The sequence below is a fragment of the Pristiophorus japonicus genome, chromosome 14 (genome assembly GCF_044704955.1).
Source record: "Pristiophorus japonicus isolate sPriJap1 chromosome 14, sPriJap1.hap1, whole genome shotgun sequence".
In the NCBI taxonomy this organism is placed as follows: Eukaryota; Metazoa; Chordata; class Chondrichthyes; family Pristiophoridae; genus Pristiophorus; species Pristiophorus japonicus.
Window position 1 is genome coordinate 40,271,142 of NC_091990.1, and position 288,358 is coordinate 40,559,499.

Sequence of the window (288,358 nt, forward strand, 5' to 3'; positions counted from 1 at the left end):
TCCGGACACTTGTAGTTCAGACACGTACTTTAATCACATGACAAGTCCACATCTGAATCATTGTCATGTGATTAAAGTCCATGATTCAGATGTGGATTTTAACCAGATTCCAAAGAATGTTAAAGGATATTAATAAGTTTCAGAATAAATTGAAAACAGGCTATAGATTAAATTGCTTAAAGCTAGTTAGTGAGTAAAATATTTGTTCAAATACATTTTGGAAACCAGTGGAAAAAAGAAGGAATTGTGGGCTGTGCCATGTGTACAGTCATTGAGCAGGAAGTTCAGCTCGAACATCTGTGAATGTTTTGCAAATCATGGAGATGAAGGAAAGGATAGTAGAATTTGGGACTAAGATTGAAATATTTGTAGAGATTAGTAAATGCCACAGCTTCCTAGAAGATACAGAGATGGGAGGAAAAGCAATGTGTGAGGTGGACACAAAAAATCTGCAAAAGGACATAGACAGTGAGTGGGCAAAAATTTGGCAGTTGGAGTATAATGTTGGAAAGTGTGAGGTCATGCACTTTGGCAGAAAAAAATCAAAGAGCAAGTTATTATTTAAATGGAGAAAGATTGCAAAGTGCCGCAGTACAGCGGGACCTGGAGGTACTTGTGCATGAAACACAAAAGGATAGTATAAAGGTACAGCAAGTGACCAGGAAGGCCAATGGTATCTTGGCCTTTATTGCAACGGGGATGGAGTATAAAAGCAGGGAAGTCTTGCTACAGCTATACAGGGTATTGGTGAGGCCACACCTGGAATACTGCGTGCAGTTTTGGTCTCCATATTTACAAAAGGATATACTTGCTTTGGAGGCAGTTCAGAGAAGGTTCACTAGGTTGATTCCGGAGATGAGGGGGTTGACTTATGAGGAAAGGTTGAGTAGGTTGGGCTTCTGGTCATTGGAATTCAGAAGAATGAGAGGTGATCTTATCGAAACGTATAAGATTATGAGGGGGCTTGACAAGGTGGATGCAGAGAGGATGGGGGAGCCTAGAACTAGAGACAGAAGATGACTGTTGACCATTATTCATGCAACTTGGGACATGCATGCAGTGGGTGGGCTGCCAAATTTTGGGTTATAAAAAGTGCTGCAAAACAACATTTGGTGTTGCAGACGGGGGCACTTTGGTCATTTGTCAGGTAAGGAGCTGCGTCTAGTCACCGTCGAACCGACCACTCGCTGGTGTTAGTAAGTATGAGGTTGCCTATGATCACATGAGCTTAAAGTAATGGAATAGATCTGTGCATGCTTATTTATAATACAGGATTACCGTGTATAACAGTTGTTATATCTTTAGATGTTCTGATAATGACTCCACAAGGCAATGTGTTGTATTTGAACTGTAGTGACCTTTGTCCATTTAATGTAACTCCAGAGTAAGGATCACACATGGTGGTCTGCCTTTTATACTAGGCCTGGCACACCTGTACAGGTAACCTACAAGTCTCTCACTGCAGTGCCCTCTGGTGGCACACTTTAGTGACCATACAGCTGGTGTACAAGTTTCCCATAATAGTGCCCATCATATGTAATAGTACAAGCAGTAAGCATGTTTCGATACATGACAACGGTATTATTAGATTCTTACTTGTAATCTCTTGTTGATTTTAAGAACAGAGAAGTTAGTCCAGAAATCTTTGTCTTGAGTTGTCAGCTCCACGGGTCCAAACTTGATAAAATGTTGGACGGGGTGAGGGGTAATTCTGCACTTCCTACATCTTTCATCTCCAAAAATTACTGACTTATAACCTTGTCATAATTAGCTAATTGTACATACATCATGAATTCATGGCAATGTGTTACAATGAAAGAACAATCACAATAAAAATGTGTTTGTGTGTGTGACAGGGAGGGGGAGATATCTACACTACTTACCCCTACAATGAGGTTTATAGGATTGAGAGTTTAATCAAAGCCTATTTGTTCAGTTTTCAGAGTGCAAATCAGCAGTTAATCATGGTGTGGAAAGTTGTAGCCGCAGCTGCAGGTGCAGGTAAGCACTTCGACCATAAGATAAATCTTTTCTTTAAATAATGGGGCAAAAAAGTGCTACTGAAGTGGGTTTAGCTGCAGTGATGCAGGTTACACAAAGTGTGAAGATGCTCTCAAATATTTTATAAAGAATATTAATAGATCTCCCATTGCATCACTCATTGTTAGTCAGAGGATATTGCCTCCGAGTCAGAAAGTTGTATGTTCAATTCCCACTCCAGAGACTTGAGCACATGACCTAGGCTGATACGTCAGTGTAGTACTGAGGGAGTGCGGCAGTGTTGGAAGTGCCGTCTTCTGGATGAGCTGGTGAACCGAGGCCCCTTCTGTCCTCTCAGGTGCAAGTGGATCACCAATAACCTGTTCACCGATGCTCAATTTAGGTACCGCCAGGGGCTCCAAACCTCGCAACCTCTACCACCCAGCAGGTGCTGACACTTCCAAGTTCCCCTCCAAGTCGCACACCATCCTGACTTGGAAACACATCGCCGTTCTTTCATCGTCGCTGGATCACCCTCCCGACAGCACTGTGGGTGAATCTTCACCACACGCATTACAACAGTTCAAGATAGCAAGTCACCACCACCGAGGACAATTAAGGATGGGCAATAAATGCTGGCCTCACCAGTGATGCCCACGTGACACATGACTAAAACGTCATTATCTCATTGCTGTTTGTAGGACCTTGCTGTGTGCAAATTAGCTGCCACATTTCCCTACATCATAACAGCAACTATACTTCAAAAATGTACCTCATTGGTTGTTAACCACTTTGGGACGTTCTGAGGTTGTGAAAGATGCTATATTAATGCAAGTTCCTTTTTTATGGCTCTCATCTGTCATAGTTGTGTTGCTGTTTCTCTGTGTCTCATGTTCTGCTTTTTTTCTCTCTCTTTTTTCTGAACTTGGCATTTCTTATGTTTTTGCTGCTGTCTCGATGCTCTTCTGCTCCCTTCTCTTCTCCTTTTCTTTCAGAAGTGGTGGGTAGGAGGATAGTGTGGCAGCCGGGCCCATTTATTTCCCATCCCTTTCCCCAGCTACTCCTGTCCCTATATCCCCAGAAACATCATCCAGCAGACGGTTTCCTTGAATGAAACTGGACAACTGACAATGTTTATAATGCTGCAGTCCGTAGCACTATTGTCTGCTTAGAGACAACACACTTCCAACAGGTAGGTGATGTTTCCCTGTAATTCAGTCCACAGCAATACAGCATGAAGCATGAGTTACAGTGGTTGCTGGCTTTTATTCTTGAACTTTTATTCTTGAACTGTTAATTCTGTGACCTCTAATAGGCTTCAGTGCTATTAAAGGTTGAGGGATAGAATTTCAATGGGGGTTCTCCCAATTATCTGTAATAACTTTTGAATATTGGCAGAAACCTATGAGAAATAACGTAAATGACCATCTATATTGCTTCTTTGGCCGTTCAGCCAAAGTTACAGCAGATAATCAGGAGCACCCCTGTGAAAATTCCAGGCGTGGCACCTTCAGGAAATTTGGAAGAAAGTCTTGGATCTGGATTATTATTACAAATATAATTAATATTCCAAGGTGCTGGATGGAATATTGTGAGGGAAATAAGCCTTCACTGCAGACAGGACGGATTCTGACATGAAACACTTGTACATTTCAGGCACTAGGTTTATTGTTAAATTGTCTGAGTGTTGCTCTCACAGTAAACAATCTTATTTGAATCCCTATGTATCACTTGGCCTGTACGAAGCTCCTGTGTATATGTGCTATGTTCAAATGGAATGTCGTCTCTTTCAGCTGGTGCTGTTGCTGCTGCTCCTGTGGTTCTGGGAGCAGTGGGATTTACCAGTACTGGAATAGCGGCCGGTTCTACTGCAGCAGGTATGATGTCTACGGCCGCTGTCGCCAATGGAGGAGCTGTAGCAGCTGGAAGTCTGGTGGCTGTCCTTCAATCTGCTGGTAAGGTTCAGTTATAAATCATAAACATTTCTCAATCTATCTTGTTTAAAGCTTCCCCATTGATGTCTGGCTTTCTCTTAATCCACAATTGCACTGAATACATTATTATATTACACGATTGTCATGGATCAATCTTTCAGTACAGTTTTAATAAAAGCAAAAATATACTATAGCAATAATTGTTAATTCCGTTATGTTTTAATCTTGTCAAAATGCTAATGAAATATGGGTTGGCTTTGTTGTAAATACAAATAAAGAATCAACTGTTCAGTAGATTATAAAATGGATTGCATCTTTCCCCAGGTTATAGTTCAGCTTTGGAATATAAGACATGTTGATTGTTGATTGACATGTACACTGATGACACCCAGCTCTGCCTCTCCACCACTTCTCGCAACCTCTCCATGGTCTCTAAATTGTCAGACTGCTTGTCCAACATCCAGTACTGGATGAGCAGAAATATTATCCAATTAAATATCGGGAAGACCGAAGCCATTGTCTTTGGTCCCCGCCACAAACTGCATTCCCTAGCCACCGACTCCATCCTTCTCCCTCGCATCTATTTGAGGCTGAGCCAGACTGTTCGCAACTAGGTGTCATATTTGACCCTGAAATGAGCTTCCAGCCACATATCCACGGCATAACTAAAACCGCCTATTTCCACCTCACTAATACTGCCCACCTCCGCCCCTGCCTCAGCTCATCTGCTGCTGAAACACTCATCTATGCCTTTGTTAACTCTAGACTTTACTACTCCAGCACACTCCTGGCTGGCCTCCCACATTCTACCCGACGTAAACTTGAGGTCATTCAAAATTCGGCAGCTCATGTCCTAACTCGCACCAAGTCCCGCTCACCCATCACCCCTGTGCTCGCTGACCTATATTGGCTCCCGGTTAAGCAATGCCACGATTTCAAAATTCTCATCCTTGTTTACAAATCTCTCCATGGCCTCACCCCTCCCTATCTCTGTAATCTCCTTCAGGCTCACAACCCCACGAGATGTCTGCGCTTCTCAAATTCTGCCCTCTTGAGCATCCCTGATTTATAACTGCCCAACCATCAGTGGCAGTGCCTTCAGCTACCTGGGCCCTAAGCTCTGGAACTCCCTTCCTAAACATCTCCGCCTCTCTATCTCTCTTTCCTCCTTTAAGACGCTCCTTAAAATAAAGCTCTTTGACCAAGCTTTTGGTCATCTGCTGTAATTTCTTCTTATGTGGCTCGGTGTCAAATTTATTTATTTCGTCTTATAACGCTGCTGTGAAACACCTTGGGACATTTTACTGTGTTGAAGGCACTATATAAATACAAGTTATTGTTGTGAACAATTTCAGGACATCTCAGATTGTGTCCAGTTTATTCACATTTATTTTTTTCTTTCCTTTAAAGGGGCTGCTGGACTCTCTGTAGTTGCCAAAGTTGCTGTGGGAACTGCAGGTGCTGCCTTAACTTCGATCTTCAGCTTTTGGAAAAAAAAAGTGCCTTAAGACAATTGCAAAAAAAATGCACATCTTTCCTCTCAGTTCTCAATATGAAGGAAGAAAAATGTAACTGAAAATCAATAAAGGTTCTGAATATTCTCTCGTCTCTGACTGTTCTGCCTTCCAGTATATAGCAGAGTGGAATGTATTGTGGGAGAGCTTAGCTCTGGATTCAGCTTATAGTCTTCCAACATGCTCAACTGCACCCAGTTTCAAGCCAAGATTCCAGCTTGTTCTAGATTAATGAGCGACAGGATCAGTTTTGTTTACTGTTCATTCTTAGTGATACTTTGCTGTAACTAATTTGTGTACTACAGGAGTATAACTCGACATGTATAATCTTAGAAATATCCTGGCAGCATTAATGCCCAGATGCAGTTGTTTCAATCCTGTGGTTTGCTTTAAGACCCTCACTAAAGGGCCATTGCTTGATTTAAAGGTTTGAGACCTATTCGTGTACACGTTTTTTTCTAAAGACACAAAAGTTCCTTTGCCTGTCTCTGGAATCTGAAATCCAGAATATCCAGACTTTGGGAAGCTGTAAGAAGATTAATTAGTTCAGCACATCCTCGCCTCAAACATCCACCCCACTTGCACCACGCCTGTGTTAGCTTTCCCAATCATCACTGCTCTCCTTTCTCATCCTTACAGTAAGACGGGGAATGCTATAACTCATGGGCTATTCCGGCAGTGAAAGCAGTCTGTTGCCTTCAATGGTTTGGGCATTGAGGATGCGAATAGAACCCTGTCCCATCAAGTTCCATATTGCTGAGCCAGTGACATTGACACAGAGCAGTAAAACAGGGGCTTCCGGCACCTTCTCCCCGTTGACCCCAATGGGGCTTCCGGCACCCTCTGGACATTGACCCCAATGGGGGTGATTCCCAACTTGCCACCTGGGTGTAAATCTAATGTTGTGGGTCGGTCGTGTGTTATAGAAATTGCCCGACTTTCATTTCCATTGAAATCGTTGATCTGCAACACCAGTTTCGGGTCAGAGCGGCAAATTAAAAACCGACGTCAATGTATTTGCATCTTTTTTAGTTTTACTATATCTAAGAATTTAGTTGTATTTGTAAAAATACTGCTTAATAAATTTTCTATGGTGGGTCTATGCCTGCTCTTTTAAAGAGCTCTCCAATTTAATGCCACACCCCAGCTTTTTCACCATAACCCTGCAAATTAGTCATCTTCAAGTAATTGTCCAATTACCTTTTGAACGTTCCTATGGATTCTGATTCCACCATACTTTCAGGTGGTGCGTTCCAGGCCTGACCAACCCTCTGGGTGAATAAATTTCTCCTCATTTTCCCTCTAGTTGTCTTGTTAATTATTTTAAACAATACCCCCCTCATTAAGCTCCATTACCTCTTCGAGGTGACAATGGATCGGAGAGGCCTTACTGAACAGGGGCAGGCAGATGGGCAGACCCATCGAAATTGCCCCCGGGCCGGGAGTGGCAAGAACTGGTTTCTGTGCTGCCACGTGGTTGGGCACGGGCCGAATCCAATGGGAAATTGCCCCGCAGGAGCGGCACTGCCGATGGTCAGTGCCACTGAAAGCTTTCCCCTGTGGGAAACTGTTTGCCTAGGCGGCACGTCCGCCCTCAAAGGGGAAGGGCGCGCTGCCAGCGCCTCCATTTTGTTTTAATTGTCAGGCCGACTCCAAGGTCGGCCTGACAATGGTGGCCACAGGTTCGGCCGGGCCGCCAACAGACAGCCCGGCACCCCCTCTTGGTTGCCAGACCGCTGGCCCAGCCAAAACCCTGGTGGCCCAGTGGGCCTAACTGAACCCCATGCAGAGCTCGCTGCGGCCCTCACCTTTAACTGAAGGAGTGGGACGTTGTGATGTGGCAGCGCATCACTGACGACTCGTTGGAGTGTCCGACCCGACCGAAGGACTCTTCCGTCCCTCAGCATCGCCCCGACCAGAAATAGAAGACAAAGATGCGAATATCGGCGCAAGATCCACGCCATGGATTGTGGAGGAGAAAAACCTCTTAATCGGGAGCAATTTCAGTCCCATGACGTCTGGTCACCGACCCACTTGCCAGTGGAAGCAGTTTCTCCCTACATGCTCTCTCAAAACCCCTTATCATTTTAAATAATTCTTTGGTCTACTCTTAACCTTCTCTGCTTTAAGGAGAACAATCCCAGGTTCTCTCCACATACCTTAACTCCCTCATCCCTGGTATCATCTTGATAAACCTCCTCTGTACGCCCTCCAGAGCCTTGACGTCCTTCCTAAAGCGTGGTGCCCAGAATTGTACACAATAGTCCAGCTGAAGCCGAACCAGTAATTTGTAAAGTTTGAGAATGACTTGCTTCTTTCCGTATTTAATGCCCCTATTTCCAAAACCAAGTATCCCATACGCCTCCTTAACTGGCTTATCGACTTGCCTTGCTAAATGACTGGGCTGAGGCCTGTCTTGGAGAAAAACATGAAGAGCACTTGTCACTACAGAATTTTGTGCCCCAATCGTTAACCCTGAAAGTGAATTCCACAAGAAGTTTAAAGAAGTTTCTCTTGTTCATTGTACTAAACCCCTTGCATTTATTCTTGTCGCTATGGCTCCTCATCTTGACCCTTCAGCCACTGGAAACAGCCAGCTTCTATCTTCCTCCATCCCATCTCCCATCATTTTAAATATCAGATCACCCTGGAATATGTGTTAAACATGAGAAGCATGAGTCCTAACAGTAAGGGCACAAAGTAGGAATGGGACTGAGATTGAGTCACCTACCATTCTCGTCAGGAATGCTCCTGTCTCATTTGACTTCCTACACTAAACAACCACAACCGGCTGCCTTAGTGATTATTAGCTATAAACCACAAGCACATAACACTTTCTGATGCACACACCCCTGTAAGCATTATCTCTGGATCCTCCACAGTTAAATGCAAGAAGTGGGGAAAGAGGACCCCTTCCTTCCCATGGCAATCTGCATGCCTTACTCTGTAACCTTTACTGTTCAAATAAAGTAACTCCTTCAGGATTTTTGTCAAAGTTTCTTTAATGGCCTTCTCCTTGTCCTCAGAGTGACATTTAACAATGTGGTCAACCTGCATCATTGGTGATATCAGAATGACTATTGACATTATTATTAGGGTTGGGTTTTGTGGTTTGGGCTAGTGGTTTGGCTGTTAGGAAATTACTTAGGTTGTTAGACTTAGAGGTTAGAATTAGTGATTAGCATAAGAAATCATAGATGCATCTTTTTTCATTTCTTGTTTTGTTACCTCATGCAGATGAGTCACCAAACAGCCACATGAATTGTTCATTCAAGGATCCTTCTTTCTGGCTCAGGCTTAATTCCCTCCCTTCTTTCACATCTCTACATTTCTTACAGAAAAATACATCAGTGACATTAGATTTTGGTATTTTGGCATAAGAACAGATGGATCAAGGTGTTGCGCTTGCAACATTTAGTCATCGGCCTACCTGAAAAGGGTTTCTGACAATAACATATGTAGGTGGTTTGCCTTGGTGGTTTTGAATCACCCCAGCCTACAGTTCTAGACACGGGAATTATTTGGGGGAACAAAAAACTGAACCAGAGACAGGTCTTTCGGCCTCAACCTTACAATACTTTATTCGGTTCTGTTACTGTTATGTATGTAAACCTGTAATTACTTTGTCTAATCACCATCCCACAATCCCTTGGGAGCACCTGTATACAGGCTGGAGAGGCACTCTGAGGTCTGCAATAAAGGACTACTGTCACATTTACTTTGAGATTTCAGTATCTAGTCTGACTCTTTATCCAAGACATAACAACTGGCGACAAGATACAGATAACGAATTCCAACGCAACAATGCAGAGAACTGTGGGTATCCTGGAGAAATTTTCGGAGGGAGATAATTGGGAAACCTTCGTGGAGCGACTTGACCAATGCTTCGTGGCCAACGAGCTGGAAGGAGAAGCGAACGCTGCCAAACGAAGGGCGATCCACCTCACCATTTGCAGAGCATCAACATATGGCCTCATGAAAAACCTGCTCGCTCCAGCAAAACGCACAGACAAGTCATACGATGAGTTGTGCACACTGGCCCGGGAGCATCTAAACCCGAAGGAAAGTGTTCTGATGGCGAGGTATCGGTTCTACACGTACAAGTGGTCTGAAGGCCAGGAAGTGACGAGCTACGTCGCCGAGCTAAGGTGCTTTGCAGAACATTGCGAATTTGAAGGACACTTGGAGCATATGCTCAGGAACTTCTTTGTACTTGGCATTGGCCATGAAGTAATACTTCACAAGCTTTTCACTGTAGAGACCCCAACCTTGAGTAAAGCCATAGCGATAGCCCAGGTGTTTATTTCCACCAGTGACAATATCAAACAAATTTCCCAGCACACTAGTGGTGCTGCAAGTACTGTGAACAAAGTAACGTCATTTTCGAATCGTAATGTACTTACATGCCTGTAGCTGCATGTCCGCAGATGACTCAGAGTCCGCCATCAAGGGTGGTGAATACAAGGCAATTAACACCTTGTTGGTGCTGCGGGGGTGATCATCGATTCCATTCATGCCGTTTCAAAGGATACATTTGCAAGGGGCTGTGGAACAATGGGGCACCTCCAACGTATGTGCAGGTGAGCTGCAAACCCTGCTAATCCTGCAAACCACCATGTAGCAGAGGAGGACAGATCCATGGTGGATCATGACGAACCAGAGCTCAGACCGAGGAGGCAGAGGTATATGGGGTGCACACATTTACCACAAAGTGTCCCCCAATAATGCTGAATTAAATGGACTCCCGGTGTCCATAGAGCTGGACACAGGCGCAAGCCAGTCCATAATGAGTAAAAAGACTTTCGATAAGTTGTGGAGCAACAAGGCTTCAAGGCAGTCCTGACTCCCATTCGTACCAAACTCAGAACGTACACAAAGGAACTGATTCCTGTAATTGGCAGTGCTACCGTAAAGGTCTCCTATGATGGAGCGGTGCATGAGTTACCACTCTGGATGGTACCAGGCGATGGCACCACGCTATTCGGCAGGAGCTGGCTGGGAAAGATACATTAGAACTGGGACGACGTCCGAGCGCTTTCATCCGTCGACGACACCCCATGTGCCCAGGTCCTAAGCAAGTTCTCCTCGCTGTTCGAACTAAGCATCGGTAAATTCCAAGGAGTAAAAGTGCAGATCCATTTGATTCCGGGGGCGCGACCCATCCATCACAAGGCGAGAGCGGTATCTTACACGATGAGAGAGAGGATGGAGATCGAGCTGGACAGGCTGCAACGAGAAGGCATAATTTTGCCGATCGAATTCAATGAGTGGGCCAATCTGATCGTTCCAGATCTCAAGGGAGATGGCACCGTCAGAATCTGTGGTGATTACAAAGTAACTATCCATCATTTCTCGCTGCAGGAGCAGTACCCGCTACCAAAGGCAAACAGCCTATTTGCGACGCTGGCGGGAGGGAAAACGTTCACGAAGCTGGACTTGACCTCGGCCTACATGACACAGGAGCTGGAGGAATCTTCGAAAAACCTCACCTGCAATAACACGCACAAAGGTCTTTTCGCTTAGAACAGATGCCCGTTTGGAATTCGATCGGCCGCGGCGATATTCCATACATCTTGATTACAGGTCGGGACACCGTCAAGCACCTGCAGAACCTGGAGGAGGTTCTTAGTCGGTTTAATCATGTGAGGCTCAGGCTAAAACGCTCAAAGTGCGTTTTCCTGGCGCCTGAAGTGGAGTTCCTGGGCAGAAGAATCGTGGCGGACGGCATCAGGCCCACCGATTCGAAGTCGGAGGCAATCAAGAACGCACCGAGACCACGGAATGTGATGGAGCTGCGGTCGTTTCTAAGACTCCTGAACTATTTTGGTAACTTCTTACCGGGTCTTAGCACATTGTTAGAACCCCTGCACTCTTTACTGCGTAACGGAGATGAATGAGTATGGGGTAAAAGCCAAGAAAATGCCTTTGAGAAAGCTAGGAAGCTGTTATGTTCAAACAAATTGCTTGTGTTGTACGATCCATGTAAACATTTGGTACTACCATGTGATGTGTCATCGTATGGGTTCGGGTGTGTATTGCAACAAGCTAATGAATTTGGGAAATTGCAACCGGTTGCTTATGCATCCAGAAGTCTGTCTAAGGCTGAGAGGGCCTACAGTATGATCGAAAAAGAAGCGTTAGCGTGTGTTTAGGGGTAAAGAAAATGCATCAATATCTGTTCGGGCTCAAATTTGAATTGGAAACTGACCATAAGCCGCTTATATCCCTCTTCTCTGAAAATAAGGGGATAAATACGAATGCATCGGCCCGCATCCAGAGACGGGCGCTCATGTTGTCCGCATACAACTACACCATCCGCCATAGGCCAGGCACAGAAAATTGTGCCGATGCTCTCAGTAGGCTGCCATTGCCCACCATAGGGGTGGAGATGGCACAGCCTGCAGATTTAGTTATGGTAATGGAAGCATTCGAGTGTGAGCAATCACCAGTTACCGCCCTACAGATTATAACTTGGACGAGCCAGGACCCCTTACTGTCCTTAGTAAAAAAAACTGTGTGCTCCACGGGAGTTGGTCTAGTGCCCCGTTAGAGATGCAGGAAGAAATAAAGACATACCAGCGGCGCAAAGATGAAATGTCTATACAGGCAGCCTGCCTCCTATGGGGCAATTGGGTAGTTGTGCCCAAAAAGGGCAGGGACACTGTTGTTAGTGATCTCCACAGTACCCACCCAGGCATTGTAATGATGAAAGCGATAGCCAGATCCCACGTGTGACTGGTAAATGATACTTAAAGGGCTGACAGTGGATAGGCAATGGCAAACATTTAAAGATCACATGGATGAACTTCAACAATTGTACATCCCTGTCTGTCTGGAGTAAAAATAAAAAGGGGAAGGTGGCTCTACCTTGGCTAACAAGGGAAATTGAGGATAGTGTTAAATCCAAGGAAGAGGCATATAAATTGGCCAGAAAAAGCAGCAAACCTGAGGATTGGGAGAAATTTAGAATTCAGTAGAGGAGGATAAAGGGTTTAATTAAGAGGGGGAAAGTAGAGTACGAGAAGAAGCTTGCCAGGAGCATAAAAACTGACTGCAAAAGCTTCTATAGATATGTGAAGAGAAAAAGATTAGTGAAGACAAACATAGGTCCCTTGCTGTCGGATTCAGGTGAATTTATAATGGGGAACAAAGAAATGGCAGACCAATTGAACAAATACTTTGGTTCTGTCTTCACGAAGGAAGACACAAATAACCTTCTGAAAGTACTAGGGTCTAGTGAGAAGAAGGAACTGAAGGATATCCTTATTAGATGGGAAATTGTGTTAGGGAAATTGATGGGATTGAAGGCCGATAAATCTCTGGGGCCTGATATTCTGCAGCCCAGAGTATTTAAGGAAGTGGCCCTAGAAATAGTGGATGCATTGGTGATCATTTTCCAACAGTCTATCGACTCGGGATCAGTTCCTATGGACTGGAGAGTAGCTAATGTAACACCACTTTTTAAAAAGGGAGGGAGAGAAAGCGGGTAATTATAGACCAGTTAGCCTGACAACAGTGGTGGGAAAAATGTTGGAATCTAGGATGAAATAGCAGCGCATTTGGAAAGCAGTGACAGGATAGGTCCAAGTCAGTGTGGATTTATGAAGGGGAAATCATGCTTGACAAATCTTCTGGAATTTTTTGAGGATGTAACTGGTAGAGTGGACAAGGGAGAACCAGTGGATGTGGTGTATTGGGACTTTCAAAAGGCTTTTGACAAGGTCCCACACAAGAGATTGGTGTGCAAAATTAAAGCACATGGTATTGGGGGTAATATACTGATGTGGATAGAGAACTGGTTTGCAGACAGGAAGCAGAGAGTCGGGATAAACAGGTCCTTTTCAGAATGGCAGGCAGTGACTAGCAGGGCTCAATGCTGGGACCCCAGCTCTTTACAACATACATCAATGATTTGGATGAAGGAATTGAGTGTAATATCTCCAAGTTTGCAGATGACACTAAACTGGGTGGTGGTGTGAGCTGTGAGTGGGATGCTAAGAGGCTGCAGGGTGACTTAGACAGGTTAGGTGAGTGGGTAAATGCATGGCAGATGCAATATAATGTGGATAAATGTGAGGTATCCATTTTGGGGGCAAAAACACGAAGACAGAATATTATCTGAATGGTGGCATTAGGAAAAGCGGAGGTGCAACGAGACCTGGGTGTCATGGTTCATCAGTCATTGAAAGTTGGCATTCAGGTACAGCAGGCGGTAAAGAAGGCAAATGGTATGTTGGCCTTCATAGCTAGGGGAGTATAGGAGCAGTGAGGTCTTACTGCAGTTGTACAGGGCCTTGGTGAGGCCTCACCTGGAATATTGTGTTCAATTTTGGTCTCCTAATCCGAGGAAGGACTTTCTTACTATTGAGGGAGTGCAGCGAAGGTTCACCAGACTGATTCCCGGGATGGCCGGACTGACATATGAGGAGAGACTGGACCAACTGGGCCTTTATACATTGGAGTTTAAAAGGATGAGAGGGGATCTCATAGAAACAAACACGATTCTGAAGGGATGTGACAGGTTAGATGTGGGTAGATTGTTCCCGATGTTGGGGAAGTCCAGAACCAGTGGACACAGTCTTAGAATAAGGGGTCAGCCATTTAGGACTGAGATGAGGAGAAACTTCTTCACTCAGAGAGTTGTTAACCTGTGGAATTCCCTGCTACAGAGAGTTGTTGATGCCAGTTCATTGGATATATTCAAGAGGGAGTTAGCTATGGCCCTTATGGCTAAACGGATCAAGGGGTATGGAGACAAAGCAGGAAAGAGGTACTGAGGGAATGATCAGCCATGAAACTTATCGAATGGTGGTGCAGGCTCAAAGGGCCGAATGACCTATTTTCTATGTTTCTATGTTTCATTGCGGCCAATTTTCGGCCTGTGTTGCTCCTGTTTTTTTGCAGCAACTGGTTTAGAATGGAGTATCTTAGAAATTGCAATTCTCGGCAATTAGTTTGCTCCAGTTCTAGTCAGTTGGAACAGTTTCAGTTTGGAAGAGATTTTTTTTTTCAAAAGGGGACGTGTCCGGCCACTTACACCCGTTTTGAAAGTTTAGGCAGTGAAAACTTACTCCAAACTAACTTAGAATGGAGTAAGTGTAGATTTTTGTACGCTCAGAAAAACCTTGCCTACACTTAGAAAATCAGGCTTAGGTTACAAATCAGGCGTCGGGAATGGGGGGGGGGGGGGTTTAAAGGGAAGTTTGCAAACATTAAACACGTCAGATTTACAAATAAAGAGCCATCATCAATAATAAATTATAAATACATCAATAAATCAACCAATAAATCAATAAAAAGTGGGAGGGGGAGGGGGGAGGGGGGAGGGGGAAGAGGGAGGGAGGTGGGAGAGGGATATTGGGGGGGGAGCGAGAGGGAGAGAGGGGGGGAGAGGAGAGGGAGCAGGGGGTGAGACGAGGAGAGGGGAGGGAGGGGGAGAGAAGAGGGAGGGAGGGGGTGAGGTGAGGAGAGGGGAGGGAGGGGGAGAGGAGAGGGAGGGAGGGGAAGAGGAGAGGGAGGGAGGGAGGGGGAGAGGAGAGGGAGGAGGCTGAACGGGCCCGGCTGACGTGACGATGCCGGGCCCAAGACTTTAGGCTGGACCGCCCCCAGCAAGGTAGGTGGCCGGGGAAGCCGGAGCTGGGGGGTGGTGAGGGAGGGGGTCAACGGAGCTGGAGGGGGGTCGTCGGAGCGGGAGCTGGGGGGGGGCGGGTGGGGGGGTCGTCGGAGTGGGAGCGGGGGTTGTTGGAGTGGGAGCGGGGGGGGAGCGGAGCACGAGCTTGGGGGGGATCGGAGCGGGAGCTGGGGAGGAGCGGCGCGGGAGCTGGGGGAGGGGGGGGGTCCGGGTGGGGGAGGTGGAGCAGAGCGGGAGCTGGGGGGATCGGAACGGGAGCTGGCGGGGGGGCGGGGGGGGCATGGGGGTGGCGGCTGGGGGGTTGAGAGAGCCAGCTGGAGCCAGAGCAGGAGCTGGGCGTGGGGAGGTGCAGCCTGATCCTCGCAGCCCCAGTGAGGCCATTCGGCCAGGGCTAGGGGCTGCATGCTTCGGGCCCCTCCCCACTCAGTTTCAGGTGCCTGGAGCTACTGCTCATGCGCGTCCACTGTAGCGCGCCTGTGCAGAGGTCCCGGCACTGATTTCATCGCAGGGACCTGGCTCCGCCCCTCACAGCTCGTGCTGCGCTGCGCCGAGCTTCAAAGGACCTGCAGGGAGCCGGAGAATGAGCAGGTATTTTTTTGACGCACTTTTGGGCGCGGAAAACGGGCGTCCAGCTCGGGCCCTATGTGTGGTGGCCCGGTATTGATGCAGATTTAGAGTCCTGTGTGCATAAATGTAATACATGTTCCCAGTTAAGCAATGCACCCAGAGAGGCACCACTAAGTTTATGGTCCTGGCCCTCCAAACCGTGGTTTAGGGTTCATGTCGACTATGCAGGCCCAATCTTGGGAAAAATGTTTTTAGTGGTTGTAGACACGTACTCCAAATGGATTGAATGTGTGATAATTTCGGCAAGCACGTCCACTGCCACCATTGAAAGCCTACGGACCATGTTTGCCACGTACGGCCTGCCTGATGTCCTTGTAAGTGACAATGGGCTGTGCTTTACCAGTGCCGAATTCAAGGAATTCATGACCCGCAATGGGGTCAAACATGTGACGTCTGCCCCGTTTAAGCCAGTGTCCAACGGTCAGGCAGAACAAGCAGTTTAAACAATCAAGCAGAGCTTGAAAAGGATAACTGAAGGCTCAGTGCAGACTCGCTTAACCCGAGTCCTGCTTAGTTACCGCACAAGACCCACTCACTCACCGGGGTCCCTCCCGCTGAACTTCTCATGAAAAGGGCACTTAAGACAAGGCTCTCATTGATCCAGCCTGACCTACACGAACAGGTAGAGAGCAGGCGGCTTCAACAGAATACATATCATGATCGCGCAAATGTGTCACGCGAAATGGAAGTAAATAATCCTGTATTTGTGTTGAACTATGGACAAGATCCCAAGTGGACTGCTGGCACTGTTTTGGCCAGAGTGTTTGTGGTCAAACTCGCAAATGGACTCACCCACAGAAAACACTTGGTACCAAACCAAACTCAGATTTATGGATTATCCAGAACAACCCACAATAGACTCTACCTTTTTCGACCCTCCAACACACACACAAGTGGCAACCGACCCAGCAGTTGACCACGAAACAGAACCCATCACCCGCAGCAGCCCAACAAGGCTCACCACCCCCAGCAGTCCAGCAAGGCCAGCTGCACAGCAGCCCAGCGAAGGCCCAACAAACGACTCACCAGCATTTGCACCGAGACCATGAACCAGGGAAAGGAAGGCCCCAGATCGACTCACATTGTAAATAGTTACACTATTGACTTTGAGGGGGAGTGTTATTATGTAGGTAAACCTGTAATTACCATGTCTAACCACCAGAGGGCTTATCCCCTGGAGTCTCAAGGGATCCCACAATCCCTTCGGAGCACCTGTATATAAGGAGGCCTCACAGGCTGGAGAAGCACTCTGAAGTCTGCAATAAAGGACTATGGTCACACTTACTTTGAGCTTGCAGTATCTAGTCTGACTCTTTATCCAAAACATAACATTGTGTCTGTAATACTCTTATGAATGACTCCACGAGGTCTAGTATTGTACTTGAGCTGTTGTGACCTTAGTCCCATTTATTGTCACTCCAGAGTGAGGCACAAGCATGGTGGGCAGCCTTTTATACTGGGCCCTGCACACCTATGCAGGTGACCCTCAGGTCTCCCACCGCAGTGCCCTCTGGTGGCACATCTTATGTGACTATACAGTTAGTATACATGGTCTACATACATGACATCACTTCCCCCCAAGTCTTTAATGCAAATTGACTCGTACATTGACAGTGACCTGGGCTTTGCTCTTCTTGGTTGACCATTGAAGGGTTGCTTCTAGCTTGGGTGGGTTGTAGTGAGATTTGTTGCCAGTGGAGGTCCCAGTGGTTTCTGAGTTGTGAGTCCATGACTACTCCATTCACCACCCTCCCACCTCTCCCCACACACACACACACACACACAGATCATGCTAATGGCCCGTTACATGCAAGTTGCATTCAAGTTCATCACATGGGTTTTACATTTACATCTTGGTACATTTGTTGGGTGGATCACAGTTGCGTTTCTTTTTGTGTGGTACATTTACATGATCAGTACAGGTATATCAGTACAGGTACACAAGGACAGTCTAGTTCCAGCACGGCCGGATGAGATCCGGGTGGCGGTGGTGCAGCGCCCCATGATGGTGGGTCTTTGGGCGAGATGTGCTGATTTTGCTCGAGTTGCCGGAGCTCAGGGCTCTTGCCGTTACTCCTAGTGTCGGGCAGGCCCAAAGATAGCTGATGTGTCTGTGACCTCTCTGTCCTTTTCATTTGCACAGTGTCGCTGCTGCTCTCTGGGAAGCAGTCTGAGCAAGTGAGTGTTTCATCTAAGCGACGGTGGGGCTGCCTCGTCTTGTCTAACAGTTCGCAGGGGACTGCTGACTCGCTCCTTGAGGGTGCCGTGTGAGCACTCTCTAGTTTGGGATCCTGGCTGGTCCAGGTCCCGTTCGGAGGCTGGTCCAGGTCCCGTTCGGAGGCTGGTCCAGGTCCCTTTGCGGGTGACCCTTCGCTCTTGGGCATTGCCGTGGTGGCGAGTGGGTTTGTGGGCTGCGCCTTTTCCACCTGGGTGGTAGGCAACGGTAGCTGACATAGGCACAGTTTACTGTTTCTGGCCCGTGGCGGTTCATGCCATCGGGTGCCTGCAGGGTATCGCTACCGGTGCCTCTGCTCTCCGGGGCTCGTTTACTCTGCGGCTTGTCTACTTCTGTCAGCTGTGGGGACACTTTATGATACATCGTTCTGGTTCCCGGAATGCAGACTACAGCATTGGGTAGCCCGCTGGACCTGTATACGACCGTTAGGTGTTCGCCCGCTACATTGGTTGATTGCAATTTGCACCCGACATCGCTCAACAACATTTTGCTCGTTACAGCTGGACTTTTACATTGGTTACCAATTTCAAGCAGTTCATTCAAAAATGGTGGGTTGCTAGCCTCCTTTAAAATGGCCTTACTACTTTTACCCCAATCATCTTCCTTGCATGGAACCACGTGTCGTTGCTCCATTAGCGCTGCACCTCGTGATTTGGACACCACATGATGTCGACTGCCGCGATCTTCTTTCCCAGAGATTCTGCCACTGAAGCTGGGAAGGTGTCCTCGGATCCAATCTTCCTCCCCAGGAGTCCTGCCACTGAAACCGGGAAGGTGTGTTCAGGTCGTTTGTGATGAGCGGTCTGTGCCTTGGGGGCTGCGTGGATCTGCTCTCCGGTGCCTGGTCCAACCGAAGGTGGGGGCTTGCTCTGCCTCTGAGCACGGGGGAACGTCGATTGCTGGAGGGATGAAGTCTTCCCATTTCCAATGAATCTTCCCCCATCCATCTTCTTCCAAGTAGCGTTGGTCTATCACCTGAAACAATCCACAATGGTAAATTGGCAACTGCGCCATCATGGGATACACTTACATCCACACTACCAACAACTGATATTAGTTCCTTGGTGTAGGAGCGCAGCTTTGTCTGAATCGGGACCCGCTTGGGTCATTCAGCTTGATCGTTCCATAGCCTCATGGCTCATTACTAACAGACTCGCCCCCATGTCCACTTCCATGAAGACTGGAATGCCATTTATCTCGACTTCCATTATCACTGGAGGACAATCTGTGGTGCAGGTATATATATTTTTTCCAAAAATATACATTATTCATTAAAAATGTTCACAATATATTGGAGAATAGCTCAATATCTTGCGGTCAGCAATTCCAAACAATTCGTTTGGATGCTGCCAGCAGTTCCATACAATGCACAAGGTTGCATTTCATTTCAAGATACAGTTTAGTACAATCCGTAAATCACGTTACATGTAGTACTGTGCAAATGAGAACAGGTTTACATTAGATTCCAGGTGCAGGTATATACTCCATACATTTCGTCCTGGGACTGAGCTGCCTCTCTAGCCATCTCCTCGTAATCTGAGCTGGATTCACAGCCATCTGCTCACTCCTCTTCCACGTGGTGAATCACAGCTCTTCTGCACAGTCGCTGGAGGTGGCCCTTTGTGCTGCAGCCTTTGCACACATAGTCTCTGAACCGACACTGATGAGCCCTGTGATTACCTCCGCAACGCCAACATGATGCTACTCGACTTACGTTTGCACTCCTCGGCGGACTCTGAGTTAAAGGACTCGGGGGCCTGTAAGCTCTGCCCTGGGCAGATTCATGTTCAACAGTTCTGCCTGTGAACGGTGCCATTCTATTTATGGTATTTGCTGGGTTTGAGTCCTGAGAGTGAGTCATCATCTGCTTGGAACTGTAGCTTGAGGTCATGAATGCCTGGCTGATGCTGATGGCCTTCTGCAGAGTGACGGTGGTTTTGGCAGACAGTAGCCTGTGAAGAAGGGCCTCATGACCGATGCCAATTATGAAGACGTCCCGCAACGCATCGGCGAGGGATGTGCCGAATTCACACGGTCCTGCCAGCCTCCTGAGGTCGGCAGCATACTTCGTGATTTCCTGGTCCTCGAGGCGGCGGTGTGTATAAAATCGATGCCTGGCCGTGAGGATGCTCTCCTTCGGTTTGAGTTGGTCCCAAATTAGCACTTTCAGCTCCTCGTATGACTTGGTCATTGTTTTCTCTGGTGCAAGCAAGTCCCTGACGAGGCCGTAGACCGCGGGCCCACAACTGGTCAACAGGATAGCTCTGCGCTTATCTGCCAGCGTGGCCGGATCATCGCCTACCAGGTCGTTTGCTTCGAAATATTGGTCGAACCGCTCCGTAAAGGTGTCCCAATCTTCACCCTCTGAGAACTTTTCTAATGCACCAATGTTAGTCATTTTTGCGTGAAAGTTCGTAATCTTGTCGCCAGTTGTTATGTCTTTAATACTCTTATGAATGACTCCACGAGGTCTAGTATTGTACTTGAGCTGTTGTGACCTTAGTCCCATTTATTGTCACTCCAGAGTGAGGCACAAGCATGGTGGGCAGCCTTTTATACTGGGCCCTGCACACCTATGCCGGTGACTGTCAGGTCTCCCACCGCAGTGCCCTCTGGTGGCACACTTTATGTGACTATACAGTTAGTATACATGGTCTACATACATGACAGGTTCCCCACACACACACATTCACACAGACATCAGTAAAAGTAACACCTGGTGGCGTAAACGAAACAGTACAACAGTACAAAAACTGGCCCGTCCTAATAGGCCCCTGTCGCGAATTAAGACGACGAAGAAAACAACACACTACGGTAACGTACAAGGTATAACTTGATTCATCCAACAAATCCCACCTTACACACACTATAATCACACGCAGCAACTCCCCACTAAACCCCTGAGGCTTGGTTTAGGACACACGACACACGACACCCCCTCACACTCGATTCGGTGGTCTTAACGGTGAGTGAGCTTGGATAATGCTCACCCAGATTATCCATTGGCTTCCTCGCTATTTCTTCCTTGGGGAAAGCTTTCTCTTCCGCTTCCGTGCCGCCATTGCAGCATTCAGGTCCTGGTCTCGAGGGTCCTTCCAAGGATAGAGTAGCGAGTGGCTCTTGGTCCCCCGTTGGTGAGTTTCCTCTCCATCCCGGACGGAGTGCACAGTTCTTGAAGTGAAGAGAGAAGAAAGAAATGCAGCAAACTGCCTTCTCTTATAATTTACAGTTCATGCTCCTTCCTGCCAAAATAGAGCATTTCCTTTGTCTGGGGTGATTGTCTGAATGGCCCATCATCCCTGATCTTACGTTCGTGCATTCTGTTGATGGCTCCTGATGGCTCCTGCTTCCACTGGGTCTGCGACTTAATGGCAGTTCTTTGTTCGGTTTCCTGCCTTTCAGGGCTATCCAGGTAATGGCATAAATGGCCGTTGATGGGTTTCTGCTTCACACCCGATCTTGGGCTAAGCGGTTTCCCATCACTGAGCAATCCTGCCAATCACCTGCCATGAGTTTTCTCTCTTGGCCATTGTTACCCAGAGACCTTGGTCTGCTCCAGACATTTTCAGCAAACAATGAAACACAATATGTCCAATATCCTTTAATATCTTCCTGGGGCCTGAGCAGATGCTTACACATATCATCATCGTCATCAGATTCCACCGTGATATCTTCACCCAATACCCAACTTCGCCTTTACTGGAGTTGATTCCGCTACCATGACCATTCACCATAATGTGGCACTCTGATTCCCTTTTAGTCACCGTGTAAGTGGTCCTTGGATTTAGTCCTCTTTTTAAATAAACCAATAAATGGAACTTTGGGTTGCCTCAGTGTTATCAGCTATAAATAAAATAAAATTTCCCCTTGTGGGGCACAACTAATAAGGAACTTAAAAATAAGAAGAAAGGAAACATTTAAACTAAATAATAATATTCTGTTAACTATACATAACAGAATACAACAGTGACTACATTCCAAAAGTACTTCATTGGCTGTAAAGGGCTTTGAGACAAAAGGCGCTATATAAATGCAAGTCTTTCTTTCTATCCTTTCCTTCATCTCCATAATTTGCAAACATTCACAGATGTTCAAGCTGACCTTCCTGCTCAATGACTCTACAGATGGCACAATCCACTGCTCCCAATTCCTTCTTCTTTCACTAGTTTCTAAAATATATTTGAACAAGATATTTTATCCTAAGTTGACCATACCTTCTCTTTTTCCGAGGACAGTCCCCGGATGAGGTACTATATCGCTGAGCAAACAATGTCCCCGGAAGAGTCCCCGGTTCACAAGACTTGGTCCCAAAATGTACCCAACCTGAACTGAGCTGCCAGTTTGTGTTTCTCAGGTTTTCTCCTCCCCTCCTCTTATTGACCCCTCCCCTCTAATTGCCACTCTCCCACACCCCAGGTTCGGACATTCGGCCAGTTTTGCCTCCCGCCCCCTGCCTCCTATCCCTGCCCCCCGCCTCCTATCCCTGCCCTCCGCCTCCTATCCCTGCCCTCCACCTCCTATCCCTGCCCCCCGCCTCCTATCCCTGCCCCCCGCCTCGTATCCCTGCCCCCCGCCTCCTAGCCCTGCCCTCCACCTCCTATCCCTGCCCCCCCGCCTCCTATCCCTGCCCTCCACCTCCTATCCCCGGCTTGTCTCCAAACACCAAACCGGCCCTTGCAGCTGGCCAGCTGCATGATAATGAGGCCCGGCCAAATGGAAAGTCCACCACCCGCCTGATTAGCACATTCGGCCCCAGCAGCCCCAGCGAGTCCACGCGGTTGTTTTTTGGCCCTTGTGTTGACCCCCAGAGCTCGAGTGTTAGAAATAAACTGACAGACGACCACCATGCCCTGATGTACTATCAACCACAGCTCATCCTTTCAACATCTAAATCTGGAATTGGAGATACATCTCCCACCTGAGATTGCCAACGAATCCAGTGGGGTTTTCCATTGCCATTCCAGTAAAAAGGCACATGAACAGGAGCAAATAGAGCAACGCCAAGCTAAAAGGAGACTGTGGATAGCTTTGTTCATTTGTGCAATATTTATCGGAGAACTGGTTGGTGACTACATTAATCCTAGATGTGTGAGGGTGTTGGGGGCAGGGTGTGACCTCAGTCATTGGGGGGAGGGGTCAGGTGTGACCTCAGTCACTGGGGGTTTGGGGGTCAGGTGTGACCTCAGTCATTGGGGGGAGGGGTCAGGTGTGACCTCAGTCACTGGGGGTTTGGGGGTCAGGTGTGACCTCAGTCATTGGGGGGGGAAGGGGTCAGATGTGACCTCAGTCACTGGGGGGAGGGGTCAGGTGTGACCTCAGTCATTGGGGGGGAGGGGTCAGGTGTGACCTCAGTCATTGGGGGGGAAGGGGTCAGATGTGACCTCAGTCATTGGGAGGGAAGGCGTCAGATGTGACCTCAGTCACTGGGGGTTTGGGGGTCAGGTGTGACCTCAGTCATTGGGGTTTTGGGGGTCAGGTGTGACCTCAGTCACTGGGGGGAGGGGTCAGGTGTGACCTCAGTCATTGGGGGGGAGGAGTCAGCTGTGACCTCAGTCAATGGGGGGGAAGGGGTCAGATGTGACCTTAGTCTTTGGGAGAGAAGGGGTCAGATGTGACCTCAGTCACTGGGGGTTTGGGGGTCAGGTGTGACCTCAGTCATTGGGGTTTGGGGGTCAGGTGTGACCTCAGTCACTGGGGGGAGGGGTCAGATGTGACCTCAGTCACGGGAAGGGGGAAGGAGTCAGGTGTGACCTCAGTCACGGGTGTGGGTGGTCTTTATACGCTTCAATAGTGTGATGTCACACTCGCTGTAATTAGATGCACATTTGTAATGTTTCTGTACAACTGTTAAAATACAGGCTGTTAAAAATGTTTGCCTCACTACGTTGCGCAAGTTATATTTTCTGTCCGGGCTTCTTTGCTGTGCTCCCACCCCGTGTATCCCCGGATACAGTTTAATAAATATGGTCACCCTATTAGACCCTTTAACTAGCTTTAAGCAATTTAATCTATAGCCTGTTTTCAATTTATTCTCAAACTTTATAATATCCTTTTAACACTCTTTGTCCCCTGAATAAAGCCGATGTCTGAACTACAAGTGTCCGGAAAATTTAAAATTAATGGGTTCACATTTGTGCTAAAATTGTGGAGAGAGGGATTTCAGAGAGTGGACCATCCTCCAGTCTCCCGTGGAATAGTCTCCGCTGTTCGCACTCAGCCAAAGAGCAGTCCATGACATCTGCTCGATTTCCGAGGAAACGAAACTGAAACTAACGGCGCAGGTTCGATTTCCTTGCCTCGACAGAGTCACGGGATCTTGACAAAAAAGGTAAAGTCGGAAAAACAGCTGTTGTGTCTTGGCTGCCTGTGTTAGGGCGCGGTTATAAATTAAAGGGAACAGCCTGTTCTCGCTGCAAAATAAAAGGCCACCTGTGCCGGAAATTGCATTGAAAGTTTAAAGGGTTTAATCCGTTGAGCATTAGGCTCCAGCAGAATCCGCTCAGTTTGCTATATATCCTGCACTTCAGTGAACATCCGGTTATTTGTACTGAGATCTGCTGCAGTTCACCTTGGCTTTGGGTAACTCCAACATTTACCAGGTATATATATATATTCATTTAAGAGAGATTGATGTCGTGATTCAAAACAGGGTAGTTCTTCTACAGATTGCATTTTTTTTTTAGCAATATTACTTTTCCATAATCGTTTAAAAATTATTGCAAGTAAACACCAGTTTATTCATAAAACACCAGTGCATTTTTTAAGGCATTTTTGTTGTTTGCACCATTACTTGTAGGATGATGATGACCGGTACTTTCCTATGTGACAAACAGTAACTCTGCGCCCTATCGACTCCTGCCAAATTGCGCAGGAGTTAGCGGAGGCGCTGGCACAGTAACGCCTCGGGCCTCCGCGCAACCGACGGCGACATTATCGGCGTGCGGTGACCCCTTAGCGCCACTTGCCGACCCCTTTCCGCCCCACCACTGAAATTGCCCTGCGTCCCGCGGTGGTGCTGCTGCCGCCACCAGAAGCTTAACTGGTCTCACCATATCAACACTAGCTACAAGAGCAGGGCAGACGCTGGATACACTGATAAGTGGCTCATCTCTTGACCCCTCAATGCCTCTTCACAGTCTACGAGGTAAAGTCATGATTGTGATGAAATATTCACCACTCACCTGGATGGGTGCAGCTACAACATCACTCAAGAAGCTTGGCGCTATCCAGCATAGAGTAGAATGCTTGATTAGCCCCTGGCCATTGAATTCAGTATCCCCATCTTCATAGGCGGTCCCTCGAAACGAGAATGACTTGCTTCCACGCCAAAAAAGAGTAAGTTCACAGGTGTTCCAATGAAGGACCTAAAGTTCCAGGTCCTAAACTACATTCTGAAGGGTGGAAGATGCCTGTGCGTGGATTTTTTTTCACGTGTGGTGACTGTTGCACACCAGCCACCACACGGACTTGATAGAGCTAGGTCTTGGTCCAGTGCCAAGAATTACCCAAGATGACTGGAGACCAGCTCTGCTGCACGGGCCATCAGCAGCAGGTTGGGACCATAAAAGGAGCGGCGAGCGGTGGCCTGGGAGAAGCGTGGAGGCCCCGACCTGCGGAAGAACACCAGCGGCAGGTTGGGGCCATAAAAGGAGCAGCGAGCGGTGGCCTGGGAGCTGCGTGGAGGCATGCAACTTCAGGGAGCAGCGCGAGCTGCGAAGGCAGCAAAGAGTGACGTCATCAAGGTCCAGGTTGGCGATTAGAGTGTGGGCAGATACAGCAGGAGAGGCGAGGTCAGGGCGAAGGAGCGGTGAGAGACTGTAGAGGGATGTGATCGAGGCCCAGGGGAGGCGTGAGCAGGGGCCTGGTGGCAGCACGAGCCAGCCCACACTGTGATTCAGTACCCACCCTCTTAATCATCAGCACACTGGCTTGTTTGTGTCTGTACGATTTACAGGATGCATTGCAGCAACTCACCAAGCTTGCTTCAAAAGCATCTCCCAGCCCAGTGACCTTTACCAAAGTTAAGAGCGGCAAGATCATAGGAACACCTTCCCCTTCCAAGTCACGCACCATCTTGACTTGGACATATCCCCCACATTCCTTTATCGTTACTTGGTCAAAATCCTAAAATTCCCTACCTAACACCATTTTGGAAGCACCATCAACAAAAGGATTGCAGCGGTTCCAGGCAAATGATCTCGGGGCAATGAGGGATGGGCATTAAAACTTCAGCGTTCCCAGCATTGCCCAGATCTTGGGAACGAATAAGAAAATACCACCTCTGATAGCAGCAGCACGACTACATTTTTATTGAAAGTTAGCCACTGATATATCCCAATAAAAATGAAGTACAATTCAGTTTTATCTAGCAATCACATAAGAGTGAAGAGTTATAATTTCACTGAAGGTAACTAGGCAAAATTTGAAACCCAAGGTTTTGCGATAACAATTAGCACCAACTCTGACGTTCTAAATCTGCTACCAAATGAAGTTACTACACAGCACAGTCAGGACTTCCCTATTAACCTTTTAAACTGAAATTGCTTCTTGTGTTGATCCATTCAGGTAGCTCATAGTGTTCCAGCTGTTGCTGAAACCTGAAATTCTTGTATTGGTCATCCTTGAAACTATTGGAAAAATGCTACATCTGGTCTATATCCTGCTGATCTTGTCTGCTTCTTTCAACACAGGTGAGACATAGACTTATGTGGTAATGCTGATTGATTTCAATTACTTGCAAAGTTATGCCTGACCCTTCTACAATCTTACTGAATTTTTTTTTATTGGGAAACAAGTGAGCTGTAAAGACTCATCAAGTTGATCATAGAAAGGGCAACTACGTCTGAAAATTCTGAGTAGGTAACTTACTTTTAATCTCAAAGTCTATTAATGCTACAGAAGGAAGGAAAGGCGCACATCTTGAGGATATGATTGGAACTAGATTCTTGCATTCCAGGGAGCTGAGGATCTAATCCACACAATGAGAATACATGTCAGTTATACACATAGAACAGAATGGAGTAATGGCAGAATGTTCTTTGGCAATGGCACCAAAGATCAAAGTTGGAGGAGATAAAAAAGAGAACCAAAAAGAGTTAGCAACTATACAATCAGGATGGTAAAGTGCTGAAAATGAGGATTCACAGAAGTTATTGACAAATGACCATAAGAAACGCACCCAGAGGTCAAGAAAAGAACGGTTGAAGCTGCTTTTTCATTTATTAAAAAAAAATACATTTAGCAATTCTATTAGTTGAATCGCAGAGGTTATGAGCACAGATAAAAGCTTTGGATTCTTGAGACTGATCAAGATGGAACTGCATTAAGCATAATGTTTGAGTGGCAGACAGCAGCCAAGCATGATTGAACCAGATTGCAGTGACATCTGTGATGGGAAAGAGTGAGATATCAAGATTGTCATGCCACCTACAATAACATTAGTTACTTAGCTGCCACAAACAGAAAGTGCAGAAGAGTTGAACCATCAAGAAATCACTGACTATCCCAATTGAGATTTATAGAGATTAAAACATCCATTCTGAAGCACACCTTGTAATGTTGAACATGTGCGAAAGGCATGGTGGCGATGCATCCATCTAACTGTGTAATATATTGAAAGTCTTCCATATAGCCCACACTTTCTGCAAAATATCATCGCGATTCCAAAGAAATCCATTGATTGATTGTAAAATGCTTTGGGTCAGTCTTCGGATGTGATAAAGTGCTATGTTAATGCAAATTTGTATCCTCCGACTTACTGTGACCAATGATATGAGAGACCTGACACTGCGTGTAAAAGACAAATATTTTTGAAAAGTCAAAATAAAAAAGAACATTTTCTCATTCATGTTATTAATCTGCTCCCCTTTACAGGTTCAAGCTCGTCTTCATCTGACAATGGTAAACCTCATTCCTCTCTATCCAATCTCTTCCTTATATATTCCTCCTTTCTTCAATACTGTGTGACTTGTGTGTCCGTAGTGATCATACAGTTCTCCGTTATTAGTTGCGTTGCTAAGAGGTGCTTTTTTTCTCTTCAATGATTTATCTTTTTCAAGTGAGCAATGGCAGGGCTGGGGGATGGAACACTTTCCCATTTCTCTCTGCACTAGTATTATTTACTGCATTGGGAAAGTGTCAGTTGGGCACTCAGTTATTTTTGTAATAAAGGTACAGCATGGGCGACTTTAATCTACATATTGATTGGGCTAATCAAACTGGTAACAATACGGTGGAGGAGGATTTCCTGGAATGTATTAGGGATGATTTTCTAGACCAATATGTCTAGGAACCAACTAGAGAGCTGGCCATCCTAGACTGGGTGTTGTGTAATGAGAGAAGACTAATTAGCAATCTTGTTGTGCTAGGCCCCCTGGGGAGGAGTGACCATAATATGGTAGAATTCTTTATTAAGATGGAGAGTGACACAGTTAATTCAGAGACTAGGGTCCTGAACTTAAGGATAGGTAACTTCGATGGTATGAGACGTGAATTGGCTTGGATAAACTGGCAAATCATACTTACATGGTTGACAGTGGCTAGGCAATGGCAGACATTTATAGATCACATGGATGAACTTCATCAATTGTACACCCCTGTCTGGAGTAAAAATAAAACGGGGAAAGTGGCTCAACCGTGGCTAACAAGGGAAATTAGGATACTGTTAAATCCAAGGAAGAGGCATATAAATTGGTTAGAAAAAGCAGCAAACCTGAGGACTAGGAGAAATTTAGAATTCAGCAGAGGAGGACAAAGGGTTTAATTAGGAGGGGGAAATAGAGTATGAGAGGAAGCTTGCAGGGAACATAAAAACTGACTATAGATATGTGAAGAGAAAAAGGTTAGTGAAGACAAACATAGGTCTCTTGCAGTCAGAATCAGGTGAATTTATATTGGGTAACAAAGAAATGGTAGATCAATTGAAAAAATACTTTGGTTCTGGCTTCACTAAGGAAGACACAAATAACCTTCTGGAAATACTAGGGGACCGAGGGTCTAGCGAGAAGGAGGAACTGAAGGGAATCCTTATTAGTCAGGAAATTGTGTTAGGGAAATTGATGGGATTGAAGACCAATAAATCCCCAGGGCCTGATAGGCTGCATCCCAGAGTACTTAAGGAAGTGGCCCTAGAAATATTGGATGCATTGGTGATCATTTTCCAACATTCTTTTGACTCTGGATCAGTCCCTATGGACTGGAGGATAGCTAATGTAACACCACTTTTTAAAAAAGGAGGGAGGGAGAAAACGGAATTATAGACCGGTTAGCCTGACATCGGTGGTAGGGAAAATGTTGGCATCAGTTATTAAAGATGAAATAGCAGAGCATTTGGAAAACAGTGGCAGGATCGGTCCAAGTCAGCATGGACTTATGAAAGGGAAATCATGCTTGACAAATCTAGAATTTTTATGAGGTTGTAACTGAAAAGGGAGAACCAGTGAATGTGGTGTATTTGGACTTTCAAAAGGCTTTTGACAAGCTCCCACACAAGATTAGTGTGCAAAATTAAAGTACATGGTATTGGGGTAATTTATTGATGTGGATAGAGAACTGGTTGGCAGACAGGAAGCAGAGAGTCGGAATAAATGGGTCCTTTTCAGAATGGCAGGCAATGACTAGTGGGGTGCCGCAGGGTTTAGTGCTGTAACCCCAGCTCTTTATAATATACATTAATGATTTAGATGAAGGAATTGAATGTAATATCTCCAAATTTGCAGATGATACGAAGCTGTGTGGTGGTGTGAGCTGTGAGGAGGATGGTAAGAGGCTGCAGGCTGCCTTGGACAGGTTAGGTTAGTGGGTAAATGCATGGCAGATGCAGAATAATGTAGATAAGTGTGAGGTTATCCACTTTGGTGGCAAAAACAGTAAAGCAGAATATTATCTGGATGGTGACAGATTAGGAAAAGGGGAGATGCAACGAGACCTGGGTGTCATGGTACATCAGTCATTGAAAGTTGGCAAGCAGGTACAGCAGGCGATGAAGAAGGCAATGGCATGTTGGCCTTCATAGCTAGGGGATTTGAGTATAGGAGCATTGAGGTCTTATGCAGTTGTACAGGGCCTTGTTGAGGCCACACCTGGAATTTTGTGTTCAGTTTTGGTCTCCTAATCTGAGGAAGGACGTTATTGCAATTGAGGGAGTGCAGCGAAGGTTCACCAGATTGATTCCCGGGATGGCAGGACTGACATATGAGGAGAGACTGGATTGACTGGGCCTGTATTCACTGCAGTTTAGAAAACTGAGAGGGGATCTCATAGAAACATACAAAATTCTGACTGGTTTGGACAGGTTAGAGGCAGGAAGAATGTTCTCAATGCTGGGGAAGTTCAGAACCAGGGGTCACAGTCCTAAGGATAAGGGGTAAGTCATTTAGGACCGAGATGAGGAGAAACTTCTTCACTCAGTTGTTAACCTGCGGAATTCTCTGCCGCAGAAAGTTGTTGAGGCCAGTTCATTAGATATATTCAAAAGGGAGTTAGATATGGCCCTTGCGGCTAAAGGGATCAAGGGGTATGGAGAGAAGGAGAGAAAGCGGGAAAGGGGTACTGAGGTTGAATGATCAGCCATGATCTTATTGAATGGTGTGCAGACTCGAAGGGCCGAATGGCCTATTCCTGCACCTATTTTCTATGTTTCTACCCATTGATTGAAAGAAATTGTCCCATTGCAGCATTTTCTTTAAAACCATGTCCTCCCCACTACCAGCCTTCACGAATCCAGCAAGCTTATTTTGCTGTTGCCTCCAGCTGCATGAAAACTGGTGCCAAACGCATGGCAGTAAGCACAATAAAAGTGCCTTTATTCAAAGCCGAATTAAGAATTCTTGTGGCACTTTGAGGTCTATCCGCAGCCCCAAAAAACTCCCTTCACCTCATCGGTGAAAATCTACCCCAAAGGAGAAGACTTGGCTGCTGCTCTCCAGCGCTGGGATTCACAGATGTTGCCAGGCGGCTTCTGTCCAATGGGATTGAGGATAGGGAGACTGAGCTCCTTGGGTTGTTAACAGGTGGCTGCTTATTGGACACAGCATGCCATCCCTGGCAGTACCCCCCCTATTTGGCTGGGGCCCCCGGGCATGGTGCCCGTGGGTTAATAAGTTAATATGCCCCTGTCATTATTGGTGCTTGTGCTGAGAAGAAAAGTACTTTGTGCATTACACAGGTAGTCTACAAACAAGTAAAGTTGCAATCTAAATTTAGCGTGTCTGATTTCGTACATTACAGGTTTAGCAGTCAAATGAGCAGCTTGTCTCACTGTTGTCGAACACTTGTCTAATGCTTGTGTTTGGCCCATGTATTTACAGATTGGTCGACAGCTGGCTGGATTATTGGAGGAGCAGGTAAAGTAACAATTTGCATCGATATATAGCACCTTAACACATTCTCAGGATGTCCCAAAGCCCTTCACAATCAATTGATTAGCCGTCACTGCTGTTATGTCATCATCATAGGCAGTCCCTCGGAATCGAGGAAGATTTGCTTCCACTCTAAAAATGAATCCTTAGGTGGCTGAACAGTTCAATGCGAGAACCACAGTCCCTGTCATAAGTGGGACAGATAGTCGATGAGGGAAAGGGTGGGTGGGACAGGTTTGTCGCACGCTCTTTCCGCTGCCTGCGCTTGATTTCTGCATGCTCTCGGCGATGAGACTCGAGGTGCTTGGCGCCCTCCCAGATGCACTTCTTCCACTTAGGGCGGTCTTTGGCCAGGGACTCCCAGGTGTCAGTGGGGATGTTGCACTTTATCAGGGAGGCTTTGAAGGTGTCCCTGTAACATTTCCTCTGCCCACCTTTGGCTTGTTTGCCGTGAAGGAGCTGTTTATTTGCTGTTATGTGGCAACCAATCTGTGCACAGGAAGGCCCCACAAACAGCAAATGATGAGATAAACTGTTTTCACTGATGTTTGTTGAGTGAAGAATGTAGAAGGACTCCTATTCTTCTTCGAATAGAGCCATGGCAACTTTTGCTGCACCCACTTGTGCAAGCAGATGGCGGTCTTCGTTTTACATCTCCTCTGAAAAATGGCACCTCTGACAATTCAGCACTCCCTCAGTACTGCGCTAAATTGTCAACCTAGTTTGAGTGTAGATGAGCAGAGAGACCTTGGTGTCCACACACACACATCCTGAAGGTGGCAGGGCAAGTTGGTAAGGTGGTTAAAAATGCATATGGGTTACTTGGGTTTATAAATAGAGGCATAGAATATAGAAACAAACAGATCATGCTAGAATTTATGAATCACTGGTTAGGCCTCAGCTGGAGTATTGTGGACAATTCTGGCCACTACAATTCAGAAAAAATGTAAAGGTTTAGGCCTGGAAATTCGGTACCGCCCCGTTTGGGGACAGTAACACTCGAACACTCACAAGGCACGAGACTTTGCGCCAGACATAGAAGTCTCGCCTCTCACGATAAATTGGGGTTACTGCCCCCGGAGGGAATTGGAGCCCTAAATCACCGGGGGGCGCTAACGAGAAGCACAAATGACCCCAATTTCTCTCCTTTTAGACTTCAATGTAGTGGGCATGATTAAGAAGTTTGCAAATGATACATAAGTTGGCCATTTGGTTAATAGTGAGGAAGATAGCTATCGACTGCAGGAAGATAGCAATGGACTAGTCAGGTGAAAAAGTGGCAAATGGAATTCAATCCAGAGAAATGTGAAGTAATGCATCTGGGAAGGGCTAACAAGCCAAGGGAATACACAATAAATGGTAGGATACTGAGAAAAGTAGAGGAACGGAGGGATTTTGAAATTTTTGCATGTCCGCAGATCCCTGAATGTAGCAGGATGGGTAGATAAGGTGGTTAAAAAGGCATAATGGATATTTGCCCTTATTAGCCGGGGCATAGAATATAAGAGCAGGGAGGTTATGATTGAACTGTATAAAACACTAGTTAGGCCACAGCTAGACTACTGCGTATAGTTCTGGTCACCACATTACAGGAAGGGTGTGATTGCACAGAAGAAATTACGAGGATGCTGCCAGGACTGGAGAATTTTAGCTATGAGGAAAGATTGGATAGGAGGAAGCTGAGGGAAGACTTAATTGAATGCTGTGATTATCTGCACAAATATCTTTGAGATCTTCTGCGGATGCATGCACGTTACCCCGGAGTCGCGCATATGCAGATGATCCCCTTCGGCGCATGTGTGTTTATTGATGCCGCGCAGGCATAGTAGCGGCCTGCACCATGGCCATGCTTTCCTCAGCTCCATAAGGAGATAGTCAGGGGATCTATTGTTGGCCGGTGGGGGTGGGAGGGGGGAGAAGAGAAGAGAAGAGAAGAGGAGATTCTGGGTGGGGGGGGGGAAAGAGAGAGTGAGACTGGGAGGAGAGAGAAAGAAATGGAGGGGGGGTGGTGTGGGGGGAAAAATAAAGAGAGAGAGACTTGGGGAGAGACGGTAGTGGGGGGTGGCAGTGGGAAGAAGGTTAGGAACTTATTTGGTGGGTGAGAGAAGGTCTTGACCAACAAGGGTAAGCCCTGTCTGCTCTGTGAGCTCCATTCTGACTGGAGCCTGACAGTCTTAATAGTTCGAATTACACTTTGCAAAGTACTTGATTACTTCGGCAGGCAGGATCTAATTACACATTCCAGATAAACTGCTGGGTGTGTCTATTCCTCCAAGGTGACCAATCAGAAATCTGGTGTTGGAAATAAGCGCAACCTTAATTGAGGTGTATAAAATTATGAGGGGCCTAGAGTGACTAGGAAGCATGTATTCCCTTAGCAAAGAGGTCAATAACCAGGGGGCATAGATTTAAAGTAATTGGTAGAAGAATTAGAGGGCAGATGAGGAGACATTTTTTTCACCCAGAAGGCGGCAGGGGCCTGGAACTCGCTTCCTGATGGGCGGTAGAGGCAGAAACTCTCATTACATTTTGAAGGTACTTGGATATGCAGTTAAAGGGCCGTAACCTGCAAGGCTACGAACAGAGAGCTGGAAAGTGGGATTCGGCTGAATCGCTCTTTTTCAACTGGCACAAACATGATTGGCTGAATGGCCTCCTGTGCTGTAAGTTTTGATGATTCTATTCTGATTGTCAGCGGTGAAATGTCTTGTTGCAAATTCAGCTTTTCTTTGAGCAAATTTGAAACTTTAATTTGTAAACTTGTGACGTGGTGAGGAACTCTAAGAACTAGGAAGCTGTAGTGGAATTGCACTGATGCGAAGTGAAGGGCTGCCTCAGTTCTTTCCAAATGGCAGCTGGGGTCATCAGTCATGGCAAGCCCATTTCTTACTATATCATTTTGGAATTGTTGTAGTCGTGATCTCTATAGTCACCAGCCCAAACGGAGTGCTGCATCTCTATGCAAATATTTAATTCTCTTACCAACGACTTTATTGTCCCTACTTTGCAGTTGCTGCAGTAATTGCTGCCCCAGTTGTCCTCGGTGCGGCAGGCTTTACTGGTGCTGGAATAGCAGCTGGATCCCTAGGAGCACATTTGATGTCTGCATCCGCGGTCGCCAATGGAGGAGGGATAGTCGCTGGTGGTGTCGTGGCAACCCTCCAGTCTATTGGTACGATTCCATGTTTGTTTTATTTTTAAATCAAATTGAGAAATAGAAGCTTGCTTTTAGTACAATCACTGGTCCAACACCTTTTAAGTCACTCCTCTATATATAAACATACATAAACTGCTGAAGTTTTGAGGGTCTGTGGTTTCTCAGATAGGATAGGCTGTATTTTGTGGGGGGGGAGGAGGGGTTAGCGGGTGGGATCGGTGGCGGGTCGGGTGAGAATTCTTTTTTTGATAGCAGGTCGGGACCCCACTGTCAACCCGCCTCAACCTTTCCCAATGTCTGTCTGTCAGCAGACCCGACAAAGACAGCGGTGGCCGACCCAATTAAATTCATTATAATGTCATCAACAGACCTTTGACGGGCTTTTTAAACTTTTTGAATTTTACTGCATGGCCACGGGAACCACGTTGTTCGGGATGTACGGCTATCAACCTGAGGCAGGGGTTCAGTGGCCATTGCACCAGCTGATTAAATGACAGCTTCAAATGTACAGTAAAAGCTCCCACTTGACTGATCCTCACTTTCCTCAGCCACAAGCTGTTTTTCCGGTCCATTTCCAGCTTCTGCAGGCTTTCCACTCTCCATCCACTCTCACCTCATTGGAAGAACTCTCCCAATTGAGAGAATGCTTTTGTCATCTCTACTTCACCTGCCTATACCATCAATGTGGGTGCCCTTTATACTGTCTCAGAATCCAACCAACATCAACCCCAACACCAGCAGCATCAACAACACCACCAATCTTCTCTGCAATCACCTTATGCTGCACAGGACAGAGGGCATCAGCATATTGCTGCCAGGGATGGCCTCAACCATGGCCAGATTTACTTCACTTGACGCTGTGCACCCTGACAGCCGCATGATGCACTAGGTTGGCACCACTCCACACCAACACCATAAAGCATCCCTACAATATCCAAGCCATTCCTTTCACACTCACCACCATTGTGGGGGGTGGTGCCCTTGTGTCTCGCCATTCACTGCAACTCACTAAGTCACTTCCAAATCCACACAAATCCGTCCAAGAACGGAAAGTGTTGAAAATAAAGGTTTCAATGTTTGACAGCACATTAACAGAAACTTTACATGAACATTGAATAAAACATCCAAGTGGCTACCCTTGTGTGTTGTTAGTTGGTATGATGGCACTGGGGTGAGTGTGAGGGGTGGCTAGGGAGATGGGGATGTGATAATGTAGATAGGGATGGGTGGAAGTGCAAGGTAAGTTGGTGTGAGTAAGGATGTGCAGGAGTAGGGTAGGGAGGGCTGAGTAATGGGGATGTGATGAGAGGCACAGCAGGATGAGGTTGAGTGCACCCAGGTCCTCCTGACCACATCCCTGCTTGTGCCCTCCTGTGCAATGTGAAACCAGGCTGTGTTGGTGTCCTGGGAAGGTCTCTTCCGTCCATGGGAAGGGAAGAGAACCTCCCTGGGTGCTGTGACTCCCTCCATAAGCATATGGAGGGAGTCATGGGAGAATCTAGGTACAGTCCTGCACTTTTGTACAGTCACTGTCAGTGTTTGCAGCACTTCAGTGCTGTGGAACACTGACATCGCAAATGTCAACAAATGTTACCACCGGGGTAAGGAAAATCTCGGCCAAAGTTATCAATCTTGGCTGGGGGTGAGATAGCGATTGGCTAAACAGTTAATATTGGCAGATGGATAAAACTTCATTGCTGCTATGTTTATTGAATTTGAAGTGAAACTGATCTGCAAAACCAACTAGAAAAAGGTCGACTATATCATTTGTATTTTGAAATAACATTTAAAGGAACGCTTAGCAAAAACTGTGGATGAACAGTTTTGCATCCGTATAATTGTTCCGTTTAAAACTGTATAGCCATTCAGCTGGAGACCAAACCTGCATCAGGTCATAGGCTTGAGAGTAGGGGCTTGGCTCTGATTTTTTTGTGTTGATGAATCGTGCACATCACAATGATCTGAAGAGAATGTGTGTGTGGGGACGGTGCAATTTTATAAATAAGTTTAGGGAAGGTGTTGTAGAAATATTGCTACATATTGAAAAGCATTGTGAAGATTAATATATTTTTCTTTTATTCGTGAAGGAGCTGCAGGAATGACTGCTGCTGGGACTGCTGCAGTAGGAAGTGTCGGTGCTGCCGCTGGCTGTGCTGCCAAAAATTCTTTTGACAGTTCTGAACATGAGCCTTAAAATCAACACGCTGCTTTCAAAGTAGATAATCATAGAAACATAGAAAATAGGTGCAGGAGTAGGCCATTCGAGCCTGCACCGCTATTCAATGAGTTCATGGATGAACATGCAACTTCAGTACCCCATTCCTGCTTTCTCGCCATACCCCTTGATCCCCCTAGTAGTAAGGACTTCATCTAACTCCTTTTTGAATATATTTAGTGAATTGGCCTCAACAACTTTCTGTGGTAGAGAATTCCATAGGTTCACCACTCTGGGTGAAGAAGTTTCTCCTCATCTCGGTCCTAAATGGCTTACCCCTTATCCTTAGACTGTGACTCAATCAGCATGAGTTGGGCAGCTTACGACCAAGGGTAATAAGTTAGGGGTTTTGTGTGCATGGGATGAAATGTTACCTGCTGAATATTCTATAGATTTGGATTTCAAAATGAACCAAGTAATTGCAAATACTTTAAATTTTAGTATGGGTGGTTCTATCCTTTTGTTTCTATCCCTATGCCCTGCTAACAATCTTGTCAATTAGAATTGGTTTAAACATTCTACACTGTATCATCCCCAGATAGCACATTGTTCTATTAACTGGTCACTGAGTGAATGGAAACAATTCAGCTCTGTGACTACATTCCATAGAAATGACAAGTATTCTGTGGATGCTGTAAGTGCACCATTGAATGTAATGCCAATACTTACTAGCATGGTCCACTCCAAGTATGAAGATTGTCTGTGCTGGGGTGGTGGATGTATGGTGTGTATACATGCTTTTAAGAGGCTGCTGAAAACCAATCTCTGATCAAGCTGCCCTAACATCTCCTTTTATGTGGCTTGCTGTCAATTTTTTTCTGATAATGTTCCAGTGATGTGCCTTGGGTTGTAACACCTACATTAAAAGCATTCTATAAATGCAAGTTGTTTTTGTTGTACATCCCATGTCCCACTGTAACTTCGGCAGAAGAATAACGTAAACCATGGGAGATCTAACTAGAGTCTCAAGGTTCTCCAGTGAAATGCACAACATTTTTTTGTCTGTTGCTAACTACTTCTTAAATAAACTACGCAACTCAAAAAAAAAAAAATGAGTCTCGTGGTTGACATGTGGGTCTGGTAACTCTACATCTGTTATGTCTTGTGTCAAAATGATTTGCGATGGTAAACATAGATATTCATTTGTAGAGACAATTTATGAGAAGATTATAATACAAAATCAAAATACTGTGGATGCTGGAAATCTGAAATAAAAACCGAAAATGCTGGAAATACTAAGCAGGTCAGGCAACATCTGTGGAGAGAGAAACAGTTAACATTTCAGGTTGTTGATCTTTCGTCAGATTGGAAAAAATTTGAGATGTAACAGATTTTAAGCAATCGCAGAGACAGGGAAGAGGGGTAGGAAAGAACAAAAGGAAAAGTCTGATAGAGTGGAAGGTAGGAGAGATTAAATGACAGAAGTTATGATAGTACAAAGCAAAAGGGAGATGATGATAATAGGACAAGTAAAGAAACAAAAGCTGAGTCTAGATAGGGTGTAAATGGGAATGGCAGAATCATCAACAGCTGCCATGTGAAAAGATATGGGAAGAGTTTATGGTCTGAAATTGTTGAACTCGATCTCGAGTCCAGAAGGCTGTAAAGTGCCTAATCGAAAGATGAGTTGCTGTTCTTCGAGATTCCATTGAGTTTCGTTGGAACAGTGCAGGAGGCCAAGGACGGAGAGGTCAGTGGAGTGGAAGGTGACCGAAAGCTCAGGGTCACGCTTACTGATTGAACGGAGGTTTTTCGCAAAGCTGTCACCCAATCTGAATTTGATCTCCCCAATGTAGAGGATACCACGTCGTGAGCAGCGAATACAGAACCTAAATTGCAGTAAGTAAAATAAATCGCTGGTTCACCTGGAAGGAGTGTTTGGGGCCCTAGACAGTGGGAAGGGAGGAGGTAAAAGGGCAGATGTTGCATCTTATGTACTCGCACAGGAAGGTGCCATGGGAGGGGGTGTTGGGGGTGATTGAGGAGTGGACCAGGGTGTCGCGGACGGAACAGTCCCTTCGGAATGCTGAAAGGGAAAGGGAGGTGAAGATGTGTTTGGTGGTGGGATCACGCTGGAGATGGCTGGAGGATGAACTTGAACTTGGAGGGTATGGGGTGAAAACAGAAATGTGGGAAATGGAACAGACATGGTCGAGGGCCTTGTCAACCACGGTAGAAGGGGAATCTTCGTTGAGGAAAAGGGAAGACATATCGGAAACACTAGTATGAAAGGTGGCATCGTCAGAACAGATGTGGCGGAGAAAGAGTGGGAGAATGGAATAGAATCCTTACAGGAAGCTGTGGGAGTCAGTGGGCTTATAGTGGATTTTTGATGACCGAAATGGAGACAGAGAACTCGAGGAGGGGATGGGAAGAGTCGGAGATGGACCATGTGAAAGTGAGGGAAAGGTGAAAATTGGAAGCAAAGTGAACGAAATGTTCTACTTCAGGACAAAAGCAGGAAATGGCACCTTTACAGTCATCAAAAGAGATGAGGGAGGGGACCTGAGTAGGACTGAAATGAAGAATGTTCCACATATTCCATGAAAAGGTATAATACTGTACTTTAAATCACAATAACCAAATTTTAGTGATATGGAGCTAAACCTTTATCAAATGAATCCTAAAATAGCAATGTTTTGGTGTTTTTTCCCTTAAAACTCACTTTCGGCCAAACTTTTGGTCACCCCTCTTAATATTTCCTTCTTTGGCTCTGATTATGCCTCAGTAAAGGGCCTTGGGATATTTTTGTATATTAAAGGTGCTATAAAAATGCCAGCAGCTGTTGTTATTTTCATCTGTTTTGGAGGCTAACTATTCTGCTTGTAATATGATTTAATATTACAGGTTCCTAAAAGTTAGCGCAGTATTTCTCTTGTCTCAAAGTTTGCATTTATATGGGGTTACTGTATATTAAGTTATTGCTTGGTCATTATCCTGTTATTCAGCTCCCTATTTAACATGCTTGCACCTTGTTCATAATTCTGTATTGGCTGTCAACCCATTACAAACACGAGCAGCAATAATAACTGACAATTTGGGAGAATCATAAGGTGGTGCATTGGCTTGGAATAATGTTCCTAACCATCGATGACCCAAGTTTGAATCCAGAACAGAAACGTCTGAGGGTAAATTGCTGAGTATGCGCTGGTGATGGGAAACCAGCCAGCTTGCTTAATTGGTAACCCTCTCATCCAAGTCAGACGGCTATGGGTTCAAACCCCAGTACAGGTGTTGAGTGAATCATCTCAGCTAAAACCTCTGCAGTGGACAAGGTGCTACCTTTTTTGATGAGACATTAAACAGAGGTCCCATCTGCCTAATAGGTGTAAGAAAAAGATCACATGGCACAGTCAAAAAATAGGTGAGTTCTCCTGGTGTCCTGGCCAACACTTATTCCTAAACCAACACCACCAAAAGAAAATAATTGGTCATTTATCTCATTGCAGTTTGTGGGACCTTGCTGTACATTAATTAGTTGTCGTACTTGCCAACACAATAACCATGACATAAGAAATAGGAGCAGAAGTAGGCCATTTGGTCCCTCGAGCCTGCTCTGCCATTCAATAAGATCATGGCTGATCTGATCTTGGCCTCAACTCCACTTCCCTTCCCATTCCCCATAACCCTTGACTCCCTTATCTTTCAAAAATGTGTCTATCTCCACCTTAAATATATTCAATGACCCAGCCTCCACTGCTCTCTGGGGTAGAGAATTCCAAAGATTCACAACCCTGTGAGAAAATAAATTCCTCCTCATCTCCATTTTAAATGGGCGACCCCTTATTCTGAAACTATGCCCCATAGTTTTAGATTCTTCCATGAGCGGAAACATCCTCTCTGCATTTAACCTGTCAAGCCCCCTCAGAATCTTATGTTTTAATAAGAGCACCTCTCATTCATCCAAACTCCAATGAGTATAGGCCCAACCTGTTCAACCTTTCTTCATAAGAGAACCCCTTCATCTCAGGAATCAACCTCGTGAGCCTTCTCTGAACTGCTGAACCTTCTCAATTACACTTCAAAAATAGTAATTCATTGGCTCTGAGGTGCTTTGGGACATACTGAGGACATGAAAAGTGCTATAAAAATGCAAGGTCTTTCCTCAAAATTACCCCTATTAATGATAGGGAAATTGAGATAGGTGGAACTGTGCATTGCAATGGAACAATTCCTATGAACATTCCCATTACTGTTTAATGTCATACTCCTAATTACAGTTTATGGAGGAAGATGCATTGTTACATAAAATCATCTTATTAAAAATATTAAGTGCCGGCTCCCTGGTTATTATTTTGCTAAGTAGAGTTAATATTCATTCATATAGAAGAGTGAACTACATTAACATTCAGGATTAAATCCCCTGGATATACAGGCAGCAATGATGGAACAGCAACTCGGGGATACCTTTGGATAGAACACTCTCATCGCACCTCTGTGCCTTGGGTCTGGATGTAGCCCAAACTGAAGGGATGAAAGACTCCTCACTCTGTTGGTTCTGAGGCTTTTGTGTAAAATGGGTTTGTTCTTAGTGGACATGATTTATAGCACACATTTGACCCTAATTTGAAAAGAATTTGCCACCAAATTGGCAGCCGCATTCAAGAGGGAGGGGTAAGAATGAAACTGTTACACTTGTAATGTATTTGCTTCGTGGATTCTTTGCTTAAGAATTCATTGCAACACATTGCTATTAAGAACTAGTTGGTTTATTATCATCATCATCGGCGGCCCCTCAAACGAGGATGACATGAGTTCACAGATGCTTCAATGAAGGACCCGATGTTCCAGTCCTGAACTTCCCTTGAGGGGGTGGAAGATGCCTATGCATGGATTTTTTTTAACGTGTAGTGACCGTTGCACATCAGCCACCACATGGGCTTGACAAAGCTAGGCCTTTATCCAGTGGCAAGGGTTAACCAGGATGACTGGAGACCTGCTCTGCTGCACGGATCTAGTCCGCACACATATGCAGTGTGGGCTGGCCCGTGCTGCCCCTGGTATTAACAAAAGGTTTAACGATCACACTACACATTACTAGTTCATCCACTAGGCTCACAACTGCATACCTCATCATGGATGATCTAGACCCAACTGGGGTTTTATTGAGTCTTGTGAAGATCATGTGAGTGGCTAAGCCACTCACAATGCACTCACAACAGTTCGACAAACCTGTGAGCATACTCACATGTGCATACATTACAACACTGGGCTTGGGGGTTCTGTTGAAGTTAAGCATTAAGGCAGCTTGTTGGAACCAAGCTGAGGAAGATCTTTCTGCCATCATTCCTGTTCTTGTCTGATTGTCCCTAGACCTGATAACATTTACTATAAACATGGAAACTTCATCTTTAGCTCACATTATTTCATTGTTCCTAACAATCACTATTGGTGCACATTCACACTCATGAAATAGTAACTTCCCATTAAAGGAACACCATCTTCATGAAAAATGTTCAGCAGACTTTTGGGGAGGGAGAAAAACTGTGTAACTTTGTCACACACAATGATGTGATATGTTTTAACACAGTTTGCTTTGCCACATTTTGTGTGCAGATGCATTGTATGGAAAGCTTACTATCTACATCTGAAGAGCACATAGGCCGGAGTTTTCCGGGGTGGTAGCGGGCGCAATTGATGGCGGGTCGGGGGGGGGAAAGTTGTTATTTTTGACAGCAGGTTGGCAACTCACTGCAGCGGCAAGCGACCCAATTGAGAAGATTAATAGCTAGTTGTCAGACCCACTTTTTTCACTTAAAAAATCTTCCTGCATGGTCACGGGATCCACGCTGCTCGGGAAGCACGTCTGTCAACCTGAGGCGGGAGTTCCGAGGCCATTGCTCCAGCTGATTACTTGACAGCATCAAATGTAAAAGCTCCCATCTGACAGATGATCACTTTCCTCAGGCAGAAGCTGTTGCTCAGTCCGATTCCAGCACAGATTCTTCAGGCTGCAAATCTTTCCAGTAAAGTCTCCATCCAGTGTCACCTCATTGGACGAACTCTCTCACCATTGACAATACTTCTGTCATCTGTACTTCACCTGCCATCTATTCCATCAACATGGGTGCCATTTATACTGTCCTCAGAATCGCACCACGATGAACCCCAACACCAGCAGCATATGGAGGAAGTCATCGGAGAACCTGGGTGCAGTCCTCTGTCTCTGTGCAGTCATTGTCAGTGTTGGCAACTCTCCAATGCCGTTGTGCAATGACAGCACCATGTTAGATTAAACTACAAACCCTAAACGGCCATGGTCCCTTTAAAGATCCTGGCTGAAAGTGCGTCATGATTGACGTCACCAGACCCACACCTTTTAATTGGGCCGGGTAATGCGCTGGGCGAGCTTAGGAGTCACCAGGAGTTGCCAATTGCAGAATCAAACATATAATCGGTTTGAATTTTCAGAGGGATTTAATAAAATTCACAGATTAAGATTGTTATATTTAAGGTTCATAGAATACATGTCAAATTAACTGGACTGAAAACTGGCTCAGCAACAGGAAGCAGAAGGTGATAATAAACAGAAAGAACTCCAGTCAGGGATTGTTTGTCATGGAGGGTCACAGAGCTGTGTTGTGTTCACACCATTCACAAATAATATGGGGGTAGGTACTGGTTATGGTTCTGTGCTTTTACTCATGCACTAAAGACTTCCTGCCATAAGCAATCTCTTGTTCCTTATGAACAATATCTGCCTACTCGGGTTAAACAGGAACCCTCGTTACTGTCTGCAGCTTACTGGATATATCTTTATTACTCTCGTTATCTCCAAGACTTAAGAAAGTGCTACAATAAACCTCATTTGACAGTAGTTTAGGCCATGAACTACACAAAAGATTTACTATTAAATAGATAAGGCATGCAGTAGCAAATAAGAACAGTAGAAATACAGTACTATACACAAAAGATTTATTGTTCCTCCATTGCACAAAATAACAGGCACATCCTTATATAAAACTATCCCTCGACAATAACTTTACACGGGATTTGTGGCCTAACTGCCTCCGGAGCTTTCTACAGCTCTGCTCTGATCGGCTGGAATTTTCCCCTGAAATACTGGGGGGGTTTGGAGCATGGAGACAGTTAAATTGTTAAAAATGGGATTCCCAATCTGGTTCCGCCTCTAACCTGCCCACTTCCGGTTTTAGTGGGCGGGCGGCAGGATTACTCTTTTTTCACCTCCATTTTGAATTTATTTGCATGTAGACGGGTTTCATACAATTCAGTCCCGAAGCGAGGACTGCTGCATCCAGCAAGTAAGTGGCTTTATACTTACCTCCTGGATCCAGGGTCCCTGCCTAACCCACCCCCCCGCAATCCGAGACCCCACCTCGAGGTCTCTGATCCCCTTCCAGGCCTCCGATCCCCACCATGAGGCCTCCCTCCGTGCCACACCCCCACCACCACCACCCCACTGATGATGCTGCTGAGGCCGGCTACAATCCTCTGGTGGCCGGCAACGATTCTCTCTCCCCCACCCCGACGATCCCTTACCCTCACAAACCCCAGCTGACCCTCCCACTGACCCTCCAACTGCCCCCCCACGCCGATCCCCGGGAGCACCCCTCCCTGCCCCCTCCCGTGAACCCCAATCCTCCACTGTCAACTCCCCGATCCACCCCCCCCCCCCCCGCGATCCCCGACTGCTGATTCCTGAGCCACTCACCCGAACCGACTCCGGCCATCTGAGGCCTCCCCAGCTGCAGCCAGCCAGCCTCTCAATATGCCTGCTGTGGGCAGGAATCTGAGGCCTCACACGCAAATCAGGCCCTGAAATTAAAGTCGGCAGGGCCTGCAATAAGCCCGGCCTCCCGGGTTTCCTGCCTGCGTCAGAGCTTCCCCGTCCCCAACCCACCTCCCTAGAGAAAATTTTGGCCTAGATCGGTTCAGAAGATTTGGAACAGTCCTGTAGAAAATATACTTTCCAACTCCTTTGAAGATTAACCATGAACAAAGAAAATCAAAATTTACATCTCAACAACTTGTATTTTATATAGTGCCTTTAATGTAGTAAAGCGTCCCAAGGTGCTTCGCAGGACCTTTATCAAATAATATTTGACACCGAGCTACATGAGGAGATATTAGCGCAGATGAGCAAATGCTTGATCAAATAGGTAGGTTTTAAGGAGCGTCTAAGAGAGGTAGAGAGGCGGAAAGGTTTAGAGAGGGAATTCCGGAGCTTAGAGCCTTGGCAACTGAAGATTCATCCGCCAATGGTGGAGCAATTAAAATCAGGACTGCTCAAGAGGGCAGAATTAGAGGAGCACAGGCATCTCGGGAGGGGGGTTGAGGGGCTGGAGGAGATTACAGAGATAGGGAGCGGCGAGGCCATGGAGAGAGTTGAAAACAAGGATAAGAATTTTAAAACCGAGACATTGCTGAACCGGGAGCCAATGTAGGTCAGCGAGCACAGGGGTCATCAAGATTCACGGCGTGGACCACTTCCCATATCTCGGGAGCCTCCTATAAACAAGACGACGACGAGATCCAACACTGCCTCCAGTGCACCAGTGCAGCCTTCAGCCATCTGAGGAAAAGAGTGTTTGAAGACCAGATTTTCAAAACTGCCACCAAGCTCATGGTCTACAGGGCTATAGAAATACCTGCTCTCCTGTATGGCTCAGAGACGTGGACCATGTACAGTAGACATCTCAAGTTGCTGGAGAAATATTCACCAATGATTCCATAAATGATTCTACAAGATTCTACAAATCCCCTGGGAGGATAGGCGCACCAACATCAGCGTCCTCATTCAGGCCAACATCCTCAGCATTGAAGCACTGACCACACTCAATCAGCTCTGCTAGGCAGGTCACATAGTCTGCATGCCAGATATGAGACTCCCAAAGCAAGTGCTCTACTCGGAGCTCTTTCACGCCAAACGAGCCAAAGGTGGGCAGCGGAAACACTACAAGGACACCCTCAAAGCCTCCCTGATAAAGTGCGACATCCCCACTGACACCTGGGAGTCCCTGGCCCAAGACTGCCCCAAGTGGAGGAAGTGCATCCGAAAGGGCGCTGAGCACTTCGAGTCTCAACGCCGAGAGCATGCAGAAATCAAGCGCAGGCAGCGGAAAGAGCATGCGGCAAACCAGCCCCACCCACCCCTTCCCTCAACGACTATCTGTCCCACCTGTGACAGAGTCTGTGGCTCTCGTATTCGACTATTCAGCCACCAAAGAACTCACTTCAAGAGTGGAAGCAAGTCTTCCTCGATTCCGAGGGACTGCCTATGATGATGATGAGGATGGATGAGCAGGACTTGGTGCGAGTTAGGACATGGGCATCTGAGTTTTGGATCAATTCAAGTTTACGGAGAGTAGGAAATGTGAGGCTGACCAGCAGTACATTGGAAAAGTCAATTCTAGAGGTAACAAATGATTGAAACTCATAATCACATGTTATACATTTACAGGATTTCAAACACTGACACCTCTTGCAACATTCCAACTTCAGACATGGGATGTAGGCTACCAACTGCTTAGTCAAGAAAACATAGCTGTCAGCTCACAGTAGGGTGAGACCAATCTCCCTACCTGCTTAGCCAAGATATGAGCTGATATTCAACTAAAATTGCAGTAATCTGGCAGAAAGGATTGCTCACTCAGTAAAGAATCCGTAACTAGAACCTTGGCAGCAGGATCTGTTTACGCAGCATCCAACCTAAGATTGTTTGATACGGATACAGGGTAGGGGCGGAAAAACTGGTGATATCCTTTTCACTGGTGTCATAATCATCAGAGGCAGTCCCTCGAAATTGAGGAAAACTTGCTGCCACTCTAAAAGTGAGTTCTTAGGTGATTGAACAGTCCAATATGGGAATTACAGTTTCTGTCACAGGTGGGACAGACAGTCGTTGAAGGAAAGGGTGGGTGGGACTGGTTTGCCACACGCTCCTTCCGTTGCCTGTGCTTGGTTTCTGCATGCTCTCGGTGACGAGACTCAAGGTGCTCAGCGCCCTCCCGGATACACTCAGAGAGCAGTGAATCTTTGGAATTCTCTACACCAGAGGGCTGTGGAAGCTCAGTCTTTGAATACATTCAAGACAGGGATCGATAGATTTTTGAATATTAAGGGAATCAAGGGATATGGGGAAAGTGCAGGAAAGTAGAGTTAAGGTAGATGATCAGCCATGATCTTACTGAATGGCGGAGCAGGCTCGAGGGGATGATTGGCCTACTCCTGCTCCTAATTCTTATGTTCTTATGTAGTTGATAACTTTGGCCAGCATAATCTCAGTGTTTTCGACAGAGCAGAAAGCAGAATAAGGGATTTGAAGATGGAGTGAAATGTGAACCCAGTGAGCTGATTCATCAATGTGTTGCACCATGAAATGATAGGTGCAATTCTCCACAAATGCCAAGTTCCCATTATTGGTTCTTGTCAATGAAATGTGCTGGAAGCAGAAGATGAGTGCTTCTCCATTCCCAGGCAAGGGCAAGAGAGATGTTCAGATGGCAAGTCATTCTGAGCAACTCAGTATCCAGTTACAGATAAGCCTTGGAGCAGATTGTCAGCACCTTCATCTCATTCAGGGAATGGTGTCAGCATTGAGGTAGAACAATTGCGATTAAAAGGACAAAGTGAAAGGTTTTGTAGAAAGCTGCATCACCTTCAAGATCAAGGGTCCTGATGATGAAACTTCCCCTTTGAAAGGGATCTCAAGCCCAGACTGCCTATCCTCATAGTCATATAATGCTGGGAAAAAGTAGAGAAAGATGCAAAGCAAATACAATTGAATTTTAATAAGATCCAGGACAGAGCAGTGCACTTTATTGGTACTGCTGCCACTGAACTCAATATCATCCCATACACCACTAGCACACCGTGGAAGCAGTATGTACTGTCCACAGGATGCACTGCAGCAATTCGCCAAGCTTAACTTGACAGCACCTCCCAGACCTGTGACCTCTACTGCCAAGGGTAGCAACGTCATAGAAACACTTCCACCTGCAAGTTCTCTTCCACCATCCTGACTTGGACATATATTGCTGTTCCTTCATTACTTCTGGGTCAGTATCCTAGAATTCCCCACATAACACCATTGTGGAGCGCTGTCAACTCAAGGGACTCCAGCAGTTCCAAAGAAGGCCCACACCCACCTTTTTCAGAGATAAATACAGCTTTGCCTGTGTCTGCTACATGCCAAGAATAAATTAAAAAATATATACTTTATCTGGCAAATAAACAGAAAAGGTATTGAATTCCTTGTTTGCCCATTGTATGTGGGAATAGACCATAATGTCTCACCAGTAGAGAAAGAACAGACCAGCATTAGTAAGGCCAAGCAATGCATTTTCATTTTGCACCTCAGTCCAAATGATAGCGCCCAGTTAAGGTTGTGAACTAATTCCGTCACCTGCAGAAATGGAGAGAAGCATTATATAACATGCCAGTTGAGCCATAGTTTCTATCCTATGGGAAACATTAAACCTCACTCAAAACAAGATTACTGTGAGAGTAAAATGATGCATGTTGCAGCCAAATTTAGAGATTTTCTATCGGATTATTATTTGGGGCTGATCACTGTTAGGGTGCCCAATGAAACTATTGTTTTTGAGCTAAATATACCTACCTATATTTGCATTTCTTTTGGATCTGTGGACTTTGCATTGAGCATACGTAGATTGTTTTGTTTCATTTTGCAATGCATGAAAGTGTGTTAGGGAGTGCTCTTGTCCTTCTTTATACACAAGGGTGTGTTCCTTTACTGCACAGGAATTCCAATTGTACCTTACAGGGGCTGCAGTTGGGAACAACTGATGCTTTTCCAAATATATGCAGCTCCTCCCCCCATTATTAAAATACAATAAGCAAAAGCTTCATTGTGACCCTTCTGTGGTTATGGACGAAATCTATTAATCCGCTGCTGTTAATTGATATTTCTGACTAATTGAGAAGATCTATCATTCACAAATGAAGAACTGTACTGGATTTGAGCTATATCTCCAAAACCCGTGACATCTACCATCTAGAAGGACAAGGGCAGCAGGTGCATGCGATCACCATCACCTGCAAGTTCCCCTCCAAGTTATACACCATCCTGACTTGGAAATATATCACCGTTCCTTCATCATCACTGCGTCAAACTCCTGGAACTCACTCTCTAACAGCACTGTGAGAGTACCTTCACCACACAGACTGCAGCGGTTCAAGAAGGGCAATTAGGGATGGGCAATAAATGCAGGCCTTGCCAGTGATGCCCACATCCTATGATTAAATAAAATCTATCAAGTACACTATAAGAAATCCAAGATGTTTCATAGGCTGGTTGTCTATAAGAAAGAAAGAACTTATAGCGCTTTTTAGGACCTCAGGACATCCAAAAGCACTTTACAGCCAATGAAGTATTTTTGAAGTGTAGTCGCTGTTGTAATGTAGGAAATGTGACAGCCAATTTGCGCACAGTAAGCTCCCACAAACTGCAATGTGATAATGACCAGATAATCTGTTTTAGTAATGTTGATTGAGGGATAAATATTGGCCAGGACACCGGGGATAACTCCTTTGCTCTTCTTCGAAATAGTGCCATGGGAGCATTTATGTCCACCTTGGAGAGCAGACGGTGTTTTGGTTTAGTGTCTAATCCAAAAGATGGCAACTCTGACAGTGCAGCACTGCCTCAGCACTGCACTGGAGTGTCAGCCTAGATTTTTGTGTTCAAGTGTCTGGAGTGGAACTTCAACCCACAACCTTCTGACTCAGTGTGTCTGAATTTAATCACCTTGCGAAATGGCACACATATAATGGCAATCGAATATGTAATCCAAAAACAAAATGCATTATTGCTCAGCCAGGGCACGCATTCTATGCACAAGGTCACACCATCATTATCATTGGCAGTCCCTCGGAATCGAGGAAGACTTGCCTCCACTCCTGAAGTGAGTTCTTTGGTGGCTGAACAGTCCAATACAAGAGCCACAGACTCTGTCACGGGTGGGACAGACAGTCTTGAGGGAAGGGTTGGGTGGGACTGGTTTGCCGCATGCTCCTTCCACTGCCTGCGCTTGACCTCTTCACGGTCTCGGCATTGAGACTCGAAGTGCTCAACGCCCTCCCGGATGCACTTTCTCCACTTAGGGCGATCTTTGGCCAGGGACTCCCAGTTGTCGAAGGGGATGTTGCATTTTATCAAGGAGTCTTTGAGGGTGTCCTTGGAACGTTTCCTCTGCCCACCTTAGGCTCGCTTGCTGTGTAGGAGTTCCGAGTAGAGTGCTTGCTTTGGGAGTCTTGTGTCAGGCATGCAACCAATGTGGCCTGCCCAGCGGAGCTGGTGTAATTATGTCGGCTTAGCGGTTAATTGGCTGGATTTCTGAAAACTCGCTTAAAACATGCTGGTTGTGATATTGTGGTTGACTATATGGCCACTGTCACAATTCTGAGTAATTACACAAGATATTTTCTCAGGGTTAATGTCCCCAGCCACTCCTGTAAGAAAAATCTCACGCCCCTACTATCCTTACATCTTTTTTTTGCCGGTAGCTAGATAAACGATAGCATGCCCCAGCGATTGTAACAGAGAGCTTTACTCCATATATCAGCTATTGGATTGTATCATGTGCTGCCCCGTGAATTCTGCTTTCTGTATGGAAGGAGAACCAGATAACACTCTTACTGAATCAAGGAACAGACTTTGAACCAATAATTTACTTTATTTCGATTAGGCAGTTGATTGAACAGTACACAGTGAGATGTGTATTTCCCTACATTTCTTGATATTTTAACCAACAAAGATATTGTGTGCTTTCTCTCTATCTGTTATGTCTCAAATAAAGCAATGTGACTGAGTACTGTAGACTTGAGTAAGTGTGACCTTGGTCTCTTTAGTCTGACTCCAGAGTGCCGGCACAGCATGCTTATATACAGTGCTCCTAAGGGATGCTGGGATCTCTTGGGACTCCAGCAGATGCGCCCTCTGGTGGTGGTAGCATGCTGGTTACAAGGTGTTGCATACATAACATCACTTTCCCCCTTCCCCACCCAAAGTCAATAGTACACTTATTTACAGGGTGAGATGATCTGGGGCTTTCCGCTCCCTAGTCGATCGTCTCGGTACAAACACAGGTGCAGGTGAGTTGGTTGGGCCTTCGCTGGGCTGCTGAGCAGCTGGCCTTGCTGGGGATGATGAATTCAGCTTCGTGGTCAACCATGATGTCGGTTGCCACTTGTGTGTGTATCGGAGGGTCGAAGTTGGTGATGGCCTCTTCAGGTTGCTCGTGACTGTCTGTGAATCGCAGTTTGGTTTGGTCCAAATGCTTTCTGCAAGTTAGTCCATTTGCAAGTTTGACCTCAACACCTGTCTTTGGCTAGCGATTTGGGACCATATCCATAGTTGAGTACAAATACAGGGTCATTGACTTCAATATCGCGTGACAAATTTGCACGATCATGGTGCATGCTTTGTTGATGCCGCCTGCCCTCGACATGATCATGGAGATCCGGGTGGACTAGAGAGAGCCTTGTTTTGAGTGCTTCATGAGCAGTTCGGTAGAGGGAACCCCGGTGAGCGAGTGTAGTCTTGTGCGGTAGCTGAGCAGGATTCGGGACAGGTGGGTCTGCAGAGAGCCTTCCGACGGGCGTTTCAAGCTTTGCTTGATGGTTTGGTCTGCCCATTCTGCCTGGCCGTTAGATGTGGGCTTGAACGGAGCAGATGTGACATGCTTGATCCCATTGCAGGTCATGAATTCCTTGAATTCAGCGCTGGTGAAGCGCGGCCCATTGTCGCTGACAAGGACATCAGGCAGGCCATGTGTGGCAAACATGGCTCGTAGGCTTTCGATGGTGGCAGTGGACGTGCTTACAGACATTATTACACACTGAATCCATTTTGAATAAGCATCCACAACAACCAAAAACATTTTGCCTAGAAACGGACCAGCGAAGTCAATGTGGATCCTAGACCATGGAGGGCCATGACCACAAACTTAGCGGTGCCTCCCTGGGTGCATTGCTCAGTTGAGAGCAAGTGTTGCATTGGCGCTCGCAAGACTCCAAATCTGAGTCGATGCCTCACATGTGATCTGGCTATAGCTTTCATCATTACTATGCCTGGGTGGGTACTGTGTAGGTCGTGTATGAATGTTTTCCTGCCTTTCTTCGTCAAAACCACGCGATTACCCCACAAAAATCAGTCCGGCTCTTTGGACATTTCGTCTTTGCACCGCTGGAACGGCTTGATCTCTTCATGCATCTCCGCTGGGACGCTGGACCAGCTCCCATGGAGGACACAGTTTTTTACAAGGGACAGTAAAGGATCCTGGCTGGTCCAGGTCTTGATCTGGTGAGCCGTAACGGGTTACTTTTCGTTTTTGAATGCACCCATTACCAAGAGCAAGTCTGCAGGCTGCGCCATTTCCACCCCGGTGGTGGGCAATGGTAGCCGACTGAGAGCATCAGCGCAGTTCTCTGTGCCTGTGGCGAATTACATTATTATATGCAGACAGCATGAGCGCCCATCTTTGGATGCGAGCAGAGGCATTGGTATTAATACTTTTGCTCTCTGAGAATAGCGATATGAGTGGCTTATGGTCAGTTTGTAACTCGAACTTAAGCCCAAACAGACACTGGTGCATTTTTTTCACCCCATAAACGCATGCCAGAGCTTCTTTTTCAATCATGCTGTAGGCCCTTTCAGCCTTGGACAAACTCCTGACGCATAAGCGACCAGTTGCAATGTTCCCGATTCATTTGCTTGTTGTAACGCACACCCAACCCCATATGAAGACGCATCACAAGCTAGCACTAAACGGTTACATGGGTCATGCAGAACAAGCAGTTTGTTGGAACATAACAGATTTCTGGCTTTCTCAAAAGCAGTCTCTAGTGATTTCCCCCATACCCAGTCATCTCCCTTGTGTAGCAACACATGTAGAGGTTCCAGCAAGGTGCTTAACCCGGGTAGGAAATTACCAAAATAATTGAGGAGTCCCAGGAATGAACGCAGCTCCATCACGTTCTGTGGTCTCGGCACGTTCTTGATGGCCTCCGTCTTGGCGCCGGTGGGTCTGATGCCGTCTGCTGTGACTCTTCTCCCTAAGAACTCGATTTCTGGCGACAGGAAAACACACTTCGAGCGTTTCAACCTGAGTCCCACATGATCTAGCTGACTTAGAACTTCTTCCAGGTTCTGCAAGTGTTCGATGGTGCCCCGACTTGTGATCAATATGTCGTCCTGGAAAATCACGGTGTGTGAAACCGACTTTAGCAGACTCTCCATGTTCCTTTGAAAAATAGTCGCGGCCGATCAAATCCCAATCGGGCATCTATTGTAGATGAACAGACCTTTGTGCGTGTTGATGCAGGTGAGGCCTTTCGAAGATTCCGCCAGCTCCTGCGTCATGTAGGCCAAGGTCAGGTCCAACTTGGTGAATGTCTTCCCTCCTGCCAGCGTCGCAAATAGGTCATCTGCCTTGGGTAGAGGGTACTGGTCCTGCATTGAAAAATTGTTAATTGTTACTTTATAGTCCCCACAATTCTGACCGTGCCATCGCCCTTGAGAACCGGAACAATCGGACTGGCCCACTCGTTGAACTCAACCGGCGCGATGATGCCCTCTCGTTGCAGCCTGTCCAGCTCGATCTCCACTTTCTCTCGCATCATGTATGGCACCACACCGTACCTTATGGTGGATGGGTCGTGTACCGGGAACCAAGTGGATCTGCACCTTTGCCCCAGAGAAATTTCCGATGCCTGGCTCAAACAACGACGGAAACTTGCTCAAAACCTGGGCACATGAGGCGTCGTCGACGGACGAAAGCGCTCGGATGTCATCCCAGTTCCAGCGGATTTTTCCCAGCCAGCTTCTGCCGAACAGTGTGGGGCCATCTCCTGGTACAATCCATAATGGTAGTTCATGCACCGCTCCATCATAGGAGACTTTTACTGCTGCACTGCCAATTACAGGGATCAGCTCTTTAGTGTAAGTTCTCAGCTTGGTATGAATAGGGCTCAGCTTGGGCCTTTGTGCCTTGTTGCACCACAGCCTCTCGAAGGCCTTTTTGCTCATGATAGGCTGACTCGCACCCGTGTCCAATTCCATGGATACTGGAATTCCGTTCAGTTCAACTTTTAACATGATCGGTGGACATTTCGTGGTGAAGCTGTGTACCCCGTACACTTCTGCCTCCTCGGTTCGAGTCTCTAGTTCAGTTTGATCCGCCATGGATTGATCTTCCTCTGTGGTGGTTTGCATTGTTTGCAGCCCGTCTACACATTCGCTGGAGGTGTCCCATTGTTCCACAACCTTTGCACGCACAGTGTTTGAAGCGGCATTGATGGGCTCGATGATCACCTCTGCAGCGCCAACATGGTTTTAATTGTCTCGCACTCACACTTGATGGTGGACTCTGAGTCATCTGAGGTCATGCACCTGCAGGTGTGTACGATCTGCCACATGCATTCCTGCCTGAAAACGACGTTACTTTGTGTACAGTACTTGCCGATGCATCTTTAGACTGCGAAATTTGTTTGGTGGTGTTATCACTGGTGGACATAAATGCCTGGGCTATCATTACAGCTTTGCTCAGGTTCGGTATTTCAACAGTCAATAGTTTGTGAAGGATAACCTCATGGCCAATGCCAAGCACAAAAAAGTCTCTTAGCATTTGCTCCAGGAATCCACCGAATTCGCAATGTCCTGCAAGGCGCCTTAGTTCGGCGACGTAGCTCGCCACTTCCTGGCTTTCAGACCGTTGACATGTATAAAATCGATACCTTGCCATCAGAACGCTCTCCTTCGGATTTAGGTGCTTCCGGACCAGCGTGCACAGTTCTTCATACAACTCGGTTGTTGGTTTCACTGGAGCAAGAAGATTCTTCATGAGGCCATAGGTTGCTGCCCCGCAGACGGTGAGGAGGATCGCCCTTTGTTTGGCAGCATCCTCATTCCCTTCCAGCTCATTGGCTATGAAGTATTGGTCGAGTCGCTCCACGAAGGCTTCCCAATCATCACCTTCTGAGAATTTATCCAGGATACCAACAGTTCTTTGCATTTTTGCGTGATGATTCGTTATCTATTACTCGTCGCCAATTGTTATGTCTCAAATAAAGCAATGTGACTGAGTACTGTAGACTTGAGTAAGTGTGACCTTGGTCTCTTTATTCTGACTCCAGAGTGCTGGCACAGCATGGTAGGCCTGCTTATATGCAGTGCTCCCAAGGAATGCTGGGATCCCTTGGGACTCCAACAAATGCGCCCTCTGGTGGTGATAGAATGCTGGTTACAAAGTGTTGCATACATAACACTAACCATGGATCAGAAGTCCACCTTCTCTAGCTTCACGCTTTTAGCTCAGCTGGCACTATCTTGAGGTAAAGAGCTGGAAATTGCGGTCCAATCTATACCTCTGACCCACAAAACATTTCCACACTTACTTCCATCAGTCCAGGCTCGGAGAGTTCTAGTCTCGGGCCTCCATGCATAAGTCTGCGTAAAGGCCCACGGATCCCAGGGATGTAGGCGGTTTGGAAACGTCCCTGGGATCACGTGGGTCCCGTCCTCCAATCACAAAGGAGGATTCCATTGCAGCCATTTATGAAGGGAATCCCCTAATGAGATGCAATGGAATCCCCAAATAATTAAACAATTTAGACAATTCTAATAACTACTGAATTTCAATGTTATTCATAAGTCCCTTCATTACATCAAATACAATTTAAAAAAATGTTTTCTGATAAATAATTTTAAACATCTTAATCCGGGTTAATATTTGCATAAACAAATTTAAAGTGTATGTGCATCATTTTTGATTTAACATTTTTTAATCTAAAGCTTATATATACCCTTACGCTCATTAAATCAGGCCCTATGCCTGCTTTTACTAGCTGTAAGAGTTTTGTGGGCAATTGCTGGGCAGTTGTTGGGCAAATAGCCGAGCTCCACACCAGCAATACTGATTTTACAGTCCGTTAGGATGATCTATCAAAGTCTACCTTGACAGATCGTAAGGTCTGGATTTAGTTGGAAGTTGCGGTGCCTTTCAGATGGATTATGACGATGTATGCTGAGTATACTCCGTCATGGAGACCGCAATTTCTGCCCCAAGCAGTCTCGCAGCCGGTTTCTGGAAGCTTTAAGCACAATGCACTCTCACTGAAAACTGCCTGATAACTGCTAATATAAATCTGTAGGTTTCTGCCCACTGCCAGTCACAGTCAGGTTCCATCCAATCACAGGCCTTGCCCCCTTCTCAAGAGGTCTCTCAAGAACAGTTTATCAAAGTCACTTCCCAGGCTGTGACTAATCCTTGGAGCTGTGAGCATGGGGCTTCCCGTGGTCTGACAGGTTGTGTGCCTGGAATGGAATGTTGGCCTTTATTACAAGGGGGATAGAGTATAAAAGTAGAGAAGTCCTACTACAACCGTACAGGGTATTGGTGAGGCCACACCTGAAGTACGGCATACAGTTTTGGTCTCCGTATTTAAGGAAGGATATACTTGCATTGGAGGCAGTTCAGAGAAGGTTCACCAGGTTGATTCGGAGATGAGGGGATTGTCTTATGAGGATAGGTTGAGCCTGTACACATTGGAGTTCAGAAGAATGAGAGGTGATCTTATTGAAACTTATAAGATAATGAGGGGGCCCGACAAGGTGGATGCAGCGAGGATATTTCCACTCATTGGGGAAATTAAAACTAGGGGACACAGTCTTAGAATAAGGGGCCGTCCATTTAAAACTGAGATGAGGAGAAATTTCTTCTCTCAGAGGATTGTAAATCTATGGACTTCCCTGCCCCAGAGAGCTGTGGAGGCTGGGTCATTGAATATATTTAAGGCAGTGATGGACAGGTTTTTGAGCGATAAGGAAGTAAATGGTCATGGGGAGTGGGCAGGGAAGTGGAGCTGAGTCCATGATCAGATCAGCCATGATCTTATTGAATGGTGGAGCAGGCCTACTCCTGCTCCTATTTCTTATGTTCTTATGCTGGACAAATTGAATAGCACCTTAAGCAGTGAGGTGTCCCAACATACCTCTGTCAGCCAATGTCAGTCATCTTTGACACTACCATAAGATTTTTGAGATTGCAAATAATAGCTTCAGATGATCATTGTGTGCGCAAAAATAAATGTACATCTTGAGAAAAATTTGGCAAATAATCTGACGAGCTGAAACTTTGCTTGGCCTTGGAATTTAACTTTACATACTGATTCCAGCAATACAAAAAAATGTTTAAAAAATCAACACAGACAAAAATGCATTTTGCCACATTATGCTAATCAATTCTACTTAACATGCATGCAGTATACTAACAAAGTTAATTTCATTCCATGCAAAATCTCTCAATGTTTGGGCAGAAGTAGTGTCCATTGGTATATCTGCCCATTTAGACAAGACGTGTATTGCATGGGATTTTTGCATTGGATACTTCATGGGTTTTCTATTAGGAGACAAATTTATCACCAAAAAAATAACTGTGAAGAAGCTTCTTCCAAAAGTTGAGCACATCAGAAAGATTCTTCATGGCAGAATCAGTTAAGTGGCTCCCAGAAAGTTGTCCCACTGGATAGAATGTCAAGGCATCTATCTGGAAGCTCTAGATCCGAGTGCCCTTTGACAAGTCGCTGTAACCTTGATTCTGGAGTTTGCTTTCAAAGCACTCCAATCACTGCAATTCATGCAGAAACTGGTACACAATGAAAGAAAGCATTTGCTGGCACCAAAACCTGACGTAACAGCAAAATCTCCTTGAAGAAAGTGGAGATAACGTAATCCTACTATATTCCCCTCCCAGAGCTCAGTGCATGTTGTTCCGTGTTATATCTTGGTGTTATACCTTGGTGGTAGTGGATAGTTTATATATTCTAATGGCAGGAGTAAGTGAGGTGGCTGGCTGCTGGGGCTTAGTGGGAGCCTCTTGGGATTGGGTTGGCCCTCTGTCTTCCTGTGCTGGATCACAAGCTGTCTTTGCAACTGGCTGTGCCAGATTGGCTGCTATCACAGTTGCCTGATCCTGCCCACTATCTGTCAATCCTATATTATTTCAGGAGGTGGAGCTAGAGGAGCTGCATATGGCATCGCTCCAAAGGGCAGCAGCCTTATCTGTGCCATACAACTGCTTCTGGGCATATCCAGTGATCTGTATAGAGCAATAAGGCTAGTAAAACCCTGAATAAGACATCCTCTGGGTGGTTGACACATCATTAACTTGCAACGTCATCTCTTCTCATATTTTTGCAGCTTGTTTATGCTGACAGTGTTTCTCAGTGCCGAACAGAGACACACTCTTCCGCCTGAGGTTGCCAACCCTCCAGGATAGCCCTGCAGTCTCCAGGAATTAAAGACTCATCCCCAGGTGAGCGACCCAGGAGAGCAATCATACGGGAATTTCAAACGTGTGCTTAAAAAAGAAATTCTGTGGACACTTTCGTTTACCAGTTAGAAAAATACTGATCATGGAGAAATAAAAAGACAGTCGAGAATCATAGAGAATCAAGAGTGGTGAGAATGTGGAACTCGCTACCACCGGGAGTGCTGGAAGTGAATAGTATAGATGCATTTAAAGGGAGGCTAGACAGACATTTGAGGGAGAAGGGAATAGAGGGTTATGCTGATAAAGTTAGATGAAGAAAGATGGGAGGAGGCTCGAGTGGAGCATAAACGCCAGCGTGGACTGGTTGGGCAGAATGGCCTGTTTCTGTGCCTTATATCCTGTAATCTTATATAATCCAAACAGGGAAGGAAGAGTCTATCTATTCACTTTCCAATTGGTGTAGGAAAATGGTGCACCATGAGGATGGACATGTCGGGAGGCCAGTGGTGGTGAGATTGTGGGGGCCGAGGTGTTCGGGCGCAGGAGGTTATGTGATGAAACCTCCAGGAAAATGTTCAACCAGTGTTGTCGACCCTACCTCCGCCGCACGTCATCCAGCAGCTCATCATCATTATCATCATCATCATAGGCAGTCCCTCGGAATCAAGGAAGACTTGCTTCCACTCCTGAAGTGAGTTCTTTGGTGGCTGAACAGTCCAATACGAGAGCCACAGACTCTGTCACAGGTGGGACAGTCGTTGAGGGAAGGAGTGAGTGGGACTGGTTTGCCACACGCTCTTTTCGCTATCTGCGCTTGATTTCTGCATGCTTTTGGCATTGAGACTCGAGGTGCTCAGTGCCCTCTCAGATACACTTCCTCCACTGAGGGCGGTCTTGGGCCAGGGACTCCCAGGTGTCAGTGGGGGTGTCGCACTTTATCAGGGAGGCTTTGAGTGTGTCCTTGTGATGTTTCTGCTGCCCATCTTTGGCTCGTTTGCCGTGAAGGAGTTCCGAGTAGAGTGCTTGCTTTGGGAGTCTCGTGTTTGGCATGCAAACTATGTGGCCTGCCCAGCGGAGCTGATCGAGTGTGGTCAGTGCTTCAATACTGGGGATGTTAGCCTGGACAAGAACGCTGATGTTGATGCACGTGTCCTCCCAGCGGATTTGTAGGATCTTGCGGAGACATCGTTGGTGATATTTCTCCAGCAACTTGAGGGGTCTGCTGTACATGGTCCATGTCTCTGAGCCATACAGGAGGGCAGGTATTACTACAGACCTGTAGACCATGAGCTTGGTGGTAGATTTGAGGGCCTGGTCTTCAAACATTCTTTTCCTCAGGCAGCTCTGGTGCACTGGAGGCAATGTTGAATCTCGTCGTCGATGCCTGCTCTTGTTGATAGGAGGCTCCTGAGATATGGGAAGTGTTCCATGGTGTCCAGGGCTATGCCATGGAACTGATGACTGGGGGGGCAGTGCTGTGCGGTAAGGACAGGCTGGTGGAGGACCTTTGTCTTACGGATGTTTAGCGTAAGGCCCATGCTTTTGTACGCCTCAGTAAATACGGCTATGCCCTGGAGTTCAGCCTCTGTATGTGCGCAGATGCAGGCATCGTCCGTGTACTGTAGCTCGACGACAGAGGTTGGGGTGGTCTTGAACCTGGCCTGGAGACGGCGCAGGTTGAACAGGTTCCCACTGGTTCTGTAGTTTAGTTCCACTCCAGCGGGGAGCTTGCTGACTGTGAGGTGGAGCATGGCGGCGAGGAAGATTGAGAAGAGGGTTGGGGCGATGACGCAGCCCTGTTTGACCCCAGTCCGGACATGGATTGAGTCTGTGATGGATCCGTTGGTAAGGATCACGGCCTGCATATCATCGTGGAGCAGGTGGAGGATGGTGACGAACATTTGGGGGCATCCGAAACGGAGGAGGACGCTCCATAGACCCTCGCGGTTGACAGTGTCAAAGGCCTTTGGAAAGTCGAAGGCGGCCATGTATAAGGGCTGGCGCTGTTCCCTGCATTTTTCCTGTAGCTGTCGCGCTGCAAAAATCATGTCTATTTTGCCCCGTAGGGGACGAAAAGGCAGTCAGGGCCCGCTGGAAGGAGCACTTCTAAGATCTCCTCAATCGAGACTCTGCCTTTGACTCGAGTGTTCTCAATTCCATCCCGCAGCATGCTACCTGCTACCACCTCAGTGAGACCCCAACACTGCACGAGGTAGAAAAAGCCGTAAGACAGCTTAAAAACAAGGCTACGGGTGCGAATGGAATCCCTGCTGAGGCATTGAATTATGGCAGAGAGGCACTGCTGGCGCGAATACTCAACTTCAACTCTCCCATCTGGAGGGAGGAGAGCATGCCGGGGGATCTGAGAGATGCAGTAGTTGTGACCATCTTTAAAAAAGGGGACAAATCCGACTGCGGGAACTACAGAGGAATCTCCCTGCTATCAGCCACTGGGAAAGTTGTTGCTAGAGTCCTCCTCAATCGTCTTCTTCTCGTGGCCGAGGAATTCCTCCTGGAGTCACAGTCTGGATCCAGCAGCACCTCGATGGTGAATCAACGAATCTTGCTGCTCTTGCATGTTCCCACTCCATTTTCCCTAAGCTGAGTAATTGCTGAGAAATTCCACCCAAAAACATCCTCCACTTTAAACTGCTACTGCAGACCTTTAAATCCCTGCAGCAGATATGCCCTCCCTCTCAACCGAAAGCTCTGAATTTATGATATTATTCATGCCACAAGCTGCCCAAAAAGGTGCGGCAGGGTCAGGAGCGCATGATTCTGGAGGTGGCAAGTCGCACTACACCTGGGGGGTGAATTCCCACGGACATTCTCCCGATTGTCCACAATAACTTCGGTGGAAGAGCCACAGAGAGAGATGGCGTAAACAGCATTTGCACCGTTTTTCCGGGTTTACGAGGTTCCTCCACCAAAGTTAGGACAAGCCCTGTGGAAATTCACACCCTCCATTTTAAAGGCGGAAATAAACTGATGCTGTGCTCCATAACCATTAATATTTGAATGGTTGATAAGAGCTGGCTATCTGAACTACTGAATCATTAAAAATCGCACATCAGTGTGAGGTCAATGTCATCAATGTTGCATGACATGAAAATGGAGCCTATTCTACAGCATTCGGTGCAGTGTAAAGATGGCGTTTTATCTCTCTTTTTGTTTTCTTTCTCCTTTCGTCTCTCTTTTCAATTCTTTTTTTCCCCGCTCCCCTGCAGCTCACTCTCCAACAAAAGTGTCAAGCGGGGAATTTCTGTTTTCAGGCAGCTGGAATCGGGCCAGAACCTTAAACACTGCAACCGCAGAATAAGTTTAGAGACTAAAAAAGGAAATAAAAGCTGTTTTATGACTTCTTTGTGCAATCCCCACTGTGACGATCCTGTATAAACAGGAAATGAAAACTACATGGATTCAGTTTCAGAGACTGTTGTTAGTTTTGGTTCTTCAGAAATCTGCTACCCACTGAGCCACAGTTGACACTTCAGGACTCCTCTGTCACCTGATCTTTGCATCTCCCTTACTTTTCCAGACCCTCTAGACTCCCCCCCCCCCACTCCCCCCCGCATCTCTATCTCACTCTTTCCACTAGTCGCTCTCTGGCTCCAATCTCTCTCTTATTCCCTTAATTTTTATTTAGCGTATGCCGTCATATAGCCAGCCATTTTAGAGCAATGCCATCACCAGCAGGTAAAGCGCGAACGCCACCAGATGGTTTTGTTAAGGTACATGTCTTAGCGATGTGGAACATTGTTTGTATTTGTCCCCAAGGACATTTGTCATCATCACGAAAGTCCCATTGGTGACGATTTGAGGCACAATGTCTCTGCCCAGTTCAAAAGCGGTTGAGAAGCACCCAACTACAATGTGGCCAGCTAAATCTTGCTTGGTGGTCTGTAGGGTCGGAGATGATGTGATGATTTATACGAGCATCTGCTGCCCGCTCTTCACTTCAGCGAGTTAATAAGGAAAAGTCGAAGGAATCAGGAAGGGTTCACCATATTAGCTGTCTCAGAGAGCAGCGCTGCTGGTGGATAGAACAAACCAGAATTAATTGGCATCATAAAATTGTCACAAAGTCTATTTGCCAGCTTTGCTACTGCATCTGAACGATGTAGATGTTGAGGAGCAATGTTGCAGACTGGTAACCATGGGGAGGGGAGTATGGTGCAATATGCCTGACACAAGGCACATAGTAGCATGCAGTTCAGAATGCATCAGTTTACTGTGCAGTGAGCGAGCCCAAAAGGTAGTGCAATATTCTGCAACTGAATAGCCGAGTACAAAGCGAATGAGTGTAATGTGGAGGTGTTTGCTTCCCCAGGCAGTGCCGGCAAGCTTGGCATTTTTCAGCAAATAGTTTTTGCAAGTGACTTTTCTTTGTTCGTTCATGGAATGTGGGCGTCGCTGTCAAGGCCATCATTTATTACCCACCCCTAACTGACCTTGCGAAAGTGCTGTTGAGCCGCCGCCTTGAACCGCTGCACTCTCTGTGGTGAAGGTACTTCCACAGTGCCGTTAGGGAGGGAGAGAGAGTGGCAGACGAGGAGAGAAAGGCAGAGGGGGACACAAGGGGATGGGGAGAGGGAGAAGAAGAGAGGTGTAAGTGGAGTGTGGATTGGATATGGATGATGGGGAGCAGACAAGAGGGGCATGGTGGAGGAGGAGGGATGGATGGGGTTGGGAAGACTGGAATGGAAGAGAAAGACAGAAATGGGGAGAGTGGAAGCTAGGACGAGTACGTAATCTGTGGTGGTGGTGGGAAACCTCCAAAAATACCATCAGTGGGCCTTCCGCCGATGCCCCAGGGCTTTTAAAAAATTTGTTCATGGGATGTGGGCGTCGCTGGCAAGGCCAGCATGTATTGCCCATTCCCAATTGTCCTTAAGGTGGTGGTGAGCCACCTTCTTGAACCGCTGCAGTCCATGTGGCGAAGGCACTCCTACAGTGCTGTTAGGGAGGGAGTTCCAGGATTTTGACCCAGCGACGATGAAAGAACAGCGATATACTTCCAAGTCAGGATGGTGTGTAACTTGGAGGGGAACTTACAGGTGATGGTGCTCCCATGCACCTGCTGCCTTTGTCCATCTAGGTGGTAGAAGTCACGGGTTTGGGAAGTGCTGCTGAAGAAGCCTTGGTGAGTTGCTGCAGTGCATCTTGTAGATGATACACACTGCACCACGTTGCGTGGTGGAGGGAGTGAATGTTTAAGGTAGTGGATGGGGTGCCAATCAAGCGGGCTGATTTGTCTTGGATGGTGTCGAACTTCTTGAGTGTTGTTGGAGCTGCACTCATCCAGGCAAATGGAGAGTATTCCATCACACTCCTGTCTTGTGCCTTGTAGGTGGTGGATTGTTCTTCCTCTATTGAAAAAAAATGTCTTCCTCCTCCCTCAGCTTATTGTGATCCTTCTTCTGACAATCTCTATAGCTGGTAGTGTCAGCAGCAGACCAAATGAAAATGGGGCAGAGTGCCAGACCCCATCTCCTTACTATATGTTACATGCAGTTGGGCAGTGAATGATGGCCAGCAGCCTTCACTGCTGGGGCAGAGGAAAGAAAATCTTGGTCCGGGAGGACTTTCAACAGTGGGCCACCAACTTCCACTTCTCTGCCACATTTTCTTGGAGGCCTCTGCTTGTCAGTGCCAAACTGTGCCCCTTGATCGCCTACAGGTGCACTTTAACACTTCATCTATGTAATATGTTCTTTACAACCTTGCGAACAAACACACTACACAAGATGGCTCTAGCTGTCATCATGTGACTATATCACATGATCTTTTTTATTATCTACATCAGCAGTTGCATTAACACAGTAGTCCACTAGGTGGAGTAGTCCATGAGGTGGAGCTCTATTACAATCTATAAGATAATTACCTCGAGAACGAGTTTCCAAAAAAGGTGGCTGAGGCCAGGAGACCGGAATCATTTAAGAATCTAATGGAAAGGGGAAGACAGTAGGGTAAGTATTCTGGAAGGATGAGATCAAGTGGACTGAAGGGACCTCCAAGAAGCTTGACATTCTCTCTTGTGACCAACATTTCTTTACCTCTCAATAGCACTTATTCTCTATAAAGCCCAGTCAATCCAAGTCTTGAATACGACATTATCTCAGAAGGCTCTTCTAACACCTCACAGGATAGAAGAAAAAGTTTGTCATTCAATGTGATCCTTTTCTCACCTCTAACCTCCAACTGCTCCCTTACAATCTTTCTTCTCTCCCTTCATTAGATCAATACTATTGTCCTCTGAGCATTCCTCCTTTGTTCATCCTCTACTGAAAAAAATCTTCTTCCTCATTCTGAAATCAGGACATATCTCCAGTATCCCAGTATCTTGGATCTCAAAGTTATGGAGCTCCTTGTCTTTCCTTCCTCCAACAATCGTAAGACTTTTAAAACTTAAGCTGGGGCTTATGAAATCAGTGCTTCCTGGTTTACCTGCCTGAAATTTGAAAGCAGTAACCGTTTCAATTTGAATTTTCAATTCAGGATTAAAAAAATGTATATGGAATTGTTGAGTAATTAAACTGGTTGCGGTACAAACGTACCAATCATCTTTGCACCTGAAATGTATAGTAAACATAGGGGCCAAAATTACCCACCACCCGAAACGAGTCACACCTACCGCTCTTCGGGAGAAATTCGGCACTTCGTGCTTTTTTTTGGAGCGGAGCGAAAGTGGCCTCATCATCAAGGCGGAAGTGCAGTCGCGCAGGAGTTGTCGCCACTAGTGGGGCGGAAGTGAGGGCGGGTCAGAGTTGCCAACGCTCGAAGTCAACAGTGCTGCGTCACAATGTCCCTCCCCTTCAGTTAAAGGGGAGGGCCATTGTGAACTCTGCAGCCACTTCAGTGAGAAACACTGGGCCACCAGGGGGGATTTCAGCCAGCGCAGTGGCCTGGCACCCAAGAAGGGGTGCCAGGCTGCCTGTTGGCGGCGCAGCCGAACCTGCGGGCATACTTGTCGGCCTGACCTGGCGGTCGGCTGACAAATAAAATACATGGAGTCGCCGGCAGCACCACCTCCCCTTTAAGGACGGCCGTGCCACCAAGCCACAGAAAGGCCACCGACAGCAAAAACCGTTGGGGCCACCGACCGGCGGCGCCGCCGCTCATGTGGGGCAATTTTCGACAAGGGTAATTTCCCACGGGGTAATTTCTGGAAGGGGTCGCCGCCAGTCAGTAAGGGGTCAGCACATGCACGATGCAGCGGAGAAACGGGCGGAGTGGCCCTAACTTGGCTCCAAAACTGAGGAAGGGCAATATCTAAAATGGCGGTCCCTCGGCAGCCAGTCTGTACCAACCCATGGCCGCCACTTTCAGTTGGCCATGGGCCTTATAGAAAGGGGTCATTTCGGCCCCATAGAATCATAGAAATTTACGGCACAGAAGGAGGCCATTCGGCTCATCATGTCTGTGCCGACCGAAAAAGAGCTGTCCAGCATAATCCCACTTTCCAGCTCTTGGTCAGTAGCTTTATAGGCTATGGCACTTCAAATGCACATCCAAGTACTTTTTAAATGTGATGAGGGATTCTGCCTCTACCGCCCTTTCAGGCAGTGAGTTCCAGATCCCCGCCATCCTCTAGGCGAAAAAAGTTCTCCTCAACTCCTCTCTAATCCTTCTACCAACTATTTTAAATGTATGCCCCTTGGTTATTACATATAAACTGAAGCGATTCAGATTCAAAATGAAAAGGTGTAAGGTGGTGTGTTCACATGTAAAACAAAATTCTTTCCCACTGTCAGCGTAACCACGTAAAGCCGAAGAAAAACAATGAGTCTGATCAATACGACTGGCAAACAAGTTGGTGCGCAAATGAGCTAAAATCCCCCAGAAGACATGTTGGTCTTTTCATTGGTTTGTGTCTGCCAACAAGAGTTCATTTTTCTTTAGTCAGTTTCACTTCCTCAATTTACAGCAGCAGCAGCACATGATTTCAGAGGAAATCAATCCAAAGCAAAACGGTGACAGGCAGTGCAGTCAAAGCTTATCAGTCATTAAACTGACCAGACTCGTGCTATTCAAGGAACCCCGGAGTCGGATTGAGGCAGCAGCTTTGCGGTTACAACAGAACCCCTGAGGGAGACCCGATCCCCGTGATTCATGGACAAACTTTGACCTAGAAAAGGTAATTCTAATTTACATTCAATTAAGCTTTGCACAGTATTTCCTCGCGACAATCCTGAATAGAAGTGTTACAACTTTGTTTATTCCAAGGACCTATTATGGCTTATTTTATTGCACCCTTATCCTTCCCATTTATAGCGGGGTCTAGTCTCCAGTCGTCTTGGTTAATCCTTGCCACTGGACCAAGACCTAGCTCTGTCAAGCCCGTGTGGTGGCTGGTGTTCAACGGCCACCACACATTAAAGAAAATTCACGCACAGGCATCTTCCACCCTTCAACGTGTAGTTTGGGACCTGGAATATTAGGTCCTTCATTGAAACATCTGTGAACTCATCCCTTTTTGGTGTGGAACAAGTCATCCTCGATATGAGGGACCGCCTATGATGACGATGATAGCGGGGTCAGGTTTCCGCTTGTCTACGATAGTTATATCAACGCTATCTGGGTGGAATTGGCCACACCAGCACAAAAGATCACGGAATTTTAAACGTAAGTGAGTTACGCCCCAAACTTCTTATACTGGTTTTTCCACAATCCTTTCCGCTGCTTCAAGATTTAATTCGCCAGCACCAGGCCATGCCCACAAAACTGGCCACGACTCGAGTTCAAATAGCGAGATTCCACCAATTGTGCCGGTTTGGGAAGGCTCTTCAAATTTTCTTAGTCGCAAAAGCACGAGTTGACACGTTTTAAAAATCTTTTCAAACCAAAAAATATTTGATTTACTAAGAAATTCACTAGTCTACACCAATAAAACTATTAAATGGTACAGTCCAGTTTTTTAAGTGATTTTAAATCAGTTTACTCACAGGTAGAAGACTGGATCATCCTCATTAAAAAGGCTTATTTTTGGTGTTAAACCTATTTTCCCCTGTATTAATAAAACTGCACCAGGTTACATAAAGGAATGGAAAGGAAAAGAAATGAAACCATTACAGTGTCCAATTGCGCTGGTTTGTGGAAAATTTACGTTTTAGATTATGCAAATTAATTTCAGCGTAAACTTAAAGCCTAACCTAACCAGCGCAATTTCCCGATTGCGCCCAAAGCGGAAACTCCACTCCGTTATATTTAGTCCATTGTACTGTGTACTAAATGGTCCTCTAGTACTGTAGTACTGTTGTCACACGTGCGCTTTATAGGGAGTAAGGAAGGTGAAAAGATCCTTGCTCCATCAGTCAACCTACATTAGAAATACTAGCTTCACCAAGGTGCTACTCATTTTGAGGAGAATGAGTGACTGCCATTTTGGAGGATAACTTTAATTTGCTCAGTCTAGAAGAGGCAAGTATTTTTAGCATTGTATCACGAGCAATCAACAGAATAATATCCTTACCGGCATGTGCTGTTTTTGCAATGCAATGTTGTCGCAACACGTACATGGCTATCAACTAATGAAAAACTTTGTCGAACAACTTTACAAGGGTGATAATGCCTCTATAATTAAAATTTGAATTGTTATTACAGTATTTGCTTTAATTTGAGTGCTCGGTGCACATTAGGAAAAATTGCACTCGAATTGCCCCTCGTGTGATAACCTAGAAACATAGAAAATAGGTGCAGGAGTAGGCCATCCGGCCCTTTGAGCCTGCACCACCATTCAATAAGATCATGGCTGATCATTCCTCCAGTACCCCTTTCCTGCTTTCTCTCCATACCCGTTGATCCCTTTAGCCGCAAGGGCCATATCTAACTCCCTCTTGAATATATCCAATGAACTGGCATCAACAACTCTCTGCGGCAGGGAATTCCACAGGTTAACTGTGTTGTCTTGAGACAAAATAGCAGCTAGTACAAATGAATTGTATGTCACATCTCTGAATGCTTATGGAATTTGGTTTCAGGTGAGCACCACTCCCTTTCAGAATCAGTTTGTCTTCTTGGAAAAGGTCAGTGAGCAATGTTAAAGACACCTTCTATTGTGGATTGTAGGTGTATAATCATACTGCAATTTAGAACAAAGAAATTAAGTTATAAATAGGATAAGGTCAGCATAACAACATTTTTCAATGTTGACTCAAAATGTCAACAGTTGTACGTGTGGCCAGAAAGAAGTAGAAGGAATGATTGGCTCAGCAAGGTATTATCAGTAGTGTAGTGAAGAGGGGGGAATAATGGAAAGGTGGAGCAGTTTCCTAGGGTTTTCAAAGGGCTGATGTCATCATGGTAAAATGTCTTTCAAAATATTTTAGCACATTTTTTAAAGTTCACACTGCACAACTTGTAGCTGAAGTATGCAATTAGAGCCCTACAACTGCCGAAGGATCCCGATTTGTATATTTAAACAACCTTACATGGCACCTGTTTCATGCAGGCTTGCTCATTTGCAGGCCAACCTGAATAAGGCATCAGGTGGGCTTTGAGTGTCAATTGGGCAGCCAAGATGACCCCCTCCCTGGACGTCCATTTTTCAGGTGTAAAATAGGTGGCCGTGAGTTGAATTTCTTCCCTGAGAGGTGATCTTATAGAGGTTTACAAGATTGTTAAGTGTATAGAAAAAATTAACCCAAAATATTACTTTAAATGAAAGAATGGGAGTAGAAGACGGGGACACACTAGGAAAAGGTAATTTTAGGACTGGTATGAGGACATTTTACTTCACACAAAGAGTGGTCAATGTGTGGAATAGACTTCCAGATAGAGTAGTGGGGGAAAAAACCCTGTAATCATTTAAAGAACAATTGGATGCTACACTGGGAGGGATTTTAGGATCTCTCTGGAGAAATAAGTCAAGTTGCCTTCCTCATCCCTAATTACCCTGTGATCTTGTGTCAGCTGTCATGTGAACTGCCCTTGATGGTTGAAATGGCAGCAGTTTTTAGAGCCAGAGGGGAGCTTGCCTGAAAAACTCTCTTTCAAAATGTTAGCTCCCTTTTGAAAATATAAAGTGCAAAAGCCCCCAAAATCAGGACTTAATTGCTCTGGGAAAAAATACAGCAATTGGTGAGGACAGTAATTCTCTCATGTTATAAGAAAGAATGAACTTGCATTCCTATAGCGCCTTTCATGACCTCAGGACATCTCAAAGCTCTTTACAGCCAATTAAGTGCTTTTGAAGGGTAGGCACCGTTGTAATGTAGGAAACGTTATTAAAAATTATTAAAACAGAAATCCTGCATCAAAGTCTTTCACTGCATCAGCAAACCCATAACGTGTTATATTTGGTCATCTTTTCTGCTGCTCAAGCAGTTAGGTTTCCTGTGATCTGTCCAAGACTGCACTTCTAGCTGAAAATGTTACATTTTCCGGTCCGCTGCTTGGAACGTCTGATTCACTGTCAATGGATTCATCCATTCACAATTATGCAGTGTATTTTATTTTAGGTCCAACCGTTTTGTTTTTTATTTAACTCAAACATGGTTTTAACTTTCCAGGTAATATTGTACTCTTCCATGGGAATGAGTTATTGTTGTCTGATTGATTCTGTACTGCACTGTACTGAATATGTCAATGAACTCGGTGGCTGTTGGCTTGTTTTTGAGGGTTTCCAACCTTGTTAAAATTTGCGTTTTCTTGCAGTTGACACAAAATTAAGCTCCTGTAGAGAAAAACGCAATCGCTATGAACCGTGGTGCACACTCGATCAGCTTCGCTGGGCAGGCCACATAGTTCGCATGCCAGACACGAGACTCCCAAAGCAAGCACTCTACTCGGAACTCCTTCACAGCAAACGAGCCAAAGGTGGGCAGCGGAAACGCTACAAGGACACCCCCAAAGCCTCCCTGATAAAGTGCGACATTACCACTGACACCTAGGAGTCCCTGGCCAAAGACCGCCCTAAGTGGAGAAAGTGCATCCGGGAGGGTGTTGAGCACTTCGAGTCTCAATGCCGAGAGCGTGAAGAGGTCAAGCGTAGGCAGTGGAAGGAGCGTGCGGCAAACCAGTCCCACCCACCCCTTCCCTCAACGACTATCTGTCCCACCTTTGACAGAGTCTGTGGCTCTTGTATTGGACTGCTCAGCCACCAAGGAACTCACTTCAGGAGTGGAAGCAAGTCTTCCTCGATTCCGAGGGACTGCCTATGATGATGATGATGGTGTGACCTTGTGCATAGAATGCGTGCCCTGGCTGAGCAATAATGCATTTTGTTTCTGGATTACATATTTGATTTCCATTATATATGTGCCACTTCACAAGGTGAGTCAGAAGGTTGTGCGTTGAAGTCCCACTCCAGACACTTGAGCACAAAAATCTAGGCTGACACTCCAGTGCAGTGCTCAGGCAGCGCTGCATTGTCAGAGGTGCCATCTTTTGGATTAGACACTAAACCAAAACACCGTCTGCTCTCCGAGGTAGACGTAAATGCTCCCATGGCACTATTTTGAAGAAGAGCAGAGGAGTTATCCTTGGTGTCCTGGCCAATATTTATCCCTCAATCAACATTACTAAAACAGATTATCTGGTCATTATCACATTGCAGTTTGTGGGAGCTTGTTGTACGCAAATTGGCTGCCATGTTTCCTACATTACACCAGCGACTACACTTCAAAAATTCTTCATTGGCTGTAAAGTGCTTTGGGATGGCCTGAGGTCCTGAAAAGCACTATAAGCTCTTTCTTTCTTATGGACACCGAGCCTATGAAACATTTTAGATTTCTTATAGTGTACTTGATAGATTTTTTTTAATCGTTCATAGAATGTGGGCATCACTGGCAAGGCCTGCATTTATTGCCCATCCCTAATTGCCCTTCTTGAACCGCTGCAGTCTGTGTGGTGAAGGTACTCTCACAGTGCTGTTAGAGAGTGAGTTCCAGGATTTTGACGCAGTGATGATGAAGGAACGGTGATATATTTCCAAGTCAGGATGGTGTATAACTTGGAGGGGAACTTGCAGGTGATGGTGTTCGCATGCACCTGCTGCCCTTGTCCTTCTAGATGGTAGATGTCACGGGTTTTGGAGATATAGCTCAAATCCAATACAGTTCTTCATTTGTGAATGATAGATCTTCTCAATTAGTCAGAAATATCAATTAACAGCAGCGGATTAATAGATTTCGTCCATAACCACAGAAGGGTCACAATAAAGCTTTTGCTTATTGTATTTTAATAATGAGGGGAGGAGCTGCATATATTTGGAAAAGCATCAGTTTCTCTCAACTGCAGCCCCTGTAAGGTACAATTGGAATTCCTGTGCAGTAAAGGAACACACCCTTGTGTATAAAGAAGGACAAGAGCACTCCCTAACACACTTTCATGCATTGCGAAATGAAACAAAACAATCTACGTATGCGCTATGCAAAGTCCACAGATCCAAATATAGGTAGATATATTTAGCTCAAAAACAATAGTTTCATTGGGCACCCTAACAGTGATCAGCCCCAAATAATAATCCGATAGAAAATCCCTAAATTTGGCTGCAACATGCATTATTTTATTCTCACAGTAATCTTGTTTTGAGTGAGGTTTAATGTTTCCCATAGGATAGAAACTATGGTAAAACTGGCATGTTATATAATGCTTCTCTCCATTTCTGCAGGTGACGGAATTAGATCACAACCTTAACTGGGCGCTATCATTTGGACTGTGGTGCAAAATGAAAATGCATTGCCTGGCCTTACTAATGCTGGTCTGTTCTTTCTCTACTGGTGAGACATTATGGTCTATTCCCACATACAATGGGCAAACAAGTGAATCAATACCTTTTCTGTTTATTTGCCAGATAAAGTATATATTTTTTAATTTATTCTTGGCGTGTAGCAGACACAGGCAAAGCTACAGTTATCTCTGAAAAAGGTGGGTGTGGGCCTTCTTTGGAACTGCTGGAGTCCCTTGAGCTGACAGCGATCCACAATGGTGTTATGTGGGGAATTCTAGGATATTGACTCAGAAGTGATAAAGGAACGGCAATATATGTCCAAGTCAGGATGGTGGAAGAGAACTTGCAGGTGGAAGTGTTTCTATGACTTTGCTACACTTGGCAGTAGAGGTCACAGGTCTGGGAGGTGCTGTCAAGTTAAGCTTGGCGAATTGCTGCAGTGCATCCTATGGACAGTACATACTGCTTCCACGGTGTGCTAGTGGTGTATGGGATGATATTGAGTTCAGTGGCAGCAGTACCAATAAAGTGGACTGCTCTGTCCTGGATCTCATTAAAATTCAATTGTATTTGCTATTGCATCTTTCTCTACTTTTTCCCAGCATTATATGACTATGAAGATAGGCAGTCTGGGCTTGAGATCCCTTTCAAAGGGGAAGTCTCATCATCAGGACCCTTGATCTTGAAGGTGATGCAGCTTTCCACAAAACCTTTCACTTTGTCCTTTTAATCGCAATTGTTCTACCTCAATGCTGACACCATTCCCTGAATGAGATGAAGGTGCTGACAATCTGCTCCAAGACTTATCTGTAACTAGATACTGAACTGCTCAGAATGACTTGCCATCTGAACATCTCTCTTGCCCTTGCCTGAGAAGGGAGAAGCACTTATCTTCTGCTTCCAGCACATTTCATTGACAAGAACCAATAATGGGAACTTGGCATTTGTGGAGAATTGCACCTATCATTCCATGGTGCAACACATTGATGAATCAACCCACTGGCTTCACATTTCACTTCATCTTCAAATCCCTTATTCTGCTTTCTGCCCTGTCGAAAACACTGAGATTATGCTGGCCAAAGTTATCAACTACATAAGAACATAAGAATTAGGAGCAGGAGTAGGCCAATCAGCCCCTTGAGCCTGCTCCGCCATTCAGTAAGATCATGGCTGATCTTCTACCTTAACTCCAGTTTCCTGCACTTTCTCCATATCCCTTGATTCCCTTAATATTCAAAAAATCTATCGATCCCCGTCTTGAATATACTCAAAGACTGAGCCTCCACAGCCCTCTGGTGTAGATAATTCCAAAGATTCACCGCTCTCTGAGTGAAGAAGTTTCTCCTCATCTCAGTCCTAAATGGCTGACCCCTTATTCTGAGACTGTGACCCCTGGTTCTAGACTCCCCAGCCAGGCGAAACATCCTCCCTGCATCTACCCTGTCAAGCCCTGTAAGAATTTTTTATGTTTCAATGAGATCACCTCTCATTCTTCTAAACTCTAGAGAATATAGGCCTAGTCTACTCAATCTCTCTTCATAAGACAATCCCCCCATCCCAGGAATCAGTCTGGCAAATGTATTCTTTCTTGTGTAAGGAGATTAAAACTGTACACAATACTCCAGGCGCGGTCTCACCAGGACCCTATATAATTGCAATAAGATGTCTTTACTCTTATTCTCAAATCCTCTTGCAATAAAGGCCAACATACCATTTGCTTTCTTAATTGCTTGCTGTACCTGCAGGTTAACTTTCAGTGATTTGTGTACAAGGACACCCAGGTCCCTCTGAACACCAACATTTCCCAATCACTCGCTGTTTAAAAAATACTCTGCTTTCCTACCAAAGTGGACAACTTCACATTTCTCCACATTATATTCCATTTGCCATGTTCTTGCCCATTCACTTAGCCTGTCTATATCCCCTTGAAGCCTCTTTGCATCCTCTTCACAACTTGCATTCCCATCTAGCTTTGTATCATTAGCAAACTTGGATATATTACATTTGGTCTCCTCATCCAAATCATTGATATAGATTGTGAATAGCTGGGGCCCAAGCACCGATCTTTGAGGCACCCCACTAATTACAGCCTGACAACCCGAAAATGACCGGTTTATTCCTGCTCTCTGTCCGTTAACCAATCCTCAATCCATGCGATTATATTACCCCCAATCCCATGAGCCCTAATTTTGCTTAATAACCTCTTGTGTGGCATCTTATCGAATGCCTTCTGAAAATCCAAATATACAACATCCACTGGTTTCTCGTTATTTATTGTACTAGTTACAATCTTAAAAAACTCTAACAGATTTGTCAAACATGATTTCCCTTTCATAAATCCGTGTTGACTCTGCCATATCCTAAGTGCCCTGTTACCACGTCCTTGATGACTGCAACTATACTATGATATCCTATCTTGTTTTTCCTTGACTATGCAGCATTCAACCTGGTCAAGTACTCCATATTCCACCATTGCCTCTCCTCTGAGGTCCATCTCTGTGGAATTCCCCTTGTTTGGTTCCACTTCTACCTGTCCCATGTAGCCAGTTCATCTGCTGCAATGAGTTATTTTCCTTGCCCACAAGATCACCTCCATTTTTGGATCCCTCTTTTTCCTCATATACATGCTGTCCTTAGGCAGAGGATTAGCTTCCATTTTTATGTTAATAACTCAGCTATACCTCTCTACCACCAGCATCAATGACTTCGTAACTACCACAGTGCAGTCCGATTGCTTGTCTGACATCAAACCGATGGGCGAACAAGAACTTTTTCCAACTTAACATTGCCAAGATTGAAGCTTTTTTTTTCAAATACTACCAACAATTCATCCTACTAGTCCGATTTGATGTCCCTTCTCAGCTGCTCGTCAAGTTGAACTCAGCTGTGCGAAAGCTCAGGATCCAATTTGACCCTGACCCAAGTTTCAAACCCTTCTTATGCAATATCAAAACCAGCTATTTCCACCTTAGCAATGATTGCTGCCTGTGCCTTTACCTCGCCCTCACTGCCACTGAAATTCCCATCCATGCCGTTGTCAATTCCAGACTTATCTTGTTCAACTCTTTCCTTGCTGGCATTCCAAGTTCTGCCCGATATAAACTTCAACTCATCCAAAGCTCATCATCTGCTTCATATCTTGCGCTAGGCCCTAGTACCCTATCACATCTGTCCTCACCAAATTCCTATCCCCCAACACATCAAATTCAAAGTCCTTGGGCTAAAAATTCAGTATAGCCCGGTTTGAGGCGGTGACACCGCCTGTCGCTAGCGCCGGGCGATGCTTACCGCCTCCAACCAGGATATTCACTAATAGCACCCCAAGTGGGGAGTGGAGCGCTAAGCGAAGCATTTCACACCTCTCTGAGGGCACTAACTCTGATTCCTGGGGCACAATAGCAGGAGTGCTGCTGAAGTTTTGGCGCGAGGAAACCGGCATCCTAGCGCCTAAAGGGGAGGTCAGCTGGACCAGCCAAAAGGTTAAAGAAAAGCGAAGGCAAGCTAAACAACAATATCAGCATCTAGGAGAGATGCATTAATGGAAAAACATCATTTTAACTGCCCACCTGCTACCCTTTGGACGTATCGCCCTGGTAGCTTCTCCGTGACACCTGCTTTCCCTGTCGGAAGTAGCGGCAGGCGCTACGGCAGGCGAAAGCAGTCACGTTCGCGACCGCGGCACTACGGGGGCGTTGCACACTCAGACGTCACCGAGTAGGTGGCGCTAGAAGATGCAGCCCTAACTCTTAGCGCCTCAGATCTCTTAACTCAGACCTCCACTGAAGGTCGCGGGAGGTGCTGCCAGTGTGGCGCTCGGTCGCTAAGAGCTCAGCTGCTCGTTAGTGTCCCTATTTGAATTTTTAGCCCCTTGTCTTTGTTTTTAAGTCGCTCCATTGCCGTGTCCCTCCCTACCCAGTCTCTGACTCGGAGATCCTTTGCATCTCTTCTTGTCACTCCACATTTGGAAATGGAACCATCAGCCCTACACACTGGAATTCTTTCCCTAAACCCATTCACCGTTCCTTCTTCAAACGCCTCCTTCAAACCTCTCTTGCTGAAGATGCCTTCAATTACCTCCCATAACTCTCTCCTAACACTGCCTTGCATCTGTTTCAGTCTGTGAAGTTCTTTGGGATGTTTTATTACGTTAAATGTAGTGTATAAATGCAAGTTGTTGCTGTCAAATCTCCAAGTCATTTACAATTGATTCCTATTTTGTAATTACTGAGTATAAAGTAAAATTAATTATCGAGTATAAAGGAAAATAAGTTAATCATTATATTATCACACTTGTACACACTTCTCTATTTCACTTTGCTTGATGTCACTCGGTAGTACTGCGCTGTAGGATTTTTATAATTTGAATTGTTTTAATTGCAGTGGATGCTTCACCACGTTCAAAGGCTGTGTTGATGGGTATGGGATCAGGTAAGAGCATGATTTCTCCATATTTGTCTATTCAACTCCAAATTCACAATTATTGCTTCATTTTGGTTCCCATTTTGCCCTATTCTCCATTCTCCCTCCCCCTCGTCATGTACTAGGTTAGGATAGATTAGTGAATGATACTTAAGGGGTTGACAGTGAATGGGCAATGGCAGACATTTAGAGACCGCATGGATGAACTACAACAATTGTACATCCCTGTCTGGCGTAAAAATAAAAAATAAAAAAGGGAAAGTGGCTCAACCGTGGCTATCAAGGGAAATCAGGGATAGTATTAAAGCCAAGGAAGTGGCATACAAATTGGCCAGAAATAGCAACGAACCCGGGGACTGGGAGAAATTTAGAACTCAGCAGAGGAGGACAAAGGGTTTGATTAGGGCAGGGAAAATAGAGTACGAGAGGAAGCTTGCAGGGAACATTAAAACATACTGCAAAAGCTTCGATAGATATGTAAAGAGAAAAAGGTTAGTAAAGACAAAAGTAGGTCCCCTGCAGTCAGAATCAGGGGAAGTCATAATGGGGAACAAAGAAATGGCAGACCAATTGAACAAGTACTTTGGTTCGGTATTCGCGAAGGAGGATACAAACAACCTTCCGGATATAAAAGGGGTCAGAAGATCCAGTAAGAAGGAGGAACTGAGGGAAATCCTTATTAGTCGGGAAATTGTGTTGGGGAAATTGATGGGATTGAAGGCCGATAAATCCCCAGTGCCTGATGGTCTGCATCCCAGGGTACTTAAGGAGGTGCCCTTGGAAATAGAGAATGCATTGTCAGTCATTTTCCAACATTCCATAGACTCTGGATCAGTTCCTATGGAGTGGAGGGTAGCCAATGTAACCCCACTTTTTAAAAAAGGAGAGAGAAAACAGGGAATTATAGACTGGTCAGCCTGACATCGGTAATGGGTAAAATTATTAAGGAAGTATAATGTGGATAAATGTGATGTTATCCACTTTGGTGGTAAAAACAGAGAGACAGACTATTATCTGAATGGTGACAGATTAGGAAAAGGGGAGGTGCAAAGAGACCTGGGTGTCATGGTACATCAGTCATTGAAGGTTGGCACGCAGGTGCAGCAGGCGGTTAAGAAAGCAAATGGCATGTTGGCCTTCATAGCAAGGGGATTTGAGTACAGGGGCAGGGAGGTGTTGCTACAGTTGTACAGGGCATTGGTGAGACCACACCTGGAGTATTGTGTACAGTTTTGGTCTCCTAACCTGAGGAAGGACATTCTTGCTATTGAGGGAGTGCAGCGAAGGTTCACCAGACTGATTCCCGGGATGGCGGGACTGACCTATCAAGAAAGACTGGATCAACTGGGCTTGTATTCACTGGAGTTCAGAAGAATGAGAGGGGACCTCATAGAAACATTTAAAATTCTGACGGGGTTAGACAGGTTAGATGCAGGAAGAATGTTCCCAATGTTGGGGAAGTCCAGAACCAGAGGTCACAGTCTAAGGATAAGGGGTAAGCCATTTAGGACCGAGATGCGGAGGAACTTCTTCACCCAGAGAGTGGTGAACCTGTGGAATTCTCTACCACAGAAAGTTATTGAGGCCAATTCACTAAATATATTCAAAAAGGAGTTAGATGAGGTCCTTACTACTAGGGGGATCAAGGGGTATGGCGAGAAAGCAGGAATGGGGTACTGAAGTTGAATGTTCAGCCATGAACTCATTGAATGGCGGTGCAGGCTAGAAGGGCCGAATGGCCTACTCCTGCACCTATTTTCTATGTTTCTATGTTTCTATGTCATAGCAGCGCATTTGGAAAGAGGTGACATGATAGGTCCAAGTCAGCATGGATTTGTGAAAGGGAAATCATGTTTGACAAATCTTCTGGAATTTTTTGAGGATGTTTTCAGTAGAGTGGACAAGGGAGAACCAGTTGATGTAATGTATTTGGACTTTCAGAAGGCTTTCGACAAGGTCCCACACAAGAGATTAATGTGCAAAGTTAAAGCACATGGGATTGGGGGTAGTGTGCTGACGTGGATTGAGAACTGGTTGTCAGACAGGAAGCAAAGAGTAGGAGTAAATGGGTACTTTTCAGAATGGCAGGCAGTGACTAGTGGGGTACCGCAAGGTTCTGTGCTGGGGCCCCAGCTGTTTACATTGTACATTAATGATTTAGACGAGGGGATTAAATGTAGTATCTCCAAATTTGTGGATGACACTAAGTTGGGTGGCAGTGTCAGCTGCGAGGAGGATGCTATGAGACTGCAGAGTGACTTGGATAGGTTAGGTGAGTGGGCAAATGCATGGCAGATGAAGTATAATGTGGTGGCAAAAACAGAGAGACAGACTATTATCTGAATGGTGACAGATTAGGAAAAGGGGAGGTGCAACGGGACCTGGGTGTCATGGTACATCAGTCATTGAAGGTTGGCAGGCAGGTACAGCAGGCGGTTAAGAAAGCAAATGGCATGTTGGCCTTCATAGCAAGGGGATTTGAGTATAGGGGCAGGGAGGTGTTACTACAGGGCCTTGGTGAGGCCACACCTGGAGTATTGTGTCCAGTTTTGGTCTCCTAAATTGAGGAAGGACATTCTTGCTATTGAGGGAGTGCAGCGAAGGTTCACCAGACTGATTCTCGGGATGGCGGGACTGACATATCAAGAAAGACTGGATCAACTGGGCTTGTATTCACTGGAGTTCAGAAGAATGAGAGGGGATCTCATAGAAACGTTTAAAATTCTGACGGGTTTAGACAGGTTAGATGCAGGAAGAATGTTCCCAATGTTGGGGAAGTCCAGAGCCAGGGGTCACAGTCTAAGGATAAGGGGTAAGCCATTTAGGCCGGAGATGAGGAGAAACTTCTTCACCCAGAAAGTGGTGAACCTGTGGAATTCTCTACCACAGAAAGTTGTTGAGGCCAATTCACTAAATATATTCAAAAAGGAGTTAGATGTAATCCTTACTATTAGGGGGATCAAGGGGTATGGCAAGAAAGCAGGAATGGAGTACTGAAGTTGCATGTTTAGCCATGAACTCATTGAATGGCGGTGCAGGCTCAAAGGGCCGAATGGCCTACTCCTGCACCTATTTTCTATGTTTCTATGTTTCTATGTACTATTTTCTGGCAAAGAGGATGAGCTAATATGTCTCTGCAATGCTGTGTTTGAACCAGCTGGTAGGAGGTACAAGAGAGTAACATAAGTTAGTGCTTCTTTCTAAGCCTGAGTAAGCACTTAACCTCCGCAGAGCCTCCCATGGCATGGATGAGAATGACAGATAGTAATTTACAGCAGTAAACAGTAATGAGAGTTATTTAAGTCAGTCCAAATAACAGCAGTTTGGAATCAGTTCATGAAAGACATAACTGGATATTCCAGTCAATTGAGTTCATTATAATGGCGTTCTTTGTCTATTGCTTCTTTGAAATATCTATAAACACACCTCAGAATGGAATGGCTGCCTGATCCTTCCAGGTTGCAGTCTTTGTTGAAATTATGCACGCATCTTACCCATGTTTTACTTTCATGTCTGTTGTGTCATGGTCCAAACCGTAGCTAACTACATCTGTCTGATCTTAATATCCCTAAAACCCTTTGAAATAGCACTAATTTTAACCGAAGCTGCCCACACCCACCCTGTGGGAACAAGGCATGTTCAGGTCGGGCGTTCATTTTATGCCCCGTCTGATTAAAGGCAATAAAGAGGCCAAATGTGAAACAGGTGTCTGACCCAAACTCACCCTGTTTCTGCCGGGCAGTTTGGGTTAAAATCAGGGCTACAGTCTTTGGGAAGGCAATCTATGAGACTGAGGTATCGTACTTGAACAACAAACAGCCAACTCAATAACACATACTCATAGTGTTAGATTTCTTAATTTCCAATGAAATACGAACTCCGGTTGTAGTTTTAATGTAACTTTATTCTGGCAGCAGCAACAAGCTTCTGGCTTTAAGCCAGGCCTTTGTCCTTCTGAGACCACATGGCCAAAATGGCTGTACTTATACCTGGTTCAATTTACAGAAAAGAACTCGCCTTCTTTGACCTTATTGGCTCATTTGATAGTCTGTTAACCTTTAATTGGCTCACTACCCAAGATCCTAAGATGTCAAGTTGATTGATGACTTAATGCAATGTGGTCTGTGTTTTCTCAAAAACTGCAGCCAGGCTGCAGAGCTTGAATTCTCTATCACATCGGCACACCAACTGTGCTGTTCATACTTAGGCTATCCTCTTTAGACTATGTTGTAGTTTAATAGCCCAGTGATACACTTTAATTGTTTCTAGCACTTGGGTGATCACTAATAACCAACACTATTGGCTTAACCAGCTTCTTCCTGATATACTTCAAGCACAGCCAAAAGAATAGGAGTCAATTGCCCATCATTCAGTAGCCATTTTGAAAATGGTATTTTTCTTAAAAGGCTGGAATCCCAACAATGAAGGATGAGATTTGATCAAATTTGAAATTTAAAAAAAATATTTTTTGTGTACTGGACTGATGATAAAAATGAATACCAGAATAAATATAAAGGATATTGGAAAATTACAAAAATGGAGATTGAAAAGGCTAGGAGGAAGTATGAAAGACAATTAGCAAAGAATGTAATAGGGAAGATTAGTACATGAGGATAATCAAGGTCGAGGTAGAACTGCTAAACGACAAAGAAAGCTATCTACTACAGGAGAATGAGAGGATTGAGATACCAAGTAAATATTACTTCAGAATAGATGGATATTGGGATTATAGAACCATTAGAGATCACTGCAGAATACTTAGTGGAGGTTATTATTCAAAGAGATGTAATACCAAAGAAGTTACTCAAACTTAAAGTACACAAGTCACCAGTCCCTGATGGTTTACATTTGTGGATTGTGAGGAAAGCTAAGGTAGAAATAGTGGAGGGTCTGGCTATAATTTTACAAAATTCTGAGGAAAGGGAAATTGTGCCAGATGACTAGGATGGCAAATGTGACTCTTCAAAAAAAGAAAATAGGATAAGCCAAGAAATTACCAGTCAGTTAGACATACTTCAGTAAACTACTGGATTAAATAGTACAGGATAGAATTACTAAGCAGTTGGAGAAAGATGAGTTAATCAGGGCCAACCGGCATGAATTTATAGAGGGTAGATTGTGCCTCACTAACCGTATAAAATTCTTTAAAGAAATAACAGAGAGGATAGACAAAAGAAATAACAGTGGATGTGGTTTATAGATTTTCAAAAAGCATTTGATAAGCTTTTATGTAAGAGACTAACAATAAAAAATAATGTAGATAATGTAGAATGAAGGAGAATAAGGTCACATGGATAGAGAGATGATTCGAGGGACAAAAGCAAAGGGCAGCATTAAAGGGAAATGCCTTGAACTGGAAAGTGATAAATGGTATCCCACAGGAGTCTGTTGAACTGTTTTTATTTAGTATATACATATGTGATCTGGATTTAAGAGTTGAGGGAGTAATAAGAATATTTGCTGATGATCCCAAATTTGGGAGTATAGAAAATTGTAATGAGAACTGTAAAATACAGCAGGAGGACATAAATAGGCGAGGAAGGATGTAGTTCATTGTGGAGAAATGAAAAGTAAAAGATTTTAGAAGTAAAAATAGGGGAAGGAAGTACACCTTGAACAGTAAGATTTTAAATGGAGTAGTTAAACAGAAAGAAATGGAGTAGATGTACAGATCATTAATGGTATCAACCCAAGTTGCCACCATAAGGCATGGAATCATTGATTTTGTATCTAGAATATATAAGCAAGGAGAAAAAGCCGAACTTGTAAAATACCTTAGTTAGGCTGCAGTTAGGTTACTGTGTACAGTTTTGGTCATCCCATTATAGTAAGGATATATAAAAGCAACAGAAACGGCCCAGCTTAGCTTCACTAAGATGCTGCCAGGGTGAGAGTTTACAGTTATGAAGAGAGCCTTGAGAAGTTAAAAAGCTGAGAAGGTTAAGGAATGGTCTGATATAAGTCTTCAAAATGATGAAGGGTTATGATAGGGTAAATAGTGTTAGATTATTTCCATCAGTGAGAGGGTACAAATTTAAAACAACAACAAAAAGAATTAAAGGGGAAGTTAGGAAAAAAAGACTTTACACCGAGGGTGGTTAGGATGTGAAAGTGCAACCCATAAGTACTTTTAAAAATTATATAGTTGCTTGAAAAAGGAGATTATTAAAGGTTATGGGGAGTGACAACCACACTGAGATCGACTAGTGGAGAGAAATACAAGGTGGAGAAAAGCAGATTTGGGTGGGCTGAATGGCCTGTTTCTATGCTGTAACATTCTATGATTCTACAACCTGAGAAACATGGTATAGCGAAAGAGCCCATGGAGAAAAATACTAAATTTTTGTCACACTCGTGACATTCGTGTTTTTATTTTAAAAAACAAGAATTGGATCCCTGTTCTAAATGAAATTCAGCCTCAATTAAAGAACAAAATTAAGTTCTAAGGGCTAGAGATTCGGGTCTCAGCGAAAATGGTATTTTTTCACCCAAATTACCATTTTCGCTATCGCTATCAGGCCGGAAATTCAACCTTCAACTTGCGCAGCAGTAAAAATCGGGATTGGAAGAGGATTCACGGCCCAAACTGCGATCCTCATCAACTTTAGTCCAAGGCCGATACCGCTGCGAGAGACCCCTTGGGAGAGTGGGAAAACACCAAAAAATAAATTGGAAAAAAACAAAAAAAAAATTCACAAAACATTTACAAGACGCTTATCTATTGACTCGCTGAAAAAGGATTAAAAAAAATAAAAACTTTCACTTACCTTTTTGCAGGTCTTCATACTTACTGCTGCTGGCAGGTTTGACCCTGTCGGTATTCTGGGCAGAATACGGGTGCACACAGAGCCAAATTTCGGGCAAAAACACTATTTCGGGTCTTGCACAGCAGCGCTCCTCTGCCCAGCGGTATGTGGAAAACATCGCAAAACGTCACCGAATTTCCCGCCAATCAGGTTTTCACCAAAAAGGATGAAATAGCACCAAAAATCCGGTCGCAAAATCGCCGAATTTCTAGAGTCAGAAAACCATATTTTCAATCAGTGGTAAAATGACAATATCAATGTTAGCCCCATTAGCTCCAATTAATAACTATCACTCCTTTGTGTTTCATTCACATAGCATCTCTATAGCTATGATGCGAGGAGACCAAGTTCAAATCTTAGGGGGAGAAATTCGCGTTGTTTGTGCCTCCCGGAACAGGGCGCAAATGACTTCTCGCCTGGGGTGTGGGGCTGCTACCAGCTCCCGAGAAATTCCACGGGAGTCAGTGGAACGCTAACCGGTAGCGTCCCGCTCCTGCCAGTAGCGCCCCGGGCTGCTGCTCTGGAGATAATGATGTCATTACTGTGCGCAACAGCCCGTTTTCACCCCGGAGCGAAGATTCGGTAGCACCCCGTGAGGTTGTCGCGGCCGATGTCCGCGCCGACCTCGTGGGTCGTGAACCGGGTCTCAGTCCGCCCGTGGGGCAAAAATTAAAGAGGCCGACTTACCGATTCTGGCCTTGCCCTCTTGAAATTGTGGGGTTCGTGCTGCGATGTTGCAGCCCGGCACTCCGCTTCTGTGCCGGGATATTGCCACGGCACCCCGCTCCCCATTGGTGGCCCCGTCTCCCCGATGCAGAGCCGGCACCGTGCCCTCCCCTTTAATGAAAGGGGAGGACCCTGTGCTCCTGCCAGCGCTACACGCCTCTCCACGTAGCGTGGAAAATTCCCGCGGTTAATGCCACAGTCCCACCCCCCCAGTGGAAGTGGAGCGCATGTCTTTGCACTCTACTTCCTCTCAGAGGGCGGTAAGCCCAATTTAGCTGCCAGGGCAGGACTTCCGCCCCCTTAGTTTCAATGATCATTACTCTAGCAAAGTGACTTTTGTCAGCCTGTTGTACAGTGGCTTACGCTGCATTCAGAAAGACTCCCATTCAATGGTCCCCTCTAGCTCTTCATTAAACGTATTGCATGGCTTATTTCTTTTTAATCCTCTGACTTAAAATTCTTAGCACTAAAGTACCCGTCATCTACAGTCACAGTCTTCAGGTCCCATATCATCATCTTATTTATCCTTGCTATGGCACCACCTCTAGCTAAATTAATTTGCTGCCATATTGACTATAGTCACTTAGTTGAGATGAAGACAGCACACTATTAAATATTTTTTCCTGAATGAATTGTTCATATATATCAAATTCTATAGATCTTTACAGCACAGGAAGTGGCTATTTGGTCCATTGTGTCTGTGCTGGTATATAAGTAGGCTCTGTTTATGATTTTCAGCTTGTGAACTGTCTTGTAAACCACTGTGAAAAACAACCAATTTGCTGCTATTATCAAGTGCTGCTGGTTCAGTCACATATCGCAGTATATCTTCGTATCCTGGTCGAAAAAATATTCAAAATTAAAAACTATACATTTCCATGGCATCAACTGAGTCCCTCAACCAGATTATTTCCTCGTACCTATCCACTCTCTATGAAATAATACTGCCCAACATGTTGGGTTTCACCACCAAGATCATACTAGGCTGTTCTTTCCTCCCCTCTTCACTGCCCCTGCACTTCCTTAAGGATCTGTTCCATCTCGAAGTTTTCCAATTCTGACAAAGGGTCACAGACCCGAAACATTAACTCTGTTTCTCTCCACAGATGCTGCCTGACCTGCTGTGATTTCCAACATTTTCTGTTTTTATTTCATACTAGGATGTTCCCCATTTACACTCCACAATATTGGCTGAGATAGGAGGATATTGGGCCGTAATTCGCAGCCCCTATGGCTGTGTACGAGGTGTGCACGCACCCATAAGGACTACACAAGTTCCGGGATTAGGCATGCGCTGCGCATGCGCTAAAACTCAGAACTTGTGATTTGTCAAGAATCTTCCTGACAGATCGTATGAATCCCTGGGAAAAGTATACGCAGGAAGAGAGTTGAGCTATTTACCCAACTTCTGCCCGACGAATTCTTACGACTGATAAAAGCAGACGTAAGGCCTGCTTTTACCAATGTGAGAGTTTTAAAAGACAGAAAAATAAAATGTTATCAATAATTTATACATTTAAAAATCTGTGAAATAAGGTAAGCCCCTTTAAAACATATCAATTTATGTTTCAAAAAAATATTTTTTTGTTTTAAATGTTTAATTATATTGTATTTTAATTAATTTTAAATATGAAATTTTTTTTTAATTTGAAGTGTAGATGTATTTTTTGGGATATTCTCATTCATATTTATGGGGTTTCCTACATACGGAATCCCCATAAGTATGTCATCTGTTGGGCCAGCAACCCCCTGTGCCTGAGATACGCAGGCCTCTTCTGCGGGTATCTGGAGAGGCCCAGGGCCGCGAGTCACCATACCTCCCAGACCACCAGTTACGCGAACATTTCCCGCGGGAAGCCTCCGACCGCAAATTCAGGGCTTATTGCGTAGGCTGCACCTACAGGAAGCCTATGAAATAAAAATCTGGGCTTGAGTTGCCATCACCCATAGAATTGCACGCAAGGATGAGTCATCGCCTCCAAGAGAGGAGGAAGAAAAAGGGGATAGGAAAGTTTATGGTATGTAATTAGTGCCACCACTTAATTATTAGAGCTTTAAAATAACATGAACACTTTCCTTTCCAGTTCTTGCCATTACTGCTGCTCAGAGTTTTATTGCTGCTCTAGGATTCACTGCCACTGGAATAGCAGCAGGTTCTTGGGCAGCTAAATTAATGTCAATCGTCGCACGTCTCAACGGAGGAACAGTACCACCTGGAAGTTTTCTGACCACACTTCAGTCCATTGGTAAAATATTTTCTTCTCTTATCAACTTACCAAGTTGGTTTACTGTAACCACACTATTCTTGCTGAAGAGAGTGTAAGCCCGAGGATAGGCTCCAATCAGTGCTTCATTTAATAATGTGGGAAAGGTTGTTTTCTCCCACAGCACAGTACACAGCATGCAATGAGGCAAGTCATAGTGGGAATGAAATGCGCCATCCCACCACTTTCAACATTCACTCCCTCCACCACCGGCGCACCATGGCTGCAGTGTGTACCATCTACATGATGCAATGCAGCAACTCGCCAAGGCTTTTTTGGCAGCACCTCCCAAACCCGCAACCTCTAACACCTAGAAGGACAAGGGCAGCAGGTGCATGGGAGCACCGTTACCTGCAAGCTCCCCAAGTTGCACACCGTCCAGACTTGGAAATATATCACCGTTCCTTCATAGCCACTGGGTCAAAATCCTGGAACTCCCATCCTAACAACACTGTGGGAGTTCCTTCACCACAAGGACTGCAACGGTTCAAGAAGGCGGCTCACCACCACCTTCTCAAGAGCAATTAGGGATGGGCAATAAATGCTGGCCTTGCCAGTGAAGCCCACATCCCAGAATGACTAAAACATTTTTAAAAATTATCTCATCTTCCATTCCTCCTACAGATCTTCCCGAGCCTGGCAAAACTCACCTTGGAGGGGGAATGTACATCGAAATTAAAATTTGGATTAGTGTCTCATAGTTGGGACCTCAACACTCCAGCATTATACCTGTAGAGATGCTATAGTAATCATCTTCATAGGCAGTCCCTCGGAATCAAGGAAGATTTGCTTCCACTCTTAACATGAGTTCTTAGGTGGCTGAACAGTCCAATACGAGAACCACAGTCTCTGTCACAGGTGGGATAGTCATTGAGGGAAAGGGTGGGTGGGACTGGTTTGCCGCACGCTATTTCCACTGCCTGCGCTTGATTTCTGCATGCTCTCGGCGACGAGACTCGAAGTGTTCAGCACCCTCCTGGATGCACTTCCTCCACTTAAGGCGGTCTTTGGCCAGGGACTCCCAGGTATCAGTGGGGATGTTGCACTTTATCAGGGAGGCTTTGAGGGTGTCCTTGTAACGTTTCCACTGCCCACCTTTGGCTCGTTTACTGTGAAGGAGTTCCGAGCAGAGCACTTGCTTTGGGACAACATAAAGGAGTGACAGTCCTTAATTAGGGCTCATGTGGTTTGAAATTGCAATTCTATCACCATTTTCTTTAAATGAGCTTAAAGGAGAATGTTAGTGTTGAGTACAATGAATAGTGTTTTTTTAAATTTATTCGTTCACAGGATGTGGGCGTCGCTAGCAAGGCCAGCATTTATTGCCTATCCTGAATTGCCCTCTGAACCGCTGCAGTCCATGTGGTGAAAGTATTCCCACAATGCTGACTTTGTCATAGCGGTTTGGTACAATTGAAGGACATTAATAAACCAGATGGGGTTTTCTGACAATCCAGTCGCTACATGGTCACTATTACTGACACTAGCTTTTTAGTCCAGATTTATTTAATTAACTGAATTTACATTCCCCAGCTGCTGTGGTGGGATTTAAACCCACGTTTCCAGATTGTTAGTCCAGGCCTCTGGATTACTAGTCCAGTAACATAACTATTGTGCTACCCTACTCTAGTTCATCTGGGGAGGGTGGAAGTCACTTGGGTTAGAAAGCCACTGTGGCAGTTCTTCAGGTAAAATAAAAAAGTATTATATGTTACTTAAAAAAAACTAATTGGATACATATTACTTCTTTAAATAAATCTACATAAAACACAAACTGTGAGATCGATTTTAATCCCCTGCACCTGGTGGAAATGGTGGGTGGGAGGGGTTAACATCACTTACTGTTCCCACCGGTGACACTTTGGGTTGGAATTTGCGGTCAGAGTCGTAGCTCCGGAGTACGCCTCCATCCTGAAAAAAAAACCTGTACCTACCTGCTGGCTCCCTAGCTTCAGAGACTTCAGATCCTGAGCCTGCGTGAAGGCCCACAGATCCCAGGGACGCAGGCGGTTTGGAAGCGTCCCTTGGATCACGTGGGCCAGGTCCTCGAATCAGAAAGGAGGATTTTTCATAAACTATAGGGATTCCATTTGCGAACGAAATCCCCATAAGTATGAACCCAATCCCCAAATAATTAAACAATTTACACAAATGCGATAAAAATAAATGTTCCCATTTTCAAATTTAATTAAAACTCCCTTTAATGAAGCATTTACAATAAAAAAAATATTTTTTGAAAAATAATTTTAAACATTTTAATCCAGGCCAAAATTTATATAAAGTAGTTATAAATGGTTGTGGATGAATTTTTATTTTTCAATTCTTAATTTAACATTTATATTGACCCTTACACTAGTGGATGCAGGCCCTACACCACCTTTTACCAGACGTGAGGGCTTCATGGGCACTTGCTAGGCAAATATTCTGCACCAGCGAAAGTTATTTTACTTTTGATCCTTGACAGATTGCAAGCTCCGGGCTTTTGCGCATGCGGAAACGCGGAACTTGCGGGGCTTTTTACAAGGACGTACACTCCGCAAAATCCGGGCCTTTATCTTCACTGACTCTGAAGCCGGCCAAGAATCCTGCTGCAGGCAGGTGGAAGGAAGGCTAATTTACATCTTAAAGTCGCAGCCCAATGACATCACCAGTGTTCTTGTACCAGGTTTGATATTCAATGCTTCTGTTTCTCTTTTTGTTTTCCTGAAAGGTACGGCAGGATTCGCTTTCTCTACGAACTTCATGATTGGAGTCATGGGTGCCCTCGCTTTCATCATCATCAGCATTAAATTGAATATTTTCTGAAGTAGAAGAAGTTGTTGCTGCCGAGTGCAGAAATAAATGGTTATCTTTATCTACCAGCAGTGTGATGGGAATGTCTTTTTGCATGTAAAATTTTCTTTTTAAATTTGAGAGAAATAACTTAACATATGTATGGCAAGCCAGCTTAAATTGACAGTAAATGCCCTCAATATCACCACAGCTGAACTGTTCGCCCTACATAGAGCATGCACGGCTGTGAGTTGTGCCATAGTTAGTTATTTATTTAGTTAGTTATACGGCCCAGAAATCAGCACAGTCCCAGCCTGCAAGTCCATCAGCAGGCCGGGGCCATTAGAGGGAGCAGCGTGCCGCGACCTGTCAGTGCAAGGAGCAGCACGTGCTGCTGCAGGAGGACGACGGCTGACTGCAATGCGGGCAGGTACAGCAGGAGCGGCGAGGTTGTGACGAAGGAGCGGCAAGAGTTTGTAGAGGGATATGATCGGGGCCCAGAAGAGGCGAGGGCCCAGTGACAGCACGGGCCAGCCCACACTGTGATATGTGCGTGCACTAGGTCCGTGCAGCAGAGCTGGTCTCCAGTCATCTTGGCTAACCCTTGGCACTGGACCAAGACCTAGTCTGTCAAGCCCGTATGGTGGCTGGGGTGCAGCGGCCACCACACGTTAAAAAAGTCCACGCACAGGCATCTTCCACCCTTCAAGATGTAGTTCGGGATCTGGAATATTAGGTCCTTCATTGAAACACCTGTGAACTCATCCCTTTTTGGTATGGAAGCAAGTCATCCTCATCTTGAGGGGCTGCCTATGATGATGATGAGTTAGTTATTTGGATGAGCTCACAAACTAAAGGAACACTGTGTACCAGAGATAGCTGCTGTGGATTCAGTTTGTAATGTGGAAGTTTGTAAATATTTGCACCAGTCAAGATTCTTCCATGTTACGTGACTATCACATCCACAACTCATAATTATGTTATTCATTCAGGATATACTCTACAAAGCAGCAGATTATGAAGGGGAGAAAGGCATCATTTTAGCTAATTCCAGTCAGCCCGGCTGAGATCAGTCTCACCTCGTAGAGTATTACAAGCAACCAGCGTCCTATAACACAATATGTTAATTAAGTAACGCATCACGTCTCCGGCCCCAAGTAGCCCTTAATGTTTTCACCCCGACCTCGTCGCTCCTGCTGCACCTGCCCACGCTCCAATCACCGACCCGTGCAGCAGAGCTGGTCTCCAGTCGTCTTGGTCAACCCTTGCCACTGGACCAAGACCGAGCTCTGTCAAACCCGCGTGGTGGCTGGGGTGCAACGGCCACCACACGTTAAAAAAATCCACGCACAGGCATCTTCCACCCTTCAACATGTAGTTCGGGACCTGGAACATTAGGTCCTTCATTGAAATAGTGAACTCATCCCTTTTTGGCGTGGAAGGGAATCACCCTCGGTACGAGGGACTGCCTATGATGATGAATGTTTTTTGTGAAACCTTTACCCGGGTGTGAAAATCAAGGCTGTTGCAAAACAAAATCACCAACAGCTAGGAGCATTGTATATGTGCTCAGTAATTGATTTCAATGGAAAGAAAATCAGGCGTGGTGTAAAACAGGCTGCTGACTCACATGAGCCTAAGGGTAGAGACCACTTTCCCCCCTCCCCAATTTTATCAGCCAGTATGACCATTAAGTACTTTTAGGTCAGGCATGGTGAAGTCAAATGTAACTTAAAATTCCCCTTTCACTACCAAAATGTGCCTTACCCTCCAAACTGGAGAATACAAATATTCTTTCCGACTGAGACTGCCATGGGCAAGTGCCCAGTAATAAATGGGTTGAGTGTTCAAATTTAGCCAGCAGAGAAGCAAACCTTTGGTCCCATCAATCTGGACCAACTGGTTTCAAGCCCAGGTACTGCAGGTGAAAGGATAATGTTCTAAACTGCCATGCTGTGTAAAATACTGAAGTATAAATGGCTAAAATACTTTTAATACTTTTTGTCCAGTTATTCATTAACACTGCACAATAAATCCCAGTATCTCTTTGGTCGCATCTGAGGCAATTTGGCCTCAGATGCGACCTACTTTCCTACAAGTGCCTTATTTCCTATTTCTCCTCAATCACCCATTTTAAATTCTGATCTCAGACTGTGTGAATGAATCAAAGGTGTATATCCCCACCCAATCATCCCACTGTGCTGTGGGAGGGAAAACAACTTTTCCCACATTATTAAATCAAACTGATTGTTCTTGGGTCATCATCATCATAGGCGGTCCCTTGAACGAGGATGACTTGCTACCACACCAAAAGGGACGAGTTTACAGATATTTCAATGAAGGACCCGATATTCCAGTCCTGATCTCCAATCGAAGGAGTGGAAGATGCCTGTGCGTGGATTTTTTAAATGTGTGGTGACCGTTGCACATCAGCCGCCACTGCTGCACGGACCTAGTGCACACACATATCGCAGTGTGGGCTGGCCCATACTGCCCCTGGGCCCTCGGCTCTTCTGGGTCCTGTACCTTCATTTGTTGCATCTCCACCACGATCTCTTGCCGCTCGTTTGCCACATTCATCGCACCTCCGCCACGATCGCCCACCGAATCTCAGCCACGATCCCTCATCGTTCCTCCGCCTCAATCACTCGCTGTGCCTCCACCACGACCTTCCTGCTCCTCTGCTGTACCTGGGCCCCGCCGATACTCCTGCCCACGCTCCAAACGGTGACCCGGGTCCTGATGACCTCACCCGGTTGTTCACCTCAAAAATCGGCGCACATTTGGAACGACTTGCGCTGGAAGTTCTATGGCCCGACCTGCGGAGGTGTTCTCTCGCAACAGGGCCCTGCAACATCGTGGCCCCCCGACCTGCGAGAGAACACCTCCGCATGTCAGGCCATAAAAGAACTGGAGCGGCGGTCCCTGCAACATAGTGGCCCCCGATCTGTGAGAACACTGTTCTTGGGTAGCGTTCAGTTGTCAACTAAAGTTGAATGCTAGAAGTGTACAATATTCCTATTGTAATCAAAAGTTGCCATTTTGAGTGTTGAGTACCTCCCTTTCACTGCAACTTCTACAAAGTTGTGGATACAATGCAATGCCAGGGACATGCAACTTAGTGGGACAGTCAGTAGAGTGCTGTGTTCTTAATACCAGAAACACCTGAAACTTCTGCAAGGAATACTGATGGAAGTTTGGATGACACTGGCACAATTGTGCCATCAAACAACAAAATCTTACATTTATATAGCACCTTTAATGTAGCAAAACATCCCAAAGTGCTTCACAGGAGCATTATCAAACAAAATTTGACACCGAGCCACATAAAGTTGTTAAAGGCACAAGTTATTTCTTTAGTGTTGGTGGAGAAATGGACAGAATATATATGCAAGGACAAATTATTCCATCTAACCAAACGAAAGGGGATCTCAAGCTGGTCTATATTTGAGGAGGTTCTTGGGAAAGATTTTGAGTCTTGACAGCACTCAGTGAACTGGTTATTATTCAGTAGTTGTCTTTATTGTTAACAAAAACATTTATCTTATCCAACTAGGTTACATTTTAAATAGATTGATAACGAGCCAGGAATTCAGACATTTCATTTACTTAGGACAAAATGTACCAGTCAATTACAATTGGAGACCAGGATAAGGGGGAGGTCACAAAGCAAGATTCATCGGAATAAATCACATCAGGAACTTAGCTTTCAACCCTTGCAGAATCAATAAAAGCTTGGAAGCTCCTGAATTTTTACTTCACAGAAAATCTGGGAATAAGCCCCACTTGAAAGTCTTTCATGAACTGTACAACAACTCAGTTAGGCGAATGTTCAAACTCCAACATATTTTGTGCCATCTGTCACCCATAAAATGCTTTTCAGAGACAGGTTGTTGCTCCATCGCGTCAGTTCTCGTGGGCTAGCTACCACTGGCCTTGTCTGGTCGATTCCTGTTCAGCACTGCCTTTGGCGTGAACTCCAGTTTGTCCTTTAGGCTTAGCACTTTGGTATAATCTTTATTTGTGATCTCAGCAAGCTTTCTCTCTTCACGCAATTCAAAAATGCTTTTCTCTTGAACTGGTTGTGGTTGATCCCCACGAATGAACCACTCTAAATTGTAGCCCACTGCCCCAACCACAAAGGCCACGGGAAAGGTTATGTAGGGTGCATACATACGGACAGCAGTCCACAGGACAGGCCACATGATGTCTGCAGAGAGAGAATATCATTTTAACATAGTGCTCTTAAGTTGTCATAATCCTTCTAAGTTCCCACAGAAAACTAGATTGTTTTACTGCTGTCACCAAGACTATATTGCAACAAAGTGGTATGGAAGGATAGCAATTTTGAATTGGCCACTACACCATAGCCATAGCTAAAAAATAATAATTTGGCATCAAGCTTGGGCAGAATTCTTTCCAACCCACATAAGCTGAAAATCACAGCAAGCATCCAGCTTGCTGCAGTGTTTCGTTCCATCTCCTGCCCGGCATTGTTTCTCAGTTTTCGGAGGCAATATTAAACTTGCACACAGCCTTAGGCCTCAGTTACGGATAGTTCTGGTCACAATGTTACAAGAAGGATACTAGGGCAATGGAAACGTGCAGTATACATTCAGTAGGGTGTTACCAGAGATGAGGATTACACCTTTGAAAAGAGAGAGTTAAGAAGTTAAGCCTTCCTTCACTAGAGTTGAGAACATTAAGGAGTGGCCTGATAGAGGACAGTCCTTGTTTACACTGGTGGGCAAGGTGGTAATGATGGCCACAAAAATAATTAAAATTCGTACATGCGAGGGTGGTAAGAATGTGGAAATCTCTGCCACAGAATATTGTTGATACTGAGTCCATAAATTCTTTTAAAAAGGGAATTAGATAGTTGCTTGAAAAAGTTATGCGAGTATTTTAAAAAACCCACTTGTCAAGTATGAAGCAGGACTTTCTATATTTTAACAGCACGGATCCATTTATAAGGGAGTTAGCCTGTAAGAGAAATACCTAGTCATTTTGCTCTGAGAAATAGTGAGCTCCAAATACATTTCATTTGATCAGGTTGTGACATACATCCCAACTCTGACGAGTTTAATTTTAAGTAAAATTGCGACAGTGCATTCTTGAAACAACCAGACTCCATATTCTTCTGGATACAACCTGTGGCTGTACGAGAACAAGATCTCATATCCAGGATTTTGAGCTGGACAAAAGCCTTGCTTTTATGGCAAGCTGTGCTGCTCACCTGGAAGGAGTTCTTGGTACAGAGTACCTACTGTCTGCTTAGCAATCACTTAAATAAATCTGCAATTACTAACTGCCAGCAACTAACTAGTTACTACGGGATTAAGTTGACTACGAGGTGGCAAACCTGATGCGATAGCACATTTTGTGTCCGCAGTGTAACCCGAAGCATTTCTGCTCAAGTCCTGGAGTGGGATTTAAACTCACAACTGCCTGACCCTCAGGTAAATGCACAACCAACCAAGGCAGCCTGAATCTTAAAAAGGTAGCTTGGTCCTTGTTGGACAAGCAGTGAGAAGTTAACTGATGCCTCTTTAGGGTCCCAAAGCTTTGACTCTTGTCAATCTGCACCGAGACTCAAGTGGAGTGCTTGCACCATATTGAGCAAACAGTAAAGGTTGCACCCTGTCAGCTGAATCAGGAATGGATGATGGAAGTGGTGCTTTTTGTAGTGATTGAATAAACTTACTGATGTGGATCACTCAGCAGTTCGGTTTGGAGATCCTAGGGGTCCCCCTGGTGAGAAACCCAAATAAACAAATGAAAAAGTGTATTAGGAAATGCAGCTTAGACCCAGCTTATTCCTAAACTCTTAGCTTTGAATCACCAGTCGTAAAATCCCTTAAGAGAATTGGGTAAATACTTGAAAAGAAATGTGCAGGGCTGTGGGGAAAGAGCAGGGGAATGGACTAATTGGATAGCTCTTTCAAAGAGCTGGCACAGGCACGAACGGCAGAATGGCCTCCTTCTGTGCTGTATGATTCTATGAAGGGTGGAATGGTCTGCTGTGCTGTAACAGTCTCTGTAGGATGGAATGGCTTCCTGCAATGCTGTATGACTCTATAATGGGCTGAATGGCCTCCTCTTGTGCTGGATGATTCTATATATAGATTTTTGGAGTCCAGGGGAATTAAGGGATATGGAGATCGGGAAAGAAAGTGTTGTTGAGGTCGATGATCAGCCATGATCTTATTTAATGGCGGAGCAGGCTCGAGGGGCCATATGGCCTACACCTGCTATTTCTTATGTTCTTATAATGGGTGCTGTCAGTCAATAATGGGCAAAATGGCCTCCTCCTGCGCTGTAACAGTCTATGATGCGTTAGATTTGATCACCGATCGAGGTCCCGGCTTCTGCCCCTCCTACCGCCGTTACACCCGGGCCCGGGCCATGAAGTTAGGACACGCCACCCTTAGTATCTTCCGGCCTTGTCGCCACTGCAAATCCTCGGGCTCGATTAACGTCCTAGCCGCAGAAAAAGCTCCTGCAGGCGGATTCCACCGCCGGATTTTTTGTGGGTGTTGGTGGGGGGGAGAGGCGAGAGGCCTGGGGCCTGGGCCTGCCTCTCTCCTCCTCTCCCCCACCCCGGCTATCACTGGCACTCAGCTCCTTCCCCTCTCCTTCCCTCGTTCACCAACCTGCCGCCGCTCAGCCGCCGCCAGAGTCCCGCCCCCTCGCTACCACCTGATTGGCGATTGTCTTCCCCAATGGGTCTGCCCGCCCTCCCGACCAGCTCATTGGACAATCCGCACGTCAATCACCATGTTTGTCCCGCCCCGCTCCAGTGCCGTTACTCGGACCGTCAGCGCCACCTAGTGCCTGGAGTTTACAACTGCCACTGGACTTTGGCAAAGTTGCACCCCACTCACTTCTTCAAATAATTTTTACATTATCACTATTCCCTTTTTTTTTGGGGGGGGGGGGAGTTCAGTTTTACAGGGGTGAGGTGCATTGCTGTTTTTTTTTTATGGATTCTGAAAAGTCTTTGGTAAATCTTTTTGTTTTGGGGAGGGAGAAAAGTTAAAATGTCATCAGCAAGCAATATGACAAAAGGTTTCTTCTGTACTCTATGTGTGAGGACATAGTAACTCGTTCTTTATAAATGAATTTATAATTAGGTCACAATTTTCTTTCAACACTCGGTGAAATTGCCTGGTTCGTTTAGTGAGAAGATGCGATTTCAAAAATGTGTCTCAGTGCGTCGCACACTCGCCTCTGTGTTAGAAGGTTGTGGGTTCCAGGGACTTGAGCACTTAAATCTAGGCTGACACTCCAGTGCAGTGTTGAGGGAGTGCTGCACTATCGGAGGTGCTGTTAAACCAGGCCCGTCTGCTCTCTCAGGTGGACGTAAAAGATACCATGGCACTATTTCGAAGACCAGGGGAGTCTTCTCCTCGTCAAACTCGGCAGCCAATTTGCACACAAGCAAGCTCCCACAAACAGCAATGTGATAATGACCAGATAATCATTTTTTTGTTATGTTGAATGAGGGCCAGGACACCGGGGATAACTCCCCTGTTCTTCATCAAAATAGTGCCATGGGATCTTTTACGTCCACCTGACAGGGCAGACGGGGCCCCGGTTTAATGTCTCATCCGAAAGACGGATTTGCACGTATTTGCCCCTCTTTGCAAAGCCAAGTATCCGATACATTTTCTTAACTGCCTTATTAATTTGCCCTGCCACCTTCAAGGATTTGTGAATATGCACCCCCATATTTGAATATGTACCTCTGTTCGTACCCCTCTCAAATTAGTACCATTTTGATTATACTGCCTCTCCATGTTGATTATCCCAAAATGCATCACTTCACACTTAACTGCATGACCCGGGATGGCGGGACTGACCTATCAAGAAAGACTGGATCAACTGGGCTTGTATTCACTGGAGTTCAGAAGAATGAGAGGGGACCTCATAGAAACGTTTAAAATTCTGACGGGGTTAGACAGGTTAGATGCAGAAAGAATGTTCCCAATGTTGGGGAAGTCCAGAACCAGAGGTCACAGTCTAAGGATAAGGGGTAAGCCATTTAGGACCGAGATGCGGAGGAACTTCTTCACCCAGAGAGTGGTGAACCTGTGGAATTCTCTACCACAGAAAGTTGTTGAGGCCAATTCACTAAATATATTCAAAAAGGAGTTAGATGAGGTCCTTACTACTAGAGGGATCAAGGGGTATGGCGAGAAAGCAGGAATGGGGTACTGAAGTTGAATGTTCAGCCATGAACTAATTGAATGGCGGTGCAGGCTAGAAGGGCCGAATGGCCTACTCCTGCACCTATTTTCTATGTTTCTATGTTTCTATTGCATCTGCCATGTGTCTGCCCATTTTACCAGTCTGTCTATATCCTCCTGAAGTCTGCTACTATCCTGCTCACTATTTACTACATTCCCAAGTTTTGCATCATCCGCAAACTTCAAAATTGTACTCCTTCTACCCAAGTCACAAGAATAGCAATGGGCGACAATACCCAAACCCACCCATCAGTCCAGATGCAAAAAGACAATAGCAAATATTAATGGCTGGCATATCTTGCTGATAAACACAATGAACTGGTTTAATACATCAGTTTTGATGTAAAACAGCATTTTCGCATGAATACACTAATACATGGGACTAGATCAGGTCTGCCCGCAGTGCGCATCATAATGCACCAAACATGCTCAAATAGCGAGCTCTGATTTTGGTGTTGACCTACCTGGATATGAGAACCAGACGGTGGTGTAAATACAGGTGAGAGGCAAAGGTAGGTTGGTTTAAACATAACCATGTTTTACAGATGTCCCCGTCTAAAATAGATTTGTTTGCACATGTCTGAATGTATCTGACATGTTTATTATTTTATTGTTATTCAATGTCTTTGAAAAGTGGGGGTACAAATTGCGTCTGAAATGGGGTGCTCCCATCCCGTTTCGATGTTTTTTACCGCAGCTGCGGTTCAGGTCGACTCTTTCGGGAAATTGCGCTCTTTGTTTTTTTTTTATTCAGAAGTCGGTCATAATGGGGGGGGCGGTGACTACACCTGAGGGGCAAAAACGCGACGGTGACAGCAACTGAGGGGCAGAAGTTGGGGTGGTGCGGAGTCACCGCTGCGATGACGTCATCGCAGCACCATATCATCACGGCTCTCCCTTTCACTTAAAGGGGAGAGCCTCCGCGCTTTTTAAACTTCGGTCCACTGGGCCACCTGGGAGGGTTTCGGCCGGGCCAGCGGCCTGGCACCCAAGAGCGGGTTTGGCGTCCCAGCCGAACCTGGGTGCATAATTGTAAGGATGACCTGCCAGTCGGCCGACAAAAAAAAAACATGGCGGCAGCGGCAGTGAACCCTCCCCTTTAAGGGAAGCAGCACCATCACTGCAAAAGGCCACAGCCTCACTGGACCACCGGGGAAAAGGTTGCTTTGGTATCACATGGTGCGCCGAAGATTTTCGGAGGGTAATGTCGCCATTGGGGGGGTAGATCGGCGGTGCACTCGGTGATGACATGCTTAACACCGATCGACAGCAGAGGTGCGGTAAGTGGGGGAGTGGGGTGTGGGTGGAGGGGGGAATCAGGGCTACGCTGGGAAAACTCAGGAGGGCAATTGGGCCAGCAGCGGCCATTCCACCAAAAGTCGGCGGCCACTCCACAATGCAGCATGGCCGCCGATTTGCAGTGGTAACAGGCCTTAAGGAAAGAGGCAATTTTGGCCCCGTGACATTTTTACAAATCGTTTTCCTGTGTTTACCAAACATTGTAAAGCAGAGACACAAATCACATTGAAACGTCTCATTTTGTTGCTTAAACATCATATTATTTTCATGTGATTTAATTGTGATAGAAACTATGCACAATTGTTTGCGCTGTCTCATTTCCCAGCAGCCAAGGTACTGGCCCTTTAATAAAGTAAGACATTACGGGATAGGTTTTCACCTTTACTGGTGAAGCAGGAGGGAAATTGGGTGGGTCAGAGAAACACAGTAATAACTTGTTTTTATATGGCACCTTTATCATGGTAAAACGTCTCAAGGCGCTTCTCAGGAATGTTATCAGTCAAAATTTGACATTGAGCCACATAAGGAGATATTAGGACAGGTGACCAAAGGCTTTGTCAAAGAGTTATGTTTCAAGGAGCATCTTAAAGGAGTTGAGAGAGTTAGAGAGGCGGAGAGGTTTCTGAAGGCAATTCCAGAGCTTAGGTCCAAGGCAGCTGAAGGCACGGCGGCCAATGGTGAAGCGATGAAAATTGGGGATACGCAAGAGGCCAGAATTGGAAGAGCGCAGGGATCTCGGAGGGTTGTAGGGCTGGGGGAGGTTACAGAGATAGAGAGGGGTGAAGCCATGGAAGGATTTGAAAACAAGAATGAGAATTTCAAAATCAAGGCATTGCTGGTGCAGAAGCTGATGAAGGTCAGTGAGCACAGGGGTGATGGGAGAGCGGGACTTGGTGCGAGTTAGGATACAGGCAGCAGAAATTTAAATGGAAGGAGAATTAGGAGGGTTCTGTTATCGGTGTGTAATCCTCCCTACCCTTTTCCTCCCTGTGCTTTGCTTAACGCCCTGACAGTAAACATGTAAATCTACCCCTACTTGTCTGACCTCTCTGATAACTGTTCCGATGCTAATGCCTATTATACCTGCACTGCTCCAATAATTCTACACTCACTGTGGCTGAAGACTGGAAGATGAAAGGCAAAACAAGAACATTCCCAATGGAACCAGATTCATTTAAAATAGTATTATAATAAAAAAAATGTTTACAACATCAATCGTATTACATCCTTATGAAATAAAACACATCACAGTGTACATTGTCTAAATTCCCAATAGCTTACATTAAGCGTATTAACCATACAACTGAAATTTCAAAGAAAATGGCTCAATATTAAGTATATCTACATATATTTCATATCAGAAATGAGTGTGTTTGAAAATATTACCTATACAGTGATCCTGTTTTTTTTTTGATATAGAGGTACAGTTTGAAGAGAAGTATTACAGTGGTGGCGGTGTTTGAGGCAACAGCCATTATAGTCACAGTTTTGTACCCAGAGAAGGAGGAAGGACAGACATAAGAAGAAGCTTATTACTGCTGGTACTACTTTTAACAGGATCACAAATGTACAGCTAAGTAGACTAAACCCAGTTAGTGGGCATTTCCGGTATTCTTGAAGCTTATTTCTTTTAGATCTTCATATATATATGTACAGTCTCATTGTTTATACATACACTTTCAAAAAGACGTTTTTTCTCAAGTAGAGTTTCTTCAAAGATATCGCTATTTACAAGTGAAATCAACATCATACACTGCAACGCATGAAAACTGCTACAGGAAAAGTTGGCTAAAAAGAAACAATTCTGTGAATTACAGCAGTAACACTTCCTGCCAGAAAGTGACAATCAATGTTGAGAATGAAATTGTAGAGGTACGGGTTCAATTCTCGGGAAAAGGGCAGCAAAATCAGAATGCTTGGCCAGTGAGAGAAGTCACAGAACTAAAAATACAGTTTAGAATGGAAAGCTAGGCTAAACCAACTAGACAGCATTCTGTGTCAATAGTTTCATGTGCATGCTTTTAATTCAGCATTTTATAAAAGCTAAGAGAATTTCACAAAGAACATTATCTAGCAGAAATATCTTTAACAACTTTTCTCTGTTTTTATTTGTAATATTTCCTCCCGTTCCCATTGAGCTCGGAGTACTTATAATAATATAGTTTTGCTCAGTAATTTGATTGTTTATTAAACTACGCACATTTCTGTTTGTACTGCGCCATGTATGCTTCATATACCATTCTAATAACAACTATGGATCCATCTAGGCACATAAATAATTTAACAACCTTGATGCAATAGCCAAATGGGTTTGCTTTACATATACATGTGTCGCAAGAAAACACTAGGAATGTAATACTATCTGGTCAAATATAAATTAAAACAGCAGACACCATCTCAGCCTGCAGTCTCGTCATGCAAACAGCCTCAATCCTCATGTCAAATACCTACTCTTGTGAGGTTGAAGTACAAAGTAATACCATGGATATCGGTACAAAGAGATCCGCAATATGCACATTTGAGCTCATAACTGTCATTGAATGAAGCTTTTGAAATCTTTTTCTCTGAATTTTTCTATTGACCCAGGTGTGACATTTTAAGAAAATAAGAAATAGGAGCAGGAGTAGGCCATACGGCCTCTCGAGCCTGCTCCGTCATTCAATAAGATCATGGTTGATCTTCGACCTCAACTCCACTTTCCTGCCCGATCTCCATATCCCTTGATTTCCCTAGGATCAAAAAGTAGTACAAAGGAAAGGAACATTTCCCACTTTAGACGCTTTGTGCCACTATCAAGAACTTTCAGGGCAGTTGTAGCATAGAATTGATAAATTAACACTTTCTCTGGTCTGTTCCAACAACATGCATTAAACACAACCTCAGAAAAACGTGTGAATTTTCATTTCCTGGACCAACCATCTTTCAAGCCTATCTGAGTGAGAGTGCCAGATTAGTGCCAACTGAGGAACAGTTCTGTGTAATGGACTCTTGCTTGCTCGGAACGGGATTGAAATTGCCCAAATTTATTTTGCTTATGATCTTTAAGTTGGCAGAGAAGTAAGATTTTCATCCCATCTATATTAGCTGGATTCAAATCGAGAAGTGTAAAAATCCAGTACCCTTCCATTTCTGTCTGTAAAATAATGCGTAGTTCAAAATTCCATTGCTAATATATGTGTACATCATAATAATCCAACATTTGGGCCCTTTCATGTAACGCGCACACAGCATATTAATTCTGGTGAATGTCGATAAGTTTCGTAAAATGCAAGTTATCAATAGGGTGCGATTTGTGCCCATGGGAGACATGGGCACGATATGGGCAGTGCACCCACAGCACATAACCCACTTTTCACTTCGGGTCTCATCAACATTTTCCCAGCAAGCATCAGCTCACTGATCTGGTGAGCATAAAGTCCCCCGCAGATTTTCAACTGCCAGTGGAACCATTTTCTTTCAGGCAAGAAACAGGCAGTTGAAAGTCATCGTATCTTCCTGACATCAGGAGAGGCAGTAAGTGCAAAGTGTAGACTAATCAGCAAGTGCACCAATGGCGAATCTTTCCAAATAAAAGCAATGGATGGACAACAAGACCCAGTTCTGAAATAAATAAAAATTGATGTCAAATGAGAAAAAAATTAAGATGCTGTGTCTGGTTATATAATATTTTAATACTGAGGCAAACTGCACCATTTATTATCAGCCAATCAGACCCAACTCTTATGAATGCCCACAATGTAATTTGAGTGCATTGATGATCCATTTAGCCAATAGAACCCATATTTCATCAGCACTATTTTGCCAGTATTTTCAGCCCTGGAATATTACTACAATCAAATCAGATTGTATGTAGCCTTCAACAGACCAAACTACCAAATCACAATAGTGCATTATTCTAAACTATTAATAATACAGACTTCTGCTGCTGTACCGGGTGACATTCTGGCTAAATGCTTTGTCCAACGTTTATTTTCTTATAGAGGCAAGCAGGCTGTAAGCTTAAACTGTACATTTTACACTTGGTTCTGTTGTAAACAAGGACTCCATTAGTCAACCCCCAGGACTGATAATTAGTGAACAGTCAAGTGGTCTGGTGAAAATCCAAGAGATCTTGCCCCAGGGATGAATCTACTGTTGCGAAGATAGCTAGTTAGACAGACAGGCCGACCATCTAATAAACAGACAGATGGGCAGACTGAAAGACGGGCCGACAGAAAGAGTTTTTCAAACAGTCAATAAAAATTCATATCTAAAATTTTATGTCACAAAATCTATCCTGTACATTTATTTAAATGTTTCTTTTACATAAAGTCAATGTTCAATAAATTTATAAGCATTGCCACTGGTCTAATAGCTAGATTATAGCATATTAATTGTGGCATATTAATATTTCATGATGATTTAATAGTATATATTTGATCCATTTCACTCACATTCCCATATCCATACTGAAAAACTCTGCATTACTGTACAGTTATCTGTGAGAGGCTTTATCTGTTCAACCTAACCTGCCCATTTGAGACACCACCTGATTTTACTTTCCATTGAAGTTAGCGGAGTGTAAACTCGGGCGGGGTGTAAAACAGGCGGGTGACCCGATTCCCACTGGGCGGGTCAGGTTAAAATGGCCTCCAGCTAAGGTGTCAGACCCACCTTAGTAGATTTAGGTACAGTTACACTCATTTCTTCTTAAATGTGATGTATTTACATCTACATAGCAAAAAGATACAACCTCATTAATTATTTAACGAAGCAAATATTTCCATAAAAACAGAATAATCACAGCACAAAAGTACTTTCTTGTAGTTTCTACAAAACTACATTTGGGAAGTGTATTTTTCATGTTCTCTTACAATTAAAGAAAATAATAGTTGGGTAATTTTTTCAAAGGCACCATTCACCAGAAGTTACACATGATTAAATGTCAATCTCAGCTGGTACATCATTAGAAAATTGCAAATGTTTTCTGTAATTATTATTTGTAAGGGGCGATTTTGTACAGCATGGTAAGGAATGTCAGTACTGGGAAATTGAATCATTGAATAATATTCCACTGTTGACATCTATTGGGAACATTAAGCACTCCTAGCATGTGTTATATCACGTTAAGCTTCCTCTATCCCAATCCAGCAATATACCCTGATGCCCCACCTCAGAAAAGCTGCCCTCCACAATACCAAGGCCACAGTTCAGTTTCTGTCACCTTGCATTCTCATGGCCTGTCAGAGTGCAGTTGCCAATTTAGTGGGAATGAACACAGTTCTGGGTCGGTTTGTATAGTGAATTCATGCTCACTGGGAACTGACTGAGATTGCCCAAACTAACTGCAGGCATCCAAACAGGAGACTTCCACATCCCACATTAAATTTGAGCCCAGGTGGCAGAGCAACAGGACTGTGTGCTCATATACTGTACCTCGCAGGCGCCAACAGAAATGTTTCCTATGTTTGGACATGAAGAATCACTACCTTAGTAGCATAAATATATAGCATTTGTGTAGTTATGCGATAAGTTACTTTAATGTGAAATGGTGCAAAACGCAAGTGTGAATGTAGGGTCAGTGAGGTCAACTGTTTTTTGCAAACTGAAACAAATAGGACAAGCACAGTCAGAGATATGGCAATTGCCCCTAACATATAAGCCTTGCTTTACAAACCTGTTTAAAGGCTCTCACAAAATACATTAATGGAATATATACCAGGAAAAGGCCCTATAATAGTCTTATCCTTCATATTTTGGGTCCTTTCTTCTGTACCTATCTGCATCCGGGAGGGCGCTGAGCACATGAGTCTTGTCGCCGAGAGCATGCAGAAAGCAAGCGCAGGCAGCGGAAGGTGCGTGCGGCAAACTACCATCCTTTTCTTCAACAGAGACTGTAATTCCTGTATTGGACTGTTCAGTCACCTAAGAACTCACTTTTAGAGTGGAAGCAAGTCTTCCTCGATTTCGGGGGACTGCCTATGATGATGATGATGATGAATTAAAAAGAAAACCATAAAAATATTTCTAAGCTCAACTACTCAAAAGCTTTCAAATGGAACAGACAAGAGAGGGGGCACTGGAAGCTAAACAAAAGAAATGCCAGCTAATCTTTAAAGAAGTTTTCAAATAATATATAAAATTAAGGGGCCAAAATTGCCCCTTTCCTTAAGGCCTGATACCACCGCAAATCGGCGGCCACGCTGTGGAGTGGAGTGGCCACCGACTTTTGGTGGAATGGCTGCTACTAGCCCAGTTGCCCTCCCGAGTTTTCCCGGCGGTGCCCCGATCCCCCCCTCTAATCCCCCGACAGCGACATTCCCCTCGGAAAATCTCCGGCTCTCCCAGCGGTGCCAAAACCTGTTTTCCCCGGTGGTCCAGTGAGGTTGTGGCTTTCAACACCGGCGGTGCAGCTTCCCTTAAAGGGGAGGGCGCACTGCCGGTGCTGCCATGTTTTTTTTTGTCCACCGACTGCCCTGTCGGCCCGACAATTAGGCCCCCGGGTTTGGTTGGGCCGCCAACAGGCAGCCTGGCAACCCCTCTTGGGTGCTAGGCCACTGGCCCGGCCGAAACCCTCCCTGGTGGCCCAATAGGCCGAAGGTTTTTAAATCGCGGAAACGCTCCCATTTAAGTGAAGGGGAGAGCCGTGGTGATGCGGCACCGTGATTACATCATCGCAGCGGTCACTTCGCACCGCCCTGTATCCGCCCCTCAAGTGTTGTCACCACTCCCATTACAGAAAAAAAAACCAACAAAGAGCCGAATGTCACTCAAGAGGCGACCTGAACCGCAGCTGCAGTGAAAACCATCTTAAAGGGGTGGGAGGGCCCTGTTTCAGGCGAGGGGGCAAGTTCTACCCCAAGGTATCAAGGGAGCGAAGGGAGATTCTTTCTGTGAATTATCTTTTTAAAAAAGCACACTGAGATGTTTGTTCATGGAAGGCAAGCCGTATCAACTCATGTCTCCAGATCATTAGTCCAGGTCTCTGGATTACTAGTCCAGTTACATAACCACTATGCTACCGTACCCGGGTTTTACAGTGGGGATCATAAGAACATAAGGACATAAGAAATAGGAGCAGGAGTAGGCAATATGGCCCCTCGAGCCTGCTCCGCCATTTTAATAAGATCATGGCTGATCTGATCATGGACTCAGCTCCACTTCCCCGCCTGGTCCCCATAATCCCTTATTCCTTTATTGTTTAAGAAATTGTCTATTTTCATCTTAAATTTATTCAATGTCCCAGCTTCCACAGATCTCTGAGGCAGCGAATTCCACAGATTTACAACTCTCTGAGAAAATAAATTTCTCCTCATCTCTGTTTTAAATGGGCGGCCCCTTATTCTAAGATCATACCCTCTAGTTCTAGTCTCCCCCATCAGTGGAAACATCCTCTCTGCATCCACCCTGTCAAGCCCCCTCATAATCTTAAACGTTTCGATAAGATCACCTCTCATTCTAATAAATACTCTGGAGTTCGGGCTGTAAAGCCCCGACTGCTCCCACTGAGATCCGTTGAACCCGATCCTGGCCTCACCTGAGAACACTGCCAGCGGAGGTTGCTGTGAGCAACTGCGGGGCAGGATCTCGGCTGATAGTTTTGATCCCTCTCCTTAAGCTCGGGATTCCAGGGCACTTTACCACACAGCTACTGTCGGCCCAATTAGATCAGCATAGACCGTGAACCAAAACTCAAGCATTCCTGGTCTCTCTCCTGCTACACACTGACTACTTCACATGTATTTTGGTGTAAGTATTTTCTACATGACTTGCATTGATGTGCACATGACTGCACACCTCAATATAGCTGCTGAGGTGCTCGAATGCCATTGTCTGTAATTGGAAACCATAGCAACGCACCGAGGCCTATGTAGTCAGAGTCTTACATTGATACTGAATTCTGTTTGCTGCTATTCCTTCTGTTATTTGCATCTGCAGAATTGCAGGAACATTTGCCCGGTTTAGCTACATTCATTTATAGATGTTTGTGCATATTTCTGCCACTGGTGCAATGTTTGGTGTAAAATGAGCGCAAAAGGGGCTGATCGTCCGCTGTGATGTTGGCATTTGGGATGCTAGTTCCCTGAGTTTCCGTTCAGCCCTGTGGAAGTGGAACCTCCGCCAGCTGCAAAAAGAGTCATTGATGCAGGAGGGGATAGAGGCCGGGGAGGGTGGGGGGGGGGGGGGGGGGTGCGTCGACTCCCTATACTGGCACTTCCCATGCGCCCAGTGTTTTAAAAGCCTGGTACAGGATCGTTGTCCGGCCCGAGTGGCACCAGGCACACCAGGCCCGAGTGGCGGACATTGGAGGGTCCAGGCATTTGAGGGTTCAGGCCAAGGTCACTGCCTGAATCTCCGAAGAGGAGGGCCCAATTCTGTATCACAGTCATTTTTAAGCGTGCAGAGGCTGCTGTAATCTTTCCAGGGGTTACTTGGCAACCGCCCCCTCCCCATCCCAGCCAACCTTCCACAACATGGCGTGTGACCTAGGTGTGTCCCAAGTGGCACTGGTATCTTCCACACACATGGCCTCCCCCTGACCCCAGAAAGTCTGCCAGAGCCATTGAGGAAGCTCCCGGTGAGCGTGATCCTGCCGTAAGTCCTGGAATCGTTCTCCCGCGGATCTTTGGCCCATTTGGTCTTTTCAGATTGAACAGTCCCAGTTCTTGTAGTCCACAATGGGATTGGGATTTTGCACAGAAAAACACAGGTGGCAGACATGGAGTATGTGAAGAGAAGAAGGATTAATTTATCACACTGAAGAACAATGCACAAAATGAAGAATGCCTGCAACCAATAAGCTGGAACTTGCACAATGCTTTTATATGGAAGGGGTGAAAGAGAAAAATAACCTGCATTTACGTGGCTCCCATCGTGACCTCAGGACGTCCTAAAGTGATTTATAGCCAATTAAGTACCTTTGAAGTTTGTCACTGTTGTAATCTGGGCTGCAGTTCACTAAAGGCTGATGACAATACATATGACATTCCTGGGTTTTTTTGTTTATCCATTTATATGGATTTTTGTAGGGATGAAAATCATTTTACAGTACTGCTCAAGTAAAACATTTTCACTGCGAGTGTTCTTGAAAACAGTTCAAATTTCTAAATGTGTCTGCGTCCTGGTCTTAAGAACTTAAGAACTGATATATATAATGTAATAGTCACATTTTGTTTTGGTGGGGAAAAGAATAAATAGGTCTAGGGACACGCTCTATGGAATTTCTCAATTGGCACATCTGGTACTTTATATTGCAATTTTGATTTTAGTTTTGTGACACTGAACTCGCACCTTTTATCAACCAGAGAGTTAGTTACATTCAGCTGTAGCCCTGCTCTTTCTTTACTTGAGGTGATGCATCTCAAAAGCTTTTTACAAGGCAGGAAATGGAAAGTCCCTCAAAGTATTTGGAAGACTACTTGGGGAAGAGAGAGGAGACTCCATGTTAAATTGAATAGTTGAATGTTATTCAAATACACATGACTCTGCAATGTATCATTCAGCAACACTCCGCCCCCATGCTGCGGAATGGCGTGGTATAAGTCACGTTGTTTTGAAACGAAGCTATGTTGTGCTTGGTAAACCACTCTGTGAATGAAGCTTGCTGTAAGCAATGCAACCAGTTTCAAATAATGGAAAAGGGAGCATTTCTGACTATTTTCACTTCATTTACAAGCAAAATATTTGTTGTCATGCTTTGCAGGCTTAAATACTTCAAACCCTAAATAATCCAACAATCGGAAGACGTGCTACGAAAGCCCAAGATATCTAATCAAAAGTGAGTTGCTATTCAGAGCAAATATGCTCCACCTACACATCCGATCCACTCCTTTCAATGAGAGGGCAATTTTTGATGCTGCAAAATCCATGTTTTATCTGCAGCTGGAGTGCTGGTCTTTAACCCTCGATGGTCATCTGTTTAATGTGCAGTTCAGACATCGGACAAAGATTGACTTCTATTTACTGTGCGCATCAGGATTCAGCAAATTTCCCTTTTTAAAAGCAGATGGATTGAAAGCACTGATCGAATCCAGCCAGTGCACTCCGTGTCAAGAATCTTTTTCATTCCTATATGCCGGTGTAAAAAATCAGACCCTTCTTAATTTGGAGACTTTTACTTTGTGTACATTCTTGAATCAAAATTAATGCAAATTCCTGGCCATAAAACATTATTTTTTGTTATTGTTTCTTATTTGAAAACCCTAGTTGCTCTAAGAGGATATCATGGTTATGAACTTCATACGGATTCCTCGCTTCAGTAATTAAATGTCAAATATATTTGCAACTAAGAAGTTAGCTGGCAACAGGGATGTGCTGGGCACTGAATTATGTTTGATTCAAGTGGCCTGTGGTGTCAACCATAAAGTATCCGAACACAGCAAGCACTGAAGAAAGGGAGGGGCAGTTAAAGGAGTGATGAATACTGGAAGTTGTCTGAGAGTAAATAGCTACTTTAAAAGATCAAATCCAAAGCAATTAGAAAACAATTTGACACACCTCACTTTGAATGTTACTACATCATAAAGGCTGTATAAGAACATAAGAAATAGGAACAGGAGCAGGCCATACGGCCCCTCAAGCCTGCTCTGTCATTTAATAAGATCATGGCTGATCTGATCATGGACTCAGCTCCACTTCCCCGCCTGCTCCCCATAACCCCTTATCCCCATATCGTTTAAGAAACTGTCTATTTCTGTCTTAAATTTATTCAATGTCCCAGCTTCCACAGCTCTCTGAGGCAGCGAATTCTACAGATTTACAACCCTCTGAGAGAAGAAATTTCCCCTCATCTCAGTTTTAAATGGGCGACCCCTTATTTTAAGATCATGCCCTCTAGTTCTTGTCTCCCCCATCAGTGGAAACATCCTCTCTGCATCCACCTTGTCAAGCCCCTTCATAATCTTATACATTTCGATAAGATCACCTCTAATTCTTCTTAATTCCAATGAGTAGAGGCCCAACCTACTCAACCTTTCCTCATAAATCAACCCCCTCATCTCCGGAATCAACTTAGTGAACCTTCTCTGAACTGCCTCCAAAGCAAGTATATCCTTTTGTAAGTATGGAAACCAAAACTGCACGCAGTATTCCAGGTGTGGCCTCACCAATACCCTGTATAACTGTAGCAAGACTTCCCTGCTTTTATACTCCATCCTCTTTGCAATAAAGGCCAAGATTCCATTGGCCTTCCTGATCACTTGCTGTACCTGCATACTATCCTTTTGTGTTTCATGCACAAGTACCCCCAGGTCCCGCTGTACTGCAGCACTTTGCAATCTTTCTCCATTTAAATAATAACTTGCTCTTTTGATTTTTTTTCTGCCAAAATGCATGACCTCACACTTTCTAACATTATATTCCATCTGCCAAATTTTTGCCCACTCACTTAGCATGTCTATGTCCTTTTGCAGATTTTTTGTGTCCTCACACATTGCTTTTCCTCCCAGCTTTGTATCATCAGCAAACTTGTCTACGTTACACTCAGTCCCTTCTTCCAAGTCATTAATATAGATTGTAAATAGTTGGGGTCCCAGCACTGATCCCTGCGGCACCCCACTAGTTACTGGTTGCCAACCAGAGAATGAACCATTTATCCCGACTCTCTGTTTTCTGCTAATTAGCCAATCCTCTATCCATGCTAATATATTACTCCCAACCCTGTGAACTTGTATCTTGTTCAGTAACCTTTTATGTGGCATCTTGTCAATTGCCTTCTGGAAGTCCAAATACACCACATCCACTGGTTCCCCTTTATACACCCTGTTCGTTACTCTCTCAAAGAATTCCAGCAAATTTGTCAAACATGACTTCTCCTTCATCAATCCATGCTGACTCTGCCCGACCGAATTTTGCTTTTCCGAATGACCTGCTACTGCTTCTTTAATACTGGACTCCAAATTTTTCCCAACCACAGATGTTAGGCTAACTGGTCTATAGTTTCCTGCTTTTTGTCTGCTTCCTTTTTTAAATAGGGGCATCACATTTGCAATTTTCCAATCTGCTGGGCCTTCCCCAGAATCCAGGGAATTTTGGTAAGTTACAACCAATGCATCCACAATCCCTGCCGCTAAGTGTCAAGATGTTTAACATTCTAAATAATCCGATGTTTCTTTTTGTAAAGCTGATTTCAGCTTCTAAGTAAATGTTTTGACAAAAAATCATTACGGATCCTATAAAGAAGTAGGTGATCTCAGTTCTTTTGTTTGTTGGTTTGAATACAGGGCCCAAACTCGTTACTCAAGTTTCTTTGCATGCATTCAAAAGATCGACGACCAAATTTTGGAAGACCAAACAAATTTGGAATCTGTGGGAATATTAGCGTAGACATGAAATAAGAAAAGTCCGTTATTAAAGCAAAATACTTTGGATGCTGGCAATCTGAAATAAAAACCGAAAATGCTGCAAACACTTAGCATCTGTGGAGAGAGAAACAGAGTTTTAAAGTTTCAGGTCGATGACCTGATTTTCAGATGAGAGATCACTGATGTGAAATGTTAACCCTGCTTCTCTCTCCACAGTTACTGCCCGACCAGCTGAGTGTTTCCAGTATTTTTCGTTTTTAACTCCATTAGTAACCTGCCATGTTAGCACCTAATTCATAAATTATACAACTTTGTGGCCTGTACCCTCGTCTTCTTCTCTTAGGCCGTCCCCTGAAGTCGAGGATGACTTGCTTCCACACTAAAATGACTTCTGAGGTGACTGATGAGACCAATGAGGGATCTACAGTCTCTGTCACTGGTGGGCCATGAGGGTCCTGATGTTCCAGGTCCCGAAGTTCCAGGTCCCGAACTTCATTTTAAAGAATGGAAGATGGCTGTGCGCGAATTCTTTTAACGTGGGGTGGCCGTTGCACACCAGCTACCACACGGGCTTGACAGAGCAAGGTCTTGGTCCAACGGCAAGGGGATCCAAGATGATTGGAGACCAGGCTCTGCTGAATGGGCCTAGCAGACACACACACACACACACACACATATATTCCTACTGACCCCCTCCCTCCCTCAGGTCCTCCCTGGTTTTCAGAGATTGCACAAAACCTGCAATAAGATCCTTCAAGCATATCTGTACTGTGTGTGCATGTGAAAAGTGTTCGAAAATTCTCTGTCGGAAGAAATCTTAACATATAGAAGCCAATTGTCAGTACACTCGCCTCAGTCTTGTGTCGACTGCAGATGTACAAAAACAAAAGTCATGAGAAAGAAGAAAAATCAGCTGAAGGTTTCCAATACAGACAAGGAATGTACTGTTCTCTGAAAGACTTTAATATAAATAAATTTCATCAATAAGAATCTTTGTCCCAGTGATAACCGCCAAGTAGGAATATTATCCACTCAAAGTTGTAGCAGTCTCAGCAATAAGAACGTCTGCAATCCCTCTGCTACCACCACCTCCCATGTCTTGCCTTACAGAGTCGGAATTCACAGTGTATGAGTGGAACCTGCTTACCATGCTGTTTAATATCATAATCCATTTGCTATTGTAGAATTCCAAAACACTGTGCATTCATTTCCATAGAATTTAGCCCAGTTTTTTTTTGCCATTACACAGCCTACTGCATATTACACATTTTTTCTCGGTTAATGCATCCCAGCAAGTCAGAATTATCTTAACATGCAAACACAACTTAAACCTTTTCACATTCTTTCTGGGTGCAACTGGGCCCACCATCAGTCCCCATGAATACATCGTCACATCAGCAGTCTGGGCCTGTTGGCTTAAACCTTCGATCCCTTCTCTTCTGCTTTTAGCTCTTGTGCCCAATCCTGGTCGCCATACCTTTTGGCGCTTCCTGATCCCCATTTTATTTCCATTCCGACCTTTATTTCTTCATTCTTACTCCTGCAGTGCCACTGTCCAGTGTATGTCAGGTTTCACCAGCCAATTGGAGGGTGGGGGGGGGGGGGGGGGGGGGGGCGGTGGGGTGATCATATTTTTAAATTTGACAATTTTTAATATATTGAGTTTTGTGCTCAAGGTTGGGATGTCAATGCGGCAGAAGGGAATTTGTTCCTTCTTTGTTCCCACCCACTGTCAGTATCAATCACTCCCGGGTCAAATACACCAAGGTGCAGAGCAAACCTCCCTCTGCATCGTCCCAACAACCTGCCTCAATTGCAATTGCTGTCGGTCATCCCCTGATGCACCACTGCAATCTTTCCCTTTACACACCAGCTCGGCCTGCTAATTCTGCGGCGGTGAGTTCCAGGGACGGGCAAAGTTTTGTGCTGTGGACTCATGCTTACTGAGAACTAGGCTGAGCCCATTAAAACTCATTCCATGTAGGCTCCTTACAGCCGTTTCAGAGAGAGACAGACAAGATGCTTTTTACATTTGGCACTTCTGTAGACCTGCTTGGGTGTCAATGTTGCTGATACCACCTGTTTTTTTTGTACAGAAAGGCGGGTGGGGATGAGGTTGAGGGGAGTGTTTCATCCTGTTCAGCTGGGCTGGATTCAGAACCAAATCCCAAAAAGTAAAGGGATAGTTTTCCAATTGATTGTGCCACCCAATCCCCCAGTAGGAAAGCTTCATTGTAATGGACAACAAGGAATTGCTGGGTAGTAGAATAATTTGAAATTGTGACTGAACTCAGCACTTTCCAAACCAGTTCCCCTCGCAGATTCAGATTTTTGGAACTCTCACAGTTTCGTGTGCAAATCTATCTTTTAAAAAAAATCTGACGTCTAAGACGAGTGACAGATTTAGCTCCGGTCACGATGCCTCAGTAAAATGTATCACATTAAGAATACGCCACTGGTAAGTAACAGAGTGGAGAGATAATTCCAGTGAAACTGAATGATGAGCGGCTCACAGGTCTGGTGTTTTGTCCCGGTGAACTGCAGTTTCCTAATGAAACAAAAGTTACAAAAATAAGTTCATATGAATGCGGGATGCTTACAGCGGGCATGCTTCCTGGTCCTGACCAGAACTCTCTTCGTATTGTTCTTTCACTCGGATGCATAATAAGGAACTTGTGCACAAAATATAATAGACCGCAGCTTCATTTAAAAACTGAAGAAAATATAATTGGTCCACCGTGACAACATAAAGGAACAGAGGAGGAATGTTAATGCTTGCGAGTGCTGAGACCAGACAGCGGGATTCAAATTATGCCCATCGCCCAGCTTCGCTATCTCTTGCGCAAAAGAAGTGATGTTGAAGTTAAAGGCAGGCTCCTGCCAAGTGGCGCTGTGTGATTTCAAAGCCTGGTTTGGGCCTCGGGGATGTAGATTTCGATGCTGTCTGCACTTTCTGTGGCAGAGTTTTGTCGATATGAAGCAGCTCTCTTGGCAGCCATGAGTCGTTTCCTCGCTTCCTGCCTCTGTCTGTCAGCAAGTTCCAATGACTTCTCCCGCGTGGGAGGTAACCTTCCCTTCGGTGGTTTCTTTGGTATAGGAGGGGGAATCTTTGTTTCATCCTATCAACAAAAATAGTTTTTTTTAAAGAATCACCGCAGCACAATTTCCTGCTTACTTCTTTACTTCCTCACCTCAGAGTTAATTCATTTTCATTTTTACTGGCCAATTTGCTCTCCTGATGGCACTGATTCATGCCGAGGCAAGATTCTATTAGCACCAGTTATTCTCTGGTACATTATCCAATTGTACCTAGACAAGCTATTTTTCTTTTTTTGGTTTTTTTTTTGGGCACTAAAATCACAATTTTTCCCCAGTGCCCCCTATAAAAGGGAAGGGGACACTAAAAGCACCGGCAATTAAAACAAATTAACTTTAAAACGTAAAATCAAATTAAAATTTGGTTGCCGGGCGTGATTAGACAAGCTATTTGGCTGGGGCAGGCATCACAGCTGAAATCAACTCTGTCCTCAACTGACATCCAGTCATGAGACTTTCGAGCAAGATTGTTTATAAAGATGCGGTGTGAGAACCCAGGACGATCTTTAGCTTTGCCTAACCAATACTGAGCCCAACTGAAGGACTCCCTCCTTTTCCAGCCTGGTGAGGATCAGCTAAATCAGCACAGACTGGAGGCTGAACTTGGAATCGTATTAATCTGGATATGTCAGTCTCACACTGGGCAGTGCATTTACTAGCTGTGGCCATAGGGAAGCTCAATTCATAATTATTTGAAACCTCCATGTTATGCTTGCCATATGTGGGTTAATGTGCCATGGGACTAACAATAATCCCTTAACCACTATCATGTGAGACCATGTGGGATGTCTACCATGTTCTCCTATTTTCTCTAAAAGGCATTAAATATCACACGATGAGATGATTCATTAAAAATGCAGTTAGGCTACAACTAATAGTGGGCTTTATTTATTATATGACAATACACGGAGAAGTAAGAACCAGCAAGAAATTAATCGTACACTACATATAATGAGATAGAATCCGTCCACAGAAGTTAAGATATCTCCTTAGAACATATTTCTTACACAGCCTGATAAACAACTAGACTTTAGGAGAGATCAGTCTTTTGTGGTATTCCCAATCTATTCTATGTGCAATGCAATTTCTATACTACCCTCATGGAATTCACTGCATAACTGCACGTGAGACGTGACATAGGTTAAGTGTAGCATATTTGGGAAGAATATGACTGATGGTTCCCAAAACTTTCTATCACTGGGGGTTTCCTTACCTCACATTATAGACTAATTAATAGGGATTGATTGCCATGATTAGTCAACAATTCCATTATTGTTATATCATGTGATGGCGGGACTGACCTATCAAGAAAGATTGGATCAATTGGGCTTGTATTCACTGGAGTTCAGAAGAATGAGAGGGGACCTCATAGAGACGTTTAAAATTCTGACGGGTTTAGACAGGTTAGATGCAGAAAGAATGTTCCCAATGTTGGGGAAGTCCAGAACCAGGGGTCACAGTCTGAGGATAAGGGGTAAGCCATTTAGGACCGAGATGAGGAGAAACTTCTTCACCCAGAGAGTGGTGAACCTGTGGAATTCTCTACCACAGAAAGTAGTTGAGGCCAATTCACTAAATATATTCAAAAGGGAGTTAGATGAAGTCCTTACTACTCGGGGGATCAAGGGTTATGGCGAGAAAGCAGGAAGGGGGTACTGAAGTTTCATGTTCAGCCATGAACTCATTGAATGGCGGTGCGGGCTAGAAGGGCTGAATGGCCTGCTCCTGCACCTATTTTCTATGTTTCTATGTTTCTATGTACCAGGAAGGTAGATGGTAAACTCGATGAACCTTGGTCTTTTTTTCATCTAACGATTCCTATGCTCCTAATTCAAGTTCGTAAAGAACTGAACTGAAGATATTGAGAGAAGACTGAACAAAGGACTGAATAACTAGCTAACAATTAATGAATCAAATTCAAAGACACAGTGGGACATTACTGCCTTTTTCACAGCCATCTACCTCATGGTCCGGCCATTTGAGGTAATAGGGGAGATTTTCTTGAGTCGATGTCCAGGCACACTGGATCACCATTGTGCATTGAATATCAGAAAATTGAGTGGTCAGAGCGCATGCTTGTAAAGGAACCCACCCGAATTTACTACCGTTCACAGGTGAGTTCCTTTACAGACGTGCTCTCTGACTCACCTGATTTTCAGCTATTTGTTGTTCCCAGGTGACCAACGATGCCTGCGTGCAGACCCAGGACATATCTCCCCAAATAGGCTTATTACTTTACCCAGGATTTGTTAACGTTTTAAATAATTAACAACTTCATTAGTACCTAAGGCAATACCTCAGTATCCTGACTAATTTACAAATCAAGCAACCTGGCCTGTATTTTGGAGGTAAATGGGCTCTAGTTTCTGCTTTGAAATTAGGTAGTGAAGGACATTTGAATCTAGTTATTTTAAAATTGCATGACATAAAAGACAAAGGTCTTCCACCGTGCCCCCTCGTTGCTTCCCTGTGAATATGGTTGCTCACTGGTGCATGTATATAAGTGCGTACAAAAACCTAGTCCTGTGTCTTGCTTGGGTGAGCTGCGCCGAATAATGTCAACAAGTCTTTCCAGTTAAAGCTCTCCATGGGGCATCATTGGGCTTCTCCTTGACCCTCATTCCCTCTGTTCTACCAGTGGTCAGCATTCATTCCCTTGAACTTCTAGTTCCCTTGAACTTGCCACCTCCTCTTGACTTTCAAAAGCTTCCTCAGAATCCTTCTCTTTAACTGTGACATTGATTCCCCCATCCTCTCCATTTTGCCCCCTCTCTCCTCCTGCTGGGTTCTCCACTGTTTTGTCCTACTTAATGTAAAGTACTTAGAGATACTTTCCTGCATGGAAGGAGCACTCCAGTTGTTGATCCTCCTGGTGGTGTACCATTCTAAGTGAATATGTCTATCAAACATTGTTGGTGTCTGTGGCATTTTCTACTTATAACGATTGTAAAATATAATTTTAAAACACATTTCTTCTTTTATAATATCACAGGTGTGGAGATATTGTGCTATGTGGTAACATTTTTATTGCCAAGTATTGAATTATAGTCTTTAAAGGAAATGTGTGTGGAATATCCTACAATAAATCTATGTTCCTTTTCATTTTGCTCACTATGCATCATTCTCTCACTCCCTCGGGACAAAGAACATTTGCAGACTTTAACCAAAATACACTGCAACTATGATTTGAATTTCATAAGAAAATATATGTTGAGTCTTATTTTATACCTCAAAAGCATATCTATGACCATTATAATATTCAATAAACAAACAGTAAAACTGAACAAGCGACATGTGATGGGCATGTGTGGGCCTACCTTTCTATCTGAAGCCTCTAGCAATTTCCAGTTATTGGCCTTTATCTGCAAAAGCTCATCAAACTTCAACGTCACATCCTCAACTGACAACTGCAAGAGATCCCAGAATCCTGCAAGGTCCTGGGAGGTAGGCAAAGGGAAAGCATTCGGGTCCTGAGAGCACAAAAAGAAGCAACAACAACAAAAACATTACAATCCGCAGCCTGTAAATAAGAGCACCGATGAAGAAGTGTCCCAATAATGAAGAAGTGCTTTCCTGATCCTGGCAGATCTCCCATAGTTTTCGAGGAGGGTGGGGGCGGCGGAGGGTGGTGCTTGGGGCATCCAGACATTTTTGAATCCATACTTTACCCTCCCTGCAACAATTCATGCATTTATTACAGACACTGGTAAACCTCAAACACCGTGTTCAAGTGTCTATTCTTCATATTTGAGGCAATGAGTGTAGGCAGGCTTCTGGCCTCTTCCGAACATCATGGCGATAATTTTCAACTGCGGTGGGGGAAGTCAATGGAAAGGAAAATGATACAGGGTGTAAAGGGGCTGCCGATTCACTACCCCCAGTTTTCCTACCAAGATTGAAAATTACTCTTCCATTGTTTTTAGCCAACACCCACATAAGGGCACTTTGCAGCATGAATCGTTAAATCTTGACTTATCTTTCCTTCCCCGTGCCCGAAGTTCTACTTCTCCCCCTGCTGAGATCAGCTAGATATAGGATTGAACCCGGGAGTTTCACTTTTAAAAGAATCAGTTGATTCGTGTGTTATTATTTATGTGTTATGCCTGTATAGCAGTGCACAGAATATGTGTATTCTGACAATATGGCGTAAATAGAAAAAGACTTGTAAACTTGAAGCTGTCTTTATGAACTGGTATTCTGCTTCCAAATACTGCAACCCCTGATTTTAACCCTGCCAGCCAGTGGGACTGGTGCGGGCGGCCAGGCAGAACCTGCTGCATTCCTGGAGCTTTCCCAACTCCAACTCCAACTCCTGGGTGTTCTGGAGCATGGAGGCGATCTGGCGCAGGCGGGGGGTTCATAAATGTTGACGTGTGGGGTCTGGGGACGTAATTGAGACTTGATTTCATTTTAACTCTAAAACGTGTGACTCGTGCACACAGTCTTTCAGCTGCCAGCAAAAGCAAGCTGGAAGTGGCAATAGGTCAGAAGAGGCTCAGGTAAATATTAACTTTCAAAGTTTTGGGAAGGTTCCTTGTGGCCAAAGAGGAGAAGGAGTGGTTTTTTTCCTGACCCAACAAGGAAACCTTAGGCTTCCTGTGGCCCAGGCTTCACCGCCACCCCCGCACCACTCCCCTGCCCTCCCGGCCCGATTAGCACAGGGCCCCCTTCTTCCTGACGGACCTTACCACGGACAGTTTCCATGACAACGGCGACAGCCTGCAGCCGCACAATTTCCCACTCCTGCCCGCTGGCTTCTACTTCATCCCTGCTGACTTCAGGCAGGAGTCAGTGAGGGGAGATTTAAATGAAGCCTGGGTGTTAAAGTCGCACCACCATTTCCCACCCCAAGTTAAAACAGCCTAGCTTTGGATAGTGTATCGGTTTATAATGACAGTTTCAAATGTCATTATCATTCTTTATTTCCGTTCCATACCGCAGCATTCTGTTTTTAAGGAATCTGTGTCAAGGTAGAATATGTGGTGAGAATACAGGTAAATCTCAAGTTATTTTTTCTTTTTCCACCCTTCTGTTCCAACCCCTGACCTGGACATAATCAATGAAAAGGTTACAGTAAATTGCTGGAGTCTTTTCCCACGGGATTTACCAAAGCTTTTTTACCAGAGTGTCATCTATTTCTCACATAGTACATTATCAATATCAGAAGGGCTTGGCTAGACATTGGCTTGGTCCCATTCATTAGGTGTGTGTTTGAAGGTAAAGCAGTAATGGGGAAAGGAGACAACTGCATGAAGCGGGGAAGAACTCATTTACTGAAATAAGGGAGGATGTGCCACAGTGGTATGTGGACTCCTGGAATTGTGGTCTCTTAACTGCCAGCAAGAATTGCATCAAGTAGAAATCTTGCTGCAAGTAGAACATTCCATTGTGTCTAGATACACCGCTTTGGGTACTGTTGAGGGGGATGACTCATCAGGGGAGAGCAGCAGCAGCCAAGTTCATGGCACCGTGGGTGGCTCTGTTGCACAGAAGGGCAGGAAAAAGAGTGGGAGAGCTATAGTGATAAGGGATTCAATTGTAAGGGGAATAGATAGACGTTTCTGCGGCCGCAATTGAGACTCCAGGATGGTATGTTGCCTCCCTGGTGCAAGGGTCAAGGATATCTCGGAGCGGGTGCAGGGCATTCTGAAAAGGGAGGGTGAATAGCCAGTTGTCGTGGTGCATATAGGTACCAACGATATAGGTAAAAAATGGGATGAGGTCCTACGAAATGAATTTAGGGAGCTAGGGGCTAAATTAAAAAGTAGGACCTCAAAAGTAGTAATCTCAGGATTGCTACCAGTGCCACTTGCTAGTCAGATAGGAATCGCAGAATAGCTCAGATGAATACGTGGCTCGACGAGTGGTGCACAAGGGAGGGATTCAAATTCCTGGGACATTGGAACCGGTTCTGGGGGAGGTGGGACCAGTACAAACAGGATGGTCTGCACCTGGGCAGGACCAGAACCAATATCCTAAGGGGAGTATTTACTAGTGCTGTGGGGAGGAGTTGAACTAATATGGCAGGGGGATGGGAACCTATGCAGGGAGACAGAGGGAAGTAGAATGGGGGTAGAAGCAAAAGATAGAAAGAAGAAAAGTAAAAGTGGAGGGCAGAGAAACCTAAGGCAAAAAGCAAAAAGGGCCACATTACACCAAAATTCTAAAGGGGCAAAGTGTGTTAGAAAGACAAGCCCGAAGGCTCTGTGCCTCAATGCGAGGAGTATTCAGAATAAGGTGGACAAATTAACTGTGCAGAGAGCAGTTAACGGGTATGATGTGATTGGCATCACGGAGACATGGCTCCAGGGTGACCAAGGCTGGGAACTCAACGTCCAGGGCTATTCAACATTTAGGAAGGATAGACAGAAAGGAAAAGGAGGTGGGGTGGCATTGCTGGTGAAAGAGGAAATTAATGCAATAGTAAGAAAGGACATTAGCTTGGATGATGTGGAATCGGTATAGGTGGAGCTACGGAATACCAAGGGGCAGAAAACACTAGTGGGAGTTGTGTACAGACCACCAAACAGTAGTAGTGAGGTAGGGACAGCATCAAACAAGAAATTAGGGATGTGTGCAATAAAGGTACAGCAGTTATCATGGGTGACATTTGTCATGTATTCAACCAGCATTGTAACCCATGTATAAACTGACAAGTTGTACACTGTGAGAATAATGACCACCAGGTGGTGAACTTTTGGGAGACACTCCTAACCTGGACCTTCAGGTATAAAAGGGGAAGCTCCACCCACCTTCATCACTTGAGTGCTATGGAATAAAGGACAGGTCACAGACTGACCTTCTTTCAAGCATGGGCCTCGTGTGCATTTATACTGTATAATAAGGAAGTATCAATGGCGACGAGAAACTGGGATTTAAACCACGCGAGCATGGCCACGAGCAGGTACTGTGTTAAGGAATGGTTGGGACAGAGAATCAACATTGTTAAAGCAGCACACAGTTCTCCAGGCAGACAAGGGCCATTGGGCATGCCCCAACATGTAGTCGAGCCCGGAGGGGGAGTTCGACAGAGACAATGGCTAGCCGAACGGCGATTCACGCCATTGCAAGGGTCAATGCGGCCAGTAATGGGGCCATCAACACCTGTTAATGGCGCACTTAAGGACAGTCACAGAGGCAGTCAGAGACGATTGACTGGCAAGGGACCTTTTGTTTCCAACAACAGCTCATGTTGGAGGTATGGAGACACACACTCAGCCGGAGTTTGCAGAGATGAGCAAAATACCTGCAGAAATTGCAGAAATGAACGCTGGGGGAAATCGCTGGAAGTTGAAGTTCAGTGAGTTCATGTGGAGCACGTAGACAGTTCATACACCAGGACGCCACCGATAATGATGAAAGTGCTCCTCAATGGCATCCCAGTATCAATGGAGCAAGACACGGGGCCAGCCAGTCCCTGATGAGTATCAAACAGTTCGAAAAGTTTTAGGCGTCCAAGGCCAGGAGGCCAAAATTATCGCCGATTGATGCACAGCTACGGACTTACATAAAGGAGATCATTCCGGTGCTAGGCAGCGCCACGGTAGTCGTAACCCACAAAGGTTCGGAGAACAGGTTGCCACTTTGGATTGTCCCGGGGGACGGTCCTGCACTACTGGGGAGGAGTTGGCTTGCTGTCATGAACTGGAAATGGGGCGATGTCAATGCAATTTCCTCTGTGGAGCGAGTATCATGCTCACAGATCCTGGACAAATTTGACTCACTGTTTCAACCCGGCATTTGCACTTTCATGGGGGCCAAGGTAGTGATTCACAGAAACCCGGACGCCAGGCCAGTACACCACAAGGCCAGAGCGGTGCCATACGTGATGCGGGAAAAGATAGAAGGCGAATTGGACCGCCTACTGAGGGAAGGCATCATCTCGCCAGTCGAATTCAGTGACTGGGCGAGCCCGATTGTGCCAGTGCTCAAGGCGGATGAGTCAGTCAGGATATGTGGTGATTACAAGGCCATCATCAATCGGGTGTCACTCCAAGACCAGTACCCGCTACCGAGAGCGGAGGACCTCTTTGCGACGCTATCTGGTGGCAAACTTTTTTCAAAATTGGACCTGACCTCAGCTTACATGACCCAGGAGCTGGCGTGACCACCATCACGACACACAAGGGGTTGTTTGAGTACAACAGATGTCCATTCGGGATTCGCTCCGCTGCCGCCATCTTCCAACGAAATATGGAAAGCCTCCTCAAGTCGATTCCAGGGACAGTGGTTTTTCAAGACGACATCCTCATCATGGGTTGCGATACTGAAAAACACCTCCACAGCCTGGAGGAGGTGCTACACAGACTGGACTGGGTAGGGCTGCGACTGAAAAAGGCGGAGTGTGTCTTCCCAGCTCCAGAGGTAGAGTTCCTGGAGATGAGGGTAGCAGCAGACAGGATCAGCCCTACTGCGTCCAAGACAGAAGTGATCCAGAGACACCCAGACCCCGTAACACGACAGAGCTGCGTTCGTTCCTGGGGCTCCTGAACTATTTTGGTAACTTTCTTCCCAAATTGAGCATGCTGCTAGAGCCGCTACATGTGCTCCTACGCAAAGGTCGCAAATGGGTCTGGGGGGACAGCCAGGAAAGGGCTTTTAATAGAGCACTCAATTTATGTTCCAACAATTTGTTAACGCTATATGACCCATGTAAGAAACTTGTGTTAATGTGCGATGCGTCGTCCTATGGTGTCGGGTGTGTGTTGCAGCATGTCAATGCCAAGGGTCAGTTACAGCTGGTAGCTTATGCCTCCAGAAGTCTGTCTCAGGTAGAAAGGGGCTACGGGATGGTAGAAAAGGAGGCGCTTTTATATGTATATGCGGTAAAGAAAATGCACCAGTTCCTGTTTGGCAGGAAATTTGAGCTGGAGACAGATCACAAACCCCTAACGTCCCTTTTGGCCGACAACAAGGCCATAAATGCAAACGCATTGGCCCGCATACAGAGGTGGGCACTCACATTAGCCGTCTATGACTGTACAATTCGGCACAGACCGGGCACCGCAAACTGCGCCGATTCACTCAGCAGGCTCCCACTAGCCATCACCGAGGGGGCTACCGAGCATACTGCTGAGATGGTCATGGCTGTTGAAGCTTTCGGAAGCAAAGGCTCACCCGTGACAGCCCGTCAGATTAAAGTCTGGACAAATAGAGACCCGCTATTGTCTTTAGTTAAGAAATGTGTCCTGAATGGGGACTGGGCAGCCACGTACGGGGCATGCTCTGAGGAATTTAAACCATTTCACAGGCGCAGGGATGAACTCTCAATTCAGGCCGATTGCCTACTGTGGGGAAACCGCGTAGTCATGCCCCAGATGAGCAGAGAGGTGTTCATCAGAGAACTCCACAATCAGCACCCGGGCATTGTCATGATGAAGGCAATTGCCAGGTCACACGTTTGGTGGCCAGGGATAGACGCAGATCTGGAACTTGGAAGCCCCCCTTAGCCCCTGGTCCTGGCCCGCCAAGCCTTGGGCACACATCCATGTGGACTACGCAGGTCCTTTCATGGGAAAAATGTTTTTGGTTGTAGTAGACGCCTACTCCAAATGGATCAAGTGTGACATTCTCAATTCAAGCTCATCCTCTGCCACGGTAGAAAGTCTACGGGCAATATTCGCCGCCCACGGTCTACCGGATATCTTGGTCAGCGACAATGGCCCGTGCTTCACAAGCACTGAATTCCAGGACTTCATGGCAGGCAATGGAATTAACCATGTCAAAATGGCACCGTTCAAGCCGGCCTCAAACGGCCAGGCAGAACGAGCCGTGCAGATAATTAAACAGGGGATGCTCAGAATCCAAGGGGGTTCCCTACAAAGCCGCTTATCATGCTTCCTGTTGGCCTCCAGATCCCGACCATACTCGTTCACAGGGGTTCCACCCGCAGAGCTGCTAATGAAAAGGATGCTCAAAACCAGGTTATCCCTTATACACCCCACCATGAAAGAAATTGTCGAGGGCAGGCGCCAGCCACAATATCACTACCATGATAGGAATGCGAGGGCGCGACTTATTGATGTAAATGACCCTGTCTTTGTCCTCAACTACGCTGCCGAGCCCAAATGGCTCGCAGGCACCATGATTGCGAAAAAAGGGGAATAGGATTCAGGTAGTTAAACTTACCAATGGACAAATCTGCCGCAAACACGTGGATCAAACAGAAAGGAGGTTCAGCAACCCCATAGAAGAAGCAGAGGAAGAACACGATATAGAGTTCACTCCACCACAGGTGATCGAATACTGGAACCAAAGGGAGGAGAGCCCAATCACTGTGGGCAGTCTGGACAGGCCTGAGGCACTGCAAACTGCAGACACTCAGGCCAGCGCCCAACAACCGGAGCCCCAACTCAGGCGCTCTACGAGAGAGCGTAAACCACCAGAGAGACTCAACCTGTGATCCCAATAAGCTTTGCTTTGGGGGGAGAGGTGATGTCATGTATTCAACCAGCATTGTAACCCATATATAAACTGACAAGTTGTACACTGTGAGAACAATGACCACTAGGTGGTGAACTTTTGGGAGACACTCCTAACCTGCACCTTCAGGTATAAAAGGAGAAGCTCCACCCATCTTCATCACTTGAGTGCTATGGAATAAAGGACAGGTCACAGACTGACCTTCTCTCAAGCATGGGCCTCGTGTGCATTTATACTTTATAGTAAGGACGTATCAACTTTAATCTACATATTGATTGGGCTAACCAAACTGGTAGCAGTGCAGTGGAGGAGGATTTCCTGGAGTGTATTAGGGATGGTTTTCTAGACCAATGTGTCGAGGAACCAACTAGGGAGTTGGCCATCCTAGACTGGGTGATATGTAATGAGAAAGGACGAATTAGCAATCTTGTTGTGCGAGGCCCCTTGGGGAAGAGTGACCATAACATGGTAGAATTCTTTATTAAGATGGAGAGTGACACAGTTAATTCAGAAACTAGGTTCCTGAACTTAAGGAAAGGTAACTTTGATGGTTTGAGACGTGAATTGGCTAGAATAGATTGGCAAATGATACTTAAAAGGTTGACAGTGGCTAGGCAATGGCAAACATTTAAAGATCACATGGATTGACTTCAGCAATTGTACATCCCTGTCTGGAGTAAAAATAAAACGAGGAAGGTGGCTCAACCGTGGCTAACAAGGGAAATTGAGGATAGCGTTAAATCCAAGGAAGAGGCATATAAATTGGCCAGAAAAAGCAACAAACCTGAGGACTGGGAGAAATTTAGAATGCAGCAGAGGAGAACAAAGGGTTTAATAAAGAGGTGGAAAATAGAATACGAGAAGAAGCTTGCCGGGAACATTAAAACTAACTGCAAAAGCTTCTATACATATGTGAAGAGAAAAAGATTAGTGAAGACAAACGTAGGTCCCTTGCAGTCGGATTCAGGTGAATTTATAATGGGGAACAAAGAAATAGCAGACCAATTGAACAAATACCTTGGTTCTGTCTTCACGAAGGAAGACACAAATAACCTTCCGGAAGTACTAGGGGACCGAGGCTCTAGTGAGAAGGAGGAACTGAAGGAAATCCTTATTAGGCGGGAAATTGTATTCGGGAAATTGATGGGATTGAAGGCCGATAAATCCCCAGGGCCTGATAGTCTGCATCCCAGAGTACTTAAGGAAGTGGTCCTCGAAATAGTCGATGCATTGGTGAACATTTTCCAACAGTCTATTGACTCTGGATCAGTTCCTATGGACTGGAGGGCAGCTAATGAAACACCACTTTTTAAAAAGGGAGGGAGAGAGAAAGCGGGTAATTATAGACCGGTTAGCCTGACATCAGTAGTGGGGAAAATGTTGGAATCAATTATCAAGAATGAAATAGCAGTGCATTTGGAAAGCAGTGACAGGATCGGTCCAAGTCAGCATGGATTTATGAAGGGGAAATCATGCTTGACAAATCTTCTGGAATTTTTTGAGGATGTAACTGGTAGAGTGGACAAGGGAGAGCCAGTGGATGTGGTGTATTTGGACTTTCAAAAGGCTTTTGACAAGGTCTCACACAAGAGATTGGTGTGCAAAATCAAAGCACATGGTATTGGGGGTAATATACTGACATGGATAGAGAACTGATTGGCAGACAGGAAGCAGAGATTCGGGATAAACAGGTCCTTTTCAGAATGGCAGGCAGTGACTAGTGGGGTGCCGCAGGGCTCAGTGCTGGGACCCCAGCTCTTTACAATATACATCAATGATTTGAATGAAGGAATTGAGTGTAATATCTCCAAGTTTGCAGATGACACTAAATTGGATGGCGGTGTGAGCTGTGAGGGGGACGCTAGGAGGCTGCAGGGTGACTTGGATAGGTTGGACAGTGGGCAAATGCATAGCAGATGCAGTATAATGTGGATAAATGTGAGGTTATCCACTTTGGGGGCAAAAACGCGAAGACAGAATATTATCTGAATGACGGCAGATTAGGAAAAGGGGAGGTGCAATGAGAACTGGGTGTCATGGTTCATCAGTCATTGAAAGTTGGCATACAGTTACAGCAGGCGGTGAAGAAGGCAAATGGTATGTTGGCCTTCATAGCTAGGGGATTTGAGTATAGGAGCAGGGAGGTCTTACTGCAGTTGTATAGGGCCTTGGTGAGGCTTCACCTGGAATATTGTGTTCAGTTTTGGTCTCCTTACCTGAGGAAGGACATTCTATCTATTGAGGGAGTGCAGCGAAGGTTTACCAGACTGATTCCGGGATGGCAAGACTGACATATGAGGAGAGACTGGATCAACTGGGCCTTTATACATTGGAGTTTTGAAGGATGAGAGGGGATCTCATAGAAACATATAAGATTCTGACGGGACGGGACAGGTTAGATGGCCGAATGGCCTACTCCTGCATCTATTTTGTATGTTTCTATGTTTCCAAACATAAGTATTTACTAATAAAACAAAATATCAAAAGGTAGTGATTAACAACATTAGAAGTTTGAAATGAAAACAGAAAATGGTGGAAATATACAGCAGCTTAGTCAGTATCTGAAAAAGAAAAATCGATTAACATGACAGGACCCTGAATCAGGAATGTTCTGCCTGTCCCACACAGAAATACTAAGCTGGCTTTCTCTTTCAGACGCTGAATGACCACAGCTCCAGTCGCCCAAGTCCACCTTCTCCCATATTTCAGTAAATTAGTTGCTCCCCACACTCTGCAGCTGTCCTCTTTTCCCAATACTGATTCTCCTTCAAACACACACCTAATGAATGGAATAGCAAACTCGTCCACCTTTCCTGGCTTTATTTTAAAATGCTGACCATATTGAGGTGTACTGCGAGAAGAGTAGGACAAATAATGCAGAAATTTTCAGTTTAACTCTGTGTGCACTCAACACTCTTGATAATTGTGATATCTGTGCAAGAAGAGGCAGGAAAGCCTCATTTTGTCACAATAAAGCAACAATTGCAGAAGCTTAAAGAGGGAGTCTCATCATTAGTCCCACTTATTTAAAAAGTTGCAAAGAATTATCATTATTTTTAACATCCTTTATTTCTTTGGGTGGAATATTTTCTTAAATGATGTGTGCTGATAATCTCATTAGGGGAGCTGGCTTGGAGGAGTTACTAAGCTATAAAACATGTGAGGTAACTCACTTCATTCCCGTACACTCACACACGCACACACTTGAAGCTTGCATATTCCAAGCTAATCATTCTGCTAATAGTGAGATTCCCTCATCCCGTTGAGCTCAGTAACTCTTCAAAGCAAAATTTCCCCTGATGGTAGCATCCTCAGAAAATATTGCTGAAATAAAAGTCTTCTTCAAAAAAGAACCCATGTTGTAGTTAATGATAATTCCTTGGAACTGAGTTTTAAAAGGGGCAGTGATGGAGAGACTCACTCTTTAAGGGTGGGGAAAGCAGTTTGGCACATGGGAATAGCTGTTGTAGCAGAACCCCAGGAGAGGTCAATCCCTTGCCTCCCTAAATAAAGGTGCACGCCCTCTGTGATTTACCATATTCTGCTGGCAAAGTCGGTAAAACTGCTGGAACTTCTGTGACATGAGAAGCTGGGCACTGCCCACCGCACTGCGAATCTTTTCAAGCACTAAAACACAAAAGAGAATACATTAGATTCTGAATACATTCATTGCACCAGGACAGTGCGTTATTAATAAGTAAATGTAGATCTTTAGATCGCTCCCGAAGCATGTGCCGATCGCTGTTAGGAGGTGAATTGCCCAGTTATACAGTGATATGAACAGAGGGGCATCGGGTCACATGATACCCTTACCAGTTGTGGAGCCCTGCCACATGTCAGGAGATCTAAAGAGGGAGAGAAAATTAGTTTAAAAAAAGAGACTTAAAGAAGATGAATCTTGTCATTAATGCGATAACTTTGCATAATCCAGAAGGAGATAGATGTCAATTTTTTTTAATGAGACATTAAGAGTTTCACATTTTTTAATGCGGCGACTTGTTATACTCTGGAATATACTGCTTGAAAGGGTGGTGGGAGCAGATTTAATAGTAACTTTCAAAAGCGTATTGGTTATTTACTTGAAAAGGAAACATTTGCAGGGCTATGGGGAAAGAGCAGGGCAGTGACATGGGACTAACTGGATAGCTCTTTCAAAGAGCCAGGCACGATGGGCCGAATGGCCTCCTTCTGTGTTGTATGATTCTATGGTACAGATTGAAGTCCTGTGTCAGTGCCAAAATCAGGGCCATAGCAAGACCACATTTTTTTATATTTTTGGATTATTCTAAAATAACATGTTTGATGAATTCTGCCACAGTTGCTCACCATCTCTGCAATTCTTCTGCACAATAGCCCTCATTAAAAATAAAATTGCAGAAGTTTCCTGGTGCCTCAGTGAGTTTAGCAAAGAGACACACAAAACACATTAAAGTCCCACGTTTGAGCCTTAATCTGTAGGGAGTTAGCTGATGTCACTCAGGGCTACAATTGGACTTACCGCCCCATTCTAGGGTGAGACCAAGATCTTTGCCTCTGGTCACAAATGGACATCAGGTAAGGACAGGGTTGGGCTCTGCTGTGATAGCCCCCACAGTCAACATCCACTGTAAAACCTCATACATGAACAGTGGCCACTGGGCAATATGACTGGAGGGTGAGTGGTACTCATGAAGCCACATTCCAGGGAGAATCAGCACCTTCAGAAGGGGGAAGGAAGGGAAGAGGAAAATATGGCACTGGGAAACTTTTTAGTTCATTTATATTTCCTTACGGAACATAGTTCAGTTTGGATCTGATCAAACTTATCCACAGTAAGCTTGATAAGTATCCTTAGGAAGAGAGAGTGTTATAAGTGAGAGTGCTGCACCAACATTGTTAGGACTCAGGTTGACACCCGTGATTCCTGACATAATGGCCTAGAATTTCCTGGATTACAGAGTAAGAGCAGAGTTGTGCCATTTATTTCTGAGGAAATTCATCCGTAATTGAGTTACACCGATTTTACCCCGAAACATCAAGATGTGTTAATTTCCTTGATCATCTACCCCGCTCCCAAGTTACAGTTGCCATAATCCCCACTTGGTTTATTAACATAGCTCCGCCTCCATACAAAAGACCAAAGAACGGGAGTTTACTGCATTTATGCCGGTTCTGAACGGACGTAAATTTACATTCAAAATTTTAGGTGGAGCAAGACCCAAAGTCACTGCTTCTGGTATTTTATAACATTTATTTTATTCTCCTGATTGAGACCTGCACTGTATTGATAGATTTGAATGCTTTTTTTTAAGGCATCAGAATCTGTTACTTTAAAAAGGGAAAATCTTCCACAATTGCATTTTGTTAAACATGGGTAGATTTTCCGCTCATTATATCGCCACAATCCGGAATGAACCGGCAGCACAAAAGATCGGGGAATTTTAAATGTAGGTGAGTTACACCCAAAACCACTTACTTTTGTGTTCTCCGTGATCTGTTACACCTGTTCAAGATTCATTTTGCCCGAATCAGGCCCTGGCTACAGACTAGCCACGCCCCTGGTCGAAATTGTGAGATTCTGCTGATTTCACTGGTTCGGGAAGGCTCAAATTCTGCTCATTTTCTTAGGCGCACAGGCAAGTTTTTTCATATCAAAATTAATTCACAAAGAAACTGACTAGTATACACCAATGAAACTAGTGAATAGTTCAGTATATTTTTTTAAAGTCATTTTCAGTGATTTTAAATCAGGCTACTCACAGGTAGAGGACTGGACACGTTAAAAATGCTTATTTTTAATTATAAACCCATTTGTAGCTGTATTAATAAAACTTCATCAGATTACCACTAAATATGCCAAGGAACACCTTTTAATGGAAAGAAAAAAAGAAACAATTCCATTCTATTACGGTGCCAGGTTGCGCTGGTTCATGGAAGACTTTACCTTTGTGATTATGCATATTAATTTTATTGGGAACTTGAACTAAAACCTGAACCTGACCAGCACAATGTTGGTGCAATTTCCCAATTATACCCAAAGTGGAACCTGTGTTAAATGTGCATAAATAATGGCTTGATGGCTTAAAATTTTCATTTTCAAATCATCAATAATGTAAAGAGTGACTTAAGGAAGTGTGTTCCTCGCTGTCCTCGGGCCCAGATGGTTTATTATGATTCGCACTCGTTTTACGCTAGTTTTTATGTCCCGGTGTATGCTAATACTACTGTCAGGAAATTTGGGTGTAAGTTCCCGTCGGCAAGATCGGCTTAGAAACTGATTTAAATTTCGGCGTAATTTCTCAATAAGTCCGACCCAGGTAATTTCGGGTCATAAATTCTCAACTTCAACCATGTTGTTAGGGGGGTGGGGGGGAATAACAAACTGCAACGATGATACAACTCTAAGCAATTCCCACGCATCTCCTAGTGACAGACCATAAGGCAGTCTGGGCACAGGCCGAGGAACAGGTTGTCTGATAAAATTCACCATCACCAGGTGATTCTAAATGCTGAAGGTTGCAAAAGTAACCAAAGAGAAGTATATGAAAATGGGAGTAAATATAAAAAGTAAAAATTCCTTGTTCACCTTTTATACTCAATACGAGACAGCTCATATAAATCATGCTACTGAATCTTATGAACATTCGAACAGTAATGTACAGGAAAAGACCCTCTATTCCATCCAGCCCGTCCCACACAATCTGTGATACCTTGTGGCACTTCCTACCCCACCCCAAACTATGTGATGTCTTGGGAGAGCTAAAAAACAGATAATAACCCCGGGCCAATTTAAGAAAGAAAAATCTGGAAAATTCCTCTCCGACCCACTTTGGAGATTAAAGTTAGTCCCCAGGAGATGATATGACAAGAGAGTAAATGAGATGCAAAAAAAAATTTGGGGAACTTACGAATAGGCTTACCCTCCTCAGGTAGATCATTCTCCTCAGCTTCCCTCTCCATCTGCTGACACCATCCTTCCAATCGTTCTACCTCTGCCTGCAGCAGCTTGATAAACCAGTCACCATCCCTGTGGCATGGAGATATCCTGCCAGGATCTGGGAGACTGTGAACACTGGACTCTCCCCAGTGGTCCTGGCGTTGGGCATCAGCACTGTCATAGCGCATCCTGTAATCTTCCCTGTATGCCCATTGTCCTTGTGTGTGAACAGTTCTGAATGAAGTGTACTCATTGGATTGCTCCGGTTCTGATGAATGCCGCTCAAACGGTTGGCCAAACTGAAAGCCCTTGTCCTCTGTGCTCACACACAGCCCAGGGATACCCTCCAATTCCAGGTCAGCCTGCACGCTAGTTGTCACGCTGTTCGAACGCTTAAACCTGGCATGTCTAGAATAAAAAAAGAACCACAGGAAAAAGCAATTAATATGCAAGCTATAGTACATTTCTGGCAATTTTCCCACCCACATTTCCTGCCCTCTTCTCCTGAAGGTGATGCCACATACTAGGATACAGCTTCGTGGGGACAGGCAGACTCCCCTCCCATGCCTCGGCCAAATGTCCAATCTTCATGTGTGAGTCTAGACCATGAACAGCATGGCAGTCAAGCTTGGTCCTCCTGTCACATGACATCCACATACATGTATTTTACACCGGGGTCACCGGGTAGATGAGGAATGGGGTCCCCAGGCTGATTTATTTACTTCTTAGGCTGGAGGATCCATAGTATTGCACTCCAGTGTAGATCAGCTAATGCAGCACAGACCAAAATCAGATCAGATCTGGGACCATTCCTGGTCAGTAAGGCTCAGTACCACATCAGACAATGATTTTTCTCACTGAGCCATTTTGGGCTTGTGGTCAGTAAAAGAGTAACCACAATAAACTGGGTCCCTTTACTTGCATTTCCATAGTGCTCCTCACATGCAGAGAAGTGGCTGAAAGTGATGGTGGACACCAAACCAAGGAGGATGGGGGTGGAAAGGTTCTGGAAGAGGAATAAAGAGGAGTCTAGAGAGTGAAAGAAAGGTCGAAAAGAAACATAATAATGGGGATTTTAAGTCACACAGGTAACAAGGTGGACGTGTAGCAAAAGACAGTTCCGGGAGCTGGAGCATTATGGCTGAAGGAGCAGCTATCAAATGGTGGAGCAGAAGGAGCTAAAAAATTCATTCTCGAGATGTGGGCGCTGCTGGCAAGGCCGGAATTTATTGCCCAACCCTATTGTCCCTGAGAAGGTGATGCTCAGCCTTCTTCTTGAACTGCTACTGATGTGTTGTTCTTTGTTCTTTGTAGCAGTTTTATAGAACTGAGTGGCTCATTAGGCCTACTAGACCAGTTCAGAGGGCATTTAAGAGTCATAGAAACATAGAAACATTGAAAATAGGTGCAGGAGTAGGCCATTCGGCCCTTCGAGCCTGCACCACCATTCAATATGATCATGGCTGATTATGCAACTTCAGTACCCCATTCCTACTTTCTCTCCATACCCATTGATCCCTTTAGCCGTAAGAGCCACATCTAACTCCCTTTTGAATATATCTAACGAACTGGCCTCAACAACTTTCTGTGGTAGAGAATTCCACAGGTTCACAACTCTCCGAGTGAAGAAGTTTCTCCTCATCTTGGCCCCAAGTTTCCACATGATTTGTTCCTGATTTTTAGGAGCAACTGGTGGAGAACGGACTATCTTAGAAATCGCAATTCTCCACATTTTATTTTCTGCAGTTCTAGTCAGTTAGAACAGTTTCACTTTGGAACAGAATTTTTTCTTCAAAAGGGGGCGTGTCCGGCCACTGACGCCTGATTTCAAAGTTTCCACAGTGAAAACGTACTCCGAACTAACTTAGAATGGAGCAAGTGAAGATTTTTGTAGGCCTGAAAAAACCTTGTCTACACATTAAAAAATCAGGCGCAGGTTACAAATTAGGCATCTGGAATGAGGTGGGGGGGGGGAAGGGAAGTCATTAAATTCTACAATTAATCCTTATTTATACTTATACAAATATTATACAAATAAATCCAACCTGAATAAAAATTTATAAGCAAAGAAAAGATTAAATAAACCATCTTCCTACCTGTGTGAAAGTGCTTCAGGCAGGGAGATTGCTGCAGGAAGCCTCACAAATTGAGGCAGCCATTCCCGACGGCAGGGGGGGAGGCCATCGGGAAACGGCTGCCTCAACTTCTGAGGCTTCCTGCAGCCTTCTCACTGCTGCAAGAAGCCTCAGTGCTGATCATAGAAGGGCAATGTGCTTTTATTAAAAAATGTTAAAAAATTAAACAGCTACAAAGAACCACAAAAATGGCCGAGTGCCAATGTTTCCTTCACACTGCGCGTGCGCGAACGCTCCAACGCGCACGCGCAGGGTTGCCGGCACGAAAAAAACTAATTTAAATGGTACCCGCCCTGACCACTTACAAAATCGGTGCGAGTGGTAGGTTCCGCCCCCTGGGCGCCGCACCAAGCTGCCAGGGAGCTGCAGGGCACTCCAGGATCGCGCGTTTTTTTTCAGGCGCCGTTTTCTGCGCGAAAAACGGGCGCCCATCTCGGAGGGGCGCCCGTTTTGTAGCGTGTGGAAACTTGGGGCCCTTGGTCCTAAATGGCTTACCCCTTATCCTTAGACTGTGACCCCTGGTTCTGGACTTCCCCAACATCGGGAACATTCTTCCCGCATCTACCTGTCCAATCCTGTCAGAATTTTATATGTTTCTATGAGATCCCCTCTCATTCTTCTAAATTCCAGTGAATATAAGCCTAGTCGATCCAGTCTTTCTTCATATGTCAGTCCTGCCATCCCGGGAATCAGTCTGGTGAATCTTTGCTACACTCCCTCAATAGCAAGAAAGTCCTTCCTCAGATTAGGAGACCAAATTGTTGTGGGGCTGGAGTCACATATAGGCCAGACCTGGTAAAGATGGCAGGATTCCTTTCCTGTATAGACATTAGTGAACCAGTTGGGTTTTTACAATAATACAATAGTTTTGAGATCACTTTTACTGATATCAGCCTTTTATTTCCAGATTTCTTTCTAAAACTGAATTCAAATTCTCAAACTGTCATGGTGGGATTTGAATTCAGCTTTTCTGGATTACTAGTTCAGACCTCTGGAGCGCTACTTCACTAACATAACTAGACGTTACCCGTACCCGATGCTGAAACAAGAAGCAGGGTGTTGTCGGAGGAATGAAAGACAGAATCATAGAATTCTGCTTCACAGAAAGAGGCCATTTGTGTCTGTGTTGACTGTTTGAAAGAGCTATCCACTTAGTTTAATTCCCCTGCTCTTTCCCCATACCTCTTTGTTTTACTTTTAAAAATATTTATGGATTCCCTTTTAACAGCTATCATGGCTTCTGCTTCCACAGCAAGATTAGGGGTTTGCTGTCGATGCAGGCCAGTTAGCTTAGCACCTCTGGTAGGGCAAATTCTGGAATCTTTAATGAAAGATTAAATGAATCAATATTTAGATGAAGAGAAAATAATTTAAAGCAGCAAACGTGGATTTTAGAAAGGAAGATTGTGCTTGACAAATCTGATAGAGTTGTTTGAGCAGGTGACAGATATAGTGCAAGGGGGAAATGCAGTGGATGTGGTGTACATGGACTTTCAGAAAGATTTTGACCAAGTACCCCACAACAGACTATTGGAGAAGAATTAGTGGCATGGAATTATGAGAAGAGTAGTAAATTGGATTAAAAACTATTCGAAGGGAAGTGAGAATAGGAGTTAAGGGCAGTTTCTCAGTGTTTGAAAATGATGACCCATGGGGCTCTGTTCTGGGACCACTTCTGTTCACTGTGTACATCAATGATTTGGATACAGGGCTAAAGGTAGTGGTGTCCAAATTTGCAGATTATACTAAAATAGGAGATATAGTAAATAATTCTGAGGACCAAAGGAACTGCAAGAAATGTTTATAAGATGGAATGCACAAAAAAGTGGAAGACAGAATTTAATGTCAGTAAGTGTGAGGTGGTATATTTTGTCAATAATAAATATAAAATGAACACATTTGGGATATGTGGAAGAGCAGAAGAATTTGGGGAAGCAGGTTCACAAGACGTTAAAAAGCGATGCCTCACGTGGATAACACCATAAAAAAAGCAAATGGATTATTGGGTATTATGGTAAGAGGTGTAGAATGTAAAAGTCGAATTGTCATGGTGAAACTCTAGGAAACCTTAGTCAGCCACAGTTTGAGTGAAGTGAGCAGTTTTGGGCTCCACGCTATAGGAAAGATGTTGGGGTGAAACTGGTCTACACCAATAGTGCGAAATGGGTTGATAGTGAATCATCTGTTTTACAACGCATCCAATTTCCTTTTCCATTAAAGTCAATGGGAAAGAAAATCAGGTGTGATATAAAACAAACTACTGATTTTCTATTAGCACATTTCGTGCGACTGACATACACCAATGTCACCCCTGTTAAGGCAACAGAAAGGGTACAATGGAGATTTACAAGGATGTTGCGTGGTATGAGAAAATACAAATACAAAGAATGACTTAAAAAATTGGGACTGTTTTCGTTAGAACAGTGGAGATTACAGGGTGATTTGATAGAAGTGTTTAAAATGATGAAGGGATTATGGCTGATAGAAATGGATTGATTTTAGTGGGTTTAGGAAGTCTAGAACAAGGGGACATAGATATAAATGTAAGTGATTTAGGACAGAGAAACTTGCTTGACACTGAGGATTGAGAGGCTGTGGAATGGAGTACGGGAATCAGTGACTGAAGCAGAGATCATGGCGACATTCAAAAATAGGTTAGATAGGCAGCTGAAGGAAAGGGGGGATTAAAGGAAAATGGCAGATGAGGATTACTGCTCATGTGGAGGATAAACACCAACAAAAACAGATTGGGCTGAACGGCTTGTTTCTGTGTTGTAATTTATGCAATTTATGTAATTCTATGTAGATACCTTTCGGGATCAATAGTGTCACTCGCTCCCATAAGTGGATCCTGTGCCATTTACAATCCGAAGTTATGTTATGTTACTGAACTAGTAATCCAAAGGTCTGGATTAATAATCCAAAGAATGTGAGTTCAAATCACACCCTGGCAGTTTGAGAATTTGAATTCCGCTTAAAATATCTGGAAATAAAAAGCTGGTGTCAGTAAAAGTGGCCATGAAGCATATCGCGTTGTTGTAAAAACCCAACTGCTTCATTAACGTCCTTTAGGGAAATCTCCTTAACCGGTCTGGCTTGTGTGTGATACCAGCCGCACAACAATATGGTTGACTCTGAACTGCCCTCTGAAATGGCCGAGCGAGCAGCTCCGTTGCACCAAACCAGTACAATGAAAGCTTTCCGATCAGATCTGGAGTCAGGCAAGGCTGTCCTCTCTCGTCTGTCTTGTTTGTGTGTTGTATCGAGCCCTTTGCCGGGTCCATCAGGAAGGATGCGGGTATTAGAGGGGTGACGATCCCAGGCAGCGGAGGCGCTCAGGTCAAGACCTCCCTGTACGTGGACGACGTGGCCATCTTCTGCTCGGATCTGCAGTCGGTCCGCAGATTGCTCACAATCTGCGACCAGTTTGAACTGGCCTCGGGAGTGAAGGTCAATCGCAGCAAAAGCGAGGCCATGTTCTTTGGCAACTGGGCCGACTGATCCTTTATTCCCTTCACCGTTAAGCCAGATTACCTGAAGGTGTTGGGAATATGGTTCGGAGCGGACGGGGCGTGCGCCAAAAACTGGGAAGAGCGTATCGCCAAAGTGAAGCAAAAACTGGGATGGTGGAAGCTGCGCTCCCTCTCCATGGCAGGAAAGAACCTGGTCATCAGGAGTGAGGTGCTCTTGGGGTTGCTGCACGTGGCACAGTCACCCGGGCCGTTTTCCACTTTGTCTGGAGGTCCAAAATGGAACGTGTCCGCAGAGACACAATGTACAAATCTCTGGACAGTGGAGGAAAGGATGTTCCGAACGTGGCCCTCATCCTGATGGCCACCTTTGTATGCGGCTACATCAAGCTGTACACAGACCCCCGGTACGCAAACACCAAGTATCACTACGTGCTGAGTTTCTACCTGTCCCCATTGTCGCGAAGGATGGGTCTGTCCACGCTGCCGTGAAACGCCCCCACCGGTTGGACCAGGCCTGTCCACCAGTCCTTCGTGGAAAACTTTTTCACAAAAAACCCCTTTGACCACAAGGCCATAAAACAGTGGTCAGCACGTAACGTCCTGGACGTCCTACGAAAGAAGGAGAGGGTGGACCCTGTCGGGTGGTTCCCTGAGCGGACTGTCTAACTCGCTTGGCAGAACGTCTCATCGCCAGAGCTTTCACACAAGCACCAAGACGTAGCTTGGTTGGCGGTGAGGAGGGCCTTACCCGTCAGAGCATTCATGCACAGCCAACGTCTCAGCAGCACGGCACAGTGCCCCCGAGTCGGCTGCGGGGCGGACGAGACTGTCACCCATCTCCTTCAGGATTGCGCCTTCGCAAGGCAGGTTTGGAAAGAGATGCAGTGGCTGCTGTCGGGGTTCATCCCAAGCAGCTCCGTAACACAGGACTCTGTGCTCTACGGGCTGTTCCCAGGGACACACACCAAGACAGACATCACCTGCTGCTGGAGGGCCATCAACTCGGTCAAAGACGCTCTTTGGCCTTGCCGAAACTTGCTGGTCTTCCAGAGCAAGGAGATGTCCACATCTGCATGTTGCAGACTGGCGCAATCCAAGATCCAGGATTACGTGCTGAGGGACGCACTTAAAATTGGTGCAGTCGCCGCAAAGGCACGGTGGGGAAGGGGCACAGTTTAAAGCCCTTCTGCCACGGTAAACCCGGGGGCAGGAATCAGTACAAAACTCCCCTCGGGCCGCACTTGTAACTTCTTTTTTGTGTACATGGAGCACCATTATCTGTAAACACCTATGCAGTGCCATGTACAATGTAAGGTCTGTTTCGTAATGCACGTTGAAAAGAAAAATGTAAATGTACCGTCACCCATTCCGTGTATTGTATACTGACACATGTAATGTAATTTGTTGAATGTACTACAATGTATCCCGTATTGTACCGAATTGTACTTGAACTGAAAAGCAAGGAAATGTATCGAACGGAACTGCCGTCAGCACCCAAATGTAGTGTATGGGATTGCTGACCGCAGCTAAATGTACTGAATTGCTTTTGAATGTACTGTACAAATTTTTATATGAATAAAGCATATTTTGAAATTTTAAAAAAGTACAATGAATACCACATCGACCGTAGCTCTTCAAATGAAGGCTCACCATCACCTGCTGAGGGAAACTAGGTGGTACACTCATAATAAAGGATGAAACTGAGTACTGTGTACAATGAGCAAGTGTGACCTTAGCTCCTTTAATAAGACTTCAGAGTGTAGGTACCTCATGGGTGGCCTGCTTATATACAGTACTCCAAAGGGATGCTGGGATCCCTCAGGACTCTGACAGGTAGGCCCTCTGGTGGTAGTGTAATACAGGTTACAAGGGGTTAAATATATAACACTAGGGATAGGTAATAAATGTCTACCTTTCAAGCCCATAACCCAAGAATGAATTTTTTTAAAAGCTCACTCTGCTCCACCCAGGGGATATAACAGAAGCGAGTCCCAGGTGCGCAGAGGAAATGCTTCCAGGACACCCTCAAAACCTCCTTGAAAAAATGCAACATCCCCACCGACACCTGGGAATCCCTGGCCCAAGACCTGCTCTCAGGATACGGGGTAGGAAATTTAGGACTGAGATGAGGAGAAATTTTTTCAGAGGGTGGTGAACCTGTGGAATTCTCTACCACAGAAGGCTGTGGAGGCCAAGTCACTGAATATATTTAAGAGGGAGAGGGATAGGTTTCTAGACACAAAAGACATCAAGGGGTATGGGGAAAAAGCGAGAATATGGTGTTGAGATAGAGGATCAGCCATGATCATATTGAATGGCGGTGCAGACGCGGAGGGCCAAATGGCCTACTACTGCTCCTATTTTCTATGTTTCTATGCTCAAAGTGGAGGAGAAGCATCTGGGAAGGTGCCGAACACCACAAGTCTCTTTGCCTGGAGCAAGTGCAAGCCAAGCGCAGATAGTGGAAGGAGCACACGACAACACAAGCACCCCACCCACCCGTCCCTCCAATCACTGTCTACCCCACCTGTGACAGAGACTGTAATTCCCGCATTGGACTCATCAGTCACCTGAGAACTTATATTAGTGTGGAAGCAAGTCTTCCTCGACTCCAAGGGACTGCCTAAGAAGAACATTTCTTTCACATGTGATGCTTATGTGTTTCCCAATCTTTCCAAAGGTGAAGGATGATAAAACACTTGGGGCTAGAAATTTGGAAAATAGTGCTATGACTGGTTTTTGGGTGATATTTGAGGATTTAGATTTTTGTTTACTGCTGGAATACCGCTATGACGGAAGGCCGCAAAATTTGCCAAACAGTGACCGGCGGTAGCAGCGAAATCGAGTCTTGCATGATGGAATTCGTGGGTCGGTGCCGAATTCAGCGATATGAAAAAAAAACAGACCTTCTGCGCATGCGCAAATTTTTTTTTCGATGATTTTTTTCCCCGATTTTTTTTCTCCCCGCGATTCTGGTCAGGGTACGCCTGCGCATGCGCAGTACACCAAGATTTCAATCATAGATTTTTCAGAGACAGGAGAAGATGCAGCACATTGATCAGAGCAGGCAGAAGGCCAGAACATTTAGTTGTGATGTGAGTGAGGCACTTATAACAACTATTGAGAGTAGTTGGAGGGAGTTTAACAGGAAGGGTCGCAGTAAACACCCCCCACTCGTTGTAAAAAGATTTTGGACCGTTGTTGCTAAGGAGGTGTCCTCAGCAGATAACATTCCCAGGGACTACCAACAATGCAGGAAGAGGTGGAATGACCATTGCGAGGTCGTGAGAGTAAGTCATATTTTTATTCATGCATTCCTTGATTACTTAAATTGTAAATCTTACACATGTTGCTGTAGGTAGGCTTAGTGTTGCATCCTATTTGCCATAAATGATCTTTACACATTATTAAGATTGCTTTCTGAGATCTTAAAAGCTGTTTCTGCACTTCGATGTCTTCCTCATGAACCACATGCAACTTCCAGGGCCATTAAACAGAGAACTGTATTACATGCACACATTATGATATAGTGCTTTGATGGTTATCTGTGTGTGCCACAAGAGCAGAAGGGCACTCTGGTAACCATTGCTATTGTCATTTTTGCAGAAAAAGCCGTCACACAATCGATACGATCAGCGACAGACAGGCGGTGGTCCACCCAATACGCATACCTTGACTGACCTGGAGGAATGCGTGGCAGGTTTAATTGGTGCCCACGGGAGATCAATTACCCATGCGTGTGCTAAGCCAATGGTCAGATCTGACAGTAAGTCCCGCAAAAACCCCGGGCTGGGTTGGGGTCATGTCATGTAGTGTCTGTCGACTGAGGTTGGGGCAATGTGATGCAATGTCTCTCCACGACATATAATGCAGTAGTGGTGGTCCTTCAAATAAACCTGCGCTGTGACCTTACTCATGTCACCCTGCCCCCTCCCCTGCTGCTAACCACTCGTCTGTTGTTTTCTATTTTGCAGATGAGGATTCAGAGGCGCCACATCATCCTATAGAAAGAGGAGGGGCATGCTGAAGTTCCTCAATGGGAAGCTATTGCGGGGGGGGGGGGGCGGGGTGGTTGTTGGTGGGGGTGGTGAGGGTGGTGTGGAGGGGGTGGTGGGGGTGAAGGGAGTGCTGGGGGTGGAGGGGATGGAGGGAGCAGTGCAGTCAGCATGTGTTTTAGCTGCGGCCACAAGTTCCTGGGAGGAAGCCACATTCACAGGCTTTGTCCCATCTGAGGCAGCGGGTTCAAGTTGTGTGCAGCAACATACCCCCCGGGTTGAACCCCGTATGCCGTCTCCGTGGAGGTTGAGTCGGCAAAGCCGGTCTGCTGAAAGACAGGCAGACGCACACCTGGACAAGGTGGGACTGTCGAGGGAGAGCGTTGAACTTGGTCGAGAACTCCTCCAGGCTCTGGGTGGCATTTCATGCAACATCGCCGCACAATCTGCGGCACAACCTACGGACATGAGGGAGGACATGAGGGAGGACATGTCGCAGACTGCAGCTATGATCCAGGACAACACCGAGGCTGACAATGCCCTGCGGCAATTGATGGTCTTGACTTTTGGCACTGCAGCCCCGTGTCATACCACCCAGACTGACAGCACCTGTGAGTGGGAAGGCCGAGCAAGAGCCTTCTGACTCATAGGTTGGGCCTTCATACCCCAAGCTTCTCCGGGGGTCCAATGGCTTCTCCATTGTCTCTCCTCCAACAACAGCAGCGCCCTGCGCGCCTTGCTGCCCACAGTCTTGGTCCCAACGCAGGTAGGGGTAGTGGCAAGAAGCGAGGGAGAGGGGATAAAGGTGGCCGCAGTTAAATAGAAGTTTGGTGCGGGGGGGGGGGGGGGGGGGTTGTTGTTATTGTTGTTGGTTTGTTGTAGTTTTCCTGTTTTGGTTTATGTTATAAAACTTTTACAAATGATGTTCAAGAACATTTTTTATTTAAGTTTCAATGTTATAGTTTAGAATGTTTCAACAATGTACAAAATGTTTCATAAATTTACCAATGTTTTATAAATTATTTTGTTCACCTTAACCATTCTTGTGTAGCGTCTCATTTGCAGAATAAGAGGGGGAATAGTCAACATGGTGGGATAGAGTGGCCAGGCAACAGTGAAACGTAACACTCACTGTTCAAGCAAAGCGCTGATTTATGAGCTGCTGACGTAAGACTTTTGCATTGGCGAAAGCTCCACTAGGCCTCCCCTGTGGTGGTGGGGGTGGTGGCATGGCTTCATTGCCAGGCTCCTCCTCCTCATAATCATCATCATCGTCCTCCTCCCCTCTCTCCTCAGGTGATCCTGCAGTCCCCATTTGCAAATCCTGTCCCCTCACGATGGCTAATTTGTGTAGCATGCAGCACACCACAATGAACTCAGCGACCTGCTGAGGGAGTATTGCAGGCTGCCTCCAGAGTGGTCCAGTTGTCTTTTCAACAATGTTGCGTGTGGCTCTATGGCTGTCATTGTAGCAATGCTCGGCTTGTGTCTAAGGGTTCCGGAGGGGGGCCACGAGTCAAGTGGAGAGGCCATAACCTTTGTCCCCCAGCATCCAGCTCTGGCCTTGTGGTTGATGCTCAAACAAGTCAGAGACAGCGCTCTCACGCAAGATGAAAGCATCATGGATGCTCCCTCGTAACTGCCTTGGCACTCTGGAGTTGTATTAAAGAGACTAAGGTCACATCAGTTTTAGCTCACAGTACTCAGTCTTGTGGAGTTCTTCCATACTTAACAATTGGCGATGAGTAACAGGTTACGAATTTCATGCGGTCATGGCGGTCACTGGTATTTTAGAGAGATTTGTAGAGGGTGAAGATTGGGAAGCCTTCATTGAGCGTCTCGACCAGTGGCCAACAAGCTGGATGGAGACGATAAAGCAATCAAGCGCAGGGCAATTCTCCTCACCTTGTGTGGGTCCACGATATATACGGCCTCATCAAGAATCTGCTAATACCGGAGAAACCAACAGAGAAGACAACTACAGAGTTGTGTACGCTGGTACAGGAACACTTCAAGCCGAAGGAGAGCAACTTAATGGCCAGGTATCGCTTCTACATACACCACCGCTCCGAGGGCCAGGGCGTAGTGAGTTATGTCACCAACCTGAGATGCCTTGCGGGAACTTGCGAATTTGCTGGATTTTTGGGGGAAATGTTGCGGGACTTTTTTGTGCTTGGCATCGGCCACGAGGTCATTCTTCACAAGCTGCTGTCCACCGAATCCCTAGAACTGAGCAAGGCCAACATGATAGCCCAGGCTTTCATGTCCATGAACGATAATACCAGGCAGATATCTTCTCCGCATCGAAGAGCACCGGCAAGTACTGTGAATAAAATAACGTTGCCAGCAGGCAGAACTGTATATGGCAGGCCCTACACGTCTGCAGCTGCAAGACCTAGGATGACTCAGAATCCACCATTGGGCGTGAACGCAAATCCATTAGCACCATGTTGGCGCTGCAGGCCCATCAATGTCAATTCCAGCACTATATGTGCAAAGGCTTTGAATCAATGGGGCACCTCCAGCGAATGTGCAAGAGTGCTGTGACTCACCACGTGGCAGAGTCGGCAGAGGATGATCGATCTGGCGTGGATCACGCAGAACAAACAAGAGAGGCAACTCAACCCGAAGAAGAAGTGTATGGGGTACACATCTTCACCACCCATGCTAAAAGTCAAATTGAACTGTATTCCGGTATCAATGGAGTTGGACACGGGAGCGAGTCAGTCAATTATGAGCCAGAAGGTTTTTAAGAAACTGTGGGGCAACAAGGCACAAAGTTCCAAACTGAGCCCGATTCAGATAAAGCTGCGCACCTACACTAAAGAACTCATACCAGTCATTGGCAGTGCGGCACTTAAGGTATCGTACGATGGAGCTGTGCATGATTTATCACTGTGGATTGTACCAGGCGTTGGCTGTATGCTATTTGGCAGAAGCTCACTGGGAAAGATTCGATGGAACTGGGACAACATCAAAGCATTATCTTCAGTGGATGATGCCTCATGCGCCCAAGTGCGGAGCAAGTTTCCATCGCTATTTGAACTAGGCATCGGCAACTTCACAGGCGCCAAGGTGCAGATCCATCTAGTCCCTGATGCAAGGCCATTCATCAAGGCTCAAGTGGTTCCATATATGATGAGGGAGAAAGTCGAGATCGAACAGGACAGACTTCAACGAGAGGGAATCATATCATCAGTCGAGTTCAACGAGTGGGCCAGTCCGATTGTTCCGGCGTTGAAAAGAAATGGCACGGTCAGAATCTGCGGAGACTACAAGGTAACGATCAACAGAGTCTCGTTACAGGACCAGTACCAGTATATCAATGATTCGGATGAAGGAATTTAGTGTAATATCTCCAAGTTTGCAAGTGACACTAAACTGGGTGGCGGTGAGCTGTGAGGGGGATGCTAAGAGGCTGCAGGGTGACTTAAACAGGTTACGTGAGTGGGAAAATGCATGGCAGATGCATTATAATGTGGATAAATGTGAGGTTATCCACTTTGGGGGCAAAAACGCGAAGACAGAATATTATCTGAATGGTGGCAGATTAGGAAAAGGGGAGGTGCAATGAGACCTGGGTGTCATGGTTCATCAGTCATTGAAAGTTGGCATACAGGTGCAGCAGGGGGTAAATAAGGCAAATGGTATGTTGGCCTTCATAGCTAGGGGATTTGAGTATAGGAGCAGGGAGGTCTTACTGCAGTTGTATAGGGCCTTGGTGAGGCCTCACCTGGAATATTGTGTTCAATTTTGGTCTAATCTGAGGAAGGACGTTCTTGCTATTGAGGGAGTGCAGCAAAGGTTCACCAGACTGATTCCCGGGATGGCATATGAGGAGAGACTGGATCAACTGGGCCTTTATACATTGGAGTTTAGAAGGACGAGATGGGATCTCATAGAAACATACAAGATTCTGATGGGACGGGACTGGTTAGATGCGGGTAGATTGTTCCCGATGTTGGGGAAGTCCAGAACCAGGGGACACAGTCTTAGGAAAAGGGGTAGGTCATTTAGGACTGAGATGAGGAGAAACTTCTTCACTCAGAGAGTTGTCAACCTGTGGAATTCCCTGCCGCAGAGAGTTGTTGATGCCAGTTCATTGGATATATTCAAGAGGGAGTTAGATTTGGCCCTTACAGCAAAAGGGATCAAGGGGCATGGAGAGAAAGCAGGAAAGGGGTACTGAGGGAATGATCAGCCATGATCTTATCGAATGGTGGTGCAGGCTCGAAGGGCCGAATGGCCTACTCCTGCACCTATTTTCTATGTTTCTATGCCCAAGGCGGATGACCTGTTTGCAACGTTAGCAGGGGGGAAGTCATTCACCAAGTTGGACCTAACCTTCGCCTATATGACACAGGAGCTGGCTGAATCTTCGAAAAGATTGACGTGCATCAACACGCGCAAAGGACTGTTCATGTACCACAGATGCCCTTTTGGGATTCACTCAGCTGCTGCCATCTTCCAGAGGAACATGGAGAGTCTGCTGAAATCAGTTCCGCGCACCGTTGTGTTTCAAGAAGACATCCTGATCACCGGTCGTGACACCACCGAACACCTGCACAACCTGGAAGAGGTTCTAAGTTGACTAGACAGAGTGGGACTCAGGCTGAAATGCTCCAAGTGTGTTTTCCTGGCACCAGAGGTCGAATTTTTGGGGAGAATGATTGCGGCCGACAGCATCAGACCCACGGACTCAAAGACAGAAGCCATCAAGAATGCACCCAGACCACAGAATGTGACGGAGCTGCGTTCATTCCTGGGACTCCTCAACTATTTCGGTAAATTTCTATCCAGGTTAAGCACTTTGCTGGAACCTTTGCACATGTTGCTACGTAAAGGTGATGACTGGGTTTCGGGTAAATCTCAAGAGACAGCCTATGACAAGGCCAGAAACCTAATTTGTTCTAATAAGTTACTTGTACTGTATGACCCATGTAAACGAGTAGTGCTAGCTTGTGATGAATCTTGGTACGGGGTTAGCTGTGTGTTACAGCAAACCAATGTATCCGGCAAACGTCAACCGGTTGCATACGCGTCTAGAAATCTGTCTAAGGCTGAAAGGGCCGACAGTATGGTCGAGAAAGAGGCGCTAGCATGTGTATATGGGGTTGAGAAAATGCACCAATATCTATTTGGACTTCGGTTTGAGCTTGAAACCGACCACAAACTGCTCATTTCGCTGTTTTCCGAAAGCAAAGGTATAAACACCAATGCTTCGTCCCGCATCCAAAGATGGGCACTAACATTGTCAGCCTATGGCTATGTTATCCGCCACAGACCAGACACAGAGAACTGTGCTGATGCCCTCAGTTGGCTACCATTGCCCACTACCGGGGTGGAAATGGCGCAGCCCGCAGACTTGCTTCTGGTCATGGATGCTTTTGAGAGCGAGGGGTCACCCGTCACTGCTCGCCAGATCAGGGCCTGGACCAGCCAGGATCCTGTGCTATCACTTATAAAAAGTTGCGTCCTCAATGGGAGCTGGTCGGCTATTCCCGGGGAAATGCAAGATGAAATTAAGCCGTTTCACCGACGCAAAGATGAAATGTCCATCCAGTCGGATTGTCTCTAATGGGGTAATCGCGTGGTTTTCCCCAAAAAAGGCAGGGAAACATTTATACGCGACCTACATAATACCCACCCAGGCAAAGTCATGATGAAGGCTATAGCCAGGTCGCATGTTTGGTGACCCGGCATTGACTCGGACTTAGAGTCATGAGTACACCAGTGCAACACATGTTCTCAATTTAGTGATGCACCAAGGGAGGCTCCATTGAGTCTGTGGTCATGGCCCTCAAAACCGTGATCCAGGATCCACGTAGATTTTGCTGGTCCCTTTCTCAGAAAAATATTTTTAGTTGTAGTGAACGTTTACTCTAAATGGATTGAATGCGTAATCATGTCATCCAGCGCATCCACTGCCACCATTGAAAGCCTCCGGGCTATGTTCACCACCCATGGCTTACCCGACTTCCTTGTCAGTGACAATGGACCGTGTTTCACTAGCTCGGAATTCAATGAGCTTATGACCCGCAATGGCATCATGTCAGGTCTGCCCCGTTTAAGCCCGCATCCATCGGTCAAGCGGAACGGGCAGTCCAAACTATCAAGCAGAGCTTGAAACGCGTGACGGAAGGCTCCTTACAGACCTGCTTATCTCGGGTTCTGCTCAGCTACCAGACGCGACCCCACTCGCTCACTAGGGTACCCCCTGCAGAATTGTTAATGAAGAGAGCACTCAAAACCAGGCTCTCCCGAGTCCACCCGGATCTAAATGATCATGTGGAAACCCGGCGTCACCGGCAAAACATGTACCACGATCGCGCGGCTGTATCGCGTGATATTGATGTTAACGACCCTGTGTTTATCCTGAATTACGGTCATGGTCCTAAATGGGTCACTGGCACTGTCTTGGCCAAGGAGGGGAATCGAGTGTTTATAGTCAAACTATTGAATGGACAAACGTGCAGAAAGCATTTGGATCAGACCAACCTGCGGTTCACCGACAACCAGGAACAACCTGAGGAGGACATCACCATCATCGATCCACCAAAACACACCCAACCAGCAATCGACCTCGCTGTCAATCAAGAGGATGAACCCACCATTCCCAACAGTTCTGTCAGACCAGCCGCGTCGCAGTGCAGCAATGGTCCGACCAGCTCACCCATGCCAGAGTTTGATCTCAGACGATCAACCAGGGAGCATAGGGCCCCGGATCGTCTCAACTTGTAAATAATTTGTATCAAAGGCTTTGGGGGGGAGTGATGTTATGTATGTAAACATTGTAACTTTGTAAGACTTGCCACCAGAGGACGCAACTGTTGGAGGCCCAAGGGTCACCTGCACATCTCGTGCAAGGGAGTATAAAAGGTTGTCTACCATGCTACTTAGGCACTCTGGAGTTGGATTAAAGAGACTAAGGTCACATCAGTTTTAGCTCACAGTACTCAGTCTTATGGTGTTCTTCCATACTTAATAAGACGTAGCTGCACCTCCCTTCCAGGGTTGCGATGGGGATGACACCTCGGCTGGTGGTGAAAGGGATCCTCCTCTTCCTCCTCCTGCACCCCCTCCTCCTCCTGCGCCCCCTCTTCATCAGGTGGTACTGCTGGCTCGACCTCCAGCGGCTGTCCCCTCATGAAGGCCAGGTTGTGCAGCATGCAGCAGACCATCACGAACATGGAGACCCATTCAGGATAGTACTGCAAGGCGCCACCAGATCGGTCCAGGCAACGGAACTTCTGCTTGAGGATCCCAATGCAGTATTCGATGATGCACTTGGTGCCAGAATGAGCATCGTTGTCGGCACGCTCGACCACTGTCCTGGGATTCTGAAGTGGAGTGAGTAGCCAAGTGGACAGGGAATATCCCTTGTCGCCAAGCAGCCATCCACAATCATGATTTGGCCCGGTGAAGAGGGCAGGCACACTGGTCTGGTGCAGAATGAAGGAATCATGGCTGCTGCCTGGATACCTGGCATCAACTTCCAGGATCCTACGCTGGTGGTCACACACCAGCTGCACTTTGAGGGAGTGGAACCCCTTCCGGTTGACAAAGATCTCGGGATAGTGTTGTGGTGCCCTCAGGCCAACGTGTGTGCAGTCAATGGCACCCTGCACCCTCGGGAACTCTGCAATGCAGGTAAATCCTGCTTCTCCCTGGTCATCAGGAATGAGATACAGAGAAGCGGTGACCTTCCGGATGGAGCGATGGGCAGAGAATTGTGAAATGTTGGCAATGTCTGTAGTCACAGACTGGAAAGACCCCTTAGCGTAAAAGTTCAGAGCTATTGTGACCTTGGTCTCAATGGTCAGAGTGGTCCTGAGCCTCGTGTGAGGCTCCAGATCTTGTCGCAGGATATTGCAGAGCTCCCTCAGTACGTCCTTTCTAAATCGGAGCCTTGGCAAGCATTGCTCATCACTGAGCTCCAGGAAGGAGAACTGATGTCGGTAGACCCTTTGGCAGTAGGGCATCCTTCCCCAAGGTCTGTTTTAGCTACCTCCCATGGCAGCTGGATGATGGCCTTCTCCCTGTTCCTCCTCACGTTCAGGAGCCTTTGCAGGTGTTGTTGGCAAGGCTCCTGGCCCAGTATGTGGTACGGGGGGTCAGTTCCTAATGCCACCTCCCTCCTGGCCACCCTCTCTATGTGGAGGTCTGCGCTCATCAGCAGGCTCTTCTGGATGTTGGCCAACTATGGCTGCTGCCTCCCTTGCCCGCTGCCTCTCTACATGTTGCTGATGGTGCAGCCTTCTCCTGCATGCCACCCTGCATCTGACAAGGTGTATAAGGCATTCCCATGCCAACACTGATCCCATTCTGTGTGAAGGCCGGACCCTGACAAGCAGGCCTCTCTGGAGCACAGAATGAGGCCTACAAGCCTCCACTACTCAGTGGGAGCTAAAAGTCCTCAAAACTCTCCCAAAAGTGATGAACACGTCTCAGCAGATTAACCAAATGCACAAAAGAAACAGCAAACGTTTTCACCAAAAATACCCCCAATCACGGGAATCCTCCACGTTCTCCTCCAGCGGTGTCGAGTAGCACGTCAAAGTGTACCGATCCAAAAAGCTGGCGGGGGCACTGTCCAACAAAAAGCTCACTTTTTATAGCTGAATATGGGTACTTTGGCCACGTAGCAGTGGTGTGCACCCTGATGATGTCACTACGGCCGCAAATCCCATACCGTGGCGGAAGTTGGCAGATTTCGCCGGAAAAACATCCCGTGCTGAATATGCATTGCTGGGGCCAATCGACCAAAACACAGCAGCCAATCGATTTTACCGAATGGCCGCCGAAAACCCATGGTAACGGTCCTTCCCGGGACCTTGAATTGCGACCCGTGTCTTTCTAGGTGAGTATTAATTTTATCTCTCCAGAAATTTTTGATATTAGACTGACTAATCTATAGTTACCTGGTTGATCATTTCCACCAGTTTTGAACAGAAATGTTACATTGACAAGCCTACAGTCTTCTAGCACAAATTCTAAATTTAAGAATGTTTGAAAGATTGGGGTCAGAGCCTCTGCTATTTCCTCTCTGACTTCCCTAAGCAGTCTAAGAGCATGCCATCAGCACTCAACGGCCTTTCCACCAATTCTTTCAGGACTACTTTCTTATTAATGGTTATCCGATCCAATTGCTCCACCTCCTCCTCTGGTCCGTTTTCATCTACACTATCATAATCTGTGACAATCAAGGAAAGTACTCATTTAATATCGCTGCCATTCCTTCACCCTCCATAAGAAGATTTCCTTTTTCATCCCCAATTGGTCTGGATTTTTCTTCATGTATTCTTTTACATTTTATGTGTTTATAAAATGTATGCAGGGACATACGCCTGGAGGAAATAGCTGATGCAGGGTAGAGGTAGACCATGCAGAGATTAGAAAGCGAGAATGAGGATATTAAAGTGAGTTCACTTAGGCACAGGGAGCCAGTGGAGCTTGGAAACCATTGGGGGTGATGGGGGCATGGGCCTTGTTGCAAGTAACTATGATAGCTGCATCATTTTAAATTAGTTGTAGCTTGTGGAGGGTGCAGGTTAGCAAGGAGAGCATTGGAGAAATCAAGCCTCTGGGTAATAAAGTCATGGATGGGGGTTATGGTAGGGGAGGGGGGAGGAGGTAGTGATGGAGGCGAGTGGTGTTACAGAGAGGAAAGAATGCAGTTGGATTTGGGTCAGGACGCTGAGCTAGTGATCTGGGCTTAAACTGAAGTGCCGGCTGGGGAGGTGAATGGAGCTGAGTCTGGTGATGTGCAAATGTTTGCAAAAGCCAAACAGGTTGAATTCAGTTTTGCCGACATTTAGCGGGAGAAAGTTTCAGCTCTTGCAGATCTTAATATCGGACACACAACTGGAGAAAATGACAACAGCCTTGTGGTTGGTGGAGGAGGAGGAGCTGAGTGTTGTCCGTGTACACATGGAAGCAACATTTTATTTCTGAAATCTTCCCTCATCAGACATTATCTGAGCTGAGAGATTGGGCAGGCACCTGGCTTCTGGGAATGCTTTCTGTAGTCAGCACGATGACGGGCTTGAGTGAGCATTGTGTAACTCTCTCTCTCTCTCTCTCTCTCTCTGATGTTCATTCTATGTTTGTGGAGAATTTGGGGGAATGAATCAATCTACTTGCAGCAAAGAAGGTTATTTCACAGCTGGATGGGAAAATGATTTCTTGAAAAAAAACACTAATTATCCACAAAAAATAAAGCTGTGGGATAAGGATGGCAGCAAGGCTGAGGCGAACTCCATATTGACTTGGGCAAAAGGAAAGCTTCTGGTGACAGAAAGGCTCTGAATGATTCGCATGGATCAGTGAATGGCTGCTGGCAGGTGAGCTCTTTATAGCTACTGTGTTGATGAAATGAGAAAATAAAAATGTTCCAAACTGGCTTTGGAGGATCGTTCTCTCGATTAAACCATTTAGAGAGTAGAATGTTCCTTTATAGGAGCGATGTGCCTTTACTGCTGTGGTCTGCAAGAGCAACTATTATAAATACAAGAGCCTCTAACTCCCCCCAGTGGCCTAGTGGGTAAATGCAGCACTGAATCACGTTGGCTTCCCCGTACTGTACTGTCCTATACTAGTTGTTCTCAGTCAGGACAACAGGGACACAGATTATAGGACAGCAGTTGGGGCACTACAGTTGGCTTCAGTACCCTGAACTAGGCAGGGGAAAAATCAGCTCGGGTTTCTGACAGCGATCCATCAATTCCGACTGGATTGCATACACGTACAGACATTGGATGAGGACAGGATCAGGTTTGGCTGTGCTGGACTGCCAACACTTGCTGCCTAGCTCACACATTAAGAATGGTTTTACTCGAGTTTGCTACTGGAAGGTACCTGACACACCTCAGAATAAGTCAGTACCTTCAGAAGAGGCAGCAGTAAAATGATGAGACGATTGGGACAAAAATAAAACAAAGTTCCGAAAGTTGAAATGATCATACAATAAGTGTCATTATTGACATCACAAATCATACTTTAGCACAATAAACAAAGCAATTTACTGATCCTGCACTCCCGGGAGGGAGCCACATTTGTAGGGAGTGTGAGTCACAGAGATGATAATAATGTAATACAGGTTTGCTGACCAGTGCTCTCTTTGATTCTGGGATTGGTGAATTCACCCAACGGTCTTCATGAAAAAGCACTTGGCAAACAATTGTGATTGCTTATAAACACATGATGAGTCAAAATACTCCACTGTGATTCTTGTACATGATGTTATCCAATGGAAATGCTATTTGTTACTCATCAACTATCTTCCAGAAGACTTGATGCTATATCATGATTTGAGTCATGATTTTAGTGTGCTCAAGACACTGTCATATGTTACAGAAGATATAAAAAATGGAAGTAGTAAACGTGTATTTTTGCATGTAGCGAGTTGTTGTGATCTGGAATGCACTGGCTGACAGGGCGATGTAAGTACATTCAATAGTAACTTTTGAAAGGGAATTGGATAAATACTTGGAAGGGAAAATTTGTAGAGCTGTGGGGAAAGAGCAGGGGAATGGAAATAATTGGACAGCTCTTTCAAACAGCTGGCACAGGCATGATGCTGTATGATTCTGTGAGTAATAAATGAATGGACATGTCCTACTGAGTGAAGATAACAGACTTACCGTTTATTATCTTCAACTTGCACTCCAATGGAATGGAACTCTCGAAGGCCTTTGCTATCTGTGTCAGAATCGGTCATAGTCTCTGAACTATCCACCTGATACATTAAAAGACAATTAAATCTTGTTATAGCGACTGCCTCAATCTAAACTGGCCAAGAACAAGTAATAATTTTATCAGCCATGACGAAACTGAGAAAAAAAGGACTTGAGAAACATTGGATTATACAGCGAGATGTCACAGATTGCATTCACATATATATGACAAAGATAAAGCATTTTTATCTCGGGGTATATCATTTTATTTATTTTCCTTGGGGCACAGTAAACACAGGATTAAAATTAAGGTTCACTCAAAAAAAAAGCACAGGCTTTTTGATAGACAGAGCCATACAGTTGTCTGATATCGATGTAGATGTCAGGGAGACATACATATATATATATATACTTGAGAATCTGTACCTGTTTGCCTGGTCCATTATGTTCAAAATGCCATTACTAATAAGTCTCAATTGGACAAAAACAAAATACTGCGGATGCTGGAATCTGGAATAAAAACAGAAAATGCTGGAAATCTCAGCGGGTCAGACAGCATCTGTTGAGAGAAAGCAGAGTTAACGTTTCGGGTCGATGACCCTTCGTCAGAACGGGAGAGTGTTCGGAAAGAACATATTCTTAACAAGCTCTGAAAGGGGGAGGGGAGGAAAGAACAAAAGGGGAGGTCTGTGATAGGGTGGAAGGCAGGAGAGATTAGAGAGACAAAAGGGATGACGGTCCAAATTGAAATGGTAATGACAGGAGTTAGAAAAACATTAGTAAAGATAGGGTGTGAATGGTGGGATAATGACCAGTTGCCATTAGAGACAAGGAGAAAAAAAAGAAACAGGCTCTGGGGGCGGGGAGGTGGAGGGAAGGGAGCCAAAGATTGTCACCGTTTACGCTCTGCAATTGTTGAACTCGGTGTTGCGTTCAGAAGGCTGTATATAAGAACATAAGGACATAAGAACAAGTGCTGGGACCCCAACTATTTACAATCTATATTAACGACTTGGAAGAAGGGTCCGAGTATAATGTAGCCTAGTTTGCTGATGATACAATGATGGGAGGAAAAGCAATGTGAGAGGAGGACACACAAAATCTGCAAAAGGACATAGACAGGCTAAGTGAGTGGGCAAAAATTTGGCAGATGGAGTATAATGTCAGAAAGTGTGAGGTCATGCACTTTGGCAGAAAAAAATTAAAGAGCAAGTTATTATTTAAATGGAGAAAGATTGCAAAGTGCCACAGTACAGCGGAACCTGGGGGTACTTGTGCATGAAACACAAAAGGATAGTATGCAGGTACAGCAAGTGATCAGGAAGGCCAATGGTATCTTGGCCTTTATTGCAAAGAGGATAGAGTATAAAAGCAGGGAAGTCTTGCTACAGCTATATAAGGTATTAGTGAGGCCACACCTGGAATACTGTGTGCAGTTTTGGTTTCCATATTTACGAAAGGATATACTTGCTTTGGAGGCAGTTCAGAGAAGGTTCACAGTTTGATTCTGGGGATGAGAGGGTTGACTTATGAGGAAAGGTTGAGTAGGTTGGGCCTCTACTCATTGGAATTCAGAAGAATGAGAGGTGATCTTATCGAAATATATAAGATTATGAGGGGACTTGACAAGGTGGATGCAGAGAGGATGTTTCCACTGATGGGGGAGACTAGAATTTGCGGGCATGATCTTAGAATAAGGGGCCGCCCATTTAAAATAGAGATCTCTCAGAGGGTTGTAAATCTGTGGAATTCACTGCCTCAGAGAGCAGTGGAAGCTAGGACATTGAATAAATTTAAGACAGAAATAGACAGTTTCTTAAATGATAAGGAGATAAAGGGTTATGGGGAGCGGGCAGGGAAGTAGAGCTGAGTCCATGATCAGATCAGCCGAGATCTTATTGAATGGTGGAGCAGGCTTGAGGGGCAGTGTGGGTATTCCTGCTCCTATTTCTTATGTTCTTATTAAGGCTGTAAATTTCCTAAACAAAAGATGAGTGTCAATTGGAGCCTTCTAACAGAAATCAGGTGGAACAGGACATCTTGTCCCAAAGTCAGAAGGCCCAATCTTTCAACTGAGACACTAACACCATTTATGTACATTTTACGGTAAATGTTTGATTGGCAGCTCTGATCAAATTTGAGAGATACGTTTTTACATTTCCTTTGTCCTGCTGCATTCTAAAAGATATTTTAATGGTGTACTTCTAGCTGATTTCCTCACAGTAGCAATTATTCTAAAGTCATCTTAGAAAGAGGCAGGTGAGAGATTGCCTTGTGGGGTCATCAGTGAGCGAGCAAGATTTAGGCCTAGGTTACAGTGAGATTTAGCACAGGAAAACCGCCTTTGTTATTTTCGATATTCTGAGGAAGGATAGTAAATTCTGTATTTACTGTAAATCCACTGTTTGTAGTTAATACTATTTGTTTATTTGTTGACGGTTTAGTACTTTACAGCCAAACCCACATTCTGACAGTGTTTAGCCTTCCACGTTTCCTAAGTTAAGGAAACCACATGGTGCCATGTGATATATGCCGCAAGCCCAAATACAGAAGTAAAAGTTCCAATGCTCTGCTCCTTGGGCGGTGTCAGGAGTGCATATTTCTGTCCATTAAATCACACTGGATATATATTATAGGCGAGGGGGGTGGGGGGGAAACAAGAAAACTTTCAACAGGAGAAATACATTCTGGATGATGTTGCAATGATTACTCTGATGTCACAAGGTTCTTTATGATATCATGAAGCAACTAAATTACCTTCAGTGTTTCAACATGTTTACAGAGATGGTCTTTTATCGGAGTCTCACCATCAGTATTCCCTTCATAAAGACATTGTTTTGGCAGAAGTGTGATAGCAGCCAGGATAACTGTGTGGCAGCTTCATGCTGTCATGCCATGCAACTGATACGATGACATTTTGTGATGTAATCCTATGTGTCATCACATAGGGCAAACATAGAAAACAGATTTCCTAAAACGATTTCAAGTACCTTTTAAAAGAGGTCTCATCAACCTAGACTTTTCGATCAGCATTAATACCACTGGTAACCACGAGTGTTACAATAACACTGATCAGGAATTGAAGGCAGCCATCTTTAAAATCAAGGGTCTGACATTGCTCAGTCCGCAAGGTAACACGCTAAACATTTATTGGATCCGCTGTGGCAGGCCACACTCCTGAGTGATGTCTGTCAGAAATGCAAGTAACTGCTAATGAAAACTAGCAGCCAGTCGCAGTGAGGAGTCTCCGCGATGCTGGGGAACAAGGTGAGACTGGAGCACTGGGGGGGGGGGGGGGGCGGGGGGGGGGCGGAGGGGAAGCCCGCTAACATGCAAAGAACACACTCGGGCGGATTCTCCAGTCATTTGCGCTCCGTTTTTCGCCCCAGGGTGGTGGTGGTGAGATCTTCTGGGCGTGCGGTCAGCCTCCAGTACCCCGCGGGGATTCCGGGGCCAGTTTAGTGGCGGAGTGGAGCAGCTCCACCCGGAAGAGCTGCGCCCGGTGTGTAACGCCCCTGTTTGTGACACCGGAGCGCTTTTTCCCTCTAGCCCGACCTGTACGCCCCGAAGCGCACCCCGCAGTGAATGCCTGAGGAATTGGGCGATCCAACTATACCGACTTCAGAGAGGTAAGCAATGCAGTCCGAAGGTAAATGTGATTGTTTTTTCTTTTCTTTTTTTTTGTGATTTATGTTGTGGTGGAGCGGACTATGTATTGGAAATGTTTTTGTGGGTTTTTTTCAGATTTTTATTTCCCCCCCAGGCGTCTCTCGGAGCGCTCCCGGCCCGGCTCTTTAGCTTGGGAGTTTTCCACGCTAGCGCCCAAGAGAGGTGTACAACGCCTCCCTTAGCGCTGCGCCCCAGACTCGGGGCCCAGCTACCCAATTTTGATGAGTGAGGCATAAACTATTTCCCGGTGCAAACTTTACCGCCCAGCCTCCATTACCGTCCTGAAATCATCAAAGGCGAGTTTGTCAAAATATAATTGACAACATTAGCACTATCTCCGCTTCTTGGAGGATCTGGCAGGAGGTGTGGAAGAAAGTGAATAATTTAAAGGCACAAAGATAAGGAACGATTATAACTGGAAAGTTGATTGAACAATGTTAGCTCTGCAATCCCACACTCCCAATGGGGGATACGGTTACAACATTGTAGCGGCAGTTCTCTGGCCCATGCTCCCTGCAAGCCAGGAGTCATGGAGTGCAAATCACACGTGTTGCAAATTACTCACGATAGGAGAATTAATGCACTACATGAAGGAATTTCCATGGGCTAAATTACTCCCACAGCTTTTAAATTTAAAGGCAACACAGGCATACAGTAGAAGGGGTTAACATGGCAGCACCCAATGCCCCTTCAAGCTGTAACCTTCAAGATAAAAACTGGGAGAATTTATATTTCCTTTCCTGCCCTTTCTCACAGTTCAATCATGCTGTCATAACACAGGGCAATAATTGCAAATTACATTTACATTTGTCAAAACTGCATATATTAACATTTAGTCATGGAACCTCATCAAAGGGAACCTTTGGAAAGGTGAACACTGGTGACATCACTGGGGGAGACTGGCTGGGAGGGGTTCCTGAGCCCAACAAATTGAGGAAGTTGAATGAATATGACATGCATAATCTTCTATTTAAGGTGTGTAAGTGTTAACTCAGCTCCCTTGTAGTCAGGCTCTGTAACTTCTTGAAGTCTGCTCCCTCAGATAGGGATGAGATAGCTATTACATATATATGAAAACTCATTAGAAAAGGGAATAGTGCCAGAGGACTGGCAGACAGCTAATCTTATCCACATATTTAAAAAGGAAGATAGAACAAGTCCATGGAACTATAGACCAGTTATCTTAACATTGGCGATAGAAAATACACTGGAATCTTTACTCAAAGAGGTAATAGAAAAAACATCTAGAAATTGAAAATATAAAAAAGTGTAATCAGTATGGATTTCAAAAGGGAAGGCCATGTTGACCAACCTGACTGAATTCTTTGAAGAAGTAACAAAGAGAGTAGACAAGGATGATGCAGAAGATGCAATATATTTGGAGTTTCAAATTATCGTTGATACGGATAGTAGACTCATGGCTAAGGTCAGAGCATGTGCTGTCAGTGGACAGGTAGCAGAATGGATAGTAATCTGGCTACAAAATAGGAAACAGAGAGTAGGGGTTAATGGTAGCTCCTCAGATTGGTAAAGGTGGAAAGTAGTGTTCCACAAGGATTGGTACCGAGACTACTGTTGTTCATCATTTACATTAATGATTTGAACTCGGGAATCAGAAGTGCAATTTCAAAAATTGTGGATGGCACCAAATTAGGAAGTGTAGTTAATACAAAGGAAGTATCTGACAAAATGCAGGATGAAATTAATAAACGTAATAAACAAACATGTAATTTGCAAATTAATTTGGACAGTTTGGTCTCCATATTATAAAAGGGTTATAGAGGCTTGGGGAAATTGCAAACGAGATTTGCAAGGTTGATACCAGAACTGAAAGGATATACTTATCAGGAAAGGCTGAACAGGCTGGGGCTGTTTTCTATTGATGAGGTAATGCTGAGGGGTGACCTGATAGAGGTCTTAAAGATAATGAAAGGGTTTGAGAGGTAGAGGAAATGTTTCTACTTGACGGGGTGTCCAAAACTAGGGGCAGAAATTGGCCCTTTCCTTAAGGCTACTTTAACACCAGAAAGCGACAATCACGCTGTGGAGATCAAGGACCGCTGACTTTTCGTGGAATGGCCACCGTTATCAAAGTTCCACTCCCGTGTTATCCTGGCGGTGACCCGTTCCCCCCCTTACCGCTCCGCTGCTGCCGATCCGTGCTAAGTGTGTCATCACCGTGTGCACCGCCAATCTACCCCACCGATGGTGAAATTTCACTGTGAAAATCTTCGGCACACCCGGCGGTGCCAAAACAAGCTGTTTCCCAGTGATCCAGTGAGGCTGTGGCCTTCTGCAATGGCGGCGCAGCTCCGCTTAAAGGGGAGGGCGCACTGCCGCCATGTATTTTTTGTCGGCGACTGCCATGTCAGCCCGAAAATTATGCCCCTGGGTTTGGCCGGGCCGCCAACAGGCAGCCTGGCACCCTCTCTTGGGTACCAGGCTGCTGGCCCGGCTGAAACCCTCCCTGGTGGCCCAGTAGGCTGAAGTTTTAAAATCGCGAAGGCTCTCCCCTTTAAGTGAAAGGAAGAGCCGTGGTGATGCCATCGCGGCGGTGAATCCGCACCAACCCCAACTTCCGTCCCTCAGGTGTTGCCACCGCCGCCCGTCCCCATTTAGAGCAACTTCCGGATCCGAGTTAAAAATAAACAAAGAGCAGAATTTCGCTCAAGAGGCGACCTCAATCACCGTGACAGTAAAAACACACAAAACGGGGTGGGAGCGCTCTGGTGCCTCTAGAAGTCATAAATATAAGACAGTCACAAATAAATTCAATGGGGAATTAAGGAGGAACTTCTTTACTCAAAGAGTGGCAAGAATGTGGAGTCGTTGAGGCAAATAACAGAGATGCATTTAAGGGGAAGTTAGATAAGCACATAAGGGAGAAAGAAATAGAAGGATATGTTCTGACGAAAGGTCACTGACCTGAAACGTTTTCTCCGCAGGTAATGCCTGAACTATATTTCCAGCATTTTCTTTTTCATTAAAGAAGAATATGCTGCTAGGGTTAGATGAAAAGGGGTAGGAGGAGACTTGTTTGGAGGCCGAATGGCATCGGGATAGACATGTTGGGCTGAATGGCCTGTTTCTTTGCGGCAGATGTGACAATTTTTAAACAAAAATGTTCAAAAAGTGATGCCAAACCAGAATTTTTAAACGAGTTCCCGAATGTAAAGCTTTCTGAATTTCCTCTGTTGTGTAAGAAGAATACACAATAAGAGATAGCAACATAACAAGGATTTGTGTTAAATTAAGGGCACTGATTGAGCTATAAAGACTGGTAGTCAAAGGCCAGACTTAACAGTAAATTGCATTTACATAGCAACTTTAATATAATAAGACATGCCAAGTTAATGCATTGAGACAAAATGGTGAGTAGTAGGAAAGGAGTTAGGAAAGGTAGTTGAAGACTTGATTAAAGAATTATTATCTGAGGGCGTTATAATTTTGAAAGAAGCGACTGAGATAGCAAGGTGGAGGAGTTTTGTGAGAGCATTTCCAAAGTGTGGTACTAAGACAGCTGAAGGCTCTGTCACCGAGAAGAAAATGGGGTATGAAAAGGAGGCCACCATCATCATCATCATGGGCAGTCTCTCGGAATCGAGGAAGACTTACTTGCACTCTTAACATGAGTTCTTAGGTGGCTGTACAGTCCAATACTGTACAGGTGGGACAGATAGTCGTTGAGGGAAGGGGTGGGTGGGACAGGTTTGCCGCATGCTCTTTCCGCTGCCTGCGCTTGATTTCTGCACGCTCTCGGCGACGAGACTTGAGGTGCTCAGCGCCCTCCGGGATGCGGTTCCTCCACTTAGGGCAGTCTTTGGCCTGGGTCTCCCAGGTGTCAGTGGGGATGTTGCACTTTATCAGGGAGGCTTTGAGGGTGTCCTTGTAATGTTTCCGCTGCCCACCTTTGGCTCGTTTGCCGTGAAGGAGGGCCGAGTAGAGCACTTGGTTTGGGAGTCTCATGTCTGGCATGCGAACTATGTGGTCTGCCCAGCAGAGCAAAACAGCACAAGGGGTATCTCAGCACACTGTGCTGGAAGAGTTGAAGAGGTGGTGGGAGGAGTGAGGTAATGGAGATTTATAAATGAGACACGAGTTTTGAATTCAAGGCATTAGGAGACAGGGCGCCAAAAGAGGTTTGCGAGACAAGGTGATACAAGAGTGGGATCTAGTGTGAGATAGGATAAGGGTGACAGAATTCTATACAAGTTGCAGTTTAAGTAGGGTGGAGCTCAGGATACTGGTAAGGAGAGTGCTTGAGAGGTCAATCATAGAGGTGATGAAGGTGTGGATGAGAATTTTGGTGGTGGTGAAGATGAGGTAAGACCAGAGATGGATGAAATTGTGGATGAAAATACAGTCTTGGATAGGATTTGAGTTTTGAAGCTCAGCTCGGGGTCAGCTTTATAATGTGTACCATGACATGTTGAGGATATTCTATACCTTAGTCTCTGTATTTCTATCTCAGTTTCAGCTGTTGTAAAGCACGCTTACACTTTTTAATATCTGTTATAAAACAATTGGATTTTGAATGCTGTTTTCCATTTTACACTTTGCATTTGAGCTGATCTCTTAGGGCTGCTGGGCTCCCTGTATAATATGAAGACCCAGAGTGCAAACCCATGGAACCCAGTTCCTTTGACTTAAATTGGTGTCTTTAACCCAGTGGCGCATTCATATCCCCATAATATTATGGATGTACAGCGCTGTCAGTTCTCCGAACGACTGGTTGTTTACACTGTGGAGTACCGCTATTGAGGGAGAGCCAGATGTCTGCCCACAGCTTCAATATAGGCATTAATGCATATTGAAGCTAGTACAGTGCACCTACAGCACCAGACAGTTTACTGAAACAGTATTGCAAGAGGCACAGTGGCCAAATAGGTGTGTGAATAACTGTTCTATGTAAGGACTTCTGCACTCAGCAATGCACTTGGTGCAAAAATCTAAGTATATTCAGAACTAGAACATTTCACTTTATTTGGTAAATGATTCATACTGAATTTTCCTGGCGAGATATTATTGTAGTGCTTTGGGGAAACATACTCCACTGACGTCTGTTGTGCTTGTAAACAGTTAATACAGTACCAATTCGGTGAACTAAGTGTGAGAATTGGTGATTTTGAAGCTCTGAAAGGGCTGCTTCCATTGACCAGCTCTGTGCCAACTGAGAGCATGACAACAACAACAACCACCTGGATTTATACAGCACCTCTAACATAGTAAAACGTCCCAATGCGCTTCACAGGAGCGTTAGCAAACAAAAATTTGGCAGATGACCACATGCGTGATCAAAGTGGTGACCCATGTCACGATTTTTGTTTCATGCTTTTCCTCTCCTTTCTTAATGTTCTGCCCTTACCTTGCACATGTCATTGACTCAAGAGAGAGAGAGAGGGGCTGCCAAGTCCATGCTCGTGCCACTTGAGTCAGGACCTGCAAGACACAGCTACCCTTCCAAGCAGAGATGAGGCTATCTCCCTGTAATAGGGAAGGAACTTCAGAGTGGTGATGCATGCCTGGTGGTCCCAAGCACTTTCCACTGGTTGGCTATGGGTGTATGTTTGCAGCTGTCTGGAGCAGGCCATAGCCCACTCTTGTAGTTGTAGACTTGCCTAGGCCAGACAGACTGAAGATGAGCAATAATTTAAAAAAAAATTACATTGAAAAAGTGTTCAGAAAAATAACATTAAAATCTAAATGATTAAATAAAGTCAATGTTTCCGCTAAATGTAATTATAACTCTTATTATCTGTTCTGCGTCCTATACACTGCGGCAAGCCAGAAAAGTTCAATGAAATATAAGCAAGTTCAAAGTAAGAGAACATGAATGGTGACAGGTCTTAACTTAAGTGAACAGAGACCGGGGAAACACACTCTGTTCTCACTGCAAAACAGATGGGGGACTGAATGAGGCTTTTAATATATTCAGAGTGGTTGGGAAGAAGTTGTTTGTGTTGAAGAATTGGGAACATAATTAAAGCTATTGAAACACTAAACAAAATGTATCTTAAGGAGTAACCGTTTTACAAGTGATGGTAATTATGAATTGGACTGCCAATTGGAGCAGTAAAGGAATAGATAACTGGAGCATTCAAAAGGAAAAGGCAATGGGTAGATTCTCAATTCAGTGAATAGAATATGGACCATTCCAAAGCAGCAGGAAGATGGGAGGAGACCAAGTGGGTCATGCACATACACCTAAATAATACAGTGAGATAGATGGGCCAACTTGTCTTTTCCCATTCATACCTTTTAAAGAAATAGATAAGAAAATGATTACCTGTATCCCTACAGATGAACGCCACTTTCTTTGGCGTGGCTGCAGCTTTGGTTCATTGCGACTCAGAATGCCTTTACTAATTCCAGTTCCATCAGAGCTCTTCATTGAAGAACGGCTTGGGGCAAAGGACTCCAAGGCCAGATGCAGTGCTTTGGTACTGTCAAGACTGTCTGTTGAATTGCACTGGGATTTAATATCTTTTGACCAGGATGTGGACCGGTGTACCTCATTCTGCAGGTATGCATCCTGGGTTGACTCTGTGCTGCTCTGGGCTGTCACTGAGATAATTGGTTTTGTAGCCATCCGAGGAGGAATTGGAGGAGCTTTCTTGTAATTAAATGCTAGAAATGGGATTCAAGATGGAAGCTTGTTAAAATGCTTAATTCCACAATATTTTTGCATTTAGAATGACATTGTTCATTATAAGCACAGTGGCTGATATTGCAATGATTCATCTCCTTAGCACTGATGTGTGATGGACATTGGCTCCCATATTATGTGATACTGAAACCTGGTCCATTCGGTGCCATGTTCACCTGCTGTACCATAATGCACTATTGAAGCATCCAAGGTGCTCAGAGCCAACAAACTGCCCATGGGCTCATTCTGCTCATGGTTCTGATATAAATGAGAGGCCCACCCCCCAATTTGAGACTGGGCACCTGAGCCGCGCTCCAGACAACATCCATTTGGCTCAGATGCTTTAGTGGAGGCCTACACCAAAATGTGACCCTCTCCTTCCGATATAGCTTCCTTTCTGTCTGCCATTTCCCTTATTCAATGTCCAATCCATGAAAGGTGGTCTTAGTGGCCCATAGAAATACTGAGAAATACATGGCAATGCAAAAGGGTAACTGGCAGCTCTTTCACGGCTGCTGGTGCTTGACATTCCTCCTGGTTTCAATCGTGCTCCCAACGTGCTGCACTCCAAATGCCAAGAGCACTATTAAAATATGTAAATGAGATAGTATTGTATTATCACATGCAGTCAGCTCATTTCAATGCCTAATGAGCAGCAGTCCAGACACATGCTGGGGAGTGCTTTATTTTGCGCGTGCATGTCAATTTGAGAAACTATGCAGGGCAAAATAAAATGCTTTCAGACTGCTACAATTCAACAGTAGCAGACGAACTTTTATAGCGCTAGCTCAATGTCTCTCAACACTTTAGCGGGCCAAAGAAAACAATGGGTGCCAACCAGGAGAGGAAAGAGAATAAGACAAAAGATTGAAAGGAGAGTTGAAGGCATGATTGAAGAGAAGGGTTTTTATGTTTTTGAAAACAGCTCTAGTGATGGCAAGGTGTAGGGATATAGGAAGGGACATTGGGTTGAAAGAGTTGCCATGGATAGTGCAGAGTATCTAATGGACCAGGGTAACATAGAAACATAGAAAACATAGAAAATAGGTGCAGGAGTAGGCCATTTGGCCCTTCGAGCCTGCACCGCCATTCAATGGCTGATCATTCCTTCAGTACTCCTTTCATGCTTTCTCTCCATATCCCTTGATCCCCTTAGCTGTAAGGGCCATATCTAACTCCCTCTTGAGTATATCCAATGAACTGGCATCAACAACTCTCTGCGGCAGTAACATTTCCACTCTCTGTCCCTGTTGTCTCTAACGGCAATGGAGCACAGAATTTGGAGCAGATTCTCTGCGATTATCTTTAATTCAGAAAGAAAGGAAAGGAAAGGAAAGAAAAGACGGATTCCCGATTCCTGGGATGGGGGCTGATTGTCCGATGAGGAGAGATTGAGTAGACTAGGCCTAAATTCTCTAGAGTTTAGAAGAATAAGAGGTGATCTCATTGAAACATACAAAACTCTTACAGTGCTTGACAGGGAGGATGTTTCCTCTGGCTGAGGAGTCTAGAACCAGGGGTCACAATTTCAGAATAAGGGGGCGGCCATTGAGGACTGAGATGAGGAGAACCCTCTTCACTCAGAGGGTGGTGAATCTTTGGAATTCTCTACCCAAGAGAACTATGGAGGCTTAGTCTTTGAGTATATTCAAGACAGAGATCAATAGATTTTTGGATATTAAGGGAATCAAGGGATATGGGGATAGTGCAGGAAAGTGGAGTTGAGGTAGAATATCAGCCATGATCTCATTGAATGGCAGAGCAGGCTTGAGGGGCTGCTAATTCTTATGTTCTTATGTTCAAAAAGAAAAGAAAGCTGATCTATGACTCTTCTCTGCTGAAACATCAGGGGCCGAAATTGCCCCTCTCCTTAAGGACTATTACCACCGCAAATCGGTGGCCACGCTGCGGAATGGAGTGGCCGTCGACCTTTGGGGGAATGATCACTACTAGACCAATTGCCCTCCCGAGTTATCCCGGTGGTGCCCCGATTCCCCCCTTACCGTTCCGCTGCTGCCGATTGGTGTTAAGCATGTCATCACCGTGCGCACCGCTGATCTAACCCTCCGACAGTGACATTCCCCTCGGAAAATCTTCGGCCCAAAACAACCTTTTCACCGGTGGTCCAGTGAGGCTGTGGTCTTTTGCAGCGGGCTCACTGCCGCTGCCGCCATGTTTTTTTTTTGTCGGCTGACTGCCCGTTTGGCCTAACAATTATGCCCCCTGGGTTCGGTTGGGTCACCAACAGGCAGTCTGGCACCCCCTCTTGGGTGCTAGGCCACTGTCCTGGCCAAAACTTTCCTTGGTGGCTCAGTGGACTGAAGTTTAAAAAGCGCGGAGGCTCTCCCCTTTAAGTGACGCGGCGCCACGATGATGTCACTGCGGTGGTGAATACGCACCGCCCCGAACAACAGTTGCTGTCACCGCTGCGGTTTTGCCCCACAGGTGTAGTCACCGCCCCCATTATGACTGACTTCTGGAACAAAACAAAAAAAACCAAAAAGCGCAATTTCCCAAAAGAGACTACCTGAACCGCAGCTGCGGTAAAACACATCGAAATGGGGTACGTGCGCCCCGTTTCGGGCGGGGGGCAATTTCTACCCCCAGGTCTCTTGGTCATCGGGGTCCCAATTTGCCCTTGACTATGGGTAGGCCTCCTCTTTGATACCTGCTCCATGGTTAGGCCCTCTCTGGATGGCAAAGCTCTGTATCGAAAATTGCAAGCTTGTTCTGCAATATACCCCCATGCTCTGTCCACGATCTAAAATGTTACTTCAAGATGCCTATATCATGCTCAACATATTATGCTCAATAATTTCATATGCCTCATTGTATCTTTGCTCAGCTGACGGTGTTGCAATCACAATGGTCTCCTGATGCCATAGCTAAAGAAGGTAGCCTTTGTCGCCTAGAAGCTGTGCTTCCAGTTTGGCTTCTCCTTCAAAAAGCACAGCGGATTGTCTTAAATTGAAGGACTCTTCACTACTGCTTGGGAAGTATGTTTTCATCTGCTTGATCTTTGGCGTTAGTCACTGACCACCTGCCGGCGCATTGACGGAGTAGAAACTCTCGCAGTTTATAAAGGGCATACTATTATATATAGGGAGCTGGAGAGCCACATGGGCACCATCAATATTGCCTCAACTTTGGGGAATCCCGTGACATGGAAAAATTGCAGTATTCTGTAGGCAAATAATGCACCAGTGAGTTTCTCCTGGCAAACAATACATCAGCAAGCTGCTTGATTTATCTATGCATTATAGATCGACTGATGCCAGTGTCCCCTATGGTATGTTGGAATGAACTGGAGCTATAACAGTTCAGGAATTTGATGACCTTTATTGCAAAAATCCATCAATGTCCCCTGGTTAAAGGCAGATGTCCTCGGATGTTCCCAGGCAAGTGGCTCTCTGTAAACATGGTTGTGCATGTCAGGGAAAGTCTGCCTCTGGTGCAAGCAAACCTGCCTTGCATCTCTCCTCTCATCCCCTTCTTCCTCTTCCAAAAAACACGAATAGAAATGGCCAGATTCTGATTTCTGATTGTAGCAATCAAAATACTTGCAAACAAAAAAATCCAAAGAAAAATGACAGTATAAAATATCCACTTATCATAAATCCTTCAAGTGGTTCAAGACGAAGGCTGACCACCTATGTTCTCCTAAAGTAGCGGGCACATGACCACGCATTAATGGAGAGATCCTGCTCAGGACGCTCAGAAGCTGCTGCCACTGGAAGATCCCACGCACGCGCGGCCAATTTAAAGGGACCGTGCATGAATAAAAATAATTAGAGAGAACATTAAGAACCAGCAGCTTCTCATGGCATCTAGGGATGGGCAATAAATGCCAGCCTTACCAGCAATGCCCACATCTTGAGAATGAATGAAGAAAACATTAAAACAGGTTGGGATTTAGTTGTGATGTTCCGTGTTATCAAATAATCTCCTGATACTCACTGTCTAGGCTTCGATATAAGAGCCAGCCAATTAGGCAAGGACCTGTTTGTTGCCCATGAAGCTGTAGTCCAATAGGAGTCATTAATTTCAGGATTGGGGCAGGGGATAAGAGATAAGAGATAAGGTCTACTACCGCCTCTAAGAGGTAGGGCCTTTCCGACCAGGGGCAGGTGGATGTACCGACCCATCAGAAATTTCCCCCGGGCTGGAAGCGGCAGAAACAGGTTTCCGTCCCACTTGGCTTGCCCGCCTTGTCGGGCACATGCCGACCCCTTACTGCCCGGCAGCGACCCCTTTTTGCCCCGCCAGGTAAATTGCCCCGCGGAAGCGGAGCGGCCGCTGTTTGGTGCCCCCAACAGCTTTTCCTGGTGGGAAGCTGCCAGTGGCCGGGCAATGCATCCGCCCGTAAAGGGGAGGGCACTTCGCAGCGGTCGCCATTTTATTTTAGTTGGCAATGGCGGTCGTGGGTTCGGCAGGGCTACCAATAGGCAGCCTGGCACCCCCTCGCGGGTGTTGGACCGCTGGCCTGGCCAAAGCCCTCCCTGGGTGGCCTAGTGGGCGCCACTAAAGTGGCTGTAGAGCTTGCAGCGGCCCCCCCCTTTAATGGAAGGGGAGGGACCTTGCTACACGCTCAGCGCGATAATGATGACACCGCCCGCCTTCCACCCCGCTCCTGACCCACTTCTTCCCCGCAGCCACCCAAAACACCGCCCCAACGAAACCACAGAAGAAAAGAGGGCAAAATCCCACTTTTCTCCGTCCCATGGATGAGGGCGGAGAATAATCATTTAATTCTAATTGTGCGCCCCACGTGAGGTGGCAGGCAATTTCGGCCCCAAGGAAGATTGGAAAGAAAAATAAAAGTGACTACATTTAGTAGTACAATATAAGAATGCACCTGAAATGCAATATTAATAGGCAGAGATAGATAGGATGATCTTGGTTAGAGTTGAGCATTCACATTCATTTTGAGTCATATGCATGTTCTGATAAAATCCGTGTGACAGTCAAATGGTCTGAATCCAGTTCTGAATTCCATATGATATCTCTATTTACTGAATCTTCTATTCCACAAGAATGGATTTTCTGAAATACAAATTTGTCTGAACTAGCTAAATTGAGAAATGCTCCAAATCAATCTGAATTGGTTCTTTTGGCGAACGGCTTGAGAATGGATCGCTCATTATTATTCTGAGCATGTTGCCATTACTATCGGCTGAACTGCTGAGGACAATTCTTCATGGATGATACCAGAGAGCAACAAAAGAAAGAGTGAGTCAGAACTCTGTGATCATCCTTCAGATCTATTGATTTCTGATGTTACACAATAAATCTCCTTACTACCTCTGTGCTCACAGAAACTCATTAAACTCCTCTCAGGCAAGAGCTGTGATAGACATACCAAGAACATCAGACTGTATTGAAACTGAATCCAAAAAAATAAAAACACGGCACAGCTGTCAGATTCTCAAACATTTTCACCATATATATCCTGAATCTGGATGTTTCAGAAAATAATGTGGTTGTTACAGAAAGGGTGGAATTAAACATCCAGCTTACTCGGAAATGAATGCTTTCAATTTGTAACAGTAGCTTTTGCAATGTATTTACCCCTCAGTGTTAGGCTTTTGGTAGCATGAAGATCTATCTAGAAACGTCCATAACACACTTCAGTTCCTACTGATCTCTCTTTGATCTACAATCGTAATCCAAAACACAAACAACTAAAGAGCTTTTCCCAAAGCAACTATTAATATTTTCCACAGCAGCGGTAAACTTACCCTGTGATTCCATTCTAATTGAAAAATCTATCTCCAGATGCACCAGCCATCTTGACAGCTGAGATCTTGTCAAACAGCACAATTGATGGATTCTATTTTAAACTAAGTGCAGTTTTGAGAGGAACTTCTGCAGGAAATTGCTGTTCGGAGACTGAAACAACAATTCAGTGCCGTCCATACGTGAATGCTACATGGAGATATAACTGCTGCTGTCTGCGTGTTGCCTACCCGTCAATCGCAGAGTGCGAAAAGGACAGTTGATTGGCCCGGAATTAGCGGTCCTGAATACAGCAAAGTGTTCACCGTCACTTTGCCTTTGAAACTGACCGCAACTTCCGGATTCAGCGCCTGCGCAGCCTAACATGCAAATGCTAATGTTGAGGTCGGTCATTCATTGCTCCTCCACAGGCTGCGCTGTGCACTACTTCTTGTGTCAGGCATGCAGTGTCAGGATAAAGCACTCCCAGGTTAAGTGGTGCAAAACCTCTATACCCTGTATCAACTCTAACCGTAGAAGAGCACCCTTCACCTGTACCAGTGTGAAATGTTGCCAGTTTGCCCTTCAACCATGCTGTAGCCTCTCCAATTGCCAATTGAATGCTAGCTGTTTTACATTGGGCTTGTGCTCACAAAGAACTGAATTGAGTCTGCCCAAACTCATCTGCAGCCTGACATGCAGCCATCAGTCTGAAACTTGAACCAGGGAACCAGCAGCGAGGGACCAGTGTGTAACCCATTGCACTATCCTCTCTTGTTGCTTTGCCACATATTCCTCACATGCATTAAACACATCTCATTAAATGTTGCAAGGTACTATTCTAAGAAAGTGTTAACACGATTGTAATGATAAAACAATGAAATTAGTTTTGATCTTTAGTTCATTTGCTTGGCAATTGGCATTCCTATTGATTGAAATGTAATCTGAATGAGAATGTGTTGGCACTGGTACAGCGTGTTTAGTACTCTACTTATATTGCACTCAATTCTCATCTAACAAGGAATCTGCACAGGCTAGGGATGATATAATGTATGTGAATATTCAGTGAATATTTTAATCTGTTAGATCATCAAAATGGTCATCCAGTTAAGAGCCACCTAACCAGATGGAATAAAAAGGGACAAAAAAATAAACAAGGACATATGTTGTTGCAGAGAGATGCCCGCCATAAACTGTTGCATGATAGGGATCGGTCTTGTATCAAACATAATCATTTTAACCCAAGCCTTCCATTCGTCAAAAACATTATACTGGAACCCCCTGACAAAGCACATCAGTGCAAAAATCAGAACAGCAGGTTGCAGCTCTACTTTCGACCAGACCTTAAGATAAGGAAGGAAGTCAATCTGTGGGGATCAACCTTGCCCGGAGACCTGATACTGGAGGAGGCAGAGTGGGTAGCCTTTGCTCTAATCCAGCCTGTCCTCCTCATAACCTGATAACCTCGGTCTGCCCCTTCATTTCGATTGTGGCTTTTGATAACATTATAATACATAATTGGGTTCCGTAATACAGTGATTGATGTGATTTAGTCAGTGTAATCTATCATACCCCTTGTCATTATGCTCGTCGGACTAGCTAAATTCAGAATAAAACCTCAACTGGTCTGAATAAGTCCTTGATTTTCATTGTTATATTGGCCCTGAAATTGTGGTGTCTGTGACAGCATATTCTCAGAGTATGCCGTCGTTGAAATACCCCGCAAATTCCGGATTTCCGCATGCACGAAATTTGGAACTTGCAATCTGTCAAGGTATGCCTCGACAGATCATCCGAAACACCTGAAAACTGAGTTGGCACAGAGTTGGGCTATTGGCCCAGTGACTGGCCAGCAATTGCCATGTAAGTCTTATGGTTGATGCAAGCTTGTATCAGCATATGGGGCTATCTAAGCCTTAAACGTTTTCATATCCTAATTTTTGTACATACACTTTATTAAATGAGTTTATACAAATATTGGTCCAATTATAGCCTTAATGATGTTTAATATTATCAAAAAAATATTTTTTTATTGAGGTTGGTTCAATGAAGGAACTAATTAATAAAATTGCAATTCTGTACATTGTACTATTATTAGATTTGGGGATTCCATTGCATATCTTTAGAGGATTCCCTTTGTAAATGATTGCATAGGAATCTTCCTTTGTCATTGGAGGACCGGGCCCAGGTGATCCCAGAGACGCTTCCGAACTGCCTGCGTCCCGTGGGATCCATGGGCCATCACACTGCCCTCCGTCTCGACGCCCACAACTCTTCCCAGCCCGGGCGCCAGGGAGTAATTCCGAAAATGTTTCGTGGGTCAGAGGCTGGAGGTATGCCTCCGACTGCAATTACTGGGCTGATATATATTTTGGAACTCATTTGCCGTGCTTATTAAAAAGTGGGTGGTATTATTGCATTGAGATTCTTCTGAGAAGGGTGAGTTTGTGGAACAGCCTGCACCTGCTAAAATAAATAGTCAGCAGAGACTAAGTAACAAACAGTGAGCAATCAGACTGTACACAAACCACCGGCACTCCTCTTCCATTTCAATAATACAGAATGGCCACATTGAAAATTCCTTGGCCTGTGTCACTCCCAATGGATCAAATCCTCAAAACTAGATGAATACAGGGTTCCGTGGAGAATCATGATAAATACAGATTTTGAAGAATCCAGCAATGGCAAATCAAAAAACAAAGGATTTGTGTCCTGGGAAATCCACATCATCCCTTACATTTATCTTTAAAGTCCTATTCAAAAATTTGTTCGACCAGATGTGATTTGGTTATGGAATAATGTCCTGTTGCTAATTGAGTCAGTTAGGCTGCCTCTAAACATGGAAATTTGTCTTGCAAAGCCTGTTTCCATTGTAACCACATCCCTTTAAAACACTGATAGCTCAAACTGAGTCTAGAGGGTTGATCTGTAGAACTGGCAAGGCATAAAACACTTAAATTAAAGATGGGCAGTTGGTATCATCATCCTCACTGTCAGTACTTACAAGCGCTGGATTTAATAGCACCGACACTCGTGGCAGGCATCATGGGTGCTGACATAGAAAATACAGACAAGCAGTCATCATCCTGTGAGCATCCAGCTTGAATGGCACGTAGATAGCTGTGGCTTCGCATTCGAAAGCAGCCAGGCAGGTCGAGAGCCTCCACAGCTTGGGATTCCATTTCACCAAAGACCGACTCACACACCACTTCGAACTGTCTATTCAGATCAGACTCGCCAATCTGCAGTAATTCAAACACATTTCCTATTAATGGAGGCAAATCTGTTTCATGTTAGGTTATCTCATTAAATATTTAATAATGTTGACACCAAATACAGTGTGTATCAAAGCTGTGAATTGCTCTTCCTAACTCCAATTATTTTTATAAAATGTGCTTAATATTTTTATTCCCCCCGCCCTGCATTCCCACTCTTCTCAGGTTAAAACTCCCAGCCACAGATTATTTTTTCCACAATATATAAGCGCATTGTGACAGGAGTGAGTGGTAGAGTGGATCACGCTCTGGCATTTCATCTTTAGAATATGGGTTCCAATCTAGTCCAGATCAATGGAATGAAATTCTTCCCTGTCTGTCAGTTGTACCAGTTCTGTGAAATCCAACAATCTCCATCCAGTCTCGAGCAATCTGGTACAAATTAACATTTAATTAGAAATCTTATCTGGGAGCCCACAGCAGGAATTGCGTGGGAAGGTGAGAAAGTGTCACACTGGTGCCATAGAGATGGTCCTCTGAGACTTAGGTCGAGGTAGATTCAGTCTGAGCTATACCCGAAAGAGCTTGTAAAAAAGTCCTCAAAGTATATTGCAGGTGCATCAACATCAATAAGGTGAAAAGATAAGTGAATGTTTTGAGTAGAGACCAGAGGCTGGATTTTTGTTTATTTGCCGCCCCTGTTAGCGTCCCGGAGGGGCGGCAGTGGCGGTGGTAAGCGCTTCCAGGCGGGCAGCCAGTTTCCCCCGCCCCGCGGGGAGATTCGCCGCCGGTTTCGACGGGACGCGGAGCATTATCGCCCGGAAGAGGCGAGCCGGTGTGCAATGCCCCTGGTTGCGACACTGGCTCGATTTCTGGCTGCCGCCCGACCCGTAGCGCCCTGTAGAGCGCCCTGCTGGGACTGCCTGTGACAGCGGGCGGTCCAACCTGTGGAGGCTGCAGTGAGATAAATAATGTCGACCTCAGGTAAGTGTGATTGCTTTTTATTTTATTTTGTGATTTATGTTGTGAGGGCGTGAGTTATTTATTGGGAATGTCTTTGGTGGGTTTTATTCCGGTTATTTCCCCCTCCAGGCCTCTCAGGGCACTCCGAGGCCGGCAGTTTAGCTCAGAATTTCCACATGCTCAGCCGGCCTAGTGCCCTAAGAGAGGTGCGCAATGCCTCCCTTAGTGCTCCGTCCCACACTCAGGGCCCAGCTGATGCATTTTGCTGAATGAGGCGCAAACCTTATTGCTCCACCGCTATTACCGCCCTGAAATGAGCAGGACAGAAAATCAAGCCCCTCAAATGCTGACAGGCCTACTGTCAATTTCCAGCATTTTCATTTTTTTATGTCAGCACGTTCTGTTTTTTCTTTTATTCGTGTTGACATTAAGTGCTTAAATTTATAAAGTTCACGCCTGGAATTTCTGCGGGGGATCTCTGGTGGGAGATTGACAGAAGGCATTGGAAGAAAATGGCCGTTTATCGGGGTTTCTGTCAATCATCTAATGAAGTTACCCCGATGAGCACAAAATTCAGTGCAAATAGTAAAACAAGTATTTTAAAATATAGGGATCAATTTTCCCCAAAGCCCTTTTTTGGCCTACTTGAAGAGTTACGCCTGTTTTTTGGGGCCCAACTACGGCAAAAAAAAATCATCCAACTTTCTACGTTTGAATTGTTGATTTTGGCGCCGCCTAGCCTGTCCTTTAGCTTTGGGGGTAGAGCCTAAGATCCGTGCCAAAAAGAGCGGGTTGCCAGGGTAACGAGGGACACACTGCGGGCTGAGGCTGGAAAGTGAAACATACAACACATTCTGGCCAGCTCACAGCAACCTGCACAAGCACATTGCAGCAGCATTCCATCATTAAATTATTAAAGTGTTTATGCCAAAAGTCTATGTCCCCCCTCCCGATGCCGGGTGCCGCTCCTAACCCTGACCGAAAGGCCTCCCGGTGCCAAGTGTTGGGAACCGCTCCTAACCCTGGTCGAAAGGCTTCCTCCCCTCTCCCCTCTCACCTCTCACCTCTCACCTCTCACCTCTCACCTCTCTCCTTTCTCCTTTCTCCTCTCCCTCCCCTTTCTCTGCTGCTGCTGTCCGGGACGTGGAACTGCATCTGCCGTGCTGATTCCCTTACCTACGTCGATTTTGTTAACTGCCCAGAAGGTTTTTCCAAAGTGGTTACATACGCCGTCCTGAGAAAAATTGGAGTAAATCGGAGCTGGCCAAACTTGCTTAAGTGGCCAGAATTGGCGCGGGCGGCAGGTTAAGCCCCAACGAGGTAAAAAAAAACTAACCTAAAAAAATCGTAATTGAGTTACGCTGGCGCAGAAACTTTGGGAAAACTTGGGATATTTTAATTTAGGCCAACAAAAGTGGCACGCGCCAAAAGAACGGTGCAGATAACTGGGGAAAATTGAGCCCATAGTTTTATTCTTACTGTATACAGCTGTTTTTAAAAATTCTATATTTGGTCTCAAGAACGTTTTCCCTCATGGTGATTGTATGAGGAGAATCTGACTGGATTTAGTTCAAGGTGACATTGTGCTTGGAATCGATGCAAGTTTTTGTATCCAATGACAGTAAAAGGGAGTGTTTCAGAACTTTATCACACTAGGACAAAGGTATAATGGGGTCAGCTGACCTTAAGATAGTTTTCTCTAAATACTGGTCATCCATAAAGCTGTCATCTCATTGAGGGATTCAGATAACTTATAGCATGATCTGAATACCTGCTGCTCCAATACTATTAATTTCATGGGATGGTTTTACTCAGCCTGGCATATTTCTTACCAACAATGATAATGCCAAATCCTGGTCCAAATCTTTTCCATTAAACACAAACAATTGTGATGTCATCCCCTGCTAGTTCATCAAATGATAATCAAGCATAGATTACAATAAAGCATATTGTCAGTATGTATTGTAGAGTAGAAGTAATTGATGCAGGGCATGGATAAAGGCAATGTCATTTTATAGGGACGATCACCTCAGAAATGATTTCCCTCAATGATGAAAATCCATTCCTCCAGCTAGATCAGATTACTGTTGTTGAGTCTTCGTGATTTTCAGCTTTGTTTAGGCTCCAGTAAAAGAGCTGACTGTTTCATAGCTAACTGTAATACTGGCTGATTGAGAATCCAGGAAATTGGGGCAACAACTGAGTTGTCCTGATTGTTGTAGCTGTATTACTAATTATTAATTGGGATCCAGATTTAGAAGCTTAAGTCCACAATTAAGCCTTGGTTCCAAAATTATTTCAGTGCACATTTTAAGTGGGTGGTTGAAATATAAATATCATATGGAATATCCCTGGTCTTTCAAAGAACCTATAATTAGAGAAACTTTTGGAACAAGGGATAATGGGGCTTCAGCCTAGATTCACCAGACACGGAAGTCCCAACCTGCTCGAAAAATTTGGGTTACTGAGGCAGCTTGTTATTTTGTATGTCTCGAACAGAATCTTTTTGGTGCTTTAGGTTGGTTACCATTAAAAGGACCATATCAGGCTGCTACAATTAAAAAAATCTGTAAGCTCCAGTATTCAGGGGACTTTGTCAGCCTGTGGCACACTTTACTCACAATCTCATACCTGATCTTACCTGGTTGTTGGCACTGAGCATCCGACTGTAACCCTGACTCCTGGGTAAAAGTTTCGGGGGAGTGCGGAGACTAGACCGGTGCAGATTATCCAGGCTGTAGTTCATTGCGGTATGTCCTTGCAGATAGGAGTGACTGCAAATGTATGGATCAGAGCAGTGCTTGCAACTGAACCTGTGTGGGTACAGAAATGTATTATTGCCAAAAGCATAACCAAAATATTGGGGTGAAATTGGTCTCCACCAGAAGCGTGAAATGGGTGATAGCCAATCGACAGCCCCTTCTTAAACTGCGCCCAGTTTTCTTTTCCATAAACAGGCTGCCGATTTGCTATCGCCCAATTCGTGTCACCGGCAAAGACCAATTTCAGCCAAGTATTTCTAGTTAGGAAAGGATTACAATATTTTATTTTATGGTTGTGGTTAATCTGTTTCTAAACTAATGGATGCCAAGCTATTACTAAAGAAATCTTGAATCCATCTAGGTCATTAGTACAGAACCAAAAGAGCTTGCATTTATATAGCGCCTTTCACATCCTCAGGACGTCTCAAAGCGCTTTGCAGCCAATGAAATGCTTTCGGAGTGTAGTCCGGCTTTGTAGGCAAACACAGCAGTCAATATGCACACAGCATGGTCCCACAAACAGCAATGAGATAAGTAACCAGTTAATCTCTTTTGGTGGTCATGGTCGTGTGATATATTCTTTACGACATCACCAACACACACATTCTACAATGGCTCCAATACATCATGTGTATTTACATCAGCAGTTGCATTTCCACAGTAGTCCACTAGGTGGAGCAGTAGTCGACTAGGTGAAGCTCTCTATTACAGGTTGCAAAATAATTTTTTGCCAGGGTACCGGGAGAACTCTCTAGCACTTCTTCGAATAGTGCCTGGGTTTAACATTGCATCCAAAAGACAAGGGGGCTGAAATTTCCCCTTTCCTTAAGGCCTCTTAACAGCAGAAAGTGGCAGCCACGCTGCAGAGTGCAAGGGCTGCTGACTTTTCGTGTAATGGCCGCCATGATCAAAATTCCGCTCCCGTGTTATCCCAGCAGTGACCCGTTTCCCCCCCTACCGCTCTGCTGCTGCCGATCCATGTTAAGTGCGTCATCACCGTGTGCACCGCCGATCTACCCAGCGACGGTGAAATTCCACTGTGAAAATCTGCAGCCCGCCCGGCGGTGCCAAAACAAGCTGTTTCCCAGAGATCCAACGAGGCTGTGGCCTTCTGCAATAGCGGCACGGCTCCCCTTATAGGGGTGGGCGCACTGCTGCTGCTGCCGCCATGTTTTTTTTTGTCTGTTGACCGCCATGACAGCCCGACAATTTTGCCCCCAGGCTCGGCCGGGCCGCGAACAAGCAGCCTGGCACCCCCGCTGGCCCGGCCGAAACCCTCCCTGGTGGCCCAGTGGGCCGAAGTTTTAAAATCGCGAAGGCTCCTGCCTTTAAGTGAAGGGGAGAGCCATGGTGACGCGGCGCTGTGATGACGTCATCGCGGCGGTGAATCTGCACCTACCCCAACTTCCGCCCCTCAGGTGTTGCCGCCGCGTTCCCGTCCCCATTAAGAGCGACTTCCGGATCCGAGTTTAAAAAAAAGCAAAGAGCGGAATTTCGCTCAAGAGGCAACCTCTGCCACCACAGCGGTAAAAACACACAAAACGGGGTGCGTGCGGGGGGGGTGCAACTCTGGCCCCAGCCTCTCCAAAAATGCATCTCACCCTCAGTGCCATATTGAAGCATCAGTCTCGATTATGTGCAGAGTTTGAACACAAGACCTTTTGTGTCAGAGGTGGGAGGACTCCCACTGAGCTAAGCTGGCACACAGTGACATAACCGTGAACAGACAAGCAAACCAGACCTCACGAATGATCATACGAAAAGAAAGAGATAATTCAGGTTGTTGTTCAGGATTTACTCACACTGGGGCTAATTTTAACTTTAGGTGATGGCGTAAAACGGGCAACATCAGCTTGGCCGCTCGTAAAGGAAAATAGGGTGGAGCGTATAATAGGCAGCCGAATCCATTACCCTGTTTTACACCATAACCGAAAGTTAAAATGATCCCCGCTATTTTCACCACTGTCCTGTGATGGATTGAAGAAGACAAGGTTCACTCCCTATTGAATCAGGAAGCTGCATCTTCGCTTTTTGAAGACCTCGACTGAGTTAGCATTTTAATAGGAGGCAGATCTTTTTGGAGTGACTGGGGTGATATCACTGCGTCCCTGTATAGATACTGCAAATTCCAACGAGGAAATTCCAGTGTTCTCTGGGTGGATACCAAGGCCTTTTGTTCCATTGTCCTGGGGTAGTTGTCAGGTCTTCTTGTATTCTGTCTCATGCTTCGAATCACTCTTTAAACATTTACTTGCCCCTCTCCCCTTTTGGTTCCTCAGCTCTTCACCCTCACTCTGTTGAAATCAAGACTCCTCATTGCGTCCTTGGACCTCAAAACTCCTCCCTCAAGTCTTTCCCCCCTTCTACTATCTTCAAGTTTTTAAATCCAAGCTTCGAATCACCCCATCGCTATTGCCTGATTTACTGCAGCTCTTTCACTCTTTTTAACCCCGTGGTGTCTTCCAAGATGGGCTTTGGTTTCTCAATAAAATCATTTATCATTGCACCTGGAAGCATATTTCGTGAGCCTAAAGCTCTTAAATATGTAACGGGAAGCTTCCCTGTTCCATTTAGCTTTTGCTCACATCACTGGTTCTCTTTCTCCGGGTTGAGGACAATGTTCAGCAGGTTCATCGTACCAACTTTGGAGGCACGCAATGATGCTCCACATGTACAACCTGCAAAAGCGGAGAGAGTATTTTGCGTCTTCCCCCTACTGTGAGATAGGTTGCTGTAATGATTGTTTTATGTTGCAAACTGTGCGAGGTGACTTGAAAGCAGACCATAAAATGCCAAATATATTTTAAAATGCTCTTAATTTGAGTCAAAGATTTTACTAGAAATGCAAAACCTACAATGTTTTCTGCTGCTGTACCCAGGAAGGCTGATGTTAACAGGGCAGAATACTGGAGGGAAATGCGAGTTGCGTCTCCTGGTGCTTTTGGTGCTATTCAGAGTTTCCCGCCTTGTGAAAAAGAAGCCACTAAAATGATTTATTGGCCATCGCTCAGTAATACCAAGTGAGGACTTGTTAATGATTCAGAATGCTGACTGGGGTTATTTTATTTTGGGCGCAATAAATTTGCCACAACTGCCTGTTACTCTTGACTATTGAGCTGGAGTCTTTCGGGTAGAAATTGGTATGTGTTGTGCCCGTTATTTTGGCATAAAATGGGCGCAAAGCATACCAATTTAGCAGTGGAATGACATGTGCCCAATCTGTGCAAGCGTTGGTCCCACCACTAAACTCGCATCTTTCTCTAAGGGCGGATTTTCGGCTCCTCTCTGCTCTGTTTTTCGCCCTGGAGCAGTGGCTATGATGGCAGTGAGGTCTTCTGGGTGTCTAGAGCCTGGATAATCTGCACCGGTCTAGTCTCCAGCGCCTCGCAGCGATCCTCGGGTCTGGTTTTGTGGCAGCGCGGAGCAGCAACGTCCCTGGTTGTGACACTGGCATGAGTTTTGACTCTTGCCCAACCCGTACGCCCTGAAGTGTATACCTGGGATATCAGGTGGTCCAACGATACTGACAGCGGAGAGGAAAGTAATGGACTGTTAAGGTAAATGTGATTGTTTTTTCTTTTAATTTTCTTTGCGATTTGTGTTGTGGTGGCGTGGACAATGTTTTGGGAATGTTTTTGTAGGGGTGTTTTTCGGGTTTTTTTCCACCCTTCAGGCATCGCTCGGAGTGCTCCCGGCCCAGCTCTTTAGCTCGGGAGCTTCCCATGCTAGCGCCCAAGAGAGGTGTACATCGCCTCCCTTAGCGCTACACCCCCTGACTCAGGGCCCAGCTGCCCAATGTTACTACTGAAGTGCAAACTGTTCCCGGGCGCAAACTTTACTGGCCCGCTGCCATTAACGCCCCAAAAATATCAAAGCCGAAAAGCCATCCCTTAGTTTCTGTCCTTTCTCCCTTCATGCCCTCTCTGAGCTCAACTTTATCCATGAGGCCCACCTCCTGCTCTTCCAATTCTATTCCCACAAAACTGCTGACCATCCAACTCCCCTTCCAGGCCCCCATGTTAGCTGATGTTATTAACAGTTCCCCTCCCCTTCAAATTTGCCATCATCACCCCACTCCTCAAAAAAAACACCCTTGACCCCTCTGTCCTTGCAAACCACTGGCTCATTTCCAACCTCCCTTATCTCTCCAAAGTTCTTGAATGTGTTATTGCATCCCAAATCCATGCCCACATTTCCTGTATTTTTGGAATCCCCTCAATCACATTTCCACACCTGCCACATTACTGAACTGGCCTTTATCAAAGTCACAAATGACATCCTATGTGACTGTGACCATGATAAACTATCCCTCCTCATCCTTCTCAACCTGACTGTAGCCCATGACACAGTTAACCACACCATCCTCTTCCAATGCCTCTCTTCCGTCATCCAACTGGTGGGACTGCCCTCGCCTTATCTATCCAGTTATAGTCAGAGAATCATCTGCATTGGCTTCTCTTCCCGCCCCCGCATTGTTACCTCTGGGGCCCCCGAAGGATCTATTCGTGGCCCCTTCCTATTTCCCATCTACATGCTGCCCCTTGGCAAGATCATCCAAAAATGCAATGTCAGGTTCTACATGTATGCTGGTGACACCCAGTTCGATCTCACCACTACCTGTTTCGACCCCTCCACTGTCTCTGATTGTCTGACATCCAGTACTGGATGAGCAGAAATTTCCTCCAACAAAATATTGGGAAGACCGAATCCATTGTCTTTGGACCCTGCCACAAATTCCGTATCCTAGCCACCGGCTCCATCCCTCTCCCTTGATAATGCTTCTGTGATGTTTAACTAAGTTAATGGCACTATATAAATGCAAGTTGTTGTTGTTTTACTGAGTCCTGCATTGTCAGAGATTCTGTCCTTCAAATGAGATGTCTGTCGCTTTTTGATCCTTCGATGTCGGCTCTTCCTATCATTTTGAAGCAGAATTCACCAAGCTTTGGATTGTTCACCCACTAATAGGGTCTGTTTTGGTCTGCTTTGGTGGTGCAGGTGGATGTTAAAGATTCCACAGCTCTATTCGAAGAAGAGCACGTCGTTCTCCTCACATTCATCCCTCAACCAACATCATAGATTGACAGGTCTTTCATCTCATTGCTGTTTGTGGGAGGTTACTAATGCAGAATGGGTGTCATGTTTCCTCAGTAAAATCAACTTCACTTCAAAATGTAATTCATTGTGTGACATTTGAGCATAAAGTGCGATATAAATGTAAATGATATAATAAATAATAATTGTTTATATTAATATATCAAAAGCTTATGTTAATACATCCATTATTAAAGTAGTAAGAGATACTTGGGCCTAGAAATTCGGTGCAAATGACTTTTTGCTGGGCGCAGCACCGCTAATGATTGTGGCTAAATTCTGCGGGAGTTTAGCGGTGGCGATACCTATCGTGTCACTCCAGTGCACTGGCATCACCTTGTGCAGTGACCCGTTTTTGCCCCGGAACAAAAATTGTGTATCGCCCCCTGAAGCTGCGCGGGGCGATGCCGGCGACAGCTTCAGGGGACGTGAACTGGGCTACGGGCCGCTCACGGGGCGCTGGTTAAAGGGGAGGTGGCAGCCACGTTAAAAACATTTTTGCAGCTTTTCTTCGGTGCCCCATTGGCGCCGTGATTGCGGGGTCCATGCTGCGATCGTTCAGCCCGGCACTCCCCGCTGGTCCATGGAGGCCCGGTTCCTACCTGTAGAGTTTGCAACTTGGGCCCTCCCCTTTAATGAAGGGAAGAGCCCCCCCCCCCCCCCTACTCGCCAGAGCTACGCGGCCCAGTGCGTAGCGTTGCGTCCCGCTCCCGGCCCGTCCACCGTACTACCGCTCCAGAAAGGAAGAGGAGTGCGTTATTTTGTGCTCCACTTCTTTCGGTGGGCGGTAACCCGAATTTTTCGAGTGGGGCGGGACGTCCGTGCCTGGTGCAGTGTCCCGCCTCCTGGACATTACCGCCCCCAAACGGACCGCAGCTTAGTTTCTATCCGTGACTATTAATGTATACATCCCAAAAAATGTTAGCGCATTTTGTGCTTGTCAAGTTTTGAGGCATGTCAGTTGTGGAAAATGGAATGATTTTCTGCTTTGGGCCACCTGGTGTTAATGCTGTGCAGAATCAAAGTAAAACATCCAGTCACACCAACATGCCAATTCCATTTCCGATGCATATCATTGTTATGGCCTAATTCAGTGAGATTACTAGTTTAGTGCTGAGGAGTCATGCCCACCAAGAATTCAGACTGCACAAGCTCAGAAATATAGGACTCTGACTACAGCCAAAGAGACACTGGTCGGCCTAATACATCGATGAAGGATTTGAGCTTATTCAATAGGTACACTATTAAAGATGATTAATATTTGCATAGAAATCACAATGCAGAACCAGTCCATTCAGCCCAACTAGTACACATTTGTATTTATCCTCCACATGAGCAATGATTCCAACCAATGCTCCCTTTAATTTTTTATTCGGTGTGAGGGCCCATTAAGGGGCTACGTGGCCCATCCAAAATACCGCGCATGTGCGGTTCTTCTCATTTAAAAGCTGGCGAGTGAGCTCCAGGCAGCTGCGTGGCCATGCATCTTAGTGGGATCATTAGTCCCAACTCCATATGCCTGTGCTGTTCCCCTATCCCTTTATCCCCTTTCCTTAACTCACCCATCTAAACTACTCTTAAATATTGGCACGGTCTCTGCTTCAAATATTAATAATGTCAACATTAGATAATTTGTTTTTTGTTTACTCACAAAACATTGTAAATAAAGAAATGTCTTGTGGTGCTGTATCAATCTTTAATTGCTAACAGTATTGTAAAGAGTTAGAGTTTTGGTGTGGCACATTAAAAGCACACATACAGCCTGTGGAACACATCAAATCGATTTGTAACCGGCAAGGTTTAGACCCTGTGCCTTTGCAACACTTTTAACTTCAAAATTATAATTATTAATGTAGGGAGATGTCAGCAGAACACCACTTTATTCCATGCACTCTTCACTCGCACCCCCCAACCCCGTCCCCACACCCCTCGCCAGTTGCTCGAACGATGTTGCTCGAAGTCTAACAACAATTTGCTTCCTAAATCCTCTCAGATGGGGAATGATTTGTAACACAGAAAAAATAAATGAACAAAATTTGCAAGATCTTGCCTCTGAGTCAGAAAGGTTGTGGGTTAAAGTCCCACTCCAGAAGCTTGACCAAATAATTTGGCTTACACTTCAGTGATTTACCGAGGGAGTGCTGCACCTTCGGAGGTGATGTCTTTCGGTGACATGTTAAACCAATGTCCCGTCTGCCCTCTCAGGTGGACGTAAAATATCCCATGGCACTATTTCGAAGAAGAGTAGGAGAGCTCTCCCTGGTGTCCTGGCCAATATTTATCCCTCAACCAACATCACGAAAAAACACTGGTCTGTCACGTTGCTGTTCGTGGAACCTTGCTGTGCGCAATATGGCTGCCGCGTTTCCTACTTTACAACAGTGACCACACTTCAAAATGATTTCATTGCCTATAAAGCACTTTGGAAAATCCTGAAGTCATGAAATTATATAAATGCAAATCTTTCTTTTCTTTGGCAAGGGGGAATTCAAAAGAAAATCAGACCTTCTCAAGCATGTTGTAGCAGCTTCAGCCTGTGGAGAAAGTGTCAGGTAAAATGTCAGTTGAATGGGCCTATTTCATTCATTCAGTTCCTAAAATAAACTTAGAAGATGACGGCTATATTATTACTGTCACCTTTAAGTACACTTACAATATTTAAAAGTCTCTTAAAATGACAGGGCTGGGATCTGTCCAAAAACATTGTTTTCCTGGAGTCAGCTACAGAAATGCTTCCTCTTTCATTTCAACTGTGTGCAAACGCACAATTGTAATTAGGAAATGGATTGGACATATCATGCTAAATGGAATAGTATTGCAACTAATAATTACTTTACAGCAATTCAACCCACACTTCTAATATCCCTGGAATCCCTTGAATCATGCAGTCTATCCACTTTCAACTATTCCCTCTAGGTGGCAGCACAGAACTACACATTAATGGTTAAAAAAAGCAATTGTACAGGTAAAAGGAAATATTCCCCAGTGAGATGGAAATAAATGCTGATGGTTAATGCAAGAACATATGTATGTTTCCGATAGGTCAGTGGTCAAAAATGTAAGAAATCATTTATGGAACAAAATCTAAGTGCTATGAATTTAAAATGTAAGGGAGCGTTCCAGTGGACAGTGTAGTAATCAAATATTAATACCCAAATCGAGCAAGTCCTCCGGGGAGTGGGGAAAGAGGTATCAGCTCAGCAATAAAATGTGGGTTGAATACTACTTCATCAAAAATTGCCCAGCATACCACAATGTCTCTGGTTCTGGTCCACAAACGACAAGATTCCAGATATTTCCAATGGGAGATTTTTTTAAAACTAATTTTCCAGCAGTGCTTGAATGTTATGGCTTCATAACAATTGTAGTTGTTAAAGTGGAAAATTACCTCCCATCCATCCCCTGATTAATATAATGGCCTGGATTTTGCAGATTTAAATCCATTGTACCAGACCTGAATACAAGCCCAGGTCTCAAAAACGGAAGCACTCCGCTGGTTTTAAGGTTTAAAGGCTATGATCAGGAAATTCTGTTAGGTGCCATAGATTGTCAGCCCGTAAATTTGAGGGAATCACCAGAAATGAAAATAGCAAGGACCTGCTGTAATTTTTATAACAATGCAATCAATCACCACTGTGAAAATTAAGGCATCTTTACTTGGTTACCACTATTTTGGTTTTCCCACATTGCTTCTCTGTTCATGCGCAGAAATTTGTATTTTTCTACAATAAGAATGACACATGACAGCTCACCTTTAAGCTGCAATAATTACTTTGATATCCAGTCTTAGTGCAAATTCTGAATAAGTGCACTGTTATGCTAGATATTCTCTTGGGTTCAGCATCATACAATGTTTTACCCATAATGGATCATGTGTTCCCTACAATCAGGTGTTTACTTCTACTGTCCAATAACTAGCTCATGATAACAGGACCCAAGGCCGTAACATAAAAACCCCTTGGTATATGAACTGAATGAATTGGAAAATAGTTGAACATTGGATACCTCAGGCTGCCAAAGCAGTATATCTGGGGAACCAGGATATCAATAAGCCCTGTCCGACCCTGCTCAGTTGCTTGATATTAAGTAGCTTTCATAGCAACTGTGGATACCTTGCCCGCCACCTCCCCAGATAAAAGAGTATAGTGTAGAGGTAGGGAAGCAGTAAAAGGGGATACAATATTTCTCAATTCTCAAGTTTTTGTGGGACTACAGTACACAATAGATGCCGAGTTTCCACTTGATAGGTTAGTAATACCAACGCAATCCAAACCAGAGCAAAAGATCGAGGAAGTTTAAACGTGAGTTATGCCCTAAGCCACTGGCGCTCGTGTTTTCCACGAACTTTTACGCTGGTTAAAAATTCAATTCTCATCAATCAGGCCCAACCCACAAACTGGCCACGTCCCCAGGTCACAAATTGAGAGATTCCACCAACTGCGTTGGTTCGAGAAGGCTCTTCAAATTGTGTCCATTTTCAGAGGCGCCCAGGCACTAGTCGGCACGTTTTAAAAGTTTTTCACCTAAAAATGTTTTTCATTTAAGAAGAAACTGACTCCTGTACAAATTAAATGGCTCCGTAGAGTTTTTTAAGTCATTTTCGGTAAATCAGGTTACTCACAGGTGGGGGACTGAACACCCTGATTAAAAATGCTTATTTTTGGTGATAAACCCATTTTCAGCTGTATTAATAAAACTGCACCAGGTTACCACTCTTAAATACATCAAGGAATGCTTTATAAAAAGAAATGATTACGTTCTATTACGCTTCCCGATTGTGCTGGTTTATGGAAGATTTTACATTTGTGATTATGCAAATTAATTTTTAGAAAACCAGTGTAATTTCAAGCAAATTTTGAAATTGCGCCCAAAGTGGAAACTCTACCCCAGAAAATTCACTCACAGTTGCCACTGTATGGCTATTCAACTACATGAAGCATCACACGCGGCACAACCCTGTTCCTATCGGACATCCATTAATGCACACTACCTGCAAGGGTTACTGGATAGCAATCAGGAGTGAAAACCTTGGTGACACTTCCTCTCCCTAACCCAGGGGCAGCATTGAGGTCAATAAGTAGCACAGCGACTGTTGTCCCCATTGAGTTCCAATAACTCTGACATCCCAGATAAGGGCAGTAGGTATATAAATAGCATCTTCCGTACAAACCATACATCTCTGTTGTAAACCTAGACGTGCCCCTCGAATGTGCTGCTCGCATGAAATATTCGTGATACGTGTCAGCTTTTGTGTGGTGTGTACGGCAGGCTTCTGGAATTAACATTATATGAAACCAAAAGGAAACAAAATTACAAGACAACATAGCCCATGCTCAGCAGGGTGCGTTAACCTTACTTTGAGCGACTCTGCTCACTGCTGCTTCCCGCAACGATGGATTTCAGATAGTTCTCGTGCTGAGAAGCTCCCTTTGGTGACATCTTTGGACTTGCGTCTGAGTCTCCACTCTCGTCATCCCCCATTGCTTTGATGTAGCTGCCACTGCGCATTCGCCGACACGGGATTTCACCGTCCTTGTTCACTCCTGGATACCCACCACCCCACTCATCCTGGGGCACCTAGACAGCCAACAGAAAATGGAACAGATGAAGGAGTTAAATCTACTGCTGCAAACGTCATTGCTGACTGAAATAGTATTTGTATGGAGCAGTCTGGGCAGATCTGCCCACAATTTCTTGACTAATAGTATTTTATTTTGTAATAAATCATGTTGGATGCTCATGTGCAAGTTGAGTGACTTGGGAGTCTTTAGGCAACACTACATTTTGAAAAGGCATGTGGGCCGAATGTCTTATTTGGTTTCATAACAAGGACACAGATGTAGCCCATAGCAAGGTTTTTTTCTCTGGAAAAGCTAGCCTGCCTATGGGTAAGATGTACATTTTTTTTTTCTTCAATAGATCGATGGGAGGAAATGCTGTTACAACACGGTAATATGGTCATTTGTGATGGGCAAGGCTTTATAAACCTTACAGTCTGTTCATGCACTCTCAACAGAACAATGGGGCATCGCTCTGTCTGTAGATTATCTGGACATATATTGTGGTTCCTTCATTGTCCCTGGGTCAAAATCCTGGAACCCCCTATCTAACAGCATTGCAGCAGTACCTTCACCACACAGACTACAGCGGTTCAAGAGCAACAAGGGATGACCAATAAATGGCCCTGCCAGCGACACTCACATCTCAAGAATTGATTTTTTAAAAATTGACCAACTTTACTTTTGAAACCCTCATTATTATTGAAACCTATCTATTTTATGAATCCGGTTTAAAGCTGCTGGAAACACACTTTACCCGTTATCTCATTATTATCCCAATAAGTGAAGCCCATACATTAGGAATCAATACAAGCCCAGAATAATCATCTCTAGAAATAAATATCTGATTAATTAGCATCAAATCTATTCTTTTGTTTCTGATTCCAGTTTATTGTACATTTCTTAAGAGCAGTAGTTTCAAAACACAGACAAATATACACATAGGTTCAACCCGATTTATGCCTGACTCTAAAATCATACAAGTGATTTTGATACATCCAGAAGCTTCACAACTGCATAAAACCCATTTACAAACACAATGCAATTTTCAAGCACCTTATCTTTTCCCCTGGTCTGTACTAATAAGCTTTCTCCATCACACTCGACACCTGCTTCGGACTCTGGTGCTGATTTGTCACAGATGATGACACACATGTCACGTCGATCATCACACAGTCCATCAGAAACCTTGGGGATTTTCATCAAGCCCTCCGCCTGCCCAAATGGCCGCCGATGGCCGCCGAGGTACCGGACGGTACTTTGAGCGGGATATTCATCGCCGAGGTCCCTCGAAGGTCGGCGGGCGGCAAATGGATGACGCACACCGCCAATCTGGGCGGCAGCGGATGGGAGCTCTCATTCTCAGCAGCAGAGGCGCTTGCCGCCCAAGTGCTGCCGAGGATGGAGTCACGTCAACAGAGGGTCGAAGACCTGAACAGAAAAATAAATGGTAAAAAATAAAACAACGATTGGAAGACCTTCAGGGGACCCCATCCAGGTAAGTCACTGTGGAGAAGACATTTTAAAATGTTCACTTACCTTTTTTTCAGGTTCTTCATACTTACTGTCGGGGACAGACCAACATCCTCGCAGCGGTCCACCCCCATGCTGCCGCTGAGTCCCGCCGACTCCCGCTTGCAGGAATCTGGGAGCTCGGCGGGCGGGAGGTCAGTTGCGTCACTCGGCCGTCTGCTGACGTCAGCGGGCGATTCCCGGCAGCTCTCCCCTCCCGCCCGCTCCAGGCCACCTCCAAAGTGGCACTGGGCGGATCTTCACGAGGAATGTCGGCGGCAGTCGGCGGTGAATTGATGAACTTCGCCCCCCTTGTCTCCTGCGACAAACTCAGCCTGATCACGAATCACAGCCTGATGCTATGCTCCAGCACGTGCGCCATTTCCTCCAGACTGAGTGGCCTAAGCAAATTCTGGAAGAGCTTAAAACCTTCCACAGACTTCGCGATGAATTTTCCATTTGGAACGATGGCTGCCTAGCTCATGGTAATAGAGCAGTAATTCCCAAGCCGCTTCAACAGTGTGTTCTCTCATTGGCACATGATGGACACCCTGGCATTGTCCGCATGAAGCAGAGATGTCACGATTCAGTATGGTGGCCTGGGATTGACATTCACATCGAGGAGTTTGTCTCACACTGCGACGCATGCAGTCTGAGCGAAAAGGCCACAAACAGCGCCTTACAGCTCGATACAATCCTCAAAGCAATGGAGGTGTTGAGCGATTTAACCTTGTCATCAAAGAGGATTTGAAAGCCAACCTCACAGCAGGCCAAACATTCAACGAAGCAGTTCAAACCATTCTCCACACATACCATTCGACAAAACACTTACTAATGGGAATGACACCCGCTGAGCTCATGATTGGGCAGAACCTCCGCTGGCTACTGGACATTCTCAAACCCCCAGCCAAACCTAGTGCGAAGATAACCACACTCGTATGCCAGATTTCCAATGGCAATAAAAAGCGAAGTTGTACACTGACACAAAATGACATGCTCAAAAGACCCAATTGAAGAACGGAGATTGGGTCAGAGTTAAGCACCCAAACCAGAGTCATAAGCTCACATGTTCACTTTCGCCTCCAAAACAGATCGGGCGAAAGTTCATCCCTCACACCTATGAGCTCAATGATAGAACTTGATGGAACGCTCATAGACTGCTCCCAGCTCACAGGCCAATGGACTAGCAGGATGGAACAGAACACAACCCAAAACCTCGATTAAACACCGCAAGCTCCACGCCGATCTCAGCGTATCAGAACACTGCCTGCTTATCTCAAGGACTTTATCTGTTCATAGACTGTGTTTTCAGAAGGGGAAAATATGTTCTGTACACACTCTATTTGTTTGTTACAGAACAATAGGCAGGCATTAGGACCCTGGGGGATCTAATCACAGTTGTTGTAAACAAGCTGGTTTATGCTGGTTTTAGGACACCATTTTGGGAGTTGCTATAAAGGACACATTAATTATTTTACTCCTGTTTCAGTTAGTCTGTTTATTTACATACACAACAATACACATAGGCTCAACCCGATTTATTCCTGACTCTAAAATCATACAAGTGATTTTGATACATCCAGAAGCTTCACAGCTGCATAAAACCCATTTACAAACACAATGCAATTTTCAAGCACCTTTTCTTTTCCCCTGGTCTGTACTAATACACCTTCTCAATCAAGTATATTTTGTCAGCACAGATACAAAGAATTTTACAGAGATGACGTACTTCAAGGCAGGACGTAGATGTGTGATTTGTTTTTAATTTTTAAATGCACAGTTGGTAGCACTTTCACCTTTGAGTCAGAAGGTTGTGTGTTCAAGCCCCAGTTGATTGTATAATCTAGACTGACACTTCAGTGCAGTAATGAAGGAGTGCTATACCGTCAGATATGTTCACTTTTAGACATACTTATTCACCCAATGATGCCATCAACAGTTGCTGATTTAACAAAAATATTGCAAAGAAAAAGACACCACAAAATAAATAACCAAGAGTATTTTAAGGCTCTGAATATTACAGTTGAGTTTATTCTTCTGTGATGTAACCATGGTAATATTAGTTGGCTGGAGAAACAGCCCTTAAAGTTTTTTTTTCCAATATAAATGGGAGGGAAGTTTGTCGTCAAATTTAGATTTCTTCTTCACGGTTCATTCTGGAGATGGGAGATCTTTTTTCAAAAAGGGGTTTTAGAACTGGCTGTAAGCAACTTTAAAGCCAAATAAAAGCTTAGAATATGAAGACAGAGCACAGAGGAATTGTCGCAATATTTTTATTCAATCGACAAGTGTTTATGCCATGATTAGGGGAATAGTCACAGAGCAGGTATTGAGCGTGGCAGTGTTGTGGGGCTAACTTAATGCAGGCACTGATTGACAGAAGCAACTCTGTACCACAATTTCCTGTGGGCATCTTACTTTCATGCCAAAGTTTACAATGGTTTTACTCCACTGTTGGGGCAGACGCCTCCTATCACTTTTCAGCCACCAATAACAGCAACTACTTGCATTTATATAGTGCCGTTAACGTAGTAAAACATCCTAAGGTGCTTCACAAAAGCATTATCAGATTAAATTTGGCACGGAGAAATATTAGAACAGGTAACCTAAAGCTTGGTTTTAAGGAACAACTTAAAGGAGGGTGGATAAATGTGAGGTTATCCACTTTGGTGGCAAAAACACGAAGGCAGAATATTATCTGAATGGCGGAAGATTAGGAAAAGGGGAGATGCAACGAGACCTGGGTGTCATGGTACATCAGTCATTGAAAGTTGGCATGCAGGTACGGCAGGCGGTGAAGAAGGCAAATGGTATGTTGGCCTTCATAGCTAGGGGTTTTGAGTATAGGAACAGGGAGGTCTGACTGCTGTTGTGCAGGGCTTGGTGAGGCTTCACCTGGAATATTGTGTTCAGTTTTGGTCGCCTAATCTATTGTTCTTGCTATTGAGGGAGTGCAGCGAAGGTTCACCAGACTGATTCCTGGGATGGCAGGACTGACATATGAGGAGAGACTGGATTGACTGTGCCTGTATTCACTGGAGTTTAGAAGGATGAGAGGGGATCTCATAAAAACATATAAAATTCTGACGGGACTGAACAGGTTAGATGCAGGAATGATGTTCCAGATGTTGGGGAAGTCCAGAACCAGGGGACATAGTCTAAAGATAAGGGCTAAGCCATTTAGGACTGATATGAGGAGAAACTTCTTCACTCAGAGAGTTGTTAACCTGTGGAATTCCCTACCGCAGAGAGTTGTTGATGCCAGTTCGTTGGATATATTCAAGGGGGAGTTAGATAAGGCCCTTATGGCTAAAGGGATCAAGGGGTATGGAGAGAAAGCAAGAAAGGGGTACGGAGGTGAATGATCAGCCATGATCATATTCAATGGTGTTGCCGGCTCGAAGGGCAGAATGGCCTACTCCTGCACCTATTTTCTATGTTTCTATGTTTCTATGATAGAGATGCAGTGAGGTTTAGCAAAGGAATTCCAATGCTTAGGGCCTAGGCAGCTGATGGCACGGCCTCCAATAGTGGGATGAAGGAAATCGGGGTTGCACACGTGGTCAGAATTGGAGGAGCGCAGAGATTTTGGATGGTTATAGGGCTGGAGAAGGTTATAGAGAGGGAAGGGTGAGGCCATGGAGGGATTTGAAGACAAGGATGGGAATTTTAAAAGCGAGGCATTGCTGAACCAGGAGCCAAGGTATGCCAGTGAAAACAGGGGTGATGTGTTAGCGGGACTTGATGCGAGTTAGGATACGGCAGAAGAGTTTTGGATGAGCTCACCTTTGATGGAGGGTCTAAGATGAGAGGCTAGCCAGGAGAGCGTTGGAATAATCATGTCTGGAGATAACAAAAGGCACAATGAGGATTTCAGCAGCAGATGAGTTTAGGCAGGGGCAGAGACAGGCAACGTTACAGAAGTAGATGTAGTTAGTCATGGAGAAGATATGGGGTCTGAAGCTAAGCTTGGGGTCAAACAGGATGCCGAGGTTGAGACCAGTCTGGTTCAGCCTCAGACAGTGGTCAGGGAGGGGAGGGGGTTGGAGTCGGTGGCTTGAGGACAGAGTTTGTGGCAGGGACCGAAGGCAATGGCTTTGGTCTTCCCAATATTTAGTTGGAGGAAATTTCAGCTCATCCAGAACTGGATGTTGTACAAGCAGTACGACAATTTAGAGACAATGGAGGGGTGGAGAGAAGTGCTGATAAGTAGAGCCGAGTGTGGTTAACATATATGTGGAAACTGACGCTGTGTTTTTAGGTGATGTCGCCAAGGGGCAGCATGTAGATGAGAAATAGGAGGGAACCAAAAATAGATCCTTGGGGGACAGCAGAGATTATTGTGCAGGAGCGAGAAGAGAAGCCACTGCAGGAAATTCTCTGGCTCCGACTATACAGATAGGAATGGAACCAGATGAGGGCAGTCCTACCCAGCTGGACAATGATCCAAAAATAGTCTTTATTTTTATGTGCTTTAAGAAAAAAAACCTTTATTTTTCCTCTCAAGCCGACCCTTTATTGTAGTGCAATCCTCTCATCCTTGGTAACAGTCCACTTGTCTGATATGATTTGCTACTGTTGGTGCTGCCAATACCAGTTCTCGCTGAACCAGATCCAGATGCTGTGTATTGGTATAATTCCCTGCAGCTTGGCCTTATGTTTTCTCACAATCTCTGTCGTTCACCATCTGTCTAAAAGGCTTCACACTAAAGTTCCAGCTGCTAGCATTTATTGACCATGCAGGTGATCTAAATTCGCTGCTCCTCAGTGAGCCATGTCATGGAGCGCTGTCGGGCAAAAACATTCTAAGTTAGGTGGTTGGCAGTTGTTCAACATTTGAGATCCAACTTTTCAATTTATAGGTTAAATATATACAATCAGAAAAATATAGAAAGCAAAAAGCGAACAGAAAATTGCGTGAACAGTTTTACAGCCTGTTGACAGATCTTTTATGAGAGTGTGGGTGTTATTTGACCTTAAAGCCAATACGGGAGTTTCCAAAAATTGATTTAATACACAAAAATAATGGCAGCAGCAAAGAGACATAAAATTGCAAAAATGTGTAGCTTTGATATGAACTTTCATACACAAGCTTAAATTTATGAATGCAAAATGCAGACTTTATTCAGTTAACTTAAGAGCCTAGAAATTGCAGCTGATGGTATTAATCAGATGAACACATAATGCATTCATGTGACATTCCTATCTAGTATTTTAGTCATTTTTAAATGGGTTAAGGCCTCCATTAAAACAGCAGACAGTGGAACATCATACAAATGAGGTGAATGCTCATCTGCTGCTATTATTAATAGTAATTTATTTTCTTATAGTCAGGAAATGCAGAAAGACATTGAAATCAAATGTTGTATTTTACTCTTGTGTATCACGTCTACCATGCCCTGTGTCAGCTTGGTGCTAGCACCCCTGTCTCTGAATCAGAAGGTTATAGGTTCAAGCCCCACTCCAGGACTCAAGCAGATCATTTAAGCTAACATGTCAACGCAGTACAGCTCTGTCAGAGGTGCTGTCCTTCAGTTGAGGGAAATTGTTGAGCTGGATGTAAATTCTCCTTTGGCATTCTTTAGAAGGTGAGCAGTTCTCCTGGCCAACATTCATCTCTCAACCAATACTACCAAAATAAGATTAACCGTCATTCATCTCATTCTGTTTGTGGGACTTTGCTGTGCACAAATTGTCTGCCATACTTGACTACAAAACAACAGAAGTAAACCATTGGTTATGAGATGTCCTGTGCCCATAAAAGGTGCTTTATATCTATTTATATAAAGCATGTGCAAGTTCTCTCTTTAAGTTGTGAAGATGATTTGCTGCCAGGCATCTTTCAACATTGCTTTTGAATTGGCCCCTTCTAATCATAGAATCATAGAATCGTACAGCACAAAAATGGGCCATTCAGCCCATCGTGCCTGTGCTCTTTGAAAGAGCTGTCCAATTAGTCTCACTCCCCCGCTTTTTCCTCCCATCCCTGCAAATCTTACCTGTTCAAGTATAGACCTAATTTCCTTTGTCTCATGAAAGATCTTTTCCTTGAGCCCCAAATTTAATGAGGGAGATCCAACATTACAATTATTCAAATCTGGCGAGTTGGAGCCCACATATGAATTTTCCATAGCCCAGCAGAACATTAGTCCAGCAATTCCACTGTGGGATAGCAGTGTTCACACACGTAGGGGCCAAGTTTCGGCCTGAGTTGCTCCTGATTTTTTGGAGCAACTGGTTTAGAATGGAGTATCTTAGAAATTTGAATTCTCGGCATTTAGTTTGCTCTGGTTCTAGTCAGTTAGAACAGTTTCACTTTGGAACAGAATTTTCTTTCAAAAGGGGCGTGTCCGGCCACTTACGCCTGTTTTCAAAGTTTAGGCAGTGAAAACTTACTCCAAACTAACTTAGAATGGAGTAAGTGAAGATTTTTGTACGTTCGAAAAAACCTTGTCTACACTTTAGAAAATCAGGTGTAGGTTACAAATTAGGCGTAGGGAATGGGCGGGGTTTAAAGGGAAGTTTACAAACATTAAACACTTCAGTTTTACAAATAAAGAGCCATCATCAATAATAAATGATAAATACATCAATAAATTAACCAATAAATCAATCAAAAAAAATTTATAAAAAATAAAAACAATTAAAAAAATCAATAAATAAAACATTTTCTACTTACCGACTGCAGCACCGGGAGTCCTCCAACGGTGTGCTGGGATGGTCCCCCCAGTGTGTCTCTCACTCTCTGTCTGTCAGTGTCTGTGTTTCTGACAGCGAGGGGAGGGGGAGAAGGGGGGGGAGGGGAAGAAGGGGGGTGGGGGGGGAGAGGGGGAGGGGGGAAAGGGAGAAGGGGGGTGGGAGGGGGATGGAAGGGAGGAGGGAGGGGTCGGAGGGGGGTGGAAGGGAGGAGGAGGGGTGGGGGTGGGAGGAGGAGAGGAGGGGCAAGGAAAAGGGGGGAGAGGAGGAGAAGGGGGGGAGAGGGGGAGAAGGGGGTGAGAGGAGTGAGGGAGGGAAGGAGAGAGGAGTGAGGGAGGGAAGGAGAGAGGAGTGAGGGAGGGAAGGAGAGAGGAGTGAGGGAGGGAAGGAGAGAGGAGTGAGGGAGGGAAGGAGAGGGGAGGGAGGGAGGAGGGAGGGGAAGGAAGGAGGGAGGGAGGGAAGGAGGGAAGGAAAGAGGAGGGAAGGAGAGAGGGAGGGAGGGAGGGAAGGAGGGAGGGAAGGAAGGAATGAGAGAGGAGAGAGGGAGGGAAGGAGAGAGGAGGGAGGGAGGGAAGGAGAGAGGAGGGTGGGAGGGAGGGAGGGAAGGAGAGAGGAGAGAGGGAGAGAGGAGGGAAGGAGAGAGGAGGGAGGGAGTGAGGGAAGGAGAGAGGAGGGAGGGAGGGAAGGAGAGAGGGGGAGGGAGGGAGGGAAGGAGAGAGGAGGGAGGGAGGGAGGGAAGGAGAGAGGAGGGAGGGAGGGAGGGAAGGAGGGGGGAGGAGGGAGGGAGGGAAGGAGAGAGGGGGGGGGTAGGGAGAGAAGGAGGCTGAACGGCCGGGTCCAAGACTTCGGGCTGGATTTACAGATAGGTAGTGTCGGGTCTCGGGGAGGTCGCGGAGGTCTGGGGGGGGGGGGAAAGAGAGTCGCGGAGGTCCGGGGGAGGGGAGGGGGAGAGAGAATCGCGGAGGTCCGGGGGGGGGAGAAAGAGAAAGAGTCGCAGAGGTATCCGGGTGGGGGGGGGGAAGAGCGGAGGTCGGGTCGGGTGGGAGGAGCCTTATTCACGCAGCCCCAGTGAGGCCATTCGGCCAGGGCTAGGGGCTATAAGCTTTGGGCCCCTCCCACAGCTTTGGGCGCCTGGAGCTACTGCACATGCGCGCCCACTGTATCGCGCATGTGCAGAGGTCCCGGCACTGTTTTCAGCGCACGGAACTGGCTCCGCCCCCTACAGCTCGTGCTGCACTGCGCCTGGCTCCAGTGAACCTGCAGGGAGCCGGAGAATAGGTAAACTTTTTTTAGGCGCACTTTCTGGCGCGAAAAACGGGCGTCCAGGTCCGCAGCACGGCCCAAAACTTGGGCCCGTAATGTGTTCCTCTCTCTGCTACTTTAACAATGACATTGGCCTGTTTACAAGAAGTGATTGACACCTCTGCTAAAATAGAAGGAAGAATGCATTAAGCTTTCACACACTATGGCATAATATCACGGAACCTTCGTACTTCGAAGAATACTTGATGTTCTGGTTATACCTCCCTTTCTCTCTTCCAGGCCCCAGAATTGGAACTGATATCACCCACAACATTTTATTTATGGTTACGCCTTTGAATTACATTTTCCTCTTTACTGTGCCTGGAGAATGCTCAGTTTTCAAACATGGTGCAAAGGAAGAAAGGGATTGGGACCTTTTACATCGGGTCTCCATGGCCCACAGTGTTACCCTGAGTTTTCCTGGGGTACCTCAATTTATGTCACAGTTCCCTGTACCTGGAGTGGGTCATCATCATCATCATCATAGGCAGTCCCTCGGAATCGAGGAAAACTTGCTTCCACTCTAAAAGTGAGTTCTTAGGTGTCTGTACAGTCTAATACGAGAGCCACAGTCTCTGTCACATATGGGACAGACAATGGTTGAAGGGAAGGGTGGGTGAGGAGCCTGGTTTGTCGCACTTTCCTTCCGCTGCCTGCGCTTGATTTCTGCATGCTCTTGGCGACGATACTCGAGGAGCTCAGCGCCCTCCCGGATGCACTTCCTCCACTTAGGGCAGTCTTTGGCCAGGTACTCCTAGGTATCAGTGGGAATGTTGCACTTTATCAGGGAGGCTTTGAGGGTGTCCTTGTAATGTTTCCGCTGTCCACCTTTGGCTCGTTTGCCATGGACAAGTTCCGAGTAGAGCGCTTGCTTTGGGAGTCTCGTGTCTGGCATGCGAACTATGTGGCCTGCCCAGTGGAGCTGATCAAGTGTGGTCAGTGCTTCAATGCTGGGGATGTTGGCCTGGACGAGGACGCTAATGTTGGTGCGTCTGTCCTCCCAGGGGATTTGTAGGATCTTGCGGAGACATCATTGGTGGTATTTCTCCAGCGACTTGAGGTGTCTACTGTACATGGTCCACGTGCAGGTCCAGTGTAAGCCTGGAGGGAGCATTCCCACCTGCCACCTCACTTTCCTTGCCATTAGGCCATTGGGTGCCTGAACTTGGCACTGTGCCTTGAACCCCCGTGGACAGGGGAACCTGTAAGAGCCCTGAGGGTTGAAGGAAAGTCCTCCCAAGTTACTCTTCAGGCCTCGAGCTCTTTTGGCCACCGCCCCGATGTTGGTGACAAAGCACACGAAGCCTGCAGTTACACTTCCGTTTCCATCATGTGTCCCCTATCCCCCCTCTTCCCATCCCAGTGTAAGGCCCTGGCAGGAAGTGGACCTGTGCCGAGAGCGCACCTGGGTCGGAGAAATGGCGTGGTTCAGGTAAAATGGGAGCATCTCTGTCCTTAGGTAACTTAGGCTGCTCTGGTTGAGGGAGGGGGAGTGGGGGTGGGGGGCAGTGGTGCAGGGAATGCTGAGTAGGTGGAGGTTCTGGAGGAAAACTATCCAATCTTAAAAATACTAATTCCATTCGCAGCAAGACCATCACTTAGCCCTTTGTTGTAAAGCAGTTAATCAACTGCCTCTTTCCAACTATCGACCATTCGACACAAAATATTTTTTCCACTCTCTAGCTTCAGTCAGGGTTAATCCATTCACATTCATGCTCGCTCATTCCAGGATCACAGTTGAAGTTATGGAGCCTGATTATTTTGCAACATTTTAAAGATGTGGATCACGTGCCTTTCAAATTTTGTTTTGCCATTGGAAAGAAATCCAATTTTCGTGAGCGTCTCCTTACAAATAAGAACCTTCAGTACCCTTGCTGCTCTTCTCCAATAAATCAGTATCTTTTTAACGGCAGGACGTCATGTAGCCTTACGGAGTTAGAGTAATATTTTCAAATTATATTAAAATACCCTTGAGATATATCCCTGTACTTGATTAGTTGATAAATTGCCTCATATTGACTGGGTACTTTTAATGACTGGTCAATAATCCCATCAGAATCTTTCTTCTGTCTCAATTTTGCCAATGGACATGTCTTCTAATATGCATCCTCTCTCATTATCCACACTAAAATCTGTCTGCAGCTCCTTGGACAATCCATTCAATATAATCTGTATATTTCAAATAATAAATCTTTCCCACACAGGTCACACGTTTGGAATCATCACGTTTTGTAATACTACAAGTGGTTCTCTGCTTCAGATGAATTTTGAATAATATAAACAGGAGTGAAAAGAAAATAGAAAGACTTGGATTTATATAGCGCCTTTCACGACCACCGGATGTCTCAAAGCGCTTTACAACCAATGAAGTACTTTTGGAGTGTAGTCACTGTTGTAATGTGGGAAACATGGCAGTCAACTTGTGCACAGCAAGCTCCCACAAACAGCAACGTGATAATGACCAGATAATCTGTTTTTATGTTATGTTGATTGAAGGATAAATATTGGCCAGGAAACCAGGGATAACTCCACTGCTCTTCTTCGAAATAGTGCCATAGGGGCTTTTACAACCACCTGAGTGAGCTGACGGTTTAATGTCTCATCTCAAAGGCGGCACCTCTGACAGATCAGTGCTCACTCAGCAAAGCACTGGAGTGGTCCAAGACTCGGGGCTCAATTTTCCCCAATGCCGTTTTTTGGCTTACTGCAAGAGTTATGCCCGTTTTTTTGGGCCCTCACTACTCCCAAAAAATAACTAGCATGTTTCCCCGCTGTATTTTTTGAAATTGACGGCGCGCAACCTGTCCTTAAGCTTCGGGGGGTGGAGCCTAATGTTTGCGCAGAAAGAACGATGCTCCCCCTTCTGCAAATGCGTAAAAAAAAAAGGACGTTTTTGATGTGAATGCTATGGGTGTGCATGCCCAATACAGCTCCCGGTCTGCATTCAGTCATTTTTAAAGAACCAGTTGTGTGTGAGAACTTTAATTCTCATTGGAAAAATCGGAACTGCAATACAAGATGCAATGCGGCTCAAAGACCAAGAATTTCTCACAGGATGAAGTGGAGGCACTGGTTACTGTAATTGAGGCCAGATGGCACGAGCTGGTCACCAGCAGAGGTCACCAAAAGAAAAGAAAAAACGCTGGAACCAACTTGCAGAAGATTACTGTGCAATGCTGACCACCTCGAGGTCTGGAGGCCAGTGCAAAAAGAAGTGGCAGGACCTTGGTCAAGTAGTTAGTGTAAGTAATATTTTCATTTATTCACTGAAATTGCAATTGTAAATGTGACCATCTTCATCATCGTAGGCAGTTCCTCGAAACGCAGATGACTTGCTTCCACGCCAAAAAAGGATGAGTTCATAGGTGTTTCAATGAAAGACTGAATATTCCAGGTCCCGAACTACATCCTGAAGGGTGGAAGATGCCTGTGTGTGGATTTTTTTTAACGTGTGATGGCTGTTGCATACCAGCCACCAATGGGCTTGACAGAGCTAGATCTCGGTCCAGTGGCAAGGGTTATCTAAAACGACTGGAGACCTGCTCTGCTGCACAGGCCTAGTGCGTACACATATCGCAGTGTGGGCTGGCCCATGCTGCCCCTGGGCCCCTAACTCACGCCTCTCCTGGGCCCCTTCACATCGCTCTACAATCTCTCGCCGCTCCTTCACCCCGACCTTGCCGCTCCTGCTGTGTCTGTCCACATTCCAATCACTGACTTGGATATTGATGACGTCACTCTTCGCTGCCGTCACCTACCTGCACCAGCTCGTGCTGCTCACTGAAGTAGTATGCCTCCACACTGCCCCCGAGGCCTCCCGTATGTCCCACCCAGCAGTCACTCACCCTCTCTAAAAAATTATATTTTCATCTTTGCAGAGGAAGGTGGCACACAACAAAGGGAAAGAACTCGAACAGGAGGAGGCCCAGCAAATCTGCACCCACTGACACCCTTGGAAGAGAGGGTCACTGCTTTGATGGGTCTTGCCTGAAGAAAAGCAACCACCACTGCACAAGCTGGGCCCACACTCGAGGGAGAGGATAAGTCCTGCAAATTCCACAGTCTGGCTTTGTAAATGTTTAAGTACTGCGCGGGCTAGCCATTTCATCGGTTCATGGGGATGTCTCTGTCAGCTACGCTTCGGTTGATGCAATGTGCTATCATTCATCGTGGTCCTTCAAATCAGCCTGCTGCCTGCGCTGTGTGAGCCTACTCATGCCACCCACCCTGCCCCATCCTCCGCTGCTAACCATTTGTCTGTTCTGTTAGATTTTGCAGAACTTTGAGACCAACCCTGACGAGGCTGAAGCCAATGCAGAAGAAGATTCAGATGCGGACGAGCCTGAAGAGGAGAACATCTTCCAATCCCACCTTCCAGACCAAGAGCACGGGGGTGAGGGAGAGGGGGAGGGGCAGGGTAAGAGGATGGATGAAGCCCCCACTGTTGTACTCACTCTGGAGGAGGTTCAGGTGCCACCCATTGTGGTGCCAGCCACTTTCCTGAGTGGTACGAGTGTTGGTGGGACATTCCATGGTTTCTCACAGTCCAAGGCTGGGGATTCCAGTGGGGTGCAGCGAGGCACACCCAGGGCCCCACCATCCGAGGCTGCGGGTTTCAGTGGGATGCAGCGAGCCACACCCAGGGTGAGGAGGGGAAGGAGAGCTCGACAGTGCTCTCCTGAGGTGCAGGAGATATAGTTCAGATGATGGCAATGAAGGAGAGCATTGATCTTACACGATCATTCCTGGACACCATCAGTGGGGTGGGTGATGAGGTATCGGGACCGTTGGGAGAACTAACACCACTCACGAAAAATGAGAACACTGTCCGGGAACACGAGGGAGGGAATGTCTCAAGCAGTGGATACAATGCCGGTGCACATGAGGGAGGGAATGTCGCATGTGGCTAATGCGCTGTCAGTGAACATTAGGGAAGGAATGTTGCAGGTAGTTGAAACACTGTCGATCAACATGAGGGAGGGAATATCACAGGTAGCTAATACACTGCCGGCGAACATGAGGGAGGGAGTGTTGGAGGTCGTTGAGGCACTGTCAGTGCACATGAGGGAGGGATTGTCAGAGTTAGCTGTTGCAATAAGGGAACATGTCCAGACCCCACGCCCATTGATAGAATCAACTGCTACTCCCACTTCAATCCCGAGACCAGTCTCTGAAGAGGCCCAAGCCGGGCCTTCCACATTACCGCCTGCACTCACCACCCCCACCTCGCAACCCGCCACTCCCCCCCCCCGGCTCCCCCGCTCCCCCGCCCCCATATCAAGAAGTGCGCATTACCCGAGATGTTCAAAAGAATAAGCTTGGTACCAACCTGAAAAATGCTGTACCACTGTCTGCGGGCAGAGCTGGAGTTAACAAGACCAAGCACAGCAGACGGTCTTAGAATAAGGTGGAGAAAGATGGGTGCAGCATTTCTTTGCTGCTGTTGTTGTTATTATTGTTGTAACTGTTCTCAAATTAAAAGTTTTTTGGAAGTTATGTAAATTTACAAGTTTAAAAATTTGTAAATGATCTTAAAGTTTTTAAGTGATCTTAGAGTTTAACAGTGATCTTAGAGTTTAACAGTGATCTTAGAGTTTGCGAGTGATCTTAACTGAAAACTTTAAAGTTTGAGACAAGAATATTTTTATTAAAGTTAAGTTAAGTATAAACAAGTGTTTGTTAAACTTTTGAATAAAATATATTTTAAATTATAACTGAATCATTTCCATTATTTGTTCCATTATTAACACAACTTTTTGAAGTAAAGAAGAATCATTTCCATTATTTGTTCCATTAACACAACACAGCATTATGGAACAGGTCCAAACAGTAAACATGGTCCATTTGAGATAGTTGCCACTGAGTCTTCAGGCAGCAAAGCGTTCACGGATGAGCTGCTGACGCAAGGCTCGAGCAATCGTTAAACGGGCACGACGGCCCGCCCTCCTCTGCCGTCGTGCTCCGGGTTTAGGTAGTTGCATGGTTTTCTCATCCTCGTCCTCCTCCTCCTCCTCCTCCTCCTCCTCGTCATCAGCCACTCTCACCTCAAATGGGTCTTCTACTACCAGCTGCTGTTCCCTCATGATGGTTAAGTTATGCAGCATGCAGCACACATCAGTGAACTGACCGACAATCTCAGGGGAGTATTGCAAATAGCCTCCGGAATGGTCCAGGCATCAGAAACGCTGTTTCAAGATGCCAATGGTCCTCTCTATTATGCTGCGCAACGCAATGTGCGACATGTTGTATTCTCGGTCAGCTTCCGTTCGGGTTACACTTAGGGGGGTCATGAGCCAGGTGGCGAGGCCGTACTCTTTGTCTCCCAGCAGCCAGCTCTGCCCTTCTGGCTGCTGCTGAAACATGGCAGATATAGCACTCTTGCGTAGGGTGCTCCCAGGGTATCTTGCATCAACTGACATGATGCAATGCATGTCGCCACACATGAGCTGCACGTTAACGAAGTGGAAGCCTTTTCTGTTCTTGTACATTTCAGAATCCTGGAAAAGGTGCTCGCAAGGCGATGTGGATACAATCAATGCAGCCCTGTACCTTGGGGAAGCCAGCAATCCTGGAGAGGCTCACAGCCCTCACAGCATTGCCTGGGCAGTCATGGGGGCCTTTATGCAGTCATTCCTCTGGACATATCATGCAGCAGTCACCTGCCGAATGCAGATATGTGCTGCATGATGAGAAATATCGCACACATCCCCAGTTGTGGCCTGGAATGATCCAGATGCATAGAATGAAAGTGCAGCTGTAACCTTCACTTCAACTGACAAAGCAGTCCTCCTGATGCTACTAGGTTGCAGGTCTGCTTTTACTAACTCACAGATCTTGGTTACAACTTCTTTGTGGAAACACAGCCTTTTCACATAGTCTGTATCACTCAGGTGCAGGTATGATCGCCTGTCTCGATATACCCGACATGGGTAAGGCCTCCTGCCCATCATCCTATGTGCTCTGAGGTTCCTCATGCGATGACGTCGAATCAGTCCTCTCCTCTGCAGCACCATCATGCAGAAGGCTTGCACAAGGTAAGGCATTGTCAATATTGCCCCCATGGAAGGATGTTTCCAGTGGGATTCCGCAGGGCTTTTTGTGGTATATATCAACAATTTAGATTTGAATATAGGGAGTATGATTAAGAAATTTGCAGATGACACTAAAATTGGCTGTGTGGTTGATAATGAAGAGGAAAGTCATGGGCTACAGGAGGATATCAATCTACTGGTCAGGTAGGCAGAGCAGTGGCAAATGGAATTTAATTCAGAGAAGTGCGAGGTGATACACTTTGGGAAGGCTAATAAGGAAAGGGTATAACATTAAGCGATAGCCACTTAATAGTGTAGATGAACAAAGGGACCTTGGAGTGCTTGTCCACAGAGCCCTGAAAGTAATAGGCCAGGTGGATAAGTTGGTTAAGAAGACATACGGAATGCTTGCCTTTATTGGCCGAGGCATAGAATATACGATCAGGGAGGTTATGCTTAAATTGTATAATATTTTGGTTAGGCCACAGCTGGAGCACTGCGTGCAGTTTTGGTCGCCATATTATAGTGATTGCACTAGAGAGGGTGCAGAGGAGATTTACTAGGATGCTACCTGGAATAGAGAATCTTAATTATGAGGACTGATTGGATAGGCTGGGTTTGTTCTCAGTCAGCGGAGATTGAGAGGAGACCTCATTGAGGTGTATAAAATATTGAGGGGCCTGGACATAGTGGATAGTAAGGGTCTATTTCCATTGGTGGAGGGGTCTATTATGAGGGGGCATAGTTTTAAGGTGGTTGGTGGAAGGTTTAGAGGGGATTTGAGGGGGGGCTTCTTTACGCAGAGGGTTGTGGGGATCTGGAACTCGCTGCCTGAAAGAGTGGTGGATGCAGAAACCCTCACCACTTTTAAGAGATGGTTGGATGGTCACTTAAAGTGCAGTAACCTGCAGGGACTTAGAGCTGGTAATTGGGATTAGACTGGATGACCTTTTGTTGGACGGCGCAGATATAATGGTAAGTATTGCAGGGAATAGAATACAGCCAGGGTGATCTCCTGGACTAGTTTCGATCACCTGGATGGGTCGGAGAGGAATTTTCCCAGATTTTTTCTCCCTAATTTGGCCTGGGTTTTTACCTCTCCCAGGAGATCACATGGCTCCGGTTGGGGTGGAGTGTAGAATGTTTCAGTATAAGGGGTGTCACAATTGTGTGAGGCAGACTGGTTGGGCTGGGTGCTCTTTGCCTTTCCATCATTGTTCATAGGTTTATATGTAACCTTTAGGGCTGATGACCAAGGGCCGTGTGGCTCTTTGTCGGCTGGCGCAGACATGATGGGCCTCTTTCTGCGTTGTAAATTTCTATGCTTCTATGATTAAATTGTACCTGTGCAAGAAGCTCAAAACAGCAGGAAAGGCTTCTTTGTTGTCACTCTCCCCAAGGTCGACGCCCTAGTGTGGACCACATCCAGGTCTGGCCTGCGCAATAGGCTTGCTCAGATCGGGAAACAGCTCCCCGCCACCGCCCCTCCCCCCCACTCCGGGGCTTCATTTGATGCTGCTATTGCATAGTGTAAGGGTTCTCATCCCTTCAGTTCGGCTAACACACATCTCCCCCTCCCCCATGGGGCTTCTGTTGAAGCTGAGCCCTGAGCTCCTGTGTCCGGACGAGGGACTGATTCTGACGGCCGACGCTCCGACCCTCGAGTCCGGTTTGGAGACTTCGGTAGTGGCATGGCATTTTGAAAAAAATGCTAAATTAAAGAATTGCATTAAACTTCCATTTTCTGCATTTTAAGTTTGAAAAAATGAAGCTTTATGATGCGTATTTAATGTGTTCTTGACCCCCTCCAAAACTTCTAAAATCAATGGAGTCTTTCTGCGCCGTTTTTTTTAATGTGCGCTGGTTTTGCTTAAGTGCCCAGAAGGTTTTGTGGGAGTGGTCACATACGCCGTCCTCGGAGAAACGTAAGTTGGCCAAACTTGCATAAATGTGAAAAACTGGCGATGGAAAAAAATACTAACCTAAAAAAAATCGTAACTAACTGAGTTATGCTGGAGCACAATCTTTGGGGAAACTTGGATTTTTAAATTTAGGCCAAAAAATGCCACAAATCACTGGGGGAAATTGAGCCCAGAATCCCTACAGCATGATACTAGTCCCTGTTCGTTTGTAAACCCCTCCCCATTCCAAACCATTCCAATTTATCATCACCTTCTGCTTTCTATTGCTGAACCAATTTTCAATCTAGCTATTCAATGTTAATTTTCTTTCATCGCCCACTGAGCCTTATTGGATATCTTTTAAAAATCCATGTACTGGATGACACGGATTTAGTAACCTGCTCAACAAATTCCAGCAAATTCACAAACAATCTTTTCTTTCTAAGGCAATGCTGACTACGCCTTATGACTTCTATTCTTTTCAAATGAACACTGACAACAACCCTATAAATGCCGTCGAACATTTCTTTCACTAACTGGTCTATCATTCCCTGATTCATGTTTTATTCCTTTTTGGATTATCAGGATTACATTAGCTACTTTCCGAGACTGACGCTGTCTGCGATGTAATGCTTTCTATGTGTTATGTACACAATTGTTAAATCTAACCATACCCACTAGACATGATAGAAAGGATTCAACCAAGCTTATCTATGACTTGGTTCGAGGCTATTCTAATATTTCTCTTACATTCCCAGACAGAATACAAAAATGTTTTCACCATATAGGCAATGTTTCTAGCACTTCTTATCTCCATCCTGTTTCTCTCTATTGCAGCCATTCTTGTTTCTTTATATTTTATCAATACTGCAATGGTCAGCACTTTTCTGGAGCCTGGTTTGTCCTAAAATGCAAGTACACCATACTTTACACTTTTCCTCTTCCTTACAACTTGACTATTGGGCTATCTCTTTCCAAATCACTCTTGCCCAAAACCCAGACGTTGTGGAATGCCCAAACTCTTTTTTTTAATTTTCCTCTCTTCCTACAATTTTCAGGATTTGAAATCCCTCAAATCACTATTTATGATTTACCTTATCTTCTTTACTACTCTTTTCAACCTTGTTTGTGCTTTGGTCCTTGCCTTCAGTTTTTCAATTTGTAGCCTATTAATCAGTCTATAAAAATGGCGGGCTGATTTTCATGTTGGGTTTGCATCGGGTGGGCAGTAGGTGGAGTGATCACTCTGCTATTCAAGTCTTGGAGACTGGCCATTCAAAGAGTGTCCCAGGACTTCCAGGGAGCACTGCACACTCCAATATAAAATCACCGAGAGTTAAAACCACCAGCAAATCATTTTTGGGAGTAACTACATTTTCTTTTGTACAAAACATCAAAACAAAGTTAAGTGTTAACTCCAACATTTTCTGAAGTAACTTTGAGATCAAAAATGCATACTGTGCAGTATGGAAGCTGAATACAAATATAACTGGCGAGAAATGACTCAGAGCACATCTCTACATTCAAAATTGATACAGCAGCCCATTCTTTTATTTAGGTTTATGCTGTGAATTTAAAAAAAAAAATTCATATTTATAAATAGCAAGTTCTGGAAGATTGGAGAATAGTTCTGAATAAAAGCACTGAATTAAACATTACACAGCATTACATAGGATATATGGCACAGAAACAGGCCATTCGGCCCAACCAGTCCATGTCGGCATTTGTGCTCCACTCGAGCCCCCTCCTGTCTTTCCTCATCTAAATCTATTCACATAACCCTCTATTCCCTTCTCCCTCATATGCTTGTCTAACCTCCCTTTAAATGCATCTATACTATTCGCTTCAATCACTCCCTGTGGTAGCGAGTTCCACATTCTCACCACTCTTTGGGTAAAGAAGTTCCTTCTGAATTCCCTATTGGATTTCTTGGTGATTATCTTATATTGATGGCCTCTAGTTACGCTCTTCCCCCACAACTGGAAACATTCTCTCTATATCCACTCTATTACAAGCTTTCATAATTTTAAAGACCTCGATTAGGTCACCCCTCAATTTCTTTTGTCAAGAAAAAAAGAGACCCAGCCTGTTCATCCTTTCCTGATATGCATACCCTTGCATTTCTGGTATCATCCTTGTAAATCTTCTCTGCATCCTCTACAATGGCTCTATATCTCTGCAACATGTATATTTAAATAGAACAGTTTGGTAGCACTAAGTACGGTTGCAGAGATATTTGGTAATATTTGGCATTTATATAGTACCTTGTCACATCTTCAGAATGTTTCGAAGCACTTCACAACCAATGGAGTACTACTGAAATGTAGCCACTGCTGTTATGTGGGAAAACATTGCAACCAATCTCCAGTAAGGTCAATCCAAGAGCAAATGAATAGATGACTAGATTATCTATTCTTGGTGATTGAGGGAGGAATGTTGGCCAGGCACTGGGAGAACTATCTGCTCTTCTAGTCATCCCATGAGATCTTTTATGTCCATCTGAGCAGTGAGATTTCGTCCTTAGGTCTGTTGCAGGGTTTGATACCATAACTTTCTGACTCAGAAATGAGAGTGCCACTAAATGAACTAAGCTAATATACAGTGAAGAAGGAAATATGTAAATGTATTTAACCTTTTTTTATGTTTTATAAATTTATTGGCATTTGCTACAAAGACCCAAATTATGAACAGCTGGTCTGTAAAACAGTAAATCAGGACATATCAAAAAACCATCAACAATGAGCAATCGGCAAAAAAACAGCACTATAAAAAAGGTGAACTGATAATTTTTGAAAACTATTAAGCTACCATCTTGGACTCTCAACAAACTAGAAATTTAGCATTGAATTTGTAACTAAGTTGTACAAAATTACACACTTCACAAAAGAATATTAAGCTTACATACACAAAGAGCAAAGAACAACTGATCCTGGAAAGACTGCAATTGCCATACCTTAGCACATACCTTGCCATCTTTGCCTCAAGCAGTCTCTTGCTCCCCCCTTGAAGTGGCAGGGTGCCATTCTAGTTTCCACTGTCTTTGCAGAGTGGGCATCCCTATTGCACCATTACAGCAGTCAGCGCAAAGCCCTATTATTTCAATGACCCCATCCTTGGGTTTGGGGCAGGGTTCGGCGTCGCACCAAATTGCTAAATTTGTCGGCCTATTTATTTGTGAACCTATTTGGTGTAAGGAGCATTAAAAAACTCAGGAACCAATCAGAAAAACATTTGTCTCACTGTTCACAAGATCTCTTGCAGATTTCGTTCCAAATTCTTTCAACAACAACAACAACTTGTATTTATATAGCGCCTTTAACGTAGTGCTTCACAGGAGAATTATCAGATAAAGATTTGACACCAAGCCGCATAAGTAGAAATTAGGGTAGGTGACCAAAAGCTTGGTCAAACAGGTATGTTTTAAGGAACGTCTTGAAGGAGGAAACAGAGGTAGAGAGACGGAGAGGTTTAGACAGGGAGTTCCAGAGCTTGGGACCTAGGCAACAGAAGGCACAGCCACCAATGGTTGAGCGATTATAATCGGGATGCTCAAGAGGGCAGAATTAGAGGAGTGCAGACATCTCGGGGGTTGTGGGGCTGGAGGAGATTACAGAGATAGGGCGGGGCAAGGCCATGGAGTGATTTGAAAATAAGGATGAGAATTTTGAAATCAAGGCTTTGCTTAACCAGGAGCCAATGTAGATCAGCGAGCACAGAAGTGATGGGTGAGCGGGACTTGGTGCGAGTTAGGACGTGAGCAGCCAAGTTTTGAATCACCTCTAGTTTATGTAGGGTAGAATGTGGGAGGCCAGCCAGGAGTGCATTGGAATAGTGAAGTCTAGAGGTAACAAAGGCATGGTTGAGGGCTTCAGCAATGGATGAGCTGAGGCAAGGGCGGAGACGGGCGATGTTATGGAGGTGGAAATAGGAGGTCTTAATTATGCTGTGGATAGCGGCCGGAAGCTCATTTCAGGGTCAAATGTGACACCAAGGTTGCGAACTGTATGGTTCAGACAGAAGTTGGGGAGAGGGATGGAGTCAATGGCCAGGGAATGGAGTTTGTGGCGGGGACCAAAAACAATGGTTTTGGTCTTCCCAATATTCAATTGGAGAAAATTTCTGCTCATCCAGAACTGGATGTCGGACAAGCAGGCTGACAATTTCAGTGCTGATGTGCATCTCTCCCCAGTGTCCACATTTCAACATTCCTCTTAGGCAAGAAAATCAGGAGCAGCACAAACCAGGCACACTGATTAAGTGCCTGATTGTCCAAGCTGCATTGCCGTCGAGTGAGATTCCATACAGGCTGCAGAGTTTTGGAAAATTTACCTCCTGGAATCAGGAGCCAGGAGTCCAAATGGACTCTGCTTCAGAATCTTAAATCTAATATTATCACAGGGTTACCTTTTCTCAATTGTCTTGTAAATTTTCTAAGTTTATGTTTACATAAACTCGGAACTCCTACACAGCAAACGAGCCCCAGGTGGGCAGAGGAAATGCTTCGAGGACACCCTCAAAGCCTCCTTGATAAAGTGTAACATCCCCACCGGCACCTGGCCCAAGACTGCCCAAAGTGGAGGAGAAGCATCTGGGAGGGCGCTGAGCGCCTTGAGTCTCGTCGCCGAGAGCATGTAGAAAACAAGCACAGGCAGCGGAAGGAGTGTGCGGCAAACCAGACTCCCCACCCACCCTTTCCTTCAACCACTGTCTGCCGCACCTGTGACAGAAGCTGTAATTCCCACATTGGACTGTACAGCCACCCGAGAACTCACTTTTAGTGTGGAAGCAAGTCTTCCTTGATTTTGAGGGACTGCCTATGATGATGAAGTTTATATTTGTGTTCATTGTCAAATCCCCAGATCTGTCTGGGCAACCTGCTCCCATATGACTGTTGCCAATCTATAAGCAAAAGATATCGTCCAATGCCAGGTACTCAAAGGCCAATGACTTGATAAATAAGAGCTTGCAATCATCCTAAAAGCTTCACCTGCAGCAATTACAAATGTAATGGAAATATAATTACATCAAATAAAGTGGGAAACTGCTTACAAAGTCACAGAGCAATTGAATATTAATAATTTATCAGGAAAATATTTATTTTTCCCACTGTAACGCATTTGACAGAATAGGTTGGGAAATGAAAGCACAGTCTGTTCCACTTTGGTGAATGCGCAAGAAGTAAATATTCGTGTTGAAGTGAATTAAACTGAAAATCTAATTTATTTTCTGAAATTTGTAATTTTGCTGTTCAATGACTATCACAGAATACATGTTGCTGTGTTTGAAGCCTGAAATGCACATCACTCTTTGGGAATCAATGGGCTTATAGTAGAAAAGCTACCTTGATTGCATTTCCTCTCACCCGCTTCCTATAAAGACTCTATTCCATTCCTCCAGGTACTCCATCTCTGTCGCACCTGTTGTGAGGATGCCACCTTCCATATGCTTCCGATATATCTTCCTTTTTTCTCAACTGAGGATTCCCTTGCACCGTGGTTGACAGGACCCTCGACCATCCTGTCCCATTTCCCGCGCTTCTGCTCTCACCCCTTTCTCTCCCTCCCAGAACCACAATAGCATTTCCTTTGTCCTCATCTTCCACCCCACCAGCCTCCAAATTCAATGCATCATCCTCTGCACTTTCCGCCACCTCCAGCGTGATTCCACCACTAAACACATCGCCCCTCCCCACCCTCCTATTTCAATATTCTGAAGGGACCACTCTATCTGCGACACCGTGGTCCACTCTTCAATCACCCCCTCATCCTTCTCCTCCCATGGCACCTTCCCGTGCAAGCGCAGGAGATGCAACACCTGCCCTTTTACCTCCTCCCTTCCCACTGTCTAGGGCCCCAAACACTCCTTCCAGGTGAAACAGCGATTTACTTGTACTTCTTTCAATTTAGTATACTGTATTCGCTGCTCACGATGTGGTGTCCTCTACATTGGGGAGACCAAAAGCAGATTGGGTGATCGCTTTGCAAAACACCTCCATTTAGTATCAAAGTGTGACCCGAGCTTGCTTTCTGTCACTTTAATTCTCCACCCCACTCCACTCCCACTCTGATCTCTCTGTCCTCGATCTCCTACACTGCACCTCATCTTTCTATTAGGCATTTTACAACCTTCCTCAACATTCAGTTCAATAATTTCAGATCTTAACCACTGCTTCCATTTTTTCGGAATGCAGCTGCTGGCAATGATTCTGTTGTTGTCATTTACAGCTCCTTCAGGTCCATCTTTTGTTCCTTTACTTGTCCCATTATCATCCCCTTTTGCCTTGCACCATCATCCGTTTAGTCATTTTGGCATGGGCTCGATGGCTGAATAGCTTCCTTCTGCACTGTAACCATTCTATGATTTAATCTCTCCTGCCTTCCACCCTATCACAGACCTTCCCTCCCCTCCCCCTTTCCCTGTCACTGTACGTGCTTAAAACCTGCTACATCTCTAACCTTTTCCAGTTCGGATGAAAGACTATTGACCTGAAACATTAACTCTGTTTCTCTCTCCACAGTTGCTGCCTGACCTGCTGAGTATTTCCAGCATTTTCTCTTTTTATATGTATATAATTAACCATCTCAGATGTAGCATATCAATCACAATTCAAAATGTCGCACATGTAAAGTGTATAATACATAAGAAACATAAGATGTAGAAGCAGGAGTAGGCCATACGGTCCCTCGAGCCTACTCCGCCATTCCATAAGATCATGGCTGATCTTCACTTTCCCACCCAGTCCCCTTATCCCTTAGAGTCCAAAGACTTGAATATACTCAATGATTCAGCATCCACAGGCCTTTGGGATAGAGAATTTCAAAGATTCGCAACTCTCTAATGAAGAAATTTCTCCTCACCTCAGTCCATAAATGGCCAACCCCTTATCCTGAGACTATGCCCCCTAGTTCTAGACTCTCCAGCCAGGGGATACAATGTCACTTAGGTTCACAAAATATATTCAGAAAAGAGTAAGAAATCACTGTTAACTGAATAATGACAATTATGACAGGAAGCCCTCGCTCATTACATGCCAGAAGTGCGTCGTCCGCCAAATTGGTAAAAAACCAAAAAAAATCATCGTGCAGTGCGCACACCTGAAACAGGCATTGGGTTCTTTGCATGAGTGAATAAGGGGCCAAACCTGTGTTTGAGGCCCACACTGCAGGATGGGTTTGCCCTGAAATATGATCTAATCGGAGATGGGAAAGGGGATGGGAAATGTACCTGTGAACTCACAGTTATCAATAACCAACTAGCAAGGATGCGATGGGAAACTATTGAAAGTGTTCAAAATATATTTTGGAAATGCTTTCCGATGCCATCAGTAACTGAGGATAAGGCTGGCAACATAACAGAAAAAAAAAAGTTAATTCATTGAGAAAAAATATCTTTCAATTATCCATAAAACTCTACTGCAAATTCATCCAATATGTTTTGCTTCCAGAGGCCGACCCTCTGTCAGGGGCCTGAAGTTTGAGTTTTGCTATTTTCTTGCAGATTGCTTTGTACAGTTATGCATTCGCTGCCGATATTTTTCAGGTCCCCATGCACACATTAATTCAGTGCTTAGCAAAGAGCAAGCTCTGTAATCTCCTTTCCAGTTTGGGTGATTACAAAGTAGAGCTTGTTTTCAGGAGGCCCACCTTGAATCTTCTCACCCAGCTCGCAGCTCAAAGCCCTCCCCGAACACCGGATGCTCATGGCAAGCCCTTCTACTCCATTCCTGAATAGTGCCTGTGAGCAATACCATGGGAAATCTCCTGTGCAAATATGCAAATTGGGTACAATTTACCAAATAAATACTTGCTCGGTCCAAGCAAATTGGTAATCCCAGTGGTGAATTCCAATCTAGCAAACCACTGCCCGCTCACTCATATTATGCAGAATTCCTGATCCATGCATAAAACTTAAATACAATTCTGATCCATGCAGAAAATAGTAATCCATTATCCTGTTTTTAATGCTTAGTGCATTAAATATAGCCAAATATCAGCAAGAGCGAGAAGAAGATTTTACAAGTCTTAATCATTTTTTGCATGAAATATAGGTTCCTATTGGATTTTCTCTGCTGAATGAATGATTGGAATGGGCCATGGTACATACATTTTCCAATTACCTGTTTTTATCTTCAATTTATAGAAGCCTTGATCCAATTGCAACCCATTTCTTCAGAAAGCACTTCAATCTTTATCTGAAAATGACTTTATATAAGGGAATCTTGCTCCAGATGCATTTGTTCCTAGTTCAGTCATTCTTGTAACATGCAACTGTATGATCATGCCCCAGCATGTGTCCACTTAATACACTAGACTCTTAAGCCCTGATTCTAACTGGGGACAAGAGAGGAGTGTGGGGCTGGCGGGACCACCGTCAGGCTCTCAACGTGAGGCCCAGATTATTTTAACTCCCGGGCCTCATTTAAATAAGTTAGGCCTGACTCCTGCTTGAAGCCAGTGTCAATGATGTAGTGCCGGCAGGCAGGAGCAGGGGGGGCACGTGAGAAAGTGGTGCTGGAGACCGGCAAAAATGGTTTCCTGTCAAATGTACGTCTAGAAGGCGATCGTTGGTTGGGGGTGGGGGAAAGGGGCTGAGGGAATCCCGGGGCAATGGAGGCCCTAGGATTACTTGTGGAGCCTGGGGGGGGGGGAGAACTCCTGCTCTGTCTGGCCCAATAGGAAATCGTAAAAAAAATAACTTACCTTTTCAGCTCTCTGCGGGGCCAGCTGCCTCTTGGTGGCTGGTGTTCCTGGGAAAGCCAGCAATGGGTGCCCAACCCGCAACTGCGCATTAATATAACATAGCGGCCTGAATTGCGATGTGAGATCACCAACCTTTGTCTGCAAATGGGGCCTGCGGCGAGGGCTTCACACATCTCCTGAAGCCCAGAGTAAAAATCATGGCTGACGTGAGTGTGGCATCAAGCTGGAGGGCAGATGCTGCCTCTGTTAGAATCACCCCCATCCCCCACTGCCCTGTTCTCGTTTGACGGGTGGGGTTAAAATCGTCCATTTAACTCCATTCGACTGCTGTAGTAGAATTGCAGTATCATTTTCTTATTATACCCTCCTGTTATTCAGGACGCAGCATTATTCTGCAATGATAACACGACATTAATCTCTCGCAATCTTCAATCAAGATCACTTTACTTTTGTGTATGCTAAGCTTGATTTCCTTCTTATTAAGTCCTGAGTGCACACAATACAAAATTATAGCTGGTAGAAAGTGAGTAATAAGCTGTAATTTAATTCTGGGGTTCAGGTGATGCGCATAAGCCACTTCAATCATGGTTTGAAATTAAAAAGATATTAAATTGTCGGCTCACACTGCTCTCCATGTCTCCTCTTTTATCAAGCAGAGTAATTTAATTTAAGCACTAAAAATGAGCTTCTTTTGTAGAAGTAAAGAAATGGATGTTTAGTTTGAAGTAGCGTGTGTCAGACGTATTGGATGATGATAAATGGCACTGTTGATGGAAACTGCTGACTCCCAGTCGCCCAGTTGGAAACACATGCTTGTTAGTCCAGCTGGAGAGAGAGGTGCTGCTCTATTGATCTAATCATTCTGCATCTTCAGAATTCTCATTTTCAAATTTGTGCTAACTGAAGTGAAGCGAATGTGGTAAACAATTGGCAGAGTGTGAAGCTGCTCGTTTACCACAAGAGAGACCATTTGTCTCTCAATCATCAATAACTAAATGATTGCTTTCCTGGAGGCTTGCATTGCCGGGGGGGCGGGCATCATATTAATCACATTGCTCCATTTGTGGTTTTGTTTAAAACAACGGTTAAGGGCTATTTACTCCAATTGCTCACCCAACCTACAGAATAGTCAATTGCTTTTAACTGAATTGCCATATGCAAAGTGAGGTACAACATCTGCATACAACTATTTTGTTGTAATACTTTAATCAAGTGCCCCCTGATTAAAGGGGGGAGGGCACATTCCAAAAACTTTTCAGGTGCCCCCTTGGTTTTTTTTGAGAGCACCAAAACACAAATTATACAAGTGCCCCCTGGCTAAAAGCGTCGGTGCACTAAAACCGGCAAATTAAACAAATAAACCTTTAGACACTAACGGTTCAAATTAAAATTTGGTTGCCGGGGGTGATGATGCACTCCAGTCCCTCCGGCGCCCACCTCTCGCGGAAGGCAGCGTGTGCTCCATCTCCAGGGACACCCTGGCTCGGATGTAACCGTGGAAGAGAGGCAGCCAGTTGGGCTGAATGACCCCCTCAGCCGCCTGCTGCCTGGACCGGCTGATGGCCCCCATGCCCAGGAGCAGTCCTACGAGGAGGCTTTCCGACCTGCCCGCTCCCCTCTGCACAGGGTGAACGTCTGCAATTTTTCACAGATAAACTAGAAAGTACAAGCCTTATAAAATAAAAGTAAATCTTTCCCTACTTCTATGCCACGTGATATGGGAACATTAATTGATAGTGAGGGCAGGTAATAAATATCGTAATGTAGTAATCATGACTGATTTCAACATTCCACAAGTTGAATGGGCAGATCATGTGAAACCTATAAGTGGAGGTAGAGGCAGATCGGGATGGTTTCTTCACACAAACCGTGTCACTGGCTACTGAAGCAGAAGTGTTGTTGGATTCGGTGTTTAGTAGTCCATCAGAGGTGGCTAGTAACCTGAAGATTGGTGAGGACCTGGGATCTGTTACAGTTCATGTGTTTGTCAAAGCTGAGGCCAAAAGCAATAATGTGGTGGTACAGGACTTTGGAAAAGCAGATTTTGAACCTATGGCCTCTTGGGCCAAATGAGTTGGGAAACTAGATTTAAAAAGGATCAGCAGAGAAATGGAAATGATTTAAGGCTTTTACACAGGAAGAGGAACGTATAGTCTGTTTTTAAAAAGCATAGCAAGACCTAGATTACAGTGACTTAATAAGGAGATTACAAAGCATATGCAGTTTTATAAGATTAGAAAGCATAAGAGGTCATCCTACTTCTAAAAGGAAATAGATGCATTTGAAATAGTTCAGAGAAGGGTGACCAGGATGGTTCCAAGCCTTAGGAAGTACATTATAATGAAAGGCTGAAATGATTAGATGCATTTTGCTGGAGTAAAGACCGAGCAGAGATGTGATAGAGTTCTTCAAAATAATGGAAGTTATAGAGGAGGTTGAAGTAAACTACGTTGAAGAATGAGCTTAGAACTAGAGGTCGCAGTACAAATTCACAAGCCTCGAGTAAGATCCTACAGGACAGTGGATATGTGGAACAACTCCCAAAAAAAGGTATCTGATTCAGAGCCAATTGGTACCTTCAGAAAGGAGCTAGATTGATATCTGCTGCAAATGGAGGTTGATTGGTCAGAGAGATATTTAAGAATACTGTTTGACTTTTTGCAAGGGATATGGCAGGAAATTGGTGTTCGATAGAATAGCAGGACATCAACAGATGGTATGGGAGGGAAATCCAGGATAGGAGAATCATTTCAGGCCTTTGGATAGAGCGGGCTTGAGAGACCGAATGGCCTTTTCTCACTCGATTTTCTTATGTATCTTCAACATCAACCAAGCAAACTCACGCCCAATCTCTGCCACACCCTTATCTCATAGATTGTCTGTATTTGGGATTGGCCAAATATAGCAGCCCCGCTCTCCGTTCACACTGAAGTGATGTTGAACCAAAGTTCTGCTCTGACAGAAATTTAAAAAAATGTAAATTGAGAATGTCATGTATGTAACCACAATGTAACACCACTGTATTACTGTATACACTCAACCTAAATGCACACCTTGACCACAAGGGGTGAACTTGTGGGAGACACTCCTTACCTGATCACTCAGGTATAAAAAGGGAGGTCCTGTGAATAAAGAGTTAAGGTCACAGAGTGACCTTGTTCCCAGAATGTGCCTCGTGTGGTTTCATATTGTAGAGTAAGGACTTTACATTGGCGACAAGAAACGGGAATTCACGACCCATGAGAATGACCACCGGTAGCACAGCAGAGCGGTACTGTATTGGGGAAGACTGGGACGATTTTGTCGAGAGGCTTCAGCAAAGCTTCGTTACAAAAGATTGGCTGGGGGACACAGCGGCCGACAAGTGAAGGGCTCATCTTTTGACCAGCTGCGGACCAAAGACTTACGCGCTCATGAAGGACTTACTAGCACCCAAAAAGCCGGCGGACAAAACCCTTGAAGAACTAAGCAAATTGATCAGGGAGCACCTCAAACCAGCGAGTAGCATACATATGGCCCGACACAGATTTCTACACCCACTGACATCAGGAAGGACAGAGCATACCGGACTTCATAGCAGACCTCCGGTATTTGGCCAGCCTTTATAAGTTCACAGACACCTGCAGGGGGGAGATGCTAAGGGACTTCTTTATCGAGGTCATCGGTCATGCGGGGATTTTTCGCAAATTAATTGAGACCAAGGATTTGACCTTGGAAGTGGCGGCGTTGCTAGCTCAAACTTTCATGGCGGGGGAGGAAGAGACAAAAATAATATACGCACAATTCTGCCTTTAACGCGGCGATGGATCAGAGAGTGAACATCATCAATGCGACTCAGAGCCCCGCAGGCAGGCAGGGGCAGTTCGCACCCCCCAGGCAGCAATAGACCCCAGAGTACGAATTCAACAGAGACAATGGCAGGCTGAACGGACATTCACGCCATCACAGCGGACAATGCGGCCCGGGATGGAGCCATTGACACCCACTAATAGGGTACTTAACAGCAGTCCAAGGGACAGTCAGTGCAGAATGCCTAGCCATAGTCCCTTTATTCCCAACAATGGAAACTTTAACTCATGCTAGAGGTGTGGGGGAAAACACTCAGCCAGATCTTACAGATTTCAACAGTTTGTCTGCAGGAACTGCAATCTCAGTGGCCATTTAGCTCGAATGTGCAGGAAGTCTGCAACCAGATTAATATATGAGGTGGATGGACCAGAAGAGGGTTCTTTGAGGCAGGATAACTTTTGGGGCGAATCGATGGACGCCGAGATTCAGCGGGTCCATGTGGCGAATATTCACAGTTCATACACCAGAACGCCACCAATGATGATGAGGGTTTTGTTAAATGGTATCCCTGTATGCATGGAGCTGGACACTGGGGCCAGCCAGTCACTCATGGGCATTCAGCAATTGAGAAGCTATGGCCATTTAAAGCCAGTAGACCAAAATTAGCACGTGTTGAGAAAACAATTACGGACTTACACTAAAGAAATCGTTCCGGTGCTAGGCAGTGCAATGTTGGCTGACACACAAAATGGGTTAGTGAATCGGCTGCCGCTCTGGATTGTCCCGGGCAATGGTCCCGCACTGTTAGGGAGGAGTTGGTTAGCCGAGATAAACTGGAAATGGGGGGACGTTCATGCAACGTCATCTGTGGAGCGAAGTTCGTGCTCACAAGTACTGCAACAATTCGATTCACTATTCCAACCTGGCATTGGGACTTTCAAAGGCACTAAAGTAGTGATACACATCACCCCGGACGCCAGGCCAGTGCACCACAAAGCCAGAGCGGTGCCGTATGTGATGCGGGAAAAGATCAAGAGTGAATTGGACCGGCTGTTGAGAGAGGGCATCATCTCGCCTGTTGAATTCAGCGACTGGGCGAGCCCCATCATTCCCGTCCTAAAAGCGGATGGCTCTGTCAGAATCTGTGGCGACTACAAGGCCACCATCAATCGGGTGTCCCTACAAGATCAATACCCGCTCCAGAGAGCGGAGGACCTTTTCGTCACGCTAGCAGGCGGCACGCTGTTCACCAAGTTGGACCTCACTTCAGCCTATGTGACCCAGGAACTGGCCGACGAATCTAAACTACTGACCACCATCACCACTCACAGGGGACTGTTCGTTTATAACAGGTGCCCGTTGGCATTCGATCAGTGGCCGCGATTTTTTAACGAAACATGGAAAGCCTGCTTTAATCCATTCCTGGAACGATCGTATTCCAGGACGATATCCTCATCACGGGTCGAGACACAGAGGAACACCTCCACAATCTGGAGGAGGTGCTATGCCGATTGGACCGGGTAGGCCTGCGACTCAAGAAGTCTAAATGTATGTTCTTAGCTCCTGAGGTTGAGTTTCTGGGCAGGAGGGTTGCTGCAGATGGGATTCGGCCCACCGAATCCAAAACAGAGGCGATTCGATGAGCAGCCAGGCCCTGAACACGTTGTCTTCATTCCTGGGACTCTTGAACTATTTCGGGAACTTTCTGCCGAACTTGAGCACGTTGTTGGAGCCGCTACATGTGCTCCTGCATAAGGGTTGCGATTGGTTTTGGAGGGACTGTCAGGAACGGGCTTTTGATCGGGCGTGAAACCTACTTTGTTCAAACAAGTTGTTGACCCTGTACGACCCCTGTAAAAAATTGGTTCTTACATGTGATGCATCGTCCTATGGGGTCGGGTGCGTGTTGCAGCAGGGCAATGCTGAGGGTCAACTACAACCTGTGGCTTATGCCTCCAGGTCGCTTTCTCAAGCAGAATGGGGATATGGCATGGTCGAGAAGGAAGCGCTTGCATGTGTCTATGATGTAAAAAAAATTCATCAGTACCTCTTTGGCAGGAAGTTTGAATTAGAGACGGACCACAAGCCATTAACATCCCTGTTGTCAGACAGCAAGGCTATCAATGCCAACGCATCAGCTCGCATACAGCGATGGGCTCTCATGCTGGCTGCTTATGACTATTCCGGCACCGGCCCGGCACTGAAAATTGCGCTGACGCGCTCAGCAGGCTTTCACTGGCCACCACTGAGGGGGCAGCGGAGCAAAGCGCCGAGATGGTCATGGCTGTCGATGCCTTTGACAGTGCAGGCTCCCCCATCACAGCCCGTCAGATCAAAATCTGGACAAACAGAGATCCTCTCCTATCCTGATTAAGAAATGTGTCCTGACTGGGGATTGGGCGCCCGCACACGGAGCATGCCCTGAGGAGGTCAGACCGTTCCACAGACGGATGGATGAGTTCTCCATCCAAGCCGACTGCCTACTATGGGGTAGCCGGGTAGTTATGCCCCAGAAGGGCAGGGAGGCATTCATCAGGGAACTCCACAGCGAGCACCCAGGCATTGTGCTGATGAAGGCCTTTGCCCGGTCACACGTTTGGCGGCCTGGAATTGATTCAGACCTGGAACACTGTGTTCGCAGGTGCATGACATGTGCCCAGCTGGGTAATACCCCCAGGGAGGCCCCGCTCAGCCCGTGGCCCTGGCATTCACTTTGACTACGCGGGCCCATTCATGGGTAAGATGTTCCTTATTGTGGTAGATGCTTACTCGAAATAGATCGAGTGCATCATTCTGAATTCATGCACGTCATCCACCACCATGGAAAGCCTACGTGCGATCTTTGCAACCCATGGCTTGCCGGACATCCTGGTTAGTGATAATGGCCCATGTTTCACAAGCTACGAATTCTGAGATTTTATGTCGGGTAATGGCATCAACCACGTCAGGACTGCGCTGTTCAAGCCGGCCTCCAATGACCAGGCGGAAAGTGCGGTCCAAATCATTAAGCAAGTTATGCTCAGGATTCAAGGACCCTCCCTACAATGCCGCCTATCGCGTCTCCTGCTGGCCTATAGATCCCGACCGCACTCGCTCACGGGGGCCCCGCCCGCAGAGCTACTAATGAAACGGACACTCAAAACTCCGTTGTCTCTCATTCACCCAGTCCTGACCGACATAGTTGAGGGCAAGCGCAAGTCACAAAACATGTACCATGACCGTAATGCGAGGGGGAGATGTATAGAAATAAATGATCCTGTATTTGTCCTCAATCACGCTATGGGGCCCAAATGGCTTGAGGGCATTGTAATTGACAAAGAGGGGAATAGGGTCATCGTGGTAAAACTCAACAATGGTCAGATATGCCATAAGCATCTGGACCAGGTTAAAAAAAAGGTTCAGCATCGACACGGAGGAACCTGAAGAAGACCATGAGATGGAGCTCACAACACCGCCAGTGAACGAGCAACAAGAGCATTCAGAAGAATGCACAGTCCCTGCGGTCAGCCCGGACAGGCCAGAGTCACCACAGGTGACAGACACTCGCGTCAGTGTCCAACAACCAGAGCCCCAACTGCGGCGCTCCACGAGGGAGCGTAGACCACCTGAAAGACTAAACCTATGATCCCAATAAGACTTTGGGGGGGGGTGAAGGTGATATCATGTTTGTAACCACAATGTAACACCACTGTATTACTGGAAACAGTCAACCTAGATGCACACCTTGACCACAGGGGGTGACTTGTGGGAGACACTCCTTACCTGATCACACAGGTATAAAAAGGGAGGTCCCACGCAGGGTCATCACTTGAGGTCCTGTGAATAACAGAGTGACCTTATTCCCAGAATGTGCCTCGTGTGGTTTCATATTGTAGAGTAACGACTTTACAGAGATAAAAGGGATGACTGAGAAAGATCAGCAATATGTACGGATATCTCCCTTCATGGCATTTTGGATTATGAGGCAGAGCCGATGAATACCTAATGTTTTCATCCAAGAACCACATCTGTTCAAACCTATTGAACTATAACTACTGCCAATCTTGAATGGCAGAATTCACTGGCATTCCTCCCTAGAATTCAGAAACTAAAATATGTTAAACATCTGTTATGACTTTTTAAGTAACTGTTTGTAGTTTATACTGTACATAAACCATCATGCATCCACTCATGTCAGCTAATCTCTAATCTACTCTATATTTTAGTTGTTTTTAAATGACTATTATTGCAGTCATGACATAAATTTATATTGTTTGCGCGCTGTGAATGTAGATCCTGGGATGTTCAGGTAAAAGCTTGGATGTGCTCCATTTTATTGACTACTTGCTGCGATGTACATAGTGGCACAAGCACATTCGGACACAGAGAACTTTCAATTGGAAATAAATGGAGGTAAAGCAACAACTGGGAAAGTCTACCTTGGAGTTTGGAGTGTGGTTGGAAAAAATGAGCAATTTACTCGCATAGTTCATGATGCCATCTGAACCCAGAATAGGTCACCATCTTTTTGAGAACTTTCTGAGCTTCCCAGCTGGAGCTTTACAATCAGGTACGTGTTTTATTCTCATCGATAACCATCGATATTATGACCGCTCAGTTTCCATCTGTGGCTCCACACCATGTGATAGAAAGGTATGTTTATAACATTGTGGGGTCAATTGTGACCTTTGACCTGCGGAGCGCGCAGGTTGGCCGTTTGTACTGGCGGCAAAGACGCAGCCGTGATCTTGAGGCCATGAATTTGTTAAAATTTCATGGGCAAACTGCAGACACCAAATGGACGCCTCGATGCAGCTCATCTGTCCTCAGCCTCAGGAATGTCAGCCGGCTGGAACGCCAGCACAGGCCTGCAGGTCAGTCCTCGGGGTGGGGGAGGGGGCATGGAGGTGGTGCTGGGGTGGGCTGGAATCAGCGGTATTTGTGTGGAGCTGGGAGGAGGTGAGAGGTGATCTTATTGAAACATATAAGATAATGAGGGGACTCGACAAGGTGGATGCAGAGAGGATATTTCCACTCATAGGGGAAACTAAAACTAGGGGACATTGTCTCAGAATAAGGGGCTTCCCATTTAAAACTGAGATGAGGAGAAATTTCTTCTCTCAGAGGGTTGTAAATCTATGCAATTCTCTGCCCCAAACAGCTGTGGAGGTGGGGTCACTGAATATATTTAAGGCATAGATAGACAGATTTTTGAGCAATATGGGAGTAAAGGATTATGGGGAGCGGACAGGGAAGTGGAGCTGAGTCCATGATCAGATCAGTCATGATCTTATTGAATGGCGGAGCAGGCTCGAGGGGCCAAATGGCCTACTCCTGCTTCTATTTCTTATGTTTTTAATAACACTCATGCTCCTTCTGGTTCCACAAAAAAAAAGAATAATTTTCTGGCTGTTTCCTCGCAGGAATGCTAGTACACATGGGTGGAGCGGGTGCGTTGCTCGCCCTGCCCATGTTTCCCTTTCAGTTACCAATGGGGTCCTCATTATGTCATTGAGCTCCGATTTGCATGGAAAAGAGGCCTAGCTCTTGTTTCAGGCAGGCGCTTCTGTTGCCCAGTGGTAGGCCTCTGTGAAAGTTACAGCATGGCCAATTGTTGGGGTTATTGGGGGGGGGGGGGCGGTAAGGCTTCCGATTTGCCGTAGTTCTGCAGCCGGCCTCTGAAGCACTCGCTATGTGCTCAGCCCCAGGATCGTGCCCGATTCAGGCACAATCCAATTTCTAAGCCTTCCGCAATCATATAACACATATCCATTGATCAGATAGTCTAGGGTTTTCACAGTTAAGATGCTGCATTATAGGTTTGATTTGTGTGACAACTGCTTTTTGTTGTAACAGCAGAAAGCAGCAGGGGAAACCACACAAAATTAAAAGCTAGTTGGAATAAACAGAATATACAATGGGAACAATGAATACCGAGTTTTTTCTCCATTCATAAAATGTTCCAATTGTGGCCTTGTCACTTCTGAGTTATCAGACCTGATTTCAGCTTTCTTGCACTCTGCTTTGCCTGGTCCCCAAGTCACCTTGTGACAGGAAAAAAGGTAAGAACATAAGAATTAGGAGCAGGAGTAGGCCATTCGGCCCCTTGAGCCTGCTCCGCCATTCAGTGAGATCTTCTCTTAATATCCAAAAATTTGTCGATCTCTGTCTTGAATATGCTCAAAGTCTGAGCCTCCACAGCCCTCTGGGGTAGAGAATGCCAGAGATTCCCTACCCCCCGAGTGAAGAAGCTTCTCCTCTTCTCAGTCCTAAATGGCCGTCCCCTTATTCTGAGACTGTGAACCCTGGTTCTAGCCTCCTCGGCCCGATGTAGGCCATCAGGTCCAGGGGATTTATTGGCTTTCAGCCCCATTAATTGCTCCAGTACTATTTCTTTTGCTAATACTAATTTCTTTCAGTTCCTCTTTCTCGCTAGACCCCTGATGCTCTACTATTTCCGGGAGGTTTTTCGTGTCTTCTTCCATGAAGACAGACACAAAATATTTGTTTAATTTCTCTGGCATTTCCTTACTTCCCATTAGAATTTCTCCTGTCTCAGCCTGTGTTACAGTCGATTAATGTGAAAAGCCATTACATATCCAACCAGCGCAATAAGGACAGCAAGTATTCAAACTAAATTCACCACCCCCATATCTATAATGAGTCCTGTCGAGTGTTATAGTTGATTGCAGTGCTCGCTGCATAGGCTGCGAATGCAATAGTTCTTCACACAGATTGCTGTTGCTGCTTATCTTTCTCACTGTCACAACATGAGCTGAGGAAGAGCGTGAGAACATTGGGTCACCAAGCTTATCGCAGAATATTTATAATATCTACTTTCAGAAGTGGCTGGCATGAATTCCGCACATCACAAAGTAATAACCGGAAAACAATGTTTTACAATCTTCCACAGTTTTAAGCAAAATGTAGAATTATTTTTAAAAATGGGCAACAGATCTACAAAGTGGCAAGATCGTATTAATATGTGAGCTATAAATTGTTGTTCTGATTGTGCTCAGAGGAACCCTCCATCTTGGTTCAATTAGTTTCCATTGCTTAACACAGTGGGGTGTTCCAGAATATTCCGTAAAACTTAGTGAGGACCGTACAATCGATGGAAATAAGTTTTAACTGAGCGGAAAGCAAATTTAAAACAGACATTGGGAAGAACTCCTTCACTCAAAGTGTGATCGTTACTTGGAATAATTTGCCTGACAGGGTAGTGGAAGCAAATAGTTCAGAAATATTCAAAATGTTGCTGGATCTTATAATGGAAGAACTAGGGCACCAACTGGATGAGCTTTAACGGGCTGACTGGGCATTTCTTGTCCTTACTTTTTCTTGTGTCCTTCTATTATGTAACTCTTCTCACTCGGTTCAAGTCCCGCCCAGACTGATAGAATTAAACTGCCTCACCCTAACAGCTGTAAATGTCCAAACTGAGAGGTTAGGCAGTCCAAAACCAGTTCACAATGTGAGTTCCCATCACAAAACTGCACAGAAATCCGCATAAACTGGCACTAAATTAGCAATCTCACTCATGAAGTACACAAGAATGGCTGATGTGGGAAATGGAATTCTCAACTGTGACAGGGGAGGAGGTTAAGGCTTATTATTAAGGTAGGATAGAGGGAGTTGATCTGCACTGATTGATGGTGGCTGGAAAATGTGAAAAACATTCCTTTCCTAGTACCAAAATAACAAAAGTACAAAAAAAACAATATAGCAGTGAGAAACTTCAGCGACTTGCTGTACTGACTGACTGATTGAGAACCTCAGTTATTCACACTGATCGATTGGAATACACTTTGTTGTCCTTCTGGAGTGTGCCTATTTCTGGTACGAACAAATTAAGAGCAGACTATAAATATTACAACAGCGCTGGAGGGTTTTTAACTGTAAATGAAGCACTTTGTTCCCTATTAAAGTAATGAGCTTTGCCAACAATTTCAGTCCACAGAGCAGTGATCTGTTCAGGGACGATTCCTCTCAGGTTATTGCTGAAGTTCTGATGCAAGCACTCAGACTGTTGCACTGCAGTTTAGTGTCTCCCTCAGTGCTAGAGGATCATCAATCAATCTGATTTGGGAAGACTGCACTTGCCATTTCTTCAAATTGCATGAGAATGTGATTTGTGATGATTTAGTGGCAAGGAAATAATTGTGGGAAATGGAAACAGATATGTTTTTAAGGGGTTAAAAACAATAAAAATGATCTTTGGTAAGGATTGATTCTATGCTCCAATGTTCTCAGTGATTAATGCCCACAATGAGCTGGTGTGGGGGCTGCAATTCACTCAGCTCTGTCGTATGCTTCCTGTGATTTTTTTACAGAGTTTTTTCTTTTCAGAAACTCAGACAGTAAGTTCACACTAAAGCTAACGGCCTAGAAATTCGTCCGAGGGTGGCGCAAAATGGGCGGTATGGGATTGGCTGCCAATTATACGCAGCACCTGATACTCAGTTACATTGACTGCAGTGGAATTGAATATCTGGTGCTGCACGTAACGGGAGGCCGATTCCATACCATCTGTTTTGTGCCTCCACCCGAGATGAATTCCTAGCTCACCATCTTCCTTTGCTTGACATTTTACTACATTAAAGGCGCTATATAAATAAAAGTTGCTATTGTGAGTATTAGAAGCACAGGAAACATCCCTCTGTCTCCCTGCATAGGTTCCCATCCCCCTGTCATATTAGTTTAACTCCTCCCCAACAGCACTATCAAACACTCCCCCTAAGATATTGGTTCCGGTCCTGCCCAGGTGCAGACCGTCCGGTTTGTACTGGTCCCACCTCCCCCAGGAAATACGTGGCTTGAGGAGTGGTGCAGATGGGAGCGATTCAAATTCCTGGGACATAGATGTTTCTGCGGCTGCAACCAAGACTCCAGGATGGTATGTTACCTCCCTGGTGCAAGGGTCAAGGATATCTCGGAGAGGGTGCAGGACATTCTGAAAGGAGAGGGTGAACAGCCAGTTATTGTGGTGCATATAGGTACCAATGACATAGGTAAAAAACGGGATGAGGTCCTACGAGCCGAATTTAGGGAGCTAGGAGCTAAATTAAAAAGTAGGACCTCAAAAGTAGTAATCTCAGGATTGCTACCAGTGCCACGTGCTAGTCAGAGTAGGAATCGCAGGAAAGCTCAGATGAATACGTGGCTTGAGGAGTGGTGCAGAAGGGAGCGATTCAAAATCCTGGGACATTGGAACCGGTTCTGGGGGAGGTGGGACCAGTACAAACCGGACGGTCTGCACCTGGGCAGGACCAGAACCAATATCCTAGGGGGAGTGTTTGCTAGTGCTGTTGGGGAGGAGTTAAACTAATATGGCAGGGGGATGGAAACCAATACAGGGAGACAGAGGGAAATAAAAAGGAGGCAGAAGCAAAATAAAGAAAGGAGAATAGTAAAAGTGGAGGGCAGAGAAACCCAAGTCAAAAAACAAAAAGGTCCAGATTACAGCAAAATTCTAAAGGGGCAAAGTGTGTTTAAAAAAAAACCTGAAGGCTCTGTGCCTCAATGCGAGGAGTATTCGGAATAAGGTGGATGAATTAACTGTGCAGATAGCAGTTAACGGATACGATGTGATTGGCATCACGGAGACATGGCTCCAAGGGGACCAAGGCTGGGAACTCACCATCCAAGGGTATTCAGCATTTAGGAAGGATAGACAGAAAGGAAAAGGAGGCGGGGTGGCGTTGTTGGTTAAAGATGAAATCAATGCAATTGTAAGGAAGGACATTAGCCTGGATGATGTGGAATCGCTATGGGTGGAGCTGCGGAATACCAAAGGGCTGACCACCAAATAGTAGTAGTGAGGTTGGGGACAGCATCAAGCAAGAAATAAGGGATGTGTGCAATAAAGGTACAGCAGTAATCATGGGCGACTTTAATCTACACATTGATTGGGCTAACCTAACTGGTAGCAATGCGGTGGAGGAGGATTTCCTGGAGTGCATTAGGGATGGTTTTCTAGACCAATATGTCGAGGAACCAACCAGGGAGCTGGCCATTCTAGACTGGGTATTGTGTAACGAGAAGGGACTAATTAGCAATCTTGCTGTGCGAGGCCCCTTGGGGAAAAGTGACCATAATATGGTAGAATTCCTTATTATGATGGAGAGTGACAAAGTTAATTCGGAAACTAGGGTCCTGAACTTAAGGAAAGGTAACTTCGACGGTATGAGGCTAGAATAGACTGGCAAACGATACTAAAAGGGTTGACGGTGGATAAGCAATGGCAAACATTTAAAGATCACATGGATGAACTTCAGCAAATGTACATTCCTGTCTGGAGTAAAAATAAAATTGGGAAGGTGGCTCAACCATGGCTAACAAAGGAAATTAAGGATAGTGTTAAAGCCAAGGAAGAGGCATATAAATTGGTTAGAAAAAGCAACAAACCTGAGGACTGGGAGAAATTTAGAATTCAACAGAGGAGGACTAAGGGTTTAATTAAGAGGGGGAAAATAGAGTACGAGAGGAAGCTTGCAGGGAATATAAAAACTGACTGCAAAAGCTTCTATAAATATGTGAAGAGAAAAAGATTAGTAAAGACAAACATAGGTCCCTTGCAGTCGGATTCAGCTGAAATTATAATGGGGAACAAAGAAATGGCAGACCAACTGAACCAATACTTCGGTTCTGTCTTCACGAAGGAAGATACAAATAACCTTCCGAAGGTACTAGGGGACAGTGGGTCTAGTGAGAAGGAGGAACTGAAGGATATCCTTATTAAGTGGGAAATTGTATTAGGGAAATTAATGGGAGTGAAGGCTGATAAATCCCTGGGTCCTGATCGTCTGCATCCCAGAGTGCTCAAGGAAGTGGCCCTAGAAATAGTGGATGCATTGGTGATCATTTTCCAACAGTCTATCAACTCTGGATCAGTTCCCATGGACTGGAGGGTAGCTAATGTAACACCACTTTTTAAAAAAGGAGGGAGAGAGAAAACGGATAATTATAGACTGGTTAGCTTGACATCAGTAGTGAGGAAAATGTTGAAATCGATCATGAAGGACGAAATAGCAGCGTATTTGGAAAGCGGTGACAGGATCGGACCAAGTCAGCATGGATTTATGAAAGGGAAATCATGCTTGACGAATCTTCTAGAATTTTTTGAGGATGTAACTAGTAGAGTGGACAAGGGAGAACCAGTGGATGTGGTGTATTTGGACTTTCAGAAGGCTTTTGACAAGGTACCGCACAAGAGATTGTTGTGCAAAGTCAATGCACATGGTATTGGGGGTAATATACTGACGTGGATAGGAAACTGGTTGGCAGACAGGAAGCAGAGAGTCGGGATAAACGGGTCCTTTTCAGAATGGCAGGCAGTGACTAGTGGAGTATTGCAGGGCTCAGTGTTGGGACCCCAGCTCTTTACAATATACATTAACGATTTGGATGAAGGAAGAGAGTATAGTAAGGACGTATCAGTAATATCTCAAAGTTTGCAGATGACACTAAACTGGGTGGCGGTATGAGCTGTGAAGAGGATGCTAAGAGGCTGCAGGGTGATTTGGACAGGTTCGGTGAGTGGGCAAATGCATGGCAGATGCAGTATAATGTGGATACATGTGAGGTTATCCATTTTGGGGGCAAAAACATGAAGGCAGAATATTATCTGAATGGCGGCAGACTAGGAAAAGGGGAGGTGCAACGAGATTTGGGTGTCATGGTTCATCAGTCACTGAAAGTGGGCACGCAGGTACAGCAGGCGGTGAAGGCGGCAAATGGCCTTCATAGCTAGGGGATTTGAATATGGAAGCAGGGAGGTCTTACTCCAGTTGTACAGGGCCTTAGTGAGGCCTCACCTGGAATATTGTGTTCAGTTTTGGAAGGACATTCTTGCTATTGAGGGAGTGCAGTGAAGGTTCACCAGACTGATTCCAGGGATGGCTGGGCTGTCATATGAGGAGAGACTGGATCAACTGGGCCTTTATTCACTGGAGTTTAGAAGGATGAGAGGGGATCTCATAGAAACATATAAGATTCTGACGGGACTGGACAGGTTAGATGCGGAAAGAATGTTCCCGAAGTTGGGGAAGTCCAGAACCAGGGGACATAGTCTTAGGATAAGGGGTAGGCCATTTATGACTGAGATGAGGAGAAACTTCTTCACTCAGAGAGTTGTTAACCTGTGGAATTCCCTGCCGCAGAGAATTGTTCACTGGAGATATTCAAGAGGGAGTTAGATATGGCTCTTACGCTTAAAGGGATCAAGGGGTATGGAGAGAAAGTAGGAAAGGGGTACTGAAGGAATGATCAGCCATGATCTTATTGAATGGCGGTGCAGGCTCGAAGGGCCGAATGGCCTACTCCTGCACCTATTTTTCTATGTTTCTATCACGTGTGGCTATAACAGGAGCTTGGGCCGAGAAATTGGTTAAGTGCCAGAAACCAGCTTCCCCTTGAAGCCATCTCAGAAAACTAAAATTTCCAGTCCATTTCGTTGTTGTTTTAATCCACTTGGGATAAGAATTTCTCTGACCATAATGTGTAGCAACTTAAATATATTCATGAAGATTTCCTCATTCCAGGAATGTGACTGGTGCACACTTGCTTTTAAACTATTTTGACAACTTCACCACAAATAGCGCAAAAGGAAATCTTCTCAGATGTATTTACAATGTCACAACACGCAGCGACCAGATGAATCCTCCACCTTTGTTGTTTTTAAAAGGAAAAATTGGGATTGGAAGGAGCCATGGGAACAGCTCCACTGAGGAAGAAGTTTGCCCAAATCGCGACAAAGGTTTCACTTGCAGCATATTCAACAATGATACTTCATGTGCTTATGTGCGACAGTTGGTGTTAAAAAGGGAAACTTGCAATTTGGGCCATTTTCAAAATCAAACTCTTATAAATCACTAAAAGCAAAAAACTGCAGATGCTGGAAATCTGAAACAAAAACAGGCAGCATCTGTAGAGCTAACAGGTGAGTAAATGTTTCAGGTATAGGCACTTCGTTTTCAGGATCAGTTCATGTAAATCTTTACCAATGATGCCTTCCCACTCCCACTGTCACCTTAGGAATCCCCCCAGGATCCATCCTTAACATAAGAAATAGCAGCAGCAATAGGCCTTACAGCCCCTCGAGCCTGCTCCGCCATTCAATAAGATCATGGCAGAACTTCTACATTTTCTCCACTTTCCCACCCTATCCCCAGAGCTCTTGATTCCATTAGTGCCAAAGAATCTATCGATCTCAGTCTTGAATATACTCAATGACAGAGCATCCACAACTCTCTGGGTAGAGAATTATAAAAATTCACAACCCTCTGAATAAAGACATTTCTCCTCATCTGAGTCCTAAACAGCCGACCCCTTATCCTGAGACTCTGATCCCTAGTTCTAGACTCTCCAGCCAAGAAACAGCCTCTCAGCATCTACCCTGTCAAGCCCTCTAAGAATTTTATACGATACAATATCACCTCTCATTCTTCTAAAGACCAGAGAATATAAGTCCTGTAATTTCTCCTGTCTCAGCCTCCAAAGAACCAATGCTTACTTTTGCTAGTCCCATCATTTTAACAAACTTGTACAAGCTCTTATAATCTGTTTTTATATTGCTTGTTAGTTTACTTTCGTATTCTATTTTCTCCCGTTATCAATTTTTTGGTCATCCTTTAATGGTTTCTAAAGCTCTCCCAACCCTTAGGCTTACTACTGTTCTTTGCAACATTATAAGCCTCTTATTTTAATTTAATACTATCCTTCACTTCTTTATTACCCATGGATGCTTCACTTTTCCCGTGGTGTTTTTTATTTCTCACTGGACTATATATTCGTTGAGAATTTTGGAATATTTTTTTAAATGTTTGCCACTGGTTAACGACCGTCATACCTTTTAATTTAATTTCCCAATCTACCTTAGCCCATTTCGCTCCTTGAACCTATGTAATTGGCTTTATTTAAGTTTTAAGTCTCTAGTTTCAGATTTAAGTATGTCACTCTCAAACTCAATGCGAAATTCTAACATATTATGATCACTCTTTCCCAGAGGATCCTTTACTATAAAATTACTAATTAACCTTGTCTCATTACACAATACAAGATCTAAAATAGCTTGTTCCACAATGCATTATTCTAGGAAACTGTCTCGAATGCATTCCATGAACTTGCCCTCCAGATTACCTTTGCCAATTTGATTTGTCCAGTCTATATGAAGATTAATGTCCCCATGATTATTGCATTACCTTTATTACGAGCTCCTATTATTTCTTGATTAATACTCTGACCAACGATATAGCTACTGTTAGGGGGCTTATAAATGAATCAAATCAGTGTTTTCTATCCCTTGTTATTTCTTATCTCCACCCATACTGATTCTACTTCCTGATCGGCTGACCCAAGATCCTTTCTCAATATTGTCCTTATGTTATCCTTTATTATCAGGGCTATCCCTCCCCCCTTTTCAATTCTGTCTGGCTTCTCAAAATGTCAAGTAGCCTGGAAAATTTGATTCCCAACTCCTCTACATTATCAGACCATGTGTCTGACATCCAGTCTTGGATAAGCTGCAATATCCGCCAAACTAAAACATTGGGAAGAAACATAGAAACATAGAAAATAGGTGCAGGAGTAGGCCATTCAGCCATTCGAGCCTGCACCACCATTCAACAAGATCATGGCTGATCACCCACCCCAGCACCTCCCCCCCACGCCCCCTCCACACCCCCCGACCCCCCCAGCCGCAAGGACCACATCCAACTCCCTCCCGAACACATCCAATGAACTGGCATCAACAACTCTCCGCGGCAGGGAACCCCACAGGCCAACAACTCCCTGAGTGAAGAAGTCTCTCCCCATCCCAGCCCCAAACAGCCCACCCCCATCCCAAGACCGTGCCCCCCACCCCCAGCTCCAGACCCACCCAACACCAGGAACATTCCCCCCGCACCCAACCCGCCCCATCCGAATCCTTCCCAAATGCCGAACACCCCCAGATGTCGAGCCCCCAGCCCCGGCCACCCCTGAGCCACGCCCCCGCGACGCCAACCACACCACATCCACCAACCGCCATCTACGCAGTCAACCCGTCCACCCCACTCTGAACCCTCCCCACACCGAGGCACAGAGCCCCCAGGCCCGCCCCTCCAACACAATTCGCCCCCCCCCAGACCTCCGCTGCAATGTGGCCCCTCCCGTTCCCCGCCCTGGGTTTCTCTGCCCCCCCCCACCTCCACCACTCTCCCCTCCATCCCCCGCCCCCGTCTCCCCTCAACTTCCCTCTGACTCCCCGCACAGGCTCCCATCTTGGGGGCGGTAACCTTCTGGGGCAGGGAATTTTAGCTCCCAGCGTGGAAGTCCTGCTCCCGACGCAGAATTGGCCTTACCACCCCTCAATGGAAATGGAGTGCAATTTCCCACACTCCACTTCCTTTAGGGGCAGTTACCGGGGCACAACTGGATGCTCCTGTGACAGTTTAAACTGGTGCTCTCCACTCTCCCATCCTGTGACAGTTTGAACTGGTTACTCCCACTCTCCCATCCTGTGACAGTTTGAACTGGTGCGCTCCACTCTCTCTCCTGTGACAGTTGGAACTGGTGCTCTCCACTCTCTCTCCTGTTCTCAAGACCAAAGCCATCATCCTTAGTTCCACACCCTTGCCACCAATTCCATTCTCCTCTGAGCCACTGTCTCAGGTTGAACCAGACTATTCATAATCCAAGCATCCTATATGACTCTAAGCTGAGCTTCTGACTCGATATCCTCTCCACCACAAAGGCCGCCTACTTCCTCTCTGTAACACTGCTTGCTGACGCCCCTGCTTCATTCAGTGCGTATGTCGCTACAAATCTCATCTGTGCCTTTTTCACCCTCAGACTCAATTATTCAAATACTCTCATTGTCACTTTCCCATCCTTCACCCTCTAGAGATTTTAGCAAATTCTATCCCGCACCAAGTCCGACTCATTCATTACCCCTGACCTTGGTGGTCTACATTATCTCACAGGCCCTTAAAGCCTTAAATTAAAAATTCTCGGGGTAGAAATTGCCCTCTGCCGGAAACGGGGCGCACCTACCGTTTTTGAAGTGTTCTGGCCGCTGCAATGGATGCGACGACCTATCCGATGAAACTCAGCTCCTCGGAGTTTTTTTCCCCAGCAGGGTGGAAGTGGATCATCATGGGGGCAGAAGTGGGAGTCGAGCGCAGTGGCCGTCACTAGCGGGGCAGAAGTGGGGGCGGGACAGTGTCCGCAGCTGTCAGTCATCAGCGCCACACGGATGACGTTATCTCGCTGGTGCGTCACAATATCTCTTCGATTCAGTTAAAGGAGAGAGCCACTGCAAACTCTAAATTCATTTTAGTTAGGTCCACTGGGACATCAGGGAGGGTTTTGGCCAGGCCAGCGGCCTGGCACTCAAAATGGGGCGCCGGCTGCAACAGTGCACCCTCCCCTTTAAGGCCGGCCGTCCTGCCACTTCATATAGAGCGCATTAACAGTAAAGGGTGTCGGGGACATCGGCCAGTGGTGGGGCAATTTTGGGTAAGGGGTAATTTCGGGTAAGGGGCAATTTTGCGAGAGGGTCCCCGCCAGACTGTAAAGGGTCGGCGCATGCATACCGCGGTCCTGGACACCGCTCCGCTCCTGAGGAAGGGCAATTTCTAAAATGGCGGCCCCTCCATGGAGAACTGGTGGCCATTCCGCACTGCCCATAGCCATCACTTTCCGGTGGTCAGAGGCCTTATCGAAAAGGGCAATTTCGGCACCGACATCTTTATGTTGAAATCCCTTCAAGATCTCGCCTTTCATGATCGCTCAAAAAGTTCTCTGATTCTGGCTTCTTGTGTATCTTCCGTCCCTTTGATCTACCGTTGGTAGCCATGCCTTCAGTTCCCCACATTCTAAACTTCCCTGCTTAATCCCCTCCACTTCTCCCTCCTCTGTTAAGACCTTCCTTAATAACCACTTCCTTTATCAAGCTTTTGGTGAACCTTCTAATGATCCCTTCTTGGCTTGGTATCCAATTTCTTCCTTTGCCTCTCTGAAGTGCCTTGAGGCATTTTTCTACATTGAAGATACAATATAAATGCAACTGGAAACAACATTGCATATATCATTTATAATGTATCCTGTATAACGCAATAGTAAGGAAGGACATTAACTTGGATGATGTGGAATCTTTATGAGTAGAGCTGCGAAACACCAAAGGGCAGAAAACATTAGTGGAAGTTGTGTACAGATAACCAAACAGTAATAGTGAGGTTGGGGATGGCATCAAACAGGAAATTAGGGATGCATGCAATAAAGATACAGCAGTCATCATGGGTGACTTTAATCTACATATAGATTGGGCTAACCAAACTGGTAGCAATACTGTGGAGGAGGATTTCCTGGAGTGTATAAGGGATGGTTTTCTAGACCAATATGTCGAGGAACCAACTAGAGAGCAGGCCATCCGAGACTGGGACTTGTGTAATGAGAGAGGATTAATTAGCAATCTTGTCATGCGAGGCCCTTGGGGAAGAGTGACCATAATATGGTAGAATTCTTCATTAAAATGGAGAGTGATACTGTTAATTCAGAGACTAGAGTCCTGAAATTAAAGAAAGGTAACTTCGATGGTATGAGACGTGAATTGGCTAAGATAGACTGGCGAATGATACTTAAAGGGTTGATGGTAGATAGGCAATGGCAGACATTTAAAAATCACATGGATGAACTACAACAATTGTACATCTCTGTCTGGCGTAAAAATAAAATGGGGAAGGTGGCTCAACCATGCCTAACAAAGGAAATTAGGAATAGTGTTAAATCCAAGGAAGAGGCATATAAATTGGCGAGAAAAAGTAGCAAACCTGAGGACTGGGAGAAATTTAGAATTCAGCAGAGGAGGACTAAGGATTTAATTAGGAGGGGGAAAATAGAGTATGAGAGTAAACTTACTGGGAACATAAAAACTGACTGCAAAAGCTTCTATAGATATGTGAAGAGAAAAAGATTAGTAAAGACTAATGTAGGTCTCTTGCAGTCAGAATCAGGTGAATTCATAATGGGGAACAGGAAATGGCAGGCAATTGAACAAATACTTTGGTTCTGTCTTCACTAATGAAGACACGAATAACCTCCCAAAAATACTAGGGGACCGAGGGTCTAGCGAGAAGGAGGAACTGAGGGAACTGAGAGAAATCCTTATTGGTCAGGAAATGGTATTAGGGAAATTGATGGGATTGAAGGCCGATAAATCCCCAGGGCCTGATAGTCTGCATCCCAGAGTACTTAAGGAAGTGGCCCTAGAAATAGTGGATGCATTGGTGGTCATTTTCCAACATTCCATGGACTCTGGATCAGTTCCTATGGATTGGAAGGTAGCTAATGTAACCCCATTTTTTAAAAAAGGAGGGAGAGAGAAAACAGAGAATTATAGACCGGTTAGCCTGACATCAGTAGTGGGGAAAATGCTGGAATCAATTATTAAAGATAGCAGCGCATTTGAAAAGCTGTGTTAGGATCGGTCCAAGTCAGCATGTATCTATGAAAGGGAAATCATGCTTGACAAATCTTCTAGAATTTTTTGAGGATGTTACTAGTAGAGTGGATAAGGGAGAACAAGTGGATGTGGTGTATTTGGACTTTCAAAAGGCTTTCGACAAGGTCCCACACAAGAGATTAGTGTGCAAAATTAATGCACATGGGATTGGGGGTAACGTATTGTCATGGATAAAGAACTGGTTGGCAGACAGGAAGCAAAGAGTGGGAATAAACGGGTCCTTTTCAGAATGGCAGGCAGTGACGAGTGGGGTACCGCAAGGTTCAGTGCTGGGACCCCAGCTATTTACAATATACATTAATGATTTAGACAAAGGAATTGAATGTAATATCTCCAAGTTTGCAGATGACACTAAGCTGGGTGGCAGTGTAAGCTGTGAGGAGGATGCTAAGAGGCTGCAGGGTGACTTGGGAAGGTTAGGTGAGTGGGCAAATGCATGGCAGATGCAGTATAATGTCGATAAATGTGAGGTTATCCACTTTGGTGGCAAAAACAGGATTATTATCTGAATGGTGACAGATTAATAAAAGGGGAGGTGCAACGAGACCTGGGTGTCATGGTACATCAGTCATTGAAAGTAGGCATGCAGGTACAGCAGGCAGTAAAGAAAACAAATGGCATGTTGGCCTTCATAGCGAGAGGATTTGAGTATAGGAGCAGGGTGGTCTTATTGCAGTTGAAAGGGCCTTGGTGAGGCCTCACCTTGAGTATTGTGTTCAGTTTTGGTATCCTAATCTGAGGAAGGACATTCCCTACTGCAGAGAGTTGTTGATGCCAGTTCATTGGATATATTCAAGAGGGAGTTAGATATGGCCCTTACGGCTAAAGGGATCAAGGGATATGGAGAGAAAGTAGGAAGGGGGTACTGAGGTGAATGATCAGCCATGATCTTATTGAATGGTGGTGCAGGCTCGAAGGGCCGAATGGCCTACTCCTGCACCTATTTCCTATGTTTCTATGTTTCTAGTTTCTTGCTATTGAGGGAGTGCAGCGAAGGTTCACCAGACTGGTTCCTGGGATGGCAGGACTGACATATGAAGAAAGACTGGATCGACTAGGCTTGTATTCACTGGAATTTAGAAGAATGAGAGGGGATCTCATAGAAGCATATAACATTCTAGGATTGGACAGGTTAGATGCAGGAAGAATGTTCCCGATGTTGGGGAAGTCCAGAACCAGGGATCACAGTCTAAGGATAAGGGGTAAGCCATATAGGACCGAGATGAGGAGAAACTTTTTCACCCAGAGAATTGTGAACCTGTGGAATTCTCTACCACAGAAAATTGTTGAGTCTTGTTCGTTGGATATATTCAAAAGGGAGTTAGATGTGGCCCTTACGGCTAAAGGGATCGTGGGTATGGAGAGAAGGCAGGAGTGGGGTACTGAAGTTGCATGATCAGCCATGATCATATTGAATGTTGGTGCAGGCTCGAAGGGCCGAATGGCCTGCTCCTGCACCTATTTTTTCTGTTTCTATATTAATGCAGGAAAGGGATATGAATATTTTCTCCTTTTTCATTATCCACACTGAGGTAAGCAACTTTTTGACTTTTTAGCTGATTCATTCATGCATATTTTCTAAATTGGAGTCTGGTGTATATGTGAATGTACTCGGAGTAAAGCACAATTTCCTTGGCCTCTCTTTGTCAATGAGAAGATAAAATGAATTTTACTGCACAATGCAGCATGTATGCAATATTTAAACAAATATATGCAACATTTAAGCTGTAAATTAAATGTAATTTGACTGCACACAGCAGTATGTATGCAATATTTAAGTAGTAAGTGATGAATTAATTCCACCTAATTTCATATCAATATAATTCCCTTTGTCAAGTCATAGAATTCAATAGGTCATTTTTTTTAATTGTATGTTTGATATACTGTGCATTTTGTCTGCTATGTTTATCTAATTCCACAGTGTAAAGGACCATTTTTCCACAGGCAAATACAGATTGATCAATCTATTTCAATATATTGATACTGGTGTGTCAGAACTTCGCAGGTCTGTTTGTTGGATGGTATCAAATATTCCACATTCCTCTAGATAGTGTCCCGTTGTGACAGGCCTGTTACTAATAAACATTGTTATCTCAGTACAGATAGTGTATCCTCTTTTGGGGCCAATGGGAAAGATAGTGTGCAGCTGTAAATAGGGGTGGTGGTGGTTGCTGATAATGGAATAGCTCCACAGATTTGCATCATAGAAAATATCTGTGTTTCATATGTATTTTTATGTTGCAACAGAATAGAAATCAATCCCTGAATTGTAATCTCACAACAACTATTCGAGATGATCCCACTGTGGCATTAATTGTAGGAAGGCCTCCAATTCTAGGTAGTAAATACCATTGTTTGAAAAGAAGAGATTCATGTTCGCTTCCGAACAGGAATTTCCATCCCGATTTGGTGTTACCCTATCCCACCTATGACATACAGTAGAGGTTCCTGAAGAATACATAAAATTCTCAAAAAATGGTGTGTCTGATTTAGTGCAGTATTCATAACTAGGAAGGTTCCAAAAGTCAAATCAGGTTGAGTACACCTCCATTCTTATGATAATGAAAACAAATTTGAGGGAAGTCATACAAGAAATGCAGAGCTGGAAAGCAATGCCTTCGAATGATGCCGAAAACATTCATGGTATTTGTGTGTTGATGAACCAGTTCGCTTCTAGCACTGACAATTATATTTTAACACCTACCTGAAGATAATGATAAGCCCTTTCTTGTGCCTTGGTATCCTGAAGCATTGAAGGTTTGTCTTGGTTCAAGCCCGAGCTCGGATAGGCCTCTCTGGCCTGGCTTACCGTCATGGTGGACCACACACTTCTTTTCATGTGGTGTGAGTCAGCCAATATTGGCATAGCCGCACATGCTAAACATTTCCCCTCGCTGCTGCTTTTTAAACTCTTCAGGGTCAGATCTCTGAAGGCACTTTCAATGGGTTCTGTACAGTACTGGGTGGCCGGTTCCATAGAGTGCCTACTGGCTCCAGCAGCCACCATATAACTGCTGTCACTGTCGAGGTTGTCATCTGAGCTCCACCAGCCAGTCATCTTAGCTCTGTGCTTAGAGTCAGATTTGCGCTCCTTGCTTTTGCTCCTTTTTGCTGACCTTGACTGGTGGTGGTGCTGATGGTGCTGGTGGTGTTGATGGTGGTGGTAGCTGTCCCCAGCTCTTCCCTCCATCTTAGTGCCGTTTATGTTTCCTTTTGAAGGGGCTTCCAGAGAGTGTGACTTGGCGAAAAGCTTCTGCACAGAGTGAACCAGGTGCCGAATTCGGCTGGGACTCTCACTTCGCTGCTCAGCCGAACTTGCCCGCTGGTACTGCAGTGTGTGGAACCCGTCGTGGTGCAGAGGCAACTGCTTCTCAAACTGGTCTAGCAGGTTGGCAGGGAGCCGATTGATCTTGCTGGCGGTGTGGGTGGCAGCCATGCAGTCATCGCAAGATTCGTACTGTGGGTTATGGTGCATCCTCGGAAACGTACTGCTGGAGGACATCTGCTCAGTCATGCTAATCGGTGCTGCAGCACATTCAGAGGGCATGGTACTCCTGGACAAGCAGTAGTGATGGTCCATCGAACAGGATTCTGTCGGACTAACCAAATACGATTGCCTAGGATCTTGACTGTGGTGTAAGTATTCATGGGAATTATCACAGTCCTCAGGCATACAGTGGCATGTGTGCACAGAAGAGTGCTGCGACTGGCTACGACTTCCATTGTATCCCTTCATTGTGTTAATACAGAACGGACTCCGTCTTCATTCTTTAGGATAGTGCTGAATAGCCGGCCTCGTCATCTGCAAAGAATCAAAAATACTAGCGATTTTAAAAAAAATGAGGAATGCAATTCTTGAATCTTCAGTAAAGCAGCCAAATTAAACTGACAGAAACACATCAAAACATTAAGCTATTGTAATCTTTGCAGTTTAACAAACAGATCTACAAATGGGATCTCAAGGGCCAGGTTTAATGAACAATTCTGCTGGAGTCCCCCCCCCCCGTCACCCCCGGCACCCCCAATAACTCAAGCTGGCATCAAACATAAGAGTTCAGGGGTCCCAACCTTATTTGAGACTTCCTGCTTGGCTGTGTAAAGGCTGGAGCCCCTGCCTCTTCCTTACGAGACCACAGATGCAGCGGGGCAGGGTCTGTGGTCGGGAGCTTTTACGTCCACTAGAACAAGTGGACAGAGCCTTGGTTTAATGTCTCCTCAGAAAGATGGCATCTCTCACAATGGGGCATTCCCTCAATACTGCAATGAAGTGTCAGCCTGGAATATACTCTCAATCTTTAATGGGGCTCAAATCCACAACCTTCTGAGTTAGAGATATGAGTCCTACCAACTGAACCAAGGTGACATTTGGTCACTTGTATGGTACCACTAAACATATCTGCTGTAGAGATATAGCAGTAGATGTTTATCTGTTTGCTGAACAGTAATCTGTCGGGTGGATGTCACGTCCTTTATGAAACCTGCCTGATTTTCATTCCATTGAAAGCAATCAAATGAAAATCAGGGAGGTTCTATATACATGACATCTCATTTGACCTCTCTACCACCTCTCTCATAAGAACATAAGAATTAGGAACAGGAGTAAGCCATACAGCCCCTTGAGCCTGCTCCGCCATTCAATAAGATCAGGGCTGATCATCGACCTCAATTCCACTTTCCACCTGATCTCCATATCCCTTGATTCCTCATGAATCCGAAAATCTATCTCAGCTTCAACGATTCAGCATCCATAGCCCTTTGTTGTAGATAATTCCAAATATTCACAATCCTCTGAGTGAAGTAATTCCTCCTCATCTCAATCTTAAATGGCCAACCCCTTATCCTGAGACGATGCCCCCTCATTCTAGACTTACCAGCCAGGGGAAACAACCTCTCAGCATCTACCTTGTCAATCCCCCTCAGAATTTTCTATGTTTCAGTAAGATCACCTTTCACTCTTCTAAACTCCAGAGAGCATAGGCCCAATTGACTCAATCTCTCCTCATAGGACAACTCTCTAATCCCAGGGATCAATCTGGTATATGAAGGGTGGGCTCTCTGCCCCACCAATTACCATCTTAGCAGCGAAGAGTAAAATCTATCCCACAACATCATCAACATTGGAGAAATATTAGGAGTGAGATTAATTATTGAAACCTTTATTTTTCAGTGAGATAAATCAAAGTAGGTTACATTCTTAAATTAAAAAGTGTTGCTCCAAATCAGCTCTGATAATGGCAAATACCTGACTGCGGCATATCAATCCAGATTGCTCCTACAAAGCCTGTCCAAATATTCAGATGTTCTATAAAGGTTCTGCATCAGCAGTTTGATGCCAGTTTATTTTACCCGAAGTACCTTACTTACTTGTTTCTGCTTGTTAAGGCAAAGAAGGGATTAATACATGTAATTCCCACAGAATAACAAGTGTAATATTAAAGATCTTGCAGCTGGCCAATTGGTCTAAAGGCCCCGACATTGACAGGGGCGGATTTCGTAAGGGTGGGGGGGGGGGGGAGGGATTTTCGGATGGAATAACCGGAAGTCTGGGTTTTCCCGCACACTGTAAGGTTTTAACTCCACAGCATGTGGTTTCTTTCTTTGATAGGATCCCCGCCCAGAAGTCAGCCTGATTGAGAGGTAGGGAGGCTACAGCTGCCACAGGGACCCCAAGGGTGGGGGGAGTCCGATCCGGTGGGGGGTGTGGGGGGTTCCGATCCCCAATTGGGGAGGGGAAGCACTTCTGCTCCTCCTGGCTCACAAGCAGTGCTGTACCCCGAAGCTGTCCTCGCCACCCTTCATCTGCCGGGTTTCCCGAGGCCTGGGAAACCTGGGTGGCCAGGGTTAAACCTGCAAAGCAGATTAAATCTGAGGCTGCCAGCCTTATTCAAATATTTAAATGGCCGCCACCTGTCCCGCCAATGGTTAAACCTGGAAGTGGGTGGATTGGAGGCGGATTGGGATCGGGTTTGAGATTTTTAAAATTATAACATCTAACCTGACTCACCTCTTTTTGGATTAAAATTCATCCCAAAGTGTCTTTTATCCTTATCAATTGTCAAGGAGCACAAACTATAAGTAATAACATCACTATCAACAGCTTAAAACGTAACATTATTCCATGATGATTACAAGAGTTTGCTCATTTTTTGGGAATATGATAGAAATTGCACTTCAAGGGGAGAGTCGTCATGATTTTAAAACTTCGGCCCACTGGGCCACCAGGTAGAATTTCAGCCGGGCCAGTGGTCTGGCACCCAAGAGGGGGTATCAGGCTACCTGTTGGTGGCCCGGCCGAACCTGGGGGCATAACTGTCAGGCCAACATGACAGTCGGCCGACAAAAAAAAAATGGCGACACTGGCAGTGCGTCCTCCCCTTTAATGGGAAGCCGCAGCACCATTGCAGAAGGCCTCAGCCTCACTGGATCACTGGGGAATAGCTTGTTCTGGCACCGCTGGCCGGGCCAACAATTTTCAGAGGGGAATGTCGCCATCGGGGCAGGAGGGGGGTGGAGTAGATCGGTGGTGCGCATGGTGATGACGCACTTAAGATGGATCAGCAACAGCGGAGCGGTGGGGGGGGGGGGAGGGGGGCGGTGATCAGGACAATGCCGGGAAACCTCGGAAGGGCAATTGGGTCATTCCATGATTTGCGGTGATAACAGGCCTTAAAGAGAGGGGCAATTTCGGCCATTAAATTTCTGACCTTTACCTTTGACCTGACCTAAGCTTTGAGTTCCTCATATTGGAGAGGCAGGATATTACTCTGACTTTTGGTTGCCTCAGCAGGGTGGCCATCTGCTCCAACTATGTAAATGACCCCATTCCGATATTTGGGATGGGGGTCAGTGATAGGCCACAGCGATGAGTGGAAGTCCTGCCTCAGCGCACTTCTGCTTGCTAGATTTCTACCCTATCATCTGTAGATCCCATCGCACTGTGCTTGAGACCTCTAAAGGGGCAAAATGTCCTCAAATCTACATTATTGTAAGCTGTTTGGAAATCTTTTTCTCTTTAATCATGCCCTTTTTTTAATTTAGTTTTTTTTAATTTAAAACTCCCCTACATAGCCATTAGCCTTTACAATCCATGTAAGAACCACACTGTACAGTGGTTGATATGGAGGCTGTGTGCTCCTTCGCAACAAGTTCTGATCCTGTGCACGCATCTCACGCCGACACATGCTACTCCTACTTAATCAGATTTATAGTAACACTATAGGTCATAGTAATGCAAGCATCTGAATCGCGGCTGAAATAAGAGGCCATCTTTCTGACTGTGTGCTGCCGGTGAATATGCATACTTAATAAATAGTTCACCAATTGTGTGTAAAACAAAATATACCTGTGTTTTATTAAACCTTGCTTGGCAGTACAGTTTCACTGAATAATAGGATGTAGTAATACTGTGATTGCCCATGCAGTGAATTCTTGCCTTCCACTGTATCACTGGCAACAGTGCTGAGTGGAGGTTGGGTATGTCCCCATAGCCCAGCACAGTAAAATCAGGTCACACTGCACTGCTTTCAACCCCCACTTTCATCATCACCAAAGCAGAGAGTCAGGATAAATGGGTCCTTTTCGGGTTCGAAATCGGTGGTTAGTGGTGTGCCACAGGGATCGGTGCTGGGACCACAACTGTTTACAATATACATAGATGACCTGGAAGAGGGGACAGAGTGTAGTGTGACAAAATTTGCAGATGACACAAAGATTAGTGGGAAAGCGGGTTATGTAGAGGACACAGAGAGGCTGCAAAGAGATTTAGATAGGTTAAGCGAATGGGCTAAGGTTTGGCAGATGGAATACAATGTTGGAAAATGTGAGGTCATCCACCTTAGCAAAAAAAAACAGTAAAAGGGAATATTATTTGAATGGGGAGAAATTACAACATGCTGCGGTGCAGAGGGACCTGGGGGTCCTTGTGCATGAATCCCAAAAAGTTAGTTTGCAAGTGCAGCAGGTAATCAGGAAGGCGAATGGAATATTGGCCTTCATTGCGAGAGGAATGGAGTACAAAAGCAGGGAGGTCCTGCTGCAACTGTACAGGGTATTGGTGAGGCCGCACCTGGAGTACTGCGGCAGTTTTGGTCACCTTAATTAAGGAAGGATATACTAGCCTTGGAGGGGGTACAGAGATGATTCACTAGACTGATTCCAGAGATGAGGGGGTTACCTTATGATGATAGATTGAGTAGACTGGGTCTTTACTCGTTGGAGTGCAGAAGGATGAGGGGTGATCTTATAGAAACATTTAAAATAATGAAAGGGATAGACAAGATAGAGGCAGAGAGGTTGTTTCCACTGGTCAGGGAGACTAGAACAAGGGGGCACAGCCTCAAAATACGGGGGAGCCAATTTAAAACCGAGTTGAGAAGGAATTTCTTCTCCCAGAGGGTTGTGAATCTGTGGAATTCTCTGCCCAAGGAAGCAGTTGGGGCTAGCTCATTGAATGTATTCAAATCACAGATAGATAGATTTTTAACCAATAAGGGAATTAAGGGTTATGGGGAGCGGGCGGGTAAGTGGAGCTGAGTCCACAGCCAGATCAGCCATGATCTTTTTGAATGGCGGAGCAGGCTCGAGGGGCTAGATGGCCTACTCCTGTTCCTAATTCTTATGTTCTTATGTTCTTATTATCACCAATTCTCAAAAGAGAACATGACAATAGGGAATAGATTACCTCCCCTTGCCATCCTTTAAGTGAGAAAACAAAAATATATTTGAGGGTGTCCAAGCCAAATTAAAGCAAATGGGTCAATGCCCTTGGTAAAATAGTGGAGAGAAGTTAGTATGAGCCCAATAATCATTTAAGTGCGAGCCGAGGCTCAGTAGTAGCACTCTCGCCTCTGAGTTAAAAAGTCATGGGTTCAAGTCCCACTCCAGAAACTCAAACACAAAATCTCGGCTGACACATCAGTGCAGTACTGAGGGAGTGCTGCACAGTTGGAGGTACTGTCTTTCAAATGAGATGTTAAACCGAGGTCCAGTCTGCCCTTTCAGGTGGACGTAAAAGATCCCACGGCAATATTCAAAGAAGAGCAAGGTCTTTTCCCTGGTGTCTTGGTTAACATTTATCCTTCCACCAACATCACTGAAACAGATTAGCTGGTAATGATCACATTGCTGTTTGTGGGACTGTGCTGTGCACAAATTGGCTGTTTCGTTTCCTACATTACAATTGTGACTCCACTTCAAAAGTACTTAATTGGCTGTAAGGTGCTTTAGGATGTCCTGAGGTGCAAGTATTTATTTTTTTATATATGATAACATGGTCAAAAGTAACTTCTACGCTAGGGATTTTAAGGACATGATTTTATTCCAAGCTCAATTTTACTGCCTATTCAGCATCATGTGAAATACAGTAATTGCTGTTACTGAAAGTTGGACAAGTGATCTTAAAAGTTCCATTTTTGTCTTTGTGTCAGGAACTAGTTTAATACAGTGGATTGTGAATAATGCAAAATGAGTTTAACAAGGTATTTTATGCTTGGATCAGGATTTCTATACGCTGTTCATAAAAATGACCAGTCTGCGATATGTATTTTCATTCTTATATAATGTAAATTCTAACAGCAAAAGAGGCCTCCTATCAGAACCTGCCAGAGTCCTGAAATAACACCTGGTCCGTGCTCCCCAAATTACCCTGGTCCCTTTTTGTGTGAAATGTTGTAACTGGTGAGGTTATTGGCTGGACCCATACTGTGAGGAGTGTGCCTGACATCTTTGATTGGTTCAATCCATTCATGAAAGAGGGTGGAGTTTGGCAGTATATGATAAAAGCTTCCTTTGCATGAAAGTGATGATATTATGATTTTATTTTTAAAGATATGGTAGCTAAACGAGTAAAAGCAGCAGCTTGTGCTATGCTCAAGCATACAGATCAGGAGGACTCAGGTTCAGTTTTTGGTGTTTTCTGAATTGGCTTTTGTGTCCATTGACGAGGGAGAGGTTAGTCAACTAGGACCCCTTTTACTGCTTGTTGTCCAATAATGATCCTCCCTGGAAGGTGTACACGTAGTTATGGAGGTCAAAGATAGGAATTCGGCTCCATCACAAAGTCCCCACGGTCAAACAGTCTGTTACCGCTGTCTAAGCTTGTACATGAAGCATGGCTTATTTCAGGGCAGCAGAGTGGGACTAATTGGGTCGCTCTTTCAAAGAGCCGCTACAGACTCGATGGACGGAATGAATCTATGATTCTACTTCGGCAATGTACTGAAGGGATGCTGGCACCCATGGACCTGTACCCCAGCAAGAGTCAGCGCTTTAAAATAATTTTGAAAACTCATGATTTAATGTCTCTGTGCTTTTGTTAAACTTTCCAAGATTAAAATAGTCAAGATTGCTGAATTTTAACCAAAGTACAATTGATGTTTGAACAAGGCTTTGAAGATTCTTCTCACAAGAGATGACCACAGACTAATATAGCCCTTTAAAGCAATGGCCTGTTTTACCATGGCTGGAGGGCTAAACTAATTTGGTACTTGGCTTTTAAAGGATAATTGATGTCCATTAAACTATAATTCAAATCCATTATGCACAGACACAATCATATGCCTACTGTTCTGAACTGTAAGTGGCTTCATTGCTTAAAAATAATTTTTTGATTAGATAAAATTATCGAGAAAAAATTAAAATACAGCTACAGGGGGCAAACTGGAGATTGTGAATGGCCCTCATGCCCTGAAGCGATGTAAGGGTGTGCCCCTAACATGGTTCAGAAAACTTTTTTATTACAGAAGTATCTGGGCCAGACTTTCCACATTGAAAAATAGCTCTGTTTTTTGGAGCTATTTGCGAATAACGGTAGATTTTATATGCCGAAATAGCGCCAAAAACAATAAGGCCTAGGTTTGGCGTAGCTTTAAAATACCATCGTTTTTAAGGACGGAGCTAAATTTTTTCACCTTAAACTAACGCCCGTTCTGCACATGCCCAACACTCGAAGCATGTACTTGAGACTCTAAAGTTAAAATGCAGGTGGGGAGAATACTCTGACCGAAAAATTCCTTATTCTCTGCTTTGATGCTGGTAAATGGATATTTGGGCATCTTTTAGTGAAGCTTGTTCTGTAAAATAAGCACAGCCTGATCACATAGAGTTTTGAATTCAATCTCTCTCTGTCTCATTTAATTCTCTCTCTGTCTCTTTCCATTCTCTCTCTTTCTCTCTCTCTGTCTCGTTTCATTCTCTCTCCTCTCTCTCTCGTAACCACGGCCCCTAAACCCCTTTAACAAGTCTGACTCGGTTGGAAATGAGACAGAAATGTCCGTGTAGTTTCATGTCCTTGGGCTGCTGCTATTATTTCCCTGCTGCCGGTGGTGTTGTTGCCTCCCAGGTCAGGTACTGAGGCCAGTTACGGCCAGTGTGCCTGCTTTGAGGAGGAGGGCAGGGAAATTGCTGCAGTGCAGTGTGGCTGACAGTGCAGGTTGAAGAATAAAACAAACTGACCAGAAAAGTTTACATTTTTGAAATTGCTGCTTCGTGGTCAAAGTAGTCCTTTAACTTTTAAAACCTCAAATGATCAGCGCATTTTTAAGTAGCTTTACATAAGATATAGGTTTTGATCCCTCCCAAAGCTTTAACTTTTAGCTCCATTTCGCAAGATGGCGCCGTTATCGCTGATTCCCATCCGACTCCACCAGGTAAGGCAAGCTTTTTAAAAATGGAATTAAGCACTGTCCTTAAATATATTCTTATTGGGGAAACTTGTAAAAAATGGCATTACCGTTGGGTTTGACCCCGAGTGATGTCACAAAAACGGTTCTCAAAAAAAATCGGCCCTTAATTTTTAAGGTCAGCATTACACCACTGGTGAAACTAGAAAAATGTCCCTAAATTTATTTAGCTCCAAATAAAAACTTTTAGCTCCAAAATATGGAGCTAAATCGATCCTTATGGAGGTGAATTTTGGGCCCGTAATATTCAAAAGGCGGGGGGCCTAAAAAGGGACCTCATAGAGTTTTCTTTAATAGTAAACTGGATGGAAATGGTATCTCTGGAACACAAATTAAACCATGACTCTAGGGGGTGGAAATTCTGTCTTCTGCCACCCCTCTTAGCGTCCCAGAGGGGTGGCAATGGCAGCGGAAAGCACTTGTGCCCGGGCAGCCAGCTTCCAGTGCCCCGCTGGGACATTCAGTGCCGGTATCGATGCGGGGGCACAGCCATACCGCCCAGGAGAGGCAAGCCGGTGTGCAATGCCCCTGGTTGCGACACAAGTTTGATTTTTGGTTGCTGCTCAACCCATAGTGCTCTGTAGCTCGCTCTGGTGGGACCGCCTTTGGAAGCTGGCGTTCCAAGCGTTCGTGGCTGCAATGAGGGAAGTAATGCCGACCTCAGGTAAGTGTGATTATTTTTTAACATTTTTTTATTTTGCGAGTTATGCTGTGGTGGTGTTGGCTATGTATTGGGAATGTTTTTGGTGGGTTTTCTCAGGTTCCCCCCCCTCCCCCAGGGCCTCTGTTATGACGCTCCGAGGCCAGCTGTTTAGCTCGGGATTTTCCCTTGTTCAGCCAGCCTAGCGCCCTAAAAGAGGCCTGCAACACCACCCTTAGCGCCCCGATCCAAACTCTTGGCCCAGTTGATGAATTTTGTGGCAGCAAAAGCAAACCATTTGCCGGCGCAAAATTTACCCTCCATCAGGGCACCGCCCCAATTGAATTTCCACCCCTAGGAAAAGGGGCCACAGGTTCAAACTAGTGAAAGGCAAATTTAGGACTAACGTCAGAAAGCTTTTCTTCATCAACAGATGGAATAAACTTCTGATTAGGGCCATGGGGACACAAACTGTGGAATTATTTAAGGAACAGTCAGATGCGGTGAAGGGAGAATCGTAAGTTCTTTCTGGATGGATGGGCCAAGTGATCTACCTCATCTGTACCTATTCGGTGGTCTTGTGAGTGTGAAATGGTAGAGAGCCGTTCTTACATCAGTGATTCCCCCACCCTGCAGTCAGTGAATCCCTGATCTCGACATCAAATGCTGTAGCATTTCTCTGCCGTCAATCTCCATCTTGCCTCCCAGCTCCCAGATGACTGGGAACATCTCCCCATCCCACAGTTGTGGTGTGTGTGGTAATGAATTAGTAATAATGGATTGCGAAGTAGGAATTACTTTGTCTTTAATGTTTTAATTTAAAAATGTTCCAAAGGCATACATGGTAAAGGGGGGCGGGGCGGGATTAAAAGAAATGACAATCTAACAGGGGCGAACAGCAAAAAAATGAACACAGCAGCAGGACTTAGGTCATCCTCAGAGTTAGGTCAAGAACAGCTTTACCCAAAGAAGATTCAATCATATTTTGAATGTAATTGGCATTAAAATATGTATTAGAGCCTAGAAAAATATCGTTGGCTATTTTAGCAAGTGAGAGTTTAATGTTTTTGTCTGCAATTCCTCTCTGCTATTTTAGTTGAGGTGTCAACCTGTTTATTTCAAATAAAATATATTTTGCATTATATAGTGTTTAATACATAGTGATTATATTTATGTAATGTACAGCATGATTTGTTAATATTGTAGTGTGCACTACATTATAGTGCAGAGTTTATATCATTTGATATCGTATAAGTTATTACAAAGTATGTTATGTGGTTTAGGGTATTATCTCCTAAAGGACAAGATAAATCTTCACTTAGAAAGACACGGATTAATCAAGGACAGTCAGCACAGATTTGATAAGGGAAGGTCATGTCTGACTAACGTGATTGAATTTTTCGAGGAGGTAACCAGTAGGGTTGATGAAGGCAAAGCATATGATGTAGTGTATGTGGATTTTAGCAAAGCTTTTGATAATGTCCCACATGGCAGACTGGTCAGAAAAGTTAAAGCCCATGGGATCCAGGGCAAAGTGGCAAGTTGGATCCAAAATTGGCTCAGAGGCAGGAAGCAAAGGGTAATGGTTGATTGGTGTTTTTGAGACTGGAAGGATGTTTCCAATGGGGTTCCGCACGGCTCAGTAGTAGGTCCCTTGCTTTTTGTGGTATACATCAATGATCTAGACTTGAATATAGGGGGTATGATTAAGAAGTTTGCGGATGATACTAAAATCGGCTGTGTGGTTGATAATGAAGAAGAAAGCTGCAGACTGCAGAAAGATATCAATCAACTGGTCAGGTGGGTAGAACAGTGGCAAATGGAATTTAATCCAGAGAAGTGTGAGGGTACAGAGGAGATTTACAAGGATGTTGCCGGGGGTGGAGAATCTAAACTATGAGGACAGATTAGAGAGGCTGGATTTGTTTTATTGTAACAGAGGAGGCTGAGGGGAGACCTCATTGAGGTGTATAAAATTATGAGGGGCTTAGATATAGTGGATAGAAAGGACCTATTTCCCTTAGTAAAGGGGTTAACAACCAGGGGGGTATAGATTTAAAGTAATTGATAGAAGGTTTAGAGGGGATTTGAGGGGAAATTTCTTCACACGGAGGGTTGTGGGGATCTGGAATTCACTACCTGAAAGGGTGGTAGAGGCAGAAACCCTCACCACATTTAAAAAGTACTTGGATGTGCATGTGAAGTGTCGTAACCTGCAGGGCTACGGACCTAGAGCTGGAAAGTGGGATTAGGCTGGATAGCCTCTTGTTGGCCGGCATGGACACGATGGGCCGAAATGGCCTACTTCCGTGTTGTAAACCTCTTTGATTTTATGATTCTATGATATGGTGTATGTGTGTTATATAATGTATAATTTTTCAAACTCAAAGAACGACTTGCATTTCCACCAGACATCCCAAAGCGCTTTGCAGCCAAAGAAGTACTTTTAAAGTGTAGTCACTGTTGTAAGGTAGGAAAAGCAGCAACCAATTTGTACACAGCAAGCTCCCATAAACAGCAAAATGATAATGACCAGATAATCTGTTTTTGTGATGTTGATTGAGGGATAAATACTGGCCAGGGTACCAGGAATAACACCCTTGCTCTTCTTCAAAATAGTTCCATGGGATCTTTTATGCTCACCTGAGAGGGCATACGGCGCCTCGGTTTAACGTCTCATCTAAAAGACGGCACCTCCAACAGCGCAGCGCTCCCTCAGCACTGCACTGGAGTATCAGCCTAGATTTACGTGCTCAAGTCTCTGGAGTGGAACTTGAACCCACAACCTTCTGACTCAGAGGCGAGAGTGCTACCCACTGAGCCACAGCTGACACTCAATAGGAATTTAAGGGGTCCTAAAGGTCATGACATTTCTATTCTTTCTGTATTAGTTAGCATCATTTCTGGTGTTCAATGTGTATCACGATTAAAGAGCTCACTTGAAGGTAGCTATTCAATTTGTCATTCAAAAACTACTCAAGTTTCTCAGTTTGTGACATTGACAGAATCCATCGCCAGAATAATCACTTTGTAAAATCACTATAGCTGGCTATTATCCAACAAGCTGTGAAAGGAAAATGAAAAAGGCCCCTGCAGAAGAATTAAATAAACAAGAGAAGAAGAGCAGCCTACTTATTGGATTATATTTCACCTTGTGTGATTCCTGGCTCATTCTATCAGTAACAGCCTTGAACTATCACATGGTTACTAGCACTGATTATTACTGTTTCCAGATTATTCACAGGTCGGCCACATCACAATACTTTAATTGATTAGCCTCTTGGACAGCAAGATAACAAAGGTGAAAGAGATAATACAGTTATAACTGGATACCATGCACAATCAACTGAAGTACTCTACTCGTTCATATGGTTTATACCACTTAAAGGAGCCATATAATCTAATCTTGACATAACTAAAGTTTTTTAACCTGTCTCAGCTTTAGGTCAGTGACAGCATCTGGCCTCTGAGTCAGACGGTTATGGGTTCAAGCTCCACCACATAATCCAGTCAGACGCTTCACTGCAGCATTGAGGGAATGCTGCACTGTTGGAGGTGCTGTTTTTCAGGTGAGATATTAAACCGAGGACCCGTCTGCCCTCTCGGGTCGACCTAAAAGATTCCATGACAGAATTAGAAGAAGAGCAAGGGACTTCTCCTGGCCAACATTTATCTCTCAACCAACATCACTAAAACAGATGAGCTGGTCACTCATTTGTTGAACTTTGAATGAGTTGCTTTGGAGTGTGCCGAGGATGTGACAGGTGCTGTATAAATGAAGTTCTTTCTTTAAAGGAATCTCAACACAGATATTATGTGAAATTGTTTCGCCGTTTGGACACCTCGGCTTCGATTTTAAATCACGGCACCCTCCCCCCACCTCACAACGGGCGGGAGAGGCTTGCCTGTAGCCTTCTGCTGCTACTTACCGCTCCTACCCACCCGCCAGTCTGCTAATCTGGCCAGATGTCAGGCGGAAATCTGCCCCAAAATATTCAAATGAGGCCCTGCCATTACGATCGGCAAGGGCTCCACATCCCCAGTCTTGATGGGTTCTTCTCCTGCTGCCAGGCTCCTCTGCATCTTCCCCGCCTCCCCGTTAGTATCGGGGCCCTTGTTTCACAATGGTAGGTGTGAGTAATATGTGCACCTGTGAGTATGCTTACAGGTTTGTAGAGCTATTGCCATCCTCGTCTGCCATCCAGACACGCCATGGCGTACCATCTTGTCGTCTGGAAGAGGCGGGTGGCCCAATGGAGTGCACTCTACGGGAGAGTCCTCCCACTATTTATTGGGGACTTGGCCTGGAGGGTGGAGCAGTCCCGTGCAACAAATTTTTAAGTCGGTTCACAGGCTCCCAGGCTTTCTGCGGTCTGGAAGAGTCCGTGTTCCATGTTTTTATTGAATGCACGAGGTTGCAGCCCCTGTTTCATTATTTAAAGGGGCTGCTCCTCAATTTCTGGCTGCACTTCAGTCCCACACTCCTGATCTTCGGGCACCCTGTGCGGAGGGGAGCGGGTAGGTCCGAGGGCCTCCTAGTAGGACTGCTCCTGGGCACGGCCAAGGGTGCCATCAGCCAGGCAGAGGGTGGTCGAGGGGGTCATTCAGCCTGACTGCCTGCCTCTCTTCCGTGCTTACATCCGGGCCAGGGTGTCCCGAGAGATGGAGCACGCGGTGTCCACCGGTACGCTCGCGGCCTTCCGCGAGAGGTGGGCGCTGGAGGGACTGGAGTGCATTATCACCTCCGGCAACCAAATTTTAATTTGATTTTATATGTTTTAAAGTTTAATTTGTTTTAATTGCTGGTTTTAGTGTCCCTCTCCCCTTTTATAGGGGGCACTTGTAAATTTATGTTTTTAGTGCCACAAAAAACCCCACAAAAAACCCCCCCCAAAAAACCACAAAACAAAAAGGGCACTTGTTTGAAAGTGTTTGAAGTGTCCCCCAAATCAGGGGGCACTTGAGTTAATGATTATTTTGTCCAATCAGAAGAGTTGTAGAGCTGTTGTCACTCTCCATGTTGCCATCCAGACACACCATGGTGCACCATCTTGCCGTCCGGAGGAGGTGGCGGTCCCCAATGGAGTGCACTCTAAGCAGGAGTCCTCCCACTGTTTATTGGGGACTTGGCCTGGAGGGTGGAGCAGTTCCGTGCAATAAATTTTTAAGTCGGTTGACAGGCTCCCAGGCCACCTGTAATTTCTGCGGTCTGGAGGAGTCCGTGTTCCACTTTTTAATGGAATGTGCAAGGTTGCAGCCCCTGTTCCATTATTTGAAGGGGCTGCTCCTCAAATTCTGGCTGCACTTCAGTCCCACACTCCTGATCTTTGGGCACCCTGTGTGGAGGGGTGTGGGTAGGTCCGAAGGCCTCCTCGTAGGACTGCTCCTGGTCATGGCCAAGGGTGCCATCAACCAGTCCAGGCAGTGGGCAGTCGAGGGGGTCGTTCAGCCCGACGGCCTGCCTCTCTTCCAGGCGTACATCCGAGCCAGGGAGTCCTTGGAGATGGAGCACGCGGTGTCCACTGGTACGCTCGCGGCCTTCCGCGAGAGGTGGGCGCCGGAGGAACTGCAGTGCATCATCACCCCTGGCAACCAAATTTTAATTTGATCATTATTATTTAAAGTGTAATTTGTTTAATTGCCGGTTCTAGTGCCCCCCTTTTTTAGCCAGGGGGCACTTGTATAATTTACCTCTCGGTGCCCTCAGAAAAAAAAACAAAAAAAACAAAAAATAAACAAGGGGGCACTTGTTTGAAAATGTTTGGTGTGTCTCTCCCCTTTAATCAGGAGGCACTTGATTTATTTATTGTTTTTCTACAAAATAATTGTAGAGCTGTTGTCACTCTCCATGTTGCCATCCTTGTCTGCCGTCCGGACATGCCATGGCGCACCACCTTGCCGTCCGGAGAAGGCGGGGATCCCCAATGGAGTGCACTCTATGCGGCGGTCCACCTACTATTTATTGGGGACTTGGCCTGGAAGGTGTTGCACAGAGCAGTCCCGGGAAACAAGTTTTTAAGTCGGTTCATGGCTTCCAGGCCGCCTGTAATTTCTGCAGTCTAGAGGAGTCCATGTTCCATGTGTATGTTGAGTGTGCGAGGTTGCAGCCCCTCTTCCAATATCTGAAGGGGCTGCTCCTCAAATTCTGGTTGCACTCCAGTCCCATACTCCTGATCTTTGGGCACCCTGTGCGGAGGGGAGCGGGCAGGTCGGAAGCCCTCCTTGTAGGACTGCTCCTGGGCATGGCCAAGGGGGCCATCAGCTGGTCTAGGCAGCGGGCGGTCGACGGGGTCATTCAGCCTGATGGCCTGCCTCTCTTCCGCAGTTACATCCAAGCCAGGGTGTACCTGGAGATGGAGCATGCGGTGTTCACTTGTACACTCGTGGCCTTCCGCGAGAGGTGGGCGCTGGAGGGACTGGAATGCATCATCACCCCCGGCAACCAAATTTTAATTTGATCCTTAATGTTTAAAGTTTAATTTGTCTATGTTTGTTGGTTTTAGTACCTCCCCCCCTTTTAGCCAGGGGGCATTTGTATAATTTGTGTTTTTGGTGCCCTCAAAAAAAAAGGGGGCACTTGAAAAGTTTTTGGAGTGCGACCTCCCCCCCCGCCTTTAATCAGCGGGCACTTGATTATGGTGTCTACAAAAATAGTTGTAGAGCTGTTGTAGTCTTCCACAAGAGGTGGGAACCAGAGGGACTGAAGTCCATGATTTCAACAGGGACTAAATTTTAATTTAATTTGATTTGTCAAGGTTCCCTTTAATGTTTCTTAGTTAACTTGTGTTTTTTATTGTGCCCTTACAAAAGCGGGCACTTGAATTAACATTTTACTAAAATAGCTGTAGAGCTGTTGTTGCAGCCCCGCTTCCATTATTTGAAGGGGCTGCTCCTCGATTTCTGATTGCACTTCAGTCCCACACTCCTGATCTTTGGGCACCCGGTGTGGAGGAGAGCGGGCAGGTCGGAGGGCCTCCTTGTGGGACTGCTCCTGGGCATGGCCAAGGTGGCCATTAACACATGCATGAAACGGGCGGTTAAGGGGGTCATTCAGCCCGACTGCCTGCCTCTCTTCCGTGGCTACATTCGCTCCAGGGTGTCCCTGGAGATGGAGTATGCGGTGTCCACCCGTATGCTCATGGTCTTCCGCAAGAGGTGGGCGATGGAGAGACTGGAGTGCATCATCACCCCCGGCAACCAAATTTTAATTTGATTTAAGTTACTGTAAAAGTTTTCATTTGTTAATTTGTCGGTTCTAGTGCCCCTTTAATAAAGGGACACTTGTTTTAAGGTACTGCTAAAATAGTTGTAGAGCTGTTGCGGCCTTCCGCGAGAGGTGGGCACCAGAGGGAATGGAGTGCATGATTTCAACAGGGAGCAACATTTTTATTACATTTGATTTGTCAAGGTTCCCTTGAATATTTATTCATTAATTTATGCCCTTACAAAAGGGGGCACTTGGCTGAAAGATGTATTTAAAATAGTTGTAGAGCTGTTGCATGGTGAGTGACTTAGTCAGTCATGTGATGTTCACAAGACTCAATAAAACTCCAGTCAGTTGTGAGCCTCGTGGATGAACTGGTAATGTGTAGTGTGATTGTTAAACCAACTCGGGCTTAATAGCAATGTGTTGCTATGAATTCTTAAGCAAAGAACCCATGAATCAAATACATTACAGTGTGACAATATTAGGCAGCATTCAGTTCAATAAACTAGACTTAAAAAATCAATGCAAGGCTTTCTTAAACATATCAGACTCTGGACATCATCGTGGATTAAACTTTCACTTGTTCAACTGAATGGGAAACTACCCATTTTTATTCAGAATTTAACAAAATCACAGGGATGCAAAGTCTTGAAACATACAATTCTTGAGAATGACACATCATCAGTAGAAATAAAACTGTAGCTAGTCACGATGCACCTGTGATAATGATCCTGTAACATTTCTCAAGCAGCTAATGAACCACTTACCAGTATAAATGTCGAAATGTTAATTAATCAAGCTTTGGATTGCAAAAACATTATGTAGAATGGCAGGACAAGCTGTAAGCAAACTTACATTTAAAGATCAAAGGTTGCAGAGGGGCAGAAGGGGAACAAAGTTGCAGGGTGTAATGTATGCACCTGTGAGAGTTCTCACAGGTTTAGTTGTATGATGGTGGTATAGTGGTAAGCTTGATTGCCTTCCAAGCAATTGACCTGGGTTTGATTCCCAGCCATCACATCTCTTACTTTCGACGTGAGGATGAATTGATCCTCTGATGACTCTGGCTGTAAGCAGTTGTTACAGTAGCATCTCTTGGCTTTTCCACTGGTACACTCGCGGCCTTCCCCGAGAGGTGGGTGCCGGAGGGAGTGGAGTGCATCATCACCCCTGGCAACCCAATTTTAATTTGATTTTATACGTTTTAAAGTTTAATTTGTTTAATTTCCGATTTTAGTGTCCCCCTCAGGAGGCACTTGTATAATTTGTGGTTTTAGTGCCCCCAAAAAAACAAACAAAAAAAAACAAAAACAAAAAACAAAAAAGGGCACTTGATAAGTGTTTGGAGTGTTCCCCCCCCCAACCCCTTTTAATCAGGGGGCACTTGATTTAATTGTTTATTTTGTCTTCAACAAAAAGAGTTGTAGAGCTGTTGAAGCAGGCAGGTCGGAAGTGTCTCCTCGTAGGACTGCTCCTGGGCACGGCCAAGGTGGCCATCAACTGGTCCAGGCAACGGGAAGTCGAGGGGGTCATTTAGCCCAACTACCTGCCTCTCTTCTGCGGTTACATCCAAACCAGGGTGTCCCTGGAGATGGAGTACGCGGTGTCCACCGGTACGCTCGTGGCCTTCCATGAGAGGTGGGTGCTGGAGGGACTGGAGTGCATCATTTCAACTGGGAACAAAATTTTAATTTGATTTCATTTGACAAAGGTTCTCTTTATGCCACAGGGATCAGTGCTGGGACCACAACTGTTTACAATATACATAGATGACCTAGAGGAGGGGACAGAGTGCAGTGCAACAAAATTTGCAGATGACACTAAGATTAGTGGGAAAGCGGGTTGTGTAGAGGACTCAGAGAGGCTACAAGGAGATTTGGATAGGTTAAGCGAATGGGCTAAGGTTTGGCAGATGGAATACAATGTCGGAAAGTGTGAGGTCATCCACCTTGGGAAAAAAAACAGTAAAAGGGAATATTATTTGAATGGGGAGAAATTACAACATGCTGTGGTGCAGAGGGACCTGGGGGTCCTTGTGCATGAATCCCAAAAGGTTAGTTTGCAGGTGCAGCAGGTAATCAGGAAGGCAAATGGAATGTTGGCCTTCATTGCGAAAGGGATGGAGTACAAAAGCAGGGAGGTGTTGCTGCAACTGTATAAGGTATTGGTAAGGCCGCACCTGGAGTACTGCGTGCAGTTTTGGTCACCTTACTTAAGGAAGAATATACTAGCTTTGGAAGGGGTACAGAGACGATTCACTAGGCTGATTCCAGAAATGAGGGGGTTACCTTATGATGATAGATTGAGTAGACTGGGTCTTTACTCCTTGGAGTTCAGAAGGATGAGGGGTGATCTTTTGGAAACATTTAAAATCATGAAAGGGATAGACAAGATAGAGGCAGAGAGGTTGTTTCCATTGGTGGGGGAGACTAGAACTAGGGGGCACAGCCTCAAAATACGGAGGAACCAATTTAAAACCGAGTTGAGAAAGAATTTCTTCTCCCAGAGGGTTGTGAATATGTGGAATTCTCTGCCCAAGGAAGCAGTTGAGGCTGGCTCATTGAATGTTTTCAAGTCAAAGATAGATAGATTTTTAAGCAATAAGGGAATTAAGGGTTACGGGGAGAGGGCGGGTAAGTGGAGCTGAGTCCACGACCAGATCAGCCATGACCTTTTTGAATGGCGGAGCAGGCTCGAGGGGCTAGATGGCCTACTCCTGTTCCTAATTCTTATGTTCTTATGTTCTATTGTTGAATTGTTAATTTGCATTTTATGGTGCCTCAAAAAAAAAGGGGGCACTTGAGTGAAAGTTTCTGGAGTGTGACCCCCCCCCCCCCACCTCTTTAATCAGGGGGCACTAGATTTAAATTTAAAGTTGATTTACTGGTACAACAAAATAGTTGTTGAGCTATTGAAGCGGGAAGCTCGGAAGGCCTCCTCGTGGGACTGCTTCTGGGCATGGCCAAGGTGGCCATCAACCGATCCTGGCAGCGGGCAGTCGAGGGGGTCGTTCAGCCCAACTGCCTGCCTCTCTTCTGTGGTTACATCTGAGCCAGGGTGTTCCTGGAGGTGGAGCACATGGTGTCCACCGGTATGCTCGCGACCTTCTGCGAGAGGTGGGCGCCAGAGGGACTGGAGTGCATCATCACCCCCGCAACCAAATTTTAATTCAATTTAAGTTTACTGGCAAAAATGTAATTTGTTAAGTGTGTCGGTTTTAATGCCCCTCCTTTAATCAGGGTGCACTTGTATTAATGTTTGCAACAAAAATAGTTGGAGAGCTGTTGAACTTAAAGTACTTGTAGAGCTGTTGAGTCGTGAGTGGCTTAGCCAGTCACGTGATGTTCACAAGACTTAATAAAACCCCAGCCAGTTGGGTTCAGGGGATCTACGATGAGGCAGGTGGTTGTGAGCCTGGTGGATGAACTGGTAATGTGTAGTGTGATTGTTAAACCTTTGCTAATAAACCAACTAGTCCTTAATAGCAATGTGTTGCTATGAATTCTTAAGCAAAGAACCCATGAAGCGAATACATTACACAGGGCTATGGGGAATGGAATTAAATGGACAGCTCTTTTAAAGATCCAGCACAGGCACAATAGGCTGAATAGCTTTCTGTGCTTTATCATTCCATGATTCTAAGTAAGTAGTTGCAAAGCCCTCTCCCTGGCTTGACCTACAGCCATAATTTTCCAATGTCAGTGCCCTGGAGTACAATGGCAGGCTTCTCAAGCCTATAACAACACCACTGTTTCTGCCTCTCCAATCCCAATGCAAGTCCCTGCCAGCAAATGACTCGGAGCTGGAAATGTGGGGCTAACTGGTCCTAGAGCAGGCACAGCGGATGTTTAATACACTGCATCTGCCAAGTGCCCACTGGGCTACCCTCAGGGGAACACTGACTCTCCTATCTCAATCACCACTGCTCTTATGTTTAATGGAAAACCCCAAATTAGAAGTCACAGCATGGAACATGAACCCTAAAACCATAAACCACTAATGTTGTGTGAAAAAGCTACTGCACAGCCATTGAGAGAGAGAGAGAGAGCTTGGAAGGCACAGGCAAGCTGGTCCCCCGCCTCTTCCAATGGCAGCATATCTCCAGAGCAGGTAGTTGATCTGGAGTGACTCTCCTAACAGTTTCCCATAGCTGGTCCCTCCTTGTATGCTATTGATAGCCAGTGGCCAGTCAGCCATCTTCTATCACTGGACATTACTATGCATTGTGCTCTATTCCTGCATGCACTAAGGGAAGATTTCCTCCTCTGTTTGCACTTTACAGCAACTTTAAACACGTTCCTTATAATCACACTTACAATTTAGCTTTCTCCACTGGGCTCTTTAAGCATTCCTAAACTATTCTAATATTAGAAATATAAAGCAGCATTTTTGCTTCCCACACATATTTTCATGCACCTTTCTCAAAAGTATATTGTTCAAAAGCTTATAAGAAGTGAAGAAAATAAGTCAAGCCTTTAAAAACTGCTCTAGAATATATTCAATCAAGTTATATGTGCCACGAGCTTTTTTTTGTGCTTATATCAATTCTAACCCTGAAAACCTGGCAGAAATGGGGCGAGCAGGGGGTTAGGATGGCAGGAGTGTTGCAGTACATTCCAGAGATGTTCCTGCCTCTTGATTAGTTCAACTTACTTCAGATCGGGCAGGAGAGGGGCATGCGCACCAGGGGCCTATTTTACATGGAAAAGTCGTGGCATCATGGGGCTTCAAACACATTTTAAGGTAAAACTGAGCTAGGTCCGCACGGTGACAAATCCACCAGTGCATTTTGGCGGGAGGCTGCAGAGTGGCCAGAAGAGGCCAAGGTAATTTTTATTTTTTTAATCGTTTTGAGGAATCCGTGTGGATGTAGAGGAGCAGGACTCTGGCATCCCACAAGGTATCTTCGGGCTTCCCAAGGCCCGCCTTCCCGTGTCAGTTGTGGCTCAGTGGGTAGCACACTCGCCTCCGAGTCAGAAGGTTGTGGGTTCAAGTCCCACTCCAGGGACTTGAGCACAAAAATCTAGGCAGTGCTGAGGGTGTGCTGCAATGTCGGAGGTGCTGTCTTTTGGATGAGACGTTAAACCGTGGCCCCGTCTGCTCTCTCAAGTGAACGTAAAATATCCCATGCCACTATTTCAAAGATGAGCAGGTGAGTTATCCCTGGTGTCCTGGCCAATATTTATCCCTCAATCAACATAACAAAAACAGATTATCTGGTCATTATCATATTGCTGTTTGTGGGAGCTTGCTTGTGCACAAATTGGCTGCTATGTTTCCTACATTGCAACAGTGACTACACTTCAAACGTATTTCTTTGGTTGTAAAGCGCTTTGAGACGTCCGGTGATCATGAAAGTCACTATATAAATCCATGTCTTTCTTCTCCCAATGTCATGTCACCGGCAGCTCTTTGCAGACGTCCCCCTGGCCTGCTCCCAACACTAACTTTATGCCAGGGATCGTTCCCTTGGGTCCTCGGCAGCTTCGACTAGGCACCCAATATCCCGCTCTCGCCTGCTGGCTCCTATGTATTGCCGCTAGCTTCGGGCAGCAGAAAGTGCAGGCAAATATTAAATGAGGCCCGAGGATTAAAACGGCCTGGGTCTTACACCGAGGAGTCCGTGGGGAACTCCTGCCCTACGCCCACCCCAAATGCACCCCCAGCTAAAATCGACCCTGAGATGTCAGTGTTGCGGAAAGAAAGCACCCACTGTCAAAATTAAACATACCTGCATCAGCAGATGGCCAGGCGCCAAGCTGTGTTATCTGCTACAAGGACACCCATAGCTCATAGGCTTGGCACTGCCAGTGGCACTATGCTCAGCTATGCTCACAAGTTCTCCTACTCTGCCTCCTTCTGGGCATACTGTGCTGCTATCCTATGGGTTGGTGGCAAATAGGCCCATCCTCCTCGCTATCACTTCAATCAGTACTACCTCAACATCACCAGCCATTAAACAGGAGGTTTGAATGCTGCGTTCCATCACTTAGGCACCAATTTATGGCCCTGCTTCCACATTTATCGTGCCGGTCACAGGGTTTTGCCAGACGTTTTTGTTAACTGTGCAACCTTTGCAATGTGTGATATACAGAAAAATATTAGCAACCCAATATTAGCAACCCATGTGCATTTATTTACCTTCAGGTGACTGCATCCCTTTAAATTTATCCATCACTCCCTCAAAAGCAGCAAATGCCTGCCCCTACTCCATGAAGAGCTTCTGAAGGCAGCAAGGTCATGCACATTGCACACAGCTGGATAATTCAGGAAGGGTTAGTACATCAAATGATCAGGCAGGTGCTAACAAGGCACTAGCCTGATCGGAAAATCTAGCCTTTGCTGTCTGCGGCCATCGGCAGCACTTTGGGCGGCACTTGGGCGGGCGGAGGCCTTGATGAAAATTGGTCCCCTTATGTGCATCACATTGATCTGATGGGCATTGATGAACTTAACATCAAAGAACCAGTCTCAATACCCAAAGCCCCCTAGAAACCAGTTGCTTTATAGGAGTCCATGATACCAAAAAATATTGTTTGCCGATCTGAAATCTGGATCATTCAATGTGCTTGAGCCTAATGATAAAGCAAACACACCCTCCACAAACATCATTGCAGTGAGTGGTGCAGAGTGTATTACAATACTAATATTTTTTAAAAAGCAGAGTGACTCCTGCCAACGAACCGGAAGCTGCCAGAAGCTACGCAGAAGCATTCTGCGCATAGCTGTCAGGTCTCAAATTTAAAAAATAACGTTCACCACAATAGATGGAGGTCTGAGCTGAGAAGTGCTGAAGCACATCACTAATTCATTTTCATTAATGGGTTAATGTTACTAGGTTGGGTTAATGTTACCAAGTTGGGTTAATGTTACTGGTGATTTTTTTCAGTTTAAGAACCACTGTCTCGAATGACAAACAACAACATTTAAATATAAACTCACAGTTCGAATTTTATTTAAAATTAACAGTTCTAACAGGACAAGCAACAACTTTAAAAATAAACTCAGTTCGAATTTTATTTAAAATTAACCATTCTAACAGAATTCTCTAAATCCGCTTCTTTATTAATAATGGGAAACAGGGAAATGGTAGAGACTTTGAACAAATATTTTGTATCGGTCTTCACTGTAGTCGACACTAAAAGTATACCCAAAATTGATAATTAAGGGGCTATAGGGAGGGGGGAACTTAAAACAATCACTATCACGAGAGAAAAAGTACTAGGCAAACTAGTGGGACTAAAGGGGACAAGTCCCCTGGACCCGATGGCCTGCATCCTAGGGTCTTAAAAGAAGTGGCTGCAGAGATAATGGATGCATTGGTTGTAATCTATCAAAATTCCCTGGATTCTGGAGCGGTCCCAGCGGATTGGAAAACCGCAAATGTAACGCCCCTATTTAAGAAAGGAGGGAGACAGAAAGCAGGAAACTAGAGACCAATTAGCCTAACATCTGTCATTGGGAAAATGCTGGAATCCATTATTAAGGAAGTATTAACAGGGCATTTAGAAAATCATAATGCAGTCAAGCAGAGTCAGCATGGTTTTATGAAAGGGAAATTATGTTTGACACATTTTCTGGAGTTCTTTGAGGATGTAATGAGCAGGGTGGATAAAGAGAAACCAGTAGATGTAGTGGATTTGGATTTCCAGAAGGCATTCGATAAGGTGCCACATAAAAGGTTATTGCACAAGATAAGAGCTCACGGAATTGGGGGTAATATATTAGAATGGTTAGAGGATTGGCTAACTGAAAGAAAACAGGGAGTCGGGATAAATGGGTCATTTTCCGGTTGGCAAACTGTAACTAGTGGGGTGCCACAGGGATCAGGGCTGTGGCCTCAACTATTTACAATATATAATAATGACTTGGATGAAGGGACCGAGTGTAATGAGGGCCAAGTTTACTGATGATACAAAGATAGGTGGGAAAGCAAGTTGTGAGGAGGATGCAAAGAATTCTGACGGGTTTAGACAGGTTAGATGCAAGAAGAATGTTCCCAATGTTGGGGAAGTCCTGAATGAGGTGTCACAGTCTAAGGATAAGGGGTAAGCCATTTAAGACCGAGATGAGGAGAAACTTCTTCACCCAGAGAGTGGTGAACCTGTGGAATTCTCTACCACAGAAAATTGTTGAGGCCAATTCACTAAATATATTCAAAAAGGAGTTAGATGTAGTCCTTACTACTAGGGGGATCAAGGGGTATGGCGAGAAAGCAGGAATGGGGTACTGAAGTTGCATGTTCAGCCATGAACTCATTGAATGGCGATGCAGGCTCGAAGGGCAGAATGGCCTACTCCTGCACCTATTTTCTATGTTTCTATGTTTCTAATCTGCAAAGCGTTATAGAAAGACTAATTGAGAGGGCAAAAATTTGGCAGATGGAGTATAATGTTGGAAAGTGTGAGGTTATCCAGTTTGGTAGGAAAAATAAAAAAGCTAATTATTATTTGGGGAGAGATTACAAAATGCTGAGGTTTAGAGGGACCTGGGGGTCCTTGTACATGAAACAAAAAAAGTTAGCATGCAGGTACAGGAAATAATTAGGAAGGCAAATCGAATGATGGCCTTTATTGCAAGGGGGATGGAGTATAAAAGTAGGGAAGTCCTGCTACAACTGTGCAGGGCATTGGTGAGACCACACCTGGAGTACTGCAAACAGTTTTGGTCCCCTTATTTAAGGAGGGATATACTTGTATTAGAGGCAGTTCACAGAAGGTTCACGAGGTTGATTCCTGAGATGAAGTGGTTGTCCTATGAAGAAAGGTTGGGCCTATACTCTTTGGAGTTTAGAAGAATGAGAGGTGATCTTATTGAAACATATAAGATTCTGAGAGGGCTTGACAGATTAGATGCAGAGAGAATGTTTCCCCTCGTGGGGAAATCTAGATTTAGGGGGCATAGTTTCAGAATAAGGGGCCGCCCATTTAAAACAGAAATGAGGAGGAATTTCTTTTCTCAGAGGGTCGGGAATCTTTGGAATTCTCTACACAAGAGAGCTGTGGCGGCTGGGTCATTGAATATGTTTAAGGTGAAGATAGACAGATTTTTGAATGATAAGGGAGTCAAGGGTTATGGGGAGCGGGCAGGGAAGTGGAGTTGAGGCCAAGATCAGATCAGATTTGATTTTATTGAATGGCGGAGCTGGCTCAAGGGGCCAAACAGCCTACTCCTGCTCCTATTTCTTATGTTCTTATGTTCCACATTTTGGGAAGTCCAGTGACAACAAACAAAAAAAACCCACTGGAACTGCACATGTGCAACTACTTCTGGTTCGTCGGCAGCAGCTACATCCTTAACAAAATAACCTCTTGTAGAAAAGTCCTTCTTTAACAAATTTTCTGCAGCAAAATCGCTTCATATTAATACCTTCTTAAAATCGCCAAGAGTATAAGCACACAATGAGACTTTTTTATACCCACCTCGATGAACTGAACTGCTAAATGTCACTTATGAAAGAGGTCCCTCTACTTTTTTCCAACAATATACCTCAGCTCCAAATCTCATAACAGCAATGCCTACTGCAACCACACCAAGCATCCTGTAGCTTCCCTTGAGTTAGATTGTCAATTAGTGCTGTATCTGGGGCGGACTTGTGCTGTGGGTCCTTGGCCACTAATAACGCAATTACTAATGCTGCTGAATTTAGTTACCTTTGATATCTTTCTAAAGAGGAGGTGCAGATAGTGATACTCTTTCTTTCAGAGCCCAAAGGCCGTGATGCAGCCGGCGCTAAAATGTGTTTTCTTTGAATGCTGTAAGAATAAAATCCAGAAAATTTTACTGAAGTGGTTCCTTGCACAGGAAACCTATTAAGCTCAGGTTAGACAGTGGAGTAAAGTACAGCAGAATCGATATTGGCAGTAGTTCAGGCCTATAATTAGCAAGCCGTTGACTGCATATTGCAAAGGTTACCTTGAATGTGCAGTGATGTCCCAACAATTTTGTGACCCACATAATATTTGCCGAAGAGATACGTCAGGTTAGACACGCCAGGTGTGGCATTGCCAGCCTATATGGGTAGACCAGCACTTAGCACATCTGTGGCCAAGATATCCAACAGCCGTGTGGCATGCAGGGTTGTTGGTAGCAGTGACTTGCATTAGCCTCCAGAGGCGGCCCTGCCCCTCCAATGCTGAGGTGACACTCCATGCTGCCAGCTCATTCATATTACAACATTGCCTCCAAAGTTGCTGATGACAGTACACGAACATAAATGCAGCATTTTATTTATGTTCAAATGATCTTTTTTTTCCCCCAAAAAAAGCGAACTTCTGTGTTCAAATTTTACAATCTGGCCATGCATCTTTCATTATCGCTACCAGTTGGTAACATCTGTTAAGTATTCCCATCTGGCTTCACACCACAAGGCAGGAAGGGGAGTTTTTTTTCTAAAACAATAACACAGCGTGCTGAAGAGTAGCAAGATCTTGAAATCAATGGATATAAAAATCAGGAGAGGTACAAAATGGGCTGCCGATTTGCGAACGCCCGCTTTACACAATCTCACAATCTGCTCCACCGTCTTCAACTGACAGAGTGAGAATACTTTATGACATATAACATTTTCCTTCGTAGCACTTCAATCCAGGCCTCCATAAATTATATAGAATTTAGAATTCACAGCACAGAAACAGGCCAATCGGCCCAAATGGTCTGTGCCAGTGTATATACTCCACACGAGGCTGTACAAACTACAGTCAACTATGTCCCTTGTAAGCACTGGGCAATAAATAGTCCAGAGATACAAGCACTCTACATGAATACAAATTAACTCAATCAAAGTCATACAACCACATTCTTACAGCATTTTCTAACTTAAAAAAGTGTAGACATTTTAAGGGTTCTGTTGCTTTCATATGAAATAAAGTATACGAGTGCAGATGTTTGTCCCCGCACCACAAAACACATCCTTTGCTACAAAGCCCTTGAGATACTCCATGTGGAAGGTCCTTTGATTTATTTTTTGTGCGAAGATGAAGAGTGTCACATTTTCTCGTCGGACAAAACCGATACATAAACAAACAAAATTACAAGTTGGCGATGTACAAAATGGCTGAGATATTTATCGTGCCCAACGCTTCACTTCTGTACTCACCCTTCCTTTTCGGTGCTGACAGCATCTCACCATTTACTAGGCAGAGCTCTCAACCTTGCAGTGCTGGCAACACGAAAGCAGATCCCCTGTAGCTTAAAAAAAAGCCAACTAATCCAAAAGGCAGAAAATTCCCCTTCGGTTTAAATACACGTGAAAACTGGAGCTGCTCACATTCCAGGAACACAGCTGATGTGTGGATGGAGATAATGTGAACAGTTTGCAATCAGCTACTGCAGACTACACTGCTCAGGAGATCCCCGAGAAGGGTAATTAATCCCACTGTACTAGTCTCAAGCTCCTCTCTCAGCCCACAAGGCCATGTTGTATTTAGATGCTCAAGCTTTTAAGAGAATCGTTAAAAAAAAATAATAATAATTTAAAGGGAAAAGAAAATCTGTGCAACACCCACTGTGTGTTACCTGGAATCAGTCACCTCTTCCATGAGAATTTAATCCAACAAAAAGGTCCGGAACTCTGCTTGCCTGAGTCTCCAGGCGACTGTGCAAATTTGGTCTGATATTAAGACTTAATGAATGAGGAGTGTATTCTCTCTGGGTGGTAAATCAGCAGACACCCACCAAGTGGGAATGCACCTACACCGCATTAAAACAGATGATGATGTTTTATATAATTTTCAGGAAATGTGGAGATTGTTGAACCACCCACATGTGCACTATCCCTGGATGACTTACACAGCAGCAGGGCAGAGCGGGGCGGTCTGTGCATCAGGAATTGTGGTTTGAAACATAAAATTAAAATGGTATTAAGTGGTTCCCTGAATTAGGTCAAATGTTAAGGGAGTCGCAGTGTGGAACTGAGTCATCCACACCGGGAAGGTTATCAAGTAAGATCCTTGGTCCATGCCAAGGTAGTCTGTAGTGGCACTGCGATTGACCTCAGCATCTCCAGACCAGGGAGGGGGAAGTCACCAGGGTTCTAGGTCCTGGTCCACTATCTAATGGCCCCTGCGACGAATAATCAGGTTTGGTGCCCTGAATGGTTGACTAGCCGGTTAGCATTCACTGACCATAGATAAGCCTACAGCTTTCCTCTGTGCCTCTCTTGGCCTCCTCCAGAGAGCCCATTGAGGCCTTCTTACGAGCAGCTACCCCAACTGCCCCATTCTACTCTCTCGCCGACCCTCTTGCCCAGTTCTCCCGTTGGAGGCTAATCATCTCCCTGTGCTGACCCTGTGGACTCTGCCAGTGGATCAGCTATCACCACCCCCCCACGCCGTATCTCCCTCCAGAATGTCTATTGACTTGTGAACAAGGTCCTTGCCATTAGCTTATTGTGGATGATTGTATCAACATCATGGTCTTGACGGAAACCTGGCTGAGATTTCCACCTAACTGAAGCCTCCCTGGCTGGCTATACCATCCACCACTTTCCCCGCTCAGACCACTGTGGTGACGGTATGGCTCTTGTCACCAAATCACCCCTTGGTCTGTCCTCCTACCCATCTGGCACTTCCTCGTCCTTTGAGCTTCTCACCTTGTTTCCTCCCTCTCGCCTCTCATTTAAAATCCTCATCTACCACACACCCAAGTACCATAAAACATTTGTCACGGAGATATCTTCACTGCTTTCCTCCCTCAGCCTCTGCACTGAACAACTTCGCATCCTTGGTGATTTTAACCTCCATTTTAATGTATCATGCTTTCTCTCCTCTGAGCTCACTGCCCTCCTATCCTCCCTTAATCTCTCCCTCCATGTAAGCTCCCCAACCCATATTCACGGCCATCCCCTTGACTTTGCCATCTCATGTAGCCTCGCTACTCCCATCACGTCAATCACAGATAAGGCCATCTCTAATCACTTCCTTGTATTGCTCTCCATCCAGATACACCTTCCCCTCCCAAAACCAATTACTTCTATGTCTGCCCCTGGAAAGAATTCTCTCCCAATTCACTTACAATACCACTTTTAAAATCTTAACTGTCCAGCCTTTGGCCTTCCATTCACCACAACATTTCTACCGATCTGCTCAACCACACCCTCATCGCAACCTTTGATGCCCTAGTCTCTATTAAAACAATTACTCTCTCTCACCCTGGCCATTACCCTTGATACAGCCCTCATCTTCACTCCCTTAAGTCCAAGGGACGCAGACTTGAATGGATATGGCAGATAACATATTTCGCCATTCACCGTCAGATCTGCTTGAACCACATAAGGCACTATCGGGTCTTCCAAAACTGCTCACTATTCCAGAATCATTCTGGAATGCAATGATAAATCCCGGCTTCTATTCTCTACTGCAAACCATCTTCTTAAATCCCTCTCCCCTGTCTCCTCCACCCTCAGCTCCAACAACAAGTGTGAGGAGCTCATGGACTTCTTTGTCACTAAGATTGAGACCATCCGATCAGTTGTCATTTCCTTCCCTTCCTCTAGCCCACCGGGCCAAACTTACTGTAAAATTCCCTCCTGTCCTAGCCCGGAACTCACATCTTTCTCCAGTTTCTCTCCGATCTCCCTTCATGCCCTCTTCGAGTTCATTTTTTCCATGAGACCCACTTCCTGCTCCTTCGACCCTATTCCCATTAAACTGTTGACCACCCAATTTCCTGGCTCCCATGTTAGTGGATATTGTTAACGATTCTCTCTCCTCAGGTACTGTTCCCTCTCCTTCAAATCTGCCATCATCATTCCCCTCCTCAAAAAATCAACCCTTGACCCTTTCGTCCTTGCAAACTACCGCCCCATCTCTAACCTCCCTTTCCTCTCCAAAGTCCTTGAACGTGTTGCCCCCTCCGAAATCCATGCCCATCTTTCCCACAACTCCATGTTTGAATCCCTCCAATCAGGTTTCCACCCCTGCCACAGAAACGGCTTTTGATCAAAGTCACAAATGACATCCAATGTGACTGTGACATTGGTAAACTATCCCTCCTCATCCTTCTCGACTTGTCTGCAGCCTTTGGCATGGTTGACCACAATATCCTCCTCCAACGCCTCTCCACTGTCGTCCAGCTGGGCGGAACTGCGTTTGCCTAGTTCCATTCTTATTTATCTAATCGTAGCCAGAGAATCACCTGCAAAGACTTCGCTTCTCGCTCTTGCATCGTTACCTCTGGAGTGCACCAGGGATCTTTCCTTGGCCCCCTCCTATATCTCAGCTACATGCTGCCCCTTGGCGACATAATCCGAAAGCACAGCATCAGTTACCACATGTATGCTGACGACACCCAGCTCTACCTCACCACCACTTCTTCCGACCTCTCCACTTCAGACTGTTTATCTGACATCCAGTACTGGGTGAGCAGAAATTTCCTCCAACAAAATATTGGGGAGACTGAAGCCATTGTCTTTGGTCCCCGCCACAAACTCCATTCCCTAGGGATATATCCCTCTCCCTGGCAAACTGAGACTGAACTTAAACGTTCACAACCTTCCCTCTCCTCCTCCTAAGCAGTTATTTTCTCAGGGTAAGCTCCAAGGTCATTGCCAAATTAAGATTATTCTAATAGGACAAATTCAGACTTATTTTCATTTCCCCAAGTCTGCTGTCTGATTTTAGTTGATTCAGACATCCAAGCAAAAGCAGCGAATGCAGAGGCAAGTCGTGTGACACCTAACATCAGAATCTGGCTGTAGGAATGGTGACACCAACAAGTAAATTAAGGACAAATCCAAAAGCAAATCCAGACCAGATGCTGAGTCTTTCTCTGCTAAGCTATGTAGTTGCCATGGTACTCATCCATGCACAGCACATGTCTGTTTTTGATGCTACCAAAGTTTCAGAAGATAACTACGGCACAACCGTCACATTTATTGACAGTGATATTAACAGGTCCATGTACAGTAGATACCTCAAGTCGCTGGAGAAATACCACCAACGATGTCTCCACAAGATCCTACAAATCCCCTGGGAGGACAGATGCACCAACGTTTGCGTCCTCGACCAGGCCAATATCCTCAGCATTGAAGCACTGACCACACTTGATCAACTCCGTTGGGCGGGCCACATCATCCATATGCCAGACACGAGGCTCCCAAAGCAAGCGATCTACTTGGAACTCCTTCATGGCAAGCGAGCCAAAGGTGGGCAGAGGAAATGTTTTAAGGACACCCTCAAAGCCTCCCTGATAAAGTGCAACATTCCCACCGACACCTGGGAGTCCCTGGCCAAAGTTCGCCCTAAGTGGAAGAAGCGCATTCTGGAGGGAACTGAGCACCTCGAGTCTCATCGCTGAGAGCATGCAGAAATCAAGCGCAGGCAGCGGAAGGAGCGTACGGCAAACCAGTCCCACCCACCCTTTCCCTCAACGACTATCTGTCCCACCTGTGACAGGGACTGTGGTTCTCATATTGGACTGTTCAGCCACCTAAGGACTCGTTTTTAGAGTGGAAGCAAGACTTCCTCGATTCCAAGGGACTGCCTATGATGATGATAACAGTATTAATTTCCAAATCAATTGGCTGGAGAAAGATATGCTGAGTTTTACTTTTTGATAACGTCCCCATAATTAGTAACTGAAGCAGACCGACCAGAAGGCCCCAGGTTTAATCTCTGGGCTTTGTTGAGCCAGGCGATCTCCAGTGAACCAGCATTTGAGGTGTACAATTGGACTCAGTCTCTGTGTATTGGAGAAGGAAAATTAAATCCGTCTTGTACCCGATCATAATAGAAACATAGAAAATAGGTGCAGGAGTAGGCCATTCGGCCCTTCTAGCCTGCACCGCCATTCAATGAGTTCATGGCTGAACAGTGAATGCAGTGATTGGAGCTGTAAAATGTGCGTTTTTGGGCGTCAGGCGAGAAAACGATCGGATTTGGTTGTGATGCTCTCCACAGTCAAATAGCCCGCTGATACCTGTTGTCTAGCTCCACATATGAATAGCTGGACTGAGGTACTGGACTGGTGCCATCACCCATGGAACTGCACTCCAATGAGAGTCCGAGGCTTTATGCAGAGCAGGAGAGAAAAAGAGAAAGAAAGAGAGAAAACAATAGGAATGCTCTAGAGAAGGCTCATAGATAGCATTTATGGGCCAAACAATTTATAAGCTTCTCGTAAAATTGGCAAATTTAAAATTAGAGTTTTATTACCCCAGTTACTGTGTCACATGTCCTAACTGATAACCCATTGGTGGTTCCCCACCCTGTCTTTCAGAGCGTACTACGACTCACAAACGTGTTTGAGAATAATATATGAATGCTGAATAAGGAATGCCCACTTCTGATTCCTCCCGCATGCCTGCTGTTTGATTACAATAAACTCTGACATTAATATACAGATAGCAGGGTGGTGCAGTCCCACAGTGTTGGAAGATGGCTCTGATCATTGAGTTTCAATCTCAGCCATGTGGCTTTGAGCAGTGACTAGGCACCACTTCACAGAGGGTGGGGGGAGGGGGGGAGGGGAGGTCAAATTGGGGGTACAGTCACTCCAGGGCTGCAGTTCTTGGATCCTGGCTCAGAGTGGGATTAACGGAGGCTTGGGAGCAGGTTGCCTCCCGGGTTGAAGGCTACACACATTGGATGAAGTGAAAAGACAAAGGAGTTGAAGAGAATTTGGCGGAGAAATTCAGTATTGCAACATCCGGGAGGCGGGAAACTTTGCGCCAAGCGCGGAAGTCCTGCCCCGCTCGCTAAATTCGGGTTATCGCTCCCGAAGGGAAGTGCAGCGCTAAATCAAACGATTAAAGGGAAGGGGCCAAGCTGCAAACTCTGCCAAAGAAGAAGCCACCTACCTGGACCACCAGGGAGTGGGGGTGCCACGCGATCAGCCCAGCACTCAAGCAGAGCATCGGGCTAAACGATCGCGGCTACAACCCTGCAAACAAACCGCGACCGGAGCGGCAACGAAAGTGGCAAAAAAAATGTCACAGCAGCTGGCCACCTCCCCTTTAAATTTCTCCCCTATAGCAGCTGGCCATCCCCTGCAGCTGTCTCATCATCGCCCCGCGCTGCTGCAGGGGGGTGAATCCCAATTCGGGGGTCGGGGCGCCAATGGGGCGAAGCGCATTGCAATGATGTCACAATGTCCGGGTGCAGGAGCCTGTCCAATATGGCGGGAGTCGTTAGCGGTGCCACAACGGACTGCTAACTCTGTTGCGCCCCGTTAGCGCCCCCCGGGGGTGCTACTGGGATGTGCAAATATACCCAATTTCTCCCCCTTCATATCCCGCCAAAATATATTCTATCCTGCCAGCTAAAAGCTTGAGTAGAGTTTTCAATTTCCTGTTTTGGTTTGTTACTATGGTAGCTGCAGGCAGAAATGAAGAAAAAGCCCAACCCCTTTGTGAATGGGAAAGATTTTACGATTCAATATTGACTGTCTAAGTCTGTTAACAGGCTTGCTATTAAATGCTGTTTATCCTTTATAGCAGAAATATATAATTGTTGCCCTTCTTTATTGCGGATTGCTGGTTTTTTGTAGGGACAGTGCAGGCAGCCAGCTGAGAAAAGAAGGCAGTTGCTGAGGACACAAAGCATCAAGAAAGATGCTGTCACTTGGTTGGACACAGGGCTCGAACCAGTGTCAATGAGAATTCAGGTGATATAGAAGGAGGTAATACGCTGGTTCTCATAGAAGCAGTGAGGACAAAAGACCAGTTCAGCAGCGGTATGTGGTCTTAAAGCAATATCATCATCATGGTCAGTCCCTCGTATCGAGGATGACTTGTTTCCATGCCAAAAAGGGGTGAGTTCACAGGTGTTTCAATGAAGGAAATAATATTCTAGGTTGCAAACTACATCTTGAAGGGTGGAAGATGCCTGTGCGTGGATGTTTTTAACGTGTGGTGACCGTTGCACACCAATCACCACGTGGGCTTCACAGAGTTGGTCTTGGTCCAGTAGCAAGGATTAACCAAGACGACTGGAAACCAGCTCTGCTGCACGGACCTAGTGCGCACACAATTGCAGTATGGGCTGGCCCATGCTGCCCCTGGGCCCTCGCCTCTTCTGGGCCCTGAACTCACGCCTGTCCTGGGCCCCGATCACGTCACTCCACGATCACTCGCTGCTCCTGCACCCCAACCTCGCTGCTCCTGCTTTACCTGCCTGTGCTCCCATCAGCGACCTGGACCTTGATGGTGGATCTTGATGAAGTACAATCCAGTTGCCTTCTTCGCTGCTGTTGCCCTCCTGCACCAGCTCGCGCTGTACCTTGCAGTGGTACACTGCCACGCTGCTCCAGGACGCCGCTCGCCTTTTACAGCCACGACCTGCCGCGAATGGTCTCTCGCAGGTCGGGGCCGTCATTAATAGCAATGAGAACTCCGTATCCACGAATTCTCATTGCTATTAAGAAAAAAAATAAACACATAAAAATAAAAAACACACCTCACATAATTAAAATTAATTGAAATTAAAGTTAATAAATGTCTCAGAAAAAATATATATTTTTCCGATTTTTAAAAAAGTTTTGTAATTAGGTTCAAAATAAAGTTACCTTAGTGGGCAGGGCTTTTAAACATTAAAATGTGTTTTTAAAATTTTATTTTTATAGCAATATAGAAACCATGTAACCAGGCATTGGAATTGTATAATACAGGAGGGAATACAATAGAGGAGCCAATTCAGTTATTCCCTTGTTCTCATAACATATTATTTTTGAATTGCACAACAATCCCTTTGCTTTTAACTCACTAATTCATCACCAACTTGCATTTATATAATGCATTTAATGTAGTAAAATGTCCCAAAGCACTCCAACATATTGGACCCAAGTTTCCACATGATTTGCGCCTGATTATCAGGAGCAACTGGTGGAGAACGGACTATCTTAGAAATCGCAATTCTCCACATTTTTTTTCTGCAGTTCTAGTCAGGTAGAACAGTTCTACTTTGGAACAGAATTTTTTTCTTCAAAAGGGGGCGTGTCCGGCCACTGACGCCTGATTTGAAAGTTTCCACAGTGAAAACGTACTCCAAACTAAAGTAGAATGGAGCAAGTGAAGATTTTTGTAGAACTGAAAAAACCTGTTCTACACATTAAAAAATCAGGCGCAGGTTACAAATTAGGCGTCCAGAACGAGGTGGGGGGGTGGGGGGGAGGGGGGGTGGGGGAAGGGGAGTCATTAAATTCTATGATAAATCCATATTTATACTTATACAAATATTATACAAATAAATCCAACCTGAATAAACATTTATAAGCAAAGAAAAGATTAAATAAACCATCTTCCTACCTGTGTGAAAGTGCTTCAGGCAGGCCTTTCGGGACCGAAGGCTGAACGGGCCGGCCCGAGACTTCAGGCAGGGCCCGTCCACAGCACCAGATTTACAGGTAGGTGGCGATGGGTTGGGTCGGGTCAGGGAGGTTCAGTTCGGTTCGGTTCGGTTCGGGTCGGGGGGGGGGGGGGGAGGGAGAGAGAGGGGAGGGAAGAGAGAGAGGGAGGGAGAGAGGGGGGAGAGAGAGAGGGGGGGAGAGGGGGGGAGGGAGAGAGAGAGGGAGAGAGGGGGGGAGGGAGAGAGAGGGTGGAGGGAGAGAGAGAGGGGGGAGAGAGAGAGGGGGGGAGAGAGAGAGAGAGGGAGAGAGGGGGGGAGGGAGAGAGAGAGGGGGGGAGGGAGAGAGAGAGGGGGGGAGGGAGAGAGAGAGGGGGGAAGGGAGAGAGAGAGGGGGGGAGGGAGAGAGAGAGAGGGGGGAGGGAGAGAGAGAGAGAGGGGGGAAGGGAGAGAGAGAGAGAGAGAGAGAGGGGGGGAGGGGGGGAGGTCAGGTCGGATCCAGTCCGGGAGCGGGAGTCAGGTCGGGTCCAGTGAGGGGGGGTCGGGTCGGGGGGCGGGAGCGCGGGTCGGGTTGGGTCCAGTCGGGGGAGCGGGAACAGGAGCGCGGGTCGGTCGGGTCAGTCGGGGGGGGGGGGGGGGGCGCGGGGAGTGAGTGTCGGGTCTGGTCCGGAGGCAGGGGGAGCGGGGAGCGGGTGTCGGGTCTGGTCGGAGGGGGGAGCAGGAGCTGGCCGTGGAAGGAGCCTTATTCACACAGCCCCAGTGAGGCCATTCAGCCAGGGCTAGGGGCTGCGTGCTACGGGCCCCTCCCACACAGTTCGGCGCCTGGAGCTACTGCACTTGCGTGCCCACTGTAGCGCGCATGTGCAGAGGTCCCGGCACTGTTTTCAGCGCCGGGACCTGGCTCTGCCCCCCTACAGCTCGTGCTGGCTGCGCCGAGGGCCAGAGGACCTGCAAGTAGGTGGAGAATACCGAAGATTTTTTTAGGCGCACTTTGTAGCGCGAAAAACGGGCGGCACCGTTTTTTTTCTTGTGGAAACTTGGGCCCATTAAAACTCCCCAAACTGTGCACCATAGTCAGACCGCCAGCTTCCAGCCACCTGCCAAAGCTGTTCTGTACCTGACCACTAAGAGGTGCCAGAGAGTAGCCCGGAGAGTGATTCTTCCTATTTGTTTTAACCTTTGGCTTCCATTCAGCGCCTCTCCAAAGCAACACTGCAAAGATTGCAAATGCACCAAGTGAGGAATCACAGCCAACTTGTTTTTTATATCAGTCCACTGCACAGCTTATTGTATCACAACCATCTTCAGCTGCTTCATCAATGACCTTCCCTCCATCATAAGGTCAGAAGTGGGGATGTTTGCTGATGACTACACAGTGTTCAGTGCTATTCGCAACTCCCCCGATAAAGAAGCAGTCCATGCCCGTGTGCAGCATGACCTGGACGACATTCAGATTTGGGCTGATAAGGGGCCACACAAGTGTCAGGCAATGACTATCTCCATCAAGCGAGAGTCTAACCACCGCCCCTTCACATTCAACGGCATTACCATCGCTGAATCTCCCACCATCAACATCATGGGGGTCACCATTGATCAGAAACTTAACTGGGCCAGCCACATAGTGTGGCAACAAGAGGGTCAGAGGCTGGGTATTCTGCGGCGACTGTCTCACCTCCTGACTCCCCAAAGCCTTTCCACCATCTACAAGGCACAAGTCAGGAGTGTGATGGAATACTCTCCACTTGCCTGGAAGAGTTCAGCTCCAACAACACTCAAGGAGCTCAACAGCATCCAGGACAAAGCAGCCTGCTTGATTGGCACCCCATCGACCACCATCAACATTCACTCCCTCCACCACCGGCACACCGGGGCTGCAGAGTGTGGCACCTACAGAAATCAAGCGCAGGCAGCAGAAAGAATGTGCGGCAAACCTGTCCCACCCACCCTTTCCCTCAACGACTATCTGTCCCACCTGTGACAGGGACTGTGGTTCTCATATTGGACCGTTCAGCCACCTAAGAACTAATTTTTAAGAGTGGAAGCAAGTCTTCCTCGATTTCGAGGGACTGACTATGATGATGATGATGACGACACTGCAGCAACTCACCAAGGTTTCTTCGGCAGCATTTCCCAAGCCTGCGGCCTCTACCACTTAGAAGGACAAGGGCAGCTGGTGCATGGGAACACCACCACCTCCAAGTTCCCCTGCATGGGAACACCACCACCTCCAAGTTCCCCTGCAAATCACACACCATCCTGACTTGGAGATCTATCACTGTTCCTTCATCGTTGCTGTGTCAAAATCCTGGAACTCTCTCCCTAACAACACTGTGGGAATACCTTCACCACAAGGACTGTAGCGGTTCAAGAAGGCGGCTCACCACCACCTTCCCAAGGGCAATTAGGGCTGGCCAATAAATGCTGGCCTTGCAGCGACGCCCACCTCCCATAAATAAATTTTAACAAAACACCCTTCCAGCAGGTGCCTCCAAAACTCTCCAGCAGACCACTACATGAGAGTCCTCCTACACAGTCCAATAGACCACTGCCCTCTGGACCGCTAACACCCTCCAGCAGATTATTACCTAGCAATTACATTTTGAGACACAAGATTAGGTGATGGGATACGAGCAAGTAATGAATAATGGATAAAATGCTGTACAATATAGAAAGCCATTGTAGTGAGTGAGAGTTTAAGGATGCACATAGTGAAGAACATTGGGAGCACTTGTGGCGTGCTGGCTGGCAAGGAGAATTGCCAAGAAAGAAAAGAAGAAAGAAGAGTGTTGAGAGTCAGTTGAGGTGTGGGATTAGAATTGGTGAAATAGATATGAGCTTTTGTGTAATTACAGAGTACACGTGGCTCTATGCGCTGGTTTCTCCTGTCACGAATGACCTGCAATTGCCTGAGGGAATTCCTGTATAATACTGATAAGCCTCCACCAATCCAAGTTCAATGACAGAGAATAAAACAGATATTTGATTTGGAGACTGCTTCAGAGTATTTGTATTCCATCAATCGGGTTGACAAAAAGACCAGTTGGAGGCAAATTTGTTTCAGCTTACTTCTGGGCATTGTGTACCCCTCCTGCCCCCAATTCCCAAGGAACCATGCAATTCCTCTCCCAATATTATACAGACATTAAATAAACAGCTATTTTTCAGAATGAACTATATTGAACTTAGAAGATTTTTCAGTCTGCATTCACCAGCTGTGTCTATATATTAAATTTATGTTCTAGTGGTTATCAATTTTCCTTTAAATTGCTCTACACCCCCTCTCCCATTTCCGCGCCCCCTCCCCACCCCGCTCCCCAGTCATAGATATTTGCAGGTCTTTAATCTGTCCTTTAGTTTACCCACAGAAAAATGTAAAAGACTGAATGTTAATATGCCACGATAATACTAATAATCAGCAAAGAAATATTTAATTCACTATGAAGATCTAACGAAGTATGAAGGATTCTAAAAGCCTTCAACACAAGGCTAACTTATGTTACTTAGCTTAATATGTTTTGGGGACGAAATTGCCCAGCGCCTCGATGGGGGGCAGTAACCTTCTGGGGCCGGGACATTCTGCGCCAGGCGTCCTGCCCCTGCCACTGAATTGGGCTTACCGCCCCTCAAAGGAAGTGCAGCACAATCTCGCACATTCCACTTCTTTTAGGGGTGGGTCCCGGGGCGCTACTGGGGCAAGGACTGCAGCGTTATGTGGATGCTCCATGTTGCGCTGACGCGCTTCAGTGCCCCTCCCCTTCACTTAAAGGTGAGGGCTGTTGCACTCTGTAAGGCCTCTGATGGCCTCCACTAAGCCTCCAGGGCAGCGTGGGACTAGGCCTGCAGCCCGGCACCTAAAACAGAGTGCTGGGCTGCACGATGGTGACCCGGACCATGCTAGGGCTGATACACTGGAGCCGACCCGAGAGTTGGCAAACCAGTAAAAGTGGCAGTGCGAGGCGCTGGTGCCCTCACCTTTAGGTCCTGCCTCTCGCGGACCACAGAGCAATTTCCCCCGGTGGGCAGAAAGGGGTCGGCGTGCACGCCGATGATGTCATCGCCAGTTGCTCGGCAGCCCGGGGCACTACCCACAGGGCAGCGCCTCTGCAAACTCCCGGGCAATTTCCCGGGAACTGGTAGCCCCGCCGCCTCTCCACCAGCCTCCCCCCCCCCCCCCAGCTGAAAAGTCTCTTCTGGCCTGTTTGCGCCCCCCGGAAATGCTAACAGGCCTCTAAAAAAAGGGCAATTTCACCACCTTTATTTCAAAATGTCACATGCTGACAAAAAGAGGAGGGTTCGCTGATCTCGCATTGCAATGGCTGTTTACGCTGTTATTCCAGGATTTCTGCCAATCTTCAACTGATATTTCAGTCAATGATAGGGAAGAATACCGATGGAAATTCCAAGCAATTCTCTCGATCAGATTATTGAGCTGTAGTATTTATCTTCAGATTATTATCAATCAGTTCCCAAATTTAGGAACAACTTCTGTTTCAACATTCAACATCTTCCACCAGTAACGGAGACCTGGGTAAAAGTTAATTAATCAGCGAGATGCAAAGCGCTCTAACCTGTGACTATCACAGATGGATTTGTCTTTCAATCACTGATGTACCGTTATTTATTTTCTTACTCAGGTTTAATTCTTTGACACATGTCACAGTTCTTCTCTAACCAATTGACTAACGCTCTACACCAAAGGTCATGGATGCCAAAATGCCAAAGAGCTTCAAAAAAGATGACAGAGCCCCAAAAACCTGACAGCTCAAGAACAGCCCTGAATATAAGCCTTCTGACACACGAAGTCAAAAAGTTAGACTGAGAGTGCAGCAGGATACAGGGTTGTTCTAACATAAGCTGTTGGTATACCCAATACTTAATCACTTTTATTGTAGGGGGAGTAACTTAATGTACAGAAAAGTGCAGCTTATAGGGCTCAATTTTCCCCAGTGATTTGCGCCGTTTTTTTGGAGCAGGCTGCTTTTTTTGGCCTAAGTTAAAAAACCAGTTTCCTCAATCAATTTGCACCAGTGTAACTCCGTTAGTTACGATTTTTTTTAGGTTAGTTTTTTTTTCAGCCAAAGGGAGCGTAAACTGCCACCCGCGCCAACTCTGGCCATTTATGGAAGTTTGGCCAGCTGTGAGCTACTCCAGTTTTTCTTAGGCCAGTGTGTGCGGCCTCTGCAGAAAAACCTTCTGGAGAGTTAAGGAAATCGGCGCAGGTAAGGGAATCGGCGCAGGTAAGTGCAACAGATGCCCGGACAGCAGCAGCAGGAGAGGTAAGAGAGGGGGGGGGGGGGGTGGAAGCCTTTTGGGTGTAGTTCGGTGCAGGGACCAGGAGGGAGGAGGCCACTCGGCCTGGGATAGAGGCGGGGGAGCGGACCGGCAAGGCACTCAGGGCTAGGGGCGACTGGGAGGCCCTTCAGCCAGGGCTGGGGCGGCGGAGCAGTACAGTAGGTCACTTGATTGGAGGAGCGGACCAGCAGGTCACTCGGCCAGGGCTTGGGGCAGAGGAGCAGACCAGGAGGCCCTTCGGCCCGGGATAGGGGCGGGGATCAGCACCAGCATTCGGGGGCGGGACTTTAATAATTGGAGGTGTTGCTGCAATGTATTTTAATGTGTTTTTAAATTGCTGCAATGTGTTTTAATGTGTTTTTTAATTGTTGCAATGTGTTTTAATGTATTGGGAGCTGGCTGTACATTTCACTTTGCAGCCTCAGCCCGCATTGTGTTCCTGGTTACCGTGGCAACCCGATCTTTTTGGTGCAGATCAAGGCTCCACCCCCAAAACTAAAGGACAGGTTAGGCTGCCACAAAATGAAGAAATCAAATGGGGAAACTTAGAACAATTTTTTTTGGTGTACTTCAGCCCCCAAAAAACGGGCTTAACTCTTCAAATACGTCAAAAAAAAGCTTTGGGGAAAATTGAGCTCATAGTATGGTGAATTTGACAGTACAGAAGAGTATGAGAGTGCTTGATGACCTAGGACATAGTCGACGTATTTACCGAGGTGTATGAAAGCATGGGCCTTACACTAAACATTAGTAAGACAAAGGTCCTCCACCAGCCTGAACTTGCCGCACAGCACTGCTCCCCCCAGACATCAAGATCCACGGCGTGGCCCTGGACAACGTGGACCACTTTCCCTATCTCGGGAGCCTCCTATCAACAAGCACAGGCTTTGACGACAAGATCCAATACCGCCTCCAGTGCGCCAGTGCAGCCTTCGGCCGCCTGAGGAAAAGAGTGTTTGAAGACCAGTCCCTCAAAACTGTCACCAAGCTTATGGTGTACAGGGCCGTAGTAATACCCGCCCTCCTGTATGGCTCAGAGACGTGGACCAAGTACAGTAGACACCTCAAGTCGCTGGAGAATTACCACCAGTGATGTCTCCGCAAGATCCTGCAAATCCCCTGGGAGGACAGATGCACAAACATTAGCATCCTCATCCAGGCCAACATCACCAGCATTGAAGCACTGACCACACTTGATCAGCTCCGCTGGGCAGGCCACATAGTTCACATGCCAGACACGAGACTTCCAAAGCAAGCGCTCTACTCGGAACTCGTCCACAGCAAACAAGCCAAAGGCGGGCAGAGGAAATGTTACAAGGACACCCTCAAACCCTCCCTGATAAAGTGCACATCCCCACTGACACCTGGGAGTCCCTGGCCATAGACAGCCCTAAGTGGAGGAAGTGCATCCGGGAGGGCGCTGAGCTCCTCGAGTATCGTCGCCGAGAGCATGCAAAAATCAAGCGCAGGCAGTGGAAGGAGCATGTGGCAAACCAGGCTCCCTGCCCATCCATTCCCTCAATGACTATCTGTCCCACCTGTGGCAGAGACTGTAGTTCTCGTATTGGACTGTACAGCCACCTAAGAGTGGAAGCAAGTCCTCCTCAATTCCGAGAGTCTGCCTATGATGATGAGTCTCAATTTCATTTGACACTTTACTTGATGCATTTTCTGGTATTTTGACATGTAGTTTACTTCTGCCTTTCAAGAAAAACATTAATTTTCCTGGTGGGATTAGAGATATTTTAAAAATGAAAATGCGAGTCATTGTAGGGAGTTCAGTACACCGCTGTACGGTCCAGTTCCTTTCATTGAGAATCTAACTCCCAAATCGACATGTTCATGACTGAATGAAAACCTTTTTGCAACATGCACCTGCAATAATCCTAACCTGCGGTAAATTTTGTGTTCAGAGAATAAAACTGGCTCTCAATCACATCTCGAATCGTAATTTCTAGCCTCTATTGCTCTGTTGACTCTACCGGAATAGTTCATCATGTACGAAAATAAAAATCATTCACTCTGCAATTGTTAAAAAAATAAACCTGAAGTGCGCAAAATTGTGGTTTGCAGGAACAGATTGGGAGCTAAATCTTATGCTCCAAGGTGGACCTGACTACTGCCTGCACTCTGAGGTTTGCAATCAATTACACTCAATGATTATAAATGTCACGCCTCATATTTTTCCATGGATATAGATCGCCCTAAAGCAGACCATGCATGTTATGCACGGTAACATAGAACCTCCACCTCGAGGGCCTAAACAAACTGAAACCAGCTTTCAAAATGACAGATTCTAACTTGGTACTGCAACACACCCATAAACAGACTGTCCTCATCACAGTCGCCCATTACAGTAAAACCTGAAATAAGAAAATCTGAAAGTAATTGTTTATAAATGAAGTGAAACTCATTACCACTTCACTGCCCCCCCCAACCCCCCGCCCCCTCCCCCACCAATCCTACTTCATTTCTAAACCCCGGCAATTTAGCAATCGCTCAAAGAAATCCAGTTAATGAAGTCACATTAGGAACATTATCTTTCTCTCAAAAAAGGGACTGTAACTAATTTGGAATAAAATAAACCTTCACATAAAATATTAGCCAGGCATGCCCCAGAAAGTTCTTTTGAGGAAGAGTTTGAAACAGCTGCATTATAACAGTTCAATTGTTTTATCCAACTTCTTTGGGGTTATATACGAAAGAAACACAACTATTACTGTGACAATCACAAACATTTCTGCCTCACGTTATTATGCAACCAACAAAGGAACATGTATAACTGATGGTTCACGGAGCCTCTGGTTCCACCTTCCAACTGACCTGATTAGTTGCTACTGACAGTCTGCAATCCCAGTGATACAATAATAAACTGACACTTGGGCTGAAACGCTTACTTTACTGTCATTGATGAAAGGTGTAGCTTGTTCCTTTTGAGCATACATTTCCCCTGTTGCATTTTGCATTCCAAAAGGACAATGGATTCATGTGTTAATTTGCTCTGTTCCGAAACAAATTGATGTAGACTAAGCAACCTACTTCATCTCGAAAGTTTCGCACGATAGGGGCTGAAATTGGAGAACTTGCCGCCCAGTGCCACCGACATTCTTCTGGTCGAACCACCCAGTGCCACTTTCAGCGTGGCCTGGAGCGGGCGGGAGGGGAGAGCCGCCGGGAAGCGTCCGCCAACTTCCGTGGATGGCCGATGCACTCCCGCCCGCCGAGATGCCATATTCATGCGGGCGGGAGTCGGCGTCAGGACGGCAGTGGACCGCTGAGTGGCAGGCAGCTCGGTCCTCAACGGTAAGTGTGAAGATGCTGTAAAAAAGGTTAGTGAAGTTTATTTAAATTATTTCTTTATAGGTGCTTACCTGGATGGGGTCCTCTGAAGACCGTCAGATGTTTTTTTTTTGATGCTTTTTATTTTTCGTTCTTCGACCCTCCCTGGGCCCGACTCCATCCTCGGCGGCACTTGGGCGGCACCGAGAATGAGAGCTCCCGCCGGCTGTCGCCCAGATTGGCGGCGTATGTCGCAGATTTGCCGCTTGCCGCCCTTCAAAGGACCTGGGTGATGAAAATCCCGCCCATAGAACCATCAGGGACCTTGGCGGCCATCGGCGGTCCTTTAGGCGGAACTTGGGCGGGCGGAGGCCTTCACCAAGCTCAGGCCCATAGAATGTTATGGCACAGAAAGAGGCCATTCAGCCCATTGTCTCTGTGCTGGCTCTGTGGTAGAGCTATCCAACTAGTCCCAGATCCCCATAGCCCTGCAACTTTTTCCCTTCGAGTATTTATCCAATTCCCTTTTGAAACTTACGATTAAATCTGCTTCCACCACCCTTTCAGGCAGTGCATTCCAGATGACAACAACTCGCTGTGGAAAAAAATAATTCCTCATGTCTCCTCTGGTGTTTTGACAATCACCTTAAATCTGTCTCCTCCGGTAACCGACCCTTCTGCCACTGGAAACAGTTCCTCCTTACTTACTCTACCAAAACCATTCATGATTTTGAATATCAAATCTCCTCTTAGCCTTCTAAGGAGAACAACCCAAGTTCTTCAGTCTCTCCACATAACTGAGTCCCTCATCCCTGGTACTCTTCTAGTAAATCTCTTCTGCACCCTCTCCAAGGCCTTCACATCCTTCCTAAAGTGTGGTGACCAGAATTGAATGCAATACTTCAGCTGTGGCCTAACCGATGTTTTACATGTGGTATATCTTCTTAAAATGTCTACTTTCTTTATCGAATGCCTAGTCAGAGGACAAGTTAAGCCAAGAAAGCTGTGGACTGCAGGAAGCTATCAATCAACTGGTCAGATGGGCAGAACAGTGGCAAATGGAATTTAATCTGGAGAAGTGTGAGGTAATGCATTTGGGGAGGGCTAACAAGGAAAGGAAATACATATTAAATGGTAGGACACTGAGTAGTGTAGAGAAACAAAGGGACCTTGGAGTGCATGTCCACAGATCCCTGAAGATAGCAGGCCAGATAGATAAGGCGGTTAAGAAGGAATACGGAATGCTTGCCTTTATTAGCCAAGGCATAGAATACAAGAGCAGGGAGGCTATGCTTTAACTGTATAAAACACTGCTTAGACCACAGCTGGAGTACTGCATGCAGTTCTGGTCACCGCAGTACAGGAAGGATGTGATTGCACTGGAGAGGGTACAGAGGAGATTTACGAGGATGTTGCCAGGAGTGGAGAATTTTAGCTATGAGGACAGATTGGATAGGCTGGATTTGTTTTCATTGGAACAGAGGAGGCTGAGGGGAAACCTCATTGAGGTGTTTAAAATTATGAGGGGCCGAGATAGAGTGGATAGAAAGGGTCTATTTCCCTTAGCAGTGGGGTCAACAACCAGGGGGCATAAATTTAAAGTAATTGGTTGAAGGTTTAGAGGGGATTTGAGGGGAAATTTCTTCACGCAGATTGTTGTGGGGGTCTGGAACTCATTGCCTGAAAGGGTGGCAGAGGCAGAAACCCTCACCAGATTTAAAAAGTACTTGGATGTGCACTTGAAGTGTTGTAACCTGCCGGGTTACGGACCTAGAGCTGGAAAGTGGGATTAGGCTGGATAGCCAATTGTTGGCTGGCATGGACACGATGGGCCGAAATGCCTCCTTCCGTGCTGTAAACTTCTATGATTCTATGATTATATGATTCTATGTTTTATGATAACATGCTTTGCGAGGATGTGAGGAGGCTCAGTCCTCTCTTGTCAGCAGACGGCCCAGATCTTGCTCCGAGTAACTTCACAGGCTTTCTGTTTTGTCCGTTGTCATAGAGGCTGATATGGAGTAGAGGGGAGATGTACAAGTGGCCGTGCTTTGTGCATACTCTGAAAATGTAGATTAATGCAATATCCCCGATGTATCTACATACGGTAGCGTTTAATGAACATTACCCAAAAAATGTCTGACTTGCTAATTTAATTAGAATCTTTTTAAGAGAAAACGGCAGGCTGAATGGTATTTTCTCGTTCTGTGTTCTGTTATATTCACATCTTCAGCAGCTCCTTCAATGGTGTGCCAAGTTCTACTTCCTGTTGTGTTTCTCAGATCTCCCTTCTCACTCTACGTAACAGGCAATTCTTTATGCTGTCTGTCTCAAGGACAATTCCATCTTTCCAAATTATTCCTGCTTCTGAATTTACTGAAGTATTGACACAGTAATGCTAGCAAATTACTTTTTCCTAATTTATATTGCTCTGAAAAGTACCACCATAAAACGTTGTGCTGGAGTTGGAAATCTTCTATGATGACAGCATATAAATGTTACAGAATAATATCTGCTCCAGGACAGAGGAGTGCTTGCTTTTCAAGACTCTGTGTTAAACTCTGAGTCCATTTTTCATATTCCTGCCTGTGATTAATATTTACATGAGGTCACCGAGGAACAGACCATAGTCAGGTCAAGAGACAGAGATGTTTTACCTGTCTTCAATCTTCTCATAAAAGCAGATGCATCTGAATCTGACTCCTATGCCTTATTGCACTAAAGTTGCACAAAGAATCCTGCACTAAGCAATATTTGGCTCTGTGGGCTCTTTTTTTTAATGATGGTGTAATGCGCGATTTGTTCAGATAAAAATAAAATTGAAGTAAAGAGCTCCTGCAGTGGTTCAGTAGATAAGTGCACTCCCTAATATCTTAGACCAAGAGGATCACATGTTCCATCCCTGGGCTCTGCTGAGTTAGCTGATTGCAGGCAGGGCAGTGACAAGGCAGCTACAACGGTTCTCAGCAACCCTATCAGAAGGCTCGGGAGAAGATAATTAACTAACGTTGCCCAATAAACAGCAGCTGGGAGGTATGCAAGGTAACATGAATTGGTTTGACTTTCCTCTGACTGGCTCCTCTAATCCTGCCCGCTTCAGCATCCCTGATTATAATCGCTCAACCATTGGTGGCCGTGCCTTCTGTTGCCTAGGCCCTAAGCTCTGGAACTCTCTGCCTAAACCTCTCCGCCTCTCTAACTTGCTTTCCTCCAACAAGACGCTTCTTAAAACTACCTCTTTGAACAAGCTTATAGTCACCTGCATTAATTTCTACTTATGCGGCTCAGTGTCAAATTTTACTCCTGTGAAGCACCTTGGGACATTTCGCTACATTAAAGGTGCTATATAAATACAAGTTGTTGTTGTTGTTGTTGTTGTGGGATATGCCTCTTCTCTGCTTCTAAAGGCCTGGCTAAAATCAGCTCCTCGCTGTGTGGGATGTACGGACATAGAATATTGCACCATGGAGCATCAGCTTTAGGCCAGGCACTCTATTCCCAGTTATTTCACCATCATCATCATAATCATAGGCAGTCCCTCGGAATAGAGGAAGATTTGCTTCCACTCTTAGAATGAGTCCTTAGGTGGCTGAACAGTCCAATATGAGAGCCATTGGCCCTGCCACAGGTGAGAGGTTGAGGGTAAGGGAGGGTGGGACTGATTTGCCACACGCTCCTTCTGCTGCCTGTGCTTATTTTCTGCATGCACTCGGCAATGAGACTCGAGGCGCTCAGCGCCCTCCAGGATGCACTTCCTCCACTTAGGGCGATCTTTGGCTAGGGACTCCCAGGTGTCGGTGGGGATGTTGCACTTTATCAGGGAGGCTTTGAGGGTGTCCTTGTGACGTTTCCTCTACCCACCTTTGGCTCGTTTGCCGTGAAGGAGTTCCGAGTAGAGCGCTTGCTTTGGAAGTTTCGTGTCTGGCATGCGGACAATGTGGCCTGCCCAGCGGAGCTGATCAAGTGTGGTCAGTACTTCAATGCTGGGGATGTTGGCCTGAATGAGGACGCTAATGTTGGTGCATCTGTCCTCCCAGGGGATTTGTAGGATCTTGCAGAGGCGTCGTTGGTGGTATTGCTCCAGTGACTTGAGGTGTCTACTGTACATGGTCCATGTCTCTGAGCCATACAGGAGGGCGGGTATTACTATAGCCCTGTAGACCATGAGCTTGGTGGTAGATTTGAGGGCCTGGTTTTCGAACACTCTTTTCCTCAGGCGGCCGAAGGCTGCGCTGACGCACTGTTTCACCAAACTTGCACTCTCTGTCAATGAACATTTTGATATTTAACATCAGTAGAGTTTCCTTTCATGCAACAGCAACAGACAAAAATCTCAGAGAGTGCAAACAATTTCAGCACAATAGATAACACCAGGAATCAATCTAATCACCACCATCAGCAGGACTGATACAAAAGCAAAATATTAGAGAGGCTGGAAATCTGAAATCAAAACAGAAAATGTTGGAAATATTCAGCAGGTCAGGCAGTATCTGCGGAGAGAGAAACAGAGTTAGTGTTTCAGGTCGATGACTTTTTCCAGTTCTGGGGACAGGTCATCAACCTGTTAACTCTGTTTCACTCTCCACAGATGCTGCCTGACCGGCTGAGTATTTCTAGCAATTTCTGTTTTTACAACAGCAGGGCTGGATTTTCGGTCTGCTGCCGCCCCTGTTAGTGCCCCAGAGAGCTGGCAATGGAGGCGATAAGCACGTCCGGGCAGGCGGCCAGCTGCCAGCGCCCCACCGGGCCATTCGGTACCTATTTGGAGCGGGGCGCGGAGCATTACCGCCCAGAAGAGGCGAGCCGGTGTGCAACGCCCCTGGTTGCGACACCGACTCGATATCTGGATCGCAACCGACCCGTAGCGCGCCCTGGTGGGAATGCCTTTGGAAGCTGCCGTTCCGAGCTGTAGCGGCCGCAGTGAGGGAAGTAATGCCGACCTCAGGTAAGTGTGATTGTTTTTTATTTTTTTTTACGACTTATGTTGTGGTGGCATGAGTTATTTATTGGGAATGTTTTTGGTGGTGTTTTTTTCAGATTTCCCTCCCCCCCCCCCCATCCCCGAGGCTGTTTAGCTGGGGATTTTCACTTGCTCAGCCGGCCTAGCGCCCTAAAAGAGGTGTGCAACGCATCCCTTAGCGCTCCGCTCCAAACTCCGGGCCCAGCTGATGTATTTTGCGGCTGGAGATGCAAACCATTTGCCGGCGCAAACTTTACCACTCCGCCTGGATTAATGTTGCAAAAGACTCGCGACCGAATTTCCACCCCCAGGACTGTTTGCTCTGCTCTAAGAGAAGTGAACCGTAAAGTTTATTTTGTATATATTTATTTATGTATAAAGCTCACTAGGAAAATAAATGACCTTACAGTAACAGGAAACAGGAAGGCAAAATCTTAAAGTTCAAACTCTCAAACAGCCAAGTGGTGGCAATAGTAATATCGGGGAATCTGTATCTCCAACACACGACAAAGGAAATGTTTTTTGACTGTTTCTGAGATATGAACTCAGTGCAAAAGCATTTCCCTGATGGTTCCTTTGAAGCTATCTGCTGTAACACCCGGAACGTAATGTTATTTCTGGCACTCTCTCTTTTATGCTGCTCCACCCACCCTGGTGATTGTTAATGGCAATACAGCTCCACACTTACACCAAACATCGGGATTGTTAGGGGTCACTGGACCAATCCTGACTCCTTTCATAATTATTTATTTTCTTTCCAGGACTTTTGATTTGAATTGCAAATATTCAACTTCCAAAACTTTGATACTGCTCACTGTGTAAATCACAGTGATGTCTGTTTCATCACACTTCCATCAGTCCTGTGATTCATACAAAGCTAAAT

General features: G+C 45.4%; 5 protein-coding genes across 13 annotated transcripts in view; 3 read left to right on the top strand and 2 right to left on the bottom strand.

The window, feature by feature from the left end:
- LOC139279376 (interferon alpha-inducible protein 27-like protein 2A) overlaps positions 1-5,498 on the top strand; it is a 6,027-nt gene extending 529 nt beyond the window's left edge. Inside the window, exons 2-4 of the mRNA XM_070898495.1 lie at positions 1,937-2,001; positions 3,774-3,935; positions 5,325-5,498. Of these exons, the coding sequence (XP_070754596.1) occupies positions 1,965-2,001; positions 3,774-3,935; positions 5,325-5,422 (297 nt within the window). The 5' untranslated portion in view covers positions 1,937-1,964 and the 3' untranslated portion in view covers positions 5,423-5,498. The remainder of the gene's footprint in view (positions 1-1,936; positions 2,002-3,773; positions 3,936-5,324) is intronic.
- An 18,620-nt stretch (positions 5,499-24,118) lies between these two features.
- LOC139279378 (interferon alpha-inducible protein 27-like protein 2A) lies at positions 24,119-37,704 on the top strand. 2 transcript variants are annotated; one of them, XM_070898497.1, is made up of 6 exons: positions 24,119-24,250; positions 26,488-26,612; positions 27,796-27,822; positions 31,230-31,265; positions 34,291-34,452; positions 36,525-37,704. In XM_070898497.1, the coding sequence occupies exons 2-6, from the start codon at positions 26,561-26,563 to the stop codon at positions 36,629-36,631; spliced, it is 384 nt and encodes a 127-aa protein (XP_070754598.1). In that variant the 5' UTR covers positions 24,119-24,250; positions 26,488-26,560; the 3' UTR covers positions 36,632-37,704. The 2 variants fall into 2 exon arrangements, with proteins under 2 accessions (XP_070754598.1, XP_070754597.1); XM_070898496.1 differs by lacking the exon at positions 24,119-24,250 and adding an exon at positions 24,262-24,521.
- Positions 37,705-68,573: 30,869 nt separating this feature from the next.
- Positions 68,574-88,648, top strand: LOC139279589 (uncharacterized). The gene is made up of 6 exons (XM_070898709.1): positions 68,574-68,607; positions 69,779-70,179; positions 71,519-71,627; positions 75,959-76,006; positions 85,614-85,775; positions 88,504-88,648. The coding sequence occupies exons 1-6, from the start codon at positions 68,574-68,576 to the stop codon at positions 88,596-88,598; spliced, it is 849 nt and encodes a 282-aa protein (XP_070754810.1). The 3' UTR covers positions 88,599-88,648.
- A 3,417-nt stretch (positions 88,649-92,065) lies between these two features.
- smim12 (small integral membrane protein 12) lies at positions 92,066-95,264 on the bottom strand. Of its 8 annotated transcripts, none has more exons than XM_070898502.1 (3): positions 94,991-95,212; positions 94,270-94,316; positions 92,066-92,775 (listed from the first exon to the last, which is right to left on the bottom strand). In XM_070898502.1, the coding sequence occupies exon 3, from the start codon at positions 92,768-92,770 to the stop codon at positions 92,486-92,488; it is 285 nt and encodes a 94-aa protein (XP_070754603.1). In that variant the 5' UTR covers positions 92,771-92,775; positions 94,270-94,316; positions 94,991-95,212; the 3' UTR covers positions 92,066-92,485. The 8 variants fall into 8 exon arrangements, with proteins under 8 accessions (XP_070754603.1, XP_070754601.1, XP_070754600.1 ...); XM_070898500.1 differs by having other exon boundaries at positions 94,947-95,212; XM_070898499.1 differs by having other exon boundaries at positions 94,916-95,212.
- A 17,664-nt stretch (positions 95,265-112,928) lies between these two features.
- On the bottom strand, positions 112,929-238,890 carry LOC139279381 (disks large-associated protein 2-like). Its single transcript, XM_070898506.1, has 10 exons — positions 237,844-238,890; positions 185,527-185,747; positions 174,956-175,127; positions 171,141-171,378; positions 162,062-162,402; positions 152,074-152,168; positions 130,812-131,236; positions 127,448-127,539; positions 116,808-116,960; positions 112,929-113,513 (listed from the first exon to the last, which is right to left on the bottom strand). The coding sequence occupies exons 1-10, from the start codon at positions 238,873-238,875 to the stop codon at positions 113,295-113,297; spliced, it is 2,988 nt and encodes a 995-aa protein (XP_070754607.1). The 5' UTR covers positions 238,876-238,890; the 3' UTR covers positions 112,929-113,294.
- Between the last annotated feature and the right edge of the window lie 49,468 nt (positions 238,891-288,358).

Bases quoted from the DNA above. Each gene is read 5' to 3' on its own strand.
- LOC139279378 (XM_070898497.1), top strand. From the start codon at position 26,561: ATGCTACATCTGGTCTATATCCTGCTGATCTTGTCTGCTTCTTTCAAC. The intron at 31,266-34,290 runs GTAAAGTAACAA...CCTACTTTGCAG, and splicing joins CTGGATTATTGGAGGAGCAG to TTGCTGCAGTAATTGCTGCC. The intron at 34,453-36,524 runs GTACGATTCCAT...TTATTCGTGAAG, and splicing joins GGCAACCCTCCAGTCTATTG to GAGCTGCAGGAATGACTGCT.
- LOC139279589 (XM_070898709.1), top strand. From the start codon at position 68,574: ATGGGAGTAGAAGACGGGGACACACTAGGAAAAG. The intron at 76,007-85,613 runs GTAAGAGCATGA...TTTCCTTTCCAG, and splicing joins GTTGATGGGTATGGGATCAG to TTCTTGCCATTACTGCTGCT. The intron at 85,776-88,503 runs GTAAAATATTTT...TTTTCCTGAAAG, and splicing joins GACCACACTTCAGTCCATTG to GTACGGCAGGATTCGCTTTC.
- smim12 (XM_070898504.1), bottom strand. From the start codon at position 92,770: ATGTGGCCTGTCCTGTGGACTGCTGTCCGTATGTATGCACCCTACATA.
- LOC139279381 (XM_070898506.1), bottom strand. From the start codon at position 238,875: ATGAAGGGATACAATGGAAGTCGTAGCCAGTCGCAGCACTCTTCTGTG. The intron at 175,128-185,526 runs GTAAGGTTAACG...GTACCCACACAG, and splicing joins AGTGAGCAGAGTCGCTCAAA to GTTCAGTTGCAAGCACTGCT. The intron at 171,379-174,955 runs GTAAGATCAGGT...GAATTACTGCAG, and splicing joins TGCTCAGTGCCAACAACCAG to ATTGGCGAGTCTGATCTGAA.